Here is a 288,358-nt window from a genome sequence, read left to right as displayed (position 1 = left end):
GCCTCTTGCGCATCCCCGATTTTCATCACTCCACCATTGGTGGATGTGCCTTCAGCTGCCTAGGCCCTAAGCTCTGGAATTCCCTCCTTAAACCTCTCTGCCTCTCTACCTCCTTTAAGACGCTCCTTAAAACCTACCTTTTTGACCAAGCTTTTGGTCACCTGTCCTAACATCTCTTTATGTGGCTCGGTGTCAAATTTTGTTTGATAACGCTCCTGTGAAGCGCCTTGGGATGTTTTACTACATTAAAGGTGTTTAATAAATACAAGTTGTTGACTTCCAGGCTACGAGCATCATAAGAACATAAGACATAGGAGCAGGAGCAGGCCAATCGGCCCCTCAAGCCTGCTCCGCCATTCAATAAGATCATGGCTGATCTGATCCTAACCTCAAATCTAAATTCATGTCCAATTTCCTGCCCGCTCCCCATAACCCCTAATTCCCTTTACTTCTAGGAAACTGTCGATTTCTGTTTTAAATTTATTTAATGATGTAGCTTCCACAGCTTCCTGGGGCAGCAAATTCCACAGACCTACTACCCTCTGAGTGAAGAAGTTTCTCCTCATCTCAGTTTTGAAAGAGCAGCCCCTTATTCTAAGATTATGCCCCCTAGTTCTAGTTTCACCCATCCTTGGGAACATCCTTACCGCATCCACCCGATCAAGCCCCTTCACAATCTTATATGTTTCAATAAGATCGCCTCTCATTCTTCTGAACTCCAATGAGTAGAGTCCCAATCTACTCAACCTCTCCTCATATGTCCGCCCCCTCATCCCCGGGATTAACCGAGTGAACCTTCTTTGTACTGCCTCGAGAGCAAGTATGTCTTTTCTTAAGTATGGAGACCAAAACTGTATGCATCCTAACCTCAAATCTAAATCAAGCTTCCTATGGTCTTGTCGCTGCCTTTTCGATACCCACACATCTGGAGCTAAAAGTTGCAGTTGGCAAGAGAGGTTCAGACACTGCAGAGAAACAGAAAGACACAACGAATGAATGGAGGTGGAGGGTTCAAGACCTAAATGTCTTCCATAAGCTGACAGGGTACTTTATTCCTCAAATAAAGATGAAAAATAATGTTTTTATTTCAGATTATTTTCAACAGTCACTCATTTCTTTTTGTCTCTATTTTTACAATTGGGAGAGAGAAAAAAAGAAAGAAAGAAAAACGAATTTAAATAGCACCCTATCACATCCTCAGAGTGTATGCGAATGGTTCACATATAATGAATGACTTTTCAGGACTAGTCACAGTTGTCATGTAAGTAAATGTGGCAACTAATTTGCACATAGCAAGATACCAAGAACAGCAAATGAAATGAATCACCAGTTAATCTGTTTTTCGTGGTGTTAGGGGAAGGATGTTGGCCAAGACATCAGGAGAACTCCCTGCTCTTCTTCGAATACTGCCCTGAACAGGCAGACGAGAATCTCAGATTAACGTCTCATCCTATAGGTGGCACCTCCAACAAGGAAGCACTCGCTCAGTACTGGTGTTGGTGAGTGGAATTTCCCACTCCTTTGTCACGGTTTCATTTCATTTTTTAAAAAGTTACAAAATAATTAACTTTACAAACACCCAAAAAGAAGACAAACAAAAATAATCAAATACCCCCGAGGGGGAAAAAAAGTCATGTCTGTGAAGGAAATTGGATTTGTTTTTTAAATTCTACTGATTTTCCTACAATAAACAGTTTCAAGGGTCACTCGACCACATGGGATCCGAACATGAAATGAAGCTCTCTGTGACGTGGGAAGTGACGTTCGCAACACATGACCATTGTGGCACTAGGTGAAAGAATTAATTATAGATTTGGTTAGAAAAGTATATCGAGTTTCAGCCTGAAACTTATTTTGGATAAAACTATATCTACTTACAAGAACTGTGATGTCAAATGTTGCATATTTTATGAAACTACAATGCAGGACATATATATCCACACTCATACATCCACATATATACATCCACACTCATACATCCACATATACATCCACACATATACATCCACACTCATGCATCCACATATATATAATCTACACATACACATCCACATATATATAATCTACACATACACATCCACATATATATAATCTACACATCCACATCCACATATATATAATCTAGAACTTGTAAATGGCCTGATTTTACTGACTTGCGGGGCATTGCACATCACTGTGACTGCTCTTCTCCACTACACCGTTCTGTGTAGGGATGTTCCAATTAAAATGGGACAGGCGAGCGGTACGGTTTCAGTGGGTACACAGCATTGAGACGTTAATGCTGGTTATTTTTTTTTCTAAGTACAGCTTAAGGTTATAGTTTTCTGTTTGCATGTTGGGGATTGGGGGAAGGTGAGACATTGTGGTGAAATCCTGTCAGAACCACCTCTAGCTGGTGCAATCTAGAATCAAGCCAGAACAACGAACTCTCCACTTTCTGGAGATGCCTCGTCTCAGGGTGAAGCAGTAGCCTTGGGGACAGCAGTTGGCCTCAGGCTTCACGGACTCTTGAAGTCGTCCTTGACATTAGCGGCCCTGTGTTCAAACAGCAGATTTCACTGGAGCACAACTCAGGGCTGCATTATCATTTCATAGAGATTCCTCAACAGCAATACAAGTACAGTAAAAGTTAAAGGGTTCTTATTTCTGGGGATGTGTGCTGTAATTTTATTATTACTGTGTTTTTTTGTACAATTTATTTTCACACTTTACCGTTTACGGAACAAAAATATACAAGGATGGTATCAACAATATGAAAAAAAGTAAAATTCAGCCAGAAATAATAACTGGTTAAACATAAGAACGTAAGAATATAAGAAATAGGAGCAGGAGTAGGCCAATCGGCCCCTCGAGCCTGCTCCACCATTCAATAAGATCATGGCTGATCTGATCCTAACCTCAAATCTAAATTCATGTCCAATTTCCTGCCCGCTCCCCGTAACCCCTAATTCCCTTTACTTCTAGGAAACTGTCGATTTCTGTTTTAAATTTATTTAATGATGTAGCTTCCACAGCTTCCTGGGGCAGCAAATTCCACAGACCTACTACCCTCTGAGTGAAGAAGTTTCTCCTCATCTCAGTTTTGAAAGAGCAGCCCCTTTTTCTAAGATTATGCCCCCTAGTTCTAGTTTCACCCATCCTTGGGAACATCCTTACCGCATCCACCCGATCAAGCCCCTTCACAATCTTATATGTTTCAATAAGATCGCCTCTCATTCTTCTGAACTCCAATGAGTAGAGTCCCAATCTACTCAACCTCTCCTCATATGTCCGCCCCCTCATCCCCGGGATTAACCGAGTGAACCTTCTTTGTACTGTCTCGAGAGCAAGTATGTCTTTTCTTAAGTATGGAGACCAAAACTGTATGCAGTATTCCAGGTGCGGTCTCATGTACATACATATAATACTTAGGTGGGGACAAACAGAGATCTAACTTTCTTGTCTCATTAGCAATGAGTTAATCAAATGGCTTCAGTCATCATAGACCCTAACAAGTAATTGAGAAGTACACAACCCAGTTCAGATTGGGTACACCAGCCTAGTGGTTTTGGTACTGCACTAGCAACTCAAAGATCATGGCAAATAATCTTTGCCATGATCTTTGAATTCAGATAAATCTGGTCGTTTGCAGGCTGGCACCAGAAAGTGACCATAAAAGCTGCCAGATTGTTCTAAAAATCCAACTGATTCACGCGGTCTGGCCTACACCTGACTCGAATCCTACACTATGTGATTGACTCTTAATGCCCTCAGGACAACTAGGAATGGGCAATAAATACCAGTGTCACCCACATTCCAAGAACAAAAAATAATTCTTGGAAAAAGTTCCAATGGTTCATTGTCAGTGATAATCTGCTTCAGCTGTCTAGGCCCTAAGGTCTGGAGTTCCCTCCTTAAATCTCTCTCTGCTCCTTTAAGTCGCTCCTTGAAACCAACCTCTCACCTGTCCTAATATCTCCTTATGTGGCTCGGTGTCAAATTTTGTCTGATAATGCTCCTGTGAAGCGCCTTGGGACGTTTCACTACATTAAAGGCTCTATGCAAGTTGTTGTACAAACATAGGAACATATGAATTAAAAGCAGGAGTAGGCCATTCATCCCCTTGATCTGGCTCTGCCATTTGATAAGATCATGACTGATCTGATTGTGACCTCAACCCTACTTTCCCATCTACCTACTATAACCTTTGACTCCCTTGTTAACCAGGAATCTATCTAACTCAGCCTTAAAAATATTCAATGACCCTGCCTCCACCGCTCTCTGGGGAAGGGAGTTCCACAGACTCACGACCCTCTGAGAGAAAAAATTTCTCCTTATCTCCGTCTTAAATGGGAGACTCCTTATCTTTAAACTTTGTCCCCTAGTTCTGGTCTCTCCCACAAGGGGAAACATCCTGTCAGCATCTACCCCTTCAACTCCCCTCAGGATCTTATATGTTTTAATATGATCGCCTCTCATTCTTCTAAACTGTTGTTGCTATGTCGTTCTGCTCCTGCTTAATAATTATCTGAGAGTTTGTAACTTTGTGCCGTTTTCAAAAGGTATGTACAAAATGCTACTGGCCTGGGCTATTGGTTCCGTCCTCTTTTTAAATCAATTGGATATCGGGAAGTTTAATTTCCTTTAGTAACACATCGGTTAGTGTGCTTGAGTAAAATTCCTTTTTTGTGTTGCTTGACAGTCGTTAACCCGGCTAAACTAAACGGGTTAACAATGGCATTAAAATAGGGCACAAAGAACTTTCACTCACCCACATTAACCAGCCCGCGACCAGAGGAAATGCAGCCTCCCTCGGTCGCTCGAGCCACTTAGTACCTGTTTTGAGTGGGTCTCCTGGGCCGCCAGTCTTAGCAAGTCCAGTCATTTGGTTTGCAGCCAACTGCACAACATCTGCACTTAGAAAGACCAGCGGCACTAGGCGAAGTGTAAAAGCATCTCTCAGGATGCATTGGGTGATGCAGGAGTCACTTGAGTCTTGATGTGTACAGGATTGGCATGTAGCTCTCACTTGGTCTGCATCTCATGTTTCTCTGTTCACAGCAGTGATTGTGGTGTTTCGTGTAAACAGGTCATCCATCCGTCTCTCATGAGTTCATTTTAACTGGATCAATTACTTTGCGTGCGTGACCAAATCTTAACGACTTTCTTTTTCTGGGATTCCTTTGATCTGGTCGTCAATATGGGAAAACAAGTATTACGAAACTTGTCTGCGGAGCCTTGGTTTTGGTTTTTGGCGGAATCATTAGGACTGAAAGTGGTCCTGCAGTAGATTTCAGCTCCCAGTGCCCCGGGGTTCAGTTACATAGAATTACATGGAATTTACAGCACAGAAACAGGCCATTCAGCCCAACTGGTCTACGCCAGTGTTTATGCTCCAGACGAGCCTCCTCCCACCTTATTTCATTTCACCCTATCAGCATATCCTTCTATTCCTTTCTCCCTCATGTACTTATCTAACTTCTCCTTAACCGCATCCATGCTATTCACCTCAACTACTCCATGTGGTGGCAAGTTCCACATTCTAACCACTCTCTGGGTAAAGAAATTTCTCCTAAATTTCTTTGTGGATTTATTAGTGACTATCTTATATTTATGGCGCCTAGCATTGGACTCCTCCACAAGTCGAAACATCTTCTCTATGTCTACCCTATCAAACAACTTCATAATTGTAAAGGCCTCTGTCAGGTCACCTCTCAGCCTCTCCTTTTCTAGAGAAAAGAACCCCAGCCTGTTCAAATAGTTCTAACCTCTCAGTTCTAGTATCATCCTTGTTTCTGTATAACTGTGGAGCGTGTATCAGAACAGTAAGACCACTGCGCATTCAGAAGGTCGGGGGAAAGCCCACACCAGTGGACAATGCAGAAAATGCACGGGCGGTTGAGAGCTCAGCTCAGCCCTAAGTGCAGACACCATCCAGCCCCGCTGACACTTTGCCAGCAGTGGTGGAACTGCTTCCTGCAGCATGGGGAAAGCTACCGATAGAAAGAAAAAAAATTGTAAACAATTTTACAACACCAAGTTATAGTCCAGCGATTTTATTTTAAATTCACAAGCTTTCGGAGGCTTCCTCCTTCGTCAGGTGAACGATGTGAAAATGAAAACCTCGAAATGAAATCGCATTTATAATTCACAGAACAATGCTTGGTGAGTGCAGACAGTTTTTTCAACTGCCTGTTGCCAAGGCAATCAGTGTGCAGACAGACAGTTGTTACCTGCCAGGTCTCACAGAATATACAAATCACCAAAAAAAAACAACAAACAAAAAAAACAGAGATAGAGAGGTAGAAACATAGAAAAGACAGCAACTGACCCGTTATATTAAAAACAGATAACATTTGTTCACTGGTGGGGTAATAAAATCGCTGGACTATAACTTGGTGTTGTAAAATTGTTTACAATTGTCAACCCCAGTCCATCACCGGCATCTCCACATAAAGAAAAAAAAGAGAGACGTGCATTTCTATAGCAGCCTTTCACGAACTCAGGACGTCCCAAGCGCTTTACAGTCAATGAAGTACTTTTGAAGTGAAGTCACTGTTGTAATGTAGGAAACGTGACAGCTAATTTGCACACAACAAGGTCCCACAAACAGGAATGTGATAATGACACGATAAGGAGTTTAAGTGGTGTTGGCTGAGGGATAAATATTGGCCAGGTCACAGGGGAGAACTCTCCTGCAAAATAGTTCCGTGCAATCTTTTACGTCCGCCTGAGAGGGCAGACGAGGCCTCGGTTTAATGTCTCATCTGAAACACGGCGCCTCCGACAGTGCAGCACTCCCTCAGTTACTGCACTGGAGTGTCAGTCTAGGTTATGTGCTCAAGTCTCTGGAGTGGGACTTGAACCCAAAACCTTCTGACTCAGAGGCAAGAGTGCTACCACTGAGCCACGGCTGACATCTATTATATGACTGTAGCGCTGTCCCAATTATATCACTGGGCTTCCGCTGGAGTTGGAACTGCCTCTGGTGGCACTGCTGCCAGCCTTGGCTCAGTGGTAGCACTCTCGCCTCTGAGTCAGAACGTTGTGACTTTGAGTCCTATTCTAGAGACTTGAGCAGAAAATACAGTACTGAGGGAGTGCTGCACTGTCGGAGGTGCCGTCTTTCAGATGAGACATCAAACCGAGGTCCCGTCTGCCCTCTCAGATGGACGTTAAAGATCCCATGTCACTATTCAAAAAAAAAGCTGGGGAGTTCTCCCCGGTGTCCTGGCCAATATTTATCCCTCAACCAACATCACTTAAACAGATTATCTGGTCATTCATTTCATTACTAGTTGTGGGATCTTGCTGTGCACATTGGCGGCCGCGTTTCCTACATTACAACAGTGACTGCACTTCAAAAGTACTTCGTTGGTTGTAAAGCACTTTGGGATGTCCTGAGGCCATGAAAGGCACTATACAAATGCAAGTATTTCTTTCTTTTGTTGTAATATAAACACTAGGTTTTGTATTTGAGTTTCTAGGAGTTACAAATAAAACAGTGAATCATCTCTCTAATTCTGGGATAGATTCTTCAAGATCATAGATTCGTGGAACAGACCAGTGGAAGAAGTAGTCAACTTACATTTCTATAGCGCCTTTCACACCCTCAGAGTACCCCAAAGTGCTTCACGGCCCGTTAATTTATTTTTGTAGTGGTAGTCACCGTTCTATTGGCAAATGTAGCAGATTTACACATAACAAGCCCCCACAAACAGCAAATGAATGATCAGATCATCTTTTTGGTTGAGGGACAGGACACTAGGAGCACTTCCTGTTCTTTTTCCAATAGTGCCATGGGATCTTTTGCCAGTGGAGCCTTGTTTTAATTCCTCAACAAAAAGGCTACACTTTTGACAACACAGCAGTCCCTTGATACTACTGAAGTATCGGTTCACATTGTGTATTCAACAACAACTTGCATTTATATAGCGCCTTTAATGTAGTAAAACACTCCAAGGCTCTTCACAGAAGCGTAATCAGGCAAAAATTAATACCGAGCCAAAGAAGGAGACATTAGGACAGGTGATCAAAAGCTTGGTCAAAGAGCTGGGTTTAAAGGAGGAGAGAGAGGTGAAGAGGCGGAGAGGTTGAGTGAAGGAATTTCAGAGCTTAGACAAGCCCTGGATTGGAGTGTGAACCTTTAACTCAGAGGGAACAGTACTTCTCTGAATCAAGATGGCACTCTGGAGTCTGTATCAGTTCACACCTTTATAAAGGATCTGGAGAAGGAGACCGAGGATTATAGCGAATCTGTGTGATTCATATGAGAATGAGGAAGAGAGTGTAGAGTTCCGGGTGGAGGGGGAAGTCCACAATCGAGATAGTCAAGCATGGACTGTGGAAGGTGTGGGCATGATAGGCCAAACAGCCTTTTCTCATTCTGTCTTCCTGATATTCTTGGCAGTGTCAGTCCCAGAATGTGATGAATTTCACACATCCCAATTTTTTGGCAGAAAACTGTAGTTCAAAAAATAAGAACACCAGCGTCAGAGAGTTCAGGGTGTTATTTCTGGAGTAACATTGACAGCAGAAATCATGTCACAGCTAACTAAGAGGGCAGGTATTTAAAACAAAAAGAACCCTCGTTTTTCTCCCCTTCTCTTATGAAGGGGTTGACTCATGTTGTTGTACAGTTCTACAGGTGCCAATCGCCCGCGCCCAAGTGCCGACATGAGAGATTGAACATTTGGCAAAATATTCCTCCACTGTGGGGCATCACAACCAAACCCAGCCCTGTCCTCACCCAATATTAACACACAAGCACTTTCCAGAAGGGGTCACCCTGTAGCGATCGGAAGCAGGAGCCCTGTAGATTTTATTTTTCCCTTCCTAGCCCGATGGTGCTGTGCCAATTGGAGCCCCTCTACCAGTTTTAGTACAACGGATGTAAAAATCAAACTGAAACCCAGATCTCGGCTGTATTACTAAGGGAAGGCACTGGGAGGAGTCAAGGTGAGAGAAAATGTCTCTTGATTCAAGATTTTTTCCTGAACTCTAGAATATAATTACCCAACAGTAAATGCTATTTTCTTTTTCATTTGTTATAAATGAAGACACAGTTGAAATGTAATTGAACCACAGATGACATTCCTTGGTTCCATCTTATTCTCATATTATGTGGGGCATCGGAGTGGCCTCAGTCACGGTTCCAGTGATGTGTTTTTCCTTTTAACAACAATAACTTGCATTTATATAGCGCCTTTAATGTAGTAAAACGTCCCAGGGCACTTCACAGAGCGTAATCAGACAAAAATTGACACCAAGCCAAAGAAGGAGATATTAGGACAGGTAACCAAAAGCTTGATCAAAGAGGTAGTTTTTAAGGAGAGGTTTAGGGAGGGAATTTGAGAGCTTAGGGCTTAGACAGTTGAAGGCACGGCAAATCATTAAAAAAAATTATTTGTATATTTGATCATTGTTAACGCTTTCTATTTTTGCCCAGTGGTATTTAAGCACTCTCGAATGAGACCATAAGAGATAGGAGCAGGAGTAGGCCATTTGGCCCTTCAAGCCTGCTCCGCATTTAATGAGATCATGGCTGATCTGATTTTTACCTCAACTCCACTTTCCCGCCCTTTCCCCATATCCTTTGACTCCCTTGCTGATCAAAAATTTGTCTAACTCAGCCTTGAGTGTATTCAATGACTCAGCCTCCACAGCTTTTTGGGGTAAAGAATTCCAAAGATTCACAACCCTCTGGGAGAAGAAATTCCTCCTCATTTCTGTCTTAAATGGGTGACCCCTTCTTCTGAGACTACGCCCCCTACTTTTAGATTCCCCCATGAGGGGTAACATCCTCTCAGCATCTACCCAATCGAGTCCCCTCAGAATCTTGTATGATTCAATAAGATCTCCTCTCATTCTTCCAAACTCCAATGAGTATAGACCCAACCTGTTCAATCTTTCCTCATAAAACAACCCTTCCATACCTGGAATCATCCTAGTGAACCTTCTCTGAACTGCCTCCAATGCAAGTATATCCTTCCTTAAATAAGGGCACCAGAGCTGTACGCAGTACTCCAGGTGTGGTCTCACGAGCACCCTGTACCGTTGTAGCATGAGCTCCCTGCTTTTATACTCCATCCCCCTAGAAATAAAGGCCAATATTCCATTTGCCTTCCGGATTACCTGCTGCACCTGTACGTTAACTTTTTGTGTTTCATGTACAAGGACACCCAGATCCCTCTGTACCACAGCATTTTATTTTTCCTCCCAAAGTGGATGACTTCGCATTTTCCCACATTATATTCTATCTGCCAAATTTTTGCCCATTCTCTTAACCTGTCAATATCCCTTTGCAGACACTTTGTGTCCTCATCGCAACTTGCTTTTCCACCTATCTTTGTATCATCAGCAAATTTGGCCACAAGACGCTCTGTGCCTTCATCCAAGTCATTGATATATATTGTAAATAGTTAAGGCCCCAGCACTGATCCCTGCAGCACCCCATTAGTTACAGATTGCCATTTTGAAAATGACCCTTTTATCCCGACTCTTTGTTTTCGGTTAGTTAGCAAATTCTCTATCCATGCCAGTATATTACCCCCAACACCATGAGCTCTTATCTTATGCAGTAACCTTTTATGTGGCACATTATTAAATGCCTTTTGGAAATCCAAATATACTGGATCCATCGGTTCCCCTTTATCCACCCTGCCCGTTACTTCCTCAAAGAACTCTAATAAATTTGTCAGACACGATTTCCCCTTCATAAAACCTTGTTGACTCTCCTTGATTGTATTATGAGTCTCCAAATGTCCTGCTACTATTTCCTTAATAATGGATCCTAGCATTTTCCCAATGACAGATGTTAGGCTAACTGGTCTATAGTTACCTGCTTTCAGTCTCACTCCCTTCTTGAATAGGGGTGTCACGTTTGCTGTTTTCCATCCATTGGGACTGCATGGGGAAATGTCGGGTAAAGATCTCTCTACATTGTCCTAACAGTATGCTGATCTCAGAAGTGCTCCTCCTACTGCCCAAGTATAAATTTCCATTTCCCAAATCTGCCATCCCGAGAGTGAAATTTTTCCATTCTGGACCAATCTGTGAGCAGGTTTGTTTTTGTGAGCTCACATTCATCGTGAACTGGGTTGAAACTGTCCAAACGTCCATATCTCAATGGCCCAAGGTATAGTACGACTGAGTCACACCGACCAGCAAAGCCAAAGTTTGATTCCCAGTTTGTACTAAGACAGCTGTTCTCAGCTGCATGTCAGTCGGGACGCTGTAATTAGCCTGAGCTCCTCCAGGCTAGGGAGGGAGGGAGGGAGGGAGTGGGAGGGGGAAATTATTCAGGAATGTTGCAACAACGCACTACAACGTGAAGTGATGGGACAAGGCCTGTGTCTCCAATTCCCACACAGCGAGCTCCTGATTTCAGTCGTACCATTTATGGCAGTCATCATCTGAAGGTCAGGCATTTCCCCAGAAAGAGAAAAACAAAAAAACCCACAGGAACAAATAGCTCTATGTTAACAGGGCTTTTAATTTCTTTGTGGAAGCTGGGATAATCCAACCTCCTAATGCCGTCTTTGGCTGGGGAGTGTAAAAAGCAGAGAACACGATACTTAATTCCAGTCTGGTCAACATCTCACAGCTGGGGAAAGAAGGCCCCGAGGCACATGGAGCAGAAATTCTACCAAAGATGTTGGCTGAAGGGGGGAGGGGGGGGTTGGGTGGGGCTGTATTATGAGCACCACTGCTCTAGAGGCTTGCTCTCAAATGGTAAAAGGGAAGGAACCAGTCAGGACTTTGCCACATCAGTTAGTAACGATGAAAACCTTATGTCATTGAACCACACGTTCATTAGTTTGCTCATAAAATCAATTCAGGAAACTGCTGACAGGCATGGCTTTCTTTTCTTGTTACAAGTGCAGAGGGTAACAGGAGACAGGGGTTCATCAGAAGCTTGGCACTATCCTGGGGAACTAGATGTTTGTGTCAATATTTCATGTAATTTCCTGAAACCGAGCTTTTCTCTGTAACTATCTGACTAATATCCATACTATTTATAATCTAACTCCCTAGGCTGACAGAGATTAAATGTATGTCACCACATGTCCCAGTTTTCACAATATGTTTCATAAAGGGATAGAGGAAGAACGCACGAACATCAAGAAGTTTAAAATCTGATTCTGAGCATTTACTGGAATCATTAGTACAGTAAACACACCGCACCACACTCACAAAACCACCCTTAGACTGAAATGATCTTCATTGATTGAAGATTAATCTCTCATTTCTAGTGAACGATATCAGTAGTCTATAGATAGCGGGCTGTTGTCTGATGACATCCCAATCCATTGGCTGCCACTTCCACAAGCTTATGAAAAAGTTTTCCCTGGGTATTTTAGTACAGCACGTTGTCACCTATAAGCTGCCCACTGTCAAACTGATTGGACCTTCACATGATAATCAGCAACAAAAGTCATGTTGTCAAGAAGTCAATGTTGATAGAATCTATGTTCCACAAGATCATAAATCTGAGGTACCATTAACATCTATAGAGGCAACTGAAGTCAGCCCCAGAGGTAGAGTGAAGGAGCTTGAATTTGCATCAATGGAGCCAGAGTCTCAAAAGCAGACTATGTCTCGTAATACAGCCGCATCTGAGAGCGCCCTCAGGTCAGACCGAGGCCTAAGAAGGCGAATTAATTCGGCTGAAATTGAGGGAGATGAGGCCTCTGCCACCGCCTCCCACTCAATACTTCATTTCCTTCTCCCCTGCCCCCACCAGAAGTGCCACTGGCCACTCTTTCCCCACCCACCTCAGGTAAATGCTGGCGGGGAGGGGGAGGGGGAGGGAGAGGGAGCAGTGCCCGGCTTCCCAGTCAATTTTATTCCCATTCACTCCTCTTACTGCTGCTTCCAAGGACCGTCCAGTGAAAGGTGGCATAGGCTCAGGGTGGCAGCAGCAAGGCTCAGAATTTTGTAAATGGAGGGCGAGGACCTAGAATAGGCCTCCTCTCTCTCCAATTTGGCCCCCAAACACTATATATGCCATGGTCTCGGCTGAGGCCTACAAAACTGGTCGGTGTCTTCAACTTTTCTGCCCCTTTAAAGACTCTCATTCCCCTCTACAACACTGGCAGTCTCCCTCTTGGCCAAGGGAATCCCTCCGGGAGTCCGCCCTCCATGCCAAACAGGTCATGACCCAGGAAAAGAGGATGGGGTGAGGGCAGAGTCGAAGAACTGGGTGGAAGTCCCACCTCGTTGCGACTTCATCGCAAAGAGGAGGATCCCGCCCTGTGTGTCATCGGGCAAGTCAACAATAGGGGGCATCACAGTCAAGTCTGATCCTGTCCTCACCCGGTGTCCAAACATGCATGCTTTCAAGCAGGGTTTGCCAGATAGTGATCAGGTGTAGGATCCGTGGTTAATAATTTTTCCCTCCCAAACCCAGTGATGCAGAGACTATTTGTAGCATTTCTTTCTCTTAACAAAAGTAAGGTGATGCAATTCCAAGATACGGAAGAATTTCAGGGCCAATATGGAGTGGAACACCTCAGACTTAGAGCAGAAATATAGATTTATATGCAACATTGCCTTACTGCTTGAGTCAAGCTACCATACATATTATTTTTCAAGACAAAATCCAATTTTGATGCTTGTGGTGAGTTCCCAAAAGATATTTGGCAACACTCAACTGAAACACATTTTCCCGAAATGCTACTTCAAGTTCTACAGATTAAATGTTCTCTCTTAATTGGTGCCCGGCACTAATGCATGGAATGAAATACATCAATTGCTCTGAAGTTTACCTCAGCCAGCACAACATAACATCAAATCAAACAGTGAATGCTGAGGGGTTGAACAGATGTTTCGCCATTTGCTATGACCCTCTCCCAGGGCTGCCTTACTCTTTGAAGGCTTTACATTCTACATTAACAAACTTGACCTTTATGCAAAATAAACCTTTACCACACCAACTCATAGAGCGTGTAAAGCTTCTGGTTGACTAATTAATTACATCTCCTGGGAATGGAGAGCGAATGAATCAGGAGCTTGTACTGGCTTATGAAGTAAATCAGCTCAATGCAACCTCGCAGCCACCATCTCTGAGGGTTTAATAATAAGACCGCAGTGTTGGTCAAAGTACAAGTACTTGAACTTTTTCCTTCTTCTCTTTCAATTAAGCTTGTTTAGAAATGATGTGTGGGTTTGCTGTTTGCTAGTACATCATTTCAATCATTAACTCTTTTCTGCACATTTTCCTCCCCTTGTCCTGGTGACTGGCCTCTCTTCACATCCTCCTACATCTCGAAGAGTGGGGCAACAGCTGGAGATTACAACTTCTCACACTGACATATTGTTTGTTTGTTGGGTTTGGTAAACTCTTCAGCGACTATTTTTTCTCAAAGTAGTTCTGTTCTATACCTGCAATAATGGTCCTCGGCCTATTTTCATTAGAATTGAGGAGATTAAGGGGTGATTTGATGGAGTTGTTTAAAATTATGAAGGGATGGGGCAGAAAACAGACTGTTTTCAGTGATGAGGGATTGAGAATAAGGGGACATAGATATAAGATTAAATGTAAGAAATTTAGGACAGAAAGGAGGAGAAATCTTTTTACATAGAGGGTTGCTCTGCCAGAGTTAATGATTGAAGCAAAGACCATGTCAAAATAAGTTATGTAGGTGGTTGAAGGAAAGAGGAATGAAGGGATATGGGATTAGGACTACTGCTCGTGTGGCGGACCAACACCAACATGGGTTAGTTGGGCCGAAAGGCCAGTTTCCGTGTTGTAATTTCTATGTAATTCTATGTACTGTGTGACTGCCCATTGTTTAAAGAAATACTGAGATGCATTAAGTTCTGGATTAATCTCACTCAAGTCAAATTCAGGAACTGTCAATCCAGTTCAAAATATGCCTAATGCAGACTCCCGCAGATATACCTACAGATTCCCGTTCATCTTCCTCTTCACACACGTTGTACAGAATTTCAATGAACCAAATCATTTCCCATTCACTGTCACTGTAAGGAATGTCAAATCAGTTGAACATTTATAAAAGAAATCCAGCTGTCAGATCCACTTTTAAAAGTCAAAAAGTTACAAAGACAAATATGTGCAAATAACTTGGAACAGAGTGGGAGAAAAGGAAGAAAGAAAGTTGCATTGATACAGAGCCTTATCAAACATCTCTCAGAAACATCTCAAAACAATTCATGTAGAATGTGTAATTACTGATATGGGGCAGCCATTTTGCATGCAAAAAGGTCCACAAACGGCAAAAGAAGCATAGAGGTGGGATTGCAGTGGTGTGATGTGATGTGACTCTTGCTACAGCATACCAGGCAGCAGGGAGAAGGCATTTATGATGGCAGTAGAGTCAGACAAGAACACAAGAAATAGGAGCAGGAGTAGGCCTCGAGCCTGCTCCGCCATTCAATAAGATCATGGCTGATCTTTGACCTCAACTCCACTTTCCCACCCGATCCCCATATCCCTTGATTCCCCTAGAGTCCAAAAATCTATCCATCTCGCCTTGAATATACTCAACAACTCAGCATCCACAGCCATCTGGGGTGGACAATGCCAAAGATTCATGACCTTCTGGGTGAAGAAATTCTTCCTCATCTTAGTCTTAAATGGCCAACCACTTATCCAGAGACAACCAACGGATCAGCTCAAAGCTCTGCAGTCCTACCACATCCAGTCGTGAATGGTGGTGGACAATTAAACTACTAATGGGAGGAGGAGGCTCTGTAAACATCCCCATCCTCAATGATGGCGGAGTCCAGCACGTGAGTGCAAAAGACAAGGCTGAAGTGTTTGCAACCATCTTCAGCCAAAAGGGCCAAGTGGATGATCCATCTCGGCCTCCTCCCGATATCCCCACCTTCACAGAAGCCAGTCTTCAGCCAATTCGATTCACTCCACGTGATATCAAGAAACGGCTGAGTGCACTGGATACAGCAAAGGCTATGGGCCCCAACAGCATCCCGGCTGTAGCGCTGAAGACTTGTGCTCCAGAACTAGCCGTGCCTTTAGCCAAACTGTTCCAGTGCTGGCATCTACCCGACAATGTGGAAAATTGCCCAGGTATGTCCTGTCCACAAAAAGCAGGACAAATCCTATCTGGTTAATTACCGCCCCATCAGTCTACTCTCAATCATCAGCAAAGTGATGGAAGGTGTCGTCGACAGTGCTATCAAGCGGCACTTACTCACCAATAACCTGCTCACCGATGCTCAGTTTGGGTTCCGCCAGGACCACTGGGCTTCAGAGCTCATTACAGCCTTGGTCCAAACATGGACAAAAGAGCTGAATTCCAGAGGTGAGGTGAGAGTGACTGCCCTTAACATCAAGGCAGCATTTGACCGAGTGTGGCACCAAGGAGCCCTAGTAAAATTGAAGTCAATGGGAATCAGGGGGAAAACTCTCCAGTGGCTGGAGTCATACCTAGCACAAAGGAAGATGGTAGTGGTTGTTGGAGGCCAATCATCTCAGCCCCAGGACATTGCTGCAGGAGTTCCTCAGGGCAGTGTCCTAGGCCCAACCATCTACAGCTGCTTCATCAATGACCTTCCCTCCATCATAAGGTCATAAGTGGGGATGTTCGCTGATGATTGCACAGTGTTCAGTTCCATTCGCAAACCCTCAGATAATGAAGCAATCCGTGCCCGCATGCAGCAAGACATGGACAACATCCAGGCTTGGGCTGATAATTGGCAAGTAACATTTGCGCCAGACAAGTGCCAGGCAATGACCATCTCCAACAAGAGAGAGTCTAACCACCTCCCCTTGACATTCAACAGCATTACCATCGCCAAATCCCCCACCATCAACATCCTGGGGGTCACCATTGACCAGAAACTTAACTGGACCAGCCACATAAATACTGTGGCTACAAGAGCAGGTCAGGGGCTGGGTATTCTGTGGCGAGTGACTCACCTCCTGACTCCCCAAAGCCTTTCCACCATTTACAAGGCACAAGTCAGGAGTGTGATGGAATACTCTCCACTTGCCTGGATGAGTGCAGCTCCAACAACACTCAAGAAGCTCGACACCATCCAGGACAAAGCAGCCTGCTTGATTGGCACCCCATCCACCACCCTAAACATTCACTCCCTTCACCACCGACGCACTGTGGCTGCAGTGTGTACCATCCACAGGATGCACTGCAGCAACTCGCCAAGGCTTCTTTGACAGCACCTCCCAAACCCACGACCTCTACCACCTAGAAGGACAAGGGCAGCAGGCACATGGGAACAACACCACCTGCACATTCCCCTCCAAGTCACACACCATCCCGACTTGGAAATATATCACCGTTCCTTCATCGTCGCTGGGTCAAAATCCTGGAACTCCCTTCCTAACAGCACTGTGGGAGAACCTTCACCACACGGACTGCAGCGGTTCAAGATGGCGGCTCACCACCACCTTCTCGAGGGCAATTAGGGATGGGCAATAAATGCCGACCTCGCCAGCGACGCCCAAATCCCATGAATGAATAAAAAAAATGCCCCCTAGTTCTAGAAGGACCCAAATGGGCAGTGCATGGCAGGAAAGAAAACTGAAGAGGAACTAATGGACCATGTTGATATATTAGTGCAAAACACATTTTAAAAAATTCTATTGGGGACATTTGAGAGAATTTTTTTATTATGCTGTACATTCATCATTGGTGGCACAATGGATTGTGTTGTAACATCATTCTCCAACCTTCTGTGACTGGTGCTGGAATCCAGCCCAGACTGAGAGGATAAAAACTTTCCTTCCTCTCTGATTAAACATCCTACATAAAATTAGTTCACCGTTCTTAAGGCAGTTCCCAGTGGACAGGAGCCTATTGCAAAAATCTACCCTTGAAATCAGTGCTAATTTGCAGTAATCCATTAATCTTACTCATGGAGGATAGAGGTGCAGGGTATAGGAATATTCAGGAGGTAAAAATGGTTGTAACTCTTGATATGTGAAAAGTGTCATCGCATAAACCGCAAACATCTCCAACAGGGTGGGAAGCGCGGGGTAGCAGCAATGATTCTGCAGGCTGAGATATCCAGATAGCAGCCATGCATTCAGCAAAAATGGCAGTCAGTTCCCATACGGAATGAGAAGGAAAGACTCGAGGGCAACTCACTACACGGTACTGGAAAATGCCTCCTGGTGGCGCTAGAGATAAACACAGTCAGTTATCATAGAAATGTACAGCACAGAGGGAGGAGTGAATGTTTAGGGTGGTGGATGGGGTGCCAATCAAGCGGGCTGCTCTGTCGTGCCAGCTGACAAAAAGCTATCCAGCCTACTCCCGCTTTCCAGCTCTTGGTCCATAGTCTTGTAGGTTGTGCCACTTCAAGTGCATAGCCAAGTATTTTTTAAATGTGATGAGGGTTTCTGCCTCTGCCACCCTTTCAGGCAGTGAGTTCCAGACCCCCACCACCCTCTGGGTGAAAAAAATTCTCCTCTAATCCTTCTAACAATTACTTTAAATCTATGCCCTGGTTTTTGACCTCTCTGCTAAGGGAAATAGGCCCCTCCTATCCACTCCATCTAGGCCCCTCATAATTTTATACACCTCAATTAAATCACCCCTCAGCCTCCTCTGTTCCAAAGAAAACAACCCCAGCCTATCCAATCTTTCCTCATAGCTAAAACTCTCCATTCCTGGCAACATCCTCATAAAAATCTCTTCTGTACCCTCTCTAGCGCAATCACATCTTTCCTGTAATGTGGTGACCAGAACTGTATGCAGTACTCTAGCTATGGCCTAACTAGTGTTTTATACAGTTCTAGCATAACCTCCCTGCTCTTATATTCAATGCCTCAGCTAATAAAGGAAAGTATCCCTTATGCCTTCTTAACCACCTTATCAACCTGCCCTACTACCTTCAGGGATCTGGGGACATGCACTCCAAGGTCTCACTGTTCCTCAACACTTCTCAGTATCCTACCATTTATTGTTTATTCCCTTGCCTTGTTTGCCCTCCCGAAATGCATTACCCCACACTTCTCCAGATTGAATTCTATTTGCCACTTTTCTGCCCACCTGACCAGTCTATTGATATCTTCCTGCAGTCTACAGCTTTCCTCCTCACTATCAACCACTCGCTCAACTTTTAGTATCATCTGCAAACTTCTTAATCATGCCCCATACATTATAGAGATAGAAGTAGAGGTAAGTCAGGAGATAACAACAGAGACAGTGACAGAGAGAAATAGAGGCAGACAGAAATAGTTAGAGGCAGAGACCGAAATAGAGAGATAGAAATAGAGGTAGAGTTGAAAGGTTATCAACCTGAAACGTTAACTCTGTTTCTCTCTCCACTTACCTGCTGAGTGTTTCCAGCATTTTCTCTTTTTATATTGGAGATACATAGTCATAGAGACACAGAGAGAGATATAATGACAGTGACAGACATGCAGAGCCAGGGAGATAGGTGTGGAAACAGAGAGAGCGAGGTAGATACTAAGGCAGAGATAGAGGTAGACACCTGGAATTTCCACAGAGTCAGCTCCTGGTTGCAATCCACAGACTCCAGCTGGAAAATCGGTGTGTATGGACAGGATTGAACTCGCTGTGATGCCCTCAGTTTACAGATAGCCTGCCAACACTCATAGTCAAGGTTCACACATCAAGAATGGCTACTTGAATGAGCTATCAGAAGGCCACCAAGCAGCTACACCTAGCATCCAACCAACTGCACAACCTAGTGGCATGGGTAATTTTCATCTGTTCATCTTCAGTCAATGGGTCAATTGTGATCAGATACTCCTTTTGTACCAGGAGAGGTGGGAAGGGTTAATGAAGAATTTCTCCCAGACTTTATTATTGTTGATGGCTGAACTATATTTTTTGGTGCATTTTGCATTTAATCTCATCCGTCCTCCAATCTTCTCCCCTTCCCGTTTGATTCATTTTCTACTGGGGCATAGTTCCATGGGTGCCAGCATCCTCTGGTACCTCACCCTAGTGCCCATTATTTAATGTGAGAGCTCTGGCAGTGACTGTTGGCAGGCTATTTAACCACATGGGCATCACGATTATGACCTCAGCGGATGTATTTTTTAAAATAAAAAGTCTAAAATTAGCCTCCCCGCTTTATTGGCGTTACAGTATAGGGGCACTTCTCTGATCTCTTTAGTTTTGCATCATCTTTAACTGTTCATTTACCAACGTTGCCTGTCCAGTGTGACCAACCCAGGTGCTTCAGTTACGCTCAATGATTACTTAAAAACAATAAATTTTCCGTGTGAAATGACTTACCGTTTTTTCACCAACTGCTTTTATGTGTCACGTGGAATCTAAAAAGGGAGGAATTATCAAAATGGGCCGTGGAATTAAAACTGAAAAAAAAATCGCTTTTCGCTTAAACACCGAGGGATTAAGAACTAGTTGGGCCGAGTTATGGTGGCGAGGAACCTGAATTAACATACACAGTCAAGATGGCAACATCACTGAAACCAACCCTGACCTGGACTAATAGCTGCATCTACTGCTGTTAATCCAGCTCCTTCACACAGTGAATGCTGACAACATCACAGAAGCCGGTTGGAAGGAGTCACTGAAGCCAATAAAGAACGAGCTGAATTTACATCAGTAGAAACACTTTGCAAATCATTAACCCAGGGGGATTTGTGTCATCTGGTCACTTCAATTGTGGGGATTAATTAAACTCCGCCAGACAAAGTAAGTCCTCTAAAACTCATTGTTTAAAGAAAAAGATTACATACACACACAAGCATGTGTGTGCACATTAAATTAAAGAATAACCACATCTGCAATTCACAAAAACAGACCAAATAGACAATCTTTTTTTTGTTTCTTTAAGTTTGTATTTCTCTCCCTTGCCTCTGCTCCTGTAGGTTCGCTGGGGTTCCACGGACAACATTGTTTAAATATCTTCAAATTACCACTCATTGTCTGACTTAACTCTGGGGCTGTTCAGGCCACACTGAGAGTAGCATTTGTTTTAAGCCAATTTGCTGCGTTGTGTAACTATGACGTGCGTAGCTTTTTTTTGGGTGGGGGGGAAGTGAACAGATAGCAGCTGGAAAGCCTGAGGTGTCAGTCAATATTAGATGTCAATGGCTGATCAGGAACAAAGATAAATGGCACAATGAGAGTCACGTAACTTCAGATGCACAGCACACTGATGGCATGGGACGATTGAAGCTCACTGACGTCTGCCAGCTCAGCCCCAGGCTACCCAACCTTCCACGGTGATATTCAAAGAGCCCCTAATATGTACAGCAGATTCCACTTCTCTGAAGATCTGATGGAGTATTTCTACCTTTAATGGTCACTTTACAAGTTCAATGAAAACTGCTTCCAGATGTGCAGTGTTTAACATCACTAGTGACTGACCAAATGAGTGCTTTGTTTTAAATTCTTTAATGGAAATGTTTCATCAGGGATGCCGACAGCCGCTTTTTAGAGGAATACTTTTTTGTCAAGTAATAAACAGCAAACCAATGATTCAGATAAGCGACTGGACATTTTTTTGAATACCAGATGGACCCAGATGCACCTCAAAAGGATACATTTTCAAACACAAAATTGAAAATGTATTTCTGTACATATGAGATCGTCACTGTCAGCAGGACTTAATAGAGAACAAGTGGGGGCCATCAGAAAAGTGTTAATACCACGTTAATTTGTAAAGATTTCAAGCTCCTATTAACCATTTGCTTGCAAGCAAGAAAATAAGCAGTACCGATTGAGACTATCTGCTTGGCTGCCTCATCCTCATCCTCCTCCCCCTTCACTGATATTCCCGCCCTAGCCTTTTCCTCACCTTGGTCCCAACCCTGTTTCCCCACCAGCCCTCACCAGAGATCCACCTTCTGTCACTGAGGAGCAACATATAGGCAAGGATAAATTCTCCTCCAAATCCTACAGCGTCTCCTTGGGAATAACCCAACATTCTATCCTCAGGTTCCTCCTTGTCCATATCTTGCCCCTCAAAAACATTATCTATAAGGATGAGGTCAGCGTGCTGATGATACCTTTACCATTACCTTTCCACCACCTCCCTTGGCTCAAAAATTACTTGTGTGTTCTCACATTGTCTCAAGTCTGAAATCAAGTTGTGGATAAGCCAACTTAACATTGGCAAAACCAATGCCACCCTCTTCGTCAAAAACTCCATAATCTTGTGCCTGACTACATCCCACTCCCAGCTGTTTGACCAGGCTGAATCCAACAGTGTGCAGCTTTAGTGTCCCGTATCCTAACTCGCACTAAGTCCCGTTCACCCATCACCCCTGTGCTTGCTGACCTGTACCGGCAATGCCTCGATTTTAAAATTCTCATCGTTGTGATCAAATCCCTCCATGGCCTCACCCTTCCCTATCTCTGTAACCTCGTCCAACCTTACAACACTTGAGATCTCTGCGCTCCTCTCACTCTGACCTCTTGCACATTCCCGATTTTCATCGCTCTGCCATTGGCGGTGGTGCCTTCAGCTGCCCATGTCCTAAGCTCTGGAATTCCCTCCATAAACCTCTCCACCTCTGTACCTCGCCTCCTTTAAGACGCTCCTTAAAACGTACCTCTTTGACCAAGCTTTTGGTCACCTGTCCTAATATCGCCTTATGTGGCTTGGTGTCAAATTTTGTTTGATAACGCTCCTGTGAAGCGCCTTGGGACATTTTACTACGTTAAAGGCGCTATATAAATGCAAGTTGTTGTTGTTCAATCCTAAGCTGAGGCTCAAACCCCACAGGGTTGTCCTGTGAGGAAAGATTGAGTAGAATAGGCCTATATTCTCTGGGGTTTAGAAGAATGAGAGGTAATCTCATTGAAACGTATAAAATTCTTAGAGGGCTTGACAGGGTAAATGCTGAGAGGTTGTTTCCCGTGGCTGGAGAATCTAGAACTAGGCGGTCATAGTCTCAAGATAAGAGGTCAGCCATTTAGGACCGAGATGAGAAAAAATTTCTTCACTCAGAGAATTGTGAATCTTTGGAATTTTCTACCCCAGAGGGCTGTGGATGCTCAGTCATTGAGTATATTTAAGGCTGAGATCAATAGATTTTTAGACACTAAGGGAATCAAGAGATATGGGGATAGGGCGGGAAAGTGGAGTTGAGGTCAAAGATTAGCCATGATCCTATTGAATGGCGGAGCAGGCTCGAGGGGCCGTATGGCCTACTCCTGCTCCTATTTCTTATGTTCTTATCCTATCCATCACCAACACCTCTTAACTTCCACATCCATAACATCGCCCACCTCCACCCTTACCTCACTGCAGCTGAAATCCTTATCCATGCTTTCAATATTTCCAGGCCTGACTTGTTCCATGCCTCCTCGCTGACCTCTCGAACTCCACCCAACATAAATCCCTGCAAGTCCAAAATTTTGCTGCCCTCATCCTGTCCCACACTAATTCGTGCTTGCTCATCACTCCCATCCTCACCAATTCCAATGGCTCCCTTTTCCCCCAACACATTGAGTTCACAATGTTGACATTGACAATCCTTGTTGACAAATCCCTCAGTGGCCTCAACCACGTTCTCTCTGCAAGACCCTTCAGCCCTACATTCCAGCCCGAACCTTTGGCCTTTCAACTCTGGCCTCCTATGTATCCCCTGTGTTAAAAATTAAGACTCAGCTTCTTTACTTTTGTCACTGTACAACCAACTTCACTCACGGAAGTATATTCAGCTCATTTTCTTGCAATAATTAGTCGGTTTGTCCAAAGACAAATGTTTGGGGGATGGGCTAAGAAAATCAATTCAAATACTCTGTGCGATTTGTTGAAAAATATGTTTCACTTACAGCTCTTTCTGATTCTAACAGTCGGTTACTTAAATTCTGCGTCCTCTCTGTTACTGTTTCAAAGACGTTTATTGGCCTGCCTCCTACAAATCAATGAGTCTGTCTGGAACTTCTGAAGAGAGAGTTAGTCAAGTAGATAATTTTTGTAATTGGTGAAAAAAGGAAAATGAACCACTGTGTAAGAAAATCACTTAAATCCTAGTATCTGCAAGTTATTATTTTCTACTATATAAGAAGCTAATAAAGCATAACAATTACTGTATGTTACATTGCCCTACTCTTTCCTTGCTCTGTAAAGGATGCTCTGTTCATTCCCCAAGCATGCTACGAATTTTATCTAGATATCAGGGTAAACGAAATAAAGCACTCAAGGATATAAGGAGTTAGCGCTCACCTATGAGAATAGCTTGAAACACAGAATCCAAAAATATCTAGGGTTAAAAAAAAGGTAAAAACCCCCCCCCAAAAACGTAACATTCCTCCCCCTCCTCCTCCTCCTCCTCCACTCCACCATCAGTGGCAGAGCCATCACCTGACTCAGCACTACAGCCCCTAATGATCATCTCCCCGAATGTTTCGATTACTACTCTGTGTCCGTTTCTGCTTCATGAAGATCCTGAGAGCCTTTACTATGATAACGTGCTGCATGAATGTACCTTTATCATGGTAGTTCCGGAGTCTGTTAGAATATCACCATTGATTACTTACTGCAAATTGTGATCAGGTGTTACAGTGAAAAGAGACATTGGAAACAATCTTCCCCCTACTGACAAGTTTCAACAGGCCATTAATACATTGGTTTGAGACACCAAACCAATGGCGTCAGAGTTTCACAACTAAGGCAGTTAGCCTGTCACTATTCTAAAAGGAATGTTATTGCCTCACTGGGGACTTCTTGCACAGATTCAGTTCCCGACAGCTGCTGGACTGGAACGGCACATCGATGCTGCAGATTTAATAAAAACTAAGATAATAAAGGAGAAGCAGCAGCAGACATAATCAATTCAATGACACTTGAAGATGAGAACACAAAATCTAGAGGGACAAAAGGCTATTTGACCAATAAAGTCCCCTCCATTTAGAGTCCCTGTCATGGATGTCCCTTCCACAATTTTTTAAGGAACATCAAGTTCCTTCACTTAACTTTTTAATCTTCAGCTCCCCCTTCTCAATAGGTATGGGGTTATTAAATGTCAGGCTCAGTACTAGCACTCTCATCTCTGAGTCATAAGGTTGTGGATTCAAACCCCACTCTGGAGACTTAAGCACGTAATCTACGTTGACACACTCGGGGAGTACTGCACTATCAAAAGTGCCATCTTTCAGATAAGATGTTAAACTAAAGCCCTGTCTGCTTGTTTTGGGTGGACATGAATGATGCCATGGCACTATTCAAAGAAGAACAGGGGAGTTGTCCTGGTCAACATTTATCCCTCCATCAACATCCCTAAAAGCAAATTAACTGATCATCTACTGTTTGTGTGTACATTGGCTGCCGTGTGTCCCAACATTACAACAGTGACTACACTTCAAAAGTACTTCAAATTTTTTGGGGCAACCTGAAAAAACTTGAAGACCAGGAAAGACAAGCCTAGTCTGTGCAACCCGGCCCAATAATTTAACTCTTTCAGCCCCGGTATCATTCTGGGGAATTTGCTCTGCACCCCCTCCAAGGTCAATATATCCTTCCTGAGGTGTAGTGCCCAGAACTGAACGCAGTACTCCAGATGCGGTCTAACCAGAGCTTTATACAACTTCCACCCCTTTGTATTCCAGCCCCCTTAAGATAAAGTTAGTTTTTGGATATGGAGCTAAATTGCCAGTGCAGTTATTAAAGAATGAAAGGGTAACTTTATCAGAAATGAACTTTCTGATGGGTTAAATCCTACTTATTCTTTCCTCCTTAGTGCATCGCAGAGACTGGTAAAATGCATGTTCCGGCATGACGGACTAGAGCCGTGTACCAGAGTGCTGTGCCACGTAGTGATTGAGCATGGGGGAGGGGCATTTGGAATTTGTTACATGGAAAAGCATCACAGTCAAACCCAATCCTGTGCTGGTCCAACATCCACCCACACCCACTCCCACCAGGAGTCACTGGATAATGATCTGGAGCAGGGAGTGTAGTTGATTTTCCACTCCGAAACCAGACCTATTTCAACACCCTACCCTCACCCAGGCTGAAATCAACTAACTCAGGATAGTTAACTGGGGTTCAAATCTGGCAGCGTCCTGGTCTGTATGGCTCATCTACTCACTGGATAAACTTGCTGCACTGCATGTATTCTCATTATACTAGAAGTTAGGTCATTCAAATTATAAGTATTAGGTGCAGTATTGATTTTCAACATTGAACTATACTGAATGTAAGTCATGGATCGATTATAATAACCTCAATGTCAACCATTTTCCCTTTTGGTGCTGTCTGTTCTTAATTACGCCGTTATTTTCATGAAATATATAAGCTATTCCATGAGGTTGGTATTATTACACATGGTGTAAATAAAATGGTGGGAGAAGTGTTACCACAGAACAAAATGTCTCAAAGGAAACCCAGCCGCAGAAAGGCAAAATGGATGCTTGGGTCAAGAAAAAGAAAGACTTGCATTTATATAGCACCTTTCACAACCTTAGGACGTCCCAAAGTGCTTTAAAGCTAATTAAGTGCTTTTGAAGTTTAATCATTGTTATAATGTAGGAAGGAACACTAAATGATCACATACAGATTCTGATGTGTCAACTGGAAAGAAAAACAAATTAGCCAACTCCAAGAAAGTGAAAGAGGATGACCAAGGTTTTTCTTACCTTTCTGGTCCTCCCAAAGCCCAACCGAGATTGAGGACTCAATATGTGGGAGATTGGTGGCATGAACCTACATCTCTGTGCAGCATGTTGATAAATTAACGCTTGTTTCACTAAGTACTTTAAAGAAGGAAATTACGGAGATTGGATGGCACAGTGGGTTGGCTCACTGTCGTGCCATTCTGAGGCCTGTGTTTGAATCCAGCTTAAATTGTCTCCTCTCTCTGCTGGATACAAGATCGTAAGTGGAACAAAATTGGAGGAGTCTCAATCCAGCTCCCAATGGGCACATAGTTTGGTTGAAATTAGCTCTACATGCTAGACTCAAAGTCGCAAAGATATAGGAAATGGAAAGGTCAAACTGGTCCAGCAGGATGTATTCTCCTAATGTTGGGGTTGAGGTGCATTGTTGAGGCTGAGCAGGGGGCTTTAATCTACTGGGGTAATTTTCCATGTATGCGTTCACTGCCCGGGATGTGAGCTGGTAGTTGTTGAGGGTCCCTGTGCCAGTGCCTTAATGGAAAATGACCCCCTATATATAACCCACACGTTGGCTGAGCTGACAGGTCTCCATGTGATACTGGAGCAAAAATTGGGAGGGGACAAAAAAATCAATTTCCCTAGCACTGATGTCAACATGAATCGCAGAAAACTCACAAATTGGGAAGATAAGGGTCTAAGTGGCTGCAGACAGGGAATAAAAAATCACTTGTTCTGACATCTTGAATGTAAGAGGTACATAGCCTTTGGAACAAAGCATTTAAATTGCAAGGCTAAGCTTTCCTGTTGGAAAATAATGCATGAAAATTCTCTTAACATCTTTTAAAATGTCAGTGAACCTTCATGTCCTGGTATTTTAACTTGAAATCTAGGTAACCTTTTATTATGCAGCGACAAGCAATAAGGAACTACTTCAGCAGCCAGAAAAGCGTAACTAAGAGCATTGAACTCAGAATTTCTTGGCAAGATGCACTCATTCTGAAGCACTGACTGTTAAATAGCCTCCTTCTCACGTGCATCTATACAGCTGCCAATGTTTCACGTTGCCAAAAGAATCCTGCAATGGGAACAATCTCTTAATTTTACATTTAATGAGCTATGGGACCGTTTCAATCAGGGATAATGCTTACAGTACCTCCACAACCCTTCTTTACCAACTATCGTGGTTAGTAATATTCAGCAATGTATATATGGGATGGTCCTCCTTAGAGCAGACAAGGTTAAGGAGAGATTTAATAGAAGTGTTCAAAATTACGAGAGGTTTTGATAGAGTAAATAAGGAGGTATTGTTTCCACTGGTAGGAGGGTCAGTAACCAGAGGACACAGATTTAAGATAATTGGCAAAAGAACCAGAGGGGAGATGAGGACAATTTTGTTTACGCAGCGAGTTATTATGATCTGGAATGCGCTGCCTGAAAGGGTGGTGGAAGCAGATTCAGTAGTAACTTTCAAAGGGGAATTCAAAATATACTTGAAAAGGAAAAATTTTCAGGGCTATGGGGAAAGAGCACGGGAGTGGGACTAATTAGATAGCTCTTTGAAAGAGCTGGCAAAGCATGATGGACCGAATGGCCTTCTCCTGTGCTGTATGATTCTATAATAATGAGAAGGAAGCCTGATGCTATCTGTGCAATTTACCTGTTTTGTCCTTTTAAACAAACTGCACTCCCAACTCGTTCTCATTCACACCCATAGTCACTCCAGACGGTGCATATAGAAAACTCATGCACTCTTATTAATCATTCACCTTGGAGCTCTCAGCGTTTACTTTAAGATAGGTCAACATCTAGTCATAATTTGACCAGTAAACAGGGGAACCCATGTACTTGAAATAATTCATGGGAATTTACAACTGAATCAACTCATTTAAAAGGGATGAATACAAAAGGTGTAGGTAGAAAATGTTTACTCACTAGAGGGTTAAATCAAACTTGCAATGATTTGGGATTTGTTTTCATTCTCCATGCCTAGGATACACTCTGCCCAGGGATTTCTGTCCCATGGGTCCATTTTGCAGTTTGGTTCCTGGGGTCCATTTTTTTCAGGGAGTACAATTCCTCGCTTCCATTTTGCACTGGGAACTTAGTTCGTTGGGTTCATTTTCTCCAGGGACTTCCGACCTTTGGATCCGTTTTGTACAGATAGCCAAGGATATATTTTCCCCAGGGAATGCAGTGCCTTGGGCCCGTGTTTCAGTGCTCAAATTCCATTGGTGATCAAGTCAAATATTTAACTGAATGGCTTAAATTACCCAGTGCATAGCAACACTGGTGGAGACTCAGGCCTTTTTTTCCTGGGTGGTAAATGATTGTCAATCAGATTATAGGACCCACAGAGTTTGACAGCACTTTTATTCCAACATTTTTGGCTGGATTTCAAAAATATATAACAGTTATCCTGTTCCCTGGCTTTACCTTCTTTCACCTTTATCAGCACAAAAAAATTAATCAAAAATATATTTTTTTGTAATCATATTTACTGCAATATATTAATGATTTGATTGAATTCCGCTGTAGGTTTTGTTGACAGATTTTTACAAGCAGAAGCCGTATAAGCATTTTGCATTGTTCCGTCCAAAGTGTGGAGTAACCAAAGAAACAATCCCTCGGCCTTGCCTGTGGGCCGGTGCGAGTAAGGGAAAATGAAACAATTACAGAGAGCGCAGCAGGGGACTCGGTTAGAAAAATCTGATCTGATCATTAAAATAAATGTGGAAAACTGCTATTGTCCTTTAATTCACCCCTGGCTATTGAAGAGAATGCAGTCTGATGACGAAGGAAGAAGCAATTATTTTAATCTTTTTTCAAATTCTGAGCAAGCTTTTAAGCTGAGATAAACAGCATGAATTTACTGTAGCATTGCAACTAACCTGTACTGAGTGTAGGCACCAAGTGTAAAATAGTACTGTTCAGTTATGCAACATTTTCATTTTTGACCTTGGATCGGTTTGACACAAGGAAACCTAATTTCGCATTAGTGCTTTCTTTTATTGGCTCAATAACTCTGTGCAGGCTCAGTACCGAATGTGCGTCATAGACCAACAGTGTAATAAATGTGTAGCTCCCACTGGACCAGAGCCCTAGCTCCTACTTCATTTCTGTTCATCTACCATCTTTTAATTGACACTGATTCACCACCATGACCAGTAATAAAGGAGTATGATAAACCCTGCAGGAAACCCGCTGTATCACATTAACTGATAGATTTCCCATTACTGCAGACAAAATTCAATCGTGATCCACTACAAGGCTATCATTAGGTTTATGAAACTGATGGTAGTTTCTCACCATGGCTGAAAAGTCCAATTTTTAAGATAAAATGTATAATCAGTCCAGTCTGTTTCCAAGTCTCATCCACTGCTTTCAGCAGACAAGAGACCTCTTGCCTTTTAAAAATGGCCTGTGCTGGCTGATAAGCCCACTTTGAAAAGGAACTTTTTTATACCTCCTATTTTCCACACTCGTCTCCTGAAGGCACTGACTCGTACAGGTCAGTGGGAACTGACTGCTCTCACATACCTCACCAACTAGCCATTCTTCATATGTGTCAGCCTTGGCTCAGTGGGTAGCACTCTTGGTCTGACGGTCGTGGGGTCTAGCTCCACTCCAGACACTTGAGCGTATAAGCCAGGCTTATACTTCCAGTGCAGTACTGAGGGAGTGCTGCATAGTCAGAGTGCCGCCTTTCAGATGAGAGTTCAAACCGAGGCCCCGTCTGCCCATTCAGGCCGATGTAAAAAATCCCATGACTCTAAGGAGAACAACAAGGGAGTTCTCCCAGTGTTCTGGCCGATATTTATCCAACCAATGTCACTAAAATAGATTATCTGGTCATTATCTCATTGCTATTTGTGGGATCTTGCTGTGCGCAAATTGGCTGCTGCGTTTCCTACATTACAACAATGACTACATTTCAAAAAGCAGGTTGTGAAAGCTGCTATATAAATGCAAGTCTTTCTATATGTAACACCTTTCTTTGCTGATGGTGGCAGCACAGTTTGGCCTCAGTAACCCTGGGGTTCCTGTTCCCATTTGCAATCTAGTGGCTCCCCCATGTCTGGACGGAAGTTCTAGGCAGGGTCGGACTCAATGCTACCCCCGCCCCAAAAGCAAACAGCCTGCTCACACTCACTGTCTATGTTTGCACATGAGGAGTGGCCAGTTGGCCAAGAAAGGGCAGCCAGCACCCATGTAACTGTACCTCAGCACAAGTTGGCACTCTCAAGAAGGAGGGGAGAAAGTTGAAGAAATACATGCTTAAAATAAACTGAGAAAAGTATTTGGCAAAGGGGAAGGACGAGCGATTGACAAGAAGTCGGCATTTTCAAACAATGAGATCCCACGCAATTGACCCACTGATATGTTTCAGTGCAACTTATATCATTAGAATTTGTGTTTAGAAATAAAGAAAGAAAGAAAGACTTGCATTTATATAACGCCTTACTGACCTCAGAACGTCCCAAAGCACTAAGTACTTTTTTGAAGTGTAGTCACTATTGTAATGTTGGAAACACAGCAACCAATTTTGCGCACAGTAAGGTCCCACAAACAACAATGTGATAATGACCAGATAATCTGTTTTAGACAGGTTGAGGGATAAATATTGGCCAGAACACTGGGGAGAACTCCCCTGCTCTTCTAAGTGGCATGGGATCTTTTATGTCCACCTGAGAGGGCAGACAGGGCCTCGGTTTAATGTCTCATCTGAAAGATGGCACCTCTGACAGTGCATCTCTCCTTCAGTACTGCACTGGAGTGTCAGCCTAGATGTTGTGCTCAAAACAAAAGGTTTGCCACACAGTCTTACACAAAGACAAAGGCACTCTAATTATTGACATTTTTAACGATTTGATCATCAGCAGAACTGTAGAAGTTACTCTGCAGCGTCAGCCATGGCTCAGTGGGCAGCGCTCCCACCTCCGAGGCAGAGGGCTGTGGGTTCAAAGTCCCACTCCAGAAACTTGAGCACAAAAATCTAGGCTGACACTCCAGTGAAGTGTTGCACTGTCCCCATCCTACAGCAGAGTCTGGTCTCCAATTGTCTTGGATTCCCTGCCATTGGGCCAAGACTTTGCTCTGCTGGGACCATGTGGTGGTTGGTGTACAACAACCACCCCGCATTAAAAGAATCCATGCACAGGCATCTTCCACCAAGTCATCCTTGACCCTGAGGGACGGCCAGAGAGAGAGAAGTTACTCTAAAGACCTTTTCGTTCTATTTTTTAAAATCTCTTATGTCCGACACTGAGTTATTACGGTTGCTTTAAGATTATTCTAAGATTGTTAGATACTGCCTAGTTGTTACACCAGTAATCTACATGCTTTGCTTAAATATAAAACAGCAAGAACAACTGTTCAGTGCCAGAGAAGGAGAGTAAAAAGACCCAACCACCTCAACCTGTGGTTTCTGTTCAGTTTATTAATATATTTCTATATAGGACATAGACACTCAGGTCTTACAAAAACATTTCCACTAAATTTCATGTTGAAGCAGCAATGTCCACACGCTCAATTAAAGGTTGGAATCAAAATGGTATGCTGTAGTTAAAAAAAAAATTAAGAATACAAATTATTTGCGCTATCATTTATATCCAGTCTCTAACCAGGTGATGGTCCTGTGCTGTGAATCAAATCTTGCAATAAAGATGAAAGAAAAATCTATTGAAGCAGCTGCAATATATGGACAGCAGAACAGAATCCTCACAGGTAAATCTATACTCCATATTTAAAATAGTTCATTCACATCCATCATGAAAATGATAATGTATTTCACTGCAGTCGGCACGGCCCTATAAGCCAGACACATATATTTCAGCTTATTTGTTTGCCTTTGCAAAATCTAAATACACAGATCTTTTGAGAATAAATATTTTGGAACAGATGGGTTATCACCAACAGGCAAAGGGCATTTGGAGAAAAGCATTCAAAGTACAGATAATAGAATGTGTGGGCAAGAGATGCAAAAGGTGACAAACAGAATGGAGCTCCGTAACAGAACAAATGTCATGAGTAAATATAGTTTCTGTATGGGTTCTATGCAGACCGAGTCTAGATATTTCACTGTAAAGATAACCAGGCAGCTTGGGATACGAGGGGAAGGGGGTGGGGGGAAATGGATTTGTAGCATTGTGCTTAAATATGTGAATATATGCTCAAGAGAAAGGAGGAAGCGCGAGGAAATGGAAGCAGCACTTTCAGAATTCCTCAGACAAAAACCTCTGAAGAATAACCACATCAGAAAGCATGGTAAATGAAAACGGCACTTGCCCTTCTAAGTCTGCTCCTGCCACAGGGCAAGTCATGAACTCTATGCTACCCATTTAACCCCCTGAAGAACGTTCTGTAGAAATACTCACTAATCCCACAGCAGGGACCATTGTGTCCTATGGATAAAAAAAATCCCATTCCCAGTGATTACTGCACCAAATTCAGTGCAGTGAGGTGCCACAGACCCACTCTACAGAAGGATAATCATGGCCAGAGTTGACGTCACTTGCCGTGTGCGGCATTCTCACCAACACTGAAACACGTTAAGTCAGGAGTTAGGGGGTTCAAGAAGCTCCGGTCATTCTTTTTAATGGTGTCATAATATAGGAAATCAGAAATTGGTTAAAAAAATACTGCACGTCCCATCAAAACTCAGAGCCTTGAAACATGTCCTGCAGTAAAAGTCCCTACATGGTGCTACAGGGCAGTTTTAGTAAGTTCTGTACATATAATGTAATGCAGCATTACCAGGACTGAATTGGACGAGACAATAGCAGGAATAAGTCACTTCTGGCTCAAATTTGGCAGCGCTCCATTAACATTATTGCTCATTGAGTTTCAGTTAAAGGGGACGTGTATCCCAGCTACATTTTGGAATGTAGGAAAAGGGGCACATTTTGTGTCAAATATACAAAATGCCGTAGCAACTCCACAAATAGTTTAAAAGAAAATTAGAATGCTGAAATTTTACAATGATGTATGTGTTTGACATGTCAAAAGATAGGATTTAATGATCTGAAGGTATCAGAATGAGATACAGATGGCCTCATCAATCCTTATACGTTGTATATATGAGCTGATGCATTTTGTATAATGCTCCTTTCTAAAACCTTCAATAAACTTTTTACATTCTTTCAGAAAATATAATATAGTACTGAGAATCACAGAATAAAGAACCAATTCACCAACTTTATAACTATAGTCTACGCATAATGGAAAGTTTTACAGTTCTAGTTAGATGTGGTGTAAATACATATCAGCCACTGAGAGCTTACCGTGGTGCAGTTATGTACTTAGTCTGGTCGCTTGGGTTGGTTATACATGATATTTCTTTGTTTGGTACCTTACTGTGTACTAGTATGACTCTCTGTTAAACATATATGAGTAGGTAGGTGTGGAATTCAATAGGTATGGACACTTTTACTCCCAGTGTCCTCCAAGTATTGTCTACTGAAGGCAATGACTCACATTGAGATACTACTCCATAAATGCCAACTGCCCATCAATAAGTTAGGTTTCTTCCCTTGTCTATGCTGATGTTAGCTGCAGCAGCAATAAGGGCTGCAATTGGTCTCAATGTTCTTGGACTAGGAAATGAGGGGAACAACTCAGCCAGGGTTTCCAGCTCTTGATTTTCGTAGTGAACCCAGCTGGAATGTGTATGTGTGTGGATGTCAGGTGAGGGTAGGATCAGACCCCGCTGTCGAATATCCGGTCAACACTCAATGTCAAATTTGCACATGAAGAATGTCCACTGGAGTGAGGCGGGCACTCTTGGAACTGTACCTTAACCTGAATCACTGCCTTAAAGAGAAGAGGGAAGAAAACTGGAAAAATTGCATTTAAGTTTAACCATTATAGTGTAGACTGTAATTCCATATATAATAATGGGATTGTTTGGACTATTCTACACAGGGATTATTGAACTGTATCATTACATGGAATGCAAAGTCTGGTTGTGAGGTAGGACAGGTTGATTTTAACCATATACAATATTGCTCAAGGGTTAAGAAAGTTGGACATCCAGTTGCCTCAACTGAATAGCTATCATCCACTATTGGATTATGCTTGGAATTAATCCCACTGACCACATCACTAACTAAGAACTCTACTGTCAAGTTAAGCAGCAATCACTATAAGAAACTGTTCATCAGCATCAGGTTGGGCACATTCTAAGGAAGGCATCGGAAGAGTCAGTAAGCATCTAATCACTTTACTCTCTATCAACCAAGGTAAATAACACCAAAGATAAGCTAAGGTCTGGGATATTAAGTGCATCTCAGGAATGATATTAAATTCAGCACCAAGTTACTGCTCAAGATTGAGCCAAGTAGAGACCATTCACAGCTGCCTCTAATTCCCCAGCTGACTGATGACAAGTGTTAGTCCCAGTACTTCATAGAAACCAGCATGAAATGGGGAAGTTATCCAATTATAGGGTTCTGCTGTTTAAACAGCAATTTGTTTTAAAACAGAGTTTTTCCCTGTTCTTTTGATTAAATGTGTTCTTTAGGGTTATTCTTTGTGACAGTGATTTCGTGGTGGAATTTATTCTCCTTCCCCTCGGGCCTAACATAAATAGGGAGTACATTCCACTCATTGTATGAATAGAGTGATGATCCCTTCACAGGAAGACAGATTTGGATGGACCAGTAGACCTCTAGGAAGTCTCTTTGAGCAAGATTCCTCTACTTGCTCGCTGCACAGGTAGGTCCACCTAAACAAACATAAAAAGGATTGCCAAACACCGAATGAAAATAATGCCCCTTTAATTCCTGCAATATCTGTTAGGACAGCTCGTAGCAAACACAGGAATTTGTGGTAAGTGTGAGGGTTTGGAGCCGCCCAGGGTTGCAAATAAAGGGGAACGTTGTTTCCTCAATCCCAGACTGGGAAAAGTTTGAAGATACTGTCTGGCCTACATCTGATCATTTGGTGAAAAATATGGTGTGTTTTGTGAAATCAGTCTGTAAATGTTCATAAGAACATAAGAAATAGGAGCAGGAGTAGGCCAATTGGCCCCTCGAGCCTGCTCCGCCATTCAATAAGATCATGGCTGATCTGATCCTAACCTCAAATTTAAATTCATGTCCAATTTCCTGCCTGCTCCCTGTAACCCCTAATTCCCTTTACTTCTAGGAAACTGTCTATTTCTGTTTTAAATTTATTTAATGATGTAGCTAAAGTGTCTGTTTACCTATTTATATAGAGCCTTCCATTCATCTGTTTCCAAAATAGACTTTGCTTACTTTAAATAAAATACTAAATGAAGAAAAAGAATTGCATTTATATAATGCCTTTCATTACCTCAGGATGCCCCAAAGCGCTTTACAGCTAATTAAGTACTTTTTGAAGTGTAGTCACTGTTGTAATGTAGGAAAATCAAAGAAAATCAATAGAAATGACAGTACATGAAACTTCCAACTCAAAGTTCATATATCTCTCAGTTACTGCACATTCATTATATTGCCTAAAGTCTGAAATGTTCGCCTATCTTTCATATCCATTGCTGGATCCTTCCATGGAGTGGTTCACTCAATAGAAAAGGTGCTTCTGCCATAGTTCAGAACTGCTCACAAAGAATTATATGGTGAGATAATCTACTGCCAGCACTGAGGGTCTGGTTGGTTTTAGTTGGTCAGAGACATTTGCTTAAGCGGTTGCAAATTCTAAGTACACAAAAGGTAACGAGTCTACTTTGGAATGTAAGCCTAAATGAATTTGTACTAATGCTCAGGTGCTAGATGTTGCACTGTACAGAAGGCCTAGCTAGTGAAGACTGGATGTAACCGTGCTCCTCCTGACACTGCAGCAAAATCAAAACGACTGTCTGAGCTGTCAGCACTGGAGACATATTGGGAGTGAGATTAGGCAGTGAGATTTATAATTAAAAAAGGCAACGCAGACTGCAAGTCCTTTTAAACATATGAAGCTGGAAATCATTCTTGCTGATGACATTGGACAAACACTTCACGCATTTGAGAGACATTCTTTTGCCCGCTATTTAACGGAGGTGTTAACTCATTTATTTTTAACACCTCTATTAAAATAGTGGATAAAGGAATGTCATATGAATGTGTTAAGCCTTTGCTAATATCAGTAGTCATTTCTAGGCTGTGGTGCTGTTTATTTTTCACAGTGAGATTTATCAGAGTGTTATTTTGTTATGTTAAGAACGTTCCGTGTTTCAAGCAGACAGCTAGCCAGATATCTTTCCAAATGAATGAGAATCGACATGTCTAATTTAAACAGAAATGAGAAAAATCAGTAATTAAACATAAGAAAAAAGCCATTCAGCACATCAAGTATGTTCCAAGATCAGACATATGAAACAAAAAAAAGCATGGAACAAGAAAAAGGCTATTAACATAAGTGAGTGCACACCAAAGCAGAACTAAACGTCCTTACAGGGAGGTTTATTTTCACGCGGTTTGTCTCCAGCTGCCCTTCTGGGCCACACACCTTGAGCTCAGGCTGAGGCAGCGACTGTCGCGGACGTCTCAATGATCTCTTGTTGATGCTGTTCTGCGGGCAGTCAGTAAGGTCACTTGTAGCGGGACCCATAACCGCAGCAGAGGGTATGTGTCCCGTCCCTATGGTAACAGGCTCTCATTTAAGGTTGTTGTTTTCATATCGTTACACACTTCCCTTGGAGGGAGGAGTATGAAGTAGTGGAAGGATTCGCAGGCTGATTAACAAACATGAATGTGAATCTGAAAAAAAAAAAGCTTAGCATCAGGAAAGGTAGAAAAGACCCGAAATCACAACGAATCACATCGTTGATCCGCCTGCCTTTGCTGGAACTGAACACTAAGCTCCGTCCCCACCCATCATATCGGCAGAAGTGTGCACCGAGCGCCGATGGGACGGAGACCAATTACACCAGGTCTCAGTCTAACACTTCAAAACCGCGTGCACACGGGGTGTTCGACAGAGAGGAGAATTGGCCCCCCCTGAAGTCCATCTACAGGTTAACACGCTGATAAAAATAAAAGCAATTTTTAGGAAAAACATGTAAGGGGTGAAACAATAATAGCTGTGCAGCCTAGAAGGTTTTGAAAATTTGTGCAACATTTACAGAATAATGGATAGCAGGAGTCGAGGAAGGTCGGCATCTAATACAAGGGGTTCAGCCGAGGTCATAAACCGCCAGTGAAGCTGAAAAACTTTATACCCATGATGTGGAGATGCCGGTGATGGACTGGGGTGGACAAATGTACTCTTTATACCCATCATCTGAACCTAGAGATAAGATTAAAGCCTTAAAGCACCACAGCTATTGGTTGTTTATAATAGATGACATTCTACTTCCTTATTAAGTTTGTTGGTTCACCTTTTTTTTAAATTCTCGAGATGTGGGCATTGCTGACAAGCCCATTCCTAGTTGCCCCGAGAAGGTGGTGGTGGGCTGCTATTGGGTTGTTGCCCCGTGCCTTGCAGCTGGATGAAGTAAGGAAAAGGTAGACAGGTCTTGTGTTGGCAGCAAAGAATTATTATTGGAGATCAGGCTTGCTGGATTCTTTTTATAACTTGAGAAGCCTAGGTTAGGGGTCAAGACTCACAATGCAGGACACGATCGAGGTTGAATAGACTGAGAAAGGAGATGAGGTAAACCAAACAAACAGTGAAGTTAATAAATTGGTAATATTAACAAAAACATTGACAGGTTTTCTACTCTGCCACTGTTTCTCAGGCACCACTTTTCCTCCAGGTCCTTGTTTCTTCCTGTGATGAATGGATAGCTGAAAGCAGTGCAGCATGACGCTCATCAAAGGAAACTGAAGGTGCTTGTGACGTCTTTGCTGCAGATTTACACATGGATAATCAGTCGCAGAGAGATTCTATGTAAATATTTTTTCCCTCCCCCCCCCCACCGCAGTTTTTCAGTTACTGTTGTCCCAATGCAAAGGTGGTGGGATAATACAGTGTGTGTTAGATCTCCTGGGGTATGTTTTCCCCAAACATCGAATTAACCAGTCTCAACTGTGGTGGGAGGGAAATGAAAAAATCGGGAAGAGTTGTTCTCACACATCCCCAGCAGCCAGCTGCAGAGTGGCATTGGCAGAAGGCTCAGTGTTGAGGCCTACCTGCCTTCTAAGCCATAGAATGATATATAGCACGGCAAGAGCCAAGAAAGGGAATCAGGAGGAAAAAAGGAAGCATCACCCTCAAATAAAAGTCCCAGTGCCCTCCTTATTCCATACAATACTCTCGTCAAAATAAAAGGCAGGCAATCAGGCATCCTATTTCTGGACTGCTGGGGTGATCTGAAATAATATGACAAGAGTAGGGCAGAGATGGCAACATGAGGGAACCACCAAGAGTGACCCAGATTTCAACATATGGAGCTTTGTTTATTTTTGTGAGTGACATACATTATAATAAGTCACATTATAATACCAATATGAATGCTTATCACTCCTAATGACTCCATCCATGAGGCCCTGTCTCTCAGTGTGCTGTGCAGAGATCAACTGGATAGCCAATGGAGATCCTCAAGAGGCCACCCCTACCTGGAGTCATTGAAAGGAACGTTGACCTGACAAAAGGTGATGTGCTATCTGTAGTCCGCTGTGCATGATACAAAATGCTGGAGGCTGTGACAGACCACAGTGTGGTATGTCGCTTAACACTCCTAGTGAGTGGTGCTCGCCAGATCTGAAAGAGGTGCACGGAAGCGATGCCTTTACCTCTTCCTTAGTACTGCTCAGCACCAATGCAGCAAGCAGCAACAGGGTTAGAAGCAGCATCTTCACATTGTCTTGTGCAGCACACCAAAACTGTACCAGAGGGAACAACACATCCTTACCATCTTCATAAGCATCCTATAGTAGAAGCTGCATATTTCATAAGGTTTTTATTTTGACTTATAGAATCTGATTAGCTCCGATAGTCAATTTTAAAATCCTATAGGATCATTTTTTCAAGTGTCTTCAATTAAGAACTGTAGTTAAAAATATATTAAAATCTTGTGAGTTCATTTGGAGAGACTGACGCACATCTAGAAGTGCATTATAATTGCAGGACTGGGAATTTGCTAAACACTTTATATTGCAATCAGAATACAAATTTCAATTCAAATTACCAACAGCACAATTTTACAGTACTGATATTTTGCCTTGATAGGTCCTAATGGTAAAAGGTTTAATTACCACCAGCTCTGGAAATGGGAATGAGTCCATTTGCTCTCTCCATGCTGTTCATTTTCTAAATTGTAACTTTCCCCGAGGTTATGGCAGAATGCTGAAAAGTGAATTGCGTCAGCTCAGTAAGTAAATACCTATATAGGTTGCTGGATGCCAGAGAGCATTTGTACTTGCCGGAAAAACAGTAGCAGATGATAATTTCTTGAGCTATTTGGATAAGATGCCCAACAATGACTGATCACAGAGTATAGAATAGTGGAGGAGGGTTGTCTTCTCCCTGGGTTTTTCTGGTAAAGGGATCAGTTGGAGCAGGGGTGTCCTAACTACAGCCTGTAGGCCATATTGGCCTACAGGACCTGGCAATCTAGCAACCAAAATCTAACCACCTCAGTTATATTTCTTATTCGATGGCTTGTCCTTCATCGTGGCCTGGAGGTTTTGAAAGGGCTGTTCTTAGCACTGTTGTTTCATTGGTTGCCTCATCCCAGAGGACACAGATTTAAGGTGATTGGCAAAAGAACCAAAGGCGACATGAGGAAAATCTTTTTTACGCAGCAAGTAGTTATGATCTGGAATGCGCTGCCTCAAAGGACGGTGGAAGCAAATTCAATCGTGGCTTTCGAAAAGGAATTGGATAAATAGTTGAAGGGAAAAAGTTTGCAGGGCTACGGGGAAAGAGCGGGGGAATGGGGATAACTGGATTGCTCTTACAAAGAGCCAGCATAGGCTCAATGGGCCGAATGGCCTCCTTCTGTGCTGTAACCATTCTATGATTCTATTATTGTAATAAATTAATGGCAGCATGATTTAAACTTTATATGCAGCTCACAAGACTCCATAGTACGTACCTAAGTAACTCCCAAAGACAAAAAGCTTAGATACCAAAGTCTAGATTTTGTTTTGTGACCTTTCTGTCAGGGTGTTTTACTGGACAGGTTTCTCCTTTCTTTTTCCCTATAATTTTTCTCCCTTTTTGTTTTGTTCGTGAACATGGGAACACAGGCTGCTGCTGGTGCCCTTGCCAGTCCCAAGGAGGTGCCAGGAACTGGCCAGGCATGACTTCCCCCTCTGATTGACACCACAGACTCCAATCAATGCAGTTCATTTGCATCTGTCCCGTTCCGTAGCGCTGAGCATTAGAATGCAAATACTGCAGCAAATACTACAGCACCAAGTGCCTAGACACAGTAAATCAGGAAGCTTAAAACTATAGCTCTCACAAGCAGTTTGTAATGAAACTTTCCTTACATACAAAGAAAGAATTTGCCTTTAAATAGCGCCTTTCACGACCTCAGGACATCCCAAAGCGCTTTACAGCTAATGAAGTACTTTTGAAGTGTAGTCACTGTTGTAATATAGCAATACATTATAATACAGGGAGGAGGTAAGGATATATATTTCTGATGGACAAAAAGGAAGGCCATGGATATGGCTGCCATGAAGTCACAAGCTGAATTTGGATGAAGAAGGTCCTTTTGCACATTTGATCTCATCCTTCCAGAATACTAAACCCACCATTTTATTATTACGGCTTTTATCTTCTAACAAGCGAACAGGATCTTGTCCAAAAGACAGCATCTCCAACGTCAGCCTAGATTATGAGCTCAAATCTGGAGTGGGGATTCCAGAGTTGTGACCTGAACCCACAATCTTCTGACCCATAGGTAAGAACGCCAGCAAGCAAGCCAAGCCAAGCTGTACAGACACACTGCCCATTCATCTGATTTCCCCCATGCAGTCAGTTCCAAGGTGAAATGCCAAGCAGGAGCTAGGTGCTTTCCCACAGAGAGGAAATTTAGGGCCCACACATCTCAACTGCTCTCACACACTTCCTAGTGGCTGGTTACAGAACAACATTGCCAGAGGCCTTGGAACAGGCTGCCGGCCTACATGCTCAGCAAGGGAACAGTCTGAAGAGATACAGAAGAGTAAAATGTTTTCAAGATGATGTTTCCCAATGCCTCAGTGAGTAAATGCACTATGTGGTGTGGAATTTCTCCATACTATCCCAGGTTTGATCTCTAATCTGTGTTGAGTTAGCTGATCGGAACTAGGTTGGAAGTGAGAGAATATAATTAACTTTACTGTCTCCAGACTGTGTTGGGTGGAGAGAAAATAATTCAGTCAGGGTTCCCACTGCGAATCATTATCCAGTGGCATCAGGGAAGAACAGGAGTGGCCCTATAGTCAAATAGGCTGCTGGCATATAGTCTCCAGGCTTCCACATAAAGTTGGCTAATTGGGCGAGGTACCAAAAGGTTGCCAGCACCGGTAGAATTGTGCCCCATCATGACCTTTGGAGGAGGGACAGAAAAAAGTGAGTTTGTCTACGGTGTGGTGCCTGTATTCTGCCCTGCCCAGTAATTCAATGTTTAATGATGCTTTCAGTGAAAATGAGAAAGAATAATCGTCACACTCACATTGTGGAAGTTGCAGCATCTGTTACAGTGCAAACACGCCCCACTGGCCAGCAGCGTAGTGTTTGGAGGGATTGTTCAGTGCATGCTGCTCTGGGAACTCTGCCTGAAAACTCCTAATCTGACAGTTGTGTCTCTTCAGTTTCTCTTTCACTCAAACTTAAACATGTTCTTAAACAGTACTTAAAACATGTTCCCTGCTCTCTCTCTTTACTCATTTGTAACAAGCCATCACACTGACTTGTATTTTTATAGGGAGCGTATGAACATAAAGAAAGCATAAAAATCCACATGCTGCAATTGTTGGCAGGAGAAGCATTTTTCACCCATTACTGTTGCTTTACAGACTAGAGATCCAATGTAATTCCCAAGGCTTTCAAGATACTTGTTTCCGTTCAAATGGTAAGTAGACCTTAAAGATTCATTAGAGTAACCTTTTAGGCTTTGCTGACAAGATGTCTCGAACGGTAAAATACACAGAGGATAAACAATGGGAAACAGTAGTTACTGAATTCTTCAACCAGATGAAGATGGCCTGATAAATATTGAGTGAATGAGTTGGGTATTTGCTGCTCCCCATTGGGGTAATTGATTTCTATACACAAGGAATTCTTTAATGATTCTAATTTATATTTAGTTTTAACAGGATTCTTATAACATAGAGAGCATTTTTTAAAGGACATATGAATTGCTTCACTCCATCCTTTACACAGGAGATTCAATATTAATAGTGCAATGCTAGTAGTAGTGGGTTAAACAAATGATTCTTTCACCTCCGGGACTTGGTCTTGAATTTGGCCCAGAATGGATGAAAGCCTCCGCTGGCTAGAAGAGTATAAATGAGGTTGGGCGGGCTTAATCTAGATTTTGTTTTGCAGGCACAGGCCCAAAGCACAAAATTGCACTAAATTGGCAGTCTCAGGTTGTTTCTATATTTAAAAATCACAGACAATGGCAAATCCATGGTGCTCTCCCTGCCAGCTAGTTAGTAAAATAAACTTACTGACTTCCCTTGTCCAACAGCAGCACAGACCCATTTCTTTGTGGATCTTAGGAACTGCTGGCAGATTTTGTAGCTCGAGGTGGAGGTGGAGGTGGCACAGCAGCCCTGGGAGGGCAGTATAGTGCTGATCATATGAAAACAGTGCTGAAATATTAAGAGCTCCATCAGAGAAGTCATAAGGATGGTTGGTGTGGGATTCAAATTGGTGCAGTAAGGATGTTCTTCAGAGATTGAGACAGAGATAGAGGAAGCCGTCACCTGTAGCTGACAGTACTATACCTGAACTGAGAAAGCTCTGAGCTGACACTGGGTGTGTGGAATGGGAAATCATACCTTGATGGCCACAAGAGTTTGCCAAAAGCATTAAAGATTGCCTGTGCTTTACTGATATGAGACAGTTGATCTAAATGCTAAGGTTAGAGATCAACTCTTTCAATTAGCCTACTCCACTCATTATTCCCATCCTCAATGTTCTCTCCTTTATTGTGTGCTCTCCTGAAGGTGCTAACTCATAGTGGGACACAATTCCATGATTGCAGGCCTCCATTGCCTCACCCAACTAGCCATTTGGTTAGCTGATCTCACCCAGGTGTGCCTTGGGATACTAAAATTGGCTCAGCACCCCTGGGCTAGGGAGGGGGAGGAAAAAAAATCAAGGTTCATATTCCTGGTCGCCGGAAAGTGCACATGTATGGATGCTGGATGAAGTTAGCTGTGTTGCCCGCTCCCCACGATCAGATGGCCTGCCAATGTTCGCTGTCGAGTTTCCTGCACAAAGAAATGGACTTTTGAGGACATGCAAACATATGAAAATAATCATCAGGAAAAGACCAGCTGGTCCATCGACCTGCCCCTCACTCAGATGCCTGGAGCATCGTGATTAGACCCTTCCTACTCCCCCACAAGCATGTAATCTCCTGGAAGAGGCAAAAAAAAAAGAGAAAAAAATCCAGGCTAATAAGGTAAAAAAAATTGAAAAATTCCTCTCCAATCCCCAAAGATGATTGAAATGAGTCCAGATCACATTGACCATGCGTATGTTAACTGTAAATCCACTTACCTTTTATATGAAACCAATGTCCATGGAACCATATCTCCTACTTTAACTCTGTCCTCAATACCTTTGGTTTGGTTGGCATTTTTTGATGACTCTGTGAAGAACTTTGGGTTGCTTTTCTATGTTAAAGGTGCTATACAAATGCAAGTTGTTGTTTTGGTTAAATCACAGCATGAGTCAGAACTTCCAGAAGAGAAGTTTTTAAAAAGTTACAAGTGAAATGATTTAGGTTCTAGATTATTTGAAGTAATGAAATTGTAACCCAAAGCAAAGATAGATGTCACTTGTACAATTTGATAAGACGAACCTGCACACTCACAATTTCATATGTTGTTGTGAATTAAATTAAATACTAGAACGTGATTTAATTGGGAGATCATCTAATTGCTACAGGGCTACTGGCTCACCCTTTACAACGGGATTACAAATTGAATTAAATGCTGTTCAGGCAACAGTTGATTTTTTTTTCTCTCTGTGCCTACGATTTAAATTTTAAGTCTTTATTCCCACATGATACGTGTATGTGTGCACAGCAACTTTGAAAATAATATATTAATAATCCTTATCCGTTAACTAACTTTTCAGCAGACATTGCATTAGGCAGAAATGTGTTGTTCTGGGAGAGCGTAGGAGCAGATTATTTGCTGTAGGGTTCAGTGTTGGAAAAATGCAGTTTGCAGGAGTCGAGCTCATGTATAATTGTTTAAACTACAGAATGACCTGCACACACACTCCAGGACCTTTTTTAAAAAATTCATGTAAATAATTAATTCTATTTATTTTACATTTTGTAAACTCTTCCTTTGCATTGTTCCCTGACTCAGATAGGGTTTAATGGCCCATTCTAAGCATTTTGCCTATTTCACTCTGAAATGGATGTTAGGATATGGATGACAGCAGTGGGTTGCTGTTACAAATTTCAGATCTACCAGTCTCTCCCGTAAGTGGATCCTGTGTTCCTAACGATCGGGAGTTTACCCTAACTGGCCAATATCTGATCATGCGATAGTGTGTCCTGAGGAGTCATAACAATTAAACCTCTTGTTATATGAACTGGGTGCTGTAATCTCACATGCACTTCTCCAATCTTCCAAAAGGTGGACTGATTGCTACTTTAGTGATGAAGGCTGAATTGTCAACAAACTGGTTTATTTTACAATTGTTAAGTGAATGAGCAGAGTAACATTTATAGTAAATCTCTCCTTACTTTGAGTTAATTTGACATCACTCCTCATAACAAAGAAATAATATAATACACCTTTCTACTGGCTAAATATCAGTTTTGTGGTCAGTGATTCCACTAACCCCAACGTCAAATTTGCTCTCTGCCTGACTCCCTCAAAAGATCTTCACAAAAACTGCTCCAGACCACGTTTTCACTTATCCCTTTGTTCCCTGGCTGGACAGGAAGTTAGAAGCTTGACCTCTGACCCTCTCAACTGTCCCTATCCAGGGATTAGCCGGTGGGACTGACAATTAAACCAGCTACCACACCCTTCCCCAAATTGCTTCGTTCACATCTGACAGATTTTAAGTGACAGTTTCAAGAATTGATTTTGTCAGCATTACTGCGACAGAACAGGAAGTTAGGAGAATTTGCCAAAATCTAGTTTCAACTTAGAATGACCTAACCTACAAAATACATCTTGTACTTCTGCCAAGAAGTCAATTAAAAGATAACCAATCACAAATCCAGCATTTACAACTTCTCCTATTTATCAACGTAAAGAGTGGAATAAAAAGTCCTTTGGCAAAGTAATATAAATATGTAACTAATAAAGGCAATAATTTTTGTTGACATTGACCTACTGAGTGGGTAAATAAGCTTTAGCTCATTTACTCACTCAATGCATTGATTCACAAGCTCTCATTACACAGTAGAGTCAGATTTATAAACGGTGATGAAAAGCTATTGTTGGTATATGCATTTGCAGCAGTCAGCCATAAAGACCAGGAAAGTTGTAGGTTCAATCATGAGCTGTGCTGAGTTAGCTGGTCTCAGTCATGGCAGTAGTAGGAACACTATGGGTGGCCTCAACACCCCTGGGCCAGGGAAGGAGGGGAAAAAAAAGCCAAGTTTCCAATTTCTAACCCCTATAATTATAAGTGCGGAAATGCACTATGTGGACCCCATGTGAAGTTTGTCTGTGATGCCCTTGTGGTGGCTGCCTTGCTGACACTCAGTCTAGGCTCACACATGAAGAACAGCAACTGGGTCAGGGGCTGCCAGCACCCATTGAAACGTACCAAACATGAGTTTGCACTTTCAGAAGAGGAGAAAATTGAAAAATATGCATAAATAAAAAGCCATTGCCCAATAATACATTTTTGTGGCATTTACTTCATAAGGAAGCAACGTACATTCAAGTGTAACCATTATCTCCTGGAGCTTGCTTGATTGCCCAAGGGAGTTGGGGAGGAATCTACCAGAGGTATTCCTGAAATTGACCATAGCTGTTATCCCCCCTCTGGTTTGGCAACTCCCCCAGGAGTTAGCATTACTAGCAACAGGGAGGGTGAGCACAAGTTTGTAGTCTAATGGATAGGGTGAGAATTGATGAGCTTAATGGTCTTTTCTTGGTTTTTTCCCATGCTGTAGACAGTGCAATCCTTTTAACTCCATTTGTTTAGGAAGCATGAGAGTAGGTGGTAAAATGGGTGTCTTCTCACCTCAGCCATGGAATAGAAATGACTCTTTCTCCAAGGGTCCATAAATGAGTTTGCACTGTTTCAACTGTGTTTCTAGCATGTGTAAGTCTGCAGCACACAGGTGCCCACAATTCTGTACAGAGTAGCATTAAACTGACAAGCTTACTCAAGGAGGCCAGAAGGATAGGTGGTATAGGAAAAAGTAACTTCACATTTCTGATCTAATATCCAATGTTTAGTGTTCATGGAAAACCAGGAATTGCAGCAACTTTTCAGGATGCCTAGGCCTTGGTGGGACAGTTTGGTGGCAGAGTGCATTGAAAGAAGACAGACTTGCATTTATATAGCGTCTTTCACGACCTTGGGACATCCCAAAGTGCTTTACAGACAATTAAGTACTTTTATTTCCCAAAACGTAGTCGCTGTTGTAATGTAGGAATCGTGGCAGCCAATTTGTGCACAGCAAGGTCACACAAACAGCAATAAATTAATGACCAGATAATCGGTTATCTGAGGGATTAATATTGACCAGGACACTGGGAGAATTCCCCTGCTCCTCTTCAAATAGTGCCATGGGATCTTTTACGTCTACCTAAGGGCAGATGGGACCTCGGTTTAACATCTCATCTGAAAGACGGCACCTCCAACACTGTACTGACGCGTTAGCCTAGATTATGGGCTCAGGAGTGGGACCTGAACTCATGACCTACTGATTCAGAGGTGAGAGCGCTACCACTGAGCCACAGTTGACCATTGATGCCCCAGAACACTACTTCATAGAGTGATGAAAACCATGAATCTCTTAATTATACTTTTCCTACTGCAGAGAGACACAGGGTGAGAAGAGGAAAAGCAAAAAAGAAGGGAGTCAGCTTGGAGTGTCTTCATTCATGTTGGAAAAGAGGCCAGAAACTAGCCACCTGTCCACTTTCTCAGCTATGCTGTGTGGCACAGGAAGAAGTAGAAGGGAAACGAGGAGAGATATAAAATTGGAGTTATCAATTAATTAAATAGGGTTCCTGGATAATATTAATTTTACGATTAATATTTTCATTTAGTACAATCAACAACTTGCATAGTAAAATGTCCCAAGGTGCTTCACAGGAGCAATATCAGACAAAAAATTGACACCAAGACAAAGGAGCCATTAGGACAGGTGACCAATAGCTTGGTCAAAGGGGTGGGTTTTAAGAAGCTTCTTTAAGAAGGAGAGGTGGAGAGGCAGAATGAGGGATTACATTGGAGAATATTTCCTACAATCCTTATTGTGCAAAGGATTTCAATTTTTTCTTAAACATTCAAAAGCCAAACAAATATTAGCCATTGGCATTCATTTAAGTCAAGTTCAGATTATTCATTTTAAAACAATATTTCTTGGGTAAACACGAGTCCTATAACTTCATTAGATATTACAGTTGGGGTCAATATTAGCATTAATGTCACAATGTTGGTTTGTAATTGAACAGTTTAAATTTGGTGCAGATTTAAAACCATTGAAAAGAGTTTCACCCTCAGGACCACTTTATAACTTCAAAACATTTTCAAAGAATTATCATTAACTTTATCACAATGCTCCAGTGGCAATGTGTTCCTGAACAAGTGCTTAGCAAAACACACAAACACATTATTTTGTAAATCACACTGAAATGCATCACTGTGCCTAAGGTTGCCAACACTCCAGAACTGACCTGGAGACTCCGGGAATTAAAGATTAATCCCCTGGACACTGCAGCAAGCAACCCAGGAGGAAAATCATAGGGGCATTAAAAAATGATTGACATAAAGTGATTAATATCTGGACTAGTGTTCGGGTAGGCTAGTGGCAGCAAACATTCTAGCATCATTCAAGAAACAGTCAGATGTTATGATGAAGGGAGTGAAAGTTTCTACAGAAGGATAAAGCAGAGCATTAATGTTTAAATCTATGTCTCAAATTGGAAAGAAAAACTTGTCTAAAATAGCCTGGTTCATGTGCTTTAGTTTATATGTATGTATCTGTGACTTTTGGTTTCCTAAGAGAATGCCTATATTGTAAACAGTTTACTTAACTTGATATTGTAGTTGGCAGTGTTGGCCTGACTTTGATGAAACTACTCCTGCGGTTGAATAAAAGTAGTTATTTTAACCACACCTGGCTGGCTCCTCTACCCAGCTGTGCAGAGTGAGAGAGAATGCAAGTGAGTGAGAGAGAAACTGAGTGTGTACTAAAAAGATAAGGAACAGAACACAAATATTCATGTGGAAACAGACAGTTTCATAACGGACAGTGGAAGTGTCCTCTCCTTCCTGTGACACCAGGAATTGTACATGTTTATTCCAGGGGGAATTTCTTACAGGTTTCCCTCAGAGAAGTACCTCTGTATCTCCCCTACGGTATAGCAAATATCAGAAGTTCAATGGACTCAAGGACATAAACCTTTGTGACGTCAATGAAGGGGAGATTCAACACAAAACATCTGCTCTCAAGAAACCTCAGAGCAGTTTTGAAATCTAAAACATAGAAAGTAGGACTGAGATGCACTGATAAAAATCCACTCCCTTAAAAAGGTGTCTGCGAGCAAATATTAGGTCAAGAGGGAACTATTCTCCCTTTACATTAGTACGATGTGGCGATCCAATAACACACATTTAAAAGCATTTTATGCTGTACTGCCTAGAAACTATATAAGTAGTTTGTCATTTTGCATGTATATTTTTTGAGTTTCCCTAGTTCCAAAACACATTCCTGTGATCTGCCATTGCATGTTTGCATAAATGCTGTTGATAGTTCTTCACCTATCCTCTACTAGATCTGCATCCCAATCTCCTTAGTACTTCAACAAAAAAAAAAATCTTAAAATGCAGATTGTCAAGTCAGAAAAGGGATTTAGTTGCTGGTAGTTTAATTTTTTTCCCAGTCACCTGAAAATTTCAATATCACTGTTTAAAAAAAATCCATTAGTTTTTCCTATTGTGTTTCTCTGTTTGGTGTATTGCACAGGTGGTAATTTGCTAGCAAGCTAGAGTAGCTAAGAGCACCATAGTTCATTAACAGCGCAGATTGAATTAACCAAGGCTAGAGCACTGAATAAATACAACAACTTGCATTTATATAGCGCCTTTAAATTGACTTCAGGCCAAAGAAGGAGACATTAGGACAAGCGACAAAAGCTTGGTCGAAGAGGTAGGTTTTAAGGAGAGAGATTTAGGAAGGAAATTCCAGAGCTTAGGGCCTAGATGACTGAAGGCATGTCCGCCAATGGTGTGGTGAAGAAAACTGGGGATGCACAAGAGGTCAGAGTTGGGGAACCATGGAGTTCTCAGAGGGTTGAAGGGCTGGAGGTTACATGGATAGGTAGGACTGAGGCCAGGAAGGGATTTGAACACGAGGATTGAGAATTTTAAAATTGAGGCGATGCTGGGCCAGGAGCCAGCGTAGGTCAGTGAGCACAGGGGTGATAGGTGAATGGGACTTCATGCGAATTAGGATATTGGCAGCAGTGCTTTGAATCAGCTGAAGTTTATGGAGGGTGAAAGATGGGAGGCTAGTCAGAAGAGCACTGGAATAGTCAAGTCTGGAGGTAACAAAAGCATGGATGATGGTTTCTGCAGCAGATGGGCTAGGGCAGGGGTGGAGATGGGCAATATTATGGGAGGTGGAAGTAGGCAGTTTTGGTGATGGAGAGGATACGAGCTCAACTTAGGGTCAAATGGGACGCCGAGGTTGCGAACAGTCTGGTTCAGCCTAAGGCAGTGGCCAGGGAGGGGGAGGGAATCAGTGGCTAGGGAACTAAGTTTGCAGCCGGGTCAAAAGACAAATGAAGTCAATCTCAATGTTGGATCTAGGTACAAATTGATTGCTTTGACTGCCCAGAATGCTGCTTTTTGATTAACGTATTGATTGAGACAGAATGACTAATATTATTGCACATTTTTTTTAAAAAACCTCTTTTCTGTAATTTTCTGCCTTCCCCTACCCTGAGGACTCCCTGCTCGTGTACAGTTCCACAAGTGCTGATCACCCTCCAGTACCTCACTCCAGTCATGTGTGAACAATTGTCGGCAGGTTATCCAAATAAAGGGACATCACAGCCGAGCCTGATCCAGCCTTTGCCCAATACCCACTTCCAACTATTGGAGTGGGAACCCTAGCCAATTTTTCCCTCCCTAACCTAAGGGCATTGAGACCAATTGTATTGCCCCTTCTGGTACCTTGGCTGAGCTCAGCTACCTCATCACATAGAGGATTGAACCTGGGATCTTCTAGGTATGGGTAAACCCACTAATTCATTGGGGAAACAATTCCATTCTTTAAATCAGATAATGGTTTACTACTCTGCCTTACTAGAATGTGATTTTATATAAATCTAGAGGATATACTTGTAAAGATGACCAGTGGATTTCTCTACCCAGTTAGGCAAAACTGCCTCGTAACACTCACTGTAATGCATCCAGAACTCAAAGGCAACTGGGAGCTAACCTCATTATATGGGTCACATGAATGACAAGGATATTTGCAAATTGCCCTTGAGCTGAGTGTTTTATTTTGTAGCGATTGTTTAATATCTGAAATAATGCATTTATGCAATCTATTATGTTAGACATTTGGGTGTAACAAAGTGACATTTCAGTAACAAGGGATCAATGAAAATCAGTGGTACGCATGCGTTCACATATACTGAATTAGGCTGGTTCCGTAGATTTAATATGTTGCTTCTCAAAAGAAAATGTAAATTAACAGAGCAAATTATTTTAACTGTTCTCTACACTGCCAAGTGATGTTAAAAAAAACCACAAATCTATTTTGTTAATAAGTTTTTTTAAAAACTGCTACATAGGATGATACCAGAACTAAGAGGTTATAACTATCAGGCTAAGGCTTTTTTTCTCTAGAAAAGAGAAGGCTGAGGGTTAACCTAACAGGGGTCTTCAAAATTATTAAGGGGTTTGATAGGATAGACATGGAGAAAACGTTTCCGCTTGTGGAGGAGTCTAATAAAGAATTCAGGAAAAACTAATAAACCCAATGAAGCATTCAGGAGAAACTTCTTTACCCAGAGAGTGGCTGGAATGTGGAACTTACTACCATAGGGAGTAGTTGAGGTGAATAGCATAAATGCCTTTAAGGGGAAGCTAGATAAGCACATTAGGAAGAAATGAGTTGAAGGTTATGCTGATAGGTTTAAATGAAGCAGGGTGGGAGGAGGCTCACGTGGAGCATAAACACCAGCACAGACCAGTTGGGCCAAATGGCCTGCTTTGGTGCTGTAAATTCTACGTAGAAAGTTCCAATCCTCGCCTCTCTTCCAAGCCCCATGTCGCTGCTATGGAAGTTAGGCCAAAAAAAAACTTCCATTTATATTTTACCTTCCACATTTCAAAATGCTTCATAGCCAATTAATTACGTTTGCAAATGGAGCCTCAGTTTAACATCTCATCTGAAAGACAGCACCTCCTACAACACAGCACTCCCTCAGTACTGCACTGAAGTGTCAGTCTAGATTGTATGCTGGAGTGGAGCTTGAACCCACAATCTTCTCAGGGACAAGATAGCTACCAATTAAGCCAAGCTGAGACTCAGTGGTAGATCTTCATCCCTTGGAAGTGTCCTTTCCATTGCTTCCCCAGAGCCCAGCTGAGATACAAGAACTTACCAGATGGAGCTCTGAACTAATATCTCTCCACTCTATGTTACATCAATTTTCAAATTCACTGGCAAGATTAATTTACATTTTTGTAGATTTTTAAAGAAGTTATTTTTTGTAAATGCTAATAAGAATCAGCAATTTGGTCTGGAGGAGATACTGAGCTGAAATGACAATCCAGCCCCACACACTGGCCAGGCTCAGTAACTCCTCCTAGATAATCCCCTAACTGATGTCATACCAATGCTTGTCCTTTGAGCAAAAATAAATATTCAAAAAAAAAATCAACATGAACACAAAGTAAAAATTAATTCTAAATAAGTTTATCTTTAAACTAATTGCTGATAGGGTCACTCCTTTTAAGGAACTTTACTATAACCTGGGCTATAACTAATAATTGCAAATACTTAACACTAGGTAAGAATCAACTTTTTTTCTCATTAGTTCATTGTTTAATTGATGCTTTTCAGAAGAATGAACGCACCATGGGATTGAGCCCCCTGGAATGTAGCCACTATATAACATTGCTATTAATGGCAGCCTGATTGTGAGCAACATTAAGAGGTGAATAATGCACTCCATGAAAGAGCCCTTGAACTAGGATTATTTAAATAAATTGATTTTAAAGGCAAATTAGCTATTATTTATCACTGTGCAAGTACTCTCAACTCATCTTAGCCTTATAATAAAACTCACCTTTAAAGCATCAAGGCAAGTCCGGAAACAACAGAATAGCTCTGGCATTTCAAGCGACATCAAGGACAGAGCTGTTCAGAAGCCACCAAATTCTAGCTATAAGCTACTTGATGGTACAATGCAGTCATGTTCCAACACCCTACAGGACAGGGTGGCTGGATGGCGACTTACCACATGAGGTACTTCCCCATAGAAATAGAGGGAAGAACAGAAGGATCAGCCAACCAGAGCTGGTCTTGAAAAGTTACAATGCTATCAGGAGAAGCCCAGGAGCAGGTTGCATGTCTACTCTTTCCCACAGAGAACGGGGTGTAATTAACCCAAAAAACACAAAGAACAAAAAGCAGATAGTCGAAGCTAAATGCTTATTTATTCAATAGTTGGGGTGTCAGTTAAATTGTAATTAGAATAACTAAGTACAAATGGGGAAAAAAATGCAAACTGCTGTACAATACTGCTGGGGTACTTCCTGAGTCTCTCAATCTCAGGGCTTAGTCACTGAAATGCAGCCCAGTTTATGCAACAGTCCTACTTTTCTAAGTGTTTTGTATGATGATCAATGCAGAATTTCAATGGTTTGAGTGACATTGAGCACTACATGGCATTGTATGACTGTCAGCCTGAATCTATCGCTGAATGACTCCATCACCATGTCAGATTAAAATTAAGCAACATTTCATTCACCAGTCACAGCAGTAAGCTTGATGTCTGCATAAAAGATTGCTGCCAAACACAAAGGCTGATTATCACTCGGGCGACTGGCTCTAAGTATGTCTGTCAGTAGTTTATGTGCAGAAATTTGATTCAAAACAATTTCTCTTCTTGTACAAGTTCTTGTATTCAAATATAGTACAAATAGAACACTGAAGGATGGTGGAAATTTCACTTGTTATGCTATATAGATATATATTTTTCAGAATGTCACTGCTGATCTGCTCTATAAGTGACATGTTTTAAAAACTGCATCAGCTTGGAGCTAAGCTCTTCAGCATTCCTCTTGATGTATGTGTAGCAGGCACCTGTTACTAACTGAATGATTTGTTCCATATTTCAGTAACACAATATATGTTTCACTTGTACAGAATAAGAGTTTATTTTCTTTAATAAACTAGAATGATTCCAGAGATGAGGGACTTTAGTTACATGGACAGACTGGAGAAGCTGGGGTTGTTCTTCGAACAGAGATGGTTGCGAGGAGATTTGATAGAGATATTCAAAATCATGAAGGGTCTACAATTGTAAACAATTTTACAACAAGTTATAGTCCAGCAATTTTATTTTAAATTCACAAGCTTTCGGAGGCTTCCTCCTTCGTCAGGTGAACGATGTGAAAATGAAATCCTCGAAATCGTTCACCTGACGAAGGAGGAAGCCTCCGAAAGCTTGTGAATTTAAAATAAAATTGCTGGACTATAACTTGGTGTTGTAAAATTGGTGTTGTAAAATTGTTTACAATTGTCAACCCCAGTCCATCACCGGCATCTCCACATCATGAAGGGTCTAGACAGAGTAGATAGAGAGAAACTGTTCCCATTGATGGAAGGGTCAAGGACCAGAGGACATAGATTGAAGGTGATTGGCAAAAGAACCAAAGATGACATGAAAAACTTTTTTACACAGCAAGTGGTTAGGATCTAGAATACACTGCCTGAGGGGTGGTGGAGGCAGATTCAATCATGGCCTTCAAAAGGGAACTTTTTAAGTAGTTGAAAGGAAAAAATTTGCAGGGCTATAGTGAAAGGGGAGTGGGACTGGCTGGATTGCTGTTGCATAGAGCTGGTGCAGGCTCGATGGGGTGAATGGCCTCCTTCTGTGCTGTAACCTTTCTATGATTCTAATTACTGGGTGCCTCTGCAGCACATATTAACAGTTCTGTTGCCAATCTTTGATCCATGCAGCTTAAAAGTTGTATGCTGTGACGCTGCCAGCTGTTCATCGGCACTCCTTTTACTTTAGTGTTAGGGGATTTATGAAGACAGGCCAATTACTGGCAGCGATATTATGGATGTGAAGAATACATTTGATCAGAAAACATTAAATTCTCAGTATTTTGATAATCATCAGCGTGAAACACTATACCCTGTAACAGTTTAGCCTGCCAGCTTAGCACCATTCACATTCAAGATTCAACTTGATTTTGGTTTCATTATTTGATCGGGTGGTTTAGAAAAGCACAAGTCAGTTACCAGGCTAACTGTTCAATGTGCATTCCTGGTCTCAGCTTTTGCTAGAGACCTTCCATTCTATTGTACTTGGGAAGTCATATATCCTAAAGCACACAATTGGTTAACTGTTATAGTATATTCTAGACAGGTTCATGAAAGGTTTTTGGGGGGGGGGGGGGGAAAGAGAGAAAGAGCGAGCGAGAGAGACAGAATGAGAAAAAAAGAGAATTATTCAACTACTGCACTTTCAAATTCCCAATTGTCCAGCCTTTGACCCTCCATTCATGACATTTCTGCAGCTACTGATCTGCTCAATCATACCCTCACCTCCACCTTTGATGCCCGTGTCCCCATTAAAACCATTACACACACTCATCCTGGCTATTCCCTCTGCTATGGCCCTCATCTCCACTCAAGTCCAAGGGATGCAGACTTGAACGTTTATGGCAGACAACTGGTTTAGCCATTGCGCCAGATCTGGCTGGATTACATAAAGCACTATCAGGTCCTGCTCTCCTCTACCGAAACTGCTCACTATTCCAGGATCATCCTGGCCTACAAATATAACCCCTGGCTTCTCTTCACTACAAAGTCATCTTAAATCCTCCAACCCTCACCAACAAGTGCGAGGAGCTCACGGACTTTTGTCACGAAGGTTTAGACCATCTATTTAGCTGCCTCTGCCGCTTACCTCCCTTCCCCTAGTCCACCGAGCCAAACTTGCCCTAAGGTTCCCCCCTGCCCTAGCCCTGAACTCACATCTTTCTCCAGTTTCTCTATCTCCCCTCATGACCTCCGAGCTCATCTTGACCACGAGACCCACCTCCTGCTCCCTCGACCCTATTTCCACCAAACTGCTGACCACCCAACTTACCTTCCTTTAAGGTTGTGTGCATGGTTGGCAGCTGATACCTCTCTTACTGCACCATCAAAAAGGCAAATAACTACTGCAGATAAATGTGGATAGATCACTCTTAGATCATCCTACTTTTCAGTTTAAAAGGAAAGGTGGTGAGCAGATAGGGAGGGAAGAGAGGAAAACAGAGAAGATCTACTGGAGGAAACAGCAAACCTATTAACAAGTGTACTGCGGGAGAAATCTTTTAATGCTGGGTCACACCGTTATACTCAATTTAATGTTCTGCAAATATCAGAATGCAACTTGGCCACTAACACTTTAAAATTAAAACTGCATTAGATTTAACAGTGCATTTTTTTCTAGCACCACTTTAAACATTTTGACATGATGGAAACCTAAAGAGTTCTTGGTATTTTTGAGTAATGTGATCTCTACCAGAGAAGGACAAGAGCAGCAACGTCAGAAACACCATCACCTCCAAGTGCCCCTTCCAAGTCACAAACTGACCTGACTAGGACAAATATTGCTGTTACTGCATTGTTACTGGCTTAAATTCCTGGAATTCCCTCCTTAACATACCAGGAGAGCACCACCAGAACAATTACAATAGTTCAAGGTAATGACCCATCACCAGCTTCTCAGGGCTACAAAACAACCAATCTTGGTTATTGCACAGGGACCAGCTGGAATCCCACAAACATTTTTTTTGAAGAAATATATACATTTTGACTGTCATACAAAGCAAATGTCAACATAGAGGGGAAAACCACTTCATATACAGAAAGAGACAGTTTCCTAGAAGTAAAGGGAATTAGGGGTTACGGGGAGCAGGCAGGAAATTGGACATGAAGCTGAGTTCAGATCGGTCAAGGCCCGGTGGGTGGCGGAGCTGGCCCAGGGGCTGAGTGGCCGGGTCCTGCTCCTAATTCTTGTGTTGTTTAGATTTGAGGTTAGGATCAGATCAGCCATGATCTTATTGAATGGCAGAGCAGGCTCGAGGGGCCCATTGGCCTACTCCTGCTCCTATTTCTTATGTTCTTATGGTAGGAGTGGTTTTGGCAAGCAAACTATGCACCACCTCTCCTTTGTCACACTGCTTGTCCGACATCCAGTACTGGATGAGCAAAAATTTCCTCCAACTAAACATTGGGAATACTGAAGCCAGAGTCTTTGGTCCCCATCACAAACTCCATCCTCTAGCCACTGACTCCATCCCTCTCCCTGGCCACTGTCTGAGGCTGAATCAGAACGTTCGTAACCTTGGTGTCCTATTTGACCCAGAGATGAGCCGCCGACTATCTATCCGCTCCATCACCAAGACCGCCCACTTCCACCTACGTAACATCGCCCATCTCTGCCCCTGCCTCAGCTCATCTGCTGCTGAAACTCTCATCCATGCCTTTTTTACCTCTAGGCTTGACTATTCCAATGCTCTCCTGGCCAGCCTCTCATCCTCCATATACTTGAGCTCATCCAAAACACTGCTGCACTAACTCGCACCAAGTCCCGTTCACCCCGTACTCACTGACCTACACTGGCTCCCGGATAGGAACGCCTTGATTTTAAAATTCTCATCCTTGTTTTCAAATCCCTCCATGGCCTTGTCCCTCCCTATCTCTGTAACCACCTACAACTCCGCACTCCTCCAAATCTTGTCTCTTGAGCATCCCCGATTTTAAATCGCTCCACCATTGGCGGCCGTGCCTTCAGCTGCCTAGGCCCTAAGCTCTGGAATTCCCTCCCCTAAACCTCTCCGCCCTTTCTCCTCCTTTAAGACGCCCCTTAAAACCTACCTCTTTGACCAAGCTTTTGGTCACCTGTCCTAATATCTCCTTATGTGGCTCCATGTCAAATTTTGTTTGATAACGTTCCTGTGAAGCGTCTTGGGACGTTTTACTATGTTAAAGGTGCTATATAAATGGACGTTGTTTTTGTAGTCTGAAAAAGTGTAGTCTTCAGGAAGAAAATGCAGCACTGAAGCTTTGCTACTCCAAAGCTTCATGAACATACAACTTTATTACAGCAAAAGCAAGAGTAAATTGGTTGGCACATCTTCAATTTTATGCTAAAGTTAAGATGAGGTTTACAAGACATCAAAAAGGACACAGCCTGTTACAGTTGGTCTGTCACTTCGCTTTGACCCTATTCATTGGAATCAATGTGCTATTTTCACTTCCATGACATAAATTTTGAATTAACCATTAGCTCTTTATATACTTGGACTAGTTTAAAGGCAAGATTAGTGAACAGTACAGCAATAAAATACACAATTTTAAAAGCAAAATAACAGCGGGAAACAATTACAAAAAACAGCATACCATGCACTTTTTATGGCTTTCACAGTCTATAAAGTCACGAAGAATCTAACCCTGCAGCTTTCTCGAGTTTGCAACACAAAACAAAGTTTGCCTTTTTCCACTTTATTAGGGCGACAAACAAAATAATAGTGTAATATACAAACTAGGACCACTGGCAAATGGGTTAAATCAAACATGATCTAAAATTGTTCAAAAAGACTAATGTTGGAAGCAACACTGAACTGTAAAAGTACATGATTTTCAGTATTGAAGTGGCTTCCAAAATTCGACTACCCCCGTCGACTGGAATGACACGATTTCTTGTAGTTCTGTTCTGCAAGGGAGTCTCAGCCACAAGTTCCTCTCTGAAACAGAGCAGAACTGGAAAACCTACATAACTAATAAAGTACAAAAGCAATACAGCCTAACAGGGGGAAAATGTTATAAAATTACTAAATACCCACAATATCCGTTGGCACCAATGCTATGTTAAGTCATTGAAATTAATAAACTTAAGCAGAGGGGTGGCATTTACATTTAATTTAAATTTTGTTGAATCCAAGGCAACTCCATAGCTCTCTGAATAGAAATCAGGGAAGAGTTGTTCTCCTTATGAATAAAAATGAGCATCTGCAGTTTTTAAAAAGATAATTTTGCCACAAGTCTATGCAGTCAACAATGGTTGACGATAAAGGAAAAGTGAGAACGATGGAAATACGTAGCAGGTCATTCAGCATCCAAAAGAGAAAAGGCAATTAACATTTCAGCTGGAACCCTCCATTAGGACTCCAATCCAAAACATTAATATATCTTTCACTTTCAGGTGACAGACCCACTGTGCTTTTCCAGCATCTTCTGTTTTATGATTAATGTTTATATTTGCCATTGGGATATTGGGATGCACTCAAAAAAGTCCTTTGGGAGGGGAGGACAAAACATCCTGTTGAATACAAGCAAATTTTGGTACAGTGGTGGTTACATTAGTAACAGGGTAGGTAGGGTCGCCTGAGTAAGCACCACTTAAAGAACACAATCCCACTTTCCCCATTTAATGTAGTCAACAGCTAAAACCCTTTAGTTACATGATGTCACTGGGTACTCTACAACCAATGAAAATAAATAAATGTAGCTCACAACTATGATCACAAGCTAAATTTAGGCAGCAACAAATCGCAGAAACTAGAGTCTCCAATGCAGCCAAAATCCAGTGACTCTACCAATGATACATTTACATTTGTCAAGGTTTTTTTTTAAGAAATAGTGGAACACAAAGTTTTCAATGACGTCAGCACCTGCCGCAGGGTCTTACTGCAAATATGGAGATAACATTTCTTCAACTTGCTCTTTTTCTCTCTATGCCAAGGCAAGCACTAGATAAAGGGAAAGAGAAGTAAGTATTTTACAGATTAAATACTAAAAAGGAAAAAAAATGTGAATGCTGGCAACCTGAATTTAATGCAAAAAATGATCAAAATGCACACTAGGTCAGTCAGAATTTGAAAGGAGGAAAATTAGGGTAATATTTTGGGCAGGATTCTAACGAAGGGTTCAAACAGATATTAACCAACATTTTTCTTCAGATATTGGCAGATTCCTTGTGCATTACAGATGAATTCATTATTTAGAATTGTTAATCAAACATTATTTCCTGTTGTTTCAAAACCCACCAGCTTCTACTAACCCTGTTCAATTTTTAAAGTAGTGAACATTTTATCTGTACTTCAGAATGCTGAAATATTTGAACAAGGCTCACAGGAGGAAGGAGAACTGACAAGAACCTCCCATTTTGGATGGACCACCATAGAATTGGTCAATAGGATAAGAAAAAAAATAAACTTGGATTTCTATAGCGATTTTCACAACCTCAGGAAGGCCCAAAAGGCTTCACATCCAATTAATAACTTTTGAATTGCAGTCATTGCTGTAATGTAGGGAAATGTGGCAGTCAATTTGCACACAGCAAGGTCCCACAAACAGCAATGAGATAAGCGACCAATTAAACTGTTTTAATGGTGTTAGTTGAGGGATAAATGTTGACCAAACACCAGCAGAACTCACCTGCTCTTCTTCGAATAGTGCCAAAGCATCTTTTACATCTACCTGAGAAGGCAGATAGGGTCTTGGTTTAATGACCAATCCGAAAGACAGTGCTGCACTCCCCTAGTACTGCAGTGGACTGTCAGTCGAGATTATCTTCTCAAGTCTTTACAGTGGGTCTTGAATGTACAACCGTCTAACTCAGGTGTGAGTGCTACCACTGATCCAAAGCTGACACCTCTCCAAGATAATTTCAGCATTACGAGTTTTCCCAAGTTCTAACCTTGAACAATTGTCAGTTGTCTATTGTCTACTGGTGACCCTTCCAAATGTCACTGCAGTAGTTTTATTTCTATTCATGATTTTCTCCCTGGTTTTCAAGTATAAGTTGTTTTTTTATATATATATATATATATATATTGTTTCACCTCCATCTTTTTATATATTGGGGACGGCTCAGTTCTTCCTTGCAGTTCAGCATTTAATACGCATATATCTTCTGGTTAATTGTATCTAGCCTCATCTACAAATCTACAGAGCACATCAAAAGGATGCCACTGTATCATAAAGGCATAAATAAATCAAGACTCTGGGGAGCATTCAGGTGCCACTCAGCATTAGAGATCTAGCAACAAATAAATGTAAGGAATCTTACAACACCAGGTTATAGTCCAACTGTTTTATTTGAAAATCACAAGCTTTCGGAGGCTTTCTCCTTCGTCAGGTGAGTGTGGGATTCGGATTCCATGGAAGGTTACCGCATTTATAGTCAGAGAACAATACCTGGTGATTACAGATAATCTTAATTGATAGCCAAGTTCCGCACCCATGAAGACGGCCTCAACCGGGATCTTGGGTTCATGTCACGCTACACGCAACCCCACCAGCAAAAAAAAGCCATCTGTTTCCAATACAACGGGTCACCCTCATGGGTGCGGAACTTGGCTATCAATTATTATCTGTAATTACCAGGTATTGTTCTCTGACTATAAATGCGGTAACCTTCCATGGAATCCGAATCCCACACTCACCTGATGAAGGAGAAAGCCTCCGAAAGCTTGTGATTTTCAAAAAGAACAGTTGGACTATAACCTGGTGTTGTAAGATTCCTTACATTTGTCAACCCCAGTCCATCACCGGCATCTCCACATCATAACAAATTAATGGTACAATAATGCAGGTCTCAACTGTTCTAAGGGATTATATCCATTCTGATACCAAATAGTGTCCAAAGCAGCAACTTACCAGTTATAGCTTCCTGCGCAAAGTACTTCACATCCATATCTTGGTCCTGACTCAGTTTTTCCAATATTGGTTTGACTTCACTCTGCAAAGTGCTGTGATTTAAAAACAACATTTTAGCACCTTTAAATCAGAGTAACCTTTAAAAAGCAAAACTCAAATATCAGCACTCTCATTTTATTATATTAAAACCCACAATTACACTGGATATTGTACTCTATTAAAATCTACTTTTGTGCCTCTCCCTTTTTTCTCTTCCCACCCCCAAAACAGATTGCTCACTGGTTTGAAACAAGTTAGCTGATCTCAGCAAGGATGGTAGTGAGAGAAGCTGGAACTGGGCTCCTATTCCTTGGACCAGAGGGTGGGAGACGGTGGGGAAGAAAAAGAAAATCTAAAAGGGGTCATTTTAACTTGTGGCAGTGAACAGATTAGCTTCCTTTCCATGGAGAACAAAATCTGGCGGAGTGTATAACTTGCGGCCAATCCACGACTACCCGCTTTCCACTACTGCCGATAGTTTAAATTATCCCTCAAGGCTTTCACTCCTGGCCATTATCTGCAGTTCAACGGCCCCTGCTTGAAAACGTGTGTATGCGAGCGAGGACACGATCAGGCTTAGACGCAATGGCCCCCACAGTTAAATAGCCCACTGGCACGCTCACTCATATGAATGGATAATTTGGCAGGGTTACTGATACCTGTAGAACTTATTGTAGTGTGGGATGCTGACCTCAGGCAGGGAGAGAGTGGGAGAAAATTGGGAGTGGGGAGGAGAACTACTTAGAAGCATTTGCTCAAACTGTTTGTAGAACTATAACCACTGCCAACAATCTCAACCAGGTCCAGTCATACTGGAGTCTCAGGTTCCATTCCAGCTGAAGGAAAATCAATAGTTGCATAAATTGGAGGTCAGAGATCAGTTGTCCTCACTTTACCTTCAGGAAACAAGAGATTCTCCATTCCAGATCCTTTCTTACTCTTAGTTCTGAACCCCAGTTAATTTAAGCTGACAACTGTCTGCAATACTTACTTAGCATCTAAAACCGGTCCTATCTTCTGCAGCGATTTAGCCACATTGAAGCGAACGTTTGCCACCTGATCACCCGCCATCTGTAGAACTGTTGGCAACATCTGCTTTGCTGTGATATCCTGCCCACAGGCCTCAGACAGCACCTGAAAATTCATCAGAAAAAGCAATGTTCACCCACAAAGTTACAACTTTGTTGACCATTTTCGTTATACTAGAGCTTGGGGTCAGCAGAGTTTGGACAACACATGAATCACTGTCCCAACAAAGCCCAAATACTTACAGGGACACAGGAATGTTCAGGATTGGAAAGGACCATCACAGTGCGTGTGGCAGTATTTAGAAAGTATTAGGCCCCATGATACTAGTCACACCCCTCTACCAAATTTTTCTCCACTCTCGAATTTGCCAATACAATAAGCCCCCACTGCCTCCTTTGGCAGTCTATTCTATACATTCACCACCCTCTGCATGGATTTGTACCAACACATTATTTCATTGAAAGTAAGCGCTCAGAAAAAGTTCTGCACCAGTTTCTCAAAGATGATCATCTGCCCAAAATAAAATGATTTCTAATAAAAAAAAATTCTCAAACAGCAGTAGCAATAACAGGTTAGTAAGTTAACAAATAAAGAAATCTAATAGCACAGCTAGAAATTTGATGACCTTATGATGACTCCTTAGAGTCCAGGGACCCCAGTTTAAATAACTATGGCCTACTAGTTAACCAGTTAACTATCAAAACTGAAGCAGTGCCTTCCACATTTAATTTTCCTGCAACTATAAAATTACGTTTAAAAAAAAAAGGCTAACCCTGCCTTCTCCTTGTATTCAGTTCCGCACATGGATACCTTCATAAACATTACTAACTACCCTTGCCAAAAGTACTGGCAGGCACACAGAAATGGCGTTGGATGGAATGATTCCCTGACTAGTTAATTTTAGTATGGCAACCTAACAGGACACAGTCAAACTCTCCAGTTGGAGAAAGCCCGAGTGAGAGACTCCATCATAACCGAGATTTGAACTTCAGTCTTTTAGTTGAGGGTGCAATGCTCTAGGGTTATAGGTTAGTAGACTGCTAGTCAGGCAATTGTTTTCCCCTGACAATGGCAGCTTAACAATGCTGGCACAGCATGTTGGCAGTGTATGATGACATCCTTGGATGAAATAGGTTAAATGCAGTTAATTGATTAGTGTAAAACCTAAACATGCACATAACGCAGACACTACAGATGCCCTACAAGAATAAAACAAAATGACAAATATCACAAGTTTTCTAAAATTAATATTCAAGATTGAACTCGAACTATATTTTTACCTGTATAGAAATTCTACTGTAGTTTTGAACAATTAATACAAGCCATAACAGAATTATACTCACATTAATGCAAAACAGGGTGGTCATTCTATGAAGGTAGTTGGGATCGCTGGCCATGGCAAGGACTTTAGGCACAATAGTAGACTCTGCCCAGTCTTTGCCAAACTTCTCCACCAGTTTTGTCAAGTTGTTGGTAGCAGCCTCTCGAATGGCATATACTGGGAAGAATGCAGAATCCAGAGTCAACAAATGATCTGAACTGATCAGGCATTCCTACTACCCAGGTTATCAGACATTAGACTGCAACCAGCATAAAGTTTCAAACTAACAAATATGTGGAACTTAAAAAAATTAGTTTCCTGAATGTATGGCTTGCATTGTAGCCTCAAGTCATTAACTGGGTTCAATATCAACTGAGTTACATTTAGAGGGGGGGGGGGGGGGGGGAATTCTGAGCACTTGAAAAGTAAAATGGGTTAAAAGTGCTTATTACATCATCACCAGAAGTTGTTTTAAAAATACATACATGGTCTCAACTGAATGCAATGCAAAACAGCCCAATATTACAATAAATCCAGAAGAACTGATTCAAGAGTGTGCATTATGTAGCAAATGGTCATTCCTCAAACATTCCCAATTGCAATTCCCAAGATCCAACATAACTTGTACCCAGACAGGAGAGGCTAAATATATATAGGTTCAAATCAAATGTATTGATTAAAGTGGACTGGGAAAATAGATTAAAGGGTAAGACGGTACATGAGCAGTGGTGTTCATTTAGGGAGTTATTTTACAACTTTCAAAATAAATATATTCCACTGAGGAAAAAAGGGTGTAAAAGAAATGACAGCCATCCGTGGCTAATTAAAGAAATCAAGGATAGTATCCGACTAAAAACAAGGACATATAAGGTAGCCAAACTTAGTGGGAGGATAGAAGATTGGGAATTCTTCAAAAGACAGCAAAAAGTAACTAAAGGATTGATTAAGAAAGGGAAGTTAGATTATGAAAAGAAATTAGCAAAAAATATAAAAACAGATAGCAAGAGTTTCTATAGTTATATAAAAAGAAAAAGGGTGGCTAAGGCAAACATAGGTCCCTTAGAGGATGAGACCGGGAAATTAATGGTGGGAAACATGGAGATGGCAAAAATGCTGAACAAATATTTTGTTTCAGTCTTTACAGTAGAGGACACTAAGAATATCCCAACACTGGACAAACAGGGGACTCTCGGGGGGGAGGAGCTAAATACGATTAAAATCACTCAGGAGATGGTACTCAGTAAAATAATGGGACTCAAGGCGGATAAATCCCCTGGACCTGATGGCTTCCATCCTAGGGTCTTGAGGGAAGTGGCAGTAGGGATTGTGGATGCTTTGGTGATAGTTTTCCAAAATTCCCTGGACTCAGGAGAGGTCCCGGCAGATTGGAAAACTGCTAATGTAACACCGTTATTTAAAAAGGGTAGTAGGCAGAAGGCTGGAAATTATAGGCCAGTTAGCTTAACATCTGTGGTGGGTAAAATTTTGGAGTCTATTATTAAGGAGACAGTAACGGAACATTTAGATAAGCATAATTTAATAGGACAAAGTCAGCATGGCTTTATGAAGGGGAAGTCATGTCTGACAAATTTGCTTGAGTTCTTCGAGGATATAACGTATAGGGTGGATAAAGGGGAACCAGTGGACATAGTGTATTTAGACTTCCAGAAGGCATTCGACAAGGTGCCACATAAAAGATTATTACTTAAGATAAAAAATCACGGGATTGGGGGTAATATTCTGGCATGGGTGGAGGATTGGTTATCGAACAGGAAGCAGAGAGTTGGGATAAATGGTTCATTTTCGGACTGGCAACCAGTAACCAGTGGTGTTCCACAGGGGTCGGTGCTGGGTCCCCAACTCTTTACAATCTATATTAACGATTTGGAGGAGGGGACCGAGTGCAACATATCAAAATTTGCAGATGATACAAAGATGGGAGGGAAAGTAGAGAGTGAGGAGGACATAAAAAACCTGCAAGGGGATATAGACAGGCTGGGTGAGTGGGCGGAGATTTGGCAGATGCAATATAATATTGGAAAATGTGAGGTTATGCACTTTGGCAGGAAAAATCAGAGAGCAAGTTATTTTCTTAATGGCGAGAGACTGGAAAGTACTGCAGTACAAAGGGATCTGGGGGTCCTAGTGCAAGAAAATCAAAAAGTTGGTATGCAGGTGCAGCAGGTGATCAAGAAAGCCAACGGAATGTTGGCTTTTATTGCTAGGGGGATAGAATATAAAAACAAGGAGGTATTGCTGCAGTTATATAAGGTATTGGTGAGACCGCACCTGGAATACTGCATACAGTTTTGGTCTCCATACTTAAGAAAAGACATACTTGCTCTCGAGGCAGTACAAAGAAGGTTCACTCGGTTAATCCCGGGGATGAGGGGGCGGACATATGAGGAGAGGTTGAGTAGATTGGGACTCTACTCATTGGAGTTCAGAAGAATGAGAGGCGATCTTATTGAAACATATAAGATTGTGAAGGGTCTTGATCGGGTGGATGCAGTAAGGATGTTCCCAAAGATGGGTGAAACTAGAACTAGGGGGCATAATCTTAGAATAAGGGGCTGCTCTTTCAAAACTGAGATGAGGAGAAACTTCTTCACTCAGAGGGTGGTAGGTCTGTGGAATTTGCTGCCCCAGGAAGCTGTGGAAGCTACATCATTAGATAAATTTAAAACAGAAATAGACAGTTTCCTAGAAGTAAAGGGAATTAGGGGTTATGGGGAGCGGGCAGGAAATTGGACATGAAGCTGAGTTCGGATCGGTCAATGCCCTGTGGGTGGCGGAGAGGGCCCAGGGGCTATGTGGCCGGGTCCTGCTCCGACTTCTTGTGTTCTTTAGATTTGTGGTTGGGATCAGATCAGCCATGATCTTATTGAATGGCGGAGCAGGCTCGAGGGGCCGACTGGCCTACTCCTGCTCCAATTTCTTATGTTCTTATGTTCTTATGTATTGATTGTAATCAGGATCTTAGGATTAAAACGTGCTCCTGAGGTGGTTAGTTTTAATAAAATGACTCCTGTCATTTTCGGGTAAACGATCCTATAACACAACTGCCTGGGAAACATTCCCTTTTTTCAGCACTTTATTTACAGCTTCAAACACAAAAATCACATTATCCACATTTGGTTTATGAAAGTGACAAATCTGAATACAGGTTTTGTACAGTCCCCAACAGTGTGAAATGTCTCTTGACCGATAACATTACATAAACTCAGAGAAACCCAAACACATTTAAGGTTGGAGATATTAAAATGTATGCCACACAAAGTTAAGTGCATCTGAGCTTTTCAAGTCTTAGAAGAGGCTTCTAGCATCAATTAAGTACATAACTTGTGCAGCTGTCATCCACGTGGTGTAATTGATAAGACCGTACGTGCCTGTTACCACACCACAACCCTGCAGTGTCTGGTACACAGTGTTCTACTCATTCTACTTCTATCCCCAAGCTGAGAGGGGTAAACAGATACCAGTGATAAATTCATGTTTCACTGACACATTTACACCTAACAAGTGATACAATTCTGAGAAAAAACACACCTGTCAATTATTTTTTTAAAACCAGAATCAGTGAGTTAATGTAGTGATATCTTGTTACAGGTTCAGACCAATGGTGACTCTGCTTCTTTCACACTTCCTGGAGTACTCGTCACCGTTACAAAATCCATGTCCTCAATACGTTTGTACGTACAGTCTAACCAAGCCAGTCACTATAGGTTTAAGGAACATTTAACTGATGACTGCAATTCCAGTCAAATTTTAGAATTCTGTTAAAAACAGTGCTAGTGACCTTCCCTCAGATTTAGCAATGCCACAGTAACTTCTACTACAGCATAATGTGGTCCTGGAGGAAAGGCTTCAGCACACAGAGGAAAAAAAATCACACCTTGAAGACTGCAGAATCGCCTCAGTAAGTTCTGCGGAATAACCCTGTTCCTTTGTGCCAAATCTATACTGCTAAGCGGATTTGTGAACAGATAACTGTTTGTGTGAGATGTGTGAACGGAACTTTAAAGTGGCTGCACATGTATGAATCTAGTGCATGCACAATTAGTGTAAAGTTACTTTGCCAGTCTGGCTGGGACTTTCCAGATATCAGGGGGAAGGCCAACAATGGGGACAAAAGAAAAGTTAAGACTTGGCCTTTGTGTCATCAGCAGTTTTTTTATATTTGCTGAAGCCAGCATCTGGTTGTTGGAGGAAGCCCCTTCCCATGGGAAGTCTTGGTGCCTCCAATACGTACCACTTGGGTTACAGGGTGATGCCAATAAGTCTGTCCAAGTAAATGGGGTATTAGAGCGTCTCACTGTACACCTCCTCCTCACCACTTGTTTTTTGTAGGTTCAAAACAAACGGCTCAAAAAAAAAATGCCAAACTCACAAGCTCACTAGGATTTAATGTGCGAACGCTTTTACTGGCATGGTACCAGGAGAACTCCAATACGCTCTCATAACATTCCATCATAGTATTTATGGCTCAAGTGAACAAAGCTGTTTAGCCACATCAAAATGCTAACTAACCTCCATTCCATGCCACGTGACAATGGTAGTAAAGGAATAACATGTGGTCAATTTCTCCTCTGGTAAGTTGCATTGAACTGTTTTTGCTCCAAACGTCTGTATTTTGTTTAAAGCTAGCCAAAAAGGACATGATTGGAGGAAAGTGATTGGCCTTTTCTTATTCCTAAATTATGTTCTTCAATTACATGAAGTATGTTCTTAAATTCCTAAATTATGCAAGGCACAGAACTAGGAGAGGCACCATTTAAGAAACAGAACTTCAGTCCAAAACAGGTGGGGGGAGGAAGGAAACGCATTTCACACGCATAAAAGATCCATATTTCATGATGTATGAGTAATTGAGTTTTTCTCATGATAGAAGGCATACTTAATAAAATTACAACTACTAGTATGGATCTAGAGATATTAAATGTTTTTAAAAATTTATGTAGAAGGTGAGGACCCACAGTTAAAAGGAAGGATGCGATGATCTTTCCAATTGCTCTTTTAAAGTTGTTGCAAAGCTACAAATGATGTTGATCATATGATTTCAAAATTTCTCATTTTGTGTGAAAGAAAAGAGCCATTGAGATGATTGCAGTGCCCATAGAATATATTGTGGAAATTGGCCTGCACAGTCTTCCACAGGATATCAGTATACTTTTCATTTAGGGTTGTCAAGGAAACAATGCTTCAATCCAATTATCTTTTGGTGTCTGGGTGACAGATCACATAGGCTCTTGCTCCTTCTTCCAGATTAAAGCTGCACTTCTATTCACTAAGGTCACAGCTATACACAAGACTGAGATAACTCAGTTTATTAACCCTTTCAAGGACTACAATAGTTTCCTGCACCAATTACAATGCAGGCTTGTTATGAGCTTTCCCTGGCCCTGGCAGAGGCACCATTATGGTCTGGAAGAGTTCAGAATTTAAGGATGACCTGATGAAAATTACTTTCCTGTCAATAGGTTACAATGCTACAATTTTTATAATCAAAAAAAATTATTCTACAGCTCTATAAATCTCAGTTTTAACAGACATATTCAGCAACGAAATATTACAGATGCAGAATTCCAAAGCAGGATGGGGTTCAGGGTATTAAAGACGCATAACCTTCGTGAAAATTATTGGGCAGGCCTTTCTTTGTTGGCAAAGAAAATGTCCCATTTGACAATGCAGTGTCACAGCAAAACACACCAGTCCTTCGTACAATGTCATAACAAAAATACAACAGGGTTCTGATCCATCACCAAAAATTCTTCTGGCTACTTAAGAAAGGGCCCCTTTAAGGGTCAACAGTTTCCACATACAGCTACTGTTAAGCTCATCACCCTAGTGCCAAATGTAAGTGGAATCAAAGCAAGTAAATTAAAAAGTGCTTCATTGGAAACATTATCACTTTATGCATTATGTCTGTGCACCTAGCCTCCTGCACTGAAAGGATTCATTCAACATTATGTTTCGGCTAATCAGGTCACAAAAAACAAAAACCTATACATTATACTCATCTTAGCAGCTCAACAGTTGTGCATCACTAGTTTTATTTTACAAATCTTGATTATAAATAAAAATGTATGTTGTTAAAACACACATCAGTGTAACACATATTAATAGAGGATGAGGGATCAGAGTGGTTTACCTAGTTACAGTAAAGGAAGCACCCACTGTATGTCATGCAGTGCTTCCTGACCAAGGGAGGGCAGCCTACTCCCATATTTCTGTCATGACCATTTGAATCCACCACTTAGAGAGGAATGAGAACAATGAAGTTAGCCCTCTCTCAGAAGAATCTTCCTTTTTTCTCCTGGGGAAGCAACTCAGCCCTCTTTCTCACCATTCCCCATGCTCCCTACTGAGATTGGGAACATTGCAAGGAATCAACTATAAACCCACACTTAGCTACTGTATGGAACACAGTTACCACGTCAACACATTCCAACACCAGACTGTGTACATAGCTCCAGTTTGTCCTTGAGATATTAAAATCTGGTTTTACATTAATTCCACGGCATCAATATGAATTCCTGACATTAATTTTCCAATTAAGCTATTGAGAGGATGGGAGAAAAAAATTGTTTACTGCTTGAAACAAAAGGTTGTTTTTTTAAAATCTAAACAGGGACTTAAATGAAAGCTGCTGCTCTGCACGTCTCCCTAGCCTTGTTTACTGTTCTGCAAAGTGCTGATCTGTTGGACTCCTCCTGCCTGCAATTCCAGTCGTCCAGCATGGGTTATTGCCAGTATCTGTGACACATTCCACAAAGAAAGGTTTCATGTTTACTGTAAATTAACCTCAACTAAACCTCGACAGTCAGCCAACTGCTACTCAAACATTTGTCCTATGCATGGAATTCCAACCACCAAATCAGTGGTCAGCTGCAATAAAAGGACCTATAGGCACTGGATGAGGTGCATTCAAGACAAAGGGTAATGTTGAAAGTACATTAACATTTTAGGGGGAGGAGAACAGCTTTTAAAAAGTCACAGTGTTGTGAATGATGAGAAACTTTCACTTTGCTGAGACACTATTCCTCGTATGTGGAAATTTAATTTGGGGTTTCACATTCTCATGAGACCAATCGTTTGCACTTCTATCGTAATTTTTGGATGGTAGGTGATTAATGAATGAATGTGGAATATTTCCAGTAACAATGTATTGCGAATTATTTCTTTTTTAAAAAAGCACACACAGGTGGATACCAAGTACATACAAAATATGTATAAAAGTTGTGAAAAATAACTTTTTTGCTTATAGTACAGTTACAAGTTAACTGTAAAGACATTTATAAGGACGAGAAGTGCAGCATGATACATTTGGAATAATAACTACTCCCTATAGAAGTGGAGGGAATAAAAGTGGTTCTTTGGCAGGTTGGGGGGGGGGGGGGGGGGGGGAGAAAGAGAAGCCACTTGGAAAAATATGCCTAACTCCACAATTCTGACATAGCTGGACCTTTCTGCAATATTCAAAAATCTTTAATCTAGACTCAAATGATTACATCCATAATTATATTCTTCTCTTATACAACTGGTTAGGAGTTGGAAATGATCCAGCACTGCTGCTGTTTTCATTATTTATTCAACTCATAACATCATGGAATAGTTGGGGAGTGTAAGGGAGGTATATTATGTCAGAATTAAAATCACAAACATCTTTTGTTCAGGTCGACTCTGGCCATCAATCTGTTTTTATAAAAAAAAGACACTGACCGACCATCTCCCTGACATTGTCAGGATCATTTTGTAACTGGAGTTCCAAACTAGGATACACATCATGAACTTAATCTAACAACAGGACTTGGAAAAAAGTAAATTCCACAGCTGGAAAGTGCCAAAGCTGAACATCCCATGGCCCCAGATAGGCCCTGTAATGGTATAGCATATCTTCAAATCTTAATTGCAGCAAAACACTTAAAAATAGTTCCTACGCCATGTATATAGAAGTCAAAAATCCATCATTTGATCTTCAACTTTGCAGCCAAATGTCAAAGCAAGGGGAGGTAAATTAAAACTTGAAAAACTGTAAATTATACAAGTGGCTCTGTAAAGGAACAGCTTATTTCCCCAAGGAGACCAACATTTCAGAGAGTGAGAGTTAGGTTCTCTTCTCCATGAAATTCACACAAAAGCCCCTCCCCCAAGCTAAAATTTTCAACTGCCACCTCAGACATCACAAAACTATTCTCTTGCTGGTTAAACCACAATCAAAAAGCATCGGAGCTTGATGCCAGTTGGCAGATACCATATGAAGATAAGACACAAGAGGAATGGAACCGTATATCATGCAGGCCTCAATCTAGGAAGCAATTTTTTTTCTTAGAAAATGAGAAACTAAATTAAGAATGATGAATAAAATGAAGCACTGAAGAGTGGATCTCAAGAAAATAACTACGCTGAACCACTGTAGCTGCAAATGCAGTGCTTTATCAAGCTTTTACTCACCGTGATCAACCAGCCATGTCATGCACAAGGAGTTCAGCTTCTCATCAAAAAACTCTACTCCCTAAATAGATTCACAAAAAAAGAATGTCAATGAAGAACCCAACAAAATACGTCACTCTGAAGCTCTGGCAGACTGCACCGATTTCCTGGATCTGCGCCTGAACAACACTATTATTGAATGTCTCCAGTAGGTCACAAGAATCTTTTTTTCCCCAGTTAGCAAGCGAAGAGTCTTAAACATGTTTAGCAGGTGCCCAACTTACTAATTTCAGCGACCTAACAGCAGGCCTACACTGAAAGAACAAGAGGGGGAGGGTCAAACTGTCCCACTGAACTCTACAGGACTAGATCTATTATATAGGTTATACAAAATATACTCAGTTGTGTTATTTCACTTATTTAAGGTACTTCCATCAAGTAATTTTAAATAGGTTATGTAGGTTGCTTAGCACCAGGATAATGCACAGGACCACCATCCAAGAGGAAAACAAAACAAAACTCTTTAAAATAGTCCTCTCCTCTTCCTCAGGAAATGGGTTGCTTATTTTTCAGTGCATGTAAAAGCACTTAAATATCTTACCACAATAATGCAAACCCATTAAACTATAGTAACCAACTTTGCATGGAGTCATCCTGCAACTTCATGGTAATCATTCTAGTAACTAAATGATTGGGGACATCCAACTCTAATGAAACTGGTACGATCACTACCAGCACAGTACTATCAAGCCCGGCCCATAGGAGACATTTTAATTTCATTTAAAACTACTGGTGGGTTATTTTACTTGTGCTACCCTGCTAGAGTTACAAGCCCCATATCTCTATCAGTGTACCATCTCCCTTCACATTGCAACACATTATTCATTTTCTTGCTTCATTCTTATTTTTTCTTCCAATTGATTTAGAAACAGTTTCATATTTTGGAGAGAGGATTCAGTCACATGGGACAATCTAGGATTTTCCCAGAGTGTGTGGCTGCATGATTGCACAATTCTATGATTACTTTATTTTCATATGCAACCCAATTAAAAACTCCCATGGGTATCCATGCAGCTGCATTTTCAATTATCTATGATCTGTGTATGCTTCGTACAGCAGGGCTACATCATCTCTCTACTTGCCAAGGCTTTTTGTAAAAACATTAATAATGAATAACTGTGATAATGAACTATAAGGCACGTAAGCACTGCATTACGAACGGTAAGTTTTGGTCACATTTCTAAAATGAAAACCTATGTATTTTAATATCTTTGTATAAAAACTAGCAGCTACTTGAAACCCCAGGCTCTGCTAGTTGCTTCCATAGGCTGCAGAGAACACACATTGTGGTCCGGTATACAAAAGGTCACTTCAAAGGGGCATTATTCCCAAGAAGCATTTCGGAAACCTATCTGCTTGGGTATTTGTCTAATCAGTTTGCTTGACTGTCAGCTTAAAACCTTGGTTGGGTAGGGGCAGACATACTGGGAGGTGACTTGCAAGCCTACAGTTAGTGGCAACTGGGTAAATATTTAATGCCCCTTTGTTGTGGGAATCCAGGGAAGACTGGAGTTAGGTCTGTAAGAAGGTTGGGGGAGGACGGGGGTAATACTTTATAGTCTATTTGATTGTCAGCTCTGTAGCGAGGAGCTGCCTTGTGCGAGCTTTTATTTGGTAACCTTTGACCAGTTTACCAGTCCTTCCAAATATATCAGATGAGGAGAGGGCCATGAGACTCTGTCGATGTTCATCAGCAAACTACTATGTGACGTTACATCTGAGACTTTGGGCCCGATTTTACCAGGGGTGCGGGTTGGCAGCGGGTGGTCAGGCGGGCTCGAGGAAAACGCGCCGGCCAAATTGAGTGCGTTGCGCACGCGATCGCGGGATGATTGATGTAATTAGCCGGCAGTTACGGGTTCCGCGCTTCTCAGCTGCGTGCCGGCGGCCTGCGCATGCGCATTGACGTCTGAGCGATGGTTGCGCTCTATTTAAAGGGGCAGTCCACCAAAGCCCCTCCAGCCACAAACTACACTCCATCAAGGATGGAGGAGCACTGGGGTAAGGCTGCTCCCCGTTTCACGGACCACGCCCTCCAGGTGCTGCTGGACGGGGTCCGCATGAGGAGGGTGAGGCTGTTCCCCACGGATGGAAGGAGGTGCCCTGCCAGCGCCACCAAGAGGGCATGGGAGGAGGTGGCCGCGGAGGTCACAAGCAGAGGAAACACCACCCGCACTTGGATTCAGTGCCGCAAGAGATTCAATGACCTCACCAGGTCTGGAAAAGTGAGTACACTAACGCACTCTGCGTCACTCCGTCTTCCACATCACCTCAAACACCTCACAACCCCATCTCCACTGACAGCACTGTGCTCCCGCACCAATCCTCACAGCCACCCAACTATCAGCCTCACAGTGCCTGCACGTACCCACCGTCCCTGTCCCCACTCGACCACTACCACACACCCCAATGCCCATACAATGGGATGGCCATGTGGCACACGCATCCTCCCATCCCTCTGGCACACGCTCAACCCAATCACACCAATGCTTGAAGCGTCTCACATTGTAATCATCACTCAATAACGTTTTTGTGTTTTGCCCTCACAGAAGAGGGCCAGGAACGCACGCGATAGGGCACGCACCGGAGGGGGCCCGCCACACGAGGTGGCCCTGACAGACGCCGAGGTCGAGGCACTGGAGATCAGCCGCACGCTGCATTGCCCGTCGATGGCGGATGGCGAGTCTGGTTCTGGCGAAACGGCCGGTAAGGGAAAGCTGGCACTCATCACTCATGATCGTGAATGATCTTAGCATCACATGGCATATGCCGCACCGCCACATTTGGTCACATGCCTGATATTTCCCTCTGTTCTCTTGCAGGACCGTCTGCGATCGACGTCTCGGTTGAGGGCGATTCCTCAGAGGACATGCCCGTCTCGGAGGGTACATCGTCACACATGAGCCTTGCATCCACCAGCGCAGATACACACACCTCGGTGGGTCCCCCCCCTCAGCTAGTTGGGATTGCACATGGTGAGTCACCGCGCACACGTGAGCATGAGCAGACCCTGGTGGCAGGGTCAGCCGCGGAGGGTCCGCGTCGGTGGGAGCACTCTTCTCCAGGCTTTGCTCAGCCAGACCCAGATGCTGAACCCAGGGGGCCACCTGTCAAAAGGAGAGTCGTCGAGGGGCACCAGAACATTGCTGAGGTACTGGGAGAGGTGCCACGCGCACTCTCCACAATCGCACGGAGGATGGAGGAGTCCAACTCCTGCATGAGGGGAATGGCGGCACAGGTGCAGGAGGGTATCGCCGAGATAGTGTCGCAAGGACGTGAAGGCATCTCTGAGATAGTGTCGCGGGTAGGTGTGGGAATGTCTGCGGTGGAGGACAGGCTAGCCTCCCTCGAGCGTCACGCACAGCTCACCAATGAGTCCATCCAGGCCCTCACAACGGCTGTTCGGATTCAGGGTGAACAACATTCTGCCGCCATCAACAGGTTGACAGATACATTGGAGGTGGCCTTGCAAGGTCGCACCCATGTCATCCAAACTGCCGTCCAGCAGGGTGGAAGGGGTGATGTGGGCCTTGGCCATGAGAGGGAAGATGGTGAACGGGGAAATGGAAGTGTGGACACTACTCAAGGCGCCCCCAAGTCTCACCCGTTGTCCCCCTCTCAACCAGTGCCCGCAATAGTCCATCCTCTCCAGGTGGCCGAGTCTGCCCCTGCACAGGTGCAGGAGGAGCAGTCTGTGGAGGTGCCCTCACGGGCACCGAAACCCAGGGGGCGTCGGCCCAAAGCATCTACCCGGTCAGGGCACGAACAGGAGCAACCTGCCACCACCTCTGCTGGAGCCACAGGGGTAGCACCACGTAGGGGGTCCCGAAAACGAACGCCTAAAGTTCCGTGAGCACACAGGGATTGCACCAGGTGTTTGTCTATTTTTTAAAAAAATTTTCCACTCTTTGAATGTCACCACAAAATAAACTCACTTTTTCTCACCAATGCTGCCACCTCTTGTCCATAATTCTGCGGCTTGTGCAATATGTCCCTTCCGTGCGCCTCATCGTGACGACGACCACCCCGTCCCACCCATTGGGCATAATGCAGTGGGTGCAGGTGTACAGGCACCACTCTTCTGTGGAGGGAGCCTGTATGGACCCTCGTCTGTGCACGTTATGACATGTGAACGCCTCACACAGTGTGATGTTAGAAGAACCGTTGGCATATGAGTGCCTCCCTGGCCTGACGAGCACGCAGGTGAGCCGGTGTTCGGCGCATGGGTCGTTCCTCCTCCTCTCCCTCTTCCTCCTCCTCCTCATTGTCGTCCTCAATGTGGGTGGCGGGTGTGCATGGGGCCTCCTCCAGCGGCACCCCTCTCTGTAGTGCCATGTTATGCAGGGCACAGCAGACAACTATAATTCGTCCCACTCTGAATGGCGTGTATTGGAGTGCTCCCCCGGAACGATCAAGGCACCTGAAGCGCATCTTGAGCAGCCCGATAGCCTGCTCAATTGTAGACCTGGTAGCAATGTGGCTGTCATTATACCGACGCTGTGGCTCGGTAATGGGGTTCCTCAGAGGTGTCATAAGCCACGTGTGCAGGGGATATCCCTTGTCGCCGAGGAGCCAGCCATTGTCGGCGTTGGGTGCGTGGAAGAGGGGCGGGACGGTGGACTCCCTGAGGACGAAGGCATCGTGGCAGCTGCCGGGGTATCTGGCGCACACGTGTAGGAATCTCTGGCGGTGGTCACAAATGAGCTGGGCGTTCATGGGGTGATACCCTTTCCTGTTGATAAACAGCCCTGGCTCATGTGGAGGTGCCCGTATTGCTATGTGGGTGCAATCGATTACACCCTGCACCCGTGGGAAGCCAGCCACAGCATGGAATCCAACCGCCCTCTCCGTCTGGCTGCGCTCATCCATGGCGAAGTTGATGTAGGTCGAGGCCCTGCGGAACAACCCATCGGTGACCTGCCTTATGCACTTGTGTGCAGACGACTGACAGACCCCGGTGATGTCCCCCGTGGCACCCTGGAAGGATCCGGAGGCGAAGACGTTGAGGGCAGTGGTGACTTTGACGGCGACGGGTAAGAAGATGCTGCTTGGTCCATCCGGGAGCAGCTCGTCATTGAGGAGGCTGCAGATGTCGGCGACGACCTGGCGAGTGACTCTGAGCCTCCTTATGCACTGCTGCTCAGAGAGGTCCATGAAGCTGAGCCTCGGTCTGTAGACCCTGTGCGGAGGGTAGTGCCTCCTGCGACGCATCTCTCTCTGCGGATGCCCTCCATCCTGCTGTGCAGGTGGATGTGCCGCAGCACCGTGTTGTGGGGATGCACGTCTCTGAGGCGGACGGCGTGGACTGCGAGGCTGTTGAGGCTGGTCATGCTGTTCGTCCTCCGAGGATGTCAACGCAGCACCCATCTGGCAGGTTTAGGTTTGCGGGGTTGTGCACGCTAGAAAAGTGTGTCCTCGCACAGGGGTTGGACTTCCACGCCGGTGAATCTTCTTGCTTGGAGGAGGGTGTGGAGGGCAGGCGTTGCCCAATGTTACGGAGTGTCCTCCTGCGTTGGTGAAGGCTCTCCCCCCCCCACCTGTGGAATGCACCTTGGCAGCTGCCACAGGCTGCTGGCTGCAACACGTCCGTTGAGAGTGTGAGTGTTTCCCCCAGTATGGGAAACAGTCTCATTTCACTGTAAAATCCCACACCTGTTAAATAAACAGCTCAATCAGGTCATTTAATGACCTGAAATACCAAGATAAATACACTCAAGTGGAACCCCGCTGGCTTTAATTGCCTGCGGGATTCCCACCAGCGGGGCCAACGCACGCACCCCCGCACGTCAGCGCGCAACCCGGAAGTGGGCGGGATCGAGGCGCGATCTGGTCCCGCTCCTCGAAACCGGGATTTTAGAGGCCCCCCCGCCGAGAACGCACCCGGGACCGGGTGCTAAAATCGGGCCCTTTGTTTCAGGTTCAGTTTTAAATTAAGTGTTAGCACAGGAGATGTGACTTATTTTTCTAACTGCCGAGGAATAGTAAAGTCTGTAATTACTGTTTGTCTTTGTGACTGTTCCCGTAGCTATTTACTGTTTAATAAATCTGTTTGGTATTTTGCAGCCTAAGCAACAGTCTAATAGAGTGTTTACGCTACCACTTTCCAAAGTCAAGATCACGTGGGAGCATGTGATATCCAGTACGCCAAATACAATGAAAGATTTCTGTTCAAACCTGGGATCACTGCAATTACATAGATACTGGACAGGTAAAGGCACACTCCAGATCGTAGGGAGCAATCTTGGGCACTGAGCCAAAGGCAATTATTGGAGGTACAGGTGCAGCAAGATATCACATAATATACAGCAATAAACAGCATATAAAAATGCAAAACTCAAATGATGCACAAATAGTTTAAGTTCAGTGTATTGTAAACTTAATATGCTATTTGTAAAGGGTAGTTGCTCCCTTTCTAAATAATGTGAGAATACAGAAGATGGAAAAGTGCAATCTTCAACTGAAATGAAGCCAAATATTGTTATGGAAATTATCAAAGTGTCACTTGCTGGCTTTAGAATGATGTGGTTCAGCATAAATTAATGGCCCACCTTGCTAAAGGACACCAGAGCAGTAAACCCCCAGTGCTTCGCTCAAGTGGCCATTCTTCATCAGAGTGGAGGCAGTGAGTACTGACAGGCTATTTGGCTATGGGCAGCATCACAACCAAACTCAATCTGGTCATCACCCAACATAAACACAAGCAGAGGTTTATTTACAGTATGGTAATCAGGAGCAGGAACCCTCCTAAGTCTAGGTGAATTGAGATCAATTTTAGTAACCCCTACTGCCATCTCAACTAAGATCAGCTAACTCAGTATAGATCAAACCGGGACTTTCTGGATCTGTGGGGTGCAGGTACACACAACCATTACCAACTCTCTTTTGGTGCAGAAGGGAGCAAATTCACCAAATTTTTTTTAATAAATAAAATTGACATCCATAATGTAGACGAATGGATCCTTTTGAGAATTCAGTTTAAAAAAAGACATAAATTAACATTCTTCTTAAGCAGTAGCAAGTCCCATGAAGGAAACACATTTTAACCAATCGTTAACAAGTCACAAAAACATTTGGAAGACACCACGTACCAGCTGTCCTGCAAGCAGAGGCATGTACTCTATTATTGCCAGACGCACCCTCCACTTTGCATCTTCTGCTAACTCCACAATGGCTGGCAGAAGGGATTGAGACAGCTGACGAATACCTATTACTTCGTTCACGCAGTCCAGATTGGAGATGATATTCAAACGAACTTCGGGACACTAGGAAAGAAATACAATCTTCTTACTTTGGTACAAATGATAAGCCAAGCAAATCAACAGTTCTTACCTCAAAAGGTGCTGAGGACAGAGGATGAGGGTTGAACAGAATTAGAGACGGATCAACAGTTGCTTTTTCCTACTCTTCCTCCTCCCCTAAAGAATTAGCTAAACATTCATTAAGTACTGACTCTGACAAAAAGAGTACAGAAATATGCCTCGAGCTTGGTAAATGGACAAATTAGGGGGCTGTTTTCTAAAGTTTCTCTAAATTATATTTTGCTTTTAGATAAATTTTCTTAGGTGAACTTGCTGCTAGGGTGCTTTACTGATAGTACCCTTAAAAGGTGAATATGTTTTGCAGCCAATCACTGAAATTAAAAGTAACGGAGCCTGAATGAGTCACACAAGCATAATGGCACAATGCTAAACCACAGTGGCTGAAGTATGATTTTTCCTTCAGGCCAGCATACTAAATAAGCTTACTGAAAAATAATATACAATGAGTAACCAAAATGCAGACAAACGATTGGCCACAAAAACCAGATTTGCTTGATTAGAGGTTGAGACTGTAACCAATTTAGAGCTTATTGTAACTGGCTGTGACAGACAAGTAATCAAAAAGGAATATACTTTGAGTGGAGTCTCAGAACAAGTGTAATCAATACTTTGAAGTCATCACCTTCTATACACAAACCACAAATGAGGGTTTTAAGTTTCTCGAAACACAAATGGTCATTCCTGTGCCGTTAGAAACAATAACCTACACAGAATATTTGCATTGGCTCATTCCCTATAGTTGATAAAGCGCCCATCTGAAAAAAATTTAAGAGGAAACAAAGGTATTTCCTACTGTGCATCTCTAATTCAGGGAGATGTTATTTCAGAGATAGCAACTATTAGATGCCTCAGTACCTCGTCCTCCTTTGTCGTGAACAGCAGGATTGACCGTGTGGTGGTTAACTAGTACACAATGTACATGCAATAATTATGCATTTCCTACTTTGTTACCATGGTCTACTATTAATTCAAATCAAATTATCCAGTATTAAGGAATTATAACAAAACAGCACAAGAGGTATTTTTTGCATGATTTCAATTCAAATTAAACAACTTCAAATTAAGAGTAGACCATTTAAAGATGATATGGAATATCTGTCAACTATTCCTGAAAGATCAAAACACTTTCAACACTGTTGAATGATCAAGAAAACAGTGTCCCATGTGGAAAGATCAGTTTTAGTTAATTTGTAAAATGATTTCAAAGATTACTTATAAAACTAAATTCAGACTTGCATCTATATTGGGCTGCATTTTTGTACCAAGGTCACTTCAAGCCAAGTTCGAAGAGGACGCACTGCGTTACAGAATAGTTTTTTTTAAAACAAAACATATTCCCCCTCACACCACTAAGCATTTCACCTTTAGCTACATCAATACACAAGATTTGGATTACTCTCATTTAGCAAAACAACTCCGCAAAATCGTTCAGCACCATGGTCAGGAGCGTTCCCATGCCAGCAAATCATGGCATCTGAAGAATGTACTGCAGATTAACTCTAATCCATCTGAAACTCATGTAACTAACATTGCACAGCTGGAGAGAATCCATTGGTAACTGCGATTGTCCTTTCCATTCGTTCAGCACAAAATAGAATGAAATTTCAAAATGTTACACATCGGAGTGCAGTTACAAGCAATGACGTGAAATTAGTATTAAACTTTACAAATGCCAGATATAACATTCGTTACCCAACAGTATGGCACACAGATGGGCAAAGGTTGACTGCCACTTCTTTCCATGATTTACAAAATTAATCAACAGCACAGTGAATCAGTGCCATTTTAGTCCACATTCTGACATACCACCATACTATCATATTAATCCAGGGTCCTATATTAAGCATCTATACCCTCATCACCTTCAGTTAGTGACTAAGAAGGCGGCTCTTCTGTCAAGTTCTAGCATCTAGATGCATGACTAACAATTATTCAAGTGTGCATTTATCTACAATTGCATAATGGGTAGTAAAAGAGTGACCTCTTTTCACCTCCACTTGGAGTAACAGTGGTTTTGAGGCAGTAGACAGTGAAACCAGTTTTACTGTTCATCTGTGTGAAGTGAGTCAACTGTGAAAACTTAGTGTTCCAATGCAGTAATTTTAGTTTATCTATAACTGCATCAGTTTTAATCCTCAAATCATTGTTAGTTTTCTGGATGGTATGATTATTACCTCATCTTTGAGTTGAGCCAAAAACAGAGGAAGCAAGTGTTCAACTGTGCTGTCCTTGCCCAGGATGGTGGATAGACCCATAATAACAGAGGCCAGAGCTGACTTCACGTGTTGATTAGTATCAGAGACAAGTTCCTGAAAAAGAAACCATATAATCATGAAATAAAAGCCTAGTCAGGTAGATTACAGAATGCAGTGTTAGCCACACTCATGGTGAACAATAGCTCCAAAGTTTGACAAAAGCAAACTTGCATTTCTGTTTATCACACCATGCAGGATGCTAACTATAATTTTCTTGCAAAACTCAAAACAAGTGTAATTAAACCAGGTACTGGATGCATCCCCGTGAAACACTTAGCTCCACTCAACGATGACAATTTTGCATTTGTGATCAAACTTTGAAACAAAAATCTTTAACTTCCCCTGTGAGACGCAGATAATACTCGACAGAATTTTAGCTGACATTTTTCATTGTTTAGCAGTTTTCACATTTAAAATTGGACGGTCACACAACGTTAAGAGTTTTACTGGAAGATCCAGAGGTGTTAAAATTGCTTGCTTTTATGGTATATGAATTGGCATCAATTAAGGTACATAAAAGTTAAAACATTGCACTTCAAAAGTTCCAGGATAGGATATCCATTTGTCTGAACCAAAGAACAATAAATCTCTCATACGTGCTATGATCTACAACATTCAAATATAACCCTAATGAAACAGAGTACTGGCAAGTAGATATGAATGTAACTTAGAAATTCCAGCAGTGTTAAATAAAACCTGGACTAAAAGTCCCCTCAAGATTGCTAAGACTACAGATTCAAACAGGTGTTTATTCTCCTGTCGTGACGAGTCGCCTCTATGTACACACTGATACATCAACCACCTACCGAGAATACAAAGCAGATTACGCAATCATGTGAGAACTGCAGCACAGACAACCACCATCTAAACACACAATTAGAGATGGTCAGATTACTTACAAGGGGAAAAACACTGGTTTAAACACTGAAAGGAATGAAGATTAGTAATAGTATTCATGCCTATTAACACTTTCCAGAAACCCCCTTTTTTGATCAATTAGAATCATGCCAGGATTCACCCCTTAAATTGCCCTGTCATTTTTGAGACATGTCACAGAACTAAAGGTTTTGAACTTTGTTACAGTTACAGGGTTTTGGAATCATTTGTTCAATAACCTAAAGGTGGTGTCTGGAAGTGGACCCTGCAATCAAATAGCCCGTTGATAGTCACAGTCCAGGATTGCACATGAAGGATTGATACTACGTCAAGGTATGATATGGTAGATCGGTACCTGTATCTCAAAATGAGCCTGCACTTTCAGGAAAGGAGGAGAACACCAAAAAAAAATTGGGAGGGGAGAAAATTACAGTTAGACAATAAATGAATTTATGTGTATTTTTTTTAAATCTTGCATCGGGTATGCAGTTCCTGTCCACAAATCTTCAATTCCTGTGGTCATGATTTTGTCGCACTTTTGTGTTAACATTTATCATTGTAAATTGCTATGCCAACATTTCCAATTCAATTTTGCTAGGTCAACTGTTATGCTTTGGTTGCAAGCTCAGGCTACTAGGTGGTACTGTGGATTAAGTTTGTGGTCTCTCTCTCTCTCTCTCTCTCCCCCAATTCCAGCACCATCTTGACATATATTCATCAACTGACCATGGGCAACTTACCAGTATATTTTAAAAACACAATATGAAGGTTGAGTATATAATCAGTGTTAAATATGTATATTCAGTACAAGTAATCTGTGTAACCTGTGTCACAATTGTATCTATTATTCTAACAGAATATAAACAATGCAATTATTAGCACAAATTTAAACTAACTTTTCACCAACGCTAAATTAGTGCCTGCAAATTCCTCTCAAAGCTGATACTCTCAAATTAATTTGGGCAGACCACTGTGTTCTGACTAATTCTGCTTCTAAGAGCAGGTATTAGTCACTGCAACATTTTATGAAACCTGGCAAACAAATGCTTTTACATTCAAGTTTCCTGGAGTCATTACAACACCCAACTGCAAGGGCAGAGCATTATATACCCAAGCATATTAAAGTAAATGTACACACTTATGCCAGGAGTTTTACTCAAACCAAAAAAAAATGGCCAAAAAAATGTCAGGTGGGGGAAATCATGTCATACATTAAGCAATTACCCAACATTATCAGCACATTTGAAAAACACATGGTTCCTGCAACAAACTACAAGTATTTAAAATTCAGAGTTTTAGTATAATTTTGATGCTAACCCCAAGGTGCATCAACTTAATTTTTTTTTAAATGTATGACTAGTCAATGTTGGAATCACATTGTGCTGTGGGAAGGCATCACAGGCTCACATAGCGAGTTACTAACTTCAGCCATATGGTCACGGAGAACTACTAAGCAGAGGGGATGAAATTAAAAGATCTCAAACATCTCTCTCAGGCTGGCCTCTTAATCAAACCAGCCATTTTGCATCATTCCTGGGGCGAGGGTGTTGATTCAACACATTTCAACACTTAACTTTGGCTCCCATCACCTCTCTCAACTCAACTGAAATAGACACCAGGATTTGGAGGGATGGGGAAGATCCCAAGGCGGAGCTTTAGTTATTTGTTAATTCATCAATGGAACTTTTCTGGTCTCTCAAGACCAACCAATAGCTACAAATTTGACTCCATCCTTTAGTCCTTCTTCTGCCCTTAGAAGCAGAGAGGAGAGAAATTATATTGGGGAATGAGGGGATGGCAGAGACGTTAAAGAAATATTTTGTATCTATCTTCACAGTAGAAGACACAAAAAACATACCAGAAATAGTGGGGAAACAAGGGTCTAATGAGAGTGAGGAACTTAAAAGTAATTAAGATTAGTAAAGAAAAAGTACTGGAGAAATTAATGGGACTAAAAGCCAACAAATCCCCTGGACCCGATGACCTACATCCTAGGGTTTTAAAAAGAGGTGGCTGCAGAGAGTGGATACATCGGTTTTGATTTTCCAGAATTCCCTAGATTCTAGAATGGTCCCCGTGGATTGAAAGGTAGCAAATGGAACCCTGCTATCAAGAAAGGAGGGAGAGAAAATAGGGAACTACTGGCCAGCTAGCCTGACATCAGTAGTAGGGAAAATGCTAGAATCTATTAAGGACGTAGTGACAAGGCACTTAGAAAATCATAATATAATTAGGCGGAGTCAACAGGGTTTTATGAAAGAGAAATCGGATTTGACAAATCTATTCGAGTTTTTCTGAGGTTGTAACTAGCAGGGTCAATAAAGGGGAACCAGTGGATGTAGTATATTTGGATTTTCAAAAGGCATTCGGTAAGGTGCCACACGAGGTTGTTACATAAAATCTGGGTTCATGGGATTGGGGGTAATTTTTTTTTTAGCATGGATTGAGGATTAGTTAACGGACAGAAAAGAGTAGGAACAAACGGGTCATTTTCGGGTTGGCAGCTTGTAACTAGTGGGGTGACGCAAGGATCAATGCTTGGGCCTCAGCTGTTTACAATATATATCAATGGATTAGATGAGGGAACCGAATGTAATGTATCCAAGTTTGCTGACAATACAAAGCTAGGTGGAAAATAAGCTGTGAGGAGGGTGCAAAGAGGCTGCATAGGGATATAGACAGGTAAGTGAGTGGATGAGAAGGTGGCAGATGGAGTATAATGTGGGGAAATGTGAAAAATAGAAAAGCAAAATATTTTTTTAAAAAGGTGAGAGATTAAGAAATGCTGGTGGTCAAAGGGAGTTGGGTGTCCTTGTACACGAATCAGAGAAAGTTAACAAGCAGGTTCATGCAAGCAATTAGGAAGACAAATGGTACGTTAGCTTTTATTGCAAGGGGGTGAAGTATAAGAGTAAGGAGGTCTTGCTGCAATTATATAGGGCTCTGGTGAGACCACACCTGGATTACTATGTAGTTTTGGTCTCCTTAACTAAGGAAGGATATACTTGCCTTAGAGGGGGTGCAACGAAGGTTCACTAGGTTGATTCCTCGGATGAGAGGGTTGTCCTATGAGGAGAGATCGAATAGAATGGGCCTATATTCTCTGGAGTTTAGAAGAATGAGAGGTGATCTCGTTGAAACACATAAAATTCTTAGAGGGCTTGACAGGGTAGATGCTGAGAGGCTGTTTCCCCTGGCTGGAGAGTCTAAAACTAGGGGGCAGCCATTTAAGACTGAGATGAGGAAACATTTCTTCACTCAGAGTTGTGAATCTTTGGAATTCTCTACCCAAGGGCTGTGGATGATCAGTTGTTGAGTATATTCAAGACTGAGATCGATAGATTTTGGGAATCTAAGGGAATAAAGGGGTACGGGAGTAGGGCAGGTAAGTGGAGTTGAGGTAGAAGATCAGCCATAATCTTAGTGAATGACCGAGCAGGCTCGAGGGGCCGTACAGCCTACTCATGCTCCTATTTCTTATGTTCTATAGACACACTTGGTCTCAAAAATTCTGTCCTTAAATGGAACACCCAGGCACATCTGCTCTATTGCTCAAGCTTCCTCCAACAATCTGTTTTTCACCTTTTGTGCTAAACACTTCAATTCCCCATAACAAATCTTAACTCTCTATAAAGCCCAAGTCTTGTTCACGGCATGAATATTGTTTCCAGCTTGCATGTCTGAACAAGATACAAGAAAAAGCTTATCTGGATAGGTGATCCCCTTCTCATCTCTAACCGCCAATCTCTGTTGCAACCTTTCTCCATTTTATTGACACTACTGAGGTCGGTAATCCTCTTAACTTCCTCTTTTTTGCTGCTAAGCTGCAGATGCCATCCCAAACATTCTTCTTCCTCTCTGCATCTTCATTATGTTGAAATTAAGTCTCCTACTCTATTTCATCATTTCCATGTACTTCAAAATTCTGGAACTCCTTGCAGCTCTCAACTTCTCCATCCTCCTACCCAAATTTGGCACCACCTAATCACTACTTCCTGATTTACCTCATTTTTCCCTCACTCTTTTCAACTTTGATGATGTTGTCCACTATGGGGCTTGGCCCTTAGCTCCTCAATTTAAAAAAATTAAAATCCAACTTCACAGCACTCTAGCCTTGGAGACAGAACATACTGGAGCAAATTTTAAACTAATTTTTCAGATTATTAGAAACTATTTTGCAACAGGCATCAACATTTTCTTCTTTATGCAAACTAGGCCCAGTAACTTTCTGTACCTTCCCCATTTCAAAACAGTATGAAAAAATGCCGTTTCAAGTCACCCCCACATTAACAGAGGCTCAGAAGCATTAAGATTTTCCAGAGTTATAATCAGTTTGGAGATCAAAAATGATTGGATGTAAAGGCACTAAACTGCTATTAACACCTGCTTCCCGCTCACCCAAAAAAGGGATTTTCATTTTTCTGAGGTGAATTTTAAATGAGCTGCTACATTATTTTTAAGGTGGATAATTAGCCAGGAATTTGAGAAAACACGTTACCTTAACATATGGTAAGATGTGGTTCATTATGACTGTCTCTCTGCAATCTGCTGGTAGGTTTTCACAAAAATCTGCAGAATATATAGCATCATTAAAGCATGGACCTCACACAGAACACAAAGACTTCAATCCCTAAAAACAGATTAAATATCATGCTTAAGATGTCTACCTATCCTTTTTAAATCAGATAAAAAAAAGCACTGGAAATCTTTTGGGAAGAGGAAGGCAAAACCATTTTTTTTATATTGTGCACAGATTCTTATTGATAAGATTCTCAAATACAATTTTTAAAGTACAAGGAAAGACAAAGCTGGCATTTGTAGCTTAAACCTAAAGAGTTTTTAAGGAGGCAACAAATTGCCCCACTTCCTCTTTGTTTACTCTTGGCAAAGCTGTATTGGTGCAAAGAATGCAAATTGATTCAAATAGCAATTTGGCATCAATGGAGGCTACATTACCAGCTGCAGTGTTGAGGACGACTGGCAAAATATGTTGGCAGACGCATCAGAATTATTTAAAACATTTGATTTATGGAGGCAGGCCAGATGGCCGATTCAGTGATGTTTATCAGTGTCAGCTCCACTTCCACACTAATTCGCAGCACGGCGGTCGCCATTACAAAAGTGTGATTGGCAATTAGACAATTCAAAACAGCAAATCTAATTTATCTACCTAATTTCAAGCTGCAAGATTAAAGGCAGATTCTGTGGATAAAATAAAATTCAATGGGAAAAAGAAATCACAGAAGGATCAATGTTTCTATCTTTTTGTACTGACCCTGCTCACGAAGAAAAATGCTGTAAATCCATGTTCTGTAATGTAATCTCCTGAAAAGAACATGTAAAATTGTCCCAAGATGGAAGGCATATTAAGCAGCAGACATAAAAAGGCTGCAGCACAAGGCTCAGATATCCTGATAAAAACACACGCCACAAATGTTGGATATCAAATAAAAACTGAAAATGCTGAAATATAAAAAGCAGGTCAATCAGCACCTAAAAGAGGACGAGAAATTAGCATATTAAACATCTTCCGATGAAAGGTCATCAACCTGAAACGTTAACTCTGTTTCTCTCTACACAGATGCTGCCTGACCTGCTGAGTTTTTATTTCCGATTTCCAGCATTCACAATATTTTGCTTTTGTTTTTTATTTTAATTATCTTGTTAGGTTGAAACAAGCAGAATCCAGGCTTCCCCACCATAGCAGAGTTGCAAAATGAGTGCATGCAAACTGCGCCCCTCCAACGTACTCAAATACTGCAAGTTCTGAAACTTGGGGAACAGGAGCGTCTCATTCTCCATCTAGTGGTAGACGTGCACCTGCAAGCATGGCTGGGGGGCTGAGAGATCTAGTAGTTGCTCACTTAATAATGAGAAATCCTATCAAGGTGCCACGCAGAGGCCTCACAGAAATGGTGACACCCAAATAAGAAATGGCCGACGTACACACTGAATTTAATATCTTATGGATAGATGACTGATTAACAGTGGGTTGGGGAGGGGAAGATGAGAAATAAATAAAATTCTGAACCCACCTTTAACCTTGTTGGCTCCAGCTGCACGGACTTCAGCCTCACAGTCTTTCAGCAGGTTCTGGAAAGCTGGGACCAGGTCATTTTCTGTAATTTCAGGACCTACTGCTTTCTGAAGCTGTCAGGCAAGAGGAATGAAATGAGTGATAAAGGGAGAGCAGCTTGCTAGCCAGGTTCATTACAGCAATCTACCTACGAGCACATAAACAGTGCTGTCACTAGGATTTCCTAATGGTGGGTTATATCCTCTATTTCCATTTAAACTTCGAAAAGAGCTCAGCAATATAGTCATAGATTTTGTTCCAAAATCATGTTATATGTGGACAGAGAATTTGGAGTTACACAACATTAGAATAAAAGTATCTTTGGTTACAGATCTATCATTGATGGTGGCAGCAGAAAATTGAGGTACTGCATTAAGATTATTGGAATGAGAAAGGTACTATACAAAACTATACCAGCTTAAATGCAATTTTTTCCCCCAATAATGCATTGGTATCAATTTTCTAAGTGCTCCTAGTTATACTATTATATAGAATTTGAAACAACCTAGTTGAAAACAATTTACTTCTTGGCCCAATACTCTAGTGCTCCTTATAATAGCAACATTTGCCAAAATGAAGTTTTTGGGCTGGATGTTTCCTGCTTTACACAGACCTATCCATGTTGCAGTAGAGATCTAGTAAAGTTATATTCAGCATTATCATAGAATCATACAACACAGAAGGTGGCCATTCAGCCCATCGTGTCTGTGCCAGCTTTTTGAAAGTCCCACTCCCTGGAAATTTTTTCCTATTCAAGTATATATCCAATTCCCTTTTGAAAGTTACTATTAAATCTATTACTTATATATAAAAATTAATTAGAAAAGGGAATAGTGCCAGAGGGCTGGCAGACAGCTAATGTGATCCCCTATATTTAAAACGGAGAAAGAACCAGTTCAGGGAACTATAGACCAATTAGCTTAACTTCAGTGGTAGGAAAGATAATGGAATCCTTACTCAAAGATGTAATAGAAAAACATCTAGAAACTGAAAATATAATAAAGAAAAGTCACCATGAATTTCAAAAGGGAAGGTCATTCATGACCAGCCTTAGTGAATTCTTTGAAGTAATAACAGAAAGGGTAGACCAGAGTAATGCAGTAGATGTAATATATTTGGATTTTCAAAAGGCCTTTGATAAGGTACCATATAGTAGACTCATGACTAAGGTCAGAGCATGTGGAGTCAGGGGACAAGTAGCAGAATGGAAAGCAAGCTGGCTACAAAACTGGAAACAGTAGGGTTTAACGGTAGTTACTCAGACTGGCAAAAGGTGGGAACTGGTGTTCCACAAGGATCGGTGCTGGGACCACTGTTGTTCACCATTTACATAAACAATTTGTTCTTGGGAATCGGAAGTACAATTTCAAAATTTGCAGACGACACCAAATTGGGGGGTATGGTTAATACAGAAGACTGTGACAAAATACAAGAAGACATTAATAAACTTGCAGAATGGACGTGTATTTGGCAAATGAAATAAAGATTAAAAAAAGTGAGAGGTATTACATTTTGGTAGAAGAATAAGAGGGCCACATACTGCTTGGATAATAAGAGTCTAAATGAGGTAGAAGAGCAGAGGGATCTGGGGATAGAGATACACAAATCGCTAAAAGTAGCAACGCAGGTTAATAAGACTAAAATAAAAGGCAAACCAAGCACTGGGGTTCCTTTCTAGAGGGATAGAATTGAAAATGAGTGGTTCTGTTAAACTTGTATAGAACCTTGGTTAGACCACACGGAGTACTGTGAACAGTTCTGGTCTCCATATTATAAAAAGGGTATACACTGGAGAAGGTGCAAAGAGATTTACTAGGATGATACCAGAACTGAGAGGTTATACCTATCCAGAAAAATTGAGCAGGCTAGGGCACTTTTCTCTAGAAAAGAGAAGACTGAGGGGTGACCTGATAGGTGTTCAGATTATAAAAGAGTTTGATAGGGTAGATGTAGAGAAGATGTTTCCAATTTGCAGGGGAGACCAGAAATAGGGGCCATAAATATAAGATAGTCACTAATCAATCCAATAGGGAATTCAGGAGAAACTTCTTTACCCAGAGTGGTTAGAATGTGGAACTCGCTACCACAAGGAGTAGTTGAGGCAACTAGCATAGATACATTTAAGGGGAAGCTGGATAAACACATGAGAGAGAAAGGAATAGAAAGATGTACTGATAGGGCTAGATGCATTGGGTGGGGGTGGGGGGGGGGGAAAGAGGAGGCTTGTGTGCAGCATAAACACCGATATGGGCCTGTTGGGCCGAACGGCCTGTTTCCATGCTGTACATTCTATGTAATTCTATCTAATCCTTCCACCACCCTTTCAGGCAGTGCATTTCAGATCAAAGCAACTCGCTGCATAAAAAAGTTTCTCCGCATCTCCCCTCTGCTTCTTTTGCCAATTATCTTAAGTCTGCCTCTGGTTAGCAATCTTCCTACCAATGGAAACAGTTTCTCCTTATTTACTTTATCAAAACCTTTTATAAATTTTAACAACTCTATTAAATCTTCCCTTAACCTTCTCTGCTCTAAGGAGAGCATTAGCTTCTCTAGTTTCTCCACATAACTGAAGTCCCTCATCCCTGGCATCATTCTAGTAAATCTCCTCTGCACCCTCTCCAAGGCACTATTCCTAATGCAGTGCAAATTCTTTTGGTATTTGACAAATGCACTTATTACAAAACAGATTTCCAAATTCCAGATCACATTGTACTTTTTTTTTTAAAATGCCAATCATCTTTCCTAAATTACACCTGACATTACAAGACCCCAGTCTGACTTTATTTAAGAAATGTTAGTACACACTTATATGGAGAGTAAATCAATTAAATGAACCTAACAAAATCTCACCAGTTAACTTTTTTTTTTAAGAACGTAAGAAATAGGAGCAGTAGACCACATGGCCTGCACCACCATTCAATCAGATCATGGCTGATCTTCGACCAACTCCACTTTCCTGCCTTATCCCCATATCCCTTGATTCCCCTAGAGTCAAGAAATCTGTCTATCTCAGCCTTGAATATACTCAACAACTCAGCATCTACAGCCCTCTGGGGTAGAGAACTCCAAAGATTCACAATCCTGAGTGAAGAAATTCTTCCTCATCTCAGTCTTAAATGGCCGACCCCTTACCCTGCAACTATGTCCCCTAGTTCTAGACTCCAGCCATGGGAAACAATCTCTCAGCATCCACCCTGTCAATCCCCCTCATAATCTTATATGTTTCAATTAGATCACCTCTCATTCTTCTAAACTCCAAACAGTGTAAGCCCATTCTACTCAACCTCACCTCATAGGACAACCCTATTTCCCCAAAGCTTTAGGTGTCCTTCTGTCAGACTAATCTGCATGTTCTTAATTCTAATGACTCTGAACACCATTACTGGTGGGGACAATTATGTTTTCATAACTTTTGGCAGAATCAGAAAGGTATGTGTGGGGCCGGAATTGAGAAATAAACCATTAAAAAAAGCTACAATTTTAATTTGGATTTGTGGAAGGCCCAGAGAAGGAAATGATGCAATGTTGTGCTTAAACCGATGACCAATCCATTTACTAACTTCAGACATCAATATATAGTAATACAATCACAATACACACTTCAGAAAATTTATCTGCCACCATATAGCGAACACGCCATGATTTGTCCTCTACTGCTTGCCGTAGGGTAGGCATCACCAGTGCCTCCAGATCTTCCTGGGGCAGTAGTTGGGCTATGCTCACGCAAGCTTCTACTGCCAACAACCTCACTGAATCCTGTGGAATGAAAATAAAAGATTTTTTAAAATACAGGTCATGATGGTTCTTAATTAAAAACAGAAAATTTACACGTGCACATTAGCAAGAGATTGATCTCATCGATAAACTCTTAAAATGATGCTCACAGCTTGTGTCACATAACCTTTTTGCAGAAATAGACCTCGTCACCACCAATCAACTGGAGAATTGCAACAGCTTTATTTATATTCCAACATGTACAGGAGCACTTTGCCAGGATGCTCACAAGTGATGAAGTTTAAAGTGAATTCAGATCCAAAAGCATCTTTGACAGAAGCACTTGACAGATCTGTATATTATATATAGCACATGATCAAGACACAGGTTGCAAAGATCTTATGAGCCAATTTTCTCCCTTCTACTCCTGAATTGCGACTCCTTGCTGGGTATGGGTCAAGGCACCAGTCTCTCACCCAAGTGGTCAATATTCATCTGAGCCTTGACAGTGTGCGTTGGCAGGCTCTTTGACCCTGAGACAAGTGTGATCCTGTCCTCACCTACATCCACAAAAGCACACCTCCAAGGATCACTGGACAATGGCCAGGAATGGAAATCTTGCCCGATTTCCTACTCCCTAAACCAGGAGAACTGAAGCCAATTATAGTGGCCCTCCTGCCAACCTGGCAAAAATGATATAAATCAGTATAGAGCAGGGATGAATCCTGGAATTTTTCTGATCTATATGGCTCATCTACTCAGAATAAACCTGCTTAGACACTACCATCAGGGGAGTCCACAAGCAGTAAAGTTAATGTTTCAAAAAACAAAGTTTCCCACAGCCACTCCATAATCAAAAGGCAGACAAAGGAGGGAGTGACCATTGTCCTTTCAAAGCCCTGGAGTTAGTACAGAGGCTAATCATTCACACAGGACTCCTTCTGACTTCCAGTACTTCAGGCATCCATTTGACAGCTGAGTAAACCGTGGACCACTTATATCGAGTCCTTTGCTCAAGTGGATTATTCGTATAGTGGGAATTTGAACCAGATGCACATTGGCTAAAAACCAACATTTAACCAAAGGTCCCTAAAATGCATGTGGAAAATAACGTTCCCAGACCACTTGCTGTAGGAGATCAGACATTCATGGTAGCCATGGGATATTAATTATATCCAATACATAACTATATAAAATTGTTATACGTCATTTGTTGATCCACCGTAGTGTCACACACAGGGAGTCAAGACAAAGTGTAGTCTTCAGGTGAAACAGGGTTGCTTGGAGCATTGGAGTTTCTCTACAGTACATGAGGACCTGGGCGATGCAAACTGATGTGCTACAGCATCAGATGTGGTAGGATGATGCAATTTACAGTTTGACACATTTACATAGGCAGTTTCCATTATCAATGTGGCCATTGGAACTTATCCCAGTGAAAGGTTGGCACTAAAGTGTCACAACAGGAAGTAAGGTTTTGTAAACCTTTGTGCCCCCAGACAAGATGTTTACTATGTTATCGATAACGATTAGATCTACAAATGAATTGTAGATCTCTTGGCGCCTCACCATGTACACTATTTATACTCCCCCAACCCCCACCCGATACACAGTAAAATAAATACAAGCTATACTTGTGTGCAGATTGTGCAGTAGCTCAGAGTGAGTTGAATGTGAACCAATTTCCTAAAAGAGCCATCTGTTCCCCGTTATATCATCCCTGTGAAATAGGAGAAATATTTCATGGAGATCACGTCATCACATGTGGTATAAATCAGGGCTGTTGTTGACTTGAGTAATTGGATACAGAAAGGATTTGAACAAGAGGGTCGCAGCAGCTTCAGCAAGACAAAACTGGGAGAAATAATTATGGTATCTGGTGGACAAATGTACTCCTACAAGATTATCTTCTGCAGGAATTTCCCATCATATTTGGAATCTTTTGCTCCAGAGTTAACTTAATAGGGAAGTCGTACTATAACTACATACCTGTTCATCAGAAGCCAGGGAAGTGAAGAGGGGTATAATGTCATTTTTTAAAAACTCCAGCTCAAGAACCTTTGCAAATTCACCTAGCTTTGATGCTGCAGCTCGGCGGACCATTGGTGTATCATCTGAACACAGGCTACGGAAATGTCTGCAAAAGAAAGATCAACGTAAGCCAGGATTAATGGTTAATTTATGTAATAGTAAAAAGTTCCAAGTGCAATTTCTAGCCTAAATAAAAGTAGAAAAATAAGCACAAGAGTTGAGAACATGGATTTTCTGTATAAACTTTTCCAAGCAGTAAGTCAGAAGCCACTAAAAAAAATTCTTTACTTACCAAAGTTGGTCATATTTAAACACCCTCAGAATTCTTTGCTTTAAAAGTGGCCCAAATAAGGTCACTCCAAGGCAATTTAGAATATGGCAGAAGAGAAAAACAGTATTCTACCTAAACAAACATTTACTAAGCAACTGCAAAACTTCCTATGGTACCCATGTAACATTTTCTTTTTTAAGGGACTGAAAGTTTATTTAAACTACACTAAGCAACACTCCAATTAAGAGGCTAAAGCTGCTGGATATAGGACAACACTAGGTGTGGTACAAGTGGGAAGGGAGGAGGAAGGCAAAGTTTGTCACAATGCACAAACATACAATTCATAAATATGGTTCCATAAATATTTAAAGCCGAGACGACACAGGGCTATAGAGGGAGCAGGGTAGTGGGATTGGTTCTTATGTTCATTTCTTATGGATTGCTCTAGCAAAGAGATGGTTCAGACATGATGGGCCAAACTGCCTCCTTCTGTCCTGTAAACTTCCACGTTTCCAAATAAGAAAGCTACTTTTTTTGGCAAGTGAAATTCTTTGTATCCCCTTATCAAATAGCTCTCAGCTCTAGCGTTATTTCAGTTATAAGCTTTTTGAAATATGGCTCCCAATGTACTTTCTTTGTAAGTTACAAGACTATTACAATAGCACAGCTTCAAATGGGTGAGGACCATTTTACAAGAATGCACCTCGTCTCTTCTTCCTCTTTCTCTCTTATCCAACCCCTCCCCAAAAATCAACACACAAAGACCTAAAGTTCAAATGTCATTAAACAAGATTCCAACTACAGGTTCTGCAATCCTCTAGAGTTACAGCTATTCCCTAAAAAAACATTCTATCCACTGAATTAATACAAGGTCATGTTTCCCACGATGGGAGTATATAATACACAGCTCTCACCTCCTCCAATAAAGCCACTTACTGGAGTGGGAAACCTTTCCAACCCATCAATAAAGTAGAAAGTTTGTCACTATAAAAGTTGATAGCTACTGTAAGTTTTCTGGCCAACTTTTAATCTACAATCCATCATGAACCTCTACAGTGCTCAAAGTGAAAGATATACTTACTGGCGCAGTTCAGTTTTTACAGAGCTGGATACCCGAGGGTAGCAGACACTGAAAAGGCCACAAGCTGAAGTTCTAGATGTGAACCAGTCACCACAAGCCAAGCGTTTGACTAGTGGCACAAAGTGAACTTCTAGGTCTGCAGGAGAATGCTCATGGGAGATTGCTCGCAGTGAATCAACAGCCTTATCTCGTACCACAGTCTCTTCCACGGTAGCAAGGCTCTCCAAGGGAGGCTGTGTAGCAAGAAAGAATTAAAGTGAAATGCTTGGCCATTATTTTTTTTTCCTCTACTGAAAAGAAATTAAGCATTTTAAAAGCAAGCTCTGTTTAAGATGAATTTTTCAGCAAATTCACAGAAATTAGCAGTGAAAGAAAATGAGGCACGACAGAGATACTAAAAAGCTAAATATATATGGACACTCGAGAACAAATATCATCTTCAAAAGCTCATATACTATTTGTTTGAGCATAAATGGATTTCTATTCAAGCGATAAAGATGCACGTGGGTATCTTCATTGAAGCTTATGGAATTCGTAAAGGACTCGTGCTCACCGAATGTCAAAAATTTATACTAAACGAGTTAAACATATTGGCACCTTAGGGATTGCAAATTTTTACATTTGTAATAGTTAGTGTCTAATATTCCTTCTTCACACTATGCAATCACACTTGGTTATAATGCACCTATAAATCTGAAACCAGTTTTACTCTGGGTTAGCCAATAATTTGCCAAAATACCAACCTTTCAAATAATAACTGTGCTTTTGTTTTAGTTAAAACAGCAGGTATTGGCACATGAAGTTACAAAAACAAATTTTTGCATAGTGAGCAGAGAAAGGGTATCACAAGACCATTCCTGACAAAGAACCAGAAGTCTAAATATGTAAACTAAAATTTGTACCCATAAAGATATCTTGTTAAATAATTCTGGAATAATTAATTTCTCTGGTACTTCAAACAGTAACAACTGCTAATTAATAATTCTTTTCTCAAGTTAAATATTGGTATGAAGATTAATAGTCTGCTTTGATGGTTTAGTAATTTCAAATAATTATTTGATTTTGTGCTGCATACACTCCAATTATGACATTGCTATGTATAAAATCAGACCATTTTAGCCTGAAACATGTGCTACATTGTCAAAAGACCTTTATGGGTCTCATTATGCAGACCACTTCAATTATTTGTTCACCATTACAACTATTTCAAATTAAATAACTGCTTTATTGTAATAAAAGAGCATGATAGATTTGTGTTTATGCACAGAATATAAATTATGGCAACTAGTCCTTTAAAAATGTGTTTTGGTTCTAATAGCTCAGCTTGTAAACGTAGCATGTACCTGATCAATACAGACCATAAATCCTCGCGTTTGAGAACACAAGAAATAGGAGCAGAAGTAGGTCATATGGCCCCTTGAGCCTGTTCCACCATTCAATAAGATGGCTGATCTTCCACCTCAACTCCACTTTCCCACCCGATCCCCATATCCCTTAATTCCCTTAGAGTCCAAAAATGGCATTACAGTTAGTCTTAGCACCATTGGGCTAAGAAGGGAACATCAGGCAGGGGTCCCAATCCACATCACTATCCAGTGACCCTCCATGGAAACTGTGCTTGTGGACTTTGAGCGAGGACAAAAGTAGGCGCGACTGCGATGATCCTCAGTGAAATAGACGTTTGACACTGAAACTAGGCTATACAAAGAATATGCACCATGGCACGGTGCTATAGGGTGACTGGCACCTATAGAACTGTACAACAGTAGGTGTTAATGCTTATGGGGGAAGGAAAATGGAGCAATTACCAGTGTTTACAAAATAACGAGGAACGCCACTTTAATCAATTGATAAAACTGGAACAGAAAGCCTGAGGATTCAATGGTTAACTCCAACAAAGCAAATTAGGTATATTTCAATGCATCAACATATTCAAAAAACCTTGGATGAAACCTTGTCCGAAGCTGATCACATTACACTCAGTGTTGTCACTAGATGCATACTGCTATTTTCAACAAAAATTATGTGGTTATTACCTCATTGCTGTTTGTGGGACCTTGCTATGTGCAAATTGGCTGCCGTGTTTCCTAAATTACAACAGTGACTACACTTCAAAAAAAGTACTTCATTAGCTGTAAAGCACTTTGCGACGTCCTGAGATGGTGAAAGGCGCTATGTAAATGTATGTCTTCTTTATTATTGCTCATGTCAAAAGCAAAACTACTTGCAGGAAACACAGCTCACCTGTATGTTACCCTGAGAACTAGTCAGAAGATCATGGGTTCAAGCCCCACTCCAGAGACTTGAGCACATAACCTAGGCTGACTACAGTATAGTACTGACAGAGTGCTTAACTATCAGCTGGAGGTGCTGTCTTTTGTTCAAGATGTTAAACCCAGATCCCATCAGCTCTCAGGTGAACGTTAAAAAGTCCTATGACACAATTCAAATTAGAGCAGGGGAGCTCTCCCGGTGTCCTGGTTAACAATTATCCCTCAACCAATATCACCAAAAACAAATTATTTGGTCATTTACCTCATTGCTGTTTGCGGGACCTTGCTGCACAAGAATTAGCTGCTACATTTGCCTACATTAATATAGTGACAATGTGTCAAAAGTACTTAATTGACTGATCACTCTGGGACATTGAGATTGTGAAAGGTGCTATATCAATACAAGTTCTTTCTTACCAGCAAACAGTGAACATATTCTGGTCCCCCAACAAGAACGGTGAAGCTTCCCAATTGTTCTGCCAAGGCCAACAGCACTTCATCTTCATCATAAATGGTATCTATGTCAAGACAATAAACCAGTAGAAATCAATTTAAAAACAGGTCAGATGCACGTTTCAATTGGACAGTTTCTTTGTTAGAATAAAAATACAGTAGCAAATACTAGCAGCTTTGTACATACCAGTTAAGAACGGAAGCAGCTCACTCCGGGTCCTTTCAACTCCTAAAGCCAAGGCAATCGTTGAGAGTTTCTTAATACTGTTCAGACGCAGCTGGGAAAAAGAAAAAAGTAATTTGTGAATGCCAGTTAGGTCCTGAAAGCAGCTTTTGAAAATGATCATACAAGTAATTTTCCTTACATCAAACTGAATTAGACAATTGTGCTGGAGGGATAACTCCATAAGCAACTACCCTTAGTGACAATTTATACCAGATGACACAGTGATGAATACAAAGGACATACAATAGAGAACCATGGAAATAAGCTTATTCCAAAGAGTTAGCTAACTCTTCAGGCAAGTTTGTCGCAATAACTGATGCAATAGATTTCATGAACAATGGTGATCCTTGGGTACCTTGTCCAAATGGTCATTAGCTACGTGAATGCTGCAGATCATTCCACTGTGCAGGGCTCCTACCATCATCTGATGTCCACATCAGCCATGGTTTTGTTGATATGGAGTGAGAACCCCGACTGAACTTCCCCTAATTCTAGCTCCTCTACTGATAGTCGTAGCTGAAATTAGCTAACTCTGGCTTTCCTGATCTTTATGGGTCAGCTATTCACTAGGGAAGCCTCTGTACCTCAACTTCATGGGATATCAATATTCACAACTGGGACATTTGCAGCCCCCTCACCTTTCTCGACATAGTAAAATTCAGAGTTGCTTCACATCCTCCAAATTCTACTACTATTGAGTGAGTCCTCAACTTGTGGGACTTTTAGCCAAGCTTTTGGTCACCTGTCCAATATCTCCTTATGTGGCTCAGTCGTGCCTTCACTATGTTAATGACGCTATATAAGTGCAAGTTGTTGGTGATACAGGAAAAGTTAGAATGAGTTACTAAATTCACCATCTGGCATACAAAGAGGAAATAGTTGCTTGCCTTTTCTATTCTGTAAAGCAGAGCAGAAATGTGGGACTAACTGTAAAGTTCCTGGATACAGCAGATTTACTCTATTAATATAAATAGTAATATTTATGGTCAGAAAGTAATAACACAGATGAGGTGAGTGTTGCACCATGGCAAAGAACATCTCCTCAATCTAACTGGACAGCCAGTATATAAAAAGAACAGTGTCCAGAACAGGATAAAATATTGAACCCCACATTATCAATTAACAGCCTATCATATTTCAGAAGACACCCACACAATGGAACATGACAACTAGCAGCACATTCCAAAAATTCTCTCATGTTCAAGCTATGAAATGAGTGTCTCTGACACTCAATACTTGCAGGCCTTTCACACAAACTACGACAATGACTACTGGTGCTCTGTTAAAGGCTGCTCCTAAATTGGCCATACTCCATGTGATTCGGCCTTAGGGGAGATACACAGTAGCACACATGTTCGAACACACAGAACGCTCAGCTCCCAAGGGCTATATTGTGAGGGTGGAGTACAATTGCATTTCAGAGCTCAAATTAACAAATCCACGTTGTGACACCATTTCCTATCCGAACAGACTATAAAAAGGCATTGATCTGCATGCACTAACACCAGGGGAACTGAATCAATATTCTTCCACTATGTTAAAGTAGTCTGAATGCTGTCAAACTGACTGAAATATGATTCTCGTTCGACACACAAGATGTAACAGCAAGTACAAATGAGATGTGCAAGTATGCAATGCAAGGCTATTTGCCAGGTTTAATACCCATTTATATTGGAACCACATCCACTGGAAGCGGTTTTCCAATAAAATGCGGTTGTCTGTATTTGTACTTCAGCAGATTCAGCAGGAACATTGGAACAAGTACATGTGCACAAATATGAACGTGCACAATATTTGTACATGTGTTTTTCTTTATGTCTGACCTCTAATGAAGTTATGAAGCTGACCAAATACATCACGAGTGTCCAGCTTCTTTGTAACACAGGGATGTTATACTCTAGAAACAACAACGGCTACATTTTGTACAAAACCAGAAAATGCTGGAAACACTCAGGTCAGATTGCATCTCTGGAGAGAAGAGAGCAGTCAGCAAAGCAGTCTCATAATCTGCGTGTACTTCCTCCAAAGTATAATGTATTCGCTGCTCAAGGTGCAGTCTCCTCTACATTGGGGAGACCAAAAGTAGATTAGATGACTGCTTTGCCGATCACCTTCATTCTGTCTGCAACGCAACCCCAAGCTCTCCGTCACTTGCCACTTCAATTCCCCGCCCCATTCTGACCTCGCTCTACACTGTTCCAATGCAACTTAAAGCAAGCTCGAGGAACAACTCATTATCTTATTAGGCACTCTGCAGCTCTCTGTCCTTAATACCAATTTTAATAACTTCAGATCTTAACTACAGATTCTACTTTCACTTTGGCAGGAAGTGCTGGCGGTGTTGGATGAGCGTGCTGACATTTCCAGGGGTGGGAGGAAGGAATCGGTTGCTGCTTGGGGTGGGTATCTGCATGCAAAACACTGTACTGTCAGATGGTCTGCACCCTTGATCTCGACCTTTATTCTTTGCCCAGGCTCCTGAGCCACTGCAGTCTGTCCTGCTTTGCCAGTTTTAGTGTTTCCATTTCTACCTGCTTCATCCCCCACCTCCGCTGCTATTCACACATTCTGAGTTTCATAAATATCTTTCATTCTTTGATTTGTGTCATTATGCCTCCATTTGTCTCATGCTACTGTAACTTCAACCATCTCCTGTTTGCCACAAGCACTTTACGTGTGTGCGCGCTTTGCCTCCTGCTTCCCTTTGTTCTCTTTTTTAAATATTGTTCATCTATATCCTCCAGTTTTGATGAAGGGTTCAGACCCAATATGTTAACCTGTCTTTCCTCTTTACTGATGCTGACCGATCTGTTGGACATTTCTAGCAATTTCTACTTGTTTCAGATTTCAAAATTTTTTTTCTTTTTAATGAAGTTGGGTTTCTTTTCTTTGGAACAGAGAAGATCTAATCGAAGCTTTCATGGTTATGAAGGGAATTGATTAAACTGATCCAGGCAAATGGTCTAATTGTGGTGCTGGTTTTCAAACTTTTCTAGGTGGGTAACCCCTGCAAATTCTGACACTCCTGAGAATTCCAGGCCTAATTACTGAAAGCTAGTGTCAGTTATCCAGAAGAAAACATTTTTTTTTATTATAGAGCAACAAGAAAAACAGGCTGGCAAAACAAATACAGAAATCCAAATTTCACAAATGCTCTGGAATCCCCTGCAGGTTTCCTAGCATCTAGGCATCTATGCACTATGATGAAAGGTTTAAATGTCAGGAGGCACAAGTCAAAAAAAAAGCAAGGGAGGTCAAGGAGGGAGGTCAAGCAGAATTTTTTTCATCCAAAGTTTGAGAATTCTCAAATAAGTTGCCTGAGCAGGCCATTGAAGCAGACAGAATAAATGGGTTCAAAAGACAAAGATACATTTCTAGAGACAGAAAAGATTGGAAGGTCTGATCAGTAAACTGGTAGGTGTGGTTGATCACACCTACCAGTGACAGGTTCGCTAACCTAATGGCCTTTTCCTGTTCCTGAAAATCCTTTAATAATTTATAATTACAGAAGATAAAAACATGCAAGTACAAATGAGTCACAAGTCAAATATGATACCTCAAGAACGTTGCCAAGCAAGTTGAAATATGGGTGTAATGGTTTCGAAAGTTCAGTTTCAGTATAATGAAACTCATGTCTGCCACTTTCTTGGCTTAAAAGGCGGGGGAAAAGAGCTCAGTTGTGACAACCCAATAATCAAATAGCCTGCTGTCACTCAACATAAATGTTCACACATGAACAATTGTCATTTGGGCAAGGTATTAGGGACAAGTGCTACCTGTGGAATCATACTCCAGAAAAGAGTTAATGCCTTCAAGAAAGGAAAGGGAAAAAAATGGTGAATTTTAACAGTAGCCAACTCAAAATGGCAAGTTCCAGTTCTCATTTACACAACTGGAAGAGCAACCAGAATGATTGAGGGGATGGAGGGATTGGATTATGAGGAGCAACTATGTAAACTGGGCATGTACTGACTGGAAAAGAGAAGGTTTAGAGGTGATATGATTGCTATTTATAGGATTCTAAAGGGACTTTAGTGTAGATCATGACAAGCTATTTCACCCTGGCCAGAACAGTAGAACTGGAGGACACAATCTGTGCTTGAAGTGAAGTAAATTCAAAACTAATCTGCAGAAACAATAGTTCAGTGAGAGAGTGGTCAATCTATGGAACAGGCTCCCTAGGGAGACGGTGAAAGTAGTTGGTACTGATTCATTTAAATGCAAATTAGTTAGGTTTCTTTCAGAAAATAACATTTCGGAATACAGTATATGAGTAATTTGAGATATAACATGTGGTAATTGTAGCATGATGGGGAGCAAAAAGGTGACTTTGGATCTGTGGTTCACAAAGCTCTCTGCCACGGAGATTTTCCTTGCGTCACATCTGGATCTGCTGTAGACTAATTGATAGAGATTGACCGCTATGATTAGTCAACAACTGCATGATCGGTGTACCATGTGACTACCAGAATAGTATTTCTATGTACCTATGTTCCTACACAGTGACTCCTACTTGCAGAAGGACTTGATGGAGGCAGGCATTCATCCAATGAAGTGAACAATGTGGCAAAGATTTTTGAAATTGCCTCTATGAAGGATGAAATCTCCTTGCAACCCCTTATGATTCAGTATACTTTTTTGCAATAAAAAATTGAATTATCCAAAAATTTGAATTAAGCAAGAGATAATAGCAAAGTGGAAATTTAGTACTAACAACTGAATTATCAGATTTGAATTAAAAGTACAGTTAATAAACAATGCATTTGTATATTAGAAGTGGGAGTAAACTTTGAAGTGGTGCATAGCCATGGAGATACCAAGTCAAGGTTAAATGACAACATTTTCTGAGTAGGCTGAACAGAAATCAGATGCAGTTTTAAAGAACATGGCCAAGTTGAGATTGTGCATGTTATGGCACCACACATTGACATCCCATAATCTTCAGCTGTACTCTTTTAAAAGCATTAATTATATTTACAGTGTAAGGTTATGGTTTTTCTCTCATTGGGATGCTGATTCCCAGCTGTGCTCCAGTAGGGGTGGCTATGGCAAAGAAAACTACACCAATCTCCTAACATAACTAAAACTTGTTCCCAATTTTGATGTTTCAGAGAAACAAACACATGCATTTCTATCAACTGGGGTGATTTTAATTCCACATTTCATGTTCAGGCATTTAAGCGCAAGTTTACTTTGATCTTTAAAGCCAGACATTTACAGCTGAAGATCAAAGGAAAAACAGCTCCAACCAGCAGCAGCACAATTAATTGAATATATATTTCTACACCAAGAACTGTGATTTTTACAAGCAAAGCTACATAAATGTAGTGTACAGGCTTAGTGAAAGCCAGAATAACAGCGCATGTGTCATTTGGTGCCTTCAGTACCTGCAAGTATTTTTGATTCAGGTTTATGCACCCTCAAGACTAGCTTGTATCCACATTCAGTCAGGAAGCTGAGTGGGAGAGGGAAGGAAAGGGAAACATACAGCTGTTGATCTCTGCATAAGTTCCAACATGGTGAGCTGCAAGGGGCTTTTTAAGTTCTCAAATTGGACACTAGAATTGCAATTATTCTGCTAGCAATTCTATCTTTACAAGAGAGTGTTACAGAAATGGGATAAAGTCCCAATATAATTTGCTGCTCCATTCTCCTCAGCAATTTTCACTCCCTTGACACAGCACAATATACACACACATTTAACTAACGGTGTCAGCCGTGGCTCAGTGGTAGCACTCTCCCCTCAGTCGTTCTAGATTCAAGTCCCGCTCCAGGGACTTGAGCATGAACGCTGACACATCAGTCTTAATACTGAGGGAGTGCTGCATTGTTGGAGGTGCCGTCTCGGATGAGACGTTAAACCGAGGCCCCATAACTGCCCCCTCAGATGGACGTAAAAGATCCCAAGGCACTATTTAGAGTTCGTCCCGGTGCCCTGGCCAACATTTATCCCTCATCCAACACCTAAAAACAGATTATCTAATCATTATCACTTTGTTGTTTGTGGGATCTTGCTGTGTGCAAATTGGTTCCAGCGCTTCCTACATTTCAACAATGACTACACTTCAAAAGTACTTAATTAGCTGTAAAGCGCTTTGGGACATCCTGAGGTTGTGAAAGGCACTATATAAATGCAAGTCTTTCTGTAACTGGAGGGAGCAAAAAAAGTTACCAAAAGCCCTGAGCAGAAAGCAATTTGCACTGTAGTTCCATCACAATACAAACTGTCAGTAGCTCCCAACTTAATGATCTCCGACACCTGAGCTTTAAAATGCAGCAACACACAAAAATGTGTGCACTTCCACCATGTTTTGCAGCTGCATCAGAACACTTCAAAATATCAATGAGCATGATGTGCACATTTCTGAGAGTATGGCTAAAATATCATTTAACTGCCAGATATCCATAGCATTTAACAAAACAACAAAGACAACTACAATGGCTAAGTCACCTCCAAATGATTCAATCCTTGCCTTCTTAAACTAGTCACTACTTCATGGTAACTCACAATATGCAGTGGGTGGGGGGAGGGAATGATCTCCAGTAAGGCCTGGCCCTTTGCTCAACATAGATCTGCAAAGATTAATAGATGGCAATCTCCACAATAGGATGAAACACTAAGGAATCCTTGGATAAGCAAGGCTACAAAAACTGCATAATCATGCAGGCCTCTGACCCAGATCTAACTAAAGCTATCGGCTGCAAGAGCTTTCTTCGTTGAAACCTACAACAAGCACAACACTTTTTTAAAAATACACAAAAGCATTTAACTCTCCATTTTTTGTGAAATGCTTCCTCTGCGTTTATTTTTCTATCCTTTCAAATAGCGGTTTGTGTCACTTTCTTGATTACCATGTTAGTTCCACTGCTTTCCTTTGCCTTGATTTCATGGTTTTCCTTTTTTGGATGTTATTTGCTCAGTTTCTATCCTTATTCTTTTTTGGCCTCGCCTCACCAGCAGCTTCTCCCTCCCCCCAATCCTAAGGGGATGATAATCACAGTCTCGGCTTTCATTCATTTTTTAGGATTGCCTCTAAAGACTTGCATAGTTCTCAGTATTAAAGCTCATGGAATTGAAGGTAAATTATTGACCTGGTTAGGAGATTGGATGGGCGGTAGAAGACCGAGTAGGGATGATGGCTATGTATTTGAATTGGAAGGAGGTGTCTAGTGGCATCCCACAAAGATCTGTGTTGGGGCCTCAACCATTTACTATATTTATTAATGACTTTAATAACACAATAGAGAGCCTTATATCCAAATTTGCCAATGACACAAAGATTGGTGGCATAGTAAGTAGTGTAGACGGGAGCATAAAATTACAAAGAGACATTGACAGATTAAGTGAGTGGGCAAAACTATGGCAGATGGATTTCAACGCAGTTAAGTGTGAGGTCATCCAGTTTGGACCAAAAAAGGATGCGTTTTTTTTTAAATGGTGAAAAGCCAGGAAAGGTGGAGGTCCAAAGATTTATGGGTCCATGTACACAGATCACTAAAATGTAGTAGTCAGGTACAAAAAATAAATCAAAAAGGCTAATGGAATGTTAGCCGTTATAACTAGAAGGCTAGAATTTAAAGGGGGAGAAGTTTTGCTACAGCTACATAAAGCCCTGGTTGGACCACATCTGGAGTACCTTAGAAAGGATAAATCAGCCTTGGAAGGAGTGAAGTGCAGATTCACCAGAATGTTACCAGGGCTCCAAGGGTTAGATTATGAGGAGAGATTACATAAACTAGGCCTGTATTCCGTGGAATATAGAAGCTTATGGGGTAATTTGGTTGAGGTTTTTAGGGTTTTGAAAGGAATTGATGGGGTAGATAGAGAAACTTTTTTCACTGTTGAGGAGTCTAGAACAAGGGGACATAACCTTAAAATCAGAGCCAGACCATTCAGGAGAGAAGTTAGGAAACACTTCACACACAGGGTGGTAGAAGTGTGGAACTCACTCCCACAAAAAGAAGATGCTAGCTCAATTAATAATTTTAAGTCTGAGATCAATAGAATTTTGCTAGCCAAGGGTATTAAGGGATGTGGAGCCAAGGCAGGTTGATGGAGTTAGGATACAAATCAGCCATGATCTCAACGAATGGCGAAACAGGCTCAGGGGGCTGAATGGCCTACTCCTGTTCCTACGTTCCTAGTATCCATCTTTATTTGAAGCTGACACAATAAGAATTAGAGGAGCCCCATTCCCAAACCAAAAACAGTTAGCTCTCTCTAGCTTTTCATCAGTGAGCTCTGAACATGCAAAGCTCTTGCCCCTCCAGTGCTAAAACCGAAATTGGAGCTGTGCCAGCAGAGACCCCATAATTGAATATTCTGACAGGAATGCTGCAGCAAATGACTATTAGATAATGAGCCTTGACTGGGCCATCTTCATGGCAGTATATTTGCTCCAGCAATAAAGATAGTGGGGGTTTCCCCCAACTTCACTTCATATGTATTCATGGCTTATTATGAATTTTGGCTGCAGGGAATAGGAGTAAAGTCCGTATTTGTCAATCTCAACGGTAAATGCACCATCCACTGAGGTAGTCATACAGACTAGGAAGTTCATAGCAGCTTTTATCTCCCCCATGAGACCCGTCTCCTGCTCTCTCAATCCTATCCCCAATAATGACTATCCAACTTCCCTTCCTGGTCCCAACGCTAGCTGATAATGTAAACAGCTCCCTCTCTTCAGATACCATGCCCCTCCCTTTTAAATCTGCCATCAACCCCTCCTCAAAAAACCAACCCTAGACCCCTCTGTCCTTGCAAACTTCCGCTCCATCTCCAACCTCTCCAAAAATCCTTGAACGTATTGTCGCCTCCCAAATCCTTGCCCGTCTTTCCCACAACTCCATGTTTGAATCTCTCCATTCAGGTTTCTGCCCCAGCACTGAAATGGTCCCAAAGTCACAAATGACATCTTGTGTGACTGAACTATCCTTAGTCATCCTTCTTGACCTGTCTGCAGCCTTCGACACAGTTGGCAACATCCTCCTCTACTGTTGTCCAGCTGAGTGGGACTGCCCTCACCTGATTCCTCTCTCATCTATCCGGTTGCAGCCAGCGAATCTCCTATAAAGACTTCCCTTCCCACCCGCATATCACCTCTGAACTCCCCAAAGGATCTATCCTTGGTCCTCTCCAATTTCTAAATGCTGCAGCTTGGCGACACCATCTGAAGTCATGACATCAGGTTACACATGTACACTGACAACACCCAATTCTACCTTACCACCACTGCTCTTAACCCCTCTACGACCTGTGTTGTCAGGCTTCTTGTCTGACATCTAGTCCTGGATGAGCTGCAATTTCCTCCAATTTGAGCTCTGGAATTGATTCCCTAAACCTCTCTGCCTCTCACTCCTCCTTTAAGACGCTCCTTAAAACCTACCCTTTTAACTAAGCTTTCACGTCCTAATATCTCCTTCCTTGGCTCAGTGTCAATTTCAGTCTGATTACACACCTGTGAAGCACCTCGGGAGGTTTTACTACATTAAAGATGCCATATAAATGCAAGTTGTTGTTGCTGTTGTACGATCGTTGGTCTGTACTGAATTATCTGAATGCTACAAAAAGCCTGAGCGATGATTGATGGGGACAGTGAGAGGGAAAAATAATCAGCCAAGATTCTGCTCTTGATCACTATCCAGTGATCCCTGCAACAAACTGCATGCATAGGTTTCAGGTGCGGACAGGACTGGGCTCAGCTATGAGACCTTCCACTGTTGAATAATCTGTTGGTTTTCTAGCCTCACACAAAGATGGCCACTTCAACCAGCTGGTATCTGCAGAACCATATCCCAACATGAGTCAGCATCTTCAGGAAAGGAACAGTCAAAATTGTAATAAAAACTTACTTTAACTGGATATGCCACCAAAATCAATCTGCACCAAACCAAGTCATCATTAGGTGAATTCTCTCAGGGTATCACAAAACACTTCATAGAATTAATTACTTGCCAGGCAGACGCAGTGGCTGGGGTCATTAATAACTTATCAAGAATGGAAACCTATTTAAATGTAGAATTGCGGGTTTTTTTCAGTGACAACAAAATAGGTTATTTTTAAAATAACTAAACAGCAGGTCTGGGCTTTGCTGATATGGTACATCATACTGAATTTAATGTAATTTCTTTGATTTGGAGCAACAATTTTACACAAAGCAAATCCTACAAATGGCTGGTTAACCAGTTAATGTTTCCTTGGTGGTGTTAGTTGAGGTATCCAGATGTTATCCAGAACATCAGTAGAACTCCCTGCTTTTTTTGGATAACGCCATAGCATCTTCAACATTCACCTGAACCAGGAACAGGCAGCCCAGGCCTCAAATCAACATTTAAGTTGAAGGACAGGCCCTCTGACAATGCAGCAGTTCCCTCAGTACTACACTGAAGCATTAACCTAGATTAAAGGGGGTGCACGAACAGAGACACCGGTGGGGGAGCGGGGGAGACTTCACACACAAAGCTTTGAAGGTGGCTGGACAAGTTGATGCGGCTGTTAAAAAAGCATATGGGGTCCTTGGCTTTATAAATAGAGGCATAGAGTACAAAAGCAAGAATGTTATGCTGAACCTTTATAAATCACTGGTTAGGCCTCAGCTGGAATATTATGTCCAATTTGATGCAGCAACCTTAGGAAGGATGGTGCAGAGATTTACTAGAATGGTACCAGGGATAAGGGACTTCTGTTATGTGGAGACGAGAGAAGCTGGGATTATTCTCCTTAGAGCAGAAGGTTAAAGAGAGATTTAATAGATGCGTTCAAAATTATGACAGATTTTGATAAGATGAAAAGGAGAAACGGTTTCCACTAGCAGAAGGGTCGGTAATCAGAGGACACAGATTTAAGATAATTAGCAAAAAAACCAGAATGGAGATGAGGATTTCTTTTAAAACATATGGTGTTACGATCTGGAATACACTGCCTGAAAGGGCATAGAAGCAGATTCAATAACAACTTTCAAAAAGAATTAGATATACATGAAAAGGAAAAATTCACAGGGTTATGGGGAAAGAGTGGGGTAGTGAGACTAATTGGATACCTCTTTCAAAGAGCCAGCTCAGGCATGATGAATGCACTTTATGATTCTATGTGCTCAAGTCTGGTGTGGCCTTGTCAAATTTCCTCCAGTGAGGTGTTTAGTTTTACAAAAAACATCTTTTGGATACAGTAATGTTGTGCTTATGTTACTGGATTAGTAACACAGATGCCTGCATTAATAATCCCAAGAATTTGAGTTCACATTCCATCATGGCAGTTTGAGAATTTGAATTATGCTTAAAAGATAAAAAAAATCTGGGAACAAATGCTGATATCACTAAGTGACCATGAAGCTGTTGGATTATTGTAAAAACCCAACTGGTTCACCAATGTATTTTATGGAAAGAAACCTGCTGTCTTTACCCAGTCTTGCCTATATGACTTCAGTCCCACACCATCGTGGTTGACTCTTAATTGCCCTCTAAAATGGCCCAGCAAGCCACTCAATTGTATCAAACTATTACCAGCAGTTCAAGAAGGCCCATCACCTTCTCAAGGCAACTAAGGATGGGCAATAAATGCTGGCCTTGCCACATCCCCAGAACAAATTAAAAATAAATTATTGCTTCATGCTTCAGGGATGAAACAGGAGCTGCTGCAGAAAATTAAATGATGATACAGAATAGAGTTAATGCACAAAGCCTACTCATTTAAGCAGAAAATAATTTGCATTCTGGCTACTCAAAAGAAAATAAAAAAGGGAGACTTTTCAGTGAGACAATGAAAACATTCCCCAAAAATAATTAGATTAAATTCCTGTTCATAAGCATTTTTCCTTAAATCACAGAATAACAGCACAGGAGACAGCCATTCTACCCATCATGCCTGTACAGGCCTAGTCACAGCTAGCCACTTGGTCCCATTCCCCTGCTCTTTCCTCATATACTTTTAATTTTTTATTTTCTTTTTCAAATATTTAACCTAGGGTTATTACTCGTAATCTTTCACGGTTTGAGCCTTCATCCATTTACAAGTATTTTATAACCACGGTCTAAGGCCCACAATAAAATAACATCACCGACCCCCAGTTGGAAAGCGGTCCATCAAAATCCTTCCACAGCCTACGGTGCGGGGCGGCTGAGAAAACCCGGTTTATAACACCGTGAGACAAAGGCCCAGTCGCGTTAATTTGACTTCCATTCCTTTGTTGTCTCCGCTCTCGCCTACCTGCACATCTTCATTTCGCAGCTCGTCGATTAAAACTGCGATAGGGTACAGAGAGTCGTCGCCATCAGCCACCTCTGCCGCCGCCATCTTAACCTGCTTCCTGCCGGTGTACGGGGCCACCCGGGAATCGACAGCAGGAGCGGAAGTCACCGCGGCCAGTTAATGCGCGGCAGTCGCACTGTACGGGCGACCGGGTGTGCGCATGCGTCCTGCCCGCTGTGAGGATTTGAGGTGTAGCGCCATGTTTGTTACAGGAAAAAGGATCTCAGGGAAGGGAAATCCAGAATGAATTTCTAGCAAAGCATGCATTGGTTCTTGCCAATATTTGAAAAAAATATTTATATTGATATTAGAAGCACAATGAGGAGGACCTCCCCCTGTCAGTTTATTCTTCAGATGTTAGGTAGTGAAGTAGTGCTGGTATATTAAGTGATTGAGTTTAAAGAAAGAACAAGAATTTATATGGCTCATTGTCATAATGACCCAAAGCACTTCGCAGCCAATGAATTAATTTTGAAAAGTAGTGACTGTTGTTATGCAGGCGATCTCGCTGATTCGCTGAATCAAGTGAGAGCTGGATCTGTTTTTGGCTGGGCCGGAGGTCACCTCGCACAATAGGCACCGTATAACATTAATCAGGGCCAGAGTGGTCTCCTGGACTAGTTTCGATTGCCTAAGGGGATCAGAGAAAAACTTTCCAAACTTTTTTCCCCAAGTTGGCCTGGGGTTTCATCTTTTTTTTGTATCTCCCATGGGATTACATGGGGGGGTGGGGAGTGTATGTATTGTATATAAATGCAAGTTGTTCTTTGTGTTTTGATGCACAAGACATTACAATTATATGGGACAGGCTGGATGGACCTGTCTGTCATTTTTCCTATGTTTAGTATGCATGGCATCTAATTTGTACACAGTAAGGTCCTACAAACAGCAATGAGATAAATGACCAGTTAATCTGTTTTTGGTGGTTTTGGTTAAGGGATAAATGTTGGCTGTACATAAAATAGTCTATAGTTGGGGTTTAAAGAAAAGATGTGGTTTTAAATATATTTTTGTGAGACCCAAAGCATAGAGATCTGTGAGACTCTGAGTTCATAAAATAGGTTTGGATGGAGAAGGCTCTTCAGCTGTTTTATCTCTTTCCATAATACCAACATATACTGTCTTCCCATTACAGCATCTAAATGTTTTTAAATTGAGTTCAGTCAGCATAGCAGAAAACAATTTACTATTTAACTACATGTTGTAATTTTAAATAAACTTTGAACGAGAATAATGAGTAGCTGTGACCGATTACAAGGCACTAATCTAATCCAGAGTTTCAGATGGCATTTTGAAGGCCAAGAATAGATAATTGCTTTGCAGCGATCACTGCCCAGTATTGCATTGGTCACTGCAGATGCAAACTATCAATGCACAACATGGGGATAATTTTAACCTAACTCACTGGGCAGGAAACCCACGAGATCGAGTAGAACGCCAGCTTTACACTCCACCCAATGTTACTCCATTGACTTCAATGGAGAGTAAAATTGGGTGGAGTGTAAAACCAGCAGCGCACCCAATCTCGTCAGTTTCCCGACAGGTGGGTTAGGTTAAAATTGCTCCCTATGTTGTGGGTGAATTATGATTATCCACACTAGAGATTAACAATCGCAATGTCATCAACAACAACAACGTACATTTATGTAGCACCTTTAATGCAAATACTACTTTTTCATCAGGGCAGCATTTCCTGATAATACACTAAGTAATAGAAAGAGCAAACTCTGCGCATTCAGGACATTTACCTTGCCAGAGAAGCAGACTGAGAAAGAAGCTAGGATTGAGGCAGGCACTTGACTTCAGGGCCTCATATTACCCCCTGGGAAACTCTGGAACCTCAGTCTATCAAAGCTTGTTGTATTTTAGCAGCCAGTATGTTATCTGATTCCTGGTGATCTCTATGGAGCCCTAGGCAGTTGAAAATATAGAAACAGACAAATGTTTGTCCCTGAATGTATCCGCTTGTCTCAGCTGGTAACACTCTTACTTGAGTCAGAAAATTGAGCACGTAATCTAGGCTGGTACTTCAGTGTAGCACTGAATGAATGCCGTATTGTCAGGTTTATCGTTTTTCGGATGGGATGTTGAATTGAGGCCCCGTCTGTCCACTCAGGTGGGTGTTAGATATCCTATGGCACTATATGAGGCAGAGCACAGAAATGTTCTGGCCTCCCTCAACTGATATCACCAAGACCAAGTTATCTGCTCATTTATTGATTTGCTAATTGTTGGTCCTTGCCGTGTGCCAATTGGCTGCCATGTTTGTCCACTTAACAATGCTGACTGCACTTCAAAAGTAATTCATTAGCTTTAAAGTGCTTTTGGACATCCTGAGAATGTGATAAGGTGCTATACAGATGCAAATTCTTTCTTTAAATAAGCGCTCACTCCTCCAGGATCATTCTTGAATGCAAAGATAACCCCTGGCTTCTTTTCTCTATGACCAACTGTTCCCTTAATTCCCCCCTCCCCACCATCGCTCCCTCCAATAACAAGTGCAAAGAACTCATGGGCTTCTTTGTCACCAAGATTGAGACCATCTGTTCCACTGCCTCTGCTACCCTTTCCCTTGCCCACCAAACCAAACCTCCTTCCATGTTCCCCCCTTCCCCAGCCCTGAATCCTTATCTTTCTCTACTTTCTCTCCTATCTCATCTCATGCTCCCTCGAGGCTCAACTTGTCCATGAAACTCACCTCCTGCTTCTTGACTCCACACCCACCAAACAGCTGACCAACCAATCCTCCGTGGGCCTCAAACTAACTGACATTGAAATGGTTCGCTCTCCTCAGGTACCGTCTCCATCCCTTTCATAATTGCCGTCATCATCCCTCTCCTCAAAAAAACCCACCTTCAATCCTAACCCACCTTCAATCCCTCTGTCCTTGCAAACTGCCACCCTATCTCCCACCTCCCAGTCCTCTCCAAAGTCCTTGAATTTGTTGTCATCTTCCAAAGTCAAGCCAATCTTTCCTGCAACACCATGCTTGAATCTCTCCAATCCAGTTTCTGCCCCTACCTCAGCACTGAAAAGGCCATAATCTAATTCACAAATGTCATCCACTGTGACTGTGGTGCACTATCCCTCCCCTTCCTCCTTAAACTCTCTGCAGCCTTTGACACAGTTGATCACACCATCCTCCTCCAACACCTCTCCCCCATTGTCCACCTCAGTGGGACTGCCCTTGCTTGGTTCCATTCTTACCTAGCCAATCGTAGCCAGAGCATCTCCAGCAATGCCTTGACTCCTCCACTTCCTCTGTGTTGTCAGACTGCTTGTCCAGCGTCCAGTCTTGGATGAGCCTGCAATTTCTTCCAGTTAAACATTGGGAAGGGTGATTCCATCCCCCTCCTCTGCCACTGTCTCAGGTTGAACCAGATTGCTCGCAACCTCGGTGTCCCATTTGACCCCAACCATTGCAAAGACTGCTTACTTACACCTCCATAACATTGGCCACCTCCATCCCTGCCTCAGCCCATCTGCCACTGAAAACCTCATCCTTGTACTGCATCAGTTTGGGCACCGAACCGTGGGAAAGATATATTGTCCTTGGAGGGGGTACAGCACAGATTCACCAGAATGATACCGGGGCTAAAAGGGTTAAATTATGAGGATTGGTTACATAAACTTGGTTTGTATTCCCTTGAGTTTAAAAGGTTGTGGGGTGATCTATTTGAGGTGTTTAAATTGATAAAGGGATTCAATGGGGTGGATACATAGAAACTATTTCCTTTGGTGGAGGAATCCAGACCAAGAGGGAATAATCTTCAAGTTAAAACCAGGCCATTTAGGAACGTAATCAGGAAGCACTTTTACACGCGAAGGGTAGTTGCAATCTGGAACTCTCTTCCCCAGAAGGCTGTGAATGCCAGGTCATTGGAAATCTTCAAGTCTGAGCTTGAGTCAAGGCCATGGAGGGATTTGAACATGAGGATTAGAATTTTAAATTTGAGGTGTTCCTGGACCGGGAGCCAATCTAGGTCAGTGACAAATGGCTAAAAACAACCGGTTCCATCATTTATCCAGGGTTTCTGACAATCTTCCACCAAAGTTATGGCAGAAGATTGGGGGAACCCTGCAGAAATTCTCTCCCCCCCCCGCCCCCCCCCCGCCCCTCACCACCACCCCCCCCACCCCACCCCCACCACCCCGATCACTGTAATGAGCAAAAATAGCTGGCATCTCCCAATATTCCAAAGGACTTGTGTTTCTTGTTCTACGGAATTCTGTAGAGCAAAAGCATTCTTCAGACCATGAATTAAGACTCTTTGTGTGGGCATGCAAAATTGTGCTGGCAACTTGAACACTAACTGCCATGGATGTGGCCTTCATATACTCACAGCTACCAATGAATACAATAAACAGTAGGAGCTAAGATAAGCAATGGAACCCCCCCACCCTGCATTAATCTCCTATAATGTCATGATGTATTTGATGCCCTTTAGCAAGTCAGCCAAGTTGCTTTGTTGTTAAAGATTTCTCCATAGAAGTTTACATTACAAGGAGGCCATTTGTCCGATTGTGTCTATGGTCCATGGTATAAATAGCAAACAAACTGGGTATCCATTACATAAGATATGACCTAATGTCACATTGTGCTTGCAATGCATCACATTCAATCAGCTCACTGCTTTGGGAAAACGCTGTGGCATAAATTTTCCACTTGAGTTATGCTGGCTTGAGGCATGACTTGAAAGGGCTGGAGCAGGAAATGCAGGAGGAGCCCACCTGTCAACAACCTGTTCAGCCCTGCTAGTTCTGGAATTTCCCACTGTAACTGACAAGAGAATGTACAATACATCTGCCCATATATGGGTGGGCGTATTGTAATAATATGCAAATTACAGAAATACCTTATCTGACTTATTTCCCGTCATCTGCGCCATAGCAACACTGCACCCAAGTAATGCCTGTTCGCTCCTGGCATTTCAAATTGAAGTGGCCCAAAAATTTGTGCAGTTGATCACTCAGCAGTCGATTGCAAAAGATTTGGCACCAAATTCAAAAAGATTTTAAATTATTTATTGGATTTATACTGTGGCAGCACAGTGGCAGCTGGCAACTCTACGAGGCCTAACGCTGCTATCCACTGGTGAGGTGGACTCCGGAGGCCGGGGAGTTCACCAACATTATGCAAATGATCTTGAAGTCAGCAGATCGGCCAGGGTCAGGGGTGCATCTTTGTGGCGAGCAGAAGTATTTCCACCGCAATGAGGCGGCCCAATTCCACCAAAGTGGAAAAACTAAATGTTGCATCTTCTACATACCTCTGCATCCATACTCTGCTCTCCCCCCACTCCAATTTTTGCTCTGATATTCTCCGCTTAACTCTCCCGAAGTCAGCTACTCACACTGAGATACAGTATCTTGGCACTGACAGCCCTCCACTACCTCATCCAGTTCTTCATTCATAAGTCTGGAAAGTGAGTGTCACTGGGCTATTTAACCACAGGAGGTGCAACCCAACCATGTCTTCACCTAGCATCAATTCAAATACAAGCATTGATATTAGTGGATTTTGGTTGGGGACAGAATGGGTTTAGCTGTGATTGTCCCCACAACAGAATTGCCCCATAACATTCACCATTTAATCTCACACACAAACAATAGCTACCTGGACAAGATACTGGCAGCAGCTGTGGAACTGTACCCCAGCATGAGTCAAGGCCCTTAGGGAAGGGAGAGGAGAAAATTAGGAATAAATAAATAGTTTTTAAAAATTAAGAAAATAACAATAAGCAGTTTCGTTATAGACTACCCAATTCATTTAATCTTCTTAGGAAAGGTTTCTACTAACTTTTTCACTGACCCATTAATTGAACAAAATTCCAGCACAGTTCTCTAAGTTACATTACACATTCTGGACTAGCTCCCTTCCTTGCGAAGATATTTTCTTTTGGTCTCAGTAACTCAGAAACCATCACGTTTCACATTTGATTATCTTTATCTGGACTTACCCATATCTGCACTTATCCTTCAAACCCTCAATCCTGTTCCTAACCAGATATTTGTCCAATTCTTCTTTAAAGTGTTAATGGTACGAACTTTTTTATCTGTGAGCCCGTCCCACATAACTCTAACCCTGCGACAAAATTATTTTTGCCCACCAGTTCTGCACTCACAGTTCAAGTTAAATAGTCTGCTTGCATATGCTTATCTATTCTTTTATTGATTGGTTCTCATTGTGTTTAACAGTATAACAACATAGTCCATCATGGACAAAGAGCTCGTGTGTATTTATAGATCAATATTGCTGAGGATAAACTAATTGCCTAGATAATATGCTGCAGAACATTAGTGGCCAAACTCTTAAAGTGTTTATATGAAATTCTTTTGTGCACTGCTTAAATGGGGGTGTTGTCCCGTTTAAAATAAACAAGGTAATGCCTTTGTGAAAATACCAAAGTCATTTATAGGAACATGTGACGCACTGGACCATTAATAGCGCTCACTGCAATTTCTGCCTAAAATCTGTAACGTGTTCTCCCATACTAGCAATGTTTAATCTACCTCCACCTGAAGCTGCAGCCATTTCTACAAAGGGGTTATTGAACTGCCTTTAGCTTCACAGTAAATTGAGGCGCAGGAAATTTAAAGGAGAATTGCATATTCAACTGGTATATTAACTGAGCACTGTTTTCATTATGAGTGGTGAGAATGTGGAACTCGCTACCACATGGAGTGGTTGAGGCGAATAACGTAGATGCATTTAAGGGGAAGCTGGATAAACACATGGAGAAGAAAGGAATAGAAGGTTATATTGATAGGGTGAGATGAAGTAAGGTGGGGGGAGGCTCGTGTGGAGCACATATTCCGGCATAGACCGAATGGCCTGTTTCTGTGCTGTAAATTCTATGTAATTATAAAGTGTTTGACAAACCTTTTCTCATATTTTTTAATAACTCACAACACAATGGCATGAGTCGTGTTAAAATGCTTCAATGCATCCATTGTGCATGACATCATTGTGATTAAATAATGCACAGCTCCTTTTGGATTTCTTCCTGCCACCTTTCCGAAAAAAACAAATGCTTACAAAACGTTTTTTTTTCATGAAGACAGTCCTCTTGTAATTCCCCTAGTGAGTAAATTCAGTGAGCAAGTGAATGATACTGAGCCTCAAAGGTCATAAAGCTTTCAGGTTCAATTCCCAGCCTATCTTTAATGACCTGCTGATCTCAGCCAGGGAGGCTATGAGGATGCAGCAATTGCCCTCAGTACTACTGGGCCAAGGGGGGGGGGGGGGGGGGGTGAAAAAATCACCCAGGATATTGCTCCTTGTCTGTAGCCAGTGATTCCTACTGGAAAGTGTATATGTGTGGCTGTCAGTCAAGGACAAAATCTAGCTCAGCCAAGATGCCCCCATGATCAAATAGGCTGCCAAATCTCACTGTACAGGCTTGCACATGATGAACGACTAATTAGGACCCAGTATAAGTCATTCAACTGTGGAGGGCATCACAGTTAATGCTTTTCTCACTTGACCTCAACATGTGTGCACTTTCCAGCAGGGGTCACTGGATAGTTATTGGGAATGAGAATCTTACAATTATTTCCCCCACCCCCCATAGTCTAGGGCTACTAACTTGAATTGTGTGCCTCCAGCTGAGATCAGTTGTTGCTGCAGGATGATTGAACCTGGGCCTTTTGGGTCTGTATGGCTCAGTTCCATACCAGGCAGTGTCTGTACCCATTAAGCCATCGGGGGAGGTATAAAAAAAAGTTCACGTTTTTATTAATTTTAAAAGTCACATAGATATCGACACATAAAGAGTCACAGAGACCTTCTCCAATGTTTAATTCCAAACATAAATTAATTTTAATGGTCTAATTTTCAGGAAAAGCAAGTTTCAAAGTAACTGTTTTCCACTAACTGAGAACAACCATTGATTGCTGCAGAGAGATCATTAACAGCCTTGTCACCAGATGATGAAGTCATACTCCTGGCTAAAGTACACAGGGAAACTTGAAATGTCAACAAAGGCAGACTTTATTTATTAGGTGATTATGGAAAAACAGGTCATAGTCAGTGATTAAACATGGGCTTTCTCTGTCTCTATGCCCCATTCTAAAATGGGGCCTACAATTCTGCTGCCGGTCTACACCATAAATGCAGGGAGCTGTCTTAAAAATGACCTGATGTTCTCGCCATCAGAGGAAGCAAAATTCCCCCTACAATGTTGGGTTCCACTCACTGCCTTCAGCAAACATAAACATCAGTTGTTAGCAGCACATAGGGTTTGAGAAGATTTTTTACCAAACTTACTAGTTGTAATTGAGAAGGCAAAGTGATCAAAATGACCAGAAATAGCTGAAATTTCTTCCGTTTTGCCTTTTCTCTGTTTCCCTTTACAGTGCTTCTTCATGTGCAAGCCTGTACATGAAGCTACAAAGAGAGACAGTCCCAAATCCCGTGGGGGTAATGGCATTCCAAAATATCAGTATTGTGTCCCTCAGGAATACTAAACCTGCTTGCCTTGTTCCCAGGGACAAATCTTACTACACAATCCTAACACAACATCCAGGATGTGCAAGTCATTATATTAGAAGGGGTGCGTGGAATAATCACCAGAAAGAACCTGGACGAACAGCTTACCTATAAAGAGAGAGACACTTGCATTTATATATAGCCTTATATTTCTCAGGATCACCTCAAAGCACTTCACACACATTGAAGTTTAGTGGCTGTTGTGATATAGGGCAAGTAAAGCAGCCATTTTGCAGCAAGATCCCACAAACAACAATTATGGTGGTACTAGTTGAGGGAGGAATAAGGGCTGGACCACCCAATGAACTTTCTGCTCTTCTTCAAATAGCGCCATTGGATTTTTAACATCCACCTGAACTGCAGGGACAGGCAGAGGGTCTTTGCTTAATGTCTTATCCATAGGAGGGCTTCTCTGACAATGCAGCACTCCCGCATTGCTGTACTTGAGCGTCATGCCAAATTATGTGCTCAAGTCCAAGAGTGGGGTATTGAATCCAACAATCTTCTGCCTCAGAGCCAAGTGTGCCAGGAAGGGCCTGAGTTTGATCCTGGTCTCTGCTGGGTTACTTGATCTCATCTAGGTGGTGATAGGTCATGAAAAGCACTTTATAGGTACAAGTTCTTTCTTCTTCTTTGTCAGCCTCACAGTCAATGCACTTTCTAGTGTGAAGCTGGGGTTCAATCCCTACCCCTGGGCTTGAGAGCACATAATCTAGGCTGACAATCCAGCACAGTGCTGAGGCATCCCTGCATCTCAGGGGTGCCATCCTTCAGATGAAATATTAGACTGAGGGTCTGACTGCCTGTTCCAGCGATTCAGGTGGATGTTAGAGATCTCATCCTATTTGAAGAAGGGAAAGAAGTTGCCCATCATTCCTCAAACAACACCATCAAAGATGTGGAGATGCCGGTGATGGACTGGGGTGGACAAATGTAAGGAGTCTTACAACACCAGGTTATAGTCCAACAGCTTTATTTGAAATCACAAGCTTTCGGAGCTCACCTGACGAAGGAGGAAAGCTCCGAAAGCTTGTGATTTCAAATAAAGCTGTTGGACTATAACCTGGTGTTGTAAGACTCCTTACATTTGAACACCAGCAAAATCAGATCAACTGGTCATTCATCTCATGGTTGTTTGCCAGATCTTGCTGTATGCAAAATGGGTTGTGCACTTTTTAAAAATTCGTTCATGGGATGTGGGCGTCACTGGCGAGGCCGGCATTTATTGCCCATCCCTAATTGCCCTTGAGAAGGTGGTGGTGAGCTGCCTTCTTGAACCGCTGCAGTCCGTGTGGTGACGGTTCTCCCACAGTGCTGTTAGGAAGGGAATTCTAGGATTTTGACCCAGCGACGATGAAGGAACGGCGATATATTTCCAAGTCGGGATGGTGTGTGACTTGGAGGGGAACGTGCAGGTGGTGTTGTTCCCATGTGCCTGCTGCTCTTGTCCTTCTAGGTGGTAGAGGTCGCGGGTCTGGGAGGTGCTGTCGAAGAAGCCTTGGCGAGTTGCTGCAGTGCATCCTGTGGATGGTACACACTGCAGCCACTGTGCGCCAGTGGTGAAGGGAGTGAATGTTTACGGTGGTGGATGGGGTGCCAATCAAGCGGGCTGCTTTATCTTGGACTTACCTACATTACAACAGTCACTGCCTTTCAACGTAATTAATTGTACACTGAAGCCCTTTCACATATTTCTGAGGGACCTGATAAGGTGCTTTATAAATGCAAATCTTTTTCAAACAGCTTAATAGCATCAGACACCTACATTTTCTTGGGTCCCTTGAGCTGCCGTCGGTCTCCACTTACCTTTTGATGGCAAGATCCTTTTAAGGAGTAGCAGTCCCATTAAACATAAATGAGGGCGAGGCATACGGAAATCACAGGTCTCTGTTTGAGTGGTGCTCTCCCAAGACCAAATGCTGAACATAAAATTGCCTTTCACGTACTTCAAAGATACTGTTCTGCAAGCAAACCTAAGAGAAATGCTTCTAAGAACAGAAAGGGACTCAAAAAATCAATCATTGCAAAGAATCTGATTGGAATGAGCATCCTTTAAACGTCAATCTGCCTGTTTTAAAAAAACATTGCATCTTCATGAAAAAGTATTAGGCAAAGATGTTTTTTATTTGTTTGAACCCACAGTGTGATGATTTAAATTCCACTGTTACGCACAGCCTGTCACTTGTACATATTTGTAATGCCATTTTACAGAAATGATGCATAGCTTTCAGAATCCTCATTCTCACTTATAAATCCCTTTGTAGCCTTATCCTACCCGACCTCTGCAACCTACTATACCCTGGAATTCTCTTCCTAACCCCCCCGCCCCCCACAAATTTGCTACCTCATTCTCCACCTTCAAAAGCCTCCTCTAAACCTACCTCTGTGACCATGACTTCAGCCACTTCCCCAAACTCTTTTTTCAATTTCTGGTCCTGCCTAAACCCGCCGTGAAGTGTTTTAAGATCTTTAATCATAGAATCATCGAATGATACAGCACAGAAGGAGGCCAGTCGGCCCGTCGTGCCTGTGCCAGCTCTTTGAGGGAGCTATCCAATTAATTCCATTCCACTGCCCTTTCCCCATAGCACTGGAAATTTTCCCCCTTCAAATATTTATCAAATTCCCTTTTGAAAGTTATTATTGAATCTGCTTCCACCACCTTTTCAGGCAGTGCATTCCAGATCATAACAAATCTCTGCCTAAAAAAAATTTCTCCTCATCACTATATTAAAGGCATTATATCCTTGTTATTCTTCCTCCATACAAAACTAAGGGCCCGATATTCGGAGGGTGGCGGGTTGGCAGCGGGGGGTCGACTGGGCGCGTGGGTAACCCGCCCAGTGAAATCGGGGTGCTCCGCACGTGATTGCAGCTTGATTGAAGGTACTTACCTTTGCTTTCGGGTTTCGCGCTGGAAAGCTGCGCACCGGGCGGACATAGGCGGTCAGCTGGAGGAGCCCTATTTAAAGGGGCAGACCTCCACTGACTGATGCTGCAGAAAATAGGAAAAATTACAGCATGGAGCAGCCCAGGGGGAAGGCTGCTCCCAGGTTTAATGATGCCTCACTCCAGGTCTTATTGGATGGGGTGAGGAGGAGGGGGAGGACAGAGATCTTCCCCCTGGTGGGCGGGAGGAAGCGGCCTGCCTCTGCCACCAAGAAGGCCTGGCTCGAGGTGGTAGAGGAGGTCACCAGCACCACCAACATATCGCACACCTGCATACAGTACAGGAGGCGCTTCAATGACCTAAGTAGGTCAGCCGAAGTGAGTACACTTACTCATTCCCCTACACTCCATCTGCCACATCACCGCCCCCACCCCACATCTCCTTCTGCACTGCCAAAACTACTCTATCACATCACTCCTCACACCCACTCAAAGCTCATCCTCATCTTACCTGCACTTACTCACCTCGCCAGTACTCATCCCACCACTACCACTCAACCCAATCCTCATACAATCTCATGGCTCTATCGCATACTCACCCTTTCATGCATCTCTTTAACGGTCAGCCTCACCCAACCTGCCACTACCTGTGCTGCAGCCACAGTGCATGCATCACGTATGTGCAGTAGGAAGCATAAGACAAACGTGTCGTGAGCATGAAGGGGATGCACAAGGGTGTTTGAGGGTTTGTCATGGTTTTTACTTATATTTAATTTCTGATCAACTCACATAACATATTATATTGTCACCACTACTGCCACGTCTTTGCGAATCTTGTCTGGTTTGTGCAATAATGCCCTTTCCTGAGGATCACTACGAAGACCCACAACTGATGTCACCCATTGTGTCACTGCAGAGTGGGTGTAGGTGTATTTGCAGGGCTCTTTTGTGTAGCCAACTGAGAGACGTTAGCGATGTCCCCGGTTGCACCCTGGAAGGATGCAAAGGAGATGTTGTTGAGGGCAGTAGTGACTTTGACAGCGACAGCTAAGAAGATGGTGCTCGGACCAACCGGGAGCAGCTCAGCATGAAGGAGGCTGCAGATGTCCACAACTACATGTCGAGTGACTCTGAGCCTCCATGTGCACTGCTGCTCAGAGAGGTCCAGGAAGCTGAGCTTCGGTCTGTAGACCCTGTGGTGAGGGTAGTGCCTTCCGTGACGCATCTCTCTCTGACGTTGCCCTCCCTCCTGCTGTGCAGGTGGATGTGTCACAGCACTGTGTTGTGGAGCTCCACGTGTCAGAGGTGGACGGTGTGGCCGGCGAGGCTGGTGATGCTGTTCGTCCTCCGAGGAGGTCATGACTGCAACTACGGCAGCCCCCATCCAGAAGATGTACATCTGAGGGGGTCCGCAAGGTAGGTAAATGTGTCTGGACACCGGGGCAAGCGTGCACGTTGGTGAATTTTATTGTTAGGAGGAGGGTGGTGGAGGCCAAACTTTGTCCAAAGTGACAGGGTGGCCTCCTGCAATGAGTGAGGGTCTCCCCCCACCCCCACCTGTCAAATGGACTTTTGCAGCTGCCACAGGCTGATGGCTGCAACACGTCCATTTGAACTGGGACTGTTTCCCGTACTGGAGGAAACACTCCCAGTTGTTTGCAAAATCCCAACCCTCCTAAAATATCATGTTAATCAGGTCTCAAAATGGCCTGAAATACCTAAATAATTACTCTAAGTGGCATCCCACCGGCTTTAATTGCCTGCGGGAGTCCCACATGCGGGGGCTGCGCGCATATCATCGCGTCACTGGGGAACCCGGAAGTGGGCGGGTTGGAGCCGGGCTCCGGACCAGCCCCGGGAATCCCCGATTTTCGCAGCCCCCCCGCCACGAACGCACCCGCTCGGGGGTGCGAAAATCGAGCCCTAAGTCTTTTATGAAGGCAGTACCCCTTTAAACAGGTGGATGGGGTTGCATCATTTTGGGAAACTGGTTTGAAGGAGTCACTGATCCTGATGCTGCACAAGAAATGAATTAACATACAGATATGAAATTACCTAATCACTGAAGCACCCTGGGTTAGCTCCTCTCACTTCAATCACCTCATGGTGCCATCATTAATTTTTCAAGCATTAAGACCGTTAGAAAATCAAAGATACCCAAATATCTGATGGCACAGTGAGTAAATGTACTAGCTGATGTGTCATTGGAACATAGGAATTGCTAGACGGAAAAAGACCAAGGTCCATCCAGCTCACCTACTGCAATCCTGGTAGTCACATGATGCAACGATAATGGAGTTGTTGACTAATCATAGCAATCAATCCCTATCAATTGGTCTACAACAGACCCAGACATGATGCAAGGATAACCCCCAGTGGCGAAGAGCTTTGGGAACTTTGTCTGGTGCAGTACTGAGCCACACAGAAAAAAGAACGTCCTAACTTCCATCCCTGACCTGTGGTGAATTAGTAGTTCTCACGCAGAACAGCAGTGAGGATACTACAATTAGCTTCAGTGTACTTGGGCTCGGGAGGCCAGAGCTCCTGCTCCTGGCTGCTATCAGTTTTCTCTGCTTATGTGAACATTGGGTCAGGACAGGGTCATACTTGGTTGTGATGATCTTCATTACTCACTGTGCATGGTGAAGAAGAAGAATGACCACTGTCCCTGCCTGTGGAACTGAACCCCAGCCTGCGTCATTGCCTCATCATCACAAGAGCAATGCTGCAGTGGTGGGAACATGTTGTCGGAACAGAAAAGAGCTAAACAAGGAAGTTGTTGAATTTAATTATAATTATTTGTAACAGTGTTTTTTTAAAGTCCATTAATGGTTAGATTCAGCAATTCCTATTCATGTTTGTGTGTGTGAGAGAGTGAAGCAGGAAAGCTTATTTATCTGTTCAGCTTATAAACTACATTTATGGCATTTATTGTTCACGTATTTATTTATCCATCTATCACATTTAGTGTTCAACATTATCTAAACTCTAAACATTGCACTCTACATAAAAACTGCAATGCTAAGACATTCAGATATTTTGATGGGACCCCCCGGGGCTACAAAATGTCAAGCAGGCCCCTGTGAGGGACAAATACTGTGAGATATCTGTAACAGATTTGTCAATGGGAAGATGAAATTCCCTTTAAAGAGTAAATATACTCATAGAGGGTGGAGGGATTTGATATAAAACTGTCAGTATGTTACTAAAATTGCACAGTATGACTTCAACCCCAGAGAATCATCTGCTGAGTTCTGATGAAGGATCTTGAGCCTTTTCAGATGCAGACACACAGAGAGAGTTGCTGTGTACCTCTGGCGTTTTTTACTTTTTCTCCCCCAGTATTTGTGTTTTATCTTTCTAAATCTGATTTCCTTTGTTCCCCATTTGTGACCAGTGTGCAAAACAAAACTAAAAATGACAACATAATCCAATTCAAAGAAAAACAATCTGGATCTAGCACTGGATTGTACACTGTCATCCACCCAGATCATTCTTGATGCATTTCACTCTTCTGGCATTAAGCCAGATCTGCTTTGAATTGCTCTGATTTTAACCAACAAAGAGCCACCTGTATTATCTTCATTTTTTAACGATTCAGGTTAGTTAAGTCTCTGCAGTCTCTCTCCCTCTCCTTCCCTTCCAGTTAGTTTTTTCTCCTCTTTTAGATTCTACTTTGTCTCTAGTCCATTGATACCACCAAGGTCATTGGTCTTCTGAACTTTCCTCTTTTCTTCCTCTTAAACTGAAAGTATACTATCCAACAAACATTTCCTCCTCCTCCCTATCTTCACTGTGTTGAAAACAAGACTCATCGAAACAGTCTCCTACTCAAATTCTTTCCTTCCCAAGAGCTCAAACTGTGGATCTCCTCACCTGCTTCCCCGCTCACCCCCAGGTTAAAATACAATCGAGTTCCCATTGACATAATAGGACCTCAATTGGCATAAGTCTACATGGCTTGTGCCTATTTCCGGTGGTGCCTCAGCCACCTAGCTACAGTGAGCAGTTAAAATGATGGCCAGAGCATTTAGAGCGGGAACGGGGCAGTAAGTCATGACCCTCCATTTTGAAGGCTCCCCCCCACCCCTCCTGTTCTTGCCAGGCAGGTTGGGTTAAAATCGATCCCCTATATTGGCGTTGTCATTGGGTACGTGAGTCCTGAGTGTGGGGAACTGGTGACACAAGCACCCATCTAAAGTCAATGTAAAAGCAACTCATAAGGCTCCTACTCACTGGATAAACTCACTGAGCCATTGGGGAGCCAACAAAATTTTAGTTTGATTTTCCTTCAAAAGCTTCCCCAGCCACTGGGAAGCCCTGTAGAGATAAGTGATCATGTTTCAAAGGCAGCATTGGCTGATCGAGCTGAACGGGTTAATTTGGCTTTGATTTGTTATAATAAAGGGGCTATTATTAAGATCAAAGGAAGGCGGCTATAACTCACTTAACTCTGATGGTTTAGCTTCCCTGCCATCAATGGTAATTGGCTTCTTTACAGCACCTGATCCTGGGTCCTGGGGCATGAGGTAATCGTGGATCTTCCCCAACACTGGGGTTTCAGTGAACTAAAGAATCTGCTATTATTTGGGCTGAATATTGCAGAGGGTAAGAGGAAACTTTCCCCATAATCCCTCAATATTGTCATTACTCATCTGATTCCTTCATATAGATTCATCCTTCCTTCCAAACCTCTGCACCACTACAATTGGTCTTTGAATTTTCATTTTCATTACGGCTCCAGTGTAGTTCAATCCTCTGTAAATCTCTTTAACTGCTTCTATGTTGGTGCTGCTTTAATTCGGAGTCCGGGAGACCAGTGTTCGTGAGCCAGCTCTCAGTGTTCACACTGCTAAAACCAACTCACTTATCCCATTGGCAGATTCACAAACTCAAATACTCATGGATCTATGAGTCTGCTGCCAAGATAAGGGAGCCAGGCAAAAATTGAGAAGCAGTCTATAGTGCTACATAGTACTGGAGAAAACTTTATAAACGATGAATTCCTACACTGATATATCTGGTTCTCTACCTGTTCTTCCCCCGCCCCCCCCACTTTTCCCCTGGTTCTATACTTGCTTATAAACTGTTAAATCTCTAACTTCTTCCAGTTCTGATGAGAGGTCGTCGATCTGAAACGTCAACTCTGTTTCTCTCTCTCCACACATGCTGCCTGACCCACTGAGTGTTGCCAGCATTTTCTGTTATTAATTCTGATTTTCAGCATCTGCGGTATTTTGCTTTTGTTACCTGGTTTTCTATGTTCATCTAAACTGATTAGACCCAGCCCCTGCCCCCCCCCCCCAACACACTCACATATCAAAAACAATAAAAAGTAAAAACATTGGAAAAAATGATCAAAAAGAAATGATTTACAAATATTTTCAAAAAGTTCATACTGTATATTTGAGTGTATTAGCCGCAGTTTAATATTAACTTTTGTCCCTCCTCGACAAGTATGCCATATGCATGACTGCTGCTTGGAATGACGGCTGAGATTCTGCATACAGTGTCAGTAATACATAAGGCCTGGTGTGTCTGGTTAGCATTCTTCTTCATGTGCGAGATTGGCAGCTTGTGAGGAGTGGAAAGAGGTAGAAAGCGGGGGAAAGAACGTAGGCAAGGATTCACAGATTCAAGTTTTCCAACCAGGCCTGACTCATGAACGATCACCTGCATTTTTTAATATACATGCACTTATCTCATTACTTAGTTTATTGGTATATTTTCTAACAGAGTAAATGAAAGTTTTGTAACAACCCAAAGATTCCAAGGGAACCAAAGTGTTCCCTAAATCCCCATCAAATGTGGCTACGCCTCACACCTTCAGTACTTGGCCAAGTCTTCCCTGTCATAACGTTTTCCTCAGATTAGGAGGTCGCTGAGACAGAGGGGTCACATGAAGAAAGACACAGGGGAAGAAGACCTGTGCGGCAGGGTGACTTAGACTTACTTTCCATAGAATGAAACCTTGCTTCAGCAAGCGCAATTTAACTCTGCAATTAAACTTCTATGTACAAGGAACAGATTTCTAGATGATGACATTTACCTCATTAAGTGTGACTTTCTGTTGTTGGTCAAGAATGTGGAAGTGTCAGTGGCCATGCAGCACCCAGTCCTTTCTCTCAACTGTAGGAGGTGCATTGTCAAGAAGGAACCAGCGGGGCAAGAAAGTGCGGAAAAAACTGTTCGCCTCATCGGAGGGGACACACCCTCAAAAAAAAATCATACCTGAATAGGCATTTTCTAGCATGGTAGAGTCTTTCGGTTTATAATGTCGAGGTCGATTGGTTTTGGAGAGTCCATATACAAAACAGGAGAGTCGGGTGCATTAATAACTTGGGATGAAGAGCATGCACAAAGCTATTTTAAATAACCACAGTCTGTTCCATTGTGCTGCTGCACAGTAATTAAAGAAATACTCCTGGGAAGACTCACAGAAATCATGTGTGTGAAAATATATCATCTGATGAAAAGTGTAAAAGGGATGTCTGCTGTGTTTTATAGTGACATTCTATTTTAGTTTAGTGCCTGATTCAGAGCTGAAGTTAGGACAGTGGAGACGCAGTGTCCAATATTCCTACATCATGTCATGTCATTTATGAGGATTGTAACACTCCAGGACAAGTGCTGAAAGACTAACAACCATAATAACTCTACCACCTTGGACAGTATTGTTGGCCAAAAAATTAATGGAATGGAGGTAGGTTCCTGCCCTGCCTGCAATTTCTACCCTCCTCTGACGGTATCACCCGGGGTATGGTTCCACTAGTAGCAGAACTTCAGAACCCCAAGGTACCCCTTCTGTTGTTGGTATTATTGTGGTTGGCCACGATTGTGGCTTTAGCAATGGCCGGGAAGCAGGTAGGCAAGCATTTCTTTCAGTCGTAGTAGTGCACAGTTAAAGAAAGAAAGAACTTGCATTTATATAGCACCTTTCACGACCTCAGGACATCCCAAAGTGCTTTACAACCAATGAAGTACTTTTGAAGTGTAGTCACTGTTGTAATGTAAGAAACGTGGCAGCCAATTTGCGCATAGCAAGATCCCACAAACAGCAATAGTGGTATTGGTTGAGGGCTATATATTGGCCAGGACACCAGGGAGGATTCCCCTGCTCTTCTTCAAAATATGTGCCACAGGATCTTTTACATCGACCTGAGAGGGCAGACAGGGCCTCGGTTTAATGTCTCATCTGAAAGATGGCACCTCCGACAGTGGAACATTCCCTCAGTACTCCACTGCAGTGTCAGCCTAGATTTTGTGCTCAAGTCTCTGGAGTGGGACTATGAACCCTCGACCTTCTGACTCAGAGGCAAGAGTGCTACCAGGTAGTTAAGCAGCCTATTAAGCGCTCTCTTCTCGGGAGCAGGAAATACATCATCAACCAGACTGCAAAACCCTGCTATGGGGTGGGGAAGTGGCCATTCTTTGTGTGTGTGTGTGTGTGTGTGTGTGTGTGTCTAGGCAGCAAGAGATGGTGAGCTTTTTCACCATAGGTGCATCACTGCTGAGCCAGATCCAGTCCTCAGTCAACATTCACACACTCGCACGATCGGCTAATCCAGCATAAATAAGGATATTGAACTTGGGCCTTTCCTAGTCTGTGTGGCTCAGTACCACATTTACCCACTGAGCTATCAGGGAGCTCCGGAAGATTAGTTTTGTTTTCTCCTACCCCCTTAGCCCAAGGACACCGAAGCCAAATAGAGCAGATAGCCCAGCAGAGGCTGAACCTATGGCTTGTACCTTGGCCTTTACCTGAAGACTGAGAGTTATGGAGTTAGAGCTCAGAAATACAATCCCTGGAGTAATCCCTTGATACAAGAGAAGAAACAATTTCCTATGACTCCTTCATAAACCAGCGTAGGTAGGTAGGTAGTTACCTGAAGGAGGAGCCCCCTGATACAGATATAAATGCCATGCAGCAGATTTTAAACCAGGTGATAATTCAACTCCTGAGTTTGAAAGAAGAGATAACACAAAAACCTGAGCAGCTCCCAAGACAAAAATGCGAGATAAAGTATACCCAGTACACTGAAACATCATGAATATTTAAACAGCATCCACATCTATGCTGGTAATCGGACCCTAATTAGACATACCATTGAAATATGCTGGCAGAATCAGCAGAGGGATAATAAACCTTGAGTGTGTTTGGATAATCACTGTGGAATGGTGGGAAATGGCAATCGTGAAAAGCTGGCAGATGATTGACAAGAAAGGTTCTGCACTCCAATTCATCCCAATAATTATGAATGAGATAAATTACTTTCAGGGTCACCGTTCTCTTCAAAGTTAGCAGGCCACGTCAGATTGTTTTTGTGAAATTTTGACCTCAGGATGTCCCAAAGCGCTTTACAGCCAATGAAGTACTTTTGAAGTGTAGTCACTGTTATAATGTAGCAAACGCGGCAGCCAATTTGCACAGCAAAGTCCCACAAACAGCAATGTGATAATGACCAGTAGAGTCTTTTTTTTTCGTGATGTTGGTTGAGGGATAAATATTGACCAGGGCACCAGGGAGAACACCCCTGGTCTTCTGCAAAATAGTGCCATAGGATCTTTTACATCCACCTGAGAGGTCAGAAGGGGCCTCGGTTTAACGTATCGCCCAAAAGACAGCACCTTGCAGCACTCCCTCAGTATTGCACTGGAGTGTCAGCCTAGGTTTAGCGTTCAATTCTCTGGAATGGATCTGTGAACCCATAAGCTGCTGACTGAGAGGCGAGTTTGCCTAAAGTGTGCAATTGCATAGAAATTTATTTTGTGAAGAAATCAATTGGAGGAATTCAGAGCATTGCTTATGCTCATGCCGGTGACATCATTTGGTTTTTTTTTGTTCTGTTCCAGAGCATAGGAAACACCATGTGCACTGATGTCGACAAGGCTGGTATCTGCATTCATGTCCCAGGGAGAATAGACCAGGGAAGGGGCAAGGAAGCAATGGATGGATTGGTGAAGGACAAACCTCAAGTTACCAGGCGCACACCTGACTACAGTTGTCTCTGGCGCCCTGATGTGTTTACCTAACATGGAAAAAAAGGGCCAGGAAACCCAGTCAGTGCCTCAAACAGAAGTAGAAACTTTGACTAATATTAATGGACTCCGACTGTGCTGCAAAAATGAAGTTATAGTAGGTTGGTTGAGGGCACCTTGCCCATCCTCAGTCTCTCAAAACAGTATAGGCAGCTCTCCATTTTGACTTCAATGTTCCCATAGCCTCTTTGGTAATCCAAACTCTGAGAGAGCAGGGGAGCGGGACTAATTGGATAGCTCTTTCAAAGAGCTGGCATGGGTATGATGGGCCGATTGGTCTCCTTCTGTGCCATACGGTTCTATGATTCTAAATTGAGATGTGAATACAATTCATTTTTCGTTGCTTTTGTGTTAAGTTGTGTGATTACCTATGGGGGAAAAATAATTAAATTAAATTTAAAAATTAAATACTGCTATTGCAAATCTCTTGATTCTGAAGAAAGAACGCTGCCAATAATCTCAATGATCACAAATAATCCTTTGGAAATTTTGACTGTATATTTATATAAAGATTATAATACTAAGCATCTTTCATGCAATCTGTATCTTATGTTCAGCAAGTCATCTGACTATAATCAGCATGTTTCATGTTGGAGTCAAAGAATGACTGACTGTATTTTTTACTGTTATGTAACAACCAAATATATAAATTTCCTGCTCTTTTACAAACATTATTTGTAACTTGAGCTTTCCTTGCCTTTGCCCACAATGTGGTGATACATTTCCTTCTGTAATCTAACTCACTGACAATGTAACACACCATATTGAACTAGCTTCCTCTTTATATAACAATATAGTGTTTAACTCTCTCCTGACTGGAGTCTTTCTTACACCCACAAAACAGCACAATTTGAATGCTTGTTTGATTGTGAATGGGCAAATGCTAGTGCTTTGCTCAAAGGATCCCTTTTGGATACCATCTCTAATAAGTATGAGCTGTGACTCAATTAGTAGCACTCTTGCCTCTGTGTTATAAAGGTCATGGGTTTAAGCCCCACTCCAGTGACTTAAGTCCATATCTAGGCTGACACTTCAGTAGATTGCTGCATAGGCCCTGCCTGCCCTTTCAGGTAGATGTTAAAAAACACTATTTTGAAGAGGAGTACTGGTCAATATTTATCATGCAACCAATATCACTAAAACAGATTATGTGATTATCATCACATTGCTGTTTGTGGCACGTTGGCTGCCTACATCCTACCAGTGCAGGATGCACTGCACTTCTTGCATGTAATGTGCTTTTGGCGAAAGGCTTGAAATGTGCTATATAAATGCAACTTCTTTATTTCTTTCTTCTTTCTGACATTAATTGCTGACCTATTGAAAGTGGAAGAAATCGTGCCTCTCCTGAACAGTCAACGAGTTTATCCAGTGAGTAGTTGAGCCAAACAGACTAGGACAGTCCCTGGTTTGTGCTGAGTTAGCTGATTTCAGCTGTGTCATCATTACAATTGGCCATTAAATGTAAGTGATTTGGAACTGAGTGCAGGAGAATCTTTTTCACACAAAAAGTTGTGAGGTTGTGGAATTCACTTCCAGGATTAGTGGTTGAGGCAGAAACTATGTCAACATTCAAGATTGTATAGTAAATGGGGTGGAAGGGATATGGGATGAGGGTGGGTAAATGTAATTAAAACTATTTGCTCATGTGGTGGGTAAACGCCGACATGGACTGGTTGGGCTAAATGGCCTGTTTCCATGTTGTAACTTCTACATGTTACTCTGTGGCTCTGGAAGTGCATGTACGTAGACAGCAGGTGAGGACAGGATTGGGTTTGATGCCCCCCACTTTAGTCAAACAACCTGCCAACTCTCACTGTCAATGTTCATAAACGAAACTTGGCCATTTGGGTGAGATATTGGAGGGCACCTGGTGCCTTTAGAACCTTACCCCAAGGAAGGAATCATCACATCCAGAATGATGACAGGGGCAGAAAGGAGAAACAGCAAAAGAAAATTGGCAAGAAAGAAAAAAATTCTAATGTCAGTTTAGTAACCTCTCTATTCTCCCAGCTAGCAGCTGAGAGGTTTACTGAGAGACAGTAGATAAGGATACCTTGACAACGAGGAATCTGAATTACTGATGGGTTTCTTGTAAACAAAATGTCATATTAGCTATCTTGATTTCAGGTGAATCTCTATTTAGCCAGTTCTTGTAACCTCATCGAAAATATTAAAATTGCATTTTTTTTCTTGTGTTTAGATATTTAGTGTTACACTATCGCGTTGAATTTTGTCGACTAAATATAAAAATAAGATACAGAATTCAGCAACTTCACCCAATGTCAACAGACATGTTCTGCTAGTAGAATTCATTGGATAGCAATTAGGAATGGGAAGGCTGGTAGATTTTCTATCATTTTCCCTAGCCCAGTGTTGTTCAATACATTAGCCAGTAGCCACATGTGGCTAATTGGGAATCTAGATATGGCTAATTGCATTTTTGACTAGTAAATAGATTTGAGAAATGGACACCATCGTTGGGCATGTGATCTCAATACTCATTCACACGGCGTATTTATATGTACTTTAGCCTTTTTGTGCATTTGTAAATATCTGTAAAACAGTTTTATCCTGGATACTATTCATTTACATGGTCTTTTATGCTGGTCTATAGTTTGAGCCGTGTTCTGATAGACTGTATATTTAGGCCACCTATCAAAGATAAGGAGAATCATGAATTGGAATCACATTTCCAGTAAACCAGTATAAAATGGCAACGGTTCTCCATTCGATCCATGGTTCTCATAACTGTTTACCTATTTATTTTATCTGTTTATTGGGCAGGTAAAGGCACATTCTGCATCATAGAGACACAAGATCCGAGAGCATTGGTAGTGCTGAACTTCAAGTGGAATATCTTGTGTAAAACCTGAAAACGCAACACTCACCAAGTGAACCAACGTGGGAGCCCTGAGTCACAGCCATAACCTTACCAGGTCTGTATGCCAAATTTAGGCAAACCAACTCAGCTTGAATTTCTCATATGTTCCACTGTGAGGACAATTCCTTAATCTGTATGTATAGTCCCTGTGCACTTTGCCTTCACCCTTTCCAACTGCTGTGTCCTCCCACTGAATCGAAATAATGCCTGTGTCTATTTGGAGGGCGGGGATCCTATGTCCCCTTCAGTTTCTGTGTTACTTTAACTGCCTTTCTCTGGGGGGGGGGGGGGTGATGGTATGAGGACAAATGCAGTTCAATTTTACGTAATCTTAATAGGGTAATATACCTAAACCCAATACTGTACCATGAACCACTTGTAAGCGATCTACAGACAGACAAGGGACATGATATTGCATCTTGTGAAGCTTCCAAAAGCACACATTAGGCCATAATTTGCTATCTCATTAACGGTGAGACTAACGGCACTCACCGTTATTTATGCGCAAATTGCTCAGCAACTTCAGGCAAGGGCAGATGCACGGTTAAACGCAGAAATCCAAACGTTGCTGTCCGAGATGCACCTCTCCGCCGTTAGCTTCGTGAAAACGGCATCTCATTGTCAGCCTCACCATTGAAATGCATTGAACGGCGTGAAGTTGCTGTATTTGCGTGGTAGAAAGTAACAAAACTCGCCACAGAAAGTTAAGTCTTGTCCATTTCAGTCTAAGTACCCTTTTAATGACATGATAAGTGTTAATTACTGTCAGTCAACCTCTCTGGCACCGAAAACTAACTGTTACAAGCGTGGAGTCTCATTCCTTCAGGTTTTAATTGTTGTTGGAGTTTTAAAAATGTCAAATTTTAAATTACATTTTTTTTAACTTTTTCCTCTTTTATCTCTTTCTCCTAATTCAATCTCTCTTTCCCTCTCTTTATTTCTCTGATTTGACATTAAATTCACCCATTCTAATTTACACTTTCTTCTCAGTCCTTGCGCTGTTAATTTCTCAATCCTTCAATCTGATTGGTTAAGGAGATACCCAGTTGCTTGGCCTGCTCACTCAGGTCCCAGATGCCCTGTTTCACTCACTACGACGTTGCCACCTCGCACTTTCAGCAATTTGCTACGCAAAAAATTTAAAAAACCTAAACTTGCAAGGCCAAGTCTAACTAATGGCAGAGGCTGTTAGATGTCCTGCCACAGCAATTTATGGCCCATTGATTTCTGGAGCACACATGGTCATCGCTGATGGCTCCTTCTTTCAGCTCAAACTCAATTTTATACTCATTCCACGGGGTCCCCATGAGTCCATCAAGAACAGTCTCCATGGCAACTAGTGATGTAGAGCCAGTCTCTGCGGGAAAGAGCAACTGTTCAGATGGTTGGTCGCATGGGAGCTTAACAGTTGTGTTAGGCCTGGATTCCGAAGCCCAGTGAGATGACGCTTCCAGGACCAAATACTGCAGACTCCGTGTGTTCTCTGCGTTCTCCTCCATTTTTAATAAAGCTGATTCAATTTCAGAAAATAAAATACTTCAATCACTATTGCTGGAAATAAATGAAAACAAATTGGGGGAATAAAAGAAATTGTGAGTCACTCATCAAACCCATTCTTGTCAGCCCAGTAAATTTTATTTGTAAATTCGGATTATGTACACATTATACATTTTACAATCTTCACATGATCATTTTGTCAATATTTTTGACCTAAGTCTAAAGCAATATTTTAACATTATAAAATCGATTTATCCAGTGCTCATGCAGCATAGATGATTTTCATAAAACATTCCCTCATGTTGACCTGATTTAGATGAAGATGCATTGATGAAGATCTGTTTGCTGGATTAAGCAATGTGATGCCAGAGAGGGAGTTAATTATTAACCAAATCAGGGAAATTGTTGAATTTGAGAATTAATGTTGCTTATAGTGCTGACAAATCAATTTAGGATGGTGCAGAGTTTTGGTTTGCTGGGTTTTCATCTCTACACATGGAATTACATAGAATTTACAGCACAGAAACAGGCCATTTGGCCCAACTGGCCTATGCCAATGTTTATGCTCCATACTAGCCTCCTCCCACCTTACTTCATCTAACCCTATCAACATATCTTTCTTTTCCTTTCTCTCTCATGTACTTATCTGGCTGCCCCTTAAATGCATCATCCAGGGTTTAAATCCAGGTTGGACTGATGGGATGAAAGTATCCTTTAGCTGCTAAAGAAATTACTTTGTGCAGTTTATCAAGAGCCTTGGGCTAACAGCACGAAAGTGGTGTGAAATTTGTCAATCTCACTCACTGAGGCAGGAGAACGTCCGGTGTGGGAAATGGAAATGTCAACACAGCAGTGCAGTTGGGAGTTCTCCTTGGAGGTTACGATCAAGGTGCATTGCTGGGCAACACAGGGGGACCTTTATGTTGCATCTCTCCTGACCTAAGAATATCTGATGCTGATCTGGTGGCCAAAATGAAAAAGTGTTCCATTTCTCAGTACTAACAACTCTCAGCTCGAAAAGCAAAAACATTTTTATTAAATGTTTAAAAAATGATAAATAAGCCAATAAATTAATTGGCAGCTTTATTGTGGCAGACACAAGCTGCTTGGTTCATGTATACACCAGAGGGGCAATTTTACAAGACTCACTGGACATGAGCACAGGTCAGAGACAGGACAATAACACTATAGCTCTGATTCTTACTGCTAATGAGGTTCCACACCTGTTGCCCAATCTTACAAAACAACCTCTTGGATGACAGGAAATTCCAGAAATAATTGACATTCTGAGATACGTTGACAATTCTTTTCACTACAAGTACCCTGGCTACAATAATGACTTACTCCATTTTGTTGAATAGATTCAAGACTGGTCAACAAGGAAGTCAATATTATCCACTTCATGTAAGCGGGGTCAGTGAAACTGATACGGGCTTGCCTTGCACCTGGGGGGAAAGGTCAATTGACTGGAACTGTGTAGTCAAGTGGTGGAACTATTGTTGAAAAAGACATTAGTTCCATGCCTATGGGAAAAAACACAGAATGGAATCTCCCGCTTCTGTTTTCTCCCATCGTTCCTTCTCTTTGACTGAAGGCGCTGGGGTAGAATTCCGTAGACAGTGGCAGCCTTTAGTACCTCTCCTAAATCTTCATGTGCAAACCTGGACAGTGAGTGTCAGCAGGCTATTTTACCATGGAGGGCATCACATCCAAGCCCCATCCTTTCCTCTCCTGAAGTACCCATAGGCCCATTTCTAACAGGGACGACTGGCTAGCAGCCAGGAGCAGGAACTGTGAAAGATTTTTCCTCTCACTCGCAAATGAGTGCTGCCCTAAAAGTTAAGGTCAGCTAACTCAGCACAGATCAGGGATCAAAGGCTGGGAACTTTATAGTCTTTATGGCTTAAGAGCAATGGATTTAATAACCTTATTCACTCAGGGTCGGTTCTTGTCTTTCTGACTGCATGGTCAAGGCTTGTGATAAATTCCCAAGCTATCAATGCACATTTAAAATTCTGGCAATTCATTAAAACTAAAAAGTTAAAAATCCTGTACCTTAAGTTCATCAAAATTGTGGTGAATGCTAACTTTCATACATCCCTGTCACTGGATGCTGTCATAAATTGACTGGGTGATCTGAGGGTTGAGTCTGTGAGCCAACCCGTGTCGGTGGAACTGTCCATTGGCAACAAGAGACTCAACATAAATTACAAAAAAAAAAGCACCTTAAACTTTTGAACATAATTGGACTAATTGGATAGCTTTCAAAGAGCTGGCACAGGCATGATGGGTCGAATGGCCTCCTTCTGTGTTGTACCAAACTCCTCCGATCCCACTGCTTTTCCGTCATGTCCTGATCTTAACCTTCTCTTTTGAGCAGATGAGCAAAAGAGGCCCAAGCAGGTAAGTTTTTAATTTTTATTTTAGGTTTCTTTGTGGGCCAGGAGCATGGTTTAATATTCCTCACGGTGTCAGTTAAAAGTTCATTTTGCTTTTGCAGTGACATTTTGAAAATCTGCTTACAATGGATGAATGGTTAAATTCACTGGGGTTTGTGTTGAAAGGGAATAAATGCATTTGATATAAATCACATTGTTTCATGTGACCCACACAAATTGAAAACAAAGATTAAACTTTGAAAGCCAGCAAAACCTCTTCTGCTATGTATTTATTGCAATACTTTCTTTAGCAGCCAAAACAGGATTATGGGTGTGCATAATGGGTCATGGAGATGAAATCAGGAATTGGCCATGTCAAGTTTGTTAAAATTGATGATTACGAAATTTTTATAGAGCCGCAGACAATGGATGTTCCAGTCCAGATCGGAGCGTGCCTGAGACTATTGTAATACTGGGCATTACTGTCTGTTCATGTCATCGGAGTGGGACAGACACATTGCCACATGTAGAATATTGTTCTGCAAGTTGACTTGAGGCCGACTGCTCCATCTCACCTTCAGGATTTAACACAACCCATAGTTAACATGCAGAACAATCCTGTAGTATATACTTCCTGTGTTCAGTTTTACCTGCCATTGTCCTGCCCATTTATATATTTTGTCTAACTCATTTTGTAGCTTCCAAGCTGCCTCCTCAGATTCAACTACCCCTCCCAGTTTTGTACCATCTGTAAATTTGGCCAGTTTGCATGGAGCTTCTGAATTCAATAGTTAATATAAATGCCATAGGAGATCTGCCTTTGTATTAAAGTATGGAAGATGAAATCTCATCAACAAATAAATATTTTTTCCCACAAAATCTCATGATTTCACTTCCTTGAGAACTTTTCAGCTCTATTAAAAAAAAATCATTTTAATTTGAATTATCCAGCATGTTGCTGTCTGTGTTGTGCAAGGCCCAGATGTGCTTTCGTCTTCTGATAGAGATACAGATGGTTCTTGTTGTCCCTTTGAGTCATAATTCCAGTGGCCACAATGCGAGAACACTTCTCATCCCTCTTAACCACCACAGACCAACTTCCTGAGAAGAAATGAACTTCTCCAGCATATTACTGTCAGCATGAAGGAAGTTCTACCCTATGATCATCCATCACCTGCCTGAATAACTCTACAGCTACTTGATGCACTACCAACAGGGACTGTACTGCTCTCTGCTCCCAGATGCTTTCCCAAAAATGCTTGGAGCCTCTCAGAACAGATGGAATTCATGTACTGTCGAGTCAACACTGCCTGATGGATTCCCCCCTATGGACTGGGTGGGAGATGATGGATGGGATGCAATGAAAGCACAAACAAAAACAAAAAAATATTCAAACCAGAAGCCACAAATATGTAATTTCACTGAACACAAGGCCTAACCCAGAATAAACATGTTTCTCAACGGGTGCCCTGAATTACAAATGACTCACTCTGGGAACCTTCATACAGAGAGGCCCGTTCTAATGAGAGAATGAATTTAGAATATATGTTGAATGTCTCTTACATGTATTTTAAAAAGATATTTGCCAATTCCACACACCAAGAACCTTGGTAGGTCATGGGAAGAATGGAAATGGGACAGAGAACATTTATCCTGCTGCTGAGGTGCCATCCCTTCCTGTGGGGAATCGCTAGCTTGAGCTGGCATGCTACACAATGTGGCACAGTACATTTGCATACCGATGATATGCCAGTTTGCTACAGGTTACTATACCACAAATACCCACTAACCTTTCCTACTTCAAGCACTTCTTGTTACCTGAAGTGCTCTTGCAAAGACATGATATGAATTATCCTGATAGCCTAGTGGGTAAATGCACTGCATGACGTGATATTAAGCTTTATAGATACCAGGTTTGATTCCCAGTCAGTGCTGAGTTCACAGATCTCGACTGGGCGCAATGGGGGCATTACAGTGACCCTGGACTATGGAGAGTTAGGATTCCTGCTGCTGATCATTATACAGTGACATCAGCTGGAAAGTACACGCATAGACTGTGGGTGAGAACAGGTTTGGGCTCGACTATGAATTCCTCTCACCCATTTTTTGTTAGCTTGAGAGAGTGGACTTGGTTAATTCTTGAAGTGTAGGGCTGATTAACTCTGGGGTGAAGGCCTAGTTAACTCTGGGATAATGGATCTGGTTAACTCTAGAGATGTATGCCTGGTTAACATTGGGGGTGTAGGTCTGGTTATCTTTGGGGGTTTAGGTCTCGTTATCTTTGGGGGTTTAGATCTCATTAACTGTGGGGGTGCAGTAAACAAATAAATAATTACTGGAATGAAAATAAGATCCAATGCTGCTTCTAGTTCTGCAAAGCTTTTATAAAGAATTTTAATATTTTAAATTTTATGCTGAAATTTGATATTGTAATAGGTAATTATAGGGGACACGAACACTGTTATATGATTTTACTTAAATGGAGAAGTGAGAATTTCTGTTGAAAAACCAATCCATTTTTCACGTACTGCTGTTACATTTTCCTTGAAGTGCATCGAATCCATGAAGTTGAAATTAAACTAAAAATTGTAAATTCTGGAAATCTGAAATACAAACAGGAAGTGCTGGAAAGTTACACCAGACCAATCAGCACCTGGTTGAACAAGGATGGTTTAATGTTTTGGAATGGTTCCCTTCATCGGAATGCTTCCAGGTGGGGGAGGGGGCTAGCTGCAAGGTGAAGGTAATCAGGAAAAGAATTAGAGAGCACAGGGATGAGATGGCTGAAGGTTCTACCAACCACAGTGGAGTGGAGAGAGGTGGGAACAGGCAATAGACCAGAGAGTGGAGGGTGTAAATGGAGACGTAGGGTTGGAGGAGAAATTAGATCATGAAGAGATTCGTAAATGAGGATGAGAATTTTGAACTCAACGGGCTGGGCATGGTAGGGAGCCAGTGGAGATTGGCGCACACACGGGTGATACGCGAGTGGCACCCAATACAAGATAGGATGCAAGTGGCAGAGTCTTGGATGCGTTTATGTGGAGTGGAGCACCAGAGGCTGGTGAGGATGGCATTCGGAGAAATCAAGCCTTCAGGTGACATTTAATTTATGGCAAATTATATTATTCATAAACAATACATCAACATGCCACTTTTTTTTGTCTGATTACACTCCTGTGAAGTGCCTTGGGACGTTTTGCTACATTGAAAGCTGTTTTTGTTGTTGTTGTTAACAGGTTGAAAAAAAAGTTTTGCTAAAGACTTTTTCATGAGCTTGAGGCGATTCCATGATGTTACACTCCCAGCGGAGAACTGCACTTGCAGGGTGTGCGCGTTGAAGATAGATCGACAGCATTGTAGCCCTGATTCTCCATTCCGCCCTCCCTGTGAGTGAAAGTTCCCTCTGGAATACACAATCACCCCCGATGGCATCCCCTTTAAGTGATTGCCATTACTTGGAAATTGCTAATAAGTGCATCTCGCTGCTAGAAGCACAAACTGTCAGTCCCGCCTGCTGTTCAGTTCCAGGAGGTGCCCTGCTAAGCAGCCCAGTCGCAATCAGATAAGCTCATTGCACAAACACACAAGGGAGATTGATGCTTTAGGAAAAATAATGCACTGAGTGATGTCAAGCTGCACAGTAAAAGGAACACCACTGAGAGTGAGGCATGCCCAGTCCGGTACGAATGGTTTAATTTTTATTATAGAAGATCAGTTCCCCATCACCGTTGCTCGGGGGTTAGTTTGGGGGTGGGTGGAGCTCGCTGATCTTCATTTGTTACCTATACTGGGCTGATGACACTGCTCTATCTTCTCACTGGGGTCTTGCAGTCAGTGACATTTCTCCAGGGCAAAGGGTGGGGTGGGCAAAGAGAGACAGAATCAGCACTGTTCACGTGCTTGGTCTGCTTTGCCTGCAAGTGTCCATTATTCCCAGTGGGATGGGTTTTCAAATTTGACTGGGATGTCAGGTGGCAAAGACTAAAGGACCTTCTATGCAACTTCCTTTCACCATCCCTGTTTAAGGAGAATGGCCTTCATCCCACATTTTGCTTTTCAGTAGGATGCCAATCCAGAGACCTGATTGTGGTTAGGCTGTTAATTCAGAGGCTAGCTCCCCACATTTACTCTACAGTCAGAAGGTTGTGGGTTCGAGTCCCACTGCCGAGTGTTTGATGTCGACACTGAGCACAAAGTGTTCCATTCCCGGGACTAACAGATCATTTTGATCTAATTTTGCATTTGATATTTTTCTATTTATTTCCTTTCTCTCATACCCCATCCAAGAGGTAACGGATAGGCTACCTTCTCCCATTTGTTTGCCAGTGTAACTCTATAACTAACCACGAGGAGTTGTGTGAGAGTGACGGAGATGACTTACCCTCAGGTTTTCCTTGATCCTTTGCACCTCTCACTGATGGTTCGGTTGAGATCGGAAACCACCATGTGCGGAATGATTGGCATAGACATGTATTAGCACTGTGTACACAGTATCTAGGGGCTCTTTTTATTAATTCCTCACCATTTTCTCCCCTCCCCTCCTGATAAAGTTGACCTATTGTTGAGGCACGGTTCCGTGGGTGGTGGTAACCCTCTGTTACTCTCCCCAGTTGTGATTATTCATGTGTGAGCTGTGACAGTGAGTTAGGAGTTCATTCAACCCAAGCTGGCTTCCCCTTCCTTAACACAAAGGCAATTTTAGCACCTCTTGCTTACACCCTGGCTAAGATCAGCTAACCCAGTACAGACTGGGGACAAAGCCTGGGACAATTCTTGTCTGTATGAACTAGCTACTCAATGGATAAACTCACTGAGCCATTGGCAGGGGCTTGGAGTTTTAACATGGTGTCTTGGAGTTTTAACATACTGTGGCACTCTACCAGTACTGGATTTATGCAAAAATAAACATGAATTAGGACTGTAAGCGCCCCACAAATAGTTCTGACACGAGATGAATCTGAATTCATTGCCATCGGAGTACAGGTTTTGTTATTTAATAACTTTCTCCCATAATAGTCAAGATTGTACTGAATTCTAGCTTAGTTACAAATCAACCAGAATACCCTGATCAGTACAAATGTTATAAAAAGTAAAGCCGACAACAACAACAACTTGCATTTATATAGCGCCTTTAACATAGTAAAACATCCCAAGATCCCAAGAATTTAATGCTCCATTAGAGCCTTATCTGACAAAATTTGACATAAAGCCTCAGAAAAGCTTGGTCAAAGAGGTAGATTTTAAGGAGTGACTAAAGGATGGGAGAGGTAGAGAGACAGAAAGGTTTCAGGAGGGAATTCCAGAGCTTAGGGCCTAGGCAGCTAAAGTCACAGCCAGCAACGGTGGAGCGATTAAAATCAGGGATGCGTAAGAGGCCAGAATTGAAGGAGCCCAGAGATCTCGGAGGGTTGAAGGGCCAGAGAAGTTTATTGAGATTGGGAGGGCGGAGGCCATGCAAGGATTTGAATACAGGGATAATAATTTTAAAATCAAGGCGTTGCCGGACCGGGAGCCAATGTAGGCCAGCGAACATAGGGGTGATGGGGAAACGGGACTTGGTGCAAGTTGGGATACAGGCAGCAGAGTTTTGAACGAGCTCAAGTTTGCGGAGGGTGGAAAGTGGGAGGCCGGCCAGGAGAGCACTGGAATGGTCAAAATACAATCGGATTTTGGAACACATGATTTGAATGCTACAACTGCATCATCACTACCAAGAGGGATTGTGAAAACAGGTTCTGCTATAGTTGTACAGATAGCACAGAAAAGCAGGGAGTAACAGTGTTGCCGACAGTGCTATCAAGCGGCACTTGCTCACCAATAACCTGCTCACCGATGCTCAGTTTGGGTTCCGCCAGGACCACTCAGCTCCAGACCTCATTACAGCCTTGGTCCAAACATGGACACAAGAGCTGAATTCCAGAGGTGAGGTGAGAGTGACTGCCCTTGACATCAAGGCAGCATTTGACCGAGTGTGGCATCAAGGAGCCCTAGTAAAATTTAAGTCAATAGGAATCAGGGGGAAAACTCTCCAGTGGCTGGAGTCATACCTAGCACAAAGGAAGATGGTAGTGGTTGTTGGAGGCCAATCATCTCAGCCCCAGGACATCGCTGCAGGAGCTCCTCAGGGCAGTGTCCTAGGCCCAAACAGCTGCTTCATCAATGACCTTCCCTCCATCATAAGGTCAGAATTGGAGATGTTCACTGATGATTGCACAGAGTTCAGTTCCAATCTCAACCCCTCAGATAATGAAGTAGTCCGTGCCGGCATACAACAAGACCTGGACAACATCTAGGCTTGGGCTGATAAGTGGCAAGTAACATTCTCGCTAGACAAGTGCCAGGCAATGACCATCTCCAACAAGAGAAAGTCTAACCACCTCCCCTTGACGTTCAACGACATTACCATCACTGAATCCCCCACCATCAACATCCTGGGGGTCACCATTGACCAGAAACTTAACTGGACCAGCCATATAAATACTGTGACTACAAGAGCAGGTCAGAGGCTGGGTATTCTGTGGCGAGTGACTCACCTTCTGACTCTCCAAAGCCTTTCCACCATCTACAAGGCACAAGTCAGGAGTGTGATGGAATACTTTCCACTTGCCTGGATGAGTGCAGCTCCAACAACACTCGAGAAGTTCGACACCATCCAGGACAAAGCAGCCCGCTTGATTGGCACCCCATCCACCACCTTAAACATTCACTCCCTCCACCACTGGGGCACCATGGCTGCAGTGTGTACCATCCACAGGATGAACTGCAGCAATTCGCCAAGGCTTCTTCAACAGCACCTCCCAAACCTGCGACCTCTACCACCTAGAAGGACAAGGGCAGCAGGCGCATGGGAACAACACCACCTGCACATTCCCCTCCAAGTCACAGACCATCCCAACCTGGAAATATATTGCTGTTCCTTCATTGTCACTGGTTCACAACCCTGGAACTCCCTACCTAACAGCACTGTGGGAGAACCTTCACCACATGGACAGCAGCAGTTCAAGAAGGTGGCTCACCACCACCTTCTCAAGGGCAATTGGAGATAAGCAATAAATGCTGGCCTTGCCAGCGACGCCTACATCCCATGAGCGAATAAAAAAAATCCAGTCTTCACAACTTGCCTATAGGTAGTTTCTTTAACATGTCCCTGTAAAAGGTATAGAAACAAAAGGTGATACAGCTTGTATTCCCTATTGTCTAATGATTATAACTGGGTGTTTCTTTCCTTTGCAAAGGTCGTATATTGGACATATGCAGATAATTCCAAACCACATCCTGGAGTTTCTTAGCCATTAATAACTTAATCTGCAAAGAACATTTCTCCTGTCAGTGATGTACAAGAGGCAAAATAAAACATGTCGGACCCATATTGTGTTTAATGTAGCCAAGGTGGCTTGAGAACTCTGTGATTACTTTCCTGTTGTCTGCGGCAGACTGATAACTGTGCAGCATTACAGATGCATAGCACAGCAAGGCCATTGGAACCAGCCTCAGCTCCCCCAACTTCATGGCACTTGAGGCCAAGTGTAGCACCTCTACCATCACCGTGGCCGAGATCAACTGCATCGAACCTGGGATCTTTCTGCACTGCTGTTCAGGGTAGGTGTAAATTAATTTATTTAAAAAAATTCTTGCAAGTTTTCTTCCTTTCTCTCCTCTCCTGAAGGTGTTGCTTGGGGTATGGTCCTCGGCATGGAGCGCCCTCCAGGACCTCATTCAAGTGGCCATTCTTTCTGCGTGAACCTTGACAATGAGTGTAAGCAGACTATTTTTATCATGGGGGGGCATCTCAGCTGAGCCCAACCCTGTCCTCATCCAATGGATAGTCATGCACTTCCAGCAAGGAGATCCTGGCCAGTGATTATGAGTAGGGGACCCTAGGTGATGTTTCATATCTCCAACCCAGAGGGGCAACTGAAGCACCCCTACCATCAGTCTGGCTGAAATTAGCTAACAGCACTGACCAGGTATCGAACCTGGTAGCTTTCTGGTCAGTGCAAGTTAGCTTCTTACTGAATAAACTTACTTAGATATCAGAGGAGCAACTTGGTGTAAATTCTACATGTACAGCAGTGATAGTCAGGAATGGGTGGCTTAGTTTGCCAGAAGATTGTTCTTTCACCTAGGTGATCTGGTTCAAGTCTAGTGCAGACAGATGGAAAGATCATCTTCTCCTGTCTCTCCCATAGCTTTCAAAGGGTCCTCAGAGAAAGAAGTTTGGGCGGTCATAATCCAACAAACGTGAGAGAACTTGAACCATCAAACAAAGCTCCCTATAATTTGGCACTAATTGGCCCTTTTGGGCAATCTCAAATTGAGACACTTAATGATTTATTACACAGGAAATATAGTGCAGTGGGAAGGCTATCTTCTGCGACTGGGATTGAGGCACCGCAGAGGGACTCCTACTATGCATCTATCCTGTGTTGTAGACGTGTTTGATATTATCACCGAGCGTAGCGCTGAATTTTCTCATTTCCTAATCTTGTCTCCCGTCCCTTCACAATTAAGGCTTTTCATTTTCTTTGAGTTTGAGAATTGTAGCTGCTTCCTTACCCTACTATTTTATTTAAATAATGATCTTAACAACCGTGAATAAAACATCATAGTTTATAAAACCAAAGGAACGTGATACAAAATCATTAACTCTGCATAGTCAAACAAAAATGAACTAATCAAGATAATGTCTGTCAGCAGCAGACAAGATAAAGGAGCTGTTTCTAAACTTGTAGGAACTAAATCAAGACAGGCTAAACTGGAGCAATGCACTGCCACTGCGGCTCACCCAAAGAAACTGATAGATTGGAATTGTACTGTGCGGTATTACTAATGAATGAGTTAGAGGGGGTGAAATTCAATGGGGGACACCAAACAGACTTCAAAGGAGAGGAAAATCAGGTGGAGTGTATGATGGATGGCTGATCCGCTCCCGCCCGCTATGTTGATTTGCATCCCCAATGTGTTTGCATGAAATTATTTTGTCCGTTATTTTAACCTGTTTATTTTGATACGTGTTTGTTGCTAAAATCACTGGAGGGGCACTCCCAGTTTACCTAAATCTAGAGAGATCAGCCATATTTTGGCAGAGCCAACAATTATTATTATTTAGCGTATGCAAACTCAGCGTATAATTCCAACCGTCTTAAAGCATTGCCGCCATCAGCATGTAAAGCGCGGTGATCACCAGATAGTTTCGTTAGCGGGCATGATTCAATGATGTGGGACATGGTTTGTATTTGTCCTCAAGGACACTTGTCGTGATGAAGGCCCCGTGGGTGAAGATTTGAGGCGCACTGGCCCCATCCAGTTAGAAAGCGGTTGGGAAGTGCCTAACCATGACATGACCAGTTGAATCTGGGTTGGCGGTCTGTAGGTTCGGAGATGATATCGTGATTAATAGGAGCATCTGCTGTTCACTCTTCATGCCACCAAGTTGGTATAGATAAGACAAAGCAATCAGGGAAGGTCGACTATGTTGCTAATTCATGCTGATTTGTTCAATGCGCCAACTCTTCAAGACATCCAATATGGTCAACTTTCCCTGATTCCTTTGCGATTTCATCCCAAAGTCTGTTCGCCAGTTATGCTACCACATCTGAATGACGAAGATGCGGAGAAGCTATGTTGCAGAGGACTGGTAACCATGGGAGGGGAGTAGGGCACAATGTGCCTGACACAAGATGCATAGTAGCGTGCAGCTGAGTATCCACCAGCTTAGTGTGTGGTGAGCAAGCCCAGATGGGAGTACAATATTCCACAACTAAATGGCAAAGTGCTGGAACAGGTAAGCGTAAAGTTGAGGCATTTGCTTCCCAGGTAGAGCCAGCAGGTTTGATGATTAGGTTGTGTCGGGTTTTGGCTCTCTCAGCTGTTTTCTGTACTTGGTTGTTGTAGGTTAGTGATCGGTCGAGGGTGATACCCTAGTAGACAGGGCGAGCATCATGTTCGAGCAGTTGACCATTTAAGATCATAGTGAGTTCATGAGAGTCACCAGCATTGTGCAAGTGAAAGATGGAGGAGACGGTCTTTGTGCTACTTTGTTCAAAACACCATTTCAGGCAGTACTCCGCCATAAGTTTCACGTCATTAGTGAGTGTGGTTTCCATGGTGAGTAGAGCTTGAGTACCAAAGTCACAGAGACGAATTTCCATGACATGGTCACAGGCAGGTCATTTAAGTACAGATTAAAAAGGGAGTGGTGCCATACCCAATCCCTGAGGAAGGCCATTGGTTTGGTATCTTGATGAGCTGTTATGGTCGGCCATGTGAACTCTGAAATGTCAGGCCCGTAACGGTAATTGAACCAAAACAGGTGGCCAACAATTCAGGCCCCTCAAAGGTGTGCACATGTACTACTGGAGTTGAACAAACTTAAACCAAGCAGCTTACTAGAGCAAAGCACAGGTAAGCTCCCCACTGTTTGGATTACCATACCTATTAAGGTATTTGGTTTGCAGTGTTATCTAGAGCCAAGTGAGAGGATTCCCAGCCCTCAGTGAATGATCTAAGCCTTCTTGCTTCCATTAGTGAACCAGACTTGCTGGCCAATCACTAAAAGTGCGCTGGAGTACTGCAGGCCTGTTTGATTCAGGTATAGGATTACTAAATGTTCCAAATTTTAAAGGGGCAGCATCTTCAAGAATAAATACTTGGCAAGCTATTTTTCATTGGAAGAGATGGGCTGGTAATGATGCTGCTATAAGGTCTGCCAAATAGGGTGGCCTTTGAAATTTAAGAAAATAAACTTTGATGAATTACTGTCCTATGTAATGAGTGAAAAGAACTGAATATCCCCTCTGCTTTTCTCAATCATTTAGGATTTCACTGACAGTCCGCAGGCCAGGAAGCAGCACTCTATGCATGTGTTTGGAGTATGCATGCACAGTGCTCTGCCTTCCCCAATTTTACAGCAAGCCAGGCCAAACATAAGTCCTTGCTCACACCACTATTGAAAATGGAGTTGATACCGCACAACGGAAAATTAAAATCAACAATAAAAGGTTCAAGCCCCACTCCAGACACTTGAGCATATATTCCAGGCTGATGCTTCAGTGCAGTACTGGGGGAGGGCTACACTGTTGGAGGTGTCATCTTTTGGATGAAATGTTAAACCAAGGCCCTGTCTGCCCGCTCAGGTGTCCATGAAAGATCCCACAGCACGATTTGAAGAAGAGCAGGGGAGTTCTCCCCAGTGTCCTGGCCAATATTTATCTCTCAACCAACATCACTAAGAACAGATTGCCTGGTCATTTGTCTTATTGCTGTTTGTGGGACCTTGCGATGCGCAAATTGACTGCTGCGTTTCCCTACATGATAACAGTGACCACACTTCAAAAGCACTGCATTGACTGTGAAGCACTTTGGAACAGTCTGAGGTTGTGAAATCCTTTCCTTTTCTTCACAGCACACAAAGCCTGGAATCTTCAAATGTCAGACTCTGTTACTTAATTAAGAAGCCAACCATTGTACAATGTCAATCTATGGCACATCCGTTTCTCCAGCTACTAACTAATTAGTGAATAATCCTACTTGAGCAACCACACAATAAGATCTTCCAAACTAGACACTTACCACAAGAAAATTAGACAGTGAATCATTCATAGAGAACCACTAGCAAGTTGGTCAGAGGTGCACAGTGAATTAGGTTGACTTTGCCCCATTGTCTCAGGTGAGTCTCGGAACTTGGTGTGTGGGAAATCTCAGAGCCCCACCGTTCATAGCATGGGAACAAGATGATAGTTTAGATTTTTATCTCAACCAGAGATTAAAAGGTAGAGATTACTGTAAGTGATGTTATCAGACAAACGCTTAATGTACTCCTATCACTTTCCTTTCTCACTGATTTTAATGGAGGCAAAATAAACAGGTAAATGCTTCCATCAAAATGTGAAAGAGGAAAATGTTATGACTGTGTTAAATGTTTGTATGATAACATCATTGACAGTAGTTTCGACCCTAATGACCGCTGGTAAGAAGATAAACGACAGCTACAATTATTTTAATTCTTGCAAGATATTTATTATCTTCTCCCATTCCCTTCTGATGTCTCCACGCAAAAGCAGCATCTCTTGTCCAGTTCGCAGTTCTCCCCCAATGACTTTCTGATTCTGTCCCTTGAAGAGATGCACAAGATTGGGCCACGCTGACCCTCCCTCTTTGTGATTAAATACCTGCCCTCTGCTCTAGCCCAACCTGCAGCAGTACTGCCGAGATCTCGCCATTATAGGAAACCCATGACCTCGCGCTCTGTAATATGGTGCGTTTGAGTTCTAACTTGTCGGGGGGAATTTGGACTTTGTGCGATAGTGTAAAACGGGTGAGAGCGAATCAGCCTCCTGTTATACACCGCTCCTGATTTTTATTTCCATGCAAATAGAAATCGGGAGAGATGTAAAACGGGCGGCTGATTCGATATCGCCCACTTTACGCTATCGCACAAAGTCAAATGACGTTCATTGTGTCACCACACAGCCCCTACATCAGCTACAAGCAGTTAATAAATTCTGACAAGCAGAGGGTCATTCATTAAAACTATTGAGGGGGTGGGAAGTTAAAATAATAGAATTTTTCAGTGTGATCGCAACCCGGCTCCAATGAGCCCACTTTCGGGTTTAACGGAGGCGCGTTTGGCTGTGTGCGAGTAACCTACTCACTGGAGGCGGGTCGATAATTAGTGCAGGTGGGCAGGTAGTTATCAGAGCAATTTACCTCATTATCACATGTTAATGAGCCAATTTTAAATTGAATTTAATGCCTCCAACATGGGTTTCCCGGGCCACGGGAATTCTAGCAGGTTAAAGGAGGTAAGAAGGGCTGGATCCATGAGGTAAGTGCCTTTATTGCACTGGTTGTGGGCCAGGAGGAGCAGGAGCGCTTCCCCACGACTCACCAAGCTTAACTTTTAAATACCCCGTGATCGGCTGACCCCCTCAACCCCTGATTTCCCCATTATCCGACTTCCCCCACCCTACCTGCCATTGCAATACCCATCCAAATCCCGAAGACTCCAGTCTCTCCCCAGCTGCTTTCCCACTTGACAGGCAGCCTTTCCATCAATTTGGCTGGCTGTCGGGCGCAAAACCTGCTGGAAAAATTTTAAAAACGTCCCACCGTCAAAATCGTCACAAAGTGCGGGAAACCCTTACTTCCGAGTTTCCCGTCCGAAAATCCCCCCTCCCCGTATCCAAGTTAATATCCAGGCCATTGTGTTTAAAAACATTATTCTGATGGTAAGATTGTATATTTTGTCATCCAGTCTTTATCCTCCCCACTTTTATTAGACTGTTCCGTTTATTATGTAATATGTCAAAGGTCAGCTGTGCCCTCTGGTGAATTTATGACTTTATCCCGTGGAATACTTCATCTGAAACTTTTAAACAAAGAAGCTTTTATATATAATTCAATCCTCTGGGACAGTGGGTGTGTGGGCTGCATATTCTGCTCCCCGACTTGAAAAACCTATGCTTTTCTCAGAATCCTACAGTCAGCGTTGAGAACTGAGGGGATGTAATAAGTTGGGACACTGAAAAAAAAAATCCTCCTTTTCTCAAACTTAGAGTGCCAAAAGAAACACTCATGAACTGAGCTGTGATACATCATATGTCATTGTCATATGTTTGAACAAATGCAGATCAGGAGATCTGGCAAAGGAAAATCACAGCAGCAGGCGAGATAACAGACCAAATCAAGTCATGTGAATGGAGATCTGTCTGACAGGGTAGCTCAATGCAGTGGCTACGGAAATTAATGCACTCAGAAGTCAGTGATAGCTGGAATATCTACCCCTTGCGTGGGTTTACTCTAGTATAATGAGTGAACAACAAACTGCATTTATACAGTGTCTTAAACATGGAAAAATATCCGAAGCCACTTCACAGAGATGTAATCAGGAATAAATGGATGACGAGTTGAAGAAGGAGATATTAGGTGGGGTGATCAAAAACTTGGTCAAAGAGGAGGGTTTTAAGGAGGTGCTTCAAGGAGGAGAGGGAGGTGGAGAGGCGGAGGGGTTTAGGCAGGGAATTTCGGAGCGTGAGGCCTAGGCTGCTGAAGCCATGGCTGCTAATGGTGGGGCGAAGGGAGGGAGGGATTCACAAAAGGCCAGAATGATTGGAACAAAGAGTTCCCGGGGGCAGGGGGCGGGTCATAGGCCTGGAGGAGGTTTGAGAGAGAGGGAGGGATGAGGCCATGAAGTGAATTAAACACGAGGATGATAATTTAAATTGGGTGACTGGAAGCCAACCTCAGCAAGGACAAGGGTGAGCGGGATACGATATGGACAGATATGAAATATGTATTCTCCCTATCTCTTTAACCTCCTCCAGCCCTACATACCCCCACCAGAACTCTGCGTTCGTCCCTCCAACATTGGCCTTTTGTGCATTCCTCCCTCCCTTCGCCCCAACATTGGCAGCCACAACATCAGCAGTCTAGGCCTCACGCTCCGGAATTCTCCGCCTCTCCAGTTCCCTCTCCTCCTTTAAAACCCTCCTTAAAGCCCATCTCTTAATATCTCCTCTTTTAGCTTGGCATCCATTTATTTCTGATTATGTCTCTTTGAAACGTCTTGGGATGTTTTTCTAATTTTAAGGTGCCTTTTAAATGCAATTTTTTGGATGAGTTGAAGTTTGGATGGGAGGCTGGCCAGGACAGCTTTGAAATAGATGAGTTTGGAGGTGACCAAGGCACAGATAGAGCTTTCAGCAGCAGATGGCATGAGGTTGCGGCAGAGGTGGGTGATGTTGGGGAAGTGGAAGTAGGCGGTCTTTGCAATGGAGAGGATCTAGGGTCAGAAACTGAGCTGGGGGTTGAATAGGACGCTAAATTTGGGAAGAATGGTTCAGCCTGAGACAATGTCTGGAGACGGGGATGGAATTGGTTCCATGGATTTGGAGTTTGTGGTAGGGGGTGAAGACGAAGGCTGAAATTCTAGTTGCTGGCAGAATTCTGTTTTTAAGTACTTACACTTGGTTCAATGGCTACAATAAGATATGAAATATGTATTCCTGTGGTTTCCTGTTAAATTAATTGAATGCAGATTGTGCCTAACTGAGTGTAAGAATACAGAGTGACAGTGGTGACAGAAATACATCAGTTAAATAAATGATAACTCGCCGGTTATTATCTACATGGATTTGGTGATTTTATTTGGTAGAATACCGAGAGCTTTATACACAGTCCTTCTGTAGCCTTTATATATTGGTTTGAATAAAGTTGCATAATCTGGCCACTTCTAAGCACTTGAATTCACCTGCTGGCTTGAGCCAAATGAAACACTCCCATACGTCATTAATTTAGACTTACATGTTCGCAATAGTGCAGACTCATACCTCAACTGTGGCACTACCGGATTCCTGCCACCGTGAATGTGAGGATGAGGCATCTGGGACATATTACAATCTGAGTGCATAATATATAGTCTGTACTTGGAGTTGGGAAATAACACCCAACCCATGTGGACCCCTTTCCTACAAATTGCCTCCACCCAACTCCCCTGCCCAGCCCAGTGTCGCAGCGCAAGAAATTTAAGACTGACTGCCAGAGGGAATAACAACCTGACCAAACACTAATAAAAACCATTTCCCTTTTTGCCATTGTAATCATATATCAGTTCGAGTATGAGCATTTGGGGATGTTCCCTTAAAGAAATAAAGAAAGAACTTACATTGATATAACACCTTGCATGACCTCAGAATGTCCCAAAGCACTTTACAGCCAATGAAGTACCTCTGAAGAGTAGTCACTGTTGTAATGTAGGAAATGTGGCAGCCAATTAATGCACAGCAAGGTCCCACAAACAGCAATGAAACAAATGACCAGATAATCTGATTTTAGTGATGTTGATTGAGAGATAAATATTGGCCAGGACACTGGGGAGAACTCCCCTGCTCTTCTTCAAAACAGTGCCATGGGATCTTTTACATCCACCTGAGAGGTGGATATCAACGTTGCAATTAAGCAACTGGTTAGATCTAGACTGGACAAGTAAATCTGCAAGATGGAATTTGTAAGGTTGCAGCAAGCTGTTAAATACCACTCTCTGTAAAGTTCTTTCAAACCATAATAAATATAGCTGTTATTCTTTTATCGTTCAATGCTGGATTATTAGGAATCATAGGAACAACATAAGAACAACACTGCTCTATTTTCATCCCTTTGCAGCCCACAGCTATCTGGCGATACACAACATCAGCCCAACGGAGGAACAGTACTTTCCAATTGTGGACAAGTCTATCTAATTCCTATGTATGTATCTGTAACTGCCACGTGACTTTGTAAGCAGCATTATTTATCCAAGATGAAACGTTACAGTCAACAATTTTTTAAAAAGCAAATAAAACAAACACTCAGTCCCGATTTACTGCAATGTCCCTTTTATGTGGTTTCAAGGCATCTGGTCCAGGAGAAAAATAGTTTTATTTTTAAAAAAACATAGTTATATAATACTGACAGCAAATTTGATCTGTATCAATAAAAGTCAAGAGTGATTAACAGCATTAGTTACTCTTCAAAATGTATACAGTGCACAGGGAAAGGTCACACAGTGTGTGTTTTAGTTGGGTACATAGACAGCATTTTCATTGTGGAGGGGAGATATAACTGCTCCAGTGTGTGGGATCCAGCCCAGCCTGCTCCACTTTAGCTGGCCCATGCTTCTTGCTCAAATACTTTGCTAAGAAATTTTTAAAAAATTTTTATTAGACTTTTCCTCAAAAGATTGCTCCATTGGGTTGTTTTTGGGCTTATTCCAGTTGGATCGTCACCAGAATAAATCTGCAGGTTTTATGGATTTCACCGAACTGTAGGCAATTGTCCAACATTACATTACACCAGTGTCCTGTCCAATCAGAACAAAAGGGTAAAATTCATCGATGTAAGGGTGTTCAAAGCAGCCACCCAATGACATGACTCTTATCAGTTTGCGCACTGAAGGAGAAATTCAATAACCCTATAAATCAGAGCATAAAGCACTCCAGTGGCTCAGTGAGTACATGCACCACATAGTGTGCGACTGAGTCACCTGGATGAAGAAGTCTCCAAGTTTGATCCCCGGTCTGTGCTGTTAGCTGATCTCAGCCAGAGCAGGGGATAGGGAACTAAAATTAGCCTCAGAGTCTGGGAGTAGGGAGGGGGAAGGAAAAAAAATCCTGATGGCAGTGACCGTTGCTGGAAAATAGGCAGAAGTTCATCTGTTCTGAAGAAGGGTTCGATCCAAAATGTTAAACAATTTTTCTATTTTGAATGCTGACTTGACCTGTGTGTTTCCAACATGATATGTTCTTATTTTTATAACAGCACTGGACTCCTGTGATTCCGCACGCACTGAGATTTCGATTCCAGCCTGTGCCACTGTTCAGAGATACCAAAGAGAAGGCCTAGGCGTTCCTCATAGGGAGGATCAGTCACAGAGTCTGGATTACTCTTCCGTAACCTTCTTGTGACTGGTAATAGACCAACATTGGTGGAGGCACAAAACATTCCACTTTATGGGGACCAAACCACACTTACAGTCCACAAAGGGTTAAAATTCTTTCTTCTTGTTCCAGTGAAAACAAACTGCAACACCCTACAGTATATGTCACCAGTATAGGTGAATAGGGTTTCTTTGTAATGAGAAAAATAGTGTCTGATCTTTTTAGTTAACTTCATAACACTATGAAAATGCGTATTAATATTTTCTCGCGGTGGGATCAGACATTATATATTCATTGCATAAAAGATTGCTTGCTGAGATGGTCTTATCTCCAAGGTGCCAGCATTTGCGTCACTCTCGCTGTATTAAATGCTGTCAGCAGCCTATGAATTATTCAAGTTAATCAAAGAGCTAACAAATATGATCCCTCACACAGATGGGCAGCAGCCTGCTCGTATTGTTAACTGCGGATAGTCCTGATTGCAGTGTTGGTTTCTGGCGATATTTGCATGCGTTTCCTTGGTGCTTTGGGAGCGTCAGCAGATCTACTAGAGCACGACTGTTTCAACAAGTTGTGGAGTAATTTAGTCAGGCAGCAAGAGGCAGTGGGTGTTAGCTTCCTTAAGACTGGAATTGATGGTGGCACCTAACATATTAGCAATATAATACATTTTTAAAAATCCTTTCTGTATTTTTAATACCTCAATGAGGTTTCTGAATCCCAAAGAGCGGAGGATTTGAAGTACTTTAAAGTTTACTTGGTACAACGTGGTCATAGAGTCTTCCCCCACACTCTCTTATTTAAGAGAGAAAAAGAAACTTTCTTAAGCAGAATATTATCGCAGTTGAGTTTGCACTTGGTGTGAATCTACAGCAGAAATCTACCAATAATTCAGCATGATTTCAACCTAACTGTTGGGGTAGAGTACAGTACAGTAGGGCGAACTTTAACCTGCATACACCATGACATCAACCCAACTTTAGGGGTAGAGTATATCAGAGAGAGCATTACACTGCACAATGCACAATTTCAATCCAACTAGAGATAGAATCCATGAGAGAGATTTATACCACATGCAGCACAATTTCAGCCCAACTGCTGGGGTGGGCTAGAGCAGAGAGTTTTACATTTCATACAGCATGATTTCAACCCAACTCTTGTGGTACAGTACAACAAAAAGAGCTTTTCAATGCATCAAACCAATGCTATATCTGACCTGGGAGTGGTTGATGCTGGCAGTGAATATTGTGCACTGCTCATTAACTCTAATCCTTCCGTATGAAAGGGTAACGTTTGTGCCTGTATTGGTTATCAAAATATGTACATGTGTCTTGTAGCTTTTTAAGGTTATAAGATTTATATTTGAATTGATACTGTATGTGTGGAGTCCAAAGTAGTGGTTTACCCTCAATAGCTTATGCCTCCTACAAGCAATCATTGGACTCACATGACTATGCAGGCAAAATATGCTTAAAAAAAAGCCACTGCCCAAAGTGGAAAGGAGACACGCAGAGTAGATCCAGGTGTAATTCCCACTCATTGCTGAGGCAGCTGGATGCTACAGTCGTCCTCAGAATCACCGGACTACAGCCAGTTCACAAGGGGCCATCCTTCCTTTGTGAGACCGGACAATGGGACCTTGACCATGGCTGGGTATCGCAGCTGAACCCAAAACTGCCGTTACTCAATGTCCACACACGTGTACTTTGCAGTAGGGATCACTAGATAGCAGTAGGGACAGGAACGATAGCTGAACTGCTTCTCGTCCCTAGCCTGGGACAGTGTGGCAATTGTAGCACCTCCACTCCAACTGAGACCCGCTAACTCAGCACAGGTCAGGGGTCAAGTTAGGCACCTTCTGGTATGTGCGTGCATTCCAAGTCGTGCAGAAATCAGAGGAGCCAAGCTAAAGATAAAGTGCAACGACAAGAGGCTGCATGCTTTAAAGTTGGTCTCATTGGCCTGTTGTAGGCTCTGCATGGGGTTTAGTAAACCTTCCAAATTTATCATACCCCATGTGGCGAAAAGCAAATGATTAATCAAATAATAATTTACATGAAAAAAATCTTAATCAAAACACATTTTACCACAATCGCTATGATGTGAAAGAAAATTGAGGATAAAATATCAAACGCAAAACAAATATCGATAAAGATAGAAATATGTCATCACCTTACACTGTTGATTTACCATCATCTACTCATTATTTTATTTGAACATTCCATGGCTACTGTCTAGTGTCTGATTGTTGCTCTTTGTTTTTTTAAATTTCGTTCTCCTGTCTGTCTCTTCATTATTCTTAGTTGTCTGACTCATTTTTTCCTCCTCTTGTTTTTTCTCGTTCTTATTTTTCTCCTCCTCATCTCCTCAACCGTTTCATAGGAACATAGGAACAAGAATAGGCCATTCAGCTCCTCGAGCCTGGTTCACCATTCAATTAGATCATGGCCAATCTGTTTCTTAACTCCATCTACCCGCCTTGGTTCCGTAATCCTTAATACCTAACAAAAATCTGTCAATCTCATTTTTTAAATTTTCTATTGACCTAGCCTTAATAGCTCTTTGCGGGAGAGAGTTCCATATTTTCACTATCCTTTGTGTGAAGAAATGCTTCCTGACATCATCCCTGAATGGCCTAGCTCTAATTTTAAGATTATGCCCCATTGTTCTGGACTCCCCACCAGAGGAAATAGTTTCTCTATCTACCCTATCAACTCCTTTAATCACCTTAAACACATTAATTATATCACCCCTTAATTTTTTGCACTTAAGGGAATACAAGCCTAGTCTATGAAACCTGTCCTCATAATTTAACCCTTTTAGGCCTGGTATCATTCTGGTGAATCTGCGCTGCATCCCCTCCAAGGCCAATATATTCTTCCCGATGGTGCCCAGAACTGAACACAGTACTCTAAATGGGGTCTGAGCAGAGCTTTATATAATTGTAACATAACTTCCAGTCCTTTGTGTTCCAGCCCCCTTGAGATAAAGGCCAACATTCCATTAGCCTTTTAAGTTATTTTTTTGTACCCGCCCACTAGCTTTTTGTGATTTCCGTTCTTGGACCCCGAGATCTCTCTGCTCCTCTACGGTTCCTAGTTTCTCACCATTTAGAAAATACTCTGATCCATCTTTCTTAGGTCTAAAGTGGATGATCTCACACTTCCCCACATTGAACTCCATCAGCCACAGTGTTGCCCACTCACTTAATCTATCAACGTCCCGCTGCAACAGGACGGCAGGTTTCCTTCGCTAAAGGACATTAGTGAACCAGTTGGGTTTTTACAACAATCTGACAGCTTCATGGTCACTTTTATTGGCTTTTTATTTCCAGATTTTTAAAATCTGAATTTAAATTCTCAAACACCCATGGTGGGATTTGAACTCACATTTTCTGGATTATTAGTCCATTAATATAACCATTATGCTACTGTACCCAATCTTAATTTTTTTTCTTAGAATTGCTAATAATCCAGTATTAAATGATAAAAGAATAACCACTATATTTATCATGGTTCAAACAAGTTTGCATACAGAAGCTCATAGGTTGCACTAAAGCCCCATTTTGCAGACTCTGGTTCTAACTGGTGCTACGATTGCAACATTAATACAGCACTTACTGGTATTAATGAAACATATCTAAATTCTTACACGCAAACTGATTTTTTAAATATAGTATCCTTACTGCTGTGTGACTCAGTACCATACTGGGAAATGCATTTAATAATTCAGTCATCAGGGGAGCTTGAGATACATTTAACCCGGTGATGCAGAAACAGATGGACAGAGGAAGCTTTGTTGTGACTCCTTTAGGGCGTCATGGCACGAATGACAACAAAATGAAATAGAATGAAAAACAAAGTTCCCATGATTACTCAGTGAGTTTATTCATTGTGTAGCTGAGCCACACAGATCAGGACAACCTCAAGTTCGATTCCAGTCTCAGCTGGGATAGAGGGAGCCCGAGGTTAGGGAGGTGAAAATTGGACAACATTCAGATCTATTCCCAGTTGCTAATCAGCAGCCCCTTGCAGGAAATGCTCTTGTGTAGAGATCAGGGGAGGATAGGACTGGGCTTGATTGCAATGTTCCTTGTGGGCAAGTAGCCTGATGATACTCAGGGGGTCAAACTGGTCTTTTACAGTAGCACAAAACAGGCCATGACGAATCAGCACCACGCCCGAGTCCTTTTATCTTTTGAAGTCGACAGAAAAAGAAAATTGGGCGGGTTGTAAAACGGGCTGCCGATTCGCTATCGTCCAGCTTTACCCTTCCTCCCATGGCTGATTTCACCCCCCCCCCCCCACCCAAAGTCCAGGCTCACAAATGAATCATGGCCCCACTTGGACAAAGAATCACGGGGGGGTAACTGACACCTGTAAGACTCTACCTCAGGCGAGGAGAGGGGAGAAAATTGCCAGAAAAAAAAATACTATTTAAACAATACAAAAAGAAACAAACACAGAAAAGGAAGAACTAAATAAAATAAAAGATATTTTAAACAGAAACAACATTTTTAAAAAAAGACACTGAAAATGAGAGAGAGAGTAAAATAATAACCTCAACCCCACCCAATCAAAAAAGGCCCAACTAGCCTATCAGTTAAACTCATCTGTAGAACATATCAAAATAACCCAATTTGATTCCATTCTGTTGGCAGACACAGCCTCGAAGCTATTAATGGGCTGTTATAGGCCGTAATGAGATGAATTTAGTGAGGAATACATCATCAATCACTACATTTCACAAGCGAAGCAAACTGGAAGAAAGTGGCCATTAAGTAACCATAGCAACTTGCCCTTCTCCTTCTGGGGACCAAAGGCCTCAAATTATCATTAGATTCATCGTTAATTAAAGACAAAATCAGGTTCAAAGCTGGTAATTTGAAATTGGAAGTTTGGTATCATTTTTTAAAAACTAAAGAAACCAACCATCCAGGAGGGACATTCACAGAATCATCAAAATCTTATATAGATTGCAAGAAGTGAAAAAATATTTAACTCCCAAAAATATTCTAAGGGCAGCTGGTCTCACACTTTATTTTAAACCACCCCAAACTCCCAGTCTCAAATTACCAATTTAAACCAGATTTGTTTTTATAATTTATGAATCTGAATTGTGATCTTTGATCTGTCATAGCCCCCAGGAATTGGGGAGGGGGGGCTGGGGGCAGAGACTGCAAAGGTTAGGGCTGCTTTCTTTCTCATTCATTCACCTGCGAAATATGGAGTTATTATCTACGGTATTGTTAATCGGCAGTTGGAGCCAATTCGAAGATTGGTCTCGCAATAGCTCTGTATAATTTGCCTTAAACCCCGAGGCTAAACTGGTCCAACGCAATCCCTCCCCTGCCCATGACGATTTCCTGCTCACCTTTTTCTTCACTTTCATTTTAGGGTTGGCTGCATTGTTGGGCAACGCCATGTCTACTAGTGTAGAGCCAACACAGGGAAGTGGGAGATGTAATTGGACATCACTCCAATTGACACAGTGTCAGCCGTGGCTCAGTTGGTAGCACTCTCACCTCTGAGTCAGAAGGTGTGGGTTCAAGCTCTCACTCCAAAGACTTGAGCACAAAATCTAGGCTGACACGCCAGTGCAGGACTGAGGGAGCGCTACACTGTCGGAGGTGCCGTCCTTTGGATGAGACTTTAAACCGAGGCTCTGTCTGCCCTCTAAGGTGGATGTAAAAAATCCCATGGCACTAGTCAAAGAAGAACAGGGGAGTTCTCCCTGGCGTCCCGGCCAATATTTGTCCCTCAACCAATATCACTAAAACAGATTATCTGGTCGTTATCTCATTGCTGTTTGTGGGACCTTGCTGTATGCAAATTGGCTGCTGCGTTTCCTACATTACAACAGTGACTACACTTCAAAAGTTCATCATGTAATGCGCTTTGGGACATCCTGAGGTCATGAAAGTTGCTATATAAATGCAAAGCTTTCTTTCACCCAGTTTAGGGACTGTTTCTCCCTTCTCCCAAATTTTCTCTCTTTCCTCTTTTTCCTATGTGACCTGACTGCAATTACTGGAACGAATTGTAATGCCCCTACCTGCACCCAGCTGAGATCAGCTAACTCAGCACAGTGGCACACTGGGTGCTGCATTTATAGCCACATTACCATTTCAAAGTGGAATGTGTTGCCTTCAAAGGTTATGTCTGGATTTGTCACAACTCAGTCTTTGAAAAGGCAACCGTGTAGTTTCTTGCTGGCTGCGATTTATTTTCCCACCAGACACATTGATTCCAGGTGGCCTGTGAAAAACGAGTGACCTGCAAATCAGCCATGACAGGTTGGAATCTCTGCAAATATTGCAATTTGATTTCCATGTGAACAGACAGCATGTTAAAAGTCACACTTTGATTTCCACGTAGCAAGGACCCTGAGGTTAATCTTATCTACAATTAACTCCAATTGAAAGTCAGATCTTGCAATCTGTCACCTATCAGTTTATCTGGATTCAGATTATGGGGACGCTGTATAGTCAAAAGAGAAAAATCCTCTTCCCATCCCCTACAATCTTTTGGAAAGCTTCCCCTCCATGTCCCATTTGTGCACATGATGGTCTTTCTCATGCGGCCTTATTACTTTCTTAGTGTTCATGATAAGGCGGCAGACAGGTTACAAAGCCTTTAAAATGGCAACGGAGCTCCCTAATGACTTAATGGGTAAATACATCTCATGTTTGTACTAAGGTGTACAGACCAAACTAAGGCCTCAGCTTTGGTTCCAAAAGGAAAAAAAAGAAAGACTTGCATTTATATAGCGCCTTTCATGACCTCAGGATGTCCCAAAGCGCTTTACAGCCAATGAAGTACTTTTGAAATGTAGTCGCTATTGTAATGTAGGAAACGCGGCAGCCAATTTGCGCACAGCAAGATCCCACAAACAGAAATGTGATAATGACCGGATAATGACCTCATGCTGTGCTGTAATTTCTACGATTCTGCGTCTGTGTGCAGACGTTAAGTGCGGACATCGTCAAGCTTTGCTACAGTGCCCTCCAGAGTCGACTAGCCCGCCAACACTATCTAGAGTGGTTACTTGGGCAAAGTACTGGAAGCCTGCCGGCATCCATGGAGCCATACCTCAGAATAAACCAGCACCTTCAGGAGGAGAGAATATTGGCGGGAGAATGTCGACATCAGTTTAATGAGTGAATTTGTATTTGGAACAAGAAGACTGTGCTTGAAAACAGATACTTTCCTGATGATCCAGATTAACAGACAGGATCTGGGAACTTTTTACTGAGGCCTGGAGGTGACTCGTTACTATGCTGGCCCGTCTGTATATTACTCTGACTGTAATGGAGCTGGAGAGAGGCTGGAACACTTCACCATCAATAAAAGTGTCTGAAATGTTAAAGGCACGGCTGAACCGGAAACATTTATCAATAGTGTTAAAAATTATTGCAATATATATTTTTTTACTGTTGTTTAGTATAATAAATCTGGTCTCCTTTTGAGTCACAGTGTTGGGTTTAGCATTCAGAATGCCTTCATCCCACCACTCTGTGACACAGTGTGGCAGTGCACCAGCTCACTGCACCAACGCATATGACTATCCACAGTATCAGCATTGTATGGCAGGCCACTGGCCCAACGGCACTGAAAAATCTTGATGGTGCTGTGGTGAAGACTCTGGCACTCTGCTTCCTGTTTCTTCCGCTTGCCTATTATCATCATTGTCATCATCGTTCCCATCAATGATAGCCTCAGATGAGACACACCACCCCAGAATGTTGCACAGGTTCGCCTCCAATTCTATCCATTGTGAGAAGGACGGCCAAAAGTTAACTATTTCTTTCAAAGGTTATCTGAGGAGTCGTGCCCTTGTATTACAGTCAGTTGCATTACAAGTGGCTCATGCTCTCTAACCAATCATGGATGGGGGGTGCTTTTCCTCCCCTCAATTTGTTGGTATCATCATTCCTCATCTCGCCTCTGGTTCTTTTGCCAATTGCCTTAAATCTGTGTCCACTTGTTACCGACCATCTTGCCACCGGAAAAAGTTTCTCCTTATTTACTCTTGTCAAAACCCTTCATGATTTTGAACATCTCTATTAAATCTCCCTTTAACCTTCTTTGCTCTTAGGAGAACAACCCCAGCTTCTCTAGATTCGCCACATAACTCAGATATGCTGATAGAGTGAGATGAAGTAAGGTGGGAAGAGGCTAGTGTGGAGCATAAACACCGGCATAGATAAGTTGGACCAAATGGCCTGTTTCTGTGCTGTACATTCTATGTAAACATAGTGGTTGTTATGTAGGCAAATGCGACAGCCTATGTTTGCTATTTCCAGTGAAAGCATAGAAGTATTCTAAAAGTTTGAACTTGTAATTATATAGTGCCTTATCATGCCCTTGGGATGTCCCAAAGCACTTTCCTGTTGTTACGTAGACAAATGCAGCAGCCAATTTGCTCACAGCAAGACCCCACAAACAGCAAAGGAATGAACGTCCCATATTACTGATAAAATGTTGCAGCAGGACAATGAACGAGCTTGCCCATCACTTTGGGCAACGTGTACCATCTGGCACCATTGTTAATGAGAAACCTGATCACCACTAAGCCAGCTGGCAAGCAACAGAAAGCAAATGTTACTGTCCATCCATGCCAAGTGGAGTTAAATTGCAACCCTAAGATGAACATCTCTGCAAGATTTCAGCTGGCCTGCTAGAGGAGTGATGAATACATTATTGATGTGTATTTTTTTAAATGAAGGTAAGGTTACTTTTTTGACCATTTCAGGACTACAGAACACCCTTGACATCCAAATGGGAAGATTAAATGTTTGTATTGGCTGAGCTGTATGAAGTGTCCTAGTATGTTCTGTAGTATTTCTTCAGTGGTTTTCCAGTGTGTTGCTTAAGGAATAAAATAAGGGAGAAAATGTTTATACATAAGTATAGGATTCCATCTACAAATAAAATCCTACTTTACTTAAATAATTCCAGTTTGCAACAGTCTACATCTTTGCTTCCATGACAGCATATCCTTCTTTAGAACCCCTCCCAGTCCACTGATAATGCTGTCTTTTGTTCTGTTCTCCCATCGAGTGGAGAAACGTGTGCTGGTCTATAAGAGCAGGGCAGAGGTTGTGAAACCAGCAGGTTGCCACTTGGTATTCCCCCAACTCCATGCATTGGGTCCCACTATGCTGTGCCATCATGCCCTATAAATAGAAATTAACCCCTAGAAAAGGCAATGTGCATGTGTAGGCAGCATAAAGAATTTTCTTGGGGAGGAGGTGTGCAGAGAACCCAACCACCGCATCCCCTCCCACCCACCCTACCCCCACCCACTCAGGCTACTGCCAGTTAATACAGGTATGTAAATCATTAGTGCCATGGGACAAACTCCAAAGGGGGGGTTGGATTGCTATGATGCTGATTTGGTACAATGAATTCAGCCAATTTGTAGAGGAAAACAGCGGCCAAAATGAAGTAGAGGTCAGGATGAATTGTTCTCAGTTGATCCCTATAAAACCAGCACATAACAGCAAGTTGGACTTGTCTTTCTGTATCCTATCTGGATCTCTTGGCAGCTCTCTACAGGGGCATTGCTATATTGTGGTAACATTTTTTAATGAATTAATCATAAGACCATAAGAGATAGGAGCAGGAGTAGGCCATTCGGCCCCTCCAGCCTGCTCCGCCATTTAATGAGATCATGGCTGATCTGATTTTTACCTCAATTCCACTTTCCCGCCTTTTCCCCATATCCTTTGACTCCCTTGCTGATCAAAAATTTGTCTAACTCAGCCTTGAATGTATTCAATGACTCAGCCTCCACAGCTTTTTGGGATAAAGAATTCCCAAGATTCACGACCCTCTGGGAGAAGAAATTCCTCCTCATTTCCATCTTAAATAGGCGACCCCTTATTCTGAGACTATGCCCCCTTTTGCATTTCAAAATTAATCCAGCATGTCTGTCCCCATGGCTCATCATGTAAAGGCACCGTTCAGCCCAAGGAGATCCTAGGCTCAGTCCCAGATCTATGTTAAGTTCATCAGTCTTGGTAGCCATGGAGGAACTATGATTGGCCTCAGTGCCCATTCCTCCCCAGCTAGACAGTAAAAGAAAATCAGCCAGGGCTCCTGCCCTTGATCACTATCACCAGTAATCCCTACTGGAAGGTGGATGCTGTATGAGGGCAGGATTAAGGCTCGGTTTTAACATCTCTGTGGTTTTAACCAGCTGACACTCACTGTCCAGGCTCACAGATGAACAGTGAGATGCCAGAGGGCTGTCAGCAGCCATTAAGTTGCACCCAGCATGAATTAGTTCTTTCAAGCTAGAACAAGCAAGTCCACTGATGACTGATTGGTAACGGTACCACCCAGTATGGTACTGAGCTATGCAGACCAGAAAGTCCCAGGTTTGATTCCTGGTCTGTGCTGAATTACCTTAAATCAGCTCAACCAACAGTTGTGTTAGGCAGGAAGAGAAAAAGAGATCAGCCAGGGTTCCTACTCCTGACGGTAATCCAGTGACCCCGTGCTGGAAAGTACGCAGGTGAGCTCAGCTGTGATGCCCTCCATGATGAATAGCTTAACACTCTTTCTTGGCTCAAATATGAAGAGTGGCCTCTTGGGTGATGGCTACCTGTGATTGTGGAACTGTGCACCAGTTACGGCACAGCGCTTTCAGGAGAGTTGAGGAAATACGAGAGAAAACTCAAAGCAGGACAAGAAATACGAGCATTTACTCCACCTCACTTTATAAAACAGTCACGCAGTGCTATTGCTCAAAACACTACAGCCTTTATTCTCAATTCAATCAAACTGGGGATTTGGACCAATACATGAACTGTATTCAGTTAGATCCTTTGAAGTATTTAAATTATCCTTTGGTTAACAGTACAAAGATTGCTTATCAAACTACCATATCTCAGCAGCATCTTCTCCAGTGGTCTAGGCCAGAAGTATGCCGAATAATTCAAAAATGTCACTCTAATTATTCCACAATCGTACGAAAACTTGCTCTTGAGGTACTGAAGACTTCTGACTCTCTCCTTTCGAGTAACAGACAAAAAAAAGGCAGCATCACACAATTATAATACAGTTCTTAATTGTAACAATAACGCATTATTTTCTTCACAAGGTCCGTAAGATGTATTACATTTCTTTATTGTAGAAACAAAACACTATCGTTTAATTACCAAATTGTAAAAAAAGCAGCTTTTACATACATCAACAGCATATAGAACTAGTGCATTTCTGAAGCATCAACTATTTAACAGAATGCATCCTATGTACCACACATATTGCACTTATCTCCGTGTATACTTTTACCCCTTATACATCGCACCAAAGTCTCTTCAAAGTATATAATTGTATTAAAAGATTACAAAGGTAAAAATACACTTTTTTTTACATCAAATTCAGAAATTGGACAGAAGACCTTTTTGTTTTACAAAAACAGAAGTTTAAAATGAAATCAAAGCCACCACAGGGAAAGATTATTACACCCAGTTTGTGTGGTCACATTATTATTAATAGGTGAGAAACAAAGAAAGATGGTAGTTTGTGGATGAATTCATGGTCTGGCTCATTCTGGTCCTGAAGTGTAGCTTTAGATTGTTAGTTTGTGGGTGAATTCATGGACTGGCTCATTCTGGTCCTGAAGAGCAGCTCTGTTCACACCAACATCCCTTTTGTTATTTGGCAGCTTAAACACAAGCAAAGGGGGTGCAACTGGACACGGTCAAGGACACAGAACAGGCGGATTGGCATTTGCCGACATGCTCGATATTCAGTTCTATTGAAGTCAGCGGAACGGTGTATCGGCAGGGCCTATAACAGGCGGCCGATGCCATTCCGTCCATTTTTTTGCGCCCTCTCCCAGCTCCAATTTCACCCCATAGTGTTTCACCATTCTCATTTAGATCAGAGTCTCTCATTGTTTCACAGACAATGCCAGCTCACACTTATTAGTGTAAATAGTTTCTTAAATGAATATACAAAGATCACGTGCAAGCTCCTCCATCGGCCTAATTGGGTAAAGGCATTGTCCATTGCAGCACTAAACCATACGTGACCCAACGATTCCTGCCTCGATCCCCACATCAGTCTGGATAGGAGCTGGAATGCTACAGTTGACCTCCAGATCTCTGGATGCGGGGGGGGGGGGGGGGGGGGGGGAGTATCAGACTGGGTTCTCACTCTTGCCTGCTATCCAATGTGTTGGTGTGGACACCGGGTGAGATTAGCATTGGGCTCAGCTGTAGCCTGCCGACACACATTGCCTGGGCCTGTATATGAAGAATGTGACTTGTCTGAGGAACCAGCCAATTCCTGTGGAATGGAACTCACTGGATTCTGCCCCTTGAGGAGAAATTGTCAGAAAAAAGATTACGCACACACATAGCATGTGTATCTTCTGCTCAGCCTGGTATGCGCAGTTTTGAACATGGGGCTCTCTCTTATATGGAACAGTGAGGGAATAGTGAACTGGTGCTACAATGGGACAGATTGCAGGTTTACACTCAAGGGCAATGAGTGTCCATTGAGAGGGAAGGCAAGAGAAAGCATCCACATTCCTCAGGGTGCAGCTCGACACCCCCTAAACCTGGCTCCAGTGATGTATGAAGTGAGGCCAGGGGCTGGTATCCAGTCTGAAACTGGGCAATGGTGCACGAACACCAGGGTAGTGTAACAAGTAACATTACAGGGGAGAAAATGATCACCAAAAAAAAAGTGTAGAATAATTCACTTACAACATCAGCACAGCTTCCTTAGCTCAAATTATCAGGTTTGGGGTGGGGGGAGGCTTAATAAAGCCTAGAAACTAATGTGTTTATATCAAATGCCTCAATTTTAACAGAAATAACATTTGTATTAAAACAGTGGATGGAGGAAACTCATTCTAATGTTAAGCATTTGTACAGTAATATTGCTTAGTAGAATTTCCAGGCTCAGTTTTTCTTTTAAAAAAAAGTGAAAATCAAAAGAGGCACGTTAAATTGAAGCCCTTAGTGTAAATTATATGAACCGTAATTTTCTTTTAAACATATCTTAAAGGTACGATTTAAACCTCCATTTATCAGGCAGTGGCAAGGGGCTGGAGAATGGGAACTGGCTTTAGTTTGTACCTAGAACTTCCTGATGTAAATTCACAGCCTCAGCTGGGCCATCCTGGGGAGGGACTGCACGGAAGAAAAGTTCTCCCTTTAAGGAGGGAGAAGATTGTCAATCGACACCACTCTCGCACAATACTGACCATAGAGCAGCATTGCTACAGGCCCTGGAAGAGCCATCGTTCACTCCTCTGGTTGTGAAAGGGTAGATGTCTTGCATGCATCAGGGAGAGTCCCAAAGGAGGATAGAAAAATACATGTTTTAAAATTAACCTTGCCTAAATAAAACGTGCGTGCCAAGTTTCATCTGGACATGAAATGTGACTGGGGGAAAGATTAATACTTTGTACATTTTGCCCCTTAGATGAGCACTACCATGGACCTGCACTGGAGCTGGGCACTGCCATGGAAGTGGGCACTGCCATAGAACTACTATGGCATTGGGCACTGCCATAGAACCGCACTGGTGATGGAACTGCACTGGCGTGGGGCACCACAGAGGCAAACGGTCCCTCATTCACCTGGGGGAGTGAGTGAGCGCGAGTGAAAATGGGTCATGAAAAACAGAGCAACAAAAAAAAAAGAGGCAGCAAATGCAGGACAATGCCTTTGGGTGTGTGTTACAACATTTACAGAAGTACTCATTTTATTTTTGGCCATGGCCCTGCTTTGTGGCGAAGTTGGAAACTTGGCAGAGTTGGCACTGCTGCTGCTCTTGACCATCTGACTCGCTGCAACATCAGAAACAAAATACAATCGCAGCACATGCCATGTGATACACACCAGAGTTATGCATCGTTTATTGTGCTTTACCAAGCCTTCTGCCTGGTGAGGCAGGCTCAAAGATCTTGCATTTAACACGGGGGTGGGGGTGGGGGGGGAAATGTTGAGGTACAATTTTCTACACAACAATTTCAACATTGTTAACTGTTCATGGTGAAGTACTGATCTGCTGATCCAACACCAACTATCAATGATGGACTGGCAGCTTTGAGGGCCTGTGGGATCAAGAAGTTCCTTTTTACTGTTTGCCATTTTAGGCCCATCTACCCAGATCAGTGCTTCACCTTCAATCCCTGACTGTATAATAATTCAACAATGAGGAAAAGAAAAGGTCAAATTATTCCAAGTACACAAAACATCCATCACGGTACATGTACGTCACAATCGTCATTTCAAAATATTTAATAAATATTGCTTTTTACTCTTTACATATAGATCGACTTAAAAAGGAACACAGAGCAAAACATTGGCCTGAGCTCCACATAGTGGAACCAGAAGTATTTACTCTGAAGCGACTTTGGTTAAGTTGTCAGTATAAATGGGGCATTGTTTTTTTTCAAACTGTTTTCCAGAAATGTGTTTTTTTTTTCTTAAATTAAAAGAAGCAAAAAGGCACAGCACTATCACACTTCACGCAACAGTTTTTGTTTCAAAAGCTTATTTCTCGTATAACTTCTAAAACCCTAGGTAAAGTGTACAAGGCTTTTAATAAACAACCAGCAACTCATATCTGAAATTCAAAATTACAATGAATTATTCCTTGAAAAGCCAACACTGAACGAGCACTAACACATTAATCACCGCCTCCAGAAACCAGGGGTGTGCACAGATGAAATGCCTCTGTAGGAGGCACTTTTAAAAAAAATTATAGTTTTTAAAAAAATTTCCAGATCATGTCCTTCCGAGTGCTAAATGTAACCTAGCAACATCCTCTGGTGTGAAATGCAAGTGTCAAAGCATTCTTTTCACCAATCTGGATGTTCACAATGTCCAAAGATAAGCAAGATCCATTATTCTTCTCCCTGGGTGGAGGCGGGGGGGGGGGTCTCAACTTAAAACATTACATTCCCCGGTCAGTTGTAGTTGATGGCATCGGCCAGGGATTGCGAGAGGTGGGTGTGCAGTGGACTAATGAAAACTTTTAATTTGGATGGTAACACCATTTTCATGAATTTCAACGTTCTTCAACTCCAGTTTTTCTGTTGATATATTGCTGCGTTGTCAGAAACAATATACTCTATTCTGCTTCTGTCCCCTTCCTATTTAGTGTTGCGTGCTTATTGTCTGGTACCATCTTTAGGAAAGTGCATTTGCTCCTTTGGAGTTGCCTCTCCTGCCCCTTTCATTCTTCTCAGCATCTATGCACGAGGGCCAACAGCACCACACGACAGCTGCATCAACTTATGAGATCCGGCCTGCGCCTATTCTATGTCGTTGATTTTTATTTTTCCCGCTAGGCTTTAAGAAGGGAAACGAGTCATCAATTTTAGTGTTTTCTTGAAATATACAAACTAAATTGACTTCCTTTTTTTTTCTCTTCCCTTCATCCCTTCTTTCTCGGTGAAGTAACACTGAAAAGATAAAATGACTGAAGTCAGTTCACAAGGACATAGCCTCCGTGTTGGGTATCAACTGTCTCCATCATCTCACAGTCAAAGAGTCCCGGCAGTTCAGGAATGGTTATGTTCTTGTAGGTCGTCGGTGAGTCAGAAGCAAGACTGCTCGTCTGACTATCAGACAAAGCCAAGGCAGCCTGTGGGGTTTGGTTGAGAGCATACGGACAGTGTTCTGGGTAGCTGGGCTCTGGAGGTGTGGCTCCTACTATATCACAAGGGTGGTAAGGATACTGCAAGATTTGTTGCTGCTGCTCCAGGTGAACTTGGGACTGAAGTGGAGGTTGGGATGGCTGCTGAACAGGCGCCATTTGTTGCAGTGATAGTTGAAGCTTGTAGTGCTGGCTGAGGAATGGGTCACACTGCATCTGTTCTGAGGGCTCCAGCACTGGGCTTAGAGGTTGGGCCATGCTGAATTGCTGCTGCTGTGCTTCGGGATGAGGTATGGGCATCTGTTGGGTTCGCTGCGAGTACGAACCTTCTGCAATTTGCATCTGGTTGAAATAAGCCTGGAGCTGAGATTGTTTCTGAAGAAACAGACGTTTCTGCTGTAACCTGAAACGGAAGATTACAAGTTCAGAATTAAGCTACAGTTCATGAGGCAAACATAAGACAAGTTTTAGCAGTGCTGCCCGTTAACAATCTCATCAGATGGCATGCTCTGAGGGCCCTGGTTTTACTCTGTGCACATTAGGAGGTTTTCACAGCTTTCCAAACAAGATGATTGAACGAAACACTTTACATTTGGGCGATGAGTATGAACTTTTCACACAGTCCCCAAGGACCGCCCCCTGCTTTGGCATGGGATGCTTCTTTGAATTGTAATGTTACTGGTTCTCACCTGTGTTCCTGTAGTTGCTGCTCAAGACTTCTGGGTGTTTCCTTGCAATACATTGGACAGCTGTTTTGTGCTTTATTCAATAAGCTTGGGTTCTGTAAAACGAAGCAAGACAACAACTTGCATTTATATGGCGCCTTTAATGTAGTAAAACACCCCAAGGGGCTTCACTGGAGCGATATCAGACAAAATCTGACACCAAGCCACATAAGAAGATATTTAGGTCAAAGAGGTAGACTTTAAAGGAGCGTCTTAAAGAAGTAGAGAAAGGTGGAGAAGCAGAAAGATTTAGGGAGGGAGTTCCAGAGCTTAGGGCCTAGGTGACTGAAGGCACGGCCGCCAATGGTGGGGCGAAGGAAATCGGGGATGCGCAAAAGGCCAGAGTTGGAGAGGTGAGGGTTGTCGGAGGTTAGAGATAGGGAGGGGCGAGGCCATGGAGGGATTTGAACACAGGGATGGGAATTTTAAATTACATCATCAGAGGTTCCAGACTACTGTCACGTCACAAACATTTACAAAGAGATAGTTCTAAATTAAAAGAATATTCCAGTACGAGACTCGATGGACCGTGTTTTTTTTTGGTTTTTCTTTTAAAAGTTCCAACTCACAAGAGACCTTCTGGGCATTCCAGGAACAGATGCCACGTTTCCACACCCCTGCCTCAGAAACACCGAGAACACAGTGGGCTCAATTAAGGGCAGACGACACCCTATGGTGAGTTAAACCATTTTTAAAAAAGTTGAATATGCAGAGTTTATTTCAAAACTCTCAAGTATAGGAAGGAACATAGAAACAGGAGTAGGCCATTCAGCCCCTCGAGCCTGTTCCACCATTCAATTCGATCATGGCTGATCTGTATCTTAGCTCCATTTACTCGCCTTGGTTCTGTAACCCTTAATACCCTTACCTAACAAAAATACACACAATGGAGTGATTATTTCTGGAATACTCTTAATATTTTGAATAAGTGCACAATAAATAAAAGTCAGACATCATTTTTCTACCTATATCAAAATTATAGTCACTCTTTTCAAATGTATTTAAAAAAAAATTAAATATAAAAGGTTACAGATCTTTTTGCCATGTTTATAGGCAAAACGACACTATAACGTTCTGGGCCTTGCTCTACATGGTTCAAATTAAATATCCCTAATACTTCTGCCAACATGCACTGTAGACTGTAATCCCACACTCGCTGTGCTTCCACAGCTAATTCAGAGAAAGAGTCAGTAGAAGTTCCTCTCATGAGCTTCTGGTTAGTACGATTTGTTGTTTCTGTTTGGTTGGCAGGGGAGGGGGATGGTGAGAGCAGGGAGCGAGGGACAGTTCACTCCAATCTGACAATGAGCTTCTGATTGTGGTTTGCTGTTTAATCTGCAATGTACAGGGCTCCCTTGTGCTGATGTTATCAGGAGCCAACATCTGCATTCTTACAAAACACAGCCTTTTCAGTCCCGAGACCCAGTTTTCTTGCCCAATACCCAGATTTGGATCAAAAGGACACAATCACTGGGGGGATGTGTGCTTTAAAAGTGAGAATGGAATGAAGCCTAACGAACAAAAAAGGTTTGAAAGTTAAAAAGGTTTATTATTGCTCAGGAATGCTCAAAGGCTGACAAACAGCCATTGTCCCAGGCCCCAGCTGTTGCTCCTACGTCATATCACTTTGTGAATTGCAATGCTGGATACACAGAAGCACAAATTTAAGGCTTGTCGGCTGTTATTGCAGTGGATTATAAGACTGTTTCTGTGAATTTCGAACAGAGATCATTTTATATTGACCTCAGCATCCACCTTGTGTTCAATTTTTTTTTAACATTTAAGAGCCCTATTTAACTCTGCCCGCCTGGCACAAACAAAGCAGGTGGGCAGCTGAAACGGTCCAAGCGACTTACCTGCACCGATCCCGCTGCCTTCCTGTGGGTTGCGATCTTAATCTGCTCTTCTGAACAGGAAACAGGAATACAGCACAGTCCTCCTTTAAATATGCAAATGGAGCTCCGATGATGTCATAGGGGCCCCGACTGCAATTTTAACCGGAGGCCTGAGAGGGGAAATCCCCGTTGGGTCTTTTGGGTCCCCGGTGGTGATACCCTGCTGCCCGGTCAGTCGCCGCTTCCAACCGGGTTCGGGCAGGAGACTGATGGGGCCTCAGGCTGTGGAGGGCCAGACCGCTTGCCATCCACCTCAGTCCCCCACCCCCACGACTCCGTTCCTCCCTCCCCCCTCCACGACTCAGTCTCCCCAGTCCACCCTCCCCCCCACCAACAAATCCGTCCCCCCTGTCCCCACGACTCAGTTCCCCCCCAACCAAGGTAAAACTGGCCCTTTAATGTCTGTCTTCCACGATTATCCTGTTGACCCAAAGGTCGGGCAGGGTCACTGCCTGCTCTAATGCCCCTGCCAATTCTGATCAAACTGAATGTTAAACGTGTTTGTGGGATTGTCCCAGTTTGCTTTAGTTTCAGGAGGCGGGGGGATGGGTGCCTCGTCCCTGTGGCTCCTCCCCCCTCCCTGTGTGGAGACGTCGTGTAGGCAGTCCCAACACCCAGATTTGGATCAGCGAGTCACACTTACTGGGGGAGATGTGCCTTAAAAAGGTGAGACTGCAACGAACCTTGAAGAACAAGCCCATTAGAGATTGGAATCTGCTTGTGTGAGGAATCACAGGCATGAAACAATATCCCAGCATTTTGGGGGACAGCTCATTATAGTGTTTGAGAGTTGCTGACAGACACATATTGCTTCACAGAATTCTAATGCATGATCAAAATTGAATGGACTTTTGGCACAGCTCCAAGGTATCACGTTTGGAATGTAGCATTGAGAAGTAACGGCCACCACCTTCAAAAGATTCACTGACTATTACTTGTTTCTAAAAAGAAAATGCATCCAAAAACGTTTATTCCACCGAGGGGCAAAAATAATCTTTTACCAGATTTTGCTTTTTCTAAATAAAAAATGGGTTGCCTTGTAATTAAAATTCTAGAGATAAAATTCTGTACCGGCAATCGGTGCTGCAAATAATGTGTTTCTAGGCTCTGTCGTCGCGAGAGCAAGTGTGGATGGACTCCGTTAGGGAATAATGCTACATTTTCTTGCTGCTGAGAAGCTTCGTTCTAAAAAAGACACAGTACTGACATTAATTTTTTTTTCACAATCTGGTTAATAATGCACCATTTAATTTGCAGTTATTCCATTGCATGGATGAGATTACTTCAATCAAAAGTATAAGATGATGGTTTAATGGACACGTGGTGTCTAGGCTGACAACAACAACAACAACAACAACAACTCACAAAGTTTCTGTGACATAGAAGAAAGGTCTCAGTGCACTTCACAGAGGAGAAAGTGGATGCCCAAGGACTTCATGTGAGGTTTGTGAGAGGAGATCAAATGCCTAGTCGAAGACATGGGTATGGAGAAGGCTTTTAAAGGCAGGGAGAGAGGTAGAGGTGCACAGGGTTCGGTGGAGAGTTCTGGTCAGTATGGCTGAAAGCTCTGCCATAGAAAGTGGAGCAAGGGGAGTGGGGGGTAAAGCACAGGAGGTCACTACACCTAAATAATTCAAAACCCCCCTGCTCACTTTTCTAGAAGGCCATGCGGAGAAACTAACAATTGTACCACATGTGATGACCTCTCTATGAAGTATCTCTTCCCTGTTTTGGGGAGAAGCCCGCACAAGTGAGAGCAGGCAACACCATGAGAATGTTCCACAGTGATGGGACTGGAATCATTTCCCTATTGGGTTTGTTCCTGCTTGAAATCTTTATCAGACCTTTTATTAATTAAGTAACTGCTATAAACACACCATGAGGAGGAGTCGTGGGATTATCTTATTGAAACATAAAAGATTCTGAGGGGACTCGATAGGGTAGATGCTGAGAGGATGTTGCCCCTCATGGGGGAATCTAAAACTAGGGGGCATAGTCTCAGAACAAGGGGTCGCCCGTTTAAGACGGAAATGAGGAGGAATTTCTTCTCCCAGAGGGTCGTGAATCTTTGGAATTCTTTACCCCAAAAAGCTGTGGAGGCTGAGTCATTGAATACATTCAAGGCTGAGTTAGACAAATTTTTGATCAGCAAGGGAGTCAAAGGATATGGGGAAAAGACGGGAAAGTGGAGTTGAGGTAAAAATCAGATCAGCCATGATCTCATTAAATGGCGGAGCAGGCTGGAGGGGCCGAATGGCCTACTCCTGCTCCTATCTCTTATGGCCTTATGGGATTGGACCATATCCCACTCGTGGCCGCTCATGAGTTATTTAGGCCAGCCCAGTCATTGGAAACATATCAAATCCCACATCTCCTTATGCTGTGTCCTTTAATAGCCATAATACACAGGTAGAAAAGTTTACCTGATGGTGGTTGGTGAGGAAGCCTTGTACATGCGGTGCTAGTAATGCATCAGGGTCCTCATCAGAGCCCATCTGTTCATACAACATCTGTACCTTGTTGAGCTCCAGAATTCCTTTGGTTCTGGCTAGATTCTGAAGATGCTGGCGGAAGGCTACGATACCTAATCGAAGAAATGGAAGACAATTGGAGTCCTCTACACAGGTTACTCACATCTAAAAAATATGCCGAGAGGGGGATAGCAAGATGTAGAAGGTACAATGGAAGTTCTCTTCAAATTCTAAAAAGGAAAATGGCTACACCATTTAACGAGGAATCTTTTATCTTGTCCCCAAGGTTCCCTCTCTTCTGTGGTTGTTCAGAATCTGTGAGGAATCACCAAGTACAGGCCGGGCACTTTGCCCCAGAAGGAGGGAGTGTCAACCTAGTTTCATGTACTACAGTGAGGCTTCACCCCATGACCTGTCCACATAAAAAGGGGTCTTTGTTACAGAAACAGCCAAGAGCGTAATCCGTTGAGCGTAAAAAACAGGTGAAGAGATGGGTTGCCTCATGAAGAGAAGAAGAAGATAATACAATAGAATCTGTATGAAAGAAATAATTTTACCATTCAACAAGCTATCATTGTTTTTAAACCAGAGATACGATCACATACAAATTGTATTGCTGACAGTACCTGTGCTAGAGTTATCACTGGGGAACGAGGAGTGAGCAATCGTACACATTTAAGCACAGAAGGCGGCCCATAGTGACTGCGCTGGTACCAGCTCCATACTGTCTACTCTAGTTAATTTTTCCTGTACCCTTTAATATTTTTATTCAAGTGTTTATCGAGTGAATGTTGCGATCGACTTGGCTTGTGGTAACTTGCGATCGACTTGGCTTGTGGTAATGTATGCCGTATCCTAGTAACCTTTTGTGGGCAAAAATTTCTTCCAGCAGCCCCCTTTCTGCTTCCGGTACTAATTTATGCCCCCTCACTATTGATTCACTGACCAGTGGAAATAACCTTTCACTATTTACCCTGTCAAACCCTTCCCCAATTTTGTACACTTCTATCACATCTCTCCTGAACCTTCTCTGCTCCATTCAACATGATGTGGAGATGCCGGTGATGGACTGGGGTTGACAATTGTAAACAATTTTACAACACCAAGTTATAGTCCAACAATTTTATTTGAAATTCACAAGCTTTCGGAGGCTTCCTCCTTCCTCAGGTGAATGTTTCCACAACATTCACCTGAGGAAGGAGGAAGCCTCCGAAAGCTTGTGAATTTCAAATAAAATTGTTGGACTATAACTTGGTGTTGTAAAATTGTTTACAACATTCAACATAGGCCTAGTTTTTCAAGTCTGGTCCCTTCGTTCTTTGTATTATCCGAGTGAATCCACTTTGCACCTTTTCCGTGGCCATATAACGGGGTATCTTAACCTGCAAACCACTCCAACTCCAATACCTTGTGCAGATTCTTCATCTCTTCCCTGCTTCTGTATAGGATCAAAAATAGGGAAGCAGATTCAAAACCAATTTAAACAGACACGCCTGTAATTTGCACAGGGAAACATGCTCGATACAGGCCGTGGTAAGTGCACACGGTGTAAGTGGTGGGGACTGCATTCGAAGAAACTAGGTGGAATACAAAAAAAAGATTAATCCTGAGCACTATTTCAAGCTAAACCATGACTCGCACACAGTGATCGAAACCAGCAATGGTCTTTCGGGGAGGGTAGTGGGAGGCTCTAGGATCATTCGGGCGGCAGTTAGATGCAGTTTCTATGGCAGGATAAGCAATATGGGCTGGATGCTCCTTTGTCTGTGCTGATATTTAGGAGTCTCTTCTCACTGCAAATGAGTGAGGCTCAATGGGTCAGTCTATCACCACGATATCGCGCGAGGGAGCTTTATGGTGCAGTTGTGTATTCACGCATTATTGTTACAACACTCACACACATATTCAGAAGATAACAGAAGCATGGTAGGGAGTCACCTTGTGTCAAAGATGTATCAGAGGCTCTGCGACCTTCCCGGAAGCTGACTGGCGACCGGTTGTGCACCTCGCGTTTTTGCGACGTCAGCGCCTCCATCGCCGGGTTGGGTGGCCTGATGCCAATCAGCGGTGGGGTCATTCGTGCCATAGGTTGGTTGGCGAGTACAACCTCCTTCAAGGAGGGTGTGTCCTCTAGAATACGGAGCTCACCGTGCATCAATCCCATGTCGTATTCTGAATCGACGCTTCCTAAGGATGGGTTGTTTCCTACAGTGAACAGCTTCCCTGTATTGGGGCAAAATATAGTGGTTCGTACAAGAAAAGAGCATCAGACCAATCAAATCCAGTCAACGGTGCAGCCCCATTCTCTGTTGGCTCATCCAAAGGTTCATATAAATGCATAATTGAAGAATAACAGTGCAAAACAGCTCTTAATTTCACTGAACAGTAAGGCCCAGATTTTCCGAGCACTTACCGCCTGTTTTCTGCAGTTAGGAACATAGGAACAGGAGTAGGCCATTCAGCCCCTCGTGCCTGCTCCGCCATTTGATAAGATCATGGCTGATCTGTGATCTAACTCCATATACCTGCCTTTGGCCCATATCCCTTAATACCTTTGGTTGCCAAAAAGCTATCTATCTCAGATTTAAATTTAGCAATTGAGCTAGTATCAATTGCCATTTGCGGAAGAGAGTTCCAAACTTCTACCACCCTTTGTGTGTAGAAATGTTTTCTAACCTCGCTCCTGAAAGGTCTGGCTCTAATTTTTAGACTGTGCCCCCTACTCCTAGAATCCCCAACCAGCGGAAATAGTTTCTCTCTATCCACCCTATCTGTTCCCCTGGGCAACTGTGGGAAATGCCTCCCCTGCCATTATCCTGTTGGATATGCCCGCTGAAATGTTAATGATGGGAATAAGTCACCCAACACATTTACTGTCATGAATTCCTTAGCAACACTGCCTATGAGGAATTGCTGCTGCATTTCTGGGATCCAATGGTGCAGATCTACTGGGGTAAGGGTGTAGGGCGACAGGTGGCTGCTAAGGCTGACCGATTGGCATACGCAGGCCTCACTCTCAATCAGGGAGGCCTCAAGAATGGAAAAGGAAATATTCACATTGGGGGAAATAGGGGGTGCTCTTGTTGTCTCTGGGTTAAGACGCAATGGTGATCTGATGGAGCTATTGTCCAACTGGTCAACTGCATTGCTCCTGGTGTTAAATCCTAGTCTCTGTATCAATAAAAAATTAAATGGGAGAAATGAAACAAATAGACCAGGAAGGTTCCATACTTGATCCCAGATCTGTGCTTATCGCAGCTGGGAGAGTCTGGAATGGAATAGAATTATACAGCACAGAAGGAGGCCATTTAGCCCATCGTGCCAGTCCGGCTATTTGGAAGAACTAGCCAATTAGTTCCAGTCCCCTGCTCTTTCCCCATAGCCCTGCAAATTTTTCCTTTTCAAGCATATATCCAATTCCCTTTGGAAAGTTACCATTGAATCTGCTTCCTCCCCCCTTTCAGGCACTGCATTCCGGATCATAACAAGTCACTGCATTAAAAGGATGTCTCACCTCCCCTCTGGTTCCTTTGCCAATTACCTTAAATCTGAGTCAGTAGGGGTGCTCCAGTTTGACAGTGTCCCTGAACTAGGGTGAGGGCAAAACAAAATTCGACCAAGGTTCCCATCCTTGATCAGTGTCATGGCATGGGTGTCAAGTCAAACAGGATTGGGCTCGACTGTGTTGCTCTTCATGGTGGAATAGCCTGCTAACATTCACTCTCTAGGCTCACACTTGTAGAATAGGCAAAATACTGGAGGGATTTAGCCATTCTTGGAACTGTACCCCAGACAGAGTGAACCCCTTAAGCAGACGATGGGATAAAACTGGGGGGAAAAAAAAGCCCTTCCTACCTGTGCTTGGCATCACCATTGGCTGGTTGGTCACTTCAGTGAGAGTGTGCCGCCTCTGGCCACAACGCATTGCCTGAAACGATGCGTACACTTGGGCAGGGTCCTCTTCACAGTCATCCTCAGTCTCTATCCCCTCATCAATGGAGGTCTCCATCATGTTGCTAGGAGAAGAGGGGCATCCCTTCCTTGCTATTACAGGAGGTAGAGGATCCAGGAGACAACCATTTACCTGTGAAATTTGGTCAAAGGATTAGTCATTGTACCCAACATCTTCTGATAGCACTTAGACATTGCCCTGTCTGCTGTTTTAATGGAGGCTTTAATCACGGGTTAATAGCACCTTTGCAAGAGTGGCAAATGAATGCCAAACAAACGCACTAACTATTCCCCCCACCCCCCAACTTTATTGCCAGTAGGGAATTCTACTCTTATGTGTGCAACTTTCACTTTTAAATAACCTGCCGATACATTATGTTGCATCGCAGAATGTTCTCAGTTCAGGATCCACATGTGCCAGTCATTCCCCTCAAACCTTGGCTCTTCTCCTATTGCACCCGCAAGTAGAAACACATCAAGAAACTACAGAAACAACCCGCAGTTGCAACAGGTTAGTAAATATGTAAAGGAGAAATATGGAGAAACACAATCCTGTACAAGGAAGAACGCAGGAATGAAAAGTAATGAAAGTTGGGGCGGGGGGGTAAGAATGAGTCATTGTAAAATTCCGAATGTTCATAGACATAATGTTCAGACATTTTCAGAATGAACAGGGAAATATTCTGGCACTAATGTGCTCAATCGGAAGATTCTAGAAATACCAAGGGCGTTTCCTCCATTTTGATGTCTCAGTTTAGCAGTGAGTGGTGAGTCTGAGACACTTCCTCCCAAGAAGCAACTTAGGTTGTTCACAATTTATGACATTGTGCAGATTCTTGTTCTTTGACACGTGTGCGCTCTCTCTCTCTCTCTCTCCCTCCCATTTCCAGGCCCAGAGACATCCTCATATGATGACATTTGAAGTAACTTCTGTTGGTTAATTCCTTGTGATGCAGCCTAACTTCAAAACGCTTGTCAAAACTCTTAACAGCTTCCAGATGATTCCCTTTCTGAAGTGTGCATTTCAGAGGACGGAGGTCCCCTCTGCAAGAGGCTCCATGAAATCGGAAACAGGAATTTTATTATTGTCAGAAGTTAGGGTGGAAATTGTTAGGAAGGTGCCACTTTTTTTGCTGGACAGGTTTTCAAACAGATCAAATGTACAACTCGATCCCTGATCTGTACTGACTTAGTGGAACTCAGCTGGTGTAGCAGTAGGCAGCCTACAATTGGCCTCATTAGCCCAGGGCTAGAGGGGCAACAAATCAGCCAGGATTGCGCCTCCAGACTGCAATCCAACGATTGCTTCTGGAATACACTTGTGCAGATGTTGAGGGAGGTCAAATTTGGTCTTGGTATTACTTATAATAATTTCAGCCATGAATTAGTGGCAGCACTCCTGACCTTGAGTCAGGAGGTTGTAGGTTCAAGTCCTACTCCAGAGACTTGAGCACAAAAATCTAGGCCGACACTTCTGTGCAGTACTGAGGGTGTGCTGCACTGTCGGAGGTGCCGTCTTTCGGATGAGACGTTAAACCGAGGCCCCGTCTGCCCTCTCGGGACCCTGGGGTACGGTCCCTGGCACTGGGAAAGGAGCATCAGCTCCAGGTGGCGATTGTGGGGGGGCTGGAGATTGGGGCAGGGGAAGACCAAGAGGCTTCCTTGAGGGGTCTGGGGGGAGCACTCCCGCTCCTCCTGACACACGAGTGCTAAAACAGCCACTTACCTTGGGGAAGCGGCAGCTCCCACCTCGGATCAGCTGCCGGGAATTCCAATGCTTGGGCCTCCCCCTCTCTTGCTATTAAATTTAAGTCGTGGGGCCAATGTTAACAGGCCACGACTTTGGTATGTTAATTAGGCCCCCGCCTGCCTTTTGCGGGAGCCTCATCCATGACCTGATTTCTGCACTTCAAATTTATAGGGGCAGGTTGCCCGATCCCAACCCTCTCCCGCCCGTGGGGGAAGGGGGTTAAAATCGAGGCCATTAACTCAAGAAAATGTGGGTCTATGGTTCTGCCGCCATCTGAACTGCAGGTGCGCCAAATGTAGAGGTGCCTTAAACTAAGGGGCACCACTGGCCCTGACCACTCCCACGTAGCAGATGTCTTCTCTCACCCACCTTCGTCACTGAGTGGGACATCAGCTAAAGGAAGGTGAGGGAAAAATGTTTTTGCTTCCAAATTTCTTCAGCCAGTCCCCACTTCAGCGGCTGAGATAGGGAGGAGGAGGAGGAAACACTACACAAGGTCAGTCAGGAAAGGTTCCTTTCTTCACAGGTCACTTTCCCAATCCTGCACTAAACCAGGCATTCTCACTTCATCTGGGAGTTCCAGCCCCCAATCTAATATTAAGTGTCAGAGATCAGGAGTTAATCCGGCATACTCATATTCTATTTACATTACATAACCTGTCAACTAATCCATGGTCTTCCCTAGACCGATCTCCAGGGTGTTTTGTAAATTTATATAATTTCTTCCTTTCTTATAAATTCTTCTAACAGTCTGGACCTTCTACTGTGTAAAACTGCCATGTTATTGCCCTTTACATTTTTCCACATTTTCATCAATAAAACGCCCACGTGCCTTATTCACAAATACTGCCAAGTGTGAGAGTTATTTTATTGTGAGAGTTATTTTATTGTTCAATGCGTTTTGACAACTGGACTCAGTTAGGTGCAAAGAGAGTGCATGTCAGAATTAGGGGTCGTCCGTTTAAGATGGAAATGAGGAGGAATTTCTTCTCCCAGAGGGTCGTGAAACTTTGGAACTCTTTACCCCAAAAAGCTGTGGAGGCTGAGTCATTGAATACATTCAAGGCTGAGTTAGAAACATTTTTGATCAGCAAGGGAGTCAAAGGATATGGGGAAAAGGCAGGAAAGTGGAGTTGAGGTAAAAATCAGATCAGCCATGATCTCATTAAATGGTGGAGCAGGCTCGAGGGGCCGAATGGCCTATTCCTGCTCCTATCTCTTATGGTCAGAGATAGAGCTACAATATTGCAGTAACTATTCTCCAACCACATTCCCCTCGAGCGTGGCGCCACACCGAAAGTGCGGAATTTTTCTTATGATTCGCACCCAAAGCACAAACCCTCCCCCAGAAAAGAAATTCATTTGGATATGGGCCACATTCCCAAATTAAGCTGTGTTCTTTTGCTTTTGAAAGCCCGACCTATATGTGAGTTAATTCATTAGGTAAGGCACTGCACCACTAACCTGAATTTTGAGAACAGTATACGGTTTTAAACTCTGCCCATCCTAAACCCCCGCTTGTTAAACAGACCTCTACATCACTTGGTAACACAGGAAGAATCTAGTTCAAATGCCAAAGTCCGCTGTTAATGACAGACACGCTGATCCTAGATCGCCTCCATTTGTCATCATCAAATTAAGTTTATAAATGTCTAAAGTTTGTGGCAACATTGCTTTTAAAAAGTTAATAGGTTTAAAATGATGACTGTGTCCCGCTATGGAAGCTGGCCTGTTCCTTCATTCATTACTCATAGAATCACAGAAAGGGCAGTGCAGGAGGAGGCCATTTGGCCCATCATGTCTCTGCTGGTGCTGGTTCTTCAACAGGAGCCATCTCCTCCAATCTACTCTCAGTATTGGCTCTACTCATCAGAGTCTGGTTACGAGAATATACAAACTGGGCTTACTTTGGCACGAGAGCAAGTGTAATAATGGATACAAAAGGAAGCATGATTAATTCTCAACAATGCCACAATTGTGCTGCACTCAAATATGTACACAGGGAAATGAATCCTGTAATTAGATTCAAATGCAGACAGGGTGCAGACCCTATCCTTTCCTCAACGCCCACACCCACCACTTGAATGAATTCCCATTGGAAGTGAACACACACGGATTGGGAAACTCGCTTCTATTGTCTCCAGGGTGCAGCAGAATCCTCGAGTGTGAAAAACTACCTTAATCTTCACCTCGCGGCGTTCCAACACATCGTGAGTCATGTCTTGTCTCGTCTAAGGTAATATTTAGCACTACAGCCTTTAAAAAGTAACAGCTAATTATATCTGCACTATTCAGAGCACAAATCTGAATTGACTCAGATTTGAAGGTTGCATGCAGCCGGCTACCTGACCTAATGACAGGGAATCTCAACTTCAAGACTCTTTAAAATCAATTAAGGGCTATGATTAGTTGAATGGGTTTTCTTCCTGCCTTGCTTTTAAAAATACTTTTGTTCAGGCACTGAATACTGGGGTGATAATTGCAGATTCTGCCTTCAGATGTACCTGGGAACAGAATTAACATTAGCTGAAATGAGACAAAAGAAAAAAAATCCCTGAAGCATCCAGAATGAACGGCTGCATCTGCTGAGGTTATCAGGTACGTGTCTCGCAATATCGGATACAGGAACGCCAACCATGTGCTGCCATGAAATCACCTGTATTTAAAAACTCCTTGCTACTGGGTGCAAGGTGATGTATCTCACTCTCAGACAGGTGTCCTTGCTGTTAAAATTAAAGATGACGGGATCTGCGCAGTGGGTAAGTCACCCGGCCAATTTCAACTGCCTGCCTACCTGGTTTCTACCGGGAAGGTAGGGTTAAAATTGCTCCCCCACTTTGGACTCTACACCTCCCATTGAATCTCCAAAAATTCCGCAGTTTCTCCCCGCCGCCCTCCCCATAAAACTCCGCAATATGCATTAATCTTACATAGTACGTTGTTCATTTTCACCAAAACAATACCCCAGTCACTTATTACCACTGATCTGCGACTGGTAACTATACGGTACAAAACTCAGCCAGCCGACTCAAGTTATACCATTGGCTGCACGTCCCAGGTCAGACAGCTATTCCCAGGTGGTCAATTTGTACTATTATGAGAGTGGGACTGGAGTGTCTGCTTTCTTTGCACATGTGAAAGATTCTATATCATGTATAAAAAGTTCCCAGGAAGTCTAACAGTGTGAGACTACCACAGGACTGTGAACTACTGGTCTCACTGTTTTAGTGCACTTGGGAGTCAGATGGCCTACGAAATTCATGAGTTATACTGCCACTTTCTTGATGGGTGTGCTTTGGATCAATGCCAAAGTGGTGGTATGACGGGAGCCCCATTTTATGCTACTTTCTTAGTTGAGAAGCTTTATGACCAAAGTACAGCAATGTAGCTTCTTTCTCTCTGGTGTTCATTGTGGGCTCAAGGCCACAAATTGAAAACAGTGCAGTAACAAACCTTGGGAGTGTTGACATCTTCCTCCATAAAGCCCAATTCTGGCTGGCAAGTGGTTTGCAGAAAGGAGAATGTGTCCACAGCGGTGGTTTGGGGCAGGACCGGGGACCTCAACAGCCTGACGTTCTGTGACAGAAGGCTCACCTGAGGCACTACAGGATTTGCCTGGAAAAAGAATAAATAAATTAGGCCATTAATATTATTTTTGAAAAATACTTTTTTTTAAAAAAAAATCTTCTTTTCCAATTCTCTCCCCTTCCTCCTGTCCTAAATGCAGTGATTCCCCCCCCTCCGAGGTGCATCAAAAAATAACCACTGTACTCCAGCAGTGGAATAGGAGAATTTTACTCTCCATAATCCTGAGCAAATGTGGCATGTTGGCTCCGCCTCTTTCACACTACCACTGGGCCACTTGGGGGGATTTCTGCAGCAACTACCTGCTCCCAGACCACCTCTAACCAGTGGTTTCAAAGCAAGAAGCACAGTGGCAGGGGGCAACTGAGAGACCCCAGCAAGTGTACAGATATCTCTACAAGATTAACGGTTATTCGATAATTCAGTAAACGTACTTCCCCCTTTAAAGCAACGGGTGCCGTAAATCTTCAAACGTTTACATGGGGAGACATTGGCACATCTCTGCCGGACCTATCTGGGAAAAAAAAACGGCCAACCGTGTACCACTACCAGAAAATAGCTTGCAAGGGATGAGAGCTCGGTTCTGGGAACCTTGCTCGTAGAATCCCAGCTACAACTTTGCCAAGTTGCTACAGAGATTTCACTGAAAAGAAAGTTATTCAGATAACTGAAAAGCCCACAGCAGGAAATATGCAAAAGAAGTGAAGTGGTCAGCCAACTGGAACCAGTAAAAGAATGCTCAATAGCCCTTAATACGTCAAGCAGCCATGGGGACAACATTCCCCCGAGCCTCTAATCCTGTTCAGATCAAAATTTCAATGATGTAAAATTTCAATGAATTTGCGTCTAGGTGGCAGAATGGTCCAGTATAGCAGATGATGGTCCAACTTATCCCACTGTTTTGAGGTGCCAGGAAAATTATTGTTTTACTCGCAATAAACATGATGGTAATTTTAACCCGACCCAACACGATGAAACTTGGTGGTGGGCAGTTAAAATGCCCCAGGTTATTCGCCCGCCCAGAACCCGCTGACTGCGATTTTCACGCAGGCTTCTGGACGGACATCTAAGCTGCCCACCCAAAGCCAGCGGGGTCCTTCTTTAAGTAGGACATCATCGGGGCCCCGACTGCCATTTTAACTCTGGCCTCAACAGGCCGTTGGGAGCTGCTCTGGGAAAGTGAGTCAGCTTCAGCAGGCAACCCAGCACCAGAGTGGGACTGCACTACATGAAGAGCGACAAAGGGATACCCAGGCCTTACCGCAAAGAGCTCAAAGGCGCTCACACTTTTGAGAGTGCAGCCAACTGCAGACGCCCAAGTCTCCCTCGTCAAGTGCACACCATAAAGTAAACAAGCTCAGATTCCAGGAATAAGGAACTGCTTTTAGTAATGTAATCTCAGCGAGCCAGTCCTGACTCTTTCCTCACTGTGTGTCTCCATGTGGAGGTGGAGCCCAGTGCACCTATGGAGACTGGTCCCCCTGGTCAATGTGGCATTCCAACACTGCTCTCCCAAAACTGGGAGACGTACTTTGCACAAAAAGAAACCTTTAAAGCCACAGATGAGGTTGCAGGGATTTTGGAGCCAGACGATTTTGCAGTCTGGTTTATCAATGCTTGTTTTTTAAATTTATATTTCATTTCATATATTTCAAAATTATGAAAGGTTTTGAGAAGAGTAAATAGGGAGAAATTGTTTCCACTGGCAGGAGAGTTGGTAACCAGAGGACATAGATTTGGCAGAAGAATCAGGGGAGATGAGGAGAGTTTTTTGTTTACGCAGCGAGTTGTTATGATCTGGAATGCATTGCCTGAAAGGGTGGTGGAAGCAGATTCAATAATAATGTTCAAAAGGGAATTGGATAAATACTTGAAGGGAAAAAAATTGCAGGGCAATGGGGGAAAAGAGCAGGGGAATGGGACTAATTGGCTAGCTCTTTCTGAGCTGTATCATTCTATGATTTGGACTCCAAGCACACTCTGTGACCCCTGTGCTAGAGTTCTCAGGATAGAATGCAATTCAACATAGTCATGGAGATGATGAGGGGAGGGAGTCTTAATGTTTAACTCAATCAGTTCTTCAATTAACATTCAGTTAATCAGTTCCACAGACGCAAGGAGGAAAACAACTTAAAACGGGTATCAGTGAATCACTGGCAAAATCCAAGTGTGAAGAGAACCATTAATAATTCAAAAACATCATGGGATACTCTGTATTTTTAGCAAAAGTACACACACCCAAAAATGCTGTACATTTAAAAAAAAAAGTCTCAATAAGATCCTTTGCTGATTATAAAGCATGAGGCTATCCAAAGACTCGAGCTGTGAAGTGTAAAAATAGACTAAAAAAACTTTTAAATTTACGCATACTCTGCACTATTGAATCCAGTACATGAATCTATATTAATGTAAGCTTGTACAACCTGCAGACCTGGGGCTGTAACCTTTACACAATCGTTACTTCATCCTTTACTGTGCATTGCACATATACAACTCACAGAACAACTGTAGATGATTTACCAGGAACTATGGCATTACCTTGGCAACAGTTTGTTCAGCAATTGTGCTTGGCCTTCGCTGACGTGCATCAAGCCTCTGGTCTACAGGGAAACTGCTTCTGTGAGACTTGAGCCTCTCCACCAACAGATAATAGATAGCAGCAAAATGGTTATAACTTTTGTTCTCTAGAGACTGTGAAAGTGACAAAGAGAAAAAAAATATCAAAATGTAAACTGGGAGGGGGAAAAAAAAAGTCATAATTTATGTTAAGGTTTATTCAACAGGTTTTCCAGAGGCAAAAAAAACAGCACATTGGAGAACTGAGGTGAATTAAAGGGGAACTCCGTGAGATGGCCTCGTTCATTCCTCATTATTTTTCCCTTGGGTGTTTTTCGTAAGTTGCTCATTCCTCTGATCAATGCACTTTTTGTGTTCACTTATTACTTGGTCGTCAGGGTCCTTTCTCTTTAAGAATTACGGAGAAGTTAGGTCAGCTTTGACTCATTTCCTATGCCATCGATCTCACTGAAGTGGGCAAGGGAGGGGCGACATCAGACATAGCAATGAGTCATCAATGACAGCATTTAACTCAATAATTTTTTTCATTAATCCAAGTAGCATCAATAAGAAACCAAGAAGACATTCTAAGAGAAACAAAAAGAAGCGGAGAATCTTTCTCAGCAATTAAAAGAAAAGAACTGCTTAAAAAATAATGGAAAGACTTCATCAACTGGGAGTTTTATTCTTCTTTAGCAAGACTGTAGATCATTTAGGGATTTTGCAAAGAGAATGATAGAGATAAATGTTGATTCTAGGATTCATGTTATTACAGCCATTGCTAAATAGTTGCACATTGAAATGATCAGAAGCCATGTCTGTTCTGAGAAGCCACCACACTGTTTTATGACGTTTGAAGCAATTTGTTAACTCAGGATGTTGATGGTGCTACTGTCAAGTGCAAGGCTACGAACTCAAGACTGCCAAGGACTTTTTAAAAAGATTTGTTCATGGGACGTGGGCGTCGCTGGAAAGGCCAGAATTTATCACCCATCTCTAATTGCCCTTGAGAAGGTGGTGGTGAGCTGCCTTCTTGAACAACTGAGTGGCTTGCTCGACCATTTCAGAATCAACCACTTTGTTGCTGTGGGACTGGAGTCACATATAGGCCAGACCAGCAGGTTTCCTTCCCTAAAGGGCATTAGTGAACCAGATGGGTTTTTACAACAATCTGGTAGTTTCATGGCCACCATTACAGATACTAGTTTTTTTAAATTCCAGATTTTATTTAATTAATTGAATTTAAATTCCCCAGCTGCCATGACAGGATTTGAACTCATGACTCCGGATTACTAGTCCAGTAACATAACCACTATGCTACCGTACCCATACTTGGACCTACTCACCTCTGGTAGTCGATATGGAAATCCAAGAAGAGCAGAGAGAATGAGAAGAAAGTCAAACTGAAATGGCCTAATTTCCCCACAATGCATGGCCCCCTGCCGGTCAGAGTGCCATGGACATCCCTAGACCAGGTGTCCAAGCTTCCTAGTCTTCATGGACCACGTAGGTGTGTGCCATGAAGCCCTGGGGATCACGTATATCTCAAGCTGCTGATATTCACAGCTCTCGGTGTTCTGATTTAGGATTTACCCACCAAAGAGGCAACAGTGTTCAAGGCAGCCCTTTCCAGGCCCGCGCAATTCAAACAGGACAAACCAGCAAATAAGAAATAAAACCGTCAACAGAATTGAGCTGCCTGGAATTTGGGGAAGGGATTCATGGGGCTCAGGGGCCGCATGGAGACAGTAGTTGGACATCCCTGGCCTCGATCGTCCTGGCCAGTGCAGGTTTCTAGTAGCAGACAGCATACTCGGGTTAAGAAAAAGACCACACAAAAAAAAAAACGACTGAAAAACTTTACTGCTGTCATTGAGAACACAGATTAAAGAAAATGTGACACTTGTCTCATATTATGCCCTTTACCTCAATGGTTTTCTGCTGGTCAATCCCCAGGCTATGCATCAGTCGTAGGACTTGTTCATTGTATTCCCCCATGGTTGATTCATTCTCATTGGCTTGAGGATACACGACTGGTCGCTGTACTGGCACCTCAGTCAGCATCCATTTGTGCTCCTTTATCTGGGCAATTGTGAGTCTTTTGGAAGGGTCTAAGACCAGCATGCGTCGAATGAGGTGTTCACAGTCTGGCAGGTAAGAAAGTCTTGATGAGTTGAGATTACGGTCATCAATAACTGGTTCACATACTGATCAAGGTTCCTACAAACAAACATTTGTCCAACAGTTTTTTTTTTAATAATAGAGAAATGTTAAAGCTCTCCCGATGGCTCAGTGGGGAAATTGCGCAGTCAGGTAGGGTACTAAGAATTACAGATCAGGAAGGTCCTCGGTTTGGTGCCTTGTCTATGCTGAGACAACTGATCCCTGCCAGTGCTGTATCTGGAGTGTCACCATCAGCCCCAGTTCCTCTTAAGGCTGCGGGAGATTCCTAGGCTTCGGCCCAAGATATTTTGCAGCAACACCTCAAACGTGACAGCAACAACATGATTGAGTAGAAATTTATATCTGACCAAAATAAAGGTTTTTTAAAAAAAAAATTACATTATCGAGTATGAATCACATACCTGGTCACGTGGAATATGTCACTAACGGCAAGAGAAATGTTTCATGGTAAAATGGCAAATTTAGGATAATCGCAGTCCAAGGAATGGTTACTCATGGACCAGTTATACCATTTAGCTCAAATATAGTTAGTACCATAGCAGGTGCAGCTTTCAGTCAGATTTTGTTATTTTCTGATATACTCAAAATACGCAGGTTACTTTCTACACAGGTCTCTGAGCCCTTCCGACAGAAACTAGGTAAGAATTTCACCAGTTATTGACTATAACGCTCAAATATTCACAGTGTTGACACAAAATTCAAGTTTAGGTTTTTAATGTAAGCTGTGACACCCAGTGCAACAGATACAGCGTGACTGTACCTTCTTGGACGTGAACGCGCTTTTAAAATTTACCTTTGACGTGTTTACATGGAATTTGTGTTTCGGTTACTTTAAGGAGAGAAGGCCATGAGTCTCTGCAGGGCTGTCGCTAATCTCCTGGGGTGACCGAGGAGGCTGGGCAGAACTGCCCGATGTTTTGGGGTTTCCACCAGAGGTACTGCAGACTTTCTGGGCTAGAGTCTCAGTATCAGGATCCCATCTAAAAATTAACTGCTCAACAAGAATTCTAATTAGCTTTAATTTGACTTTTGTGTCGGATTTCTCAACGATGGGGTGGTGGGTCGACGTACGGCATGGTGTGACTGTGAGCCATTCAGACCAGAGAGGTCCCTGGTTTTATTCATGTTCTGTGCTGAGCTCAGCTGGGGCAGCACTGAGGGGACTAACATTTTGTCCTCAGCGTCCCCTGCTGGGAAGGGGGGATACTGGCCTGGGATTCCTGCTGTTGGTCACTGCTCAGCAAACCATGCCTGTGTTGACATCAGGTTGAAAAAGGACTGGGTTGGGTTGGGTTCGGCTGTAATGGCTCGCATAGTTGAAAGGCCTGCCATTACTCCATGCCCAGACTGAGATGGCCCTTGGCAGGTCTCGCAAGTCTTCGAATGGGGGAAGACAGGACATTCAAGCTACATCCGCCCTCCATGACTGAGTTGCAACATGTGTGTGCTTCTATGGAGCAGTCCCTGGCCTATCAGGTTTTTCTTTCCTTGCTCTACTTCCCCTCTCCCGACTGCAGCAGTGGCTAATTGCGCTGCTACAAAATGCTCCATCACCCGGGATGAGAACTAGTGACCACCACCCTGAGGGAAGCTGTGCTCAAACAATTTAGTCAAGGGCGGCATTTGAATTCTGGGCCTCCTCTATTTCTTCAGCTGCTGAAGCATTGATAAGAGTGCAGTAGAACATCTGAATTGTTGAAAGTTTGTTCAAAGTCTAGATAAAGAGTAGAAGCTGCTTTCCCATCTAAACCACAAGCAGCATCATTCAAACAGACCCCGTATCTGAGGTGATTGACACACTTGGGGCTCATTCCTGTCACACAGACTGCAGCGTAACATTTTAAAGCGTTTAGTCTATTCTCACCTTCTGACATGAAGTACGGAATTCTAAACCTGCCTTCCAGAACCCTCTGCCTCAGGATGGGAAGTGTTGGACCATCAAAGGGTAAAGCTCCACAAACCAGCACATAGAGGACCACACCGAGACTCTGCAATAGACACAAAGATGAGAAGCCTTGTATAATACTTCATAAAAATGCTTCACTGCCCGTTGGCTGGAAGGGTTTGTTGGATTGTCTTAATCCAGTACTTAGTGGGCCCACAGCACAACGCTGTCCCTAGTTCAACACTAATTGGCAATCCCACTCAGTGAGCCACAGGATGGCCAGAGTCAGAAATAGGAGAATGTCACATTGTTGCAGTAGGGAATTGTGGTTCAGCTCGAGGCACATTGCTGGGACAGAGTAGAGGAGCTTTGCTCTGTATCCAACGGTGCTATACATGAACTGGAGAGTGCTTGACGCCAACACTGGATGGCTAAAATGAGAACGTTCCCCAATTCCCTCGCACTAACATCCCTCACCTTGATGATCACAAAATAAAAATATAAAAAGATCTTCACTAATAATAACGTACAGGGCCTTCAAAAGAAAGCTGAGATTGTAACATAACTGTCCTGTTACTTGATAAATTTGATCCCTATGGTGCGTTTTGAGCTTTCATGTCTCTGTTAAGGCCGCACAATGTCACAAAGACAATTCGCTACTTATTATTTTCCAGTGACACTGCTACACTGACCGACTGCTCTAATTGCTGAAACAGTGACATCCTGTTTTATACAACAGCTTAAGAACAAATGAATACATAGTGAGGTCAAAGCATTAGTTGGTCCAATCACCAAGACTTGCATGATGACAGTTGGAAAAAACCCAGTAAATGAACAGATCCAGATGTGAGAAAATCTCATTCTGCACACAATTAATATCTTCTACAGTTTATCTGTCACAAAAGTTAGTGCAGTTCTATTTAAAAGAGATGGAAAAATCAGTTGAAGGATATGACCTTTCAACTCTGGGGCATAGGTCTGCATCCAGTCTGCACTGATGGGATGAAGGTTTCCTCCATCTGCTGGCTGTATGTGTCCTACTTAAAGAGATTTTGGACAGTCTCAAGCCAGCTCCTACCACAAAACCACAACACAAAACCGGACACAACTTGGCACCAACCGGCTGGTTTGGGAAATGGATTAACGTCAGAGTTGGTGCAGTTGGGGCACTATTCTGAAATAAGGACTGAGGCATAATGTTGGGGTAGGGTAGAATGTTTTACTGTGTATCTAGCCATGCTGTACCTAACGTGGAGTGCTCGATGCTGATACCAGATCCCTGAAATAGAGGTGTTTCATTCCCCAGCGTCAATAACTCTCACCTTAATAAGTCTTAATAAAATAAACAAACTTGAAAGGAAACAAAAAAAACCCCAGGAATATCAGCCCTGAGGTCACTTGAATGGCCGTTATGGACCTGCAGTTTCCATTCAGTAACCGTGGGCAGAGCTTTGAGGAGTCACGTCACCAGCAAGCCCTCGCACTCAATGGACGGCTTATTGGAAAATCACGGGTGCACTGCCCATGAATCCATTGATTTTCTGAGACCCCCATCGTGGCACTGGGTCTCAAAGTTTTACCTCATGAACTTAAAAATAAGAAACCAAATTATGACTTCATTACACCCATAACCTGACTTCCAAATAAACATTAATAAATCTACTAGTACTTATCGGGCCAGTGAAAATTAGGACTTAAATAAAAAAAAGTTTAGAATATTTTCTTAAACTGCACCCGACCGACATATGTCTTTATATGAACCTGTAACAATCCAGTATGGATGAGGCAAGTGATTTTTGGCAGTGGTGATGGTGCATGTAAGGAAATCAAACCACAAATCAGGACAATCCCATGTTCTATCCCTCGCCTGTATTGAGGTCACTGACCTCCACCAGAACACGAGAGCACCGTTACAGTTGAGCTCAATTTGACTGGCATGGGGGGACTTGGGGAATCAGTCAGGGGTCCCAAGCTTCATCGCTATCGGTTGACTCCTGTGTGGATATCTTGGATGAGGACAGCATGAGCAATGGAACACTTGGGGGAGGTACCAGAGTGAAGCATCCATGGAAACAGAGTCATGGAGTTAACAGCTACAGAAGAGGAAGGGAATTTTATTTTTCAAATCTTTGAAACTATTTTTAGGGTTTAAGTGAAGTTGTTACCCAGATGTCCAGTTGTGGCCCCTCATACTGCTGTCCTTCAAAAACCTCTGGAGCTGCATACGGTGGACTTCCGCACCATGTGGCCAAGGGCTCTCCTGGTTTGTAGAAATTACCAAACCCAAAATCTGCTCAAACAAAAACACACAACTGGAGATGAAACAGTCTTAAATGTCATTTCTGATATCAATATCTATTCTTAAAAATCTTGTGTAGGCCGCACACTTCCCGTCACAAACTTTGCTTCCTGTTGTCATGGTTTTTGGTCACACTTTCCTGCCAATATTTACCATTGTAAACTGCTATGTCAACATTCAAGTTTACTTCGTCAACTGTCACGATGCAGTTGCAGATTTTTGACAGTACCTGGCTCTGTGGAGCAAGATTCAACTGACTGTGGATAACGCCACCAGCAATTTACTAGCAAATTCTTAATGAGCAAGATAGAGGAAAGTGGTGAGAGAGAAGGCAGGATGGCTACAAGAATGCGTGAGCAGTCAAGGCAGTACTGGCCATTTTTTTTTTTGTAGCTGCTGATTTGTGAAACGATTCCCCTGGGAAATTCTAAAAGCTGGTGAGCACAGTCATCAGATAAACCTGAACAAACCCAGCAACCAACAGATCATCAGCAGCAGACCGAGGGCTCCCCGCACCCCTTCCCCAAGCCCTAAAACAAATGTCTATTCTAAGCTGTAGTTAAAAAGCGTCCAGCTCACCAACATTAAAACCCTTGCCCAGCCTTGCCCTGTGAAGAGCTGCACAAACTGGCAGATTTGGGACACATCCATAAACTAGATAAACGATCAGTACATCCAGTGTCATTCTAGGATTATTATAGTTTTCTGTGTCACAAACGAATCCTGGACTGCAAAGAAATGGTGAACGGCTGGAGTTTAGAATCAGGCATCTTTGACACCAGGACCACTTGTTAGGTGATGAAGTTGGGTTCCCTCTGGAAACAGTTTTTATTTCATATTTAACATTTTCAATCAAATTACACAGTCATTTTGGCGGGAGAAAACGAATACTATGAAGGAATTCTAACCTCATGTGGACTTTTGCACAGAAGAAGGGAGGGGGGGGGCAGTGGGGGGGGAGAGGGGCGACAATGGTGCAATCTCACAATTACAACAGGCTAATTGTTGTGCATCGCACCCCCCCAACCCTCACCCCCGATTAATAGCCCAGAAGCATGTGCCCAACATGTGGCACCAATCAGTGAACAGATATATTATTCAAGGGCAATGTCCGATTGCGGGTCGGAGCACAGCAATAATGTTTACATTCGCCACACAATGCCAAGGCCCCAGTGGCCAAGATGCAAGAAAGAGGAAAACATGCATGTCAGCCGTGGCTCAGTGGGCAGCATTCTCGCCTCTGATACGGAAGGTCGTAGGTTCAAGTTCCACTCCAGCAGACGCGAGCACATAAATCTAGGCTGACACTTCAGTGCAGTACTGAGGGAGTGCTGCACTGTCAGAGGTGCCGCCTTTCAGATGAAACGTTAGACCAAGGCCCCGTCTGCCATCTCAGGTGGACGTAAAAGATTCCACGGCGCTATTTCGAAGAAGAGCACAGGAGTTCTCCCCGGCGTCCTGGTCGATATTTATCCCTCAACTAACATTAGTAAAAAAGAAAAGATTATCTGGTCATTATCTCATCGCTGTTTGTGGGACCTTGAACGCAAATTGGCTGCTGGGTTTCCTACATTACAACAGCGCCTACACTTCAAAAGTATGCCATTGGCTGTAAATTGTTTTGGGATGTCCTGAGGTCATGAAAGGTGCTATAGAAATGCAAGTCTTTCTTTCTATGCGTGTGGTGCTGATATTGTGCCTCATTACATAATCGATAAACCTCAAAGCACTACAGAGTGCACCGGGGGTTGTTATGTAGTCAGGTACGGCAGCCATTCTGTGCCAGTAACACATTCAATCCCCCGAGGAGGAGGCGCACACGCAACCCCCCCAACCTCACCGCCACCCCCAACCCCCTCCTGCAAAAGGTAAATCTAACCTCATACGATCACATCTCCATCCCTGCCAGCCTCCATATCCTCACGTGGCTGTTTCATAAAAATATCTTGAAGTAAAAATAGGTATACACACAAAAAATATTTTTTAAAATGGCTAGATAATGGTCTCTGGTCATAAAAACAGATACCTGTACCTCCAGCAGAGTTGACTGTGCAATGAGCAGATGCTCCCTGCCCGCCATATTGGATGCTCAGGTGCCCTTTTTGCGCCTGAAAGACGGGCAACGGCTCCATAGTATTGCTAGGCCTGTGTGTCTGAGGGTCTCCTCGGGCCCACAACTTGCATAAATCAGCGCAACAGAACCCATATGGGGGTCAGAAATGTATAGTGTTAAGCTACTGCAAAAAAAAGTTTTTTTTTAACAAATATTGGTTTAAGAAGTGTTTCTGCAGAACAAGCAATAAAATTGCGGAATGGAATAAAGCATGCAACATTATTGTTGTGCTTTGCAAAGATAAACTGTGCTCCCTCTGTCACAGCAATTGAGAGGCCACTTTCATTGTACAAATCAGTATCAAAAATGTCTACCTGCATTTTAAAAGGACGCCTGAACTTCTAACTGCAGCATTTTCACAGAACGGTGAGGCAAGGTTACTTGATTGAACTAGTGAATTATTTAACAGAAGAGATTTCACTCTGAAACAGCCTCATTAGGAAGGTCTGTGGAGATACCAGGTCTCAGCCAGGTCGTCCTGCAGATATGTGGTTTTCAGTTAGGCTTCAGAGTTTAAAGCTGCAGCAACTGGGGCCAGCGTTGGAGATTACTGCTCTTTGTGTGTGTTTAATACCTCTGATACCGTGAAGGGGGAACTCAACTTAAGGTCAAACCTTTATGGCTCGGACAGTAATCTAAATATTTTTAAACACCACACATTTAAGAAGCATTTTTAAAAAAAATAATATAAGCAGGCTTACTTTCAAAATGTCCACATGGTTCCATTAGCTTAATGAAAGGTCAAAGTATAAAGCTTCATTCAATTGAGAAAAAAAATTCCACTTGTTTGAATTTGTTCTTGTTTATAATATCCGTCAATAACTGCTGGGAGGTCAGCGAGTGGCCTGAGGAGACTTGGAGGCCGATTTTAAGTCGCTTTGCCAGGCGGGAATAGGGCGGTAGTGGCTCGAAAATCGCGGCACTGTACTCTTGTCCCCAGGAGTAATTTTAACCTAACCGGCTCGGTGGGGGCGGGTCGGTTGAAGTCAGTGGAGTCCATCCTAACTCGCACCGAGTCCCGTTCACCCATCATCCCTGTGCTCGCTGGCCTACATTGGCTCCCGGTCCGGCAACGCCTTGATTTTAAAATTCTCACCCAAATGTGTTCAAATTCCTTCATGGCCTCGCCCCTCCCTTTCTCCATGGCCTCCTCTGGCCCTACAACCCTCCGAGATCTCTGCGCCCCTCCAATTCTATCCTCTTGCGCAACCCCAGTTTCCACCGCCACACCATTGGTAGCCGTGCCTTCAAGTGCCTAAGCCCCAAGCAATGGGAATCCCTCCCTAAACCTCTCCTCCTCTTTTAGGACGCTCCTTAAAACCAAGCTATTGGTCTCTTTATGTAGTTCGGTGTCAAATTTTGTTTGATAACGCTCCTGTGAAGCGCCTTGGGATGTTTTACTTTGTTAAAGGTGCTATATAAATGCAAGTTGTTATTGTTGTAACATCGGGCGTCCGACCCGAGTGGGTTAGGTTAAATTTCGCCCTGCCCCCCGCCCGGTTCTTGCTTCATTCCCGCCCGCCACCATTTTCCTGGTGGCCCAGGCAGTCCCCCTCTCTCAGGCTGGAGCCTTGTTCCAATACGATCTCCCTGATCTACCAGCCAACCTTTTCTTCTCTTTTCCGCGGCAGCTGAACAAGGCTGAAACATAGCGACACCCGGAGAGAGGCAGACTTGGTCACAAAACATCCAGTGCATGACAAGAGGCAACTGCTCGCCATGTGCGCTGAAGGCCTTTGAAACTAGTTGCACAGGAATTGCACACAGTTTAAAATTAGTCTGTTTCACTTTTTGGCACTTTGACGGTTAAAAATAACCTTTTCTTGTTTTTTTTAAACTCAAGATAAAAACTACAAAGCAAGTTTTAGGTTGGGGGGGGGAAGAAACTATCCCTCAATAACCTTGCTTCCGTACATCACTTCTGCCCTTGCATGAACTGTTTGCATTAATATGCCACAAAGCACAGATGCCACCATTCTTCAAATCACATTAGGCACAGTTACCCACAACATTGTACCCACACGGAGCCAATCTCAAGCTGTGGGTTGGACCGTTGAGAAATATCTGTTAGGGCCGACACACGATGTGTCCATTTTATTGCCAATCACATTCAATTGCTTGGAAGCAGGGCCCTTCTTTCCTTCTTTGTGGCCTAAATTACTTAGGGCTGTCATGTTTGAAGGCAATTTGTTATGACTAAATTGGATAGCGTGGCCCAGTTTAAAAAAAGAAACCGAAGGCTCAATCCAGACTCATTGACCCATTACCCACAAACATCCTGCAATAGGCCCACCTCAGAGAACTCGATGGGAAGCATCTTTTTCAGTCGGCTCCAGTCCTCCTCGTCACTCAAACGGTCACAATGACTTTTCCTTTAAAAGTCGAAACCAGACTAATCTGCACGTAAACGAGTGAAGAGAAATTCCATTCCTTTTCTGGCTAGCTGCCTTAAAAGACTGACATCAGCAAAGGACTCAGACAATTAAAAAAACCACAAACACTGTGGCAGAACATTTGGCTGTTTGGCTAATCTTTGACTTTTTGGCTAACCATCGCTTAAAACTGCATGGAGCACTTTCCATACAGTTCAAAAAAAAAATCCACCACAAAATAAAACAAGGCTTCAAGAGTTTTACTTTCTTTTAACGTGACCTTGACTATTTTACAATGGAAACTATACGCACTCCTCTCCCACACTCCCCCACCCCCACCCCCCACACACCCCTCCCCCCACATCACGACTACGTTTAAGTGAGAGAATTTATTCAGCTAAGCTGCTGACAAAAAAGAATAGATAGGAGCCCATGGTTGTGAACTAATTCTCTGAGCTGACCCACTTCATGAGCAGCATACTGATCAGCAGCGCTTGACGTCAATTCTCCTCTGTTGCCCACCGGCTAGAAAAGCTATCATGGGGAATGCTTCAGAATAAAAGTCAAGCAGCTCACAGCAGACTTTAACTGCACTCATGTCACAGGATAGATTGGGCTTCCCTTGTCCATGCTTCACCCTCCCTTTTGCCATCTTTCCCCTCAAATTGTCTTGGCTTACGAGGGGGGGGGTGGGGGTGGGGTCACTGCTGGATCCCATTTTTGGCAGCCCTCTCTTCCCTCCCCCCGCCCCCCCCGCAAGCAAAATGACTTGGGATAGTCATAGGACTTCTAGATGTGAAATGGGGAAATGATATTTGCCAAGAAGAATCCTTTTCATCTTCTAGTCAGCAGTTCATCCATCATAAACTGAGGAAAAGATGCCCAGAAACCCTTCCTCGAGACTCACGCACTCAATAAGAGATTTATAAAGCAAGGAGATAACAGATAAATTTATGTTTCTCCCACTGAGCCACGCTGTGCACTTAACCCTTTAACTGCCATGCAAGACTTGAGCACGAGTTTATACGGTAGTTCTTGGTTGGCACTAAATTTGGGCTGGTAGCAAAAGACTTAAAAAGGTTTTTTTTAAAAACACAAATGGCACATATTTAGGCACAAATGGACTGTACTTATGGCACTAATGTTCCCAAATTCAGGGGAGACTGAATGATCGAAGGAGGTGGAGAGGGCGGTTAACAGGATTGGCACTTACTCAGTTTAGCAAGATAATGGGCACAAGAAATAGGAGCAGGGGTACGCCATACGGCCCCTGAAGCTTACATTTATATTATTGGTTATCAATCATACACAGATTTTGCACTTTAGTAGTTGAGGGGGGAAGGAGGCTCGTGTGGAGCATAAACAGCAGCATGGACCAGTTGGGCCGAATGGCCTGTTTCTGTGCTGCACATTCTGTGTAATTCTATGTAATTTATTTATGAGGCTGCTTCACTCAGTAACTGCCTGTTTAAACAGCCATTTCTCTCTTCTCTCTTGCCCTCATTACCTATCCTTGAATCTGGAATTACGTCATTAATCCAAAAGTCAAAGATTGAGTAGATCCTCCGTCGGCATTTGAGCACTCAAGAATTCCACAGAAAATTCAAAAAGCCTCAAAAATCGAAAAAGCCTTAAGAACATAAGAAATAGGAGCAGGAGTAGGCCATACGACCCCTCGAGCCTGCTCCACCATTCAATAAGATCATGGCTTATCTTCAACCTCAACTCCACTTTCCTGCCCGATCCCCAATTCCCTTGAGTCCCCTGGAGTCCAAAAATCTATCCCAAGACTTGAATGTACTCAACGACTCAGCATCCACAGCCCTATGGGGTAGAGAATTCCAAAGATTCACAACCCTCTGAGTGAAGAAATTCCTCCTCATCTCAGTGTTAAATGGCCGATCCCTTATCCTGAGACTATGCCCCCTAGTTCTAGACTCTCCAGCCAGGGGAAACAACCTCTTAGCATCTACCCTGTCAAGCCCCTTCAGAATCTTGTATGTTTCAATGAGATCACCTCTCATTCTTCTAAATTCCAGAGAGTATAGGCCCATTCTACTCAACCTCTCTTCAAAGGACAACCCTCTCATCCCTGGAATTAATCTAGTTTGTTTCCTGAGATTGTTCGGTGCGGAATTGCAATGTCCAATGTGAACCTGCACCATACAGACCAGGAAAGTCACTGGTTCGAACCCTGATCTGTACTGAATTGACTGATCTCAGCCAGCGTGGTAGGTGGGTCGGTAGCAGTACTAAAATTGGCTTCAGTGCCCCTGGGCTAGGGAAAAGGTAAAAAAAAACCAAAACATCGGTAAAATTTCCCGCTCCCAATAACTATCAAGTGACTTTACTGGAAGTGGCATCAGGCGAGGACAGATTGGCCTCAGTATGAAGCCTTCTCATAGCCAAATAGACTGATGACACTCACTGTGTAGGCTTACACTTGAAGATGGCCACTGGGGTGAGACAATGGAGGGTATACTGAGAGGATATACTTATCAGGAAAGGCTGAGCAGGCTGGGGCTCTTTTCTCTAGAAAAGAGAAGGCTGAGGGGTGACCTGATAGAGGTCTTTAAGATCATAAAAGGGTTTGACAGGGTAGAGGTAGAGAAATGTTTCCACTTGTGGGGGGAGTCCAAAAACTAGAGGTCATAAATATAAAATAGTCGCTAATAAATCCAACAAGGAATTCAGGAGGAACTTCTTTATCCAGAGAGTGGTTAGAATGTGGAACTCGCTACCACATGGAGTAGTTGAGGCAAATAGCATCGATGCATTTAAGGGGAAGCTAGATAAGCACATGAGGGAGAAAGGAATAGAAGGATATGCTGATAGGGTGAGATGAAGTAGGGAGGGAGGAGGCTCGTGTGGGATGAATAGCCTGTTTCTGTACTGTAGCTTCGATGTAACTGGCTCCTGTGAAACCACATGCCAACCAGACCGAAGCACCTTCCAAAGAGGAAGGAGGGAAAACGAAGAAGATTTTTTTTTTAAAAAAAAAGCTTCACTGTCTTGCTTGTTGCTTTCTAATCTGCACATCCAGAATGATCACCACTCCCCCAACCCCACCTCGCTCCCATTACGTGGAATGACCCAATTAACAAAAACAGAACACGGGATTCACAAACTACACGTTATCTTCCTGAGATTTAAACCGTTCCAGATTATTTCGGCCCCAGTGTTCAAATCAAAGGAAAATAGTCGGGAGCTGAACAGCCCTTGGAAATGGAAGGCAGCCCATTTAACGCAGTAACTGGAGCTGCTTTGAAGTGCCGAATGAAAGCACAGTTCACACCACTGACCTTTCTCTGCGTAAAGGTCTCAGACAACAGTGTTGGAAAATGCCTTTCAAGTATGAAAGTGTGTGAGTGAGAGTGAAATTCACATGTATTTTGACCATATGGGGGGGGGGGGGGACGAAAACAAGGAGACCACCTCTCTTGGAAGGCTAAACATTGATCATAGAATCATACGGCACGGGGGAGGCCATTCGGCCCGTCGTGTCTATGCCGGCTCTTTGAAAGAGCTATCCAATTAGTCCCATTCCCCTGCTCTTTCCCCATAGCCCTGCAAATTTCTCCCCTTCAAGTATTTATCTAATTCCCTTTTGAAAGTTACTATTGAATCTGCTTCCACCGCCCTTTCAGGCAGGGCATTCCAGATCATAACAACTGGCTGCATAAAAACAATTTCTCCCCATCACCGCTCCGCTTCTTTTGCCAATTAACTTAAATCTGCATCCTCTGGTTACCAATCCTCCTGCCGGTGAAACAGTTTCTCCCTATCTACTCTATCGAAACCCGCCATAATTTTGAACACCTCAATTAAACCTCGAAGGAGAAAAATCCCTGATATAGAAAATAGACCATTTACTTTAAATGTCATTTTAGAAAGCTTCTTGTACAACACACCCAATGATTTAGTTAGTAAACACATCGCCCAGTGCATTATACAGGCCAGTAAAGGCCCACATTTGAACCCTGGTCTGCGTTGGGTTACTTGATCTTAACTGAGGCATCAGATGGAATGCTGGAATTATCCTCTGTTCTCCTGAATAAGGGAGGGGCAAAAGTCAGACAAAATTCCCACTCCCGATCACTATCTGCTGGAAAGTACTTGTGTATGGGTGTTGAGTAAGAACAGGATCAGGCTGCGATGCCTTCCAAGGGTGAATAGCCTGCTGACATTCAACATGAGGAATGGCCACTTGATCAAAGTGTTGGAGGGCAGCCATTCAGGGAATAAGAAAAGACATACTTGCTCTCGAGGCAGTACAAAGAAGGTTCACTCGGTTAATCCCGGGGATGAGGGGGCGGACATATGAGGAGAGGTTGAGTAGATTGGGACTCTACTCATTGGAGTTCAGAAGAATGAGAGGCGATCTTATTGAAACATATAAGATTGTGAAGGGGCTTGATCGGGTGGATGCGGTAAGGATGTTCCCAAGGATGGGTGAAACTAGAACTAGGGGGCATAATCTTAGAATAAGGGGCTGCTCTTTCAAAACTGAGATGAGGAGAAACTTCTTCACTCAGAGGGTAGTAGGTCTGTGGAATTTGCTGCCCCAAGAAGCTGTGGAAGCTACATCATTAAATAAATTTAAAACAGAAATAGACAGTTTCCTAGAAGTAAAGGGAATTAGGGGTTACGGGGAGCGGGCAGGAAATTGGACATGAATTTAGATTTGAGGTTAGGATCAGATCAGCCATGATCTTATTGAATGGCGGAGCAGGCTCGAGGGGCCGATTGGCCTACTCCTGCTCCTATTTCTTATGTTCTTATTGCTCCCGCAACCACAGCCTAGGACAAGTCAGGGACCTAAGGAGAGAAAGCTGGAAGGGGGAGGAATTAATCTTGGGGACAGGGAACAAAGATTGCAATACAAAGTGACATTCTGCAGAGCAAACCAAGAACACAGAGAGCAGGTCAGAAATGTGTTTTTGTCCCAGTACATCCTACTCAAGACTGACAACCAGCTATTAGTCATTTAAATATATTAAGCATGAAATGTCCGCGCAGTCCTCTATCAGTTCTAGCAAGACAGCTGCTCAATCAGGGCCAAAAGGGACAGTGTGGTGCAGCCCAAGCATGTCGCAACAATAAGTGTTACGATACAGGTTCACGCCTGTGATAGGTCTCACGCCTCAGCTGTGCCGTTTTGGGAAGGTGCCAACTGGGGTAGTCGGGTGGAGGGGTAAAGAGAAGAGACTAATACCCTGCAAAAATATGGGGTGGGGAGGATGAGAGGCAGTTGGTATATTCCAAATAGCATTAAACAGGCCGTACCCCTTGTACAGATCAAACGTGTGTGTGTGTGTGTGTGTGGGTGGTTATCTCCGTCTACTGCACTCTCTCTGGAAATAAGCCTGTAGACAGAATGTTTCCAGCCTCCCGTTAGGTTTTGCAGGTAAGTGCTAATATAAACAAAGCTCCTCAGATCTCTCTCTTAATACGTACCCGCTATTTTAATATTCATACTGCTGTCTAACAGAAGGTTCTCCGCTTTCAGATCCCGGTGGACGATTTTGCGGTTGTGGCAATATTCCACCGCCGACAGGATCTGCCAGAATTTGCGCCTCGCCTCCAACTCACTTAGCCGGCCGTGGTTTGCCAGATAATCTGAAATTTGAAGAAAGGAATTGTTACTGGGTTTCTATAAAAACAGCAAGGAAGGCTCTTAAGTTTAATAGTGCATCACAGATCAATACTGGCACTAGATCACTCAAGACACACAGCAAAGGGCACAGTGGACCAAGGGAAAAATGATCTGGGACTAGAATCATGAAACCTGGTGTAGAATTCGCATCTTTGCGCAGGTGGTCACTAACTGCAAACCTATATTTTTTTTTTAATTGAGGCATCTGGGCAAAGGGCCAAGACCCATCATGCAGGAGAATAACGATCAGAAGAGAGCAGGGGCTCAATCAAGAATAGACGACTGCAAGCTCGGGCTTTAAAAGCCTGCAGATTGTAGGGAGTTAAAGCAAATTGGATGCCCAGGAAAAGAACAAGAGTAGGAAACAGTGTTACGAGTCTTGATTTCAACACAGTGAAGGTATAGATGGGGTAACAGGACAGCATAATTGAGCTTAACAAGAACGAGAGAGGGAAGTTCAAAATGAACACTGATCACAGTAGCATTAAGAGGGACAGAGCGACACAGAGAGAAATAGAGAGAGACAGTCAGACAAAGACAGTCAGACAAAGACAGTCAGACAGGTGGTTCGCCTAACAGGTGGCAAGTTTCTCTTTGTAAACTGTCCAGGGGATGTGCCAGTGCAAGCAATGTTTTATCACGGTGAGTTTTACACATGTTTTGCCTCAAATAGGTTAGAAAACTGGCTAAATGATTTGGATATTTAAATACGTAGCGAGAGAGTGTTATGTTTTCTGCCGACTAGTGCAGTAATTAACACTTGTAAAAAATAGAAATCTCGCACGGACACATGAATTATTACTAAGCATTTATCGGTTGCACATGACATACGACATTCTAAGATTAACTTACAGATTCCAGGGGAACGACTCAATCTCAGAAAAAGATTCAACAGTACGGCTCAGTCACAATGAGTTTCAGCCACAGTTAAGGTGCATTTATGCTACAAGCTTCGCGACTTATGCTTTGCACCAGTGCTAAACTTGCACAGTGTAAATGCAGATTGAAGGACCGGCCTAATTGCAGGCATTAGCCAAGCAAGATTCCCTCCTTCAGGGTGTCTTTCTTCACTCTTTCACACTCTCGTGTCAGGTCAGGCTGCATTTCTACTCTAACTGTAGCGACGATACCGTTGTAGTGTAAAGTCACCCTTGTATTAACACTGCACGGAGCTGTTTATTGCTACTTCAAAATCTGGCACTCAGATCTTCCTGTATGTGTTAGGACTCAGGCGAACCCCCTGTTATAGTGTGTGGGAAGGAGTCACAAGAAGCCAGTCTCAAAATAAAGCTCAATGTGTAGTTTAGTCAAATTATAACTGCAGTTTATATTACTGCACATCCCAGGTTAATATCACCGCATATAGTAGGTCTATCACCGCATACAGTAGTTTATATCGCTGCATACCCCACAGACACTAAAGCAAATATAAAGACATCTTATTGAACGCAGTTATAATGATCATGGAGATATACAAATGCCCCACATCTCTGCCATAGTGGGAAAGTGGCAGATCTGATGTAAAATGAGGAGGAGGGGGCCAGAGAAAGAACGTCCGAGTCAATACCACGGTCACTCACCATCAGATCTGGAGACACACAGATAACCTGCCAGGCCTCTGGATCAGGGGGTGCGGCAGGATTCAAAATCAGCATAAGGAGGGATGGAAAAGAATTGAAAACGAGGGTGGGGGCAGGAAAGGAATACAGAAAAAAAATGAACGACAAATAATTATCTCCCCCACTGAAAAGTACTGCAGTGGATCACCCCTCCTTTATGGAGAGGGGTGAAAGTTGCCAAAGAAATGTCACACTCTCAGTAGATACTATGATCAAGGCAACTCTCCCCCAGTCGACAGTCTCCTCCAATATTGTGGAGGAGTCTCTCCCATCTGGTCACGTGGGCATTCTCATTTATTCCAATACCATGAAATCCCATCAGTGCCGAGAAGTCATGAACCGTATGAATTCCACGTGCATGGAAACGCTCGGGAAAACTTGTGACCTATCCCTGTGTCTACAAATGTACAATCTGGAGATGGTTTAAGTGTACCTTTCAGGAACATTAGCAAGAGTAGATAGTACATGATTGTTTTGATGCCATAAAGATCAAGCTACGTCATTTTGGAATTTTCTGAACAACAGTTCTGTTTTTAAGTTTCTAAAGCTGCTTCTCTGTCCTCCGTGATAACAATGTCATTGATAAATTCACAGAATTACATAGAATTTACAGCACAGAAAAACGCCATTTGGCCCAACTGGTCTGTGCCAGTGTTTATGCTCCACACGAGCATCCCCCCACCCTACTTCATCCAACCCGATCGACATATCCTTCTACTCCTTTCTCCCTTAGACTAGTTCTGGTCACCATATTATAAAAAGGATATAGAGGCACTGAAGAAGGTGCAAAAAGATTTACTAGGATGATACCAGAACAGAGAGGTTACACCTATCAGGAAAGATTAAGCAGGCTGGGGCTCTTTTCTCTAGAAAAGAGAAGACTGAGGGGTTACCTGGTAGAGGTCTTTTAAGATTATGAAAGGGTTTGATAGGGTAGACGTGGAGAAGATGTTTCCACCTGTTGGGGAGACCTAAAGTAGGGGTCATAAATATAAGACAGTCACTAATAAATCCGATAAAGAATACAGGAGAAACTTCTTTGTCCAGAGAGTGGTTAGAGTGTGTGGGAAGGAGTCACAAGAAGCCAGTCTCAAAATAAAGCTCAATGTGTAGTTTAAATTATAACTGCAGTTTATATTACTGCACATCCCAGGTTAATATGACTGCACTTCCCAGGTTAATATCACCGCATATAGTAGGTCTATCACCGCATACAGTAGTTTATATCGCTGCATACCCCACAGACACTAAAGCAAATATAAAGACATCTTATTGAACGCAGTTATAATGATCATGGAGATATACAAATGCCCCACATCTCTGCCATAGTGGGAAAGTGGCAGATTTGATATAAAATGAGGAGGAGGGGGCCAGAGAAAGAACGTCCGAGTTACCTCAATACCACGGTCACTCACCATCAGATCTGGAGAGACACAGATAACCTGCCAGGCCTCTGCATTCAGCATAGATGCATTTAAGGGGAAGCTTGATAAACACATGAGGAAGAAAGGAATAGAAGGATATATTGATGGAGTTAGATGAAGTAGGGTGGGAGGAGGTTCGTGTGAGCATAAACACCGGCTTGGATCTGTTGGTTTGAATGGCCTGTTTCTGTGCTGTACATTCTACGTAATACTTATCTAGCTTCCCCTTAAAAAGGCATCTATGCTATTCGCCTCAACTACTCCATGTGGTAGTAAGTTCACATTCTAACCACTCCCTGGGTAAAGAAGTTTCTCCTGAATTCCTTTTTGGATTTATTAGTGACTATCTTACATTTATAGCCCCCACTTTTGGGTTTCCCCATTCAGTACCAGATGGGGCTCCGAATGTGCTGCACTATGACGACCACAGACTCCATTCCCAAGCCAGAATGTTCTTGGTGTCAGAGGGACTGCAGGTGGGGGACCAAAAAGAAAGAAAAAGAGAGAAAGAGAGAAAGAAAGAAAGAAAGAAAGAAAGAAAGAAAGAAAGAAAGAGAGAGGAGGAGGAGCAGCTGTCACCTACCCCCAAATAACCAGCTGAGAGTGGCAGAAGTGAAGGGCCCATGGCTGTCAGCCACTCAGCTGTAGGGCTTGCATTTCTCAGAGGAAAGGAGAGACTGGGAACGCAAGGGTAAAACAACAAAAAGAACACAATCCTGCAACCTCCGTGGGGCACCTCTGCTTTAAGGATTCTCGCAACATGCTTTCTGGTTAATTGCGCTGAAGAGTCATTACTCATTCCACATGCAGCCGGATGACGCTAATTCGAGCAGGATATTCCTGAGTACAACAACACAATGTTCCTCAATTCAGACTAAAGAGCAGCGTTGGGAAATAAATGAAACAGAAAGCAGTTGTCTGAAAGATTTTAAATCATACTACGCTCCCATAAATTGTACAGCAGCAATTTACTGTGAAAGGCCCATCAGGTAAATGCAGAAACGGACAAAGGCACGAAAGCACGAGGCCACTACAGCTTTGAAACAACCCTGCGAGAAGTTTAGCGTGTGAGTGGTTAATGCGTTCACATGAAAATCCATTATCCCCTACTTTAACAAAGCATTAACCTGCTTATTAAGCACCTACATTAAAATGGCAAGGACATAGAGGGATCTCCCTTGCTCTTCAAATAACACAAGAGGATCTTTTATAAGCACCCCAACAGACAGGTGCAGCCTCAGTTTAATGCTTGTGAAAGGTGGCACCCATGACAATGCAGCACTCCCTCAGTACTGATACTGAATGAGCAGTTACTTTGTTGTTTGGTGGTGTTGATTGAGGAATGCTACCCAGTGAGTCACTGACGTATGCAAATTGGCTGCCACTTTTCCCTACATAACAACAGGGACTGTACTTCAAAAAGTAATTCATTGCATTTAAAGCACTTTGGGATGCCCGGAGGATGTGAGAGGTGTTACATAAATGCCAATTGCTTTTCATTCTTTCATCTGGCCAACGCCTCTGGGAGACGAGGGGTACGAGAGACATGGGGTGCATAAACCAGCAGCTGAAGAATAGTATAAAAAGCAGCTTAGAGTTGCTTGAGCCTCTGTTTACTGTAACTGATGTAACAGCAGTCTAATCCAATGGGGGTTGGTGAAATTAGTTATTTCTGATAATCAGTCGGGTTTTTTGTGGAACACAACAACAGAACTGAACATTGCCACATTTCAAGGATTGTAATCTCCTCCACGACTCGCTGCTGGAATCAATGACCAATCCTCCTAAATTCTACACAACAAACCAAAAAAAACGTACGAGGTTCGAATTATTAACAATCACGACTTCTTCATCCTGCTCAACCATTGGTTATTTTTTATGCAGTATAAAAGTTTATGGTAAGCACAACAGGCTTTCATCTGTGGAACCAGTGTTCCCATCCAGCCCAGACTGATGGCTGTAAGGGTCCTATTCGAATTGAGCTCGGGTAGTCTCAGTTTAGTTCCTAATGGGCATAGCCTGCGCACAAAACTGCCCTCTGATTCAGCACTAATTGGTAATCTCAATCAGAGGTTGTGATTTGGTATAGTAAATGGTGCTCTTGTGAGGTTGGGACACACTAGAGGGAGCTTTAATCTGTATCTAATCCATAACGTACCAGAACTGGGAGTGCTTGCCTGAAATGGGAACGTTTTTTATTTCTCCAGTGCCAACGTCCCCCACCTTAATAGGCACAAAGTCCCTCAAAAAAACACCAAGTATAAATTTCTGAGGGGGATTTGTCCTGATCTCCTGACGTAACTGCAGTGGGATCCTCGGAGAAACGGCATATATGGCCACTCAGTCCAGGGCATCCGCTGAGGTTATAGTGGGAGATCGGGGCATCCCGGCGGAAATTCTATACCAGGATGTTTTTGAACATAATGAGAGTTGACATGCAATCAATTTTGGACCAAAAGCAAACAGTGTAAGAATGGACTATAAAACAATTTGGTCACTACCAATGAAGAAACAGGAGGGTTCCCTCCCAGTCGGGGAACACTTCAGCAGTCATGGACATTCATCCACCGACCTTCGGGTAAGCGTACTCCAAGGCGGCCTTCGAGACACACGACGGCGCGAAATCGTCGAGCAGAGATTGATGGCCGGGTTCCGCACCCATGAGGACGGCCTCAGCCGGGATCTTGGGTTCATGTCACGCTACACGTTACCCCACCAGCGAACAAATGTTATCTGTTTTTAATATAATGGGTCATTTGCTGGCTCTCTCTGCCTTCCGGATGTTTCTGCCTCTCTCTGTGTTTTTTTTCTCTGTTTTTTTACCCTGTTTGTTTTTTTATTGAATGTGTATTCGGAGGTTCTGCAGGTAACACCTCTCTGTCTGAACACGGTGATTGCCTTGGCAACGGGCAGTTGCAGGGGCAGTCTGTGAACACCATGTATTGTTCAATATGTATAAATGCGTAGGCTTCAAGGAGATCTTGAAACATTTGCCTGAGGAAGGAGAAAATCTCCGAAAGCTTGTGAATTTAAAATAAAATTGCTGGACTATAACTTGGTGTTGTAAAATTGTTTACAATGAAGAAGAGAGCAATGCCAGACTTGACCTGTGCATACCCCTGTGCATCAGAATATAGCTTTAATTTCCTTTGTATTTTAATTTAAAGCAAATATACATCTTATTTTAAACAGGATTCACTGTCGCTTTTTATTTCAGGAATTATGGGGTTGTTGCTGATCTTGTTTTTTTTTTAAAAGTGAGGTTCCAATAAAACCAACTGAATAGAGTCAGAGAAAAGATGTCATAGCTCCGCTAATATCCTGGTGGGTCGGTGCACAGCATGAGGTGGTCCACGGTCATACAGACCAAAAGGTCCCAGATTCAATTGCTGGTCTGTGCTGAGTTAACTGTTTGACCCTGGGCAGAATGACGACCAGAAGCCAAGTTACCCGCCTGGCAAAGTAAATCTGAGCACGAGCCTGAACGTTCACCTTCAAGAGAGGAGAGGTGGAGAGAAAATTGGGACGGGTGTGGAATATGAAAAGTGCTTCAGAAAAGGCAACAAGAATCCTACTGAAGTTGACCATTAGCTGAAAACATTCTGAACAGATCGATCGTCAAGCACTGATTTACAAAATCCAGTGATCAGAACAATTGCGTTTTACGTATTTAAAAAAAAATTCAGACCTCCCTGATTAAATCATTTCAGAAATCTTGCCCCTTTGAGAAAGCCTAAAGACGTTCAATATTCATGGTAGTGCTTTATAATTTTACAAAATAATTTTGAACTAAAATGGCTGCTGATTTGCAATTGTGCCTTTTGTCGATTTACTTTGATTCCTAGCACTTCAATCGGAGAGATTTTCATTTAAATGTGATCTGGTTCTTTGGCGTGCTAATGTATGTGCATTGAAATGCCTTGTTAGCTTCTTAGCGATGGAGAGTGCTTGGTAGCTATTATGATTCCGCAATTACCAGGCACCATAAAAATATGGGGTGAACTCTGCCCAGCTCCCCATTGAGCTGAACGCATTTATTGGTAAATCGGAAGAACTTCTCTGAATGCACGAACGCAATAAAGTGACAGCTTTAATGGCCTCTGCACCTCTCTCTGTGGAAACCTTTTCAGATTTTGTCGTCAACAGGTGAGAAATAAGAGCTTGTTAGCTGCTATCTGAAGTAGAAAATTTTCAAAGCAGTGCAGATGACGCACACAAGCTGTCAACGCTGTGGTGTGATTGTCTTCTTATGGCCAGGGGGCTGGTCTGTGGCAGATGGAACCATTTACACCCTGCTGGTTGCATAACACAACTTTAGAGAGCTACAGGAAGCCAGTTCTTTGCAGTGTCACCAAGGTAGAGGACTTAAAGTGACAGTAACCCTTATTCAAATAGAATATGACACAAAATTCAAGGCAGGCCAACCTACAAAATTTATATTTTTATACATACATGTAGATGCACATGTTTTAGACATGTAGATGCACATGTTTTAGACATGTAGCTGCACACATTTAGGTCAGTTAAGGCAGAAGTAGATTTAGCTGTTGTTCACGTACTGTGTTGCAACGTAAACTCTTTTATAACGAGATATCTTTATCACAGGAGGAGCTCACTATATCGGGAATTTCACTATATCGGGAATTTCACTATATTGGGAGCTGGCGGACTGAGCTGCATGTGAAATAGGAGACAGAAATTAGAGAAGATGCCACTGGATTAAAGGGGGAATGTCATATGGGGAAAGAGGAAAAGAGTATTTCAATGTCAAGTACTTTCTCCCTCTCTAATTTTCTTCCTTTGTTTCTCATTGGGTAGCATGCTCGCCTCAGTCAGAAGGTTGTAGGTTCAAGTCCCACTCCAGAAACTTGAGCACAAAAATCTAGGCTGACGCTCCAGTGCAGTACTGAGGGAGTGCTGCACTGTCGGAGGTACCGTTGTTTGGATGAGACGTTAAACCGAGGCCCCGTCTGTCCTCTCAGGTCCCATGGCACTATTTTGAAGAAGAGCAAGGGAGTTTTGTAACCTGGCCAATATTTATCCCTCAATCATTACCACTAAAAACAGATTATCCGGCCGTTATCTCATTGCTGTGTGCAAATTGGATGCCGCGTTTCCTACATTACAACAGTGACTGCACTTCAAAAGTACTTCATTGGCTGGAAAGTGCTTTCGGACATCCTGGGGTCATGAGAGTCACTAATAAATGCAAGTTTTTTCTTTATTTCTTTCAAAAGGATCCGCAGGCACCAGTGGCCCTCGGAGATCTTGCCTTACTGGCCATTCTTTACATGTGAGCCAAGTCGGCAAGTGTCAGGAGGCTGTTTAACCAGGAGGTTCAATACAAGTGAGCCCGATCCTGTCCTCGTGCAAGCATTTTCCAGAAGGAATCAGGAAAGGGAATCCTGCATATTTTCTCCCTTCCCCGGCCTGGAAACACTAGGGCTAATTTTAGTTCCTCCTCCACTACCCCAATTGACTTCAGCTGATCTAGCAGTGACCACAGATCAAACCTGGGATCTTGTTAGCCTGTATGGACCAGTAGTACCACAGTGTATCTGTGTACTATGCCATTGGGAAGCTAGTGAGTCCTTTTTTAAAACAATGGTGTCAAATAGCTCTGTGAAGATACACCACATCAATAGAAAAAAAAGACTTGAAAGGCACTACATAAATGCATGACCTCAGGACTTCCAAAAGCACTTAAAGCCAATGAAGTACTTTTGAAGTGTAGGGAAACGTGGCAGCCAATTTGCACACAGCAAGATCCCACAAACAGTAATGGGATTAAGAACCAGATAATCTGTTTTTAGAGAATGTGATTGAGGCACTGGAGTGTCAGCCTAGATTATGTGCTCAAATCTCCGGAGTGCGACTTGAACCCATAACCTTCTGACTCAGACGAAAGTGCTACCATTGAGTCAAGGCTGACAATGGAGCAATAAACCTGGCTGGACCATCTCATTTAGTTGCCATTAACACGAGTGAGAGTTGGCTTCTTTCCTGTTAGAGGCTAATTAAACAGTGCCATTCTTAATTCAGTACTGGGTGAAGCATCAATATATTGTGCCATAATTGTGGGGTCTACAGGCACAGCCAGCATGCTACTAAGATCTTGCTTTCAGCCACAATGCTGTGGGAAGGCATCACACAGAGGGAGAATTGTCCATGGATATCTACCACGTGACTGCTGGCAGTCAGTTCAATGATCAATGGAGGACACCTCAGAGTACCTTGGCCATAAGACATGTACTGTGTGCAGGGAAACTGGAGCAGGTATTAATTCTGCAATCTCCATGGGGCACTTCTGCTTTAAGGATTTTCTCAACACACTATCCAAGTAATTGCACTGAAGAGTCATTACTCATTTCACTTGCAGCTGGATGACACTAATTTGTGCAGGATATTCCTGAGTACAACACACTGTTCCTCAATTCAGTCTAAAGAGCAGAGATGGGAAATAAATTTAATAGAAAGCAGTTGTTTGAAAGATTTTAAAATCACACTATGCTCCCATAAATTGTACAGCAATAACTGTTTACTGTGAAAGGTCTATCAGGTAGGTGCAAAAATGGACAAAGGCACAAAAACATGAGAACAGTAAGCGTGATGCTGAATCAGGTCTTCAAAAAAGACCATTGAATGAGCCTGTGTGAAAGATCGCATCGTGAACACAAGGACACCAAACTCAAAATTGTGAAGCTAAACAACTACCGACATTTACATAATGCTACCGATATAATAGGATGTCTCAAAACACTTTACGGTGGGCAAAGGGGAGGGAGTAATGGAGTTTGGACAGAAGGGAGGAAATTGAATGTGTAGTCAAAGTGTTAGTTTTTTGAGAGGCTTTTGAAAGCAGTGAGAGGTAGTACGGCAAAGTGGTTTAGGAAAAGAGTTTCAGAAAGCAGTAGCACAGTAAGCTAAAGGCTCAGTTTTTGATGGTGTAGAGGGGAGGGGCCACTGCGAGCAGTAATCTGGAGTCAAAGGAGGGAAGGATTGGGGTGGCATGTATGGCTGGACAAGGTTACCTAAATAGGACAGTGGAGACATATGAAAATGAGGACAAGCACTCGCTGATACACAGGGAGCCAGTAGAACTGATTGGGGTGGGGGGGTGGCGGTGGGGGTGGTGGACAGATGGGTGAGCAAGGTATGTGGGACATTGTACAAGAAAGATCTCAGGCCACAAGAGCTCTGGATTAGTTGAAGTTAGTGAAGAGTGGAGGGCCATAAGAACGTTTGAGAAAATGATCTTTGAGATGGTGAAGCCATTGATGATCGATTCAGTAGCAGTATGGGTGAGATTCCAGAGAGGAAGAATTCAGTCCTCCTGGCAAACCAGATGTGGGGTAGGAAACTTAGGCCAGCCTCAAAGGGAGAGGATTTACACTACCAGGCTCAGCCTAAGCAAACAGCCAGGGAGGTTGATAGAGCAGTACATAAAGTACATGAGTGTTGGTGAGTGCCAAATAGGATTTAGTAGTTTTGCTGACCCTAATCTGTAAAATGTTTTGATTCTTCTGAGACATGATGTTGGATAATATAGTAACTGTCCTAGATTCCATGAGGCTGGAAGAGAGGTACAGTTGGGTATCAATGAAACATAATGGGAAGTTGACATCGTACTTGCAGATGACTTTGCTGCAAAACAGCATGTAGATGGTGAATGGAAGGAGATCAAGGATAAAGTCCTGGGGAACAATCGAACAATATTTATGCAGGTAAATAGGAGAAACCATTTGATGAGACATAACGACTGCATTGATTTAGGTAGAAGTGGAGCTAGGAGAGAATAGTGCAACAGAGGAGAATGTATTGGTCAGTAACTGGAGAACAGCATGGGGAAAGGATGATGAGACTGGACAGTGAGTTATGGTCCCAGTCACACAGGATGTCAACAGTGACTGCGACCAGAGTGATCTCAGTGCTGTGGGCTGGTCAGAAACTAGATTAAAGGGCTTAAAAATAGGGTGCTGAGGTCGTGGACACATAGAAGGGCGATAGTAACACATTCAGGGTCTTGGGGAGAAAGGGAAGGTTAGAGACAGGGCAATAGTTTGTGAGGATAGGAGGAGTCAAGGATGAGATTTTAAAAATAGTGGTAAGAAAATCTGATGAGAGAAATGAACGATGTTATCAAGCGTGAGAAGGGGAAGTTGGGCGTCAAAGCTGGGATGGAAGGTGGTTGATGGGCCAGGTGGTAAGTTTCATGGCAGAAACAAGTCCGCTGAAAACTGAATAAGAGGGGGGTGAAGGAGCAGGGACTAGATTATGAACAAGTTAACTGTATGGCAGGCAAAGGTGAAAGATGTGGCAGTGGACGATAAGTTAACAGCTCCATTCACGGTGGGGAAACGTGCCACAGGCTGTAATATTCCCCCCTACAGACTCAGGAAGGATATATTGGCCTTGGAGGGGGTGCAGCACAGATTCATCAACATGAAACCAGGGCTAAAAGTGCTGAATTATGAGGCCAGATTGCATTGACTGGGCTTTTATTCCCTTGAGTATAGAAGATTAAGGGGTGATCCAATTGAAGTGTTTAAGATGATTAAAGGATTTGATAGGGCAGATATGGAGAAACTATTTCCTCTGGTGGGAGAGTCTAGAACAAGGGGGCAAATCCTTAAAGTTAGAGCTATGCTGTTCAGCGGTGATGTCAGGAAGCACTTCACAAAGGATGGTGGAAATCTGAAACAACCCCCTCCCCACAAAAAGCTGTTGAGGCTGGGGGTCAATTGAAAATTTCAAGACTGAGATTGATAGGTTTTTGTTAGGCAAGGGTTTTAAGGGATATGGAACCAAGGCGGGTAGATGGAATTAGGATACAGGTCAGCCATGATCTAATTCAATGGCAGAACAGGCTCGAGGGGCTGAATGGCTTTTACCTGTTCCTAAATTGCCTCCACATTCCTAAGTATGAAGGAGGAAGAGGAAGAGGTTCCCAGTCCAATTCTCATTCAGTGACTCCTGCAGGGTGATGCAGCAGTAAAGGTCATTGCAGTTGTGCCACAGTAATGCCCATGTGCCACTACGTCTGGAGTTGGCCAACCAAGAGACAGCATTAAAACTACCAGCTGCCTGAATGGTCAGGGGTCTGAGATGGCATGAGTGCCACTTTCAGTCAGTATGTACCCAGGGTGCACCGTCACTCTGTGGAATCATTCCTCTTGCTAATGTGGCAGCAAATTCAAATTACAACTGGCATATTCATCCTGCCTGGCATAATTTCACACCACGCCGTTATATTAAAGAGCTGGTTTTAGCACCACGGCGCTGTAAATCGTTGTTAGCATTGAAATTAGCTCCGTTGCACCTCACTAGAATAAAATCTCACCCAACCGACTTCCACATATCCTCCTCGTATGGGCTCAAAGCTGCGAATGGAAAAGAAAAGCTATTCTGTATTTAGAAAACAGTAATCCAACAACAGCTGGTGTGGGTTTAAGGGGATTCCAAGTTGTCTGCAGATAATAAATTAAAACTTTGGCCTGGCTCCAGACACACATAAAACGCTGAGGTCACAGTGACAATATGTAGGCCCAGGTCAAATGGCTGCATTAAAATCCAGAGGTTGGAAACCTCCAGTTGAGTCGTCACACACACAGCCGCTGGCACAAAGAGAATGATGAAAGGGACAGCAATACCTTCATCCAAGCTGCTCATGGCAAATGGGTGGCATCATTTCATTATAAAGCAGCAAATTTCTGGTTGAAACAAAGAGCGACTGAGTTCAATGGAGAGTAAAAATCGGGCAGGGTGTAAAACCAGCCACCAGCAGGGGTGCGAGATGCTAGCGAAGTAAGCTTGGCGAGTTGCTACAGCGCATCTTGTAGATAGTAATGCCAACAGGTTAAACACTGTGTTAAAACAGCAGAGTCCTTAACTTGGCGCTAAAAGGAGTGGATGACATCCGTAAAGGTATTTTACCAGCGCGTGTTACGTAATCAAAGGAATTTTTACACAAACACATTAACCAGTGCACTGCCAATGGAAATTAACCTCCCAATTAATACCATTCAAAATGGAGTAGGATATGTTCAAAAATAATTGATTAAAAAGTAGAATCTCAGGATTTAGATAATAAACCTTGTGAGCTCTGCTTTTCACAGTTTATGATATCACCTGAACCTTGATTGACTGCTGTTCTCTGCTGCCTTTTATCTCGTCCTCGATATTCTATATTTAACAATGTTCTTCCTCTGGTCCGACTCCAGGCTCCCATTGTAAACTGAAGTGCTTTGAAGCGGACTACAGCTTAACATTCCATTCTTCTAAATATAAACAAGTGTTAAGCTTGATAAATAAAAAGGAAGAAAATTCAGGATTGCAGATCGAAATGAATTGTCTCAGTGCAGTCTTCTTTCTCAAGGAGCATGAGTGTGGCAACAACACATGACAGGTTGTCCTAACATCTCTTATGAACTCTCCTCAAATGGTTCAAGCTCCATGTGTGTGCAGACCTTGGTGCAGTTTGAAGGATTCTTGACAGCTAAGAGTGCCAGCTTATGAATCACAGGCTCTGAGTGAGCGTCCTCTCTGCTTCCCTGCTCTTGCTGTTAACAGCAAAACATATAAATACTCAGCATCTGCCTTCCCTTCAGACTTGTGGATTAGCTTCGGGATGATTAGAAAAGACGGAGAGATCAGACATTAGCTGAGTGGCTTTCTCACCTGGCCTAAGAGGCTTCCAAGATGACGTTACAAAAAAAAATCACGGTTTTAAACTAAAACAAAGCTGTTGCTGTTCAAACAATCAGCTGTTTTAAGAACAATTACACAATTTCAACTGGGAGAGAGATTTTCCTTGGTAAATAAGGGCATGCGGTTCAGAGGGCCAATAAACCACACCACATCATGGAGCGGTGGAATCACACTCCACATGTCACAGACACCAACCTCAGCTTCGCGGGCTGGTAGTGAAGCAGGTTTTGGGGGGGCGGGTGGGCGGGGGGAGGCGGGAGAGTCAATCATCTCCAGACCAGTCCTGAAGAAGGCCAATGGCCAGATCACCCAGAGAGCAGTGTCAGCACCAGGAATAGCCAGAGGAAATCAAAGTAACACATACCCGAAAAAGGAGTTGAACCAAAAGAGAAACAGCCACAAGACACAACGAAACACCCTCAAACACTTAAACCTACATCGCCCTTTTTGGGTTGGAATCGTGCTAAGTGACTTTTGTCTGTCACTTTATCCATTTATTTTATTGGCTTCATCAAAATAGCAGATGGTGGAATATCACACAAACAGGTTATTGAGTAACTTTCCACAGCATGATTGCACATCCTTTGTTCCCAATTGCCCTGCAGCCACTATCAGCTGGTTCCCACACCCCCCACAAAATTGCCGCTTTGGGGTCAGGTGATGTCAAACATGCTTCAAGGCAAAACACAATTGATGGCATAGCCACGCCCAAATAATGAACACTGTTCTGCCAGCTGAGCCCATAGAGCAGCAAAGTACACTGGAAGATAGTGGACAGGCAGGGAATAGGTGGCTGCACTCATTGTGACTGTAAAATGTGCCAGCTGAACAAAAAGCAAACAGTGCCTATCTTTGTTGATTGACACGGGGAGTCTGTACAAGTGTGGATGGACTGTGTGTAGCGTATAGACAGAAGACTGAACTCGTATGTACAGGTGCAGCTAAGCTCCCCAGCCCGCCTGCAGCAACATCACTGGCTGCAGGCTATGATTTCCCCACAAACGATTCAAATCTCTCAGTATTTGCATACTTTATATTTTCCTGCATTTTCAGGTTCAATTATGCAGTACCTTTCGCCCTCTGTGCTTGAGCAAGTTTGGTCAATTAAGTCTGGCCCTGCGTTGTTTTTTTTTAAAAATTGCATTTCCTCCCAGTTATTTTCCGGACGGCAGCTTATCTTTTTCTGAAGCCTTGTTTTCTCATCTGCCGATGGTTTTCCCTTCTAGCTCCCATCAGCGTCCGAACACTACACAACACCAATCGGAGACTGCCTTTTGAAGAATAAGGGAAGCAGTTTTCTGGTACGGCAACTCCTCACTGCAGATAAACCGGCAGCCATGTCACAACTACAAATTCTACCCCAGTGAACTTCATCAAGAATCAGGAACATACACAAAACCAGGACTGCTTCAGTCAAACAAAAAACAGACCAAACCAAATAAATCAAACAACACATTGGGGTAGATTTTCAACTCGTCCCCGGTTAGAGAAACCGCCCGATTCTCATCTCCATCGATCTTTCCCAGCTGATCCACAATTCCAGTTTCACGTCTAATACCGAAGCCAATGTTACATTTTTTTGATTTGATACATTAGATATTTCCTTGGGCTAACAGTCACGGGTCACTATCTTAACTGGAAGTTATGATCCCTACAAAAAAACAAGGGTGTGCCTTTGCCTGATTGACGTCTAGATACCTGCAGCGAGACTGAAAAGGTATTTTTACTGCATCACGTGCTCTTCTCTTGAGTAGTCATTAAAAAGTACAGTCTTCCAAATGCAGCTCAGGCTATAAACCATTAGATACAGATGAGAATTTTTTTTTTACGCAGCAAGTTGTTATGACCTGGAATGCACTGCCTGAAAGGGTGGTGGAAGCAGATTCAATAGTAACCTTCAAAAGGGAATTAGATAAATACTTGAAACGGAAAAAAAATTGCAGGGCTCTGGGGAAAAAAGAGTGGGGGAGTGGGTCTGATTCGATTGTTCTTTCAAAGAGCTGGCACAGGCACGTTGGGCCGAATGGCCTCCTTCTGCGCTGTATGATTCTACGAAATTGGCCTGCGGCAAAAGTGCAAAAGCAAATCGACAGCTGGTTTTATACCTCGGCCGATTTTTCTTCTCCATGGAAAACGGGCTGCCAAATTGCTATTGCCCAGTTCACGCTTTCACCAAAGACCAGTTTCATCCCCATTGAACAATAAACAGGTAAATGAACAGTACTCAGGACAACTGATACACTTAATTTACTAATCTCCTCGGAATCAAAAACAACAAGGGTGCTTCCCCTGCACTAACTTTCGACATAAAACTGACCCTTGAAACACAGGTCCTCATGTGGCTGTACGTCACCACGACTGCTGATCTTCACCCCCCCCTCTACCCACCCCCCGGTATGAAATGTCATACAAGAACATGCAATTCCCTGCAGCTTGCAAAAACAGCCAGCACTAAACAATTTTAATTCTGTGGCTGCCGTGATCAGCATGAAAGAATCTAATAAACACAGTGAAATCTGTAAATTAGGAACACCCAAAGGGACTTGGATCAGGTGTCCTTTATTTGCAGGTGTCCCTATTTTCAAAATGGTCACTGTACGTACAGTAAATTATTTGGGACCGTCAATGAGTGTTCCTTTTATGCAGTTTTGCAGGTTTCAGACAAAATGCTTGATTTTTCTCACATCTGTCAATATAAAGCTAGATACCATCTTTTCCCTGTTTTTTTTCCCCCCTGTTCACTCATTTACTCCCAGGCAAATTGTTTCCCCAAAATGTATTCACTTCTTAGTTAACAGGGAAGGACTCAAAGTTCAACAGCTCTGAACTGAATTCTACCATTCAATGCATTGCAGGTTTGCCCTGGGTTGGCAAAAGCTTTAAAATTCCCACACGGCTCCTTTAAACAAATAAATTTAGCCAAGAAGAAAAACATTTTTTTTTAAATTGATGAATGGAAAGGGGAAATGAGCAATTCAAACAATCTCCTCCTGGCTTATTCAATGAATGGGAAAGAGAGGAAGAGTTTAAAAAAGGAGAGTTATGGAAGAATTGGGGAATTAGATGAAACATGACTATTTTCAGTGTTTGCTGGGTGCAAATCGTCACTGAGCAGTCTCCGCAAACACTCGAAATAAAGCTGCAAAAATCTTACAGGGATTTTACACAGGGAGTTTTCTCAGTACATAGAATTCCAAGATTCAGAACTGATGTGTGAAGTGCAGCTCTCGGTAAAAGCCCTAAAAACAGATGGCATGTGAAATGAGGTCAGAGTGAATCTACTGAGAGAGATTACCCTGTATGTTGTAAATCATCAATAAGGCCAAGAGTGGAAAGCAAAAAGCAATGGATTGATAAATGACACACCTCTGATACAGAACATGGCAGTAATCTTCCAGAGAGTAGAATGCTTCAGTTCTCTGTTTCTATTGTGCAGGCACCTCTGGGACTACCAAACCCAGCCTTAACCAGGTACCAAAGGTTAATTTTCCACTGACACTACAGACATATTTCAGGTCTACTTAAAGTACAACGTCCCACTACTAAATTCTATCCATATGCAGGGTGGATGCGGGCCGTAGGGCACAGGGTCGCGCCCCGCCAGGCCCTAGGGCACAGGGTCGCGCCCCGCCAGGCCCTAGGGCACAGGGTCGCGCCCCGCCAGGCCGTAGGGCACAGGGTCGCGCCCCGCCAGGCCGTAGGGCACAGGTGAAGCCTCAGCCTGGCAATCTTTCCAGGACATCCATTAATTTAATATTTAGAGAAGTGATTTCATTTGAAGTTCTTCCTGACGGCGCTGACTCTGGAGATGCCCAGGTGGTGACTGATCAATATTAACTGTCTGCCCTTTGCGTATTGCTGCAGCTGAACTTCCCCCTCCCCCGAGCTTTGGCTCTGCAGTTGGCCGGAATGCTTGGGTAAGGGTGTGGGTTGGGTAGGTGTGAAAGTGTAACCTCTCTCTGCTCAAATGGATCTCCATCATGTAGATGTTAACTTCAAAATTGCGTTAGGATAATCTAATTTATTAAAAGCAGGTTTACCATCTAATGGTTTCATCTCAGGGCATTGCAGTTTCAAGAGAAACAACTACAGCCTTGAGGAAACTGAAGAGGAATGGAAAAGCAGCAGGGGGAACCTCAGGGAACAGGCTTTGCAGTTACATAGAATTACACAGAATTCTACAGCACAGAAACAGGCCATTTATGCCAGTGTTTATGCTCCACACAAGCATCCTCCCACCATACTTCATCTCACCCTATCAACATATCCTTCTATTCATTTCTCCCTCATGTATTTATCTAGCTTCCCTTTAAATGCATCTATGCTATTCACCTCAACCATTCCATGTGGTAGCAAGTTCCACATTCTCACCATTCTCTGGGTGAAGAAATTTCTCCTGAATTCTTTATTGGATTTATTAGTTGACCATGTTATATTTATGGCCCCAATAGTTCTGGAACAAAATGAGTTTCACTTATTAACTGACACAGAATTTTCTCCCCTGCTGAATCTCCCACATTTCTTTTGCGAGGACTCCTCACTGCCCAAATCCACCTGTTGGTTCAGTGCCAGCAGTACTTGTGAGAAGTTACTGGTCTAACCACTGGCATCACACGCGACTGACGGTGCCAGTGATGAAACGCTCTTCCCAGATTTCCACAGCAGATCAGGCATTTCAGTCGATGGTGTCAAGCGCTCAGAAGCTGAAGCTGCAGTATTTCATCTGGCTGTCACCTCCTTACTAATTTACTTTAACATCAGGCTACTAAAGCTCAGCTCCCTCCAATCTTTTAGCAGCTGCCGCGGCTCAGAATGCTTTCCCCAGTAAACGCCGAGAACACAGAGCTGGGACACAGGAGCTGATTTACAGCTCTCAGCTTCACCAGCTGAATTAATCTAATGATGTGTAATTACATTCGCTGCAATATCATGTATGTGACACATCAGTACTGATTTGGACTTGGTTCAGTAGATAACGTATAAGAGGTCACATTAAGTCAACTCCGAGAGCTTTGTATTACTACATTACCGAGGCATATCTCGTCATCCAATGTAACTTCCGCACACAATCACTGCCTGATGTACGGAGAAGATGTTTTCATGACTTGTCAAGGCTTTGGATATTGGCTCTCTTTTTGACAAATGATAAGGTTGAATGGAGGGAAGCTTACAAGGATAATAAACAAGTGGTTGAAATGTCAAGAGATATTCTCATCCCAATGGGTCAACTCCCCCCCACCACCCACCCCCCCACCACCCTGCCTCCCAATGTTTCACTCCTCCACTCCCCTAAAGTGGTGATTCATGCTTCGGGATGATTTTCCAGGCACCAGCACTCTCTCGATACCTCACCCCTAAGTGTTGGCATCCTACACTACAAGAGTGACTACACTTCAAAAGTATTTCATTGGCTGTAAAGTACTTTTGGTCAATGGGTGACTTGTGGACAGTTAGGTCTCTTGTAAACAGTGGTGTGGTCACAATTTGTGTGTGACAATATATCCAAGAGGTGGATAAACTATGCATCATATACTAGAATTGAGGTTTGGTACATGCTCCACCCTGCATAGAGAATTTAGATTTTTGACTCTATGCATTTTCCAGAGCTTGGAGTAGCCCTTTTGATATACATTCATATTTCAAAATGAGTTTACTACTTCATGATGTGCAAAACCACACTGTACTATTAAACACACAAAGCTGACTCCCGTATGAGTTTATCCAGTGAGTAGCTGAGCCATTGAGACCAGGAAGGACAGCTCACCTGCAGCCCACAGTCAATCAGCCAAAACAAAACTCACCAACAGAAACCAGCCAGCAACCAGAAAATCCTTCCTACATCACACAGTGGCCATTTACTGAACAGCACTGCCATAGGCCCAGGGAGAGGTCATGCACAAAGGTAGACTGACAGATTAATGGGGGTTTCATTTTGTGGGGGGGGGGGGGGGGGGAGGCAAAGAGAAGAGAGAAAGAGGAAGGAGAAAGGCGGAAAACGTAATGATCCCAGGACTGAAACTTTACCGCACTGCAGCCGAAATGCTGGATTCTCCCGTTCATTGGCAAAACACTACTGCTACAACAAGCACCAACCATTGATACAGCACCTTTAACAAAGAACATTCCAAGCCGCTTCACAGACAGGCATAAGGAAAACAGACGCTGAGCCAGGAAGGAAGAGGTTAGGAGGGGCGAAGAAAGACTTGGTCAAAGAGACGGGATTTGATTTTTAAGCAGGAGAGCAGGAAGGTAGAGAGGTTTACGCAGGGAATTCCAGAGAGTAGACTCAATACCTCGCAACTGCCCTGCTTTAATTGGAACATCCCAATAATAAATGTGGTGACTGAGAAACACAATAAAGAACCAGCAAAATCTGCATTCCCTCCCCAAGTACTGAGCCAAACTCTACCCTTTCAACAGGTTAGGAGGCAACATTGGGAGCACAGATGAGGATTCTGTTTGCGCGCACTAGGCATAACAAAATCGTAAAACTATTCTTTATAAACCTATTTACGATTGCGCTACACACAGTGCACAAAGGAAATCTTGCTCCAAACATCCCCTCTCACCAATTACACTGTATACTTTAACGACAGCAATTGTAATTGGTGCATCAGTAAAATTATAGTTTAGTAAACTGTCTAATTACAGAAAAGGATGAAAAGAAACTTATCTGGAATTATCCAGCACACAGTTCAAGTTCCACTCCACTGTATATGTCAGCTAGCGAACTTTAGACAAAGACATTGACCGTACAAATTATCATTGACAGGAAGTAACACTAATTGAAATTGTTTATATCAGATGTTCCTTTGTCAGTAATATAAAATGAGGTACTTCTAACACTCTATTTGTTACAAGGTCCAGGCGCCCTCATTTTCCTCCTCAACGTGCTGCCAATTCTCCATTACGATCGATGTTACATCCATGAAATAAGAAAAATATGCAATGGTGTTCATTTTTGGTACAAGTCTTTTGGGCAAAACATTGAACTGAAAGGCTAGCTCCCGTTCCAATGGTTTCAGGTCAATGTTAAAGACCCCATGACACTATTTGAAGAGTGAGGAAATTTTCCAGGTGACTCAAACAACATTCTTCTGTCAACTAACGCCATAAAAATATAGATTAACTCGTCGTTCCTCTTATTGTAGCTTGTGGGATCTTGCCGTGTGTAAAATGGCTGCCATGCCTGTCCATACAACAAACAGAGTGACTGCACTTCAAAATGTAATTCATTGTGTGTGAGCCACTTTGGGATGTTTGAGAGACCTGATACAGTGATATATCAGTGCAAGTTCTTTCTGATTAATGAATATCAATTCTTAAGGATGAATTCAATTTCCCTCTCTCTCCACTTCTCCCATACAAATAAAAGAAATAGTCTCATCAGGAATTTACCGTGACTCATCTCAGAAAATACGCACAATGGCCAAATTGTTCCAAACGCTATTTATTAAATTAATAAACTGACAAAAGCAGAGCAACTCTATAAACGTTAAAAGAAAACTAGTTAGCTGTCAACCATCTCCGTCAGCACACAAAGCAAACTTGTTCCAAAATTGGCTGCTTTTTATAATTTGCAATACAGGAGACACATGGGCCTTCCCTCACCAGCTTGGTGCTCAGAGAACCAACAGCAACTGTAGTATGTGGACCTGTGATGATGTCTCATTAAAAGGAACTGGTTTTACTAAATGCAGGTAACTGGTCCCTGCATTCACACTCTATTTAAGCAGCTGGGTCTCTGCGCAACACAGTGAGTCTCCAGTGTGGCCAGATCCCGCCTAAAAAGTAAAAGCGGGAAGAGTGACATGCAGACATCTTGCAGCCCTAAATAGGAACTGCAGGAAATAGGCAGGGTAAAAGGCGTCTAAAGATGCAGACTGTAGTGCATTTACTTTTCAACAAGGAACTTCCCTTCTTTCAGACAGAGGGAGTCTCATGCTGGGTGACTTTAACCAGCTCTCGTTTCATCTCGTCAACGATGAACACATTTCCTCTACAAATTTTAGCCAGTGCCTTACAATTGAGACAGGAAGCAACCAATTTACAAAAAGACACAACAAGCACTTAAGACTTTGTCGGCAGGAAGCATGGATTACTCAAACCACCCATTAACCAACAGAATTACAAACACGTTGTGGGGCTGCACCCTCAATTATCTGGAGATTGACGTCCAAATGAGGGGCCCTTCTCCACTCCCCCCGTCAGGCAATATACGAGAGGCAAAAAATGGGGAAAGAGATGTGCAAAGCAAAAAATGAGCAGAGAATGGGGTTCACAAATTATTGCAGAAGAGGATCAAAGGTTAAAAGTTTCACCCGTAAAGTGAAATGCAACAGGAAAAAGGAAACGGCCAGTCACTGAACTTTCCAGGAAAGCTTAAAAAAAACATCTGTGCATTCACAGCACAAAACTGCTCAGAATTCAACAATCAGGCAAGCCACAAAGACGGCTGGTGTGGGAAGTGAAAATGTCATTAGCGCTCGCCTGAGGCTATGTCACTTTATTGGGGCAGTCTGAATGGAGTTTTACTCTGTAGCTGACTGCACTATAGCCAAGTGTGCTATAACCAGCTTGGGGAGTGACATAGGGAGGGAAGGGAAGGAAAGGAAAGAAGAAAAAAGAAAAAGATAAGAAAGAACTTTCATTTATATCGCACCTTTACAACCCATTTACTTTTGAAATGTAGTCACTATTGTAATGTTGAGAAACATGGCAGTTAATTTGCACACAACAATGAAATAGGTGACTAGATAATCTGTTTTGGTGATGTTGAGGGATAAATGTTGTCCATGGCACCGGGAGAACTCTCCTGCTCTTGTTTGGGATCTTTAACATCTGGGGTTCAAATCCAACCTAAACCAATGAAATGACAGTCATCTCTGGCTTTAAGTTTCCTCTGTGAATTGGGCAGTCTCAATCCAAACCCGCAGCACAAAATTCCCTCTATTTGGCAGGATCAGTGGGAGAGGTCCCAGGAGTGATGGTGCAAAATGGGAAAACATTTACACTGGCCACTTTACTCCACATCTCAATGTGCTGCACCTGACTTGGCTGTGCTTGATGCTGACACTGGGTGCCTGAAACAGGACCTCATCGTGACAAGTGACATCCCTCATCGTGAGGGTAAAAATTCACCACAATTTTAAAAAAAATAATAGCGAGGCATTTCCTCAGAAGTGAGGCAGAAACTTTGTTTACAAGGTTTCCAGCAAAGGTACGGCAGCCTAGAGGGAGCAGCTCTGAGGAAATTCCTGGCCAATGTCGATATAGTTTAACAAAATAGGTGGAATAATTCACTGATGTCTGAGAATTACTGAACAAATTCATCTCTCTTTTGTTACTGGACACATCAAGGCATCAGTTGGATACAGGAGGATGGTCATTTGGCCCATACAAAAACACACCACATTCCCCTCCTTCCATCACATGTTCCAGCTGCTTCTTCAAACCACTCCAAAATTGTTGCCTCCTTAACCGTATCCAGAAATCCATCCCAAGTATCAATCACACTTTGCGCAAAGAACTTCCTGATATCAGGCCTAAATTTGCCTCGTGTCCTCCCGTCACTTGAAGTAGTGTTTTAGATTTATCTTTTATACCTCTAGAAGGTCCTTTCTTAAGTCGCTTCCTTTCAAGGCTGAAAACTCCGAGGTTCCCCAGTCTTTCCTCATAATTTATTGTTGGAAGGACTCTTAAAACTGCGACACTACAGAGGGCCTCAAATCAGGTCATAAACTGAAAGGATGAAGCTAAAGCCATTTATACAAGTCACCTGAAACCCAAGGTTTTATTGCAACCTCGGTATATCTCAAAGCGTTACACTTTGATGTGCAACATACTTGAGAATTTTTTTTAAATGGAAATTTTAGAAACCCACCAGCTTACTGTACATAATGCTCAACAGATTGGTTGCTCCCAAGTGTAATTCAAGTCAATGCAGCAATACAAGGTCAGAGTGTTTTACAGGTTTCTCCCAACCTGGGTGAAGCACATTACAGATTAAGAAGCATCTGAGAGAAATGATAATAAAAATACAAGTAAGTGACAGGTCACCAAATGGTCACAGTGTTCTACATAAAATCATTTGAACAGACAGCTATTTAGTTGAAGATCTAAATATGTAAAAGGACTTTTTGTTGTTCATTGGGTGCATGTTGTGAGGATTGTGATTTAGTTTTACACCAACGTAAATCTTTATAACAACAAATAAATTTTAAAAAGTATCAAACTGCTGCAAGAAAGGTTTTTGGCCATTTGGCTCAATTCCAACAACTCTGCTAGCAATTGTGGCAATTTTCTGGTGTAGTTCCATGGACTCTTAGCGCTATTCAAATAGAGTGTGTGGTCACTGGCATAAAGATAGGCACCAATTTAATTTGGCTTTATGCAGATTAGAATCAAGGCAATGCAGTGCAACTGTGCATCAGTTCACTGTGTGTGGAATAGTCAGGCGTGGGTATACACGCGTAATTTGTCTAAGCATAGTCAGGTTGGCAAAGAGGGGTATCAAAGAGAAGAGGGACACAAGTTAATGGAAGTTAGGACTGAGATGGGAAGTGACATGAACATTTACCCAAAGGGCAATAGAAGTGTGGCCTAGGAAAGGTGAGTGAAGAACAGAGCATAAGTTTCTGAAGAGAGAAGAGATCAAGGGATATGGTGAGAAGGAGGGTAGGTGGGTTCAGAGCAACGAAGATGATGAGCGTGTTGAGCTAGCAGTTATATCCGGTTTCTATAAATAATTATGTTCTAAAGGAGATACAAAGAAATACAAAGACAGTTTTTTTTTGTAAAAATTGGAGGACATGCCAACTCAAACATCTCTCACGCATGTGAGAGTGATGGCACATGGCAGATACCAGGAACCCAGTCGCCTGCCAATCTCTCAGTAACAGACTAGCATAGGGGAGCCGAAGATAGAAACCGCGGTGGGTGGGGGGGCTGGGTTTTCCTCCTCAGCGCCCAAGATTAAGAGTTTGGTAGGTCCTAAACCCTCACCACAGATTTCAACACAGACTGCATCCAATTTTGACGAGGATAATCTTGCACCTTTTGGGCCCAATACACCCTGCCTAACCCAGCCCTGAAGAGGGAAATCCACCCCAATAATTATTTCAAAACTAAAGATCAACATCTAGGTAGACTGTGCTCATAATAATGATTCATAAAGGAATATGTCCTGGGATCTGTAATTTTAATGCGTTCTTAAGCCCCACATAAGCTGTCCAAACAAGTCCTCATGTTACTATATGTCTCATTACTGTTATATTGATGCTGACATTTTTATTTGTAATATGCTTTGTGAACTAAGCTTCAATTGAACAAGAAGTAATACCATATAAAACAATTCATAGCAACATTTAGCGAAAGGAGATCTGGCATAATAAAATAGTGCTTATAACCGTGCCAGGAACACAACAGCCAGTGGGCCAATAAAAACAGCCATAAAACTATTTAAATGTTGATTTAAAACAGATAGTAAACTCTTTTACATTCTTACTAGAATGCTACATGGAAAGCTCAGAGAGGAGTTTTACATTGCACAATAATAGATTTTTACTGTGTCATCTAAGGCACAGGTTTAAAAACTAAGATCCACACTGCTTGGATCTATGAGGTGATCAGATATCTGCCTGTCCGTGGTCAGGTATACACCCCAGAAAAGTGACTTGAGAATGCTACATTCTACATTTTTTGTCTGTGTTTGTTGGAATGTTGACAGGTTATCTCTATTGCTGTGTATGAATAATAAACACTTCCTGCAGTGATCACACCACTTCCCTTCTGAAAAGGTGAGAGAGGAGATCCTCAGAGTGTGCTTCCACTAGAGGGAGTATGTTCAATTGGCGGGGAGCCCCTGGGACTGCGCTCCCGTTGGCGGGGAGCCCCTGGGACCGCGCTCCCGTTGGCGGGGAGCCCCTGGGACCGCGCTCCCGTTGGCGGGGAGCCCCTGGGACCGCGCTCCCGTTGGCGGGGAGCCCCTGGGACCGCGCTCCCGTTGGCGGGGAGCCCCTGGGACCGCGCTCCCGTTGGCGGGGAGCCCCTGGGACCGCGCTCCCGTTGGCGGGGAGCCCCTGGGACCGCGCTCCCGTTGGCGGGGAGCCCCTGGGACCGCGCTCCCGTTGGCGGGGAGCCCCTGGGACCGCGCTCCCGTTGGCGGGGAGCCCCTGGGACCGCGCTCCCGTTGGCGGGGAGCCCCTGGGACCGCGCTCCCGTTGGCGGGGAGTCCCTGGGACCGCGCTCCCGTTGGCAATTGGTTACATTCACAAAAAAAATGAGAATCACTGACTTAGGGAGATGAACCATGGTGCATCACTCTTTCCCTTTCTACTTAGCTTAGTGCTGGTACTGTTGGGACTCCACTGTGGAATGGGGAAAATCTAGAAACGCAGGAAGTCAACTCCGTGATTACTTCTGTGAAACCAGTTCTTTAACCTGACCACACATTTTCAGACTCACATTTTAGTTGGTTTAAGCGGCCAACAGTGCTCCAAGAACAAAGAAGTCTAGAGTATGGAGCAGAGGCAATACAAAAAGAGACCCATTCACCTCCCATCAGATGCACTCCCATCATATAAAAACACCTCAGGAACATATGTTGAACTGGTGTCAACATGAGCTGGTTTAACTGGGACCTTGTCATTCCTGAATTTATACAAGTCAGCCCTTGGGCTAGTGAGATTGTTGGCACTATAAATGAGAGCAGACATTTTTATTTGCATATATGGAAATTACACTACATTATTTCCTTACTAACTCAACCTTTGTATTCTTTCTGGGTACAATGTCAATTACACAGCCAAGATGATTAAACACTTTGATCCCAAGTGGCCATTACTAATCTGATCAGGCAAATAGAATCTTTCAGCACAGGAGGCCGCCATTCAGCCCATCGTGCCCATGTAGGCTCTTTGAAAGAGCTATCCAATCTGTCCCACTGGCCCGCTCTTTTGCCCCCAGCCCTACAATTCAATTCAGTAGCTTATGCATAAAAGGCCTCCCCCTGCTTTGAAAAATTATTTTTCCTTTATGCCAACCCACCCCATTCCCAGGCCAAGAGGGCATCAAGCCAGCCAGCACAGTCATCCCAAATTGTGGGGTGGCACCTTGCATTTGCTCAGTGCCTCTCGACTGGTTAAAGTCAGGAATGTGCCACGCGTGGAATTGTAGGAGTGCAAACATGTTATACCACCACATACGCTGGGTGTTCAAGGTAGCATCGTTCTTGCCAGCCAGAAAATTTTGGTGGGGGGGGGGGGCTGGGGGGAGGAATCTAAAACCCACCTACAAGTCAGCCCATCAGTCACCGTAGCTCCCCAGAGAGCAGGCAGTTTCGATTCTAATGCTGTCGACTATTTCACTGCCGTGCACAGAGAGGAGCTGAAGACCGAGAGTCTGAACAAGGGGAGGAGGGGGTTGCTAAGCTGCACGAAAGGGCGGCTTTCGGCAAACTTTTTGGCAAAGAGCAATTCGTGGAATTTAGAAAACAGAACAGGCTACCGCAATTTCTTTTTTTAAGAAAATCACCAAAAAGCTTTGTGAGTGGAGCTGAATTCGAGGAGCGAGAGATTGGCTTATAAACAAAACCCCTTACATCAGGAGTCCATTGAGAAGAGAATTATGTTCAATACGCTTGTGTAGGCTGCGAGAGCTAAATTGTAAAATCCACCCCTCAGTGCGGGTTTAATATGTATTCTCTAGTATAGTACAGTCTACGCTATTAATTTTTCATGTAAGACTCTTATGAAAATTGTTGCTCCTCCCATGTCTTAGCTGGAAATTGGGCGACAGAAACCAAGGGAGGGTGTGGGTTCAACTCCTTAAATCACCATAGGAGCAGTGACAAAGGTGCAATAGTTGGCCTCAACGCTCCTGGGTTAGGGAGAGGAGTGAGGGGGAAAGTCAGCCAGGATCCCCACTGCTGAGTCCTGCAAGGAACGGAGAGGGTGGACTTTCCCCCGACCAGACAGTCGAGGCCATTTGGCAGAACGTCTCGTCGCTGGAACTGACCAACAGGCACCAGGATGTAACCTGGATGGTGGTGAGAAAGGCCCTCCCCAGCGCGGTCCTTCCAACACGCACTGAACCTCAGCGCCACCGCGAGCTGCCCTTGAGGCTGTGGTGAGGAGGAGGCCATCGGTCCACCTTCTGATGGGCTGTCCCTTCGGCAGCAGAGGGTGCAGAGAGAGATGCATTGGTGTCTGTCCCGGTCCATCCCAAACAGTTCGCTAACACAGGAGGCTGTGCTCTACGGGCTGTTCCCCAAGACGCACACCGAGACTGATATCACCTGCGGCTGGAAGACCATCAATTCGATGAAGGAGGCCCTTCGGTCTGCCCGAAACCTGCTGGTCTTCCAGCTGAAGGAGTTGTCCACGACCGAGTGTTGCCAACTGGCACACTCCAAGGTCCAGGAATACGTGCTGTGGGACGCACTGAGGCGAGGTGCGACCTACGCAAAGGCCCTATGGGGAAAAGCCACTGTATAAGGCCACCCCACCTTGTATTGTACATCATGAGTTATAAAAAATACTGTGTTTGAATTGTAATAATGAGATCGTTTTGTGTACGATCAGTAGTGTTTTAGTTTGAAATTGTGGTATTTATATTGAACAGTGTGTATCTTTAAATTCTGTGAAATAAAGTATAATTTGAAATAAAAGAAAGTGAATGAATCTGAAACAAATGGACCTTCGGACATCAGGCGAGGACAAAATCAGGCTCAGCTATGATGCTTCCCACAGCCAAATAGTCCGCTAATGGGAACAACCCCACCTGCACGTTCCCCTTCAAGTTCCTTCATCGTCGCTGGGTCAAAATCCTGGAACTCCCTTCCTAACAGCACTGTGGGAGAACCTTCACCACATGGACTGCAGTGGTTCAAGGCGGCAGCTCACCACCACCTTCTCAAGAGCAATTAGGGATGGGCAATAAATGCTGGCCTTGCCAGCGATGCCCACATCCCATGAACGAATTAAAAAAAAACTTTCTAGGCTTACACATGAAAAGCGGCCACTTGAATGATGAGCACTGGAGAGTGGCTGCTGCCCTTGGAACAGTACTCACCATAAAATCACTGCCTTCAGGAGAGGAGGGGGCATTTCCCAAGTGTTCAGAAATTTGCGAGTAAATGATTGAGGGAGCGACGAAAGTTCCAGCGTGGGAGAAACACGCACGCTCACATGCAGACGGGATTGAGCACGACAAGCTCTCCAACTGGCGTGACAAGTCCACAGAGCTGAGGGTCACCTCTCAGGTTGGGAACCGGAGTGAATCATCGAGGCAGTCATCCTCTGCACTGAGGTAATTGCGGTGCTGGAGGACACTGTAGTCCTGGAACAGCATCGATAATCTACCAGAGCCTAAGGCCATGGAGAACAGACTGAGCACATTGTTTAAGCTAAACTTGAATGTTAAAAATATTTATCAGGAAGCACACGAGTGTTGTTACCACCAAAAATATTTGGACTGCCCTTGACAACAGACACCAGTAATCTGCTATTGTCAACTGTGGTTCAGCTAGACATCTACCTTCAGACATTTGGCAACAAATGCAACAATTCAACTTCCACCTGACTACCACCTACAAACATCGGTGATTGTCGTATCAACAATCGTAACAAGGAGAAAAGAAACTGGAGGTGATGGGGCAAGAACAATGGTTGAAACAATCAATCTGATATCAATAGAAAGTGCCTGAAAAGACACTGTTGGGTGGAAGAGCAGTCGGAGAGTTTGGGACAAAGCTACTGACATGACATTACAAGGTGTCAATTTAAACATTTACATCACAATGAGATATTTCTGGATTGTCTGCTTTTTCATTCGCTCTTTCCTGAAAAAGCAAAACTGTCATAAACAAACATTCATAGAACGCGACACAGGGAACATTGTGTAGGCTCCAATACAGTACAACCTTGATTATCTACACTCTCCATTGTCTGCAAGAATTTTCATGGGAGTCAGAATTCATTTTTGCATAATCCAGCCAAAATGCAATTAAGTGCTTTTAACAAACTTTTGCAGTCTGGGTTCTGATTCTAGTAAAATAAAAGCTTGTTATCTGAATGTCCAGTACTTTCCCAATGCACGTTCCCGACAGAAAGTCTCGTGCCAGAGTGCGAGTTCACAAAATTACACCACCCCAATATCATTGAAAAAAAAATCAGTAGCCCTGACATTCCTGCTGGTCTCCCTGACCCGAAGCCCCGACACTCCTGCTGGTCTCCTTGAGCCGAAGTCCCGACACTCCTGCTGGTCTCCCTGAGCCGAAGCTCCGACATTCCTGCTGGTCTCCCTGACCCGAAGCCCCGACACTCCTGCTGGTCTCCCTGACCCGAAGCCCCGACACTCCTGCTGGTCTCCCTGACCCGAAGCCCCGACACTCCTGCTGGTCTCCCTGACCCGAAGCCCCGACATTCCTGCTGGTCTCCCTGACCCGAAGCCCCGACATTCCTGCTGGTCTCCCTGACCCAAAGCTCCGACACTCCTGCTGGTCTCCCTGACCCGAAGCCCCGACTCTCCTGCTGGTCTCCCTGACCCGAAGCCCCGACTCTCTTGCTGGTCTCCCTGACCCAAAGCCCCGACTCCCCTGCTGGTCTCCCTGACCCGAAGCCCCGACTCTCCTGCTGGTCTCCCTGACCCGAAGCCGCGACTCTCCTGCTGGTCTCCCTGACCCGAAGCCCCGACACTCCTGCTGGTCTCCCTGACCCGAAGCCCCGACTCTCCTGCTGGTCTCCCTGACCCGAAGCCCCGACTCTCCTGCTGGTCTGTCCGATCTGAAACCTCAATTCCTATTCTTCCTGGCGCAAAGCGAAGTTTCAGAGCTGTATGGGCACATCGAGGTCAAATTTCACCTCTTTCCCTGAAAATGTGGCACAGCCTCAGTACTGCTCTGTACTATTGGATTCGACCATGTCCTGGAGTGGGGCTTAAAAGTCCACAACCACAAGAGAGAGTGATACTGACTGAGCCAAGCTGACACTTGCACATCGTAAGTGAGGATTGAAGATTTCCTCTGGTTGGTTCAAGAAAAAATAGTCACCTGCCCTCACAGTGGCAGAGGCAGAGGAGCCATTGACATCTACAGATAAAGTACAGGTGGAAGAGCCAGTGATACCTGTGCTTCAGAGAGTAAAAAATTAACAATGCCTCAATATATATCCATATACAAAAGGCAGACACATTGCTGTTTGGTGAGATCACATGAATTGTCCTCAATCTGTTAAGATTCATACTGCAAATCCCACTAGCATGAATATCACAAATCCTGTACTAATAGTTTCCAGAGTGGGATTCTAAACACAAATTGAAAATAAAAGACTCTTAAGTGGCAAAAAAAATATCAGCAGGTGGCCTACTGGTTGGTGCATTATTTCTCAGCACCGTGGAGTGTTACGAGTTACTGGTCTCAGCCTGAAGGAGGCCCCTTGCCACAAGATAGCGCAGAGCGAAGCCAAGTGATTCTCAAAGGATCGGACAGCTGAAGAGTGAAAGATAGCAGACAAGCATGCAAAACAGGAAATGATAGCCTTTCAGTAAGTGAAGCTACATGCTGCACTCAGTTCATTATACATCCCTGCTGCTAAGTGTAATCTTGTGCTCTGGCTCTGCATCGCGGGCCAATTTACTTAATAATCATCAGAAAGCAAAGGAATCTGACGCTGCGCTGCCTCAGACGTATTAGATGCAGTTGTAACACTACCTCAAAGCTCTGGACTAATGTGCTGTTTAGACTTATACGTACTGCTTTGCAGCTACAGCAGATCGCATAAGCTCCGGTAAGGTTTAAGCTGTATGTTGCCTACTGTTCCATAAAGTGGGAAAAGACCCTTCAGGCACAAGTCTCCATTTAGGAGAAGGGCAATTAGCAAGCTGGAGCTTTGACCAAGTGCACTGACTCTGTCACAGCCTCTTGCATCCCAGGCAAAGTTTAAAGGGAACGGAAAAGTATAGGAAACCAGCACTATCCCCTATAAACGTCCCCTTATTCTTAGCCTTAGTGCCTTTAAAAAAAATATAAGTATCTATGATTTTGTAAGTATGGAGAACGAATTTTATGCCAGGAGCAGGTTGCTGCGAGCTGCCATTTAATTTAGTGATGTCACGGTGTCGACATCTATTATGGGAAATTGAATGAGAATTTTTCTTGCCCAATGTACGAATGAACTGAAGGGGTTTTAAAAAAAAGCACCAAAGACGGCTGATTGACGGCTCGATCTTAGGCAAATGGGGACCCTTGTTTTGATCGCAGGGCATCACAGTCAATCTGTCGTCTCCGGATGTACACACACACTTTAAGGAGGGGATCACTGGGTGATGACCAGGATCAATTTTCCCCTCCTTAATCTAGGAGACCCCTTCAATTGCTTTCCCTTTTAAGCAGAAAGACTTTTGCTAGCATTGTCCACAAATATAATCTATGTACTTAAAAGGGTGTTGGTGCTATTTTGGAGAGGGGAGAGAGTCCAGTGTCAGGGCTGAGCAACAGGCAAAGCAAACAGAAAAATCTGCATCAAATTCTACTCGACATCCTTATCACTTTAAAATCAATCCGCAATACAGGCACATCAAATTCAATGTTGTTTTTTTACTTTCTATCTGTTTGGTACATTCCCCACAAGAATAATGTGGGCGGCCGCGGCTCAGGGTCCTCCCTGCCCCCACCCCACCTTGACCTACCTTGCCTCTGGCCGATATGGCTGCTGCCCAGAGCGGCAAACTGCAGTGCGGGGCCCACTTGGCACTCACCGGCATCATGGCAACAAGGTTCGGCCCTCAAAATAGACCAGGCCTCCTGCCGGCACTATCAGGCGACCGTTCGACAGTTAAAATCTAACCCCCCTTCCACCCCACACACACTTCAATCATCTGACTGTGATACAAGCTGCTCAGTTACAGTCAGTAACCAGTGTGCACATACAAGACGGTGGCATTGTAATACGGGGTACTCACAGGCCTGAAGAAAAGCCGCAAGACCATCAGTGCTCACAAGGTCAAAAAAGAGGGATTTAATGTGGATTCAGTTCAAGTAAAGTGCTGCGCTGGGACAGGGGCAGAGAATAAGATCATCACTAACCTAGCCTTCGCCCTGCTCTATAGACGAATCGACAGCCATATAGTCTCCACGTAAATCAATGAATCTTCTTTATAATACAAAACTTCCAGCTCTTTAGAAACAGATTCAATTTTTTAAAAATTCTGGGTTTAAAAAATAATTTAAAAAGCATTAAATACAAGACTATTTGGGCCCCCTGCATCTGCTCTCCTGGAAACACTTAATCTCCTGATTGAGAACAAACTTGCATTTATATAACATCTTGTCATGTCTTCAGGGAAGCCCAGGTACTTCGCAGCCAATGAATTACTTTTGAACTCCTGTCGCTGTTATGCAGGCAAACACACCAGCCAATTCTGCACTCAGTAAGGTCCCACTAAAAGCAAATTAGATGAATGACTCGCTAAAGTGTTGTTGACGCTAAATGATGGAAGATGTTGGCCAAGACACCGGAAGAACGCTCTGCTCTTCTTCAAATAGTGGCATGGGATCTTTAATGTCCACCTGACTGGGCAGAGGGGGGCCTCAGTTAGCACCTCATCTGAAGACCAGCGCCTCTGACAATGCGGCACTCCTTCAGTACTACACTAAAGGTGTTGGCCTCGATTATGCACTCAGGTCCTGCAGTAGGATTTGAACCCACGACCTTCTGACTCAGAAGTGAGAGTATTACCAACTGAACCACGCTAACACTTAAAGGTTAAACCTCCAGGAAAAAAAAGATTCTGGAATTTCTCCTTGACCATTGAGGGAATGGAAATTTCATGGTTATGATTACAACTCCCTTTATTGGGCATCGCATAATTTCCCACATACTCCTGATATTTCTGCTACATTAAGAGACTGTAGTAAGATCAGTGAAGCATTTTGTCACAGTATAAAATAACCAATGGAAGGACTGTCCCCCTCTTATTTCATGAACCTGCTTTGACTCAAACATCTGCTCCAGGTGTCTTCATGCATGTGGAATTGTGCGGATCTGTCTACCAGATGTGGAGGACAGACAGAGGGGGAAATTGATGAGAAAAACAAGGAGTGAAAACACTTACCAAAGATCTCTCCATTTTTGGCGTACTCAGTCACAAGATACAGCATGTTTTTGGTCTCCATCACCTGTTGACATAAAAGAGTCAGGAAGTCATATATAACTGTCACAACACCTCAGAGCATTGTGCTTCATGAACTTATAAATGTAATGGCGTTAGGTATTGCACAGACCTCAGGAATCCTGAAGATACACAGTGGGAGAACAAAACAATGAAATAAGGTCTCGCTTCTTAGACCTTCAATCCTAATCCCACAAAAATGTTACCCTGTTTTGTTTTCCTTTATAAGAGCCAAAGAGCATTAGTGCTGAGATTGTGTAGCAGCATGAAAAGTCGTTAGAAAGAGAAAGAAAAAGAAAAAGACTACGATTCAGTTATTTTTCTTTTTGAAAAGATTGAAATCCGAGCTGCACATTGAATTCCAAACATCACCACTATTCAGGAAATTCTACTCAGTTTTGACAGCTTTTTTTGCAATTACCCAAGTCCAGTGGGCAGCTTTTACACTTTGCTGGCAAGGTATTGTCAGCGGAAAACAAAGACTTGTTCACTGGCGCTGGGGGTGGGGTGGAAACGAGGGCAGTGCACTGCAATCTCAAGTTACCAATGCCCATTCCCCGTTGAAATCTCCTGTATTGTTCAATTCTGATCGCACTGAGGGGAAAGTATTTTGTTCAGAGCTCATGTGAAATGTTCTACGTTGACCAGTGTTGTGTTGTACTTTACCCCTGTGGTTTAACAATACCAGTCCTCTTTGGGTTAACCCCCCAACCCCCCCCCCCCCCCCCCCCCCCAACACCCCACTGCATTGCAATGATTCATTGAGGCCGGCAGCCTGCTCTCCGGTCTTCGCTAATATCATTCAGAAACCAGCCAACAGAAACATGTGAAGGCGTTCCGGGGTACGGACATAGGAAGTACACAATGGTGTACAAATTTGATATGGAGACATTAAAGGCCGTGTCACCAGAGGCCATGGGTGGAAATAGCAATTGAAAGTCCCAGCAGCGGTGGGAAGGATTTGGAATGCGATAAATGTGGGAGAGGGGAAATGTTTATTCATGACAATGACAGCTGGGGAGTCGGAAAAACTGGTTGGTTCCATCAGTGACGTGCAGCATGATTCCAAGCAGCGTCATATTACCAGTGAGAAGCAAAACCAACCAGACAAACTAGAATCATAGAATCTTACAGCACAGAAGGAGGCCATTCAGCCCATCGTGCCTGTGCCAGCTCTTTGAATGAGCTATCCAATCAGTCCCACTCCCCTGCTCTTTCCCCATAGTCCTGCAAATGTTTCCTTTTCAAGTATATATTCAACTCCTGTTTGAAAGTTACTATTGAACCTGCTTCCACCACCCTTTCAGGCAGTACATTCCAGATCATAACAATTCACTGTGTGAAACAATTTCCCCTTATCTCCCCTCTGGTTCTTTTGTTAATTATCTTAAATTTGTGTACTCTGGTTACTGATACGCCCACCAGTGGAAACAGTTTCTCTTTATTTATTCTATCAAAATCCCTCATATTTTTGAACACCTCTAATAAATCTCCCCTTAACTTCTGCTCTAAGGAGAACAATCCTAGCTTCTCTACTCTGTCCACATAACTGAAGTCCCTCATCCCTGGTATCATTCTGGTAAATCGCCTCTGCACCCTCTCCAAGGTCTTGACATCCTTCCTAAAGTGTGGTGCCCAGAATTGGACACAATACTCCAGCTGAGGCCTAACCAGTGGTTTATAAAGGTTTAGCATAACTTCCTTGCTTTTGTACCCTATGCCTCTATTTATAGAGTCAAGGATCCCATATGCTTTATCAACTTGTCCTGCCACCTTCAATGATTTGTGTATGTGAACCCCCTGGTCTGATCCTGCGCCCCCTTTAAGATTGTACCAAGTTGATTCTCCTCATTCTTCCTCTCAAAATGCATCACTTCACACTTGTCTATTAAATTTCATCCACCATGTGTCTGCCCATTTCACCAGCCTGCCTATGTCCTCCTGAAGTCTGCTACTATCTTCCTCACCTTTTACTACACTTTTGTGTCATCTGCAAACTTGGAAATTATGACCCCTATATCCAAGTCCATGTCAGTAATATATATCAAAAAGAGCAGTGGCCCCCATACTGACCCCTGGGGAACACCACTCTCTACTTCCCTCCAGACTGAAAAGCAACCGTTCACCACTGCTCTGCTTTCTACTCCTTGGCCAATATCTTATCCACGCTGCCATTGCCCTTTTAATCCCATGGGCTTCGATTTTGCTATCGAGTCTATTGTGTGGCACTTTATAGACTAAACCGTCAGAAACTAGAAATTCACTCCCACTTCCAGAGTTACTGAGTCAGCACCAGTCACTAGACACAGACATAAATAATATAAAAATTCAACACACATTACGTTTGTAGGGGCCTAAAAAGAATGTCAGCTTTAGGTTAAAACACATTTATTTGTTCTGTCTCGATGTGAATCACATAATTTCCCCCCAGCCCCTCCTCCAGCCCCCAAGGACTGAGCCAAGGACTTCCCGTGATAGCCAGCTCTCAGGCCTTTGTTAATGCTGGCTTTCTGTTGGTTGCTAGGAGATCACAACCACAGCCTGGTGTTGGCCCTACTGCAGAGAAGGGAGGTGGTGACGTTCCTGGTTTTTCCTGGATAACTTCTTATGGCCCTTTCCAGCTGGGGGTCACTGGGTAGCAATCAGGAGCAGGGATCTTGGATGACTGCCAAATGCAGCACCTCAACTGATGTCCTGGCTGAGACCAGCCAACTCAGCACACAGCGGGGATCAAACCCGGGCCTACATCGGAGTCCAGGTACTTGCGTCTAGTGGGGTGAATCAGACCCATGTGCCAAACTCCAGTGTCACTAACCTCTCTACAGTTCATTACACCAGATTTCAATTTTTTTTTGGACTATAAGTACAGGGAGATTATAACATGGTGGGGAATGTGTCAGAATGACCTTCAAGTTATTACAACTGATAGTCTGAAGAGGAAGTGGAAGCATTGTATAGACAACCAGTGACTGCAAATGAAGAAGGAAACAATACTGACAATTAATATATGGAGAAACTTCCATCACAACTCCTCCCCCAGCCCTCCCCACATACAACTACGAAAATCCAATTTTCAGGGTGAGAATTAGTTTCAATTCTTTAAACTGGGAGAAAGATGCAAATCTTATTTCCCTTCCCTTTCTGTCTTCCCCCAATCTAGTTGTAAGGCTGGAAATAATTTTCAGAAAATTGGGAGTGCAGATTAGAAAATCCTTACAGGGTTCCCAGGAACAAGAGGAGGCCATTCAGCCCCTCGAGCCTGTTCCGACATTTTATTAGATCATGGCTGATCTGTACTTCAACTCCATGTCCCTCAATACCCTTATCTAACAAAAATCAATTGATCTCAGCCTTTTGGGAGAGAGTTTTCCAGATTTCCACTACCCTTTGTGTAAAAAAAATGCTTCCTGATTTCACTCCTCAATGGCCTGGCTCTAGTTTTATTATGCCCACATGTTCTGGATTCCTTAACCAGAGGAAATAGTTTCTCTCATACCCTATCAAATCCCTTTATCATTTTAAGTACCTCGAATAGATCATCTCTCAGCCTTCCTAAACTCAAGGGAATACAAGCCAAGTTCAACATCTTACACAGGGCCACCTTATAATAAAGTAAGACATTTTTGGAACACATTTTTGAGACATGACAGGACAGACATGTGGGCAGAGAGAGACCCTGTCTGCAAGCCACACCATGGGATACAACGAGTACTATTAAAGACACACTAATGTCAGGAAGCACTTCTTCACACAATAGTTAGTGGAAACCTGGAAAACTCTCCCTAAAAAAGCTGTTGAGGCTGGGGGTCAATTGTAAATTTAAAAACTGAGATTGATAGATTTTATTTAGGCACGGGTATTAAAGGTTACGCACCCAAGGCGGGGAGATGGAGCTAAGAAACAGATCAACCATGATCTAATTGAATGGCGGAACAGGCTTAAGCAGCTGAATGGCCTACTTCTGTTCCTATGAGCGATGGATTTATTAGACTGTTGTACATCTATAAATAAAAAGATATTCCTGTTATTCAAAACATCTGAACTTTTACCTTTGTAGATATTTGTCCTCATCCAGGTGCAGGATGGCAGTACGCAGTTCTCCCATACAAGGTCAAGCATATCACAGGCCAGCTGAAGAGCATAGCTCCCTTTACCCTGCCCCAGCGGTGTGACTCAAAACAGTGCGTTCTCGGAGGGAGCTTTACTCTGCACCTAACTGCAGTCAGGCCAAGATTAATGTACAAGCTAGGTATATGCTTCAGGCAACAACATCATGTGTGCCCAAAAATGGACCAAAGAAATCGATGGACAACAAGTCTAGGAACTAACTACTTGCCGTCCGCAATGTAGGAAACTACCTTCTGTACCTGCGCTGGTTACGTCCACAGCCGGTTCTTTACCAGGTTATGTGACGGAGTCTCTGCACCGATTCCTGGCCAGTGTCAGTTTGGGGCGTCCAATTATTTGTTCTCCCGTGAGGACGTCAGCCAGAGACTGCAATCAAGTGGGGAGTAAAGTGAAACAGATGTTCCCGAGTTCCCGGGGAATGACTCAGCTGGGTTACTCGTGCCTTTGATCCATGGACCTGTTACCGCAAGTGAAGTCTCCAATTACGTTTTAATTTAATCCCTCTGCACTTCACAGGAGAAAGTGGCTCAGACCCGACCATTAAACCTGACACAGATAGAAATAATCGCACACAGATTGCTGTCTGCCGTTTTTCCATGTGCTATACTTGGAAATTAATGCTGTGGCATTTGCTCTCTCTCCGTCTTCCTCTTCAAATCGAGTCTTCCTCTCCTTCACTTGGTTTCTGTTTCCTGTATGCTCCTCTTTTACTCGGTGTCAAACATTCTTTCCTCATCAATCTGACTCTCTCCGTGGTTTGAAGTCTTGATTTCTCTCGCCGTCTCTCACAAATTAAAGCCAAGACAGCAAATATATGTTGCTTTGGAGCTGGGGAGGGGGGAGGGAAGGAGAAAGATCTTTGCAGTGGGGGGTTGACAAAGAAACTTTTCTTCTTTGAAGCTGGTGCCCACTGTTTGTTGCCTTGAGAAATGCTGGGAAATATTGGAGTGTAAGAACATAAGAAATAGGAGCAGGAATAGCCCCCCGAGCCTGCTCCGCCATTCAATAAGATCATGGATGGTCTTCGACCTCAACTCCGCTTTCCCGTATCCCTTAATTCCCCTAGAGTCTAAAAATCTATCCATCTCAGCCTTGAATGTACTCAACGACTGAGCATCCACAGCCCTCTGCGGTAGAGAATTCCAAAGATTTGCCACCCTCTGAGTGAAGAAATTCCTCCTCATCTCAGTCCTAAATCGTCCACCATTTATCCTGAGACTATGCCCCCTAGTTCTAGACTCTCCAGCCAGGGGAAACAGCCTCTCAGCATCTACCCTGTCAAGCCCTCTAAGAATTTTATACATTTCAATGAGGTCACCTCTCATTCTTCTAAATTCCAGAGAATACAGGTCCATTCTACTCAATTTCTCCTCATAAGGGAGCGTGGTGGAATGTGGGGCCTCAATTTCATGCTGATCCATTGGGTCACATAAATCCTTAATCCCAGGCCTAACCGCACTAAACCTGACCTAGGAGTGCTTGATGATGACACTGGGAGGGCTGATTTTTGTACATCTACCAACTCAATTTTGCTGGAAAATTTGAAAAAAAAATGTAACGTCCCGCTCGCTGGCTGCTGAAGTCTTACCCCTTTTGATTTTTGAGCGGGCCTCAAATTGGACAGCCAGTCCTCCCGCTTGAAACAGACAAGAGCCTTATGTAAATATTTAAAATCGGATTCCAACGCAATTTTCATAGACCGCCCCCCCCGTCAATTAGCGTTGCCAACTCTGATTGGACGTATTCCTGGAGATTTCACCCCATGACCTCCCGCCTCCAACCGCCTCGCCCAGTCAAACAGCCTTTTCTCCCCCATCTCCAATATTTTTATAACTCGCAAAGAAAAACTTTCCTTTATTAGCCAAGGCACAGAATATAAGAGGTTATGCTAGAACTGTATAAAACACTGGTTAGGCCACAGCTAGTGTACGGCATACAATTCTGGTCACCACATTACAGGAAAGATGCGATTGCACTAGAGAAGATACAGAGGAGATTTAGGAGGATGTTGCCAGGGCTGGAGAATTTTAGCTATGAGAAAAGATTGGATAGTCTGGGGTTGTTTTCTTTGGAACAAAGGAGGCTGTGGGGAGATTTAATTGAGGTGTATAAAATTATGACGGGACTAGATAGAGTGGATAGGGAGGACCTATTTCCCTTAGCAGAGGGGTCAGTGACCAGGGGGGCATAGATTTAAAGTAATTGGTAGAAGGATTACAGGGGAGCTGAGGAGAATTTTTTTCACCCAGAGGGCAGTGAGGTCTGGAACTCACGGCCTGAAAGGGTGGTAGAGGCAGAAACGCTCAACTCATTTAAAAAGTACTTGGATGTGCACTTGAAGTGCCGTAACCTACAGGGCCACGGACCAAGTGCTGGAAAGTGGGATTAAGCTGGATAGCTCTTTTTCGGCCGGCACGGAAACGATGGGCCGAATGGCCTCCTTCTGTGCTTCATGATTCGATGAAAAGTGGTCAAAGAAAATGAATAAAAACCAGAATTTGTTTTTTTTTTTAAAAACGCCACTATGATTTTTCTCCTGTATTGCTTGCAACACTGTCCTGGAGATTAATCTTTAATTCCTGGAGACTCCAGGGCAATCCAGGGGGGTTGCCAACTCTACCATTGGTTCCCGGCGCGGAGCAACATACCCAGTGGCCCTTAAAAGGTACCGCTGCGGGCTACTCCAGAGACAGCTGAAATTCTTTTCCCCCCTTTCATTTTAGTGGGGCCTGGTGGAGCAGGAGCGGGGCTTCTGGTCCCACAAAAGTACTGAGGCCCACCGCCGATTCCTGCATATCTCCCCCCCGCCTCCCCCAGTTTGTTTTGTCGACTGGCTTGGTGTAGGAGCTGGCCGATTTCCCGCCCTCCCCAGCGCTCGGAGCTTGCCGGGCCCATGCTAATAAAGGCCTGACCACCAAGATGGTTGATGTCTTTCACTGCCCCGATTGGGCAAGCCGTTCAATTGCAACACCTGCCACCTGCCCAAATTCCCTCAACAAACCAAAACTGGCCCCTGGGTGTCGCAGAGGTTCCGTTTTGCCGCCCCCAACTTCCCTCCCCCCTGATGAGCACAATACTCACAGTGAAATACATAGAATTACATGGAATGTACAGCACAGAAACAGGCCATTCGGCCCAACTTGTCCACACAAGCCTCCTCCTACCCTTCTTCATCCAACTCTATTAGCATAACATTCTACTTCTTTCTCCCTCATGTGTTTATCTAGCTTCCCCTTAAATGCATCTATGCTATTCGCCTCAACTACTCCTGTGGTAGCAAATTCCACATTCTAACCAGTCGCTGGGTAAAGAAGTTTCTCCTGAATTCCCCACTGGATTTATTAGTGACTATCTTATATTTATGGCCCCTAGTTCTGGTCTCCCCTGCAAGTGGAAACATCTTCTCTGTCTAAATTCTGCAATGAACTTCTGTAAAATCCAGTGTACAAATCAACAATTTAACCTGTTTTTTTTTAAATATAATCTACGAAGGCAGAGCAGGGAGGAGGGGAGACTTTTACACCGATGCAACTAATGCACCAGATCTTATGGCATTTGCCATTTGCTACATATCTCCCAGTTGCATCAAACCTGTTAAAACAAAGTGACGTCTGAAAGTCTAGTCGAGATCCCAGTGATTAGGAATCCACATAAAAGAGCGAACTGCTGGAATGACAAACTCAGAATTAAGGAGCGCCACATTTAATAACTTGATTACAGGAGCCCAATAATTTTAGTCTATAACTGGGCTGAGACATGACTGAATAATTAGGTACTTAAGGTTATGTGCTAGGATAAACTCTTTTTACTGTATCAATTGCTACCTTACCTCTGCAAGAAATGTAACTGGAATGTAAGTACTAAAAGTCAGAATAACATGTCTGAAAAAAAATATCCTAGACGGGTTCAACACAAAAAAAACCTGGCACTGCTTTACATGGTGCTGAATGAAGAGTAAAGACTCTGAAGTCAAACAGAGTCCAATAAATGTCTAGTTCATCCTCCTCTACACTTTCTATCAGCTTTGTGAAAATCTAACCCCATAAATTTACTTGATTCAGGCAGGAAGATATTGGTAGCGCTGGATGATTATTGAGTGTGATTGGAGACTGTCAGGCAGAGATTGTTAAATTAATTTGTGGTAGAAATGTAGGGGCCTCGATCCCACATTCCAAAAGCTGACACACACACATTGTTTGATATTTTTCGGTGTTATACCCATGGTTTATGCCATCAGAATCTTTTTTTAAAAATTTGAACGGTTTAATCTTTCATAAACCACCCAATCTGTACTCTGTTTTATAGCGGTTACTTTTTGCAGAGTTTAAATTCATTCACATCTCGTCTTTCCGTGTGGCCAATTTTAGGTAACGCTACCCGACTCCCCACACCGGCCACGCCGCCCGACTCCCCACACCCGCCATTCTGCGACATCCCCACTGCCACGTGTAGACGCCCATTGGAAATCAGGTAGGCACTATGGTAAAATGAATTGAATGGCCCTCAAAAATGTTTAAAGGGACACGTTCTCCATGAGAAAGGCTTCAGCACACCTTTCACCATTCACTATTGGATGTGCCCTGGTGTTGCCCACAGTAAGAGGGTGTGGTAGACATTCATGTAGCGATAGATGGTAAAAGAAGGGGATTGGTGGGAAAGTGTTCTATGTTTGCTTCCGAGAACTAATCAGTACATCTGGATAATAGTGAAGTGTTTAATTGTCTCAAATTTCCCAAGAACCAATTGGAAAAGCCCCAGATTTGTTATTGTGCCATGGACACATTTGAAGCATGCTACATACAAGACTTTTCATATATAAATAGCTAAACAGACATAAATTATCTAAATCAAGTCAGTTGCATAGGAATTCCTCAAATCAATAAACGATGTAAGGTTCTCCTTCGCCTTCAAACTAAAAAAAAAGAGGATTGACAGACACGCTTATGATGACAATGCCCATTTAAGGTGGGATATTCATCACTGCAAACTAACAGCTATCAATACATGGCATAATGGTGCAATTCATATTGTAAAGAAAATGACACTGTGTTACTCACACACAGAATCTCATTGACAGCTACACTGAGCCCTCCATGCCCCAAAAAGTGACAGGGCCCTTCTAAAATCCTATACAACACTGGCTGTGCATTGAAATTCCTGCTTGAACAACAGGAAAATATCATTTAAGAGGAGAGAGAAGATGAAACTAGCAAGCAAGGAAGTTATGCTAAACCATTAGAAATCATTGGTTAGGCCTTAGCTGGAGCATTGTCTCCAATTCTGGGCAGCATACCTTAGGAAGAATGTTACGGCCCTGGAGAGGGCGCAGAGGAGATTTATTAGAATGATACCAGGGATGAGGGACATCAGTTTTGTGGAGAGACTAGAGAAGCTGGGATTGTTCCCTTTTGAGCAGAAAAGGTTATGGGGAGATTTAATAGAGGTGTTCAAAATTATGAAGGGTTTTGATAGAGTAGATAGGGAGAAACTGTTTCCACTGGCAGGAGGGTCAATAACTGGGAGGATACAGATTTACAATAATTGGCAGAAGAGCCAGAAGGGAGATAATGAGAATTTTTTTTTTAAAGCGCAGCGAGTTGTTATGATCTGGAATGCACTGCCTGAAAGAATGGTGGAAGCAGATTCAATAGTAACTTTCGAAAAGGAATTGGAAATATTCTTGAAAAAGGAAAAATTTGTAGGGCTATGGGGAAAGAGCAAGGGAGTGGGACTAATTGGAAAGTTCTTTCAAACAGCTGGCACAGGCACAATGGGCCGAATGGCCACCTTCTGTGCTGTTAGATTCAATGTTAGTAACATTGGACAGCTTATGCCGCTTTTGACTTTACAAACGGTGACCCATGAATCAGGAGTGAGGTTAGATCGAGTTCTATCTTGCTGTGCCTCAGGCTCAAGACTGTTCCACATTCACATCAGCTGCAATAAAACTCGGACTACTGCAAAGTTCCCATGTGATTGATTGGATGAATTGGAATCTGTTTTAAATCTCATTTTTAAACTTTTTGACCACATTTTCAGTCCACCTTCCCCAAAATCTCTCCCTCTTGCCGCTCAGTTCCTCATCCTGCCCTGTAAAACACCTTGGGAAACAGTTCATTACACAAAACTTTAACGGTAGCAAAAAGCTAACGGGACCAATAAGACGATGCGGAGCTGGCAGTAAACCACAGATCCACGTCTACACAGGTCACAAATCTGTAGTACAAACAGCACTGCAATAGCTGGACCCCTTTGTAAAAAATGGAGCAGACAAACATTTTCTGAATTCAACTGCGCGCTTACAAAGTGAACAAATCCGTACTCATTGGACTCCACAAGCTTTCACACAAAACAGAGTCAGTAACGGGTAGAAAACATTTTGTTCGGATCTCTCTGGTTAGCATTCTCAGCATCGGTCGCCACCTCCTTTTCCTTGATCGATTTTTGATAGGCAAGGGTACTAAAGGTTATGGAACCAAGGCAGGTAAATGAGTTAAGATAAATGGAGATCAGTTAAGATCAGCCATGATCTAACAAGGGGCTGAATGGCCTACTCTTGTGCCTGTGTTCCGGAGAGGTTTTAAGAGTGGAAAGGATTTTTCTATTGATATAAACCTCCTGTGGGAAGAGAGAAAGTGACTGCACCGACAGGGATTAATTCAGATGCCCTGTACCTGATAGAGTTTGATGATGTGTGGATGATCCAGCAGTTTCATGATCTGTACTTCCCTGTAGATCTTCTCCAAGTTCACAGCATCCAGTTGAGACTTGTCAATGATTTTTATTGCGACCTGTTGTCCCAATTTGAAAGAGAGAGAGAGAAAGCAAAAGTTGAAACATGGACATGAAGTAAATCTTGACTCTTCTGAGCCACTGCTGTATCAGGCCCTCAAACTGTTGCCGTCACCTTCACACTCCTGAAAATATAATTTCAAACACCAGAAAAATATTGGCTCAATTCATAAATTTTAACAGTTTAAGATTTCAAATTTTATCACCGACTGCTAAGGGAAGGCGGAAAATGCTGGTTGGTCAGCACCTGAAAGGGAAAGGCAGGTTAATGCTTTGGGCGTGACCTTTCATCAGAACTCACACCCAGATCTTTAACCTCTCTTTCAGATGCACAGAATCACATAAGAGTCTACAGCACAGAAACAGGCCATTCGGCCCAACTGGTCTACGCCGGCATTTATGCTCCACGAGCCTCCCACCCCATCGACATATCCTTCTATTCCTTTCTCTCTCATGTATTATCTGGTTCCCTTCAAATGAATCTATGCCGACTGCCCTGCTGAGTATTCCCTGCAGTTTTCTATTTTTATTTTAAATTTCCAACATTTGCAGACTCCCTTTTTATTGCTACTTAAATGGGAACACTTCTTCAAGTTTTTTTTTTTAAACTGTGCCGTTTACAAGACATAACCAAGATTAATGCTTTATGGCAGCCAGCTGCAGAGACCGGAACTGATGGAGAGCTGGTGAACAGTCTTTGGTACAGTGTTAGTTCACTATTACAGTTAATGAACAGCACCAGGTCTGAATCATTACTAGCTTAGTTTTCAATAATGTACCTTCTCTATCAAAGTACAGATATTTCTGCAAGACTACAGCAGACAGAAGAGAACGATAAAAGCCCATTTACTGTAAATTGGGTAATTGGTGAAAGGCAAGTTTAATGACTCATTCGTGTGGCTTTAATTTGTTGCCTGGCCATTTTTTGTGCCAATGTGCAATAAATGTGACCCAAATACACATGGGGTAATTCTTGCAACATAAAAAAGGCGGGGGATAGTGCTGGGAGGGAGGGCCAGATACATCAATCCACAAGAAAATAACGCCCACTCAAAAATGACTCTACATACTGCAAGTGGGGGTGGTCGCTCGGGCTGCCTGCCTCTCTTCTGCAGCCTTGTCCGCGCCCTGGTGGCCCTGGAGAAGGAACACGTGGTGTCTGCCGGTAAGATTGAGGCCTTCAGCGACCATGGACACCGGAGGGCATAGTGGACACTGGGAGTAATATTATTTAATTTTATAAGTTTCCTTTGTTTTATGGTTTAGTTCCTTATTAGTTGTGTCCTGCTGTAAAGGGGGTGCTTTTATTTGATTGATGACATTGGCAACCTAGTGTGTCCTTACGGGTTTTATTAGAAAAGGCGTACTGCAAGTGAACAGAGCCAAACACTCACAAGTGAAGTAGCAAATGAGTTAAGGGTAGTGCCATCAATGGGATAGATGGCCAAACCCAGCTCTCCTCTTAGATTGCATTCATGCCACATTAGCAAGTGAGAATTAAGTGTAAATTTCGAATCAGAACAACACTGATGCACGGAGTGTGTAATGACATCACTGGGAGTCCATTTTTCTGCCTCACAGTCCCCATCTGTTCTCACTTGAGGTAATCGCCATAAAATATGAATCATATTTCACAGAGATGATGTGCGTTCCCAGCAGGCTTGCCAAGCAGGTGGAATAATGAGCAATAGGCACGACACTCCTGCCTCAAGCAGTGCTGTTACCACGCTCTCTCACACTCTCACTCCCTGTAGACATTTCCTGGTCTCTGAGTGCTGCTGTCATGGAGTGAGGATTCCTCTGGCCATTATGAGCAGCACCAAGGTAAATGGATGAAGATTTCTTCTGATCCGGTATCTCCAGCAAAATCATAAATAATGTTTTAAAAGACTTTGCTGGATAAGCCAAAGAGAGCAAAAAAAAAGGGCAAATTCAGCAAGGCAGCGCTCCTGGAGCAGAGCTCATTGGACAGGATCGGAGGTTAGAGAATCTAGGCTGTAGTATTACAGCCATACGCAGATCTGTGCTCTCACCCAGAAATACTCTTCCCTGGGAGTGCAGCCTCACTGAATTTCCCCTAAAGTCTTTGTGGTCGTGTTTGCAATGTGGCGACTATAGGAATCCTCACGCCCAAAATCAGGATCTCCCGAATGTGAAACACCAACCTAAACCCTATCTCCATAACGGCAACCAAGAAAGTCTATGTAAGGAGTCATACAACACCAGGTTATAGTCCAACAGCTTTATTTGAAATCACAAGCTTTCGGAGCTTTCCTCCTTCGTCAGGTGAGCTTGTGATTTCAAATAAAGCTGTTGGACTATAACCTGGTGTTGTACGACTCCTTACATTTGTCCACCCCAGTCCATCACCGGCATCTCGACATCAAGAAAGTCTATAAATGGGGAAGGTAAGAAACTGGGGCCAATGCATGACATAGCACAAACCCATTCGGTTCGAGACCAACACTGACTTCTCCACAAAACAGAGTCATCCTGGCTGTTTAAAAGTCCCTAACAGTTCATTGCTCTATTCAACAAAAAAAAGTGTTCACAAACACCAGAAGTTCTCATTAGTGTCAGCTTGGCTCAGATGGTAACGCTCTCGTCTCCGAGTCAGAAGGTTGTGTGTTCAAAGCCCCACTCCAGGACTTGAGCACATAATATGGGTTGACACTTCAGCACAGTACCGACAGCGAGCCGATTTGTCAGAGATGCTGTTCGTCAGCTAAGACATTTGGCTGAGGCCACTGTCTGACTGATACATTGGTTCAAGTGGATATTAAAGATCCCATTGTGCTATTTGGAGGAGGGCAGGGAGGTTCTCTCAGTGTCTTAATCAAAATATCTCCCTCAACCAACACCACCAAGAACAGATGAACTAGTCGTTCATCTCACTGATGTTTGGGGGGGTTTCTTGCTGTGTGCAAAATGGCTGCTGCATTTACCTATACAACATTCATCGCATTTCAAAAAAAAATCAATCATTCTAAGTGAAGGACTTGGAGACATTAAAGGAGATTTTCAACTTTCCGCCCGGGTGTAAAACTGGTGCTGCGGATCAGGCGCTCGTTACAAAAAACGCCCGCTTTTCTATTCAATTGAAATCAACGGAGATGAGAATTGGGCGGTTTCTGGAATGGGCAGCCGATCGGCAGGCCAGCTTTACAGCCAGGCGGAATGTTGAAAAGCTACCCGAGTGATATAGTGTTATACAAGTACCAAGTCTGTATGAAATGAACCGCTATTGCAAAAGATTCATTAACTGGAGACATTTTTAACTAAAACGAATCCTTCACTTTGGACCAGCAAAATTTGTGGCCAAATATTTGGCCTCCCCTTAGTACGTTGAGCTATGGTTGCCCAGCAGTTGCATTGGTGATGGTGACCACATATTTTAACCACAGAATCTTCCCTAAAATCCCACACTGGCTGCACCTGGAATTGTCCAGTGTCCTACAGTGTGAAAAGGACAGCATCTGCACAATATCAATACATTACATGGAAAAAGGGATTTGTGAATATCCAGCACAAGGGATTGGTTCAGGGAAGCTCGCTGGCATCTCGAGTTTCGAGTATTCAGCCTTCATTCCAGCAGCCCTGGGACCATTTGAGCAGCTCACGCAACTCATGAAAAGTAAAGTTTCATTTGAGATTCGTGTTAGAGACTATTCAGAATGGTGATTGTTTTAACGAGTATATGAGAAGAACCCTGGGAGGGTTGGTGTGTCTTTGTAACGTGAATACCCCCAACATAAAATTTATGTTCAATTTTTGTTGTATTTTACACTATACTTTTGCATTTACGTCACACTTTCATGTTAGAATGTCCCATAGGGCTTTACACAGTGAATTGTTTTTGAACTCTGGTGGGAGAGTCCAGAACAAGGGGTCATAACCTTTAAAATAAGAGCTAGGTCATTCAGGGGTGATGTCAGGAAGCACTTCTTCACACAAAAGGTAGTGGAAATCTGGAACTCTCTCCCCCAAAAAGCTGTCGAGGCTGGGGGTCAATTGAAAATTTCAAAACTGAGATTGATAGATATTTGTTAGCAAAGGGTATTAAGGGATACGGAACCAAGGCAGGTAGATGGAGTTAAGATACAGATCAGCCATCATCTAATTGAATGGCAGAATAGGCTCGAGGTTGCTGAGCCTTCTCCTGTTCCTATGTTCCAAGTGCAGTCACTCTTGTTACACAGGCAAACATGGCAGCCATTCTGGGTCGGCAATGTCCCCACAAACGGCCACGGAATGAATCAACAGTTGGTCTGTTATTTTTTAGCGGATGGAGGAATCTTGGCCAAGACACCGGGAGAACATCGGGGACACCGTGCCGGTGAGATGGTCTGTGCCCTTGATGCCGACCTGCTTTGTTCTTCTCCCCTGGCTCTTGGGCTGCTGGAACCTGCTCCACTTTGCCAGTTTTTCACGCTTCCCTTTCTATCTCTCGCCTCTTTAAACTATTCACATACTCTCCACGTCTGGTAACTGTCTTTGATTTATCTCATTATGCCTCCTATTGTCTCATGTTAATATCACATCTGCCACTTAACCAATCGCCTGTTCTCCACTTAAGCACTTTATAGATCATTCTATTCCTTTTCCTGAGTGTGTGTATATGTATAATATTTATAGTGTGTCTTTTCCCCTCCTCTTGCCTTTGTCCTGTTCCTTTCTAAATGCTTTCAACTGGTAACATCTTCCAGCTCTGGCAAAGGATCCGCACCTGAAACATTAACTCCTCGGTTCTCTCCACAGATGTTTCAGATTTCCAGGATCTGCAGTATTTTGTTCTTTGTTCACACCAGGAGAACTACCTGCTCCTTTTTCAATTGTGCTACGGGATCTTCGACAACCACCAGGATCATTACAGAAACAGCTTTTGAGTCACTTCAACCATTTAACTAGTATTAATTCTTTACAAAAAAAAGTCAATATTCACCCCACCTAAAATGGTTGACTTTTAGTTTACTGCTTGTTTCGTTGGAATGGCAGGCGGTTTCTCGGTGCGAGTCTTGACTGTGGAAACGAGACGTACTGATGACAACACACTGTGGCACCGATTCGTACAATTCAGGGTCACACTTATGAACCCCAACATGACCGGGTTATGTAAACCTGAGCTCATCCAAAGCTCTGTTGCCCACATCCGAACTCGCAGTGAGTCCAGTTCACCCATCACCCCTATGCTCGATGACCTATATTGGCTCCTGGTCTGGCAACGCCTCGATTTAAAAATTCTCATCCTTGTTTTCAAATCCTTCCATGGTCTTGCCCCTCCCAACCTCTATAACCTCCTCCGGCCCTACGACCCTCCCAGATCTCTGCGCTCCACCAATTCTGGCCTCTTACGCATCCCCAATTTTCATCGCTCCACCATTGGCGGCCGTGCCTTCAGCTGCCTAGGCCCTAAACTCTGGAATTCCCTCCCCTAAACCCCTTCGCATCTCTCCTCCCTCAAGGTGCTCCTTATAACCTACCTCTATAGCCATGCTTTTGGTCACCTGTCCTAATATCTCCTTATGTGGCTCGGTGTCAAATTTTGTTTGACAACACTTCTGTGAAGCGCCTTGGGACATTTTACTATGTTAAAGGCGCTATATAAATGCAAGTTGTTGTTGTTGTTGTTGGTCATACACTTAGCAACAGAAACCTTGCGAAGTCTAGGAAAAAGTGACACAATTATACAAGTGCAAGTTCTTTCTTTTAGCAGGTTAAGAGAAGCAAGGGAGGAAATAGCGGAGGCTTTGGCCATCATTTTCCAATCCTCTCTGACTACAGTTATGGTGCCGGACAACTGGAGGACTGCTAACGTTGCACCGCTGTTTAAAGAGGGAGAAGGGGACAGGCCGAGTAATTACAGGCCAGTCAGCCTAACCTCGGTGATGGGCAAATTATTGGAAACAAATCTGAGGAACAATATCAATTGTCATTTAGAAAGGCCATTGATATTTTCCTGCAGGAAGATATCAATGGACTGGTCAAATGGCAAATGGAATTCAACCCAGAGGCATTTTGGGAGGGCAAACAAGGCAAAGGAATATACAATAACTGGTAGGATACTGAGAAGTGTAGAGGAACAGAGGGACCTTGGAGTGCATGTCCACAGATCCCTGAATGTAGCAGGACAGGTAGGTAAGGTGGTTAAGAAGGCACACAGGATACTTTCCTTTATTAGCCGAGGCACAGAATATAAGAGCAGGGAGGTTATGCTAGAACTGAATAAAACACTAGTTAGGCCACAGCTAGAGTACTGCATACCGTTCTGGTCACCACAATTCAGGAAAGATGTGATTGCACTAGAGAGGATACAGAGGAGATTTATGAGGATGTTGACAGGACTGGAGAATTTTAGCTCAGGAGGAAAGATTGGATTGGCTGGAGTTGTCTTCTTGGGAACAGGGGAGACTGAGGGGAGATTTAATTGAGGTGTATAAAATTATGAGGATCCTAGATAGAGTGGATAGGAAGGACCTATTTCCCTTAGCAGAGAGGTCAATAACCAGGGGGGCATAGATTTAAAGTAATTGGTAGAAGGATTACAGGGGAGTTGAGGAGAATTTTTTCACCTAGAGGGTGGTGGGGGTCTCGAGCTCACTGCCTGAAAGGGTGGTGGAGGCAGAAAGCCTCATCACATTTAAAAAGTACTTGGATGTGCACTTGAGGTGCCGCAACCTACAAGGCTACAGACCAAGAGCTGGAAAGCGGGATGGCTCTTTTTCGGCCAGCACAGACAGAATGGGCCGAATAGCCTCCTTCTGTGCTGTAAATTTCTATGATTCTATGATTCATGAGGATGTGCTTTCAAAAACAGTGACTCAATACTTGTGACCCGTTCACCCACTTCGTTTTCTGGGGTTAATTCCTGGTTCCAGTGGGCCCAGCGGTGAGTCACATTGAAAGGAAATCGCAGGCCCACAGCCTGTGATTTTCTGTCCATTAGAGTGACTGCTGGAAGTATCAGATTGGAAAGCACCCCTCCAACTCAATCCTGTTCAGTGATTGGAATTTTCTATCCTAGGGGTTGAAATCGCACTGTGCGAGATGAGTTGTATGAAATTCCTCTCACGACTAGATTAACAAACAAGTTCAAAATAAACGGACAAATAACAGAGAAAGGAATTTCACACAAACACATCAACACTTCAATTCATTCATACAGCACAATTTTACGGTCTCATATTTACGAGATTTCAAAACTCTGGAGTGTGAAAAAGAACTCAATATACTTGTTCTCAGATGTACAGGACATTACTTAGACTCTTACATTAAGATTTCTCAGTAATGTGCTGCAAGAACTATTTTTTTTTTTTAAATTCAGCATGCTGGGTCCAGTTACTGTTTCTTTAACATTTGTGCAGCCCGAGTCAGCTGAGTGATTCATCCCTGACATAACATTAACTCTGCCAGACCTACAGATGTCATCGAACCCCAGTAACTTTGAGAACTAATCAGCGATTAGAAAGAGCAATGAGTCACCACTTAGTCAAATCACGAGGTTTCAGCTGAAAACACTGAGCTACTGTAACTTGTTCAGAGCAAAAACCATGATGAGAAAACTCGTTAAACTTCAGTCTAATTTTCGACGACACAGGTAGAAAAATAAATTGTTTCATAAAGAAACAAAAAGGTGGTGACGCTACATATCAGTGAGACCGGGTTTTGAGCCAATTTAAAGGGGCACTGTTGTCATTAAAGAGTTGTAAACAATTTTACAACACCAAGTTATAGTCCAGCAATTTTATTTTAAATTCACAAGCTTTCGGAGGCTTCCTCCTTCCTCAGGTGAACGTTTGTTGGAAACGTTCCAACAAACGTTCACCTGAGGAAGGAGGAAGCCTCCGAAAGCTTGTGAATTTAAAATAAAATTGCTGGACTATAACTTGGTGTTGTAAAATTGTTTACAATTGTCAACCCCAGTCCATCACCGGCATCTCCACGTCATTAAAGAGAGAAGTTTAGCACACTTTTGTTTGTTTAGAAACATATAACGCTGCAACGTAAATCGCATTGAATCGCGCCCTCGTGTATGGCCTGGTGTAATGGCTCATCTGGGTCTCCGTGCCAAAAAAAATACAAAGCTTTGCCTTTTTTTGCATGTAGACGCATAAGCCATGCCTCACTGGCACTCGCCTCAGAAGCAGAAGATTGTGGGTTCAAGTCCCACTCGATAGGGTAGATACGGATAAACTATTTCCTCCGACGGGGGAAATCAAGAACGAGGGGACATAATCTTAAAATTAGAGCTAGACAATTTAGGAGGGAAATCAGGAAACACTTTTTCACACAGAGGGCAGTAGAAATATGGAATTCTCTCCTCCAAAAGGTTGTGGATGCTGGGGGACAATTGGAGCTTTCAAGATTTCTGTTGGGTAAGGGTATCAAGGGATATGGAGCTAAGGCGGGTAAATGGAGTTGAGGTACAGATCAGCCATGATCTAATTGAGTGGCAGAGCAGGCTCGAGGGCTGAATGGCTGAACTCCTGTTCCCATGTTCCTAAGAGGATCCATCCATTTGTGGACTGCTTCCATTCCCTTCCCCCTCATTAATTTGTTTGTCTCGATGCTTCTTCTTCAGAGTAACTTCATTTTTTCAGTTGAGTAGTTATTCCTATCACTTATAAACAGAGAAGCAGCATTCCAGGATGTTTACCTTCATTGGTTAACTTTCCACAGCTTCTCGGTCTGTGATCAAGATGTAAAGATCTTGCAGGTTTTAATACTCCTTGGAGAAATTTTCAGCTAGCAATCTTTGTAATCGAGAAGCAAAGATTGGCAATGTTTTATTTCACTAGCTCAGTTGCTTGACTAGGAATTACTGAGCTGTTCATCAAATTCCCCAAGTGATTTAATCATCATTTATTCAATCCTTCAGGAGAGGTGAAGGCTGTATTCTTTACTAGAACACAGTATGTACACTGTATGAAAAAAACCATCAAATTGAGGTCATATTCTCTTTAATAAACCCCCAAAAAGAAAATACTCTATTGCATCAAACTAGAAGATAAGTCCCCAAAGTAGAACTGTAAAAGTTTAAGTACAGAGGAGGCCATTTTGGCCCATCATGGCTGTGCCACAGCTAATGTTCCACCAGCACTATATACTCAAATCCCACTTCTCTGCTTTTCCCCTGAGCCCTTTAATATTTTTCTTCTTTAAGTGTTGATCTAATTCATTCCTAAATGCTGTACTTGACTCTTGTTTCAAGGCCCATTTGTGGTAATGGATTCCATGGTCTAATAACCCTTTGTGTGAAAATATTTATTTTAACCTTCTCCCTCCCCAACATGGAAGAGTAAGATAAAATCTGAAATTAAATGACTGCTGTTCTGATGACAGGTCTCAAACACATCTTTTCTCTTTACAGATGCTGATGGACCCATTAGTCCTAGAAGTCATGAGGCGATGGAGACAAAATAACATAGTAACTAGAAACCGGGTTTGCTTTAGTAACACATCCCATGAACACACTACCATAGTGTAACAAAAAGGGCATAGGGGATGGCAAACAATGTACTCTGACCTGGGCCGGATAATGTTTCGACACCCATGCTGTTACAATGAACAAGCACAAACAGTACCCTGGTGACCCAAAAGGACCTGAAAATAAAATAGTAATTTAGCCCAACACTTCCATAGACCATCCACTCTATGGTAACCACTACTCAAAACATTCAAAGAAATGTTTTGCAAAATTTCTTACACTTATCTCTTCCCCATATAAATCAAGCAAAATTGTAGAATATTTCCAACTAATTTTACATCCTATGATAGGGATCAGAGACCAGTTGCTTTCACTGGCCCAACATTTCCATTGTCCCAGCAGCTCAGAAACCATGATGCTCCGTCAAATATTTGTTCTTAACAGCCCTCAGTCCTATTCCTGACCAATATCTCCTCCACTTTTTTTTAAAGCAGTCAGTTTGGGTCAGTTGGTAGCACTCTTGCCTCCAAGTCAGAAGGTTATAGGTTCAAGACATACTCTAGGACTTAAGCAGATAATTTAGGCTGACACTTCAGTGCAGTACAGAGGGAGCGTTGATTTAATGTTGCTAACCCTAACCCAATGCACCTGCCCATTCTGATGGTTTAGGTGGATGTGGAAGATCCTGTAGCACTATTTGAAGAAGAGCAGAGAGTTCCCCTAATGTCTAGACTAACATTCTTCCCTCAAACAACAGCACCAAAAAAAAAGAAATCCAGATAACTGGTCATTCATCTCATTTGCTGTATGTCAGGAAATAAAATTGCCTACAAAGCAAGAATGACTACACTTCAAAAAGTAATTTAATGGTAATGAAGTGCTTTGAACAATCTGAGGACATACGGTGTTATACAAGGATAAGTTATTTATTGCTTTATCTGGGAGTCTACATATATCTAGGACTTGGAAGATGGGGGGGGAGCTAATCCTTCTAATCTCTAGTCTAATTAAGTCACATATCATCCATTTCTCTCCACATTTTAGAAATCCAGATCACAGGGCCGATCTTCCAATCCGGACTCCTAAAAAAAAAAATCACAGGCACATCTCACAAGTTTCTGTCAGTGGAGAACACCCCTGAAATCTGTTCCATGAGCAAGGCTCCACATCAGCAGCGCACATTTTTTAAAAAAGAAATCAGGCCTCACATCTCCTCTCAATCATCTTTAACAGATTGTTAGGCGGGTTTCTCCTCACAATATATTGCCTTAAGGGCAGGGGTCATCTTTATTGCTCGCCTCTGAACTCTCGAATGTATCAATGTCATTATCAAAGTTGGGCCCAGAACTGCACACAATATTCCAAATGTGTCCTTAATACACAAGGTTAGAACTTTTTTTTTCAATTTATAGTCAAATGCCCTTGGTACGCTTCCAGATTACGATTAGCCTTGTTGATAACAGTTTCATATCAATTGCAAACTTTCACTGAACAGTCAGCAGTCACCCCCAAATCCATTTTCTTTTCTACCTTTACAAACGGAGATATTTTAATCCTTTAACAATGCACATTTCTGTAGCACTCCTCGCGTAAAAGCTTTCAGAGCACATTACCCAAGGAATAGATGGACGCCAAGTAGAAAGGAAAGGAGTTAAGGAAGCGCAAAAGATATGGTCAAAGAGAGGTCTTTGCGAGCCTTTCAAAGGCAAATGAGCGAGGTAGAAAGACAAAGTGGTTTGCGAAGGAGAGTTCCAGAGGGGCGGACGTGATAGCTGAAGGATTCATCTACAACGGTTGAGCAGTGGGCCAGTAGTAATCTGGTGTCAGGGGAATGGACTCATATCTAGCTGAAGATTTCCCAAATAGCCTGGGCTGAGGTCATGGAAGGATCTGAAACTGATGAGGATATGCACTGAGGCACAGGGAGTCAGTAAAGTTGGGAAATTACTGGAGGCTTGTGGGGTTTTGCGCAGGAGAGGACAAGGGTTACATAGTTCCAGGTTAGCTGAAGTTTGTGAAGGGTGGAAGTGGAGAGATCGACATGGACAGCATTTGAGAGAACAAAAATATGAGGGCTTGAGCAAAAAGCCTTCCTACTCTCTGTGCTGCTGATTTTATTGAAAAACCAACTCCAATCTTTTAATCACATCCCACAAGTCATTGCCTTTGCAGTATTAAACTGTTCCCCTAAGGTACGAGCTAAAACCAATTCTGATAATGGCCTTAACCCATTTAGAATTTGCTCAAAGCTGCTCCTTATGAAAATTATACATTACAAAAATTGATTTACTCCATCCAGGCGTTAGAAGTCAATCAAGAGCTTTGGAAGGGAGTTGAGATTAATATTTGTTGAAGGTAGCAGTACTTGGAACAGAAGGGACTTAGTGTAGGAGATGAACAGGTGGTGAGGGAAGGGAATCCATGATAGAATAATTATACATGGACTCTGGGTGGAATGGGATTGATGGGCCAAATGGCCTTTTCGCACTCAGGATATTCTTATGCTAAGTTTAAAATGATTTATTTTCTAAGGTCTATTACAGACAAAATCAAATACTTTTTAAGAAAGGACAATATTGAAAAATTAAACGTCTCCTCCCAAAAGAAGGGATCACATGCAAACTGTTCACAGTAAGTGGCTTTTCTACTCCTCTTATAAGAGAATAGATTTGGTTAAAACTGATTTGAATAGGTTTGTACAAATAGCCTTAACACATCTTCCCAAAGCACACTGGGCCAGAGATCAAATCAAAGAAAGGTTCTCTTCAGACAGAGATCTGTTGCAGAGTATTCAAACTATTGGAAAACCTCAATTCCCTGGACATACAATAAATTATATTTTACCATGTTCGCTGGGATCAAAAGGGAGTTTTTTTTTCTTTTTAAAAAAAAATCCATGAAATCAACTGAATAAAAATCTCCATCAAAAGGCCATTTTCCAGCACTGTATTCCCAAAAAGAGAGCTGTAGTTTACAGGGCATAGCCTGGCAATCAACCTCCACGGAGCTGTTAACACGAGAAAAATGTGGGGAGCACTGGATAGCATTGGTAGGAATGACACATTGGCAGTGTGTTTAAATATACAGAGCTGTTTATTTTTTAAAGAGTGATATATACATCAAAACAAGGCACATTCCTATACCGTGATTTTAAATGGTTGTCGGTCCTAATGAGTGGCATTTGGCAGGTCTGCCTTCACCCCAGGGACCTCATTACACTTGTAATGCATTCCTTCAGCAACACAATCTAATTGTAAAATCCTTCTAGGATCTGTTCCAAAAAGATGCAATACATTAATTCAGTTGTTTTTTTTAGGGTTGGGGGAAAAAAATATCCTTTCAAAAGGTTCATTCATGGTTTTGAAAGTAAGTCTGTAAACCTCTACATCTCTATGGTTACATCAACTGATGCTTTTTCCTAACCGCATTATTCCAGCTTGGTCCCACAAATATCTGGATACACTATCCCACCAGTGGTGGCACCCAACTCTTGATTCACGGAACTCATCAAAAGAAGCATTCTATACATGTTGAGAAGCAGCATAGGATTCGAGAAACAAACACAATTATAATGGTCCACATACTGAGATCCAACCATAGTTTAAGTTCTGTTTTCTGTTCAAAGATTTTGTAGAAAATAGAAAATGTTTAGTTCTTGCTTTGCACAAAGAAAAACCTGAAAGGGACACCTCTTGTAGGTGCCTGCTGTCCACTGACAACATGTTCAGATCCAACTACTTGTCGAATTAGATGGTGCAATCACTTATGGACTTGTGTGATTCAATGACTAAACTCCAAACACACGACATGCTCTGCCCCCTCCGTGTTGAACTCAATACTCATCACACTGGGAGAGTTGCCACTTCCGCGCTCACGATTTTCCCCCGTTAGAGTGAACGGTCAGAAAATGTCAGGGTGCCAAATGCCGAAATGAAAAACCCTGAACATTATCTCCTACTCCAATTCTTTCCCAGGATCTCAAAAATTCCTGATCATTCTCAGTCTCTCCTTCCTCCTACAACCTACAAGCTTTTAAAACCCAAGCTTGGTGTCACTTAACTACATCTTGAAATATTCCAGCTTCTCTTTTCTACATTGGTTGTGTCCTGCAATATGGACTGTGACACAAGTAGGTTTCTCAATTTAAAAAAAACTCTCTGAAGTGCAGATTAGAACTGCGCAACAAACCTCACCAGCATAAACACAGGTTGAAGTGCATCTAAAGAATGCAATGTCTTGAGGTTGAGAATGAGATGACACCAATAAACCACAGAAACTTTGCTCTTGAGGTTTAACAACGTCATCTCAAACCCTTGACATGTGAGTGGCTTGTAACACACTCCAGCCCACGTGTTATTCTCTAGTTACACTACAAGTGTTGGGCTGTGCACCATGGAGTAAAAATCATTCTTCAATCATCTCATTGCAGAACCCAGCCCAGCAATAAGTACCAAATAAACCCATATTATCTACATCAATGAGAAAGACTTTCATGCACTTTTGTTTCTAAGCAATAATCCCTCCTTAACATAAAAGAGCAATTAAAACATGGGATATCATCTAGTCTATAGCACACACCTGTCAAACTTCAGATGTCCCACTTCAAAGCACCAAACGTATTTAAAAAAGAGAAAGGCTATTATTTGGTGCTGATTTTCCGATTTGTAGTGTGGAATTTACAAGCACCCGCCAACCTACAAATATTCCAGCAATTAAGATCCAATTGACCTCAGGTTGAGTCTATTTACAACAATCAGACCTTCTGGCCTAAAGGCAACAGGTCAAGTTAAATGCAAAAACACCTTAGCAGCAGAATAGTTCACTATGGGTTTCATACTCCTTTTGTTATAAAACAGCATATCATCTGACTTACCCCAAGCAAGGCCATGGGAGATCTGTTGGTAATCCTATTGCCTAAAACAAGTGCAAGGAATAGCAGCACAGTACTGAATCTGGGCAGCAGCCCCATAAACCAACAGGACAAAATTTGCTAAGAAACAGTGTATACTCCACACCCCAAACTCACAGAGTATAAAACCAGTGTGAAAGTATAATTTATGCACCATATTTTACACTATACAATGTATACGACATTTAAATGCTATTTTTGTATTTTTATTCCACAAGCCTGATATCTACAACAAGGCTCGAACACAAGGCCCCCTCGCAGGCTCCCACTAATTCCCCTGCAGATAATCTTGTGTACGACCCCCCCACCCAACTTCTGTTCTCCTTCCTCTCATTGGGAGATGTCACAACTTAACTCACATCAAGAGTACAGATGATGTGCCTCAGATTGAGAACTGAATGGAAAGTAACCCAAACCCAAGTGCTTAACAATACAGAGGACAATAACATTCAGTGCTCCCCAGCAATACTGGGGACAGTAACACTTAACGCACCGTATGGCCCTTAATTGGAGGTCTGTGTCCAAGAAAACTCAGCAAACGCTATTTAGGCGGTTACTTTGTGCTTCTTGTAGCAGACAAGTGGAAATACGACTTTTAAAAAATTTTCACTGTAATAAAGTCCTGTAATTAACAGAACTTTATTAATGCAGTAATTATGATGCATTTATAGACACATTAATAAAGAAATGACAGAGGCTGCAGTTTGTGGTGGTTACATCTGTTCCCATTGCTTTGTACTTACTGTGCAACTGGTTTTAACCTGTTCCTTTTGGTTATGTATTTAACCAAGGCAAGTAGATTAGAAAGAACTTGCATTTGCATTGTGCCTTATCTTTTCTGTCAGACATCTCAAAGCACTTCACATATAATGAGTTACTTTGACTTGCAGTCACTAGTATGTGGATAAAAGGTGGCAGTTAATTTGCATATAGCAAGGTCCCACAAATAACAAGCGAGCTGAGTGATCAGATAATGTTTCTTCATTGGTATAGGTGGAGGAAGGAATGTCGGCCAACACAATGAGAACTCCCAGCTCTTCTTTGCATTGTAATATGGGATCTTTTATGTCCTCCCGGACCAACAGACGAGACCCTAGATTTAACGTCTCATTATGAGTGTTCCCATAATGCAGCACTCCCTCATTCCAGCACCGAAGTGTCAGCCTAGACTATGTGCTCAAGTCCTAGAGTGGGCTTGAACCCACAACCTCTGACTGAGAGGCAAGATTATCACCAAGGCTGACACTGTAGGGTAAATTCAGTGATCCTGTGCTTCCAGAGGGGAGCTTCACTCAACGGGAGCATGGTTCAGAGAATCGGTGCTACAGGGTTGTAGCTCTATCTGACGAGTGCTCCCGACAAGCAGGACTCCCATTGGGAGTGCAAGTCGCCGAATTTATTCTTTGCTCTTGCTGATTTAATGACAGGAATAACAGCCTAGAATATTTTTAAACTAACATTACCAATAAGTTGAACATTATACAGACTGGTCATAGAGCCAGTTGTTACCAAACAGCATGCAACACTTAACCAGTTCAAATTACCGTAGAGTTCCACCATTTAGACTGTTGTAGTTAGTTTCCTACATTACAAGTGACTACACTTTAAAAAATACTTCATTAGTTGTAAAGCACTTTGGGACATCCTGAAGGCAATATACAAATGCAAGTCTTTCTTTAGTGCAATAAAGTGACTACTTAAGAATAACAAAAGACTAGGCATTTCTACAATATATTTCATTTCCCATTTGATAAAATATGGTCGTCATCTTCCATTAAAACAAATTAAATAAGCTCACACCCATATTATATATTGTGAATCACATACATACATACCATACACAAGTGGAATGGTGGAACTTCCATATTTATTTAATGTGTGTGAAAGATATTCACCCTCCATTTATAAAGTTATCATCCCTGAATTATCAGCCCGCACCTGCTTGTGGAACATGCTGGCTAATCATCTATTCTCATGTGTATTATCTTTAAGCTCCTCATCTTCACCTTAAATCCCTCCATGGCCTTGTCCCCCCCTACCTCAGTGTCCCTTCCAGATGCACGTTCCTACACCAGCCTACTCCTCATTCATCACTCCGTCCAATCCACCATCGGTGGCTTCTTATTCAGCTGCTATGGAACTTTCTCCCCCATCACTTCTGCCTCGTTACTTCCTCCCCTGCCTTCAGAAGCCTCTTTGGCCATGACTTCCCCCGCCTCCCCTCCACCCCACCATTCCAAAACCCTCTTTTACCCTTTCTTCCTCCTTGTTGGGAGCTACTCTTGGTGTACTGCACTGTAAAGCAATCAGATGTCCCTGTGCACATGAAAGCACCACAGAAATGCAAGCTGTTGTATCACAATTAAGGTATTTGCCAGTGAGTAGAACAAGTTTCCAAGGAGCATTACTTTTCAGGGAGTGGTGCAGAAGTGACAAATGTTACATTGATATAGTAGACAGGTTTCATGGATTGGACTGTACTTCAGAAACCCACATTCGTTAATGATCATCCTGTGCTGACTTGTGTGAAATGGGTAGTCGTTTAGATAAGTTATTGGTGATGCAAATAGAGGCTAATGATTATGCAATACAGTTTCAGGAGTGAGCTTACTGAATAACTTACAAGTAGGAATGTTCTTCACTTAGTCAATCATTTGTTCATCTGTTCATACCACGTATTAAAACTAATTTTAATATACTAGCAAATCTCCTGTGGCACTACTCGTGGAAACTCAAGACAATATATGTGCTATTTTATAAGAATGGGAACGTTATACCATGTAATGCACATTGTATTGCTTATAAAATTATAGTCCTTGTCTTCAAATCCCTCCATGGCCTCGCCCCTCCCTATCTCAACAACCTCCTCCAGCCCTACAACCCTCACCTCTCTGCGCTCCTCCAATTCTGGCCTCTTGCACATCACTGATTTCCTTTGCCCCACCATTGGCAGCCGTGCCTTCAGCTGCCAAGGCCATAAGCTCTGGAATTCCTGGCGTGGAGCCTCACAGATGGGAGTACTGCTAGCCCTATTGCGTTGGATATCCATCCTTGAGCCATGATCCCATCTCACTGCACTCCATGCCGGGAGCATAGTCCTGCTGAATTACCCTCTGGGTTCACAGAGATAATCAAGAGGTTATTGCTGTTAAGTAAATACTGATTGAGTTCATGCAAATGTCAGTTAAGAGACTGCAAACATCTTGGCTCTGGTATTTTGTTTTCCTGAAGAGTTTCTTTGAACCTTTACACTTGTGACACAGAAAATGCAAGGGTGACACTTGAAATGTGACATATGAAATGTGTACTAGATATGCAATTTTAATATTACATAGAATTTACAGCACAGAAACAGGCCATTCAGCCCAACAGGTCTATTCCGGTGTTTATGCTCCACACAAGCCTCCTCCCACCCCTCTTCATCTAACCCTATCAGCATTACCATATATTCCTTTCTCCCTCATGTGTTGAGCTAGCTTCCCCTTAAATGCATCTATATATGTGCATGTGTTGATATTCCTCCACTGCAGAAGCACTGCCAACATATGCAAGCATTTAAATGAGTACATGCATGTAACTTGAATTGATGTAGGTTTGAACATTTCTGTCTGCCATGTGTTACGAGTCCTTTTCTGAAACACAGTAATGCTTTACTGATGGCCTCACTTGGCAGGCTCCAGGTTACTCATCATTCAACATTGTTGTTCTCAATGGTAAAAAAGAAATTGGGAAAAAAAACACTTCCCATTTGGTCATGTGAGGAGTCAGCCTCTCCTCGAGTTGTTGCACTCTTGACAATAAAGTATTGAGTTCACTGAACCCATCTCAACTCATATACAGCCTCATTTAGAAGCAAATCTAGCAGCTCTAAGGCAATTGTACAATAGCTCGCTGAGTTGACAAAACAAAATCTCCCAAGTTTGTTCTTGGCCAGTACACTGAAGTAAACCCTGGCTTGCCTCTTCAGTTCTGCACATCAGATCACTTTCATAACATCCAGTGAACAATTGCACTCTCATGAAGATTTAGATGGTCTGCAAACCTGTGACTTTAACATTGACACAGGGCTGTAAACGGCTGGGCTTGGTTGTGATGTCTCCTGCAGTTGAACAGCCAATCAACACCCAATGTCAAGGCATGCACATGAATAATAGCCACTTGGCCACAGTACCAGAAGGCAACCAAGACCCACTGAACCGTACCCCAGCGACAACTCAACGCCTTCGGGAGGCAAAAGCAAAAAAAATTGTCAAGGAAAAGAGAGGGGAAGAAAAACTGTTTTTTTTTAAAAATGACTAAAAACAAAAGTAGTTCTGAATTCTGCAACTGAACAAGAACCTCATGTGTGTGAAAATGTGGAATATTTCTAATTCCCACAACACACATGCGGTACAAACAATTCCATGAATTTAACAGTGTAGAAATTGGATGAGAAATTCAAGCACTGTGCACTCCTTAGATATCCATCGTATCTGTCTCACTTCATTGAGTGCAGTGCAATTACACAATTTCTTATTAAATGATTTAGTAAATGGAGGGGGGCAGGGGAAGGGGGAAGATACCCTTTGTACGCCACATGAAATGAAATCCTAAACATGAGTTTTATGAGTAAGTTTACGATTTTTATACTTTAATAGAAATGAATCTAAACACCAAAACCACTGTTGAATAAAATGTGCTACCCAGGTATTTTCCTTCTTCTGTTGCAACACTTCACCAAGACCTTGTCATAAAAATCAACTACTCTCATTCTGCAGCACCAAGGATGGGCGCTAGTTTCTTCAGAAGTTTATTAGTACATTTTTATGTCACTGGGTAAAACATCAAGCGCTATCTTTGGAAATCAGGAGACCATGCATACATGGTGACATGACCTTCAACTATCGAAAGTTAGAGAAAAAAAACCACAAGATTACTTCGCTGGATACAAAAAAGGAACACACGCCGACTGTGCAACTTTGCTCCAATGTTTTATGAGCCTTTACCAATCATTACTTAAGATAAAGGACTGACATTCTGGGAGAGGGCGAGAAAACAGAAACCTCAAAAAGATTCGTCGGTAAGATAAGTGCATTCCCCATCAAGAGTGGGCTATGAGAATTACAGATAATGCTGGAATTGGCTTCTCTCCCCACCCCAGGCAGTTGGAAAAAATTACGTTAAGTTGTTGCTCTTGCAAAAAAGACTTTTCTCACACAGCCTGCATCCACTATTGGTGTGTTATACTTGGGAGAGTCCACAGCAAAACTTACCACACGAGCACAAAGATTGCCAACAGCGCCAGCTGGAGGCAATTGCAATAAACCGAACCAACCAAAGCCACTCAGGTTGCAAAGGGAGATAGCTACCTTTTCAAATGGAATTTCTCGTGTGCATCTACTGAACAGGTGCTGACGAACCATTGAAAAAATAAGCAGGGCAATATATTTCAGTTATGGGAGCCAGGCCATGCAATTTGATTAGTGACTGATTTCTTTTCAGTTGCAACTCTTTTCTTTCCCCCCCATCGATCTCAAAGTGACTGCAATGCCAGCCCCAAACCTCACTATATAGTACCAGGAAGATGCAGCTATATATCTGGTAACACATCCTTTCCCCTCCCCCTTTTGATTTTTTTTTTGTTGGCAAGCCTTTCCTTTCTAAAAAAGAAAGGTTGTTATCCACCTACCTTGTGACTTTCCATGATATGTGCCATCTCCAAACCAAAAGGTTGGCCTGCTCCCAAGCATGGACAAACGTCACTGTGATACCGGCTGCCAGGATGTGAGTGGTTATGGACTGGGATGATTCTTGCCAGAGGGAAGTTCATCGCCTCTGCTTGGCACCTCAACAAGGCCAAGATCAAGAACTCACTGAGTAAAGGACTGCAGGCACACAACTGTGGCCAAGCATTCCATCATACTGTACAACAGGGGCTACACCTCATCACTCCACCTGTCTCTAATTTGTCATTCTACCAACAAAGGCACTTTAAGTACTAGACATCAGTTCTCCATTCCCACGCCTGCAGGAACAGTGAAAATGTAATTGACTATGGATTGGTGAAACAAATAAAATAATCCATTGGTGACACTGAATTTGAAAAAGGATCTTGATGCATCCCATTAAACTGGATTCTGCATATCCTGATTCACCTGGTTTATGAATCCACAAAATTCCCAAATTTTCCCATTATACCCCAAAGGACAATTTACATTTTCATTCAAAAAGCAAAACAATGTTTTCCATGGTGCACTTATACAAAGATTTTCTATAGATTACTATTGCTCAGGTCTATTTTATGACCAAAGTTTGTACTAAATCCCACTGCGCCCTTCACACAGGTGTTATACCAATCAGAAAATATACCCCACGCTCACCCCAGTTTGGTTTTCCATCAGTTTCTAATATTGGCAAGATGGCCATCCCAATAATTGCCCATAAAGTCTGGACCTTAAACATAGATCCCAGTGTTAAATTACAAACCTGCAAACATGTAATTTTGACAAGTAATGAATTCTATATTAAAATTAAATCATTCGATATGTACACCTGCAATTCTATTGCCAAATGTACGCAATCTCACCCTTACAATACACTGCTTAGATCATCATAGATTGAACTGCAGGAATACACCTTGCATTACCTCAACCCTTGACATCAGCCGGAGGGGTAAAGCTCCTCCATTGCTCAGTTAAAGGGAAAAATAAACCCTTGCATTTATAAACTGCATCATGTCATCGAAATATCTCAAAGTGAAGTCGTTTTTGTGAAGTGCAGTGATTGTTGTTATGTAGTTGGTAAAAGCAGTGTCTAATGGAGCCACACAGACTACAAAGGTCGCAGGGTCTTTCTATCCCTGGTGTGTGCTGAGTTAGCTGATCTCAAACAGGGCACTCCTGTTGACTTCAGTGCTAGTAAGTTAGGGAGGGGGTAAAAAAAATCATTGGGGATTTCTACGCAGTGACTCTTACTGGAAAGTGTCCATTTGTGAACTTCAGGTGAGGACACGGTCGGGATTAGATGCGATACCCCAGTGAATAAATAGCCCACTGAAGCTCACTGCATGGGCTAACACATGAAGATTGGGCACTTGGACCTGGTTCTGGAGGGTGGCCTGTGCTTGTGTAGTGATACCCCACCTGTGCTTGTGTAGTGATACCCCAGCATGAGGATGAAAGGTCATCGAACTGAAACGTTAACAGTTTCTCTCTCCGCAGATGCTGCCTGACCTGAGTGTTTCCCAGCACTTTCTGTTTTTATCACAGTATGAGACGATGACCTTCAGGAGAAGGAAGCAAGTTGAAGAAAGAAAAAAAAACTGAAAAGTTAACTTTTTAAAGGACAGCAGAATTTTTGCAATCTATGATGTAATAATCCCAGAAGTCTTTCCACCTCAATCTCTGAGGTTTTCATAAGCAATCCCATTGAAACCTCAATACTTCACCAAAATGTTTTCAAAATTATAAAAAGAGGATAAATCACGAAATATTGTCTCCATTAGTTGTCACATCGATAACAAGGGGGCATAGACTGAGAATTATCACTGGAAAGACAAAGGGGGAAGTTAGAAGAATTATTTTTCGCACGGGGTTACACATGGCCTTACCGCAAGTGACTATGGAAAAGAAAAGGGTTACATCATTTAAAAAAGGAACTGGATAAGTATTTGAAAAGAAAGAATATAAAAAGATACAGGGGAAAAAGGCAGAGAAATGGGACTAGAGGAGATAGTTCCAATTGAAGAGCTAGCACTGGCACAGGGGCAGTGGGCCAAATGGCTTCCTTTTATGCTGTAATTTCTATGATAATCAAATCAGACATCATGACCAAGGTCACTGAAAATCCATAGGCATTGATTTTGCCTGAAGAACGTAGATTTTTCCAAGATTTAAATAAAAATCTGCAATTGGACATTGACAGCTAAGATACCAAATTACAATCCAGTTCATTCTTGCTGAGGCTCTGAGCATCCTCAGTTTACACTGAACTCATCACCTGATCACACGAGTCAATTTGAAGCGAGGGTGCAGGGCTGTAAGTGCCCAGCAGACTGCAACAAAGCAGTAAGCTCACCATCATGTCTTGTCTGTCTCGCCACTTCATTCTGGTAACTGGATCTACGTTGGGCTGATTATTTTCTGATTTGGTGCAGGATTTATATTGAATTGAAGAATCATTCTTCGTTTTTTCTGCTCTAACCTCTCTATGTGTTTCGCTAGCTGTTTTGAATGAGAAAGTTTTTTTAAACTGAAGTTTCAACTCTGTGGTTCTAGTTTGACCACCGTCTTGTACTGGTCCATTGCAGACAACCACCGTAGTAAAATCAAGTCCTGCAAAGTGAAAGTGCAGATATGTTTCTGGACAAGATTTATGAGTTTGCAGCAGTAGAGAAACACTCAGCTGAGGGCTGCAAGTTAAAATCTGAGCATTTCCTATCTGTGCTTTTTTTTAAAAAAAAAAGGAGTACAAAACCAGTATTGTACAACATGTGGGCCCAGCATGGTTCAGTTCTACTGCCATTAGATACTTTCAGAAATGTATGTTAAAGTTCTGAACCGCAACAAACTAAACTAAGCCTCAAGTTATGCTACACATCAAAGCCAAATACAATCCCTATCCGTGAATACTTCCTAATCCAATATCCAAGGCTACTGAGTTTTGCTTTTTGTGAAGAAACATATGGAATCACAGAATGCGAACCCCAAAACACCAGCAAAGAATCCTGGGCTGGGAACGTTCTCCGAGCTGATCCTGCACTGCAGCCGGAACTTCACTGGAAGTGTAGCGGAAACCCTGTTGCTGCACATAAACAGGGTTTCCGCCAAACTTCCGGTGAAGTCAGGGTAGCAGAGCAGGAGCACCTCCAAGATAATAAAAAAATGGAATTATACCTATTCAGTCACTGTAAACCAATTGCCCTGCTGGTATCCTTCCCACAATTTTAGTAAAGCAGAAGGATTTTAACATATCACAGGAAGCACTTTTAGAATATAACAGTACTTATTTTTTTTCTTCAGTTTGTGCTTTGGTTGGTCAGTCAGTAGAAGTGGAATGCTCTTCCACATCAACATCAAGCACTCTCAGGCCAGATGCAGACAGTCAAGGTGCTGAATAAAGCTCTTTCTGCTGTGTCTCAACAATATGATAGAACCTGAAGCTCCAAGAAGGGTATCCCCAACAGATACCAGGTAACATTTCCATTTCTCACACCTGCGAGGCTTCTTAAAAAAGGATGCCAATTAGTTCAGGTGTTGTGGATTCACAACCAAACTGGATTGAGACTGCCCAAACATTTTGTGTAGAACCCTTACAAGTAGCACAGAGATAAGACTTCTAACCAATCAGTCTGGGTTGGATTTGAACTCATGTGTACTACATACATTGGAACGCATCAATCAAATCACTTTAGTGACATAGGGTGAAACCTCTGTCCCAGTCTTAAAAAAAACTTCCAGCGCACACTACATATTAGACTTGATTCAATCAAGGCAAAATTTAACAATTAATTTGAAACCATCATGTACCACTCTCAGAAATAATCAAATCATGAAGACACATTACGGGGTGAAGGTCAAGGTGGGGAACAGGCTATCAAACATAACACCGATGCATTTAGGGGAAGCTAGGTAAACACGAGGGAGAAAGGAATAGAAGGTTATGCTGATAGGGTTAGATGAAGAAGGGTGGGAGGAGGCTCATGTGAAGAATAAACACTGGTATAGACCAGTTGGGCCGAATGGCCTTTTTCTGTGCAGTAAATTCTATGTAATTCTATGTAATATATCATCCAATTTCCCTCAACTCTCAATGCACCAACTCACACTGGGCTGTGGTACCACTGAGGGTGGCAGCTTTCTAGTCCGTAACCCAAGTGACTCTCTCTTATGCATGAGGGGATCTGAGAGGAATTTAAGATTTTTCCCCCCTTATTGGCCCTGGGTTTTCCTGGGTTTTTTTGCCTCTCCTGGCAGATTACATACCTAAGGGGGTTAGGAAGGGACTAGTCATGATGCTCCTTGCGTCAAGTGTGGGGCAGGCTTGATGGACCGGTTGGTCTTTTCCTGCCCGGCATTTTTATATGTTTCAAGCAAGTGTCAGTGGCTCATTGAGGTGAGGGAAGGCATCCATCCGAAACTCTAATGTAACATCACACCAACACCTGGCACAAGTCACTGAACAGCAATCAGGAGGAGGAACCCTGTGCAATTTTTCTCCTCCTTACACTGGGGGTGCTGAGACCAGCTACACCATCCCTCAAACAGCTGAGATGGGCTAACTTTCCAGAGATGGAAGCTGGGACCTCCCTAGTCTTTATGGCTTTGTGTCACACGATGCAAAGCATTTGAGCCAACAGAAAAGCAGATATCAATTTAAGCCATCAGAAAAGCAGATATCAATCTATTATTTTCTATCTGTGTAACTTCCTTATTCCTGCAATCAATTCACTGGAAAATTAAGTAATTTTGAACCATTCGAAAATTTATTTCTATCCTTGACGATAATGCCAGGCCATCTCCTCCAACATTACTGCATTGTTACTCATTCCTCCCATTTTATGGATATACACACAGGCAAACAATCCCTTATCTCACCTATATACAGATTTCAAATAACCATTTACAACTAATATGATTACTATCTTGCTTATGTCACAAAACCCTGTAGATTAGGAATCTAAACATTCAAGTATTTTAAATAACTTTAGGCCAAAAATAAAAATACCAATATATATGATAGGCAATTAGAAGCAAGTTATGAGACTAATTCAAATATTATCTGTAAGCTCACAACAGTGGCATATTGTGTACTTTTGTAAACAATTTTACAACACCAAGTTATAGTCCAGCAATTTTATTTTAAATTCACAAGCTTTCGGAGATTTTCTCCTTCCTCAGGCAAATGTTTCAAGATCTCGAAACATTTGCCTGAGGAAGGAGAAAATCTCCGAAAGCTTGTGAATTTAAAATAAAATTGCTGGACTATAACTTGGTGTTGTAAAATTGTTTACAATTGTCAACCCCAGTCCATCACCGGCATCTCCACATATTGTGTACAGTATTTATAGTGAATAGGTGTTTATTTTCTGCATAAAGACCCACTAATTCTGTTTGCATGGCAAGAGACAGCACTAATGTGGTTGAAAAAGAATAAAGCCAATTAGTTCAAATATGACAGTTACTTTAAACAGGTCAATTAACTTCAGGTCAGTGTATTGTAATTTTCTTTTAGCTGATTAGTGACAAATTCTTTAAAAGCTGTAGTTCCCTGCACAATTGATAGCTTCATGTTACAAATCAAGATAGAGATGCCTCTGCAGCAAATTGCATAAAACCATAAACAACTTTGTAACTTATTCCTATCCACTCACCAAGCATTTCAACTAGGGAACCCACTATTATTAATATAACATAACACCTACTATTGGTTTAAATAGGTTTGAAAGTGCTGCACAGAACTGCACTGGTAGCTCAACAAAGGCAGTGTGCAAATGAGCCATAGACCAGGTTCAATTCCTAGCTTGTGCTGATGTAGCCGATCTTAGCCAGGATGATGGTAGGAATGCAATAATTGGCCTCACTGCCCCAGTATCCTGGAGAGGGGGGGGGGAAGAGGGAGGAGAAAATCGTCCAGTAACCTCTGCTGGAAAGTGCGTCCAGGATCAGACTCAGCTGCAATGCCCCCCCACCATAATCAAACAACATGGCCATTTGGAATAGGTACCAGAGAATCACCAGTGCCCCAGTAGGAGTCAACACCTTCAGCAGAGAAAACTACCAAAATAAGTGCAGCTCTGCATTAAAATGAAGGTACTAAAATAAAACATTTCTCTGTCTGAAATTGAGTTTGAAAATGCCCGAGAAGAAAGCAGCTCCCAAGAAGGGCGCCAAGAAATCTGTGAATAAAGCACCAGCAAAGGGCAGCAAGAAGTGGAGACAGTCGAGGAAGGAGAGTTACTCCATCCACATCGACAAAGTGATGAAGCAGGTTCACCCCGACACCGGCATCTCCTCCAAGGCCGTGAGCATCATGGGCTCCTTTGTGAACGATATATTCGAGTGCATCAGGGGTGAGGCTTTCTGCCTGGCCCATTACAACAAGCGTCGCACCATCAGCTTGCGGGAGTTCCAGACCGCCGTGTGCCCGCTGCTGCCCGGGGAGCTGGCCAAGTATGCCGTGTCGGAAGGGACAAAAGGTGGTGGTGACCAAGTACATCAGCTCCAAGTAAAACTCCACAATGTACTCAATGTTAATGTACTGAAAAATCACCTAAAGCATTAGAACCCAGTCAGTATTATCCAACTAGAAAGGGAAATGGGATTAGAATAGATAGTAGTCGAAGAGACAGCACGTCACTGGTGTAAATGGCCAAATGCTGCCTCCTTCTGTACTGTAATTTCCATGATTCTACATTTTCCTCTGCAGGAATGTTTCCCAGATCCCCTACCTCCAAGACTGAATTTACCTTAAAAAAAACTTCAATTCAGTCAGCATGTAGCTTCTGTAATGGGTAGTTATAGGTTTGAACCTCACTATGGGGAAAGGGCAGGGGAATGGGACTAATTGGATAGCTCTTGCAAACAGCCGGCACAGGCATGATGGGCCAAATGGCCTCCTCCTGTGTAGTATCATTCCATGGTTCTATGAGGGAAAGAACAGGAAAAATGAACTAGAGTAGACAATGTGGAGCTGGTACCAGCAGAGTCACGATGGGCCTCCTTCTGTACTTAAATGTCTGTGATTCCTCACTCCTAGTTCCCCAGTGATGATAACTCTAGTCACAGATGGTGTCAGCCCAGCAATGGAATTTGTATGTGATCGTACCTTCGGTTTAAAAACAATGATAGCTTGTTGAATAGTAAAATTATTCCTTTCATACAGATTCTATTGTATTATCATCTCTTCATGGCCTCCTTCTGTGCTGTATGATTCCAAAGTATACGTCATTGGTGCTGACCATCTAACACAAGAGCGTCATAAGAATGAGTTATTACAGCCTCCATGCACGTGCCTTATTTCATTCCCAGTGTGTATTGCACATACAACGTTAGTTTGAATTTTATTAAGTGATTTTTGAGCAAGAGGATCTGAATAACATACAGGGTGACATCATTCTGAAATAAATTTTCTAAAAATTGTAAACACATGTTAAAATAAATAAGAAATAAGGAGAACAGGTGGCTTCTGAAAAATTAATCCACTCTTGTACCCATGGTTTAAAAAGTGTCACTGGTGCTTGTATATATCCCAAGCTATATCAAACGCAAATTAAGACACATAACTAAAATCAATATGCATCTGCTAATCAATGAATTATAAAGAAACTTGAATTATCCATTTTTGGATGGTGATACACAGTAAATTGCGATCGCTATGTATATTGCATACTTATGCACCTGACCCATCCACTATGTAGGAAGTGTCCATAGATCATATTGCAGACAGCCGACCCTTCCTAACAGCACTGTGGGAGAACCATCACCACACGGACTGCAGTGGTTCAAGAAGGCGGCTCACCACCACCTTCTCGAGGGCAACTAGGGATGGGCAATAAATGCCGGCCTTGCCAGCGACGCCCACATCCCGTGAACGAATAAAAAAAATGTACTGACAATAGAGCCCAGTAAAAGGCATTGGGGGAAAGCAGAGGATGCATTTATTTCAAAATTGTATTCTGTGCAGTTACCTCCCAAACGGCCTCTGTACTAGTGTCTAAAAAGTTTTTTTTATAAATTAGATTTTGTTTGTTTTGCTTTGTAAGTTTCACATGTTGCGTTTTGATACATTTTACTGAATGGCAAATTATTTTAAACAATTTGCCATCCTTGTGTCACGAGCTCGCCACGTGTTTGAACTGGGAGAATGACTTTTTACTTGAACTTTTAACCCAACACAAACGGAAAATGGCGAAATACAAGAGTCGTCTTAGAATATAGACATACCCCTCCCTCCGCCCCGACAGATACACGGGATTACCCGTAAGACACGGCAGTTCATGCAAGACTTTGCAACAAAGATGCAATAAATCTCTTTGTGGCCTTTGATTGATAAATTGTAACGTAGCACGTAGCACGTACATTGTACAGATCAAGGAAACCGAAAGCTTTCGGAAACGTTCAAAATATACAGCACGGGGATCAGACGGAATATCACACATAAACATACACATATCTATGGAACGTGGTTTTGTAGGCGTGACCAGTTTATCATCTCCAATCAATTTATCTTCAATATTCCAGCGCAGAATATATAAAAAAGAATCCTAACAAACAAGTTACATGCTAAAAATAAATAAAAGTAACACTTTTACATTCTGCAATTATTACAGTATTTATTTTAGATTTATATTTCGGTTGCACTGGGTTATGACAAGGGGGAGAAAAGAGATCTGACGAATATTTCAATTTTAAACTTGCAAGTATTTTGAAGGAATTATTTGTGCAACAAGTGGGAACACCCGGGGTTAGGACCCAGGGGGCGTCGGTAGCCCCCGGGCTGAGGTTCACATGGGCGGGGTTGTCCAGAGACACATGTCCTTCAATCCCTGGGACTGATCCCAGCAGGACAGCAAGAAGCACAAAATGTGTAAAACTTTCCTCTTAAGGGACTCCCTAAAGCGGCTTTCAACCAGCCTTTGTCGCCCTGGGGGGACTTTCCACCACAGAGCTTATCCAGCTGTTGATAGCGTTTAACCTGGAAGGAATGCAGGAAAATTCAACTTTTATTTATTTTTTTAAAAATCGAAGATAACCAAGAACGTGGAGAATTAGGGGTTGTACGCAAGTGGCCATCTTTTGCACAAGTGTGTAGAGTCCCTTTACTGATCTTCCATGCGCTGTGGGTAAAAGGCTACACTTTTATATCCTCGTGTACAGTTGGGGAATAGTCTCTAATTCCTGGATCTGCGCTGTGGACGTTCTGTTAGGGATTTACAGAAGGTCACTTCTAAAGAAGTTGATAACCCAAATGCCAAGAGTCGAAAATATTTCAGTAAATGTTTAAAAAAATCTTAAATAAATCCAACCGACCTATCAAATTTAGAAAAAAAAACACTGCAATATTTATATGTACAATTTTAAATTCCCCCCATAATCAATTAAATTAGAATTTAAAACTCAGCAATTTCACTACATAATCCTTAGATTAAAGCCTATAAACAGGTTGGGTTTTTTTTGGGGGGGGGAGGTTTGTACACATCGTGCTCCCTGGATCCGATTTTGTTCCCCAAACATCTGGCTGAAATTAATGTCCATTGTGGTAAAGGATGGGGCAACCGTGAAGTTGGAAATTGTTAAATAATGATCATAAGGCAGCAAATTGTTCGTTTCTACCACAAAAAAAACGCCAGCCAGCTGTTTTGAGAATGTGGGAACTCAATTGAGAACACTTTTTAAAGTATGCCCGCTAACTCATAACGCGATTGGTTCTCCTGTATGTTTCTTGCCGATAAGGTACAATCATTCTGAAAAGCACGGCGGGGGGAGGAGGGGGGGGACTTTCACAAGTCAGCTTCACATCCTCTCCCACTCAACGGCCGCTCCTGGTAATTGCAGGATTTGAGAGGCTGGGAACACTTGTGCCAAGCACCGGGGATCTACACTGATCATCCTGTTGATGTTTTAAGGGATGACTGCTCTTTCATTCTTGCCGAAGCTGATGCCGTTCATTCCAGTCATCTTCGAGATGATCCAAGCTAACAGCGTGTTTGATGCTTTTCTTTCAACCACAATAAATATTTTTTGAGGGTGAAAGAGAAACAAGCATCTGAAACTATCAACACTCTCATCCTCAAGTCAAAAACTAAAATAAACCAATTCCACCCTGAAATATTAAAACACGTTCACAGTTACTGTGTTCCAAACTTGTCTAAACATTTACCTGAGGAAGGAGGAAGTCTCCGAAAGCTTGTGAATTTAAAATAAAATTGCTGGACTATAACTTGGTGTTGTAAAATTGTTTACAATTGTCAACCCCAGTCCATCACCGGCATCTCCACATCATGTCTGGTGGGGACAGGGGTGGTTTAACATTAACCCCTGGGCAGCATGTTAAATTGAAACCCACGCCACATTGCCACTGGAGACAGACAGCTATTTCATTCTAAATGACGTTGTGATAAATGTTTCTTTTATACAGAAGGCGAAATAGAAACAAAACTCATGTGCTTGGTTAAAAAATGGATTTACTTAAAAATAAAGTCTCTTCTGCCACAAAATCCATGTTCTATTGGGACTAGTTGGATAGTTCTTTTAAAGGGCCCGCACAAGCACCGTGGGCCAAATGGCCACCTTCATAGAATCATACAGCACAGGAGGCCATTTGACCCAAGGTGCTTGTGCGGGCCCTTTAAAAGAACTATCCAACTAGTCCCAACCACCCAGTTCTTTCCCCATAGCCCTACAAATTTTTGCTTTTCAAGTATATTTTTCTCTTTTGAAAGTTAAACCTCGCTAACATTATTCATTGTCAAAAGTGTGAAACTTTTTAAACTGAGGGGGAAATCAGTCGGGGGGGGGGGAGGGGGAAAGTTTCTGTGAAGATTTTAGAAGTTGTTTCTGATGTAAAAGCTCCCGGTCGAATGGTATCACGTCACTTTTGTCCCGAATATTTCCATCAATTGTTAGAGGTAGTTTACACGCTGGTAATCCGAGCTCCTCCCGACATGTGATGACTGAAAGGTCCTCTCGTCAATTAATTCAAACACACTCTTCGCTTTATCAAGAGTCTCAATGCAATCCCCATCTGTAAACAAACGCGAAACACTGGGAGAGACGCGTAAAACATGAAACATTTCAGCGCCTGTGACCTGACCAAATAAGATGTGATTTTTTTTTTAAATTAAATATCCTCTTTAAAATAAGTCATTTTAATCCCGTGAACCGGCCAGTCAAGTAAGTTTATTAAATATGTATATCAGTGCAATTTTCAATGCCCAGGACAGAAGGCTTTATGCGATTCAAATTCCTGTTTCATTCCAATATATTTGTTGTATGTGCACCTTCCTCAGTATTTATACCTTGGCCAGTTAAAGAAAGGAAAGGGAGCAATATAAATTAGTGACAAATTATGTATTTTTGAATTGAAATAAATTCTGATCATTTTACATTTGAAATGGGATCAGTTTTAACAAAGTTGATTTCAAATTAAAACTTTTTTATACCTGTCCCAAAAGTTTTATCCAGCTCCGACCTCTCTGGCGTTTTCATTAATGTAACTCCCAGTCACCAAGGAATCCAGCGGAAAATCAATTGAGCTCGCACATCTAATTATATGTTTTCCCTCCAACCTGCAGTTTAATTCACTCCAAAGTTCATTTATGCAATATTCCAAAGAGGATTAAGATGCGTTTTTTAAAAGGTCATCCTTTTATTTCTCAGCTCGCACGGTTAGATATGATCGGAGCCAATTTTTGTTAAATCTTCAAGGGAACTGATTTTGTCACAAGGAAATCTAGAGCCGAGTTCAGGATGAAAAGAATTCCAACTGTAGGACTTGGCCTGAAGTGGACATCATTTCTATTTAGCAAAATGGTTCCAAAACGACTGGAATAATATACAATGTATCCAGTAAGTGGCTAAGTTTATTAAATATGTAAATCAGTGCAATTTTCGATGCCAAAGGACAGAAGGCTTTATGGAATTCAAATTCCTGTTTCACTCCAATATATTTATTGGAAATGCACCTTCCTCAGTATTGTATCCAGTTATACAAGGCGGATGCTTTGAAACATTGTTGCCTTTATTCGTATTGTTGCAAAATTATCGTCTTACATTTGTGTCTGACGTATTCATAAAAATACAGAGAACCAGACAAATCTCGAGACCAATTACATTTTGTATCATACAAAGAGGTGATTTCCGCATGGCTGTAAAGACATTAACAGTTTGGGCAGCTGGATACAATAAAACCCGAGTTTAGGAACAATGTTGTCAGAAATTAAATTTTTTTAAAAGTAATGTTTTGTTCCAAAAATAAACTCATTCCAATGTTTTTCTTTACTAAAGGGCTCTGTAAAACTCTATCCACCATATTTTATTCACCTACACGGTTATGCCATTGTCCTTCAAAAACAAAGAAATCTACTAATTATTGAAGGTGAATTTTAATATATAAATCTCCAACTAAAGGAGGCCAAAAATATGAATTCCAAGAGTAGCAAGAACAGTTGCATGTATGAATGAGATTAATATTGCTTCTATATGGATAATCTTTAAAAACTGCCAGGCAATTTACACCACATTACTGTGAGGATCATTACATAAAGACTATTTTCTATTTTACATGTGCAAATGATCTGGGTGTGTCCCTTTTGCAGCCAGAACTTGGCATGTTGTATTGAATGTCCCTGACACGAGCTGACACACGACCGAATACGAACCAATGTCTGTACTATTTGCTTAACACCGCAACTATCAGCTCGCCGAGACCCATTCAAGTCTCAAAACCTAAACCTTATTTACATAGTTTCAGAAAGAACGATTGACAAAAACAAAAAAAAAGATGCAAAAAAAATACCATTTTGTCACGAATATTTAGTTTCTTCAAGTTATTTTTGAATCCTACATGCGACTGTATTAACTCCTGTTCATGATACAACACAGCTCTTCCCATTCGGCCGGGATCAGCATTCCCCCCCCCCCCCCCCTATAAGTCCTTCTGAAGGTAAAGGAGGGTTTCACTCACCTCGGTTTTGGTTATGCGATGTCTTGCTAGTTTGACGACGGCGAAATTGCCCTTTCCTAAAGTGCGCTCTATATCATAAAAACCCACCCGGACGGGACCCCGATGCAATTTGCTCGGACAATCCGCCATGACCATGCTGGGAGCCGGTATAAGGCAACTACACACATATACACACACACACCACAAACACACACAGGCAAAAAAAAATTAAGTTAATTTTTCTTAAAAAGGAAAAAAAAACACTGGATCGAGCCAGGTGATATCAGGGTAAATTGAAAGGAGGAGGGGGAAGAAAAAAAAAGGGGGGGAAGGGAAGCTGACTAGTCAACCCCGATCTAGGAGACAACAAAAGGAAAAATAAAGCTACAAGGTCCCGGTCGTTGCAGGAGGCATCATGTTATCCTGGCTGACGCATATTGACGTAAAAACTCCAGGGTAATATGTGCAGAAGGCGGGGTCTGAAGCCTTCTCACTACCCTGCGAATTTGTCTCTATGGCAACCCTATCCACCTTTTACGTCAGAAGCAGCCACTTCTATTCTCGAGGTTGTCAATCTGAAGTCTAAATACTGCCACAGTGCTGCTTAAAATGTGCTCACAGGATCCATCCTGCAAAAGGGAGTTTCTTGTCTGCCTTTTATTTGCAGCCTCTTTCTGTTTTTTGACCAGAAACAAAAATGTGCCGACACAGACGAAAAAAAAATAAAAGGAGTTGGAGACTTTCATCTTTTGTTTCAAAGTAACTTGCTTGTTACAAAGTCCTCCTGCTGGATCACGTGGCGGTGTGTTGGATGGGTTTTAATGATTTACAACAGCGAGTAACCTCAAAATCCAGAGTCAAACAGTTCCACACACACAAAAAAAAAATTGAATGCACATGGTGAAGAGGTGGCAGTGATAGTTGGGGCTGGGAATCTTGTCTAGGCTGCATTGCCCTTTGTCTTACTGACCTTGGCTGTGTATCTTTTTTCACGTGGAAACTTAAAAAAAAGGCAATCATAGCCGATCAGATCAATAAAACCTGGTGGCTGGATTAGAATCGCTTTTTTTTTGCCTATGGATACAATGTAAATACAGCCTAATGGACCTGCCAATAGAATGCTTCATTTAAGAGGGCAGTGCAGTGGAGAGCTGATTAAATCAACTCCATTGTGCCAAAAATGTTTAATTTAAATGAACAGACTGAAAGGCATCTTCAGATAAGCTGGGTTAAACCAAAAAAAATGACCTTAATAAGAGATTTGATCTCAAAGAGTTTATCATTCTCTTTTTTGATTGCAGGTAATAACATGTCTCATGTACACAACTTAATAAAACAAATGAAAGAATTTTATTGAATTGTGCAAAACACACACACTTTCTCACAGCATAATACAACACAAAATCCATGTTATATTGTAGGTTACAGGGAGATACATATACCGAGGTTCTAACAAAAGAGAAATATTTCCTCTGGTTGCTAAAATGAGACTAACTGGGCATTCATTTCATTACTGCCTGGCACTTCTGTGCACAAAATGGCTGCCACGTTCATCTGCACAACAATAACTGCACTTTATAGTAATTCAGTGTATGTGAAGAGCTTTGGGATGTTTTTGAGAGGTGAGATACAGTGCAAGTTCTTCCTTTGTGTTAGCAACATCATTAACTTAGTGGGAAGATTTCCTATGTTCACTATTTCTAATAAAACCGTAAATGCATTCTAAAGCAACACGTTTATGATTTCACTTGACATAACCATTAGAGAACATCTTCCTGGTAGGTTTATGATGTTGCTAACGCAGAGGAAAATACCCGCAGTTATGTGCATTTGGATGGTAATATTCACTGACAGGGCTGTGACCATTCCTTGTAAGAGGGCTGTGGTGAGCCGGTGAGTGGGTGGGGAGGGGTGTGGAACAGTAGGCACATGAGGTGCTTGGTTTGTGTGGTGCATGGTCTCTGTGGAAGTTGTGGGGAATGGGGGTGCTGGGAACCAAGATTCTTTTGGCTCTGGGGCATCACGGGGAGAGGTTTCTGTGGGAGAAAGCACAGAGAGTCCTTGCTCAGATCAGTACACATTTACAGTACAGGTAATAGTGGACAGATAGAATCATAGAATAGAATCATAGAATGGTTACAGCACAAAAGGAGGCCATGCGGCCCATCGAGCCCATGCCGGCTCTTTGTAAGAGCAATCCAGTTAGTCCCATTCCCCCGCTCTTTCCCCATAGCCCTGCAGATCTAAAATAGTTTGAGGGGAAATCTAACTTTTGAACTGACCTAGCAGCCGGACCCATCTAAATATTTTGTTCTGAATATAGCTTCCAATGTAAAACCACAGCAGACATAACTGGTCTGAGGCTATCTTTATCTTCACTATTTGAGATCTTGCAGCAAAGACCTATGTAAAGCAGTGTATGGCAACAGGACTTTCATTGGTCCAGCAAGAAATTTGTCTTGAGTTAGAGCCTTTAACATTTGGGAGATGTTAGGAGTGAGATTTATCATTAAAAAATTTTGACAGATTGCAAGCCCATTTTATAGAAAACTGTTTATTTTTTAAAGTTGGTTATATCTTTAATCAAAATGAATGAGTTTTACTCTGAATATATGAGACATAGTAGATCTGCCTTTAAGTACATAAATTTATTTCCTTCATACAGCCGAGTTTAAAAATCCTTCAAGCCACCTTCCCAATTATGTCATTAGCAAGTTCTAGAAATGGATTGCAGTGAAATCTTAGGGCAGTTGACCAAATGCTGATATATTGCGTGATATAATTTTAAAAATATGTGAGAGACTTAAGGTATTTTCAGTGAGATTGCGAGAACAGTTCTGAAACAGTGGGACTGTTTATTAGAGTGGTATAGCTGCTTAAAGTTATATCCTGCGTTTTTGCAACTTTGTCTAGACATGTCAATTTATACTCATCCACCACACTCTCTTTAAAGTCAGCATTAAAGAGCACATCCCAATATAAGGGAGTTAAGAATTATGATTAACTTTGACATCCATATGTTAGTGATGTGACGTGGTGATTGAAAGCAGTGTACGGTGGAGGGGCTGGATGGGGCTAGGTTCATTCCCTAGCTTGGCACATGGCAAGTTCCCAATTTTGGCTGTGCTGTCAAGACATTGATAGTGAGCAGATCCTGGATCTTTACCTACAGGAAAAGCAGAATATTGAAGAAGAGTCATCCTCCTGCACACTTCCCAGGGAGAGGAGTACAACAGCATTGGCTTAGACCTCAGAGGAGGTGGTCTGTCTGTTCTCTCAGCCAGGGACTGGTGTGTGGTCCAAGGAGACACAACAAAAGGAGGAGAAAATAAAATGAATAGCAAGCAGAGAAAACTTCCCCACTATAGCCCCAGCTATTTTCATTCTTTTTTCAGGAAAAAAAAGTTGGCTGAGAAATCAATGCTTCTGACATCATTAGAGGATTTAGCTGGGAGTTGCAACTCATCCCAGTAGTGTGATGCAGTTGAATTAATGTCAGAAGAGATGGTCATTAATTTAGGAGATGTTGTCATTAATTTAATGATGTTATTATTTCAACTGCGCAGATTAATTCATCTCCCTCATATATCTCCTTCAAGCCAGCTGCCCAATTACTGTACCAGTATTTAATGTTTAAATGAAATATTAAAAAATACAAACAGAAAAACTCAAAATAATATTCAGGTTAAACACCTGATTAATTCGGGTTAGGTCTGCGTCAAAAATAGCGGTTTTCGGTATTGGTGTGTGGCAATGGCGGGACATGCTTTTTTAAGGTGAGTAAAACTTTTATCCTAGGATGCTGCTCTACACTTGCCATCAGTCCAACCAGTATCATTTATGTGTGAATGCAAATGTTCTCGAGGAGCCCTCTGATATAGAGTGCATAGACCTGCTAACTAAAGTAGCATGGTTCAGTAGATCATGTTGAAATAGTTGATCTCAGACAGGGCAGGACCAGGAGTGCTGCAATGGGCCTCAGTTACATATTCCTATCTTGACCCCCCCCCCACCCCCAGCACATACTTTTGATGAGGACAGGATTGGCTATGGCTGTGAGACCCCTATCCATGGTTGAATTGCCTGCCAATACTCACTATTTAGGCTAACACATGGCCAAGGTAGCACTGGTGCCCATGGGACCATATCCCAGCATGAGTTAAAATAAAATGTGAAAATCAGTGGGGGAGGGGGTGGAAATTACTATAGAAATCCATAAACACAATGGTGTAAATGTTCAGAGACTCTCCTCCTGGCTTGGAGTCTCGCTCGAATACTGGAATATCAGAGTTGCCACAAATCAGGCACGCTGTTCAAATTCTCCAATCTGCACTCTCATAACGCAAGACTCTGCGTCAGGATTGGGGTCTCCAAAAAGTTACCCCATTGTTTCTAGAATTACACACCACCTGCATGTGTTCTGAATGGAAGTCTTTGCTATTAAGGTACATGTGTGCGCTCAGGAGGCATATGCTGACTGGCTACCTTCAGTAGCAGCCAGGACATTGGGAAGGTAAATAAGTCCTGATTAGTTCCCTGTTGCTGCTAAAGAGATCTTGGAAGGGTCACTTCCTGAGCCAAGCAATAGTGAATTGAGAAATGACGCTGCTGGCAAGGATTTATGTGTCTGGGGGTTTTGAAATGTAGTAATAGGAGAGAAGTTGGAAGAAGTCGCTACCATCAATAGCACTGGCTCTGTACGATCCATTCCAAATTGTTTTTTAGCTCCTCAGACAACAACAATAACAACAACTTGCATTTATGTAGCACTTTTAACGTAGTAAAACGTCCCAAGGCGGTTCACAAGAGTGTTATCAAACAAAATTGAATCTAAATCTCTATAAACTGTGTATGTCAGACCAGTGTCTATAAATCCTGTGAGTGACTGCTTCTTCAGAACACTGGATGCACTTACACACTGTCCGTTCAGGAACGGACAAACAGTGTTACAGAAAAGTAGCAATGCTTTTTAATTGGGAATCTTGCAATTCTAATTACAGAATCAAGGCATAATATACATGCAAGAAAGCAATAAGAGAAAAGAGGAATCCATGAAATACCTATGTCTGGGAATAGCATGTTAGTAGAAACAGATACCACAAATAACAGCATCAGTGTATGTAGCTTCATGGGTGGTTTTGCTTTAGAACATGTTTAATGTCCTTGGCCCAGAGATAGAGGAGCCATGTACACCAGGCGCAAAGTTGTGCTGTCCGTCACTCCACAGCAGTTGTATACACAATATTGGATGACGGGGGCTGGGATTTTGAATGGTCTCTGAAGTGCCCAGAAAGAATGTTGAGAGCAAGAGGCACACACCAAAAAATGTCTTTGTATTTCAATTGCAACTTTGGCATGCAATGTGGCAGAGTTGTTCATTTACTTACATATAAGGCGCAGCATATGAAAGTTATGTTACTGTGTGGCACACTAAACAGTGACATACACTGCACAAGACAAACCAGACAGATGC

At 42.8% G+C, this 288,358-nt stretch overlaps 2 protein-coding genes across 3 annotated transcripts; both read right to left on the bottom strand.

Annotated features, from left to right (window-relative positions):
- Positions 1–58,158: 58,158 nt before the first annotated feature.
- On the bottom strand, positions 58,159–111,494 carry LOC137301465 (serine/threonine-protein phosphatase 2A 65 kDa regulatory subunit A alpha isoform-like). The gene is made up of 15 exons (XM_067970971.1): positions 111,361–111,494; positions 99,117–99,207; positions 98,894–98,994; positions 96,204–96,436; positions 94,810–94,957; positions 92,707–92,862; positions 89,066–89,180; positions 87,529–87,599; positions 82,074–82,208; positions 79,669–79,842; positions 72,542–72,602; positions 64,110–64,264; positions 62,729–62,871; positions 61,699–61,790; positions 58,159–59,786 (listed from the first exon to the last, which is right to left on the bottom strand). The coding sequence occupies exons 1-15, from the start codon at positions 111,445–111,447 to the stop codon at positions 59,770–59,772; spliced, it is 1,779 nt and encodes a 592-aa protein (XP_067827072.1). The 5' UTR covers positions 111,448–111,494; the 3' UTR covers positions 58,159–59,769.
- A 55,226-nt stretch (positions 111,495–166,720) lies between these two features.
- Positions 166,721–283,336, bottom strand: LOC137301464 (serine/threonine-protein kinase SIK2-like). 2 transcript variants are annotated; one of them, XM_067970969.1, is made up of 15 exons: positions 282,907–283,335; positions 249,793–249,909; positions 238,934–238,997; positions 204,873–205,034; positions 194,797–194,921; positions 192,611–192,734; positions 190,489–190,709; positions 188,545–188,697; positions 185,875–186,036; positions 180,576–180,804; positions 178,659–178,943; positions 176,673–176,833; positions 175,321–175,434; positions 172,319–172,410; positions 166,721–172,032 (listed from the first exon to the last, which is right to left on the bottom strand). In XM_067970969.1, exons 1-15 carry the CDS (start codon positions 283,039–283,041, stop codon positions 171,459–171,461), a joined length of 2,718 nt encoding a protein of 905 aa, XP_067827070.1. In that variant the 5' UTR covers positions 283,042–283,335; the 3' UTR covers positions 166,721–171,458. The 2 variants fall into 2 exon arrangements, with proteins under 2 accessions (XP_067827070.1, XP_067827071.1); XM_067970970.1 differs by lacking the exon at positions 175,321–175,434 and having other exon boundaries at positions 282,907–283,336.
- Positions 283,337–288,358: the final 5,022 nt, after the last annotated feature.

This window comes from Heptranchias perlo, chromosome 33, assembly GCF_035084215.1.
Source record: "Heptranchias perlo isolate sHepPer1 chromosome 33, sHepPer1.hap1, whole genome shotgun sequence".
Taxonomy (NCBI): Eukaryota; Metazoa; Chordata; class Chondrichthyes; order Hexanchiformes; family Hexanchidae; genus Heptranchias; species Heptranchias perlo.
The sequence above is the reverse complement of the archived record's forward strand: the minus strand, read 5'-3'. Positions and strand labels throughout refer to the sequence as shown.

What these genes read in the sequence shown, in the direction of transcription:
- LOC137301465 (XM_067970971.1), bottom strand. Translation starts at nt 111,447, where the DNA reads ATGGCGGCGGCAGAGGTGGCTGATGGCGACGACTCTCTGTACCCTATC. An exon ending in CCACCCTGTTTTGCATTAAT is followed by an intron (nt 62,872 to 64,109) that starts GTGAGTATAATT and finishes ATGAATTTTCAG; the next exon opens with GTGCTGTCTGAGGCCTGTGG. An exon ending in GGACCGGTTTTAGATGCTAA is followed by an intron (nt 61,791 to 62,728) that starts GTAAGTATTGCA and finishes TTTAAATCACAG; the next exon opens with CACTTTGCAGAGTGAAGTCA.
- LOC137301464 (XM_067970969.1), bottom strand. Translation starts at nt 283,041, where the DNA reads ATGGTCATGGCGGATTGTCCGAGCAAATTGCATCGGGGTCCCGTCCGG. An exon ending in CAAAAATGGAGAGATCTTTG is followed by an intron (nt 205,035 to 238,933) that starts GTAAGTGTTTTC and finishes TTCAAATTTCAG; the next exon opens with ATTATCTGGCAAACCACGGC. An exon ending in ATTTGCAGCACCGATTGCCG is followed by an intron (nt 172,411 to 175,320) that starts GTACAGAATTTT and finishes TTCGTTTTACAG; the next exon opens with AACCCAAGCTTATTGAATAA.